General features: G+C 35.2%; 1 protein-coding gene across 2 annotated transcripts; it reads right to left on the reverse strand.

Annotated features, from left to right (window-relative positions):
* Positions 1-10,564: 10,564 nt before the first annotated feature.
* Positions 10,565-240,538, reverse strand: LOC150096071 (uncharacterized). Of its 2 annotated transcripts, XM_090409309.1 has the most exons (23): positions 240,304-240,538; positions 230,674-230,934; positions 221,487-221,572; positions 207,285-207,354; positions 207,102-207,184; positions 183,129-183,174; positions 173,043-173,130; positions 160,079-160,212; positions 148,301-148,420; positions 136,979-137,095; positions 127,414-127,471; positions 113,036-113,087; positions 108,134-108,170; positions 93,282-93,385; positions 85,452-85,585; positions 68,451-68,532; positions 60,635-60,696; positions 54,999-55,161; positions 44,703-44,835; positions 36,519-36,572; positions 25,597-25,676; positions 19,995-20,124; positions 10,565-10,895 (listed from the first exon to the last, which is right to left on the reverse strand). In XM_090409309.1, exons 2-23 carry the CDS (start codon positions 230,881-230,883, stop codon positions 10,848-10,850), a joined length of 2,091 nt encoding a protein of 696 aa, XP_090265435.1. In that variant the 5' UTR covers positions 230,884-230,934; positions 240,304-240,538; the 3' UTR covers positions 10,565-10,847. The 2 variants fall into 2 exon arrangements, with proteins under 2 accessions (XP_090265435.1, XP_090265436.1); XM_090409310.1 differs by lacking the exons at positions 93,282-93,385; positions 108,134-108,170.
* Positions 240,539-288,358: the final 47,820 nt, after the last annotated feature.

A 288,358-nucleotide genomic window follows, 5' to 3' on the forward strand; every position in this document is an offset into this window, starting at 1 on the left:
TTTAATTTATATTAATGGTATAGGAATGGATCCGAGAGGAACTATTCGGTTGTTTGCCGATGATGCAGAATTGGGTAGAGCAATAGTTAATACAGATAATGTTAATATTTTGCAGAATTATTTAGAAAGAATGGCAATTTGGGCAAAGGAGAATGAATGTCAATTTAATGTGGCAAAGGTTAAGATTTGCATTTTGGGTAGTAAGATTACCAGCTGTATGTCACATTGATGAAACTGTACTGCAGGAAGTTGAAGCAGCCAGACATTTCAGATTTAGGAGTATTAGTGGATAGAGACTTAAAGTTTAGAGAGCCCATAGCAAAAATGGGCAAAGCAACTCATCGGATTACTTGGTCACTGAAGATTACTTATATGTATATACATGCATTTATTTTTCATATGGCAGAATTATGAAAAAAATAAAATTAATAGAAAGAAACTAGATAGTGTTAGTTTATTACAGAACCCGTGTTCTCTCCCTGACTTCCATAAAACGAAACATTTCATCAGCTAATATCCTATAGCACAATTTCAAAGTTTATGGTCCTCTAACATATCACCCCCCCCCTCTCGTTTCTGTAGTCCATACTCTTAAACTGTCCTCATAAGCTATATTCCATAATCCCTATATAATCTTTATAACTCTTCATTGGTTGAAAGTTAATTTTACACTTGGTCAGACTATAATAAATTTAGTTTAATCCTTTATCCAAGTGTGTGCAAACAAAGTTTGCACCTGAAAGTATCTTCAGGACTGGGGTAAAGTGGTACAACACCGGGCGACTCCTTGCAAAGGTGGAGCAAGATACCAACACTCCTATCTCAGTATCTCCCATAATGCAAAACACATCTCCTTGCGGATATGTATAATGTTATGCATTAAGAGAAGGGCCACTATCCAGACTAGTTTCGAAGTCCTTTATTGAAGTCTCTTCAGTGGGAGCCAGGCCCATTATGGGAGATACTGAGTAGGAGTGTTGGTAGCTTGCTCCACCTTTGCAAGGAGTTGCCCGGTGTTGAACTACTTTACCCCAGTCCTGAAGATACTTTCAGGCACAAACTTTGTTTGCACACACTTGGATAAAGGATTAAACTAAATTTATTATAGTCTGACCAAGTGAAAATTAAACTTTCAACATCTTTCTCTAAATCCAGAGTAATTTAATAAAAAGGTGGCACACCGTTTGGCAGCTCCTATAGGAGGAGATGACATTGCTAATGCTTTTGTCTTGGTATCTCCACTTGGGCCTGGCTCCCACTGACGAGACCTCAATAAAGGTCGAAACTAGTCTGGGTAGTGGCCCTTCTCTTAATGCATAATAACATTATACATATCTGCAAGGAGATGTGTTTTGCATTATGGGAGATACTGAGATAGGAGTGTTGGTAGCTTGCTCCACCTTTGCAAGGAGTTGCCCAGTGTTGTACCACTTTACCCCAGTTCTGAAGATACTTTCAGGCGCAAACTTTGTTTGCACACACTTGGATAAAGGATTAAACTAAATTTATTATCTTCATTGGTTAGCTTACATCTTCTATATCCCATTCCAAGACTAGAAGAACAAATCTGCTCGCTAGTCCAGGTGAGGGGTGTATCAAGCCTCTGTAAAGAAGCAATACGATTTTATAATTTTTACATATCAATGTTCGTTTTCACACAATTATTCTCCGAGTTGTAATTCCAGTTTTTGCTATTTTATTATTATTATCTGAGATCTTCAGAGGAGCCTGTGTAGCTCAGTGGATGTGGTGTTTGCACACCACGGCGCTTGGCCGCACGAAGGAAGACTTGGTTTCGAGTCTACAGTCGGCGACTAGAGGAAATTTTTCTAAGCCTTTTTTCGACTGGTTCCCGAGATAGTCGATCTCTGGCACGGGCAAGCGGTTTTTCCTCCCGGAAACTCGGGTTTTTCGTCCCGTAAACTCAAGAAAATCGACCGTAGAACCCACATTATTTCAGACATTAAATATATTGTGTTAGGGACCACGAGATGGCGGCACATTTGAGCCGTCTCTCTTCACTGTGTACCGCTTAATTAGTGATAGCCTTGGGCCATCTATCTCTGATTGGTACCAGTGGAGATTGAACTGCCCACTCAGTCTCCAAAAGTTAGATAGGGCTAAATGGCCTCGCCTACTCCCGTATACGGGAATGAAAAGGCATTAGCTTATTTTTTTTTTTTTTAGCTGAGATCTTCAGAGTGAGTGACTCATGGAAAGAGGATATAAATCACCTATACCAGATGTCATACTGTCTCTCAAATTCATTCACACTTAGATGCATTCATCACATCAATAGGCAACTGTTCCACTCACTCACTGTTCTGTGTAACCTAGCTCTTACCCCTTTCTTGACATGCGAAAAACCTTTACTTACATGGATGACGCTGTGTTATTTCCCCACCTTCCATATATCATGAAATTTCATCAGGCGATAACTTATAACACCATTCAAAAGTTATAGACCTCTAAGATATCACACCTCTTTCTGCTGTTAACAGTCTGTAATCCACATGTAATCTGTCTTCATAATCCCACAAGATCCATAATTTCATGAATTTCTTGTATCATAATTCCTCCAATATTCACGGGCGTCCAAAACCTAAACACAAACACTATTTCTGCAGATGACAACAGCAAATTTAGACGAACTTGTTTGTGACAATTTGTATACCTGATGATTTTGAGTAGAAAGCAAGTACACATTCAAAATTTTGAATCGCATTGAAAAGGGTCAGGTGGTAGCACTTAGCAGGATGGAAGGCTGTTGTGTTTGAAGGATGCCCTTTTCGTGAAGGAATAATGATGCAAACTTGGATGCATCATTCTCAAATGATGTCTTTGAGACATTCATGTAATGTCTCAAAGACATCTAGATGATTTCGAGTAATTGGAAAGCTCGAAGAAGGCTGCAGAATTACTGATATTGCTAGAATGTTTGGAATGTCACATAGCATTGCATTCGGGTTCTGAGCAGCGTTTCAATCCAATGGAAGATGTTCCAGATGTTTGCCAAGAGGTCGCCCTTTCACGGAGCATGATTGCAGAATTTTGGTTATCAACCACACCACGGTAGGTTAGATTGCAAGTCAGCTCCATTTAGCAGTTACGTCTCGACAAACTGTGGCAAGACGTCTGTAACAAGGTGGCCTATACGCCCGAAGGCTTGTAGTCTGCATCTCTTTATCCGCAGCTCATCATGGAGCACATTTTCAGTGGTGTTGTAGCAATAAAAATTGAACAAGACACCAATGGGCTAATCTACTCATTACAAATGAGTATCGTTTCAGTATTTCCCCCGATTCTAGATAGCACTTGATCTGGCATGAAAGTGGCACTGCTTACCATCACAAGAATGTTCTTGAAAGGAATAGATATGGTGGTGCTTGGATCATGGTGTGGGGAGGCATTTTGCTTAATGGACGCACAGAGCTACAAGTGCTGGAAAAAGACTATAACTGGTGAACAGTATTGCAACGAAGTTCAACATCATGTTCGATTGTTCCGTGGTGCTGTATGCAAAGAAATCATTTTTTTGGATGACAATGCCATGCCATATCGCACATGAGCAGTGGAAATACTTCTGGAGATCAAGGGTATTAATCGTATGGAGACACTTCTGGAGATCAAGAATATTAATCTAATCTAGTGGCCAGCATGCTCCCCCGATCTCATACCCATAGAACACGTTTGGGATACTGTAGAGAGATGCATTGCTGTTCAAAATTCCCCTCCAGAAAATAAACAAGGCCTTATCATTGCTCAGAGGAGGAGGAGGAGGAGGGGGAAAAGCAGTTTGCTTCAAGAATTCTTTAATCACTTGGTGCTAAGCATGGTACGACATTGTGAGAGCTGTATCGCAGTTTGGGGTGGGCATATCCTATACTGAAGTGTGGAATATTAACTAAGTCCTTAGGAGATTTGTAACTTTTACCATAGATGCACTGCAATTTAATTTTTACGAACTTGATATTTTTGTGTAATATTATTATATTATATTATTATTATGCTAGCAAATAATTTATGTTCACATTTGGCTGTAGTCATGAAACGTTTTTCATACACAGGTGAAATGTAGTTCATCCTTAGCTTTTGGACATCAGTGTAGCATGTTGTTAGAAATCTCATTACATAAAGTGCCTAACTTTACACTTAATAACATTAAACTTATAGCCATTATCATTTGTCCACATATGCAGCATATTGAAATCATTCTGGTGATGCAAATGAGTATTTGCATCACCAGCAATCAATTAAACATCTCCTATCAGATCCTTCCCAATATCATCAATGTATAGATTTCAGAACAATAGCCCAAGGACAAATCTCTGGGATACATCACTCCTCTTAAATCAGGCATGTTCACACCCACCATATACCATTTACTGATACCTACCTATCACCCATTGAAGTCAAGAGATTATATCCCAATCCTATATTCTTCAGTTTATGCAAGTCGTTCATGATATTCTTCGAAACGCATTAATAAACTCATACAGTATCTGTTCCCTTGACCGAACTCATCTATGACATTGTTATAAAATATGAGCAAATTACTGAAAAATGATCTCTGCACTCACCATACCCTTAGACATCACCAACTACTATACATGCAAAAAAAAAAAAAAAACTTTGTCCTCAGCACCTTGCTAGCACCCTCCTTATATAGCTTCCAGGGATGATATTTTCTGTTCCCCTGTATTGTCACATTCTATTTAATGCTTCTATGTATAATCACAAAAAATATATTAATTTGAAGGAAACTACTTACAGAAAAATAAATTAAACTTTTTATCTGGTACTAGCATAAAATTCTATAAACATCTTAGGGCTGCATATCAGAAATTTTGTGATTTAGTGCATCCACATGATATCTAATGTCCCAGACATTAAATTCTTTTACTATCATACGATCTATCAATAAAATATGCGCTTCATTCTTTTATCATTTGTTTCTAGTATGCTGTTGAAAATGTTACAGCTCTTCACAGGCAATCTTTCTACAGCTAAAACAGCATGTTTATTATTCGTTTTATTTTGAGGCAGTTTTAAAATTTTACCCGCCTCCCATGAAATCTCCTTTGGTCACAATACTGAATTTAGTTGCTCTGTAGGTAGCAACAGCATAAAAGATATTACATGGACTGTTACTATAGGACAGGCATTGTTTAGATTAGCTTTATAAGTGAAAAAAGCAGGTGATTACTAAGGGTGATTTCAGATCTGTTAATAAATATTGGATAAAAAAGCATCATGTGGTAGAATAAAATTAACTGCTGGGTTTTTTGAGAAAATAATTCAGACATTTTATAATGAGGGACACACAGAATAAGAATTTGGAGTTTGATTATAGCATGAGAGAACATGACTGAATGAGGCATCATCGCTTTCCTCTTTGGTGAGGAATCATATAGGTAATCATAGCTTCAGAATTGCACGGGAAAGTTTCAAGGAAGAAAGAAGTTTATGTAGAATTACGAGAAAGGTAGTTCATCTTGAAACAATACAATGGGCAGAAGAATTCTGAGGTTTAGAGATCAGTAGTGTATTGAATTTAAGGAGTATTTGTTAACAACACTCTCAGCCATGTGCTAGAAATATAAAACCTAAAATAAAAATTGCGTAAAATAAAGTGAGAGGTGCGGAAACATTGCAGAAGGAATATATGTGTCAAGCTATGAAATTATTATTATTATTATGTGCAAAAATAATACAATTCTTGCGCTTTATTCTCCAAAGACAAGTCCGCTTAAATCTCATGTTAGAAGAGCAAGTACAACCAATTTCCACTCTTATTTATCCCAGTTGGCTGGCTGAAGGTTATTAATGATTTCATAGGCATTTAGGAAGGAGTGTATGGCAGACAACTGCTGCCATTACATGGTTCATTACCATAACACTGCATAAAAATTACACCAATACCTCGTCATCTATCAGCCAGCTCTTAGCTGTTGCTGAGAGCTGGCTAAGTTCTATCGCTGATACAATGGTATCCAAGAAATATAATATGGCAACGATCTACTGCCATCGCATAGTCACTAATGCTAATTCTGTTTTGTGATCTAAAATAGTGTGAATTCCGTGGGAGGATGTTCTTAAGTTTCAGGGTTAAAAACTTGAGTTTCCAGAGGGAACCCTATTTACTCATGCAAAAGCTTGACTAACTAGGGAACCGAATAGAAAAAAAAAAGCTTAAAAAAACTTCCTCTGTAGTCAACAACTGGAATTGAACTTATTCTCTTTCTTCAGCATATAGTTTACCTTATCGCACATTACTTGTGCGATAAGGGAAAGTGAGAAACAGGTTGAACACTACTATCAACAGGAATGCATGAAATTTTCTCTTTAATTTATAGCTCTTATGGCAACAAAACAGGTGTTCAACTTTGTTTTATGCAAATTTTAGGCTTTCTGGGTTACATTAGTGCCATATTCCTACCATCGGCAACTTTTCGAAGTAGTTTTTTTTTTTTTTTTTTTTTTCGTGGAATCCTTCTTTCCATGTCTTGATTAGTTTTACTGCCAAATTTATTGATGTTCCAGTTGTTAGATCAAGAGCTATGTAAGGCTCTGTATAATGGAAGTTTAATTATGGCCACTTTAATTTTGGGAAGAGTTATTTATGACAGTAGTCTTACCCAGAAATGTGATATCAACAACTCATCCTGGGAGAGCACTATATATATGGTGAATTCTTACAATTTATAACAAACTAATGATAAGTCTTAACCTAATTCCCCACAGGCATAGTGGTATTCTAAATGAAATTAACTAGAGCCAATTGTTCCTTTGGTCCTGTCAAATTTACAGTGATCTCTCAATCATCTTACAATTAACTGATCCTTGAAGGTAAGTGTGTCAGCTAACTTTATGTTCAGTACCATATAATGGTACCAACCGAGCCACTGGGGAGGGCAAATTAGTCTTCTCGGTGCCGGTCCCAAGCCCGGATAAATGGGGAGGGTTGGCGTCAGGAAGGGCATCCGGCCATAAAAAAAAACATGCCAAAACCAAGGATGAAATGTTGGATAACAGAGAAAGGACCACGGCTAGGGCATCCCCCGTAAGCGACACGCAGTTCTGTCGCCCGAGGACTGTGAGAAGTGGACTAGGGCTACTGAACCAAGGACGAGTTCGGCTAAAGAAGCGAGTCCAACAGAAAGAGAGTGTGTCTAAAGTAAGAATCGGGTCGCTGAATGTGGATAAGATGAATGAGAAGAGTAGGGAGATAGTGGACATGATGAGAAGAAGGAAGCTGAAGATCTTGTGCGTGCAGGAGAGAAGGTGGAAGGGCAATAAAGAAAAGGAGCTGGTGGAGGGATATAAACTGTTTTATAGTGGTGTGAATGAGAAGGGAAGAAACGGAGTTGGAATTATCATCGATAAGGAGCTGAAGGGTGGAGTCTGTGAGGTGTGCCAGAAGAATGATCGGATAATGAGCTTAAGCTTGAGATGGGAGGAAGTGTGGCTATGCCCCACAAGTAGGTTGTGATGAGGAAGAGAAAGACATTCTGGAGAGAACTTGACCAAGTAGTAATGGGAATCTCTGATGGTGAGAGAGTGATCGTCGGAGCAGATCTGAATGGGCATGTAGAAAGGAGACGAAGCTGTGAAGAAAGGGTACGTGGGGGTTGGAGCAGTGGTGAAAGAAATGAAGCAGGTAAAAGAATCATAGAATATGCTGTGGCTTTCGATCTGGCTATACCTAACACGTGGTTCAAGAAGAGAGTTGGGCATCTGATAACCTATAAGAGCGGGGATAGAATGAGTCAGATTGACTATATTATGTGTTGTAGGAAACATCTGAAAGAAGTGAAAAACTGTAAAGTGATTAATGGAGAAAGTGTAGCAGCACAGCACAGGTTGGTTGTGGTAGACTATGATATAAAAGGGGAAAAGAAGAATAGATGGAAGTGGCGGATACAGAGGAGAATAAAGTGGTGAAAATTGGAAGAGGAAGGCCCAAGGAATAAGTTTAAAGAAAAGCTATTGAAAGAAATGAAGTTACCAGAGGATGTGGAAGAATGGTGGGACATTAATAGTCAGAATATTAGAAAAATTGGAGAAGAGGTGCTTGGTATAACATCAGGAAAGGGACCGCCTGAGGATAAGGAGGCATGGTGGTGGAATGAGGAGGTGCAGTTGGAGATCAAGGAAAAGAAAGAGGCAAAGAAAAAATGGGACATGACTGGAACTAGAGCCGACAAGGAGGCATATAGATTAGCGAAGAAACATGCAAAGAGAGCTGTGACAAGGGCGAAAGCGAGGGCAGTTGATGAGGTTTATGAAGAACTGGAGAGAAACGGTGGTGAAGCTCAGTTGTTGAGAATAGCGAAAGCCAGAGATAAGGCCTCGAAAGACATAACATCAGTCAAGCAGATAAAGGATGTCTCAAGAATAGTATTACAAGAGGAGGACAAAATCAGAGGAAGATGGAAAGAATATTTCCGTAAACTACTAAATGAGGAGAATCCGAGGAGAGAGAGGTGTGAGGATGGAGAGGCAAACGAGAGACCGGTGCAAGACATAAGTAGAAAGGAAGTGAATTGGGTACTGAGAAAAATGAAGAATGGAAAGGCTGTGGAGGCAGACTGATACTTGGGGAAGTGTGGAAAAGTTTGGGCAGTGAGGGCGTGGATATGTTATGGGATCTGATGAGGAAAATAGCCCAACAGGAAAAGATACCAGAGGAATGGAGGAAAAGTATTCTCATCCCAATCTACAAAGGAAGAGGAGATGTTCAAGACTGTGGCAACTATAGAGGGATCAAGCTGATGTCACACACATTGAAAATATGGGAAAGAGTAATTGAAGGGATGATATGGCAGGAAACGAAAATTGGTGAGGAGCAGTTTGGATTTATGCCAGGAAGAGAGACAACGGATGCGATACTTGCACTAAGGCGATTGATGGAGAAATATAGAGAAATGCAAGTGGAGCTGCACATGGTGTTTATAGACCTGGAAAAGGTATATGACAAAGTGGCCAGGCAGTAGGTATGGAGGTATATGAGGAAGAAGGGGGGTGTCAGAGAAGTACGTGAGGTTGGTGAAGGAGATGTATGAGGGAACAGAAACTCAGGTCGGGTCTAGTGTCGGCATGACAGAAGGGTTTCCCCATTGTTGTAGGGCTACACCAAGGGTCAGTTCTGAGCCCCTACCTCTTTGACCTGGTCATGTACTAGTGGAGGATGTCAAGGAGGTACCATGGAGCATGCTGTTTGCCGACGACATTGCTCTTGAATCATTCCGAGAGAAGCTTGAAAATACCCTGGAATAGTGGAGAAAGGTATTGGAGGAGAGAGGCATGAGAATTAACCGGGAGAAGACCGAATATATGTCAACAGGGAGTGACGAAGATATGGTCATACGACTTCAGGGTGAAAGGATAATTTCAGGGAAGAAATTCAAGTACCTTGGGTCGGTTGTTGAGAGGAATGGTGACTTGGATGAGGAAATACAGCACCGAATAACATGCAGTTGGATGAATTGGAGGAAGATGAGTGGAGTCCTATGTGATAAGAGAGCGAGTTGTAAGAGGAAAGGGAAGCTGTATAAGATGGTGGTGAGGCCGGCGATGCTCCATGGTGCGGAGACATGGCCTATAACAAAGGCACAGGAGAGGAAGATGGAAGTAGCGGAGATGCAGATGTTGAGATGGATGAGTGGTGTGACAAAGAAGGACAGGATAAGGAATGACTACATCAGAGGAACGGTTAAGGTGGGACCAATTGGCAAGAAGATACAAGAAAGTAGGCTGAGGTGGTTTGGACGTAGAGAGGAAGGGTGAGGAGTATGTTGGTAAACGAGTGGAGTATATGGAGTTGGAGGGAAGGAGGAAAAGAGGCAGGCCCAAGCTCAGGTGGAGGGATAAGGTGACAGAGGATCTTAGGGAAAAAGGGTGGAGTCTGAAGGACGCCCTGGACCGGAGAATTTGGAAGAGGAAGGTTAAAGATCGGTGCGCCGACCTCGTTTAACATGGGAAAAGGCATAGTGAAAAAAGAAGACCATATAATGGTACCTTCGGTTATTGAATCCTTCAAATTATATGACTGGAAAACTGTTCTCCTGCTCTGTGTGAATTCACTCAAATACAAACATCAAGATTAAAAATTGTAACAAAAATGAATCTTTTTACTTATGCTACAAACGATTCACAGAGTAAAGAAGTGAGCAATATTATGCATTAACTGGTTATAAAATCCTGTAAATGCAGCTAACAGGAGTAAGTTATACACAGTTTTGTCCATTACAAAAAATATCACCCAAAGAACACTGACTATTAAGAAATATAACTAAGACTTAACTGAAGCAGATAATGTGTGATAGTATAGAAAAATGATAGAGAAATGAGTGAGAAAAACAACTTAAGTGAGACCAATATAACCCAGATTACCTTTGAATTAATTCATGTATTTATTTTTTTGATAAAAGTAATTTGTGATCTTAATTTTTAATCAATGGCACTGTTTAGTCTCTGAATATTTTTTTTTAACAATCCTGATTAACAACTTGATATTAAGGAAGAACAAGAAAATTTGAAAACAAATAATCTTTATTAATACTGTACATTTTGATCACACTATTCTTTCATAATAACAAGGGATAAAAAACTATAAAACACCTATATTACATAAAAAGCTTCAACTATTCTTTAATAAAAACTTTGATAAATTAAATATAGAGATTTCAGAGAAACTGAGATTTCATATTATGAAATTTTATTCACATTAAATAAAAAAAATAAAAAAAAAACACGGAAAGCTTTCTTTAATCAAAAAACGTTGTTTGTTCATAAATACATACGGTCTTTACCACCATTTCTAACATCTTGTATACTGATGACCATCATTTACTTAATCCATATGATGTGTTCTCTAAGGATTCAACAAGGCTCTAATTAAAAAGAAACAGAACAGTATCATTATTGCAATTTGCTGTGTATTCTTGTAGTTCATATTAAGGCTTAATGTAAGCATGAAGTCTAAATGATATGGTTTTCTAATATCTTCTGCATTTTTTTTTTTTTTTTTTTTGGTGTTATGTGCATTATTGCAATTCTTATTGTATCCCAGAAGATGGCTCTGTAACAAGAAAATACCAAATCCAGTAAATCTGTTTATTTCATTCAACTCTACTGTTTCCATTCCATTAAGCCTCAACATGAGTTTCAAGCAGCACCTAAGCCTAAATACACTATTCTTGTAGCACAAGTTAACAATTATTACTTAAATCTAATTTTCTATCTAATGAACAGATGCTATTAAATGTTCAATCAAGAATATTAATTAGGTGCACTTGTCACTGTCATGTGGGCTTCCATTACTTATAATTTCAAATTCATCTTAAATGAGATTTGCAAAATTCCATTAAACATCATCGTGTGTGATGTCTATGTAGGTTATTACATAACCACCTAACTGGCTATGGTGGAAGACATATCCATATTATATCCGAATGATATTTTAATTTGAATAGGACACTTTGAATCCATAGTTTAAATGACATCTAAGCATGTCATGGCAAGTAGGGTGATTCATTTTAGAAATTTAATTTTCATCAATTTACCAAGATATACACAGAAAATTAGCTCAGACAAGAAGCATATGTGTGATATGCAACATGCATTTTTACATATGCATAAGTAGTTTGTTTATAAATGGGTAATAATTTTACTAAAATAAGTTTTGGGTTAAGAAAATAACTATGAAAGCAATATAGCAAAAAGTGAAGGTTCCTATAGAGAGAGTACTGACAAAGAAAAAAAAAAACAGTGAAGTTGAATTTTAAAATTTCCACTAATAACTTTGGCGCTAATTTTAAGCTGTACTGGATAAAGAAAAATAACTTTAATCTTTGTTGAGATCTTTCAGCAAACTGCACATATCTTTAAATGGGCTCAATAACAGGTAGTATGTGCATGTCATCAAGAATGATTTGCACCATTTTAATTTACTTGATTAAAGTAATTCTCAGATTATTGCTGTTGAGAGTTGTAAAATTTTAAATATTTTATCAAAGGTCAAAAATATCAAAATCCTGAGACATAATTATACAAATTCATTAGCATAACAATATAGTTGACCCTTGAAACACGGGTTTGAACTGTGCAGATTCACTTATACACAATTTTATTTATTTTTTCAATAATATATCGGAAAATTTTTTGGAGATTTGCAACAATTTGAACAAACTCGCAGATGAACTGCATAGCCTAGAAATATAAACAAAATTGAGAAAAAGTTACATATTGCATGAATGCATAACATATACACAAATCTATTATAAAAAGTTAAAATTTATCAAAACTATGCATACAACAGACCATACATGGCACCATTCACAGTCTTCTTATTGTGCTATCTTCTATCGAAGGTCAGCGACCATCTTGGCGAACAAACTGCGCTCTTGTGCTAATCTGAGCAGTTGTGCACTGCTCTTTCCTGTCCACGTCTTGATGTTGTCAAACCATGATATACTTTTTCTTCCTCTAGTTCCTTTGCAATCAGTTCTTCCTACCAAAATAGTTTGTAGAAGTTGGTATTTGCTGTTTCTCATGATGTGGCCAAGATATGATGTTTTTCGTTTCTTGATTATTTGTACAAGATGTTTAGCTTTGCCAATGGATTTTAAGACATCTTCATTGGTAATTTTTTCTGTCCATGATATCTTTAGCATTCTTCTGTATAGCCACATCTCAAAGGCTTAGATTTTCTTGATGGTTGTCGCCTTCAATGTCCATGTTTCAACTCCATAGAGCAGAATAGACCACACGTAGCATTTCAGCATTCGGCATCTGACTTCCATGTTTAGGTCTTTATTGCAGAATAGTGTTTTCATTTTCATGAAGGACTGCCGTGCAACTTCAATCCTTGTCTTTATATCTATTTCTGGATCCCACCGTTCATTAAGCCAGCAACCAAGATATTTATATCTTGACACTTGATCAATATTTTTCCCATTGAGTGTCAGTTTCATTGATGAGGCTGGATGTTTGCTGATGATCATGTATTTTGTCTTGTTGATGTTTATATTTATTCCCATTCTTTGGCTTTCTATGTATACTCTGTCAATGAGTTTTTGGAGATCCATAATATTATCTGCAATTAGCACGGTGTCATCTGCATATCGTAGGTTGTTAACAATCTTTCCATTTATTGTGATTCCCTCTGGACATTCTTCCAATGCTTTTTTAAAGATTACCTCTGCATGTATGTTGAACAGGAGTGGTGAGAGCACACATCCTTGTCTCACTCCTCTTTTGATGTTAATATCACTGGTGGTAATGTTGTCTAATTGAACGGTAGCTGACTGATTCCAATACAGATTTGTTATTAGTCTTATGTCTTGTTCGTCTAGCCTTATTTGTTGAAGGACTTCTATTAAGTTAGTGTGTCTGACTTTGTCGAATGCTTTTTCAAAATCTATGAAACACATAAAGACAGATTTCTGTTTTTCTATGCATTTTTGTATCAATAATTGGGTACAGAAAAGGGCCTCTCTAGTACCAAAATCATTCCGAAAGCCGAATTGTGTTTCACTTTGAGTTTCTTCACTTTTTCTATAAATGCAATTCTGAATTACTTTCAAAAATATTTTTAATGTTTGGCTCATTAGACTAATAAGTCGGAAGTCACCATAGGAATTCGCTTTGGGTTTCTTTAGTACAGTGATAAATGTAGATTTGAGCCAATCTGATGGAAATTCATCACTTTCATATATTTTATTAAATAGTTTTTCAAGAAGTTTGATGTTATCTGGTTCTATTAATTTTAAAAATTCTGTTTGCACACCATCTGGTCCACTGGCTTTTCCTGTTTTACTTGTTCATATAGCATTCTCTATTTCGCATTTCATGATTGCTGGTCCTTGAATGTTATCTTTTATATTTATAGGCTTCTGTCTAGTATCATTAAAAAGTTCTGTTACATATTTTATCCAAATCTGTGCTTTATTCTCTTCTTCTAGAACTATTTTTCCATTTTCGTCTCTTAGAGACACTATTTGCTTTTTCCTCAGTTTTCTGGAAATTTCGTTGATTTTCTTATACAGATTGAAATTATCATGTTTCTTCTGAAGCAGTTCAATTTCAGTACATAAATTTTTCATCCAATTTTCCTTGGCTTCTTTTATTTTTTTCTTGATGATGTTAAGTGTTTCTGTATACCTGGCTAGGTCTTTGTTTTTCTACATTCTTCTTGTATCAATAAGAGAAAGAATCTCATCTGTCATCCATTCCTGTTGTTTTATATTATTCACATAACCTACTTCTTCAATACTTGTTATGATGGCATTCTTTAAGCTATTCCAAAGAGATTCCGCACTTTTATTTTCTTCTATGTTAATCTGTTGTAATCACAGGTTAAGCTGTGTCTTGGCACTTTTATTTATGTTCAGGTCTTTCAGTTTTTCTACATCAATTTTCTTTTTCTTCTTTTGTGATTTTTTAGCTGATTTTAATCTAAGACATGCTTCTGCAACTATGGGATTGTGGTCTGATGAGAAATCTGCTCCAGGATAAGTCTTTGCACTCTTTATACTACTGTGGAATCTTTTATTTATCAGTATATAATCAATTTGATTTCTGACAATGTTATGTTGATTATCTTGAGGCGATTTCCAAGTGTACAGTCTTCTGGGTGGAAGTTTAAACCAGGTATTTGCTATTGTTAGATCTTCTTCATGACAGAACTGGACTAGGTGATCTCCTCTGTCATTTCTGGTGCCTAAGCCATGTTCGCCAACAATTTCTCCATCACTATGTTTATATCATGTTTCTTTGTTAGGTTTTTAATCTCTTTTAGGTGTTCATAAAACTCAACATCTACTTCACTTTTGTCAGCTGTGGGTGCATAAGCTTGGATGATATTTATGTTAACAGGGTTTCCCTTAAGTTTTAACAGCATTATCCTTTCAGAAAATGGAATCCAATTTATTACTGATTTCTTCATCTATTACAGCTACACCATGTCGATGTTTGTTCTCATCATTCCCAAAGTAATACATTGTCATATTATCTTGTTGACACTTTCCAGATCCTGGCCATCTTGTCTCGCAAATTCCCAAAATCCGGATGCCCAGCCTCTTCATTTCTCTTGTGGCATTTCTTAATTTGCCAGCTTCATACAGAGTTCTGACATTCCAAGTTGCAATTTTAAAAGTGGACACCATTTTGAGTCCGGAGATTCTTCACACCCTGTCCCATTTAAGGGACGCCGGGAACTTGGGGAAATTGTAAGGGTTTGCTCGCCATGGTGGTTGTTCTAGAGATAAGGTAGAGCAGTAGTTTCTCCGTTTGCTTTCTGCTCCGCAGTATTAAAGACGTACACAATATAATCATATTGCCATCTGCAAATCTCTGATCACAAGCTTTTCCATCATCATTTGGCTTCAACCTTGTGTCAGTACTGACACTGCTGCTTCCCAATGTCAGTGGCAGTGACCCGCAGGTGCTTATTTAATGGCAGCACTACTCGGCATGTCACCGAGTTGTCGTTGGGCTTTGTGAGGTTTTAAGTGAAACATAGTTGATACTTCTGCTCCCCCACACCCTGATAGCTCAGTCGCTGTTGGTCCACGGCTGCTTATTTGCCAGATTGCTCTGCTTATATCGCAGCTAGCCTCCATATCTGAAGGCTGTTCCCCGATCCGCCATCTGGGGATGCACCCGGTAGTAGTCAGCTCTGCCCCGGGATTCACAGTCAAGAGAAAGTAAATAAATGTAAAGATGCATTTTTGAATCATAACTGCATAAAATTAACTGTTATTAATTGATTAGTATAAAAATTTTATAACAATTCATTCATTAGTGTATAGGTGTTAGTATACCATAAAGCACTCGTATTGCTGCTGCTTTATTATGTCTGTAAATAAATATGAATTTCTTTTTCACCTTATTTTTTCATTTTTGATATCTAGTTTTAGTAATACATATAACATGTACAGTATTTTGTATTGTATAAGACAATATTGATGTAGGTACCAACACACACACATGCACGATTCATCTTGTATACAGATGATGTGAGTGTACAGTATCAATAAATACAGTACTATAAATGTATTTTCTCTTCCTTCTGATTTTCTTTTTTCTAGCTTACTTTATTGTAAGAATACAGTATATAATACATATAACATACAGAATGCATTAATCGACTGTCTATGTTATTGGAAAGGCTTCCGGTCAACTGTAGGCTATATAGGTATTAGTAGTTAAGTTTTTCGGGAGTTAAAAGTTATACCCTGATTTTCGACTACATGTGTGTGTGTGTGTGTGTGTGTGGAGGGGGCTAACCCCGCATTGTTCAAGGGTCAACTGTAAATGTTCTTTAGTTATTTACACCGGGATCATTTTTTATCCACTCTTTTTTTTCATATCAATCCCATCCATGAAAGGTTGAAAACCTAGAGTATCATGTTAGTACCACAAGTGAATTAAGAATTACATAATCCAGAAAGCCTGCTCTCTAGACATCAAACAGCATTTTTCAAGTCAAGCTATACTCTGCATGGAGCAGCATGGGTTTACTAAAGGAAGGTCATGTTTCAGCAATTTGCTCATATTTTAAAACAACGTTACAGCTGAGATGGATAAAGGGAATGGATACATTATGATAATGTTGGATTTTTCTAAGGCATTCGATAGGATACTACATGAAAGACTGTTGCATGAAATGGAGAATACAGGATTGGAATATAAACTCTTGACTTGGATCAGGGGATGGTTGACAGACAAATATCAAAAAGTGGTATACAGCGGGTGTGAATCCAAGATTTAAGGTGATCAGTGGTGTACCTCAGGGTTCAGTCCTTGGGCCATTATTGTTCAATCTATACATTAATGACATCAGGCAGGGTCTAACATCAGATGTGCAACTGTTTGCTGATGATGTGAAGATAGGCACGGCAATCAGAGATGCTACTGGTATTCAGACCTTACAAAATGATTTGAATAGGCTGGAAATTTGGGCAAACAAAAATATCTATCAGTTTAATGTTAGTAAATGTAAATTTATGTACTTTGGAGTAGTGAGATTTTCAGCGGCATATTATATTAGCAGGGTTATGCTCTATGGATGTGAGGCCTGGGTACTCCTGAGAAAATCTGAAAGGAGGATATTGGCATTCGAGAGGAAGTGCTATAGAAAGATCTTAAGGGATAAGCTGGATCCAGAACGTGAACAATGAGGAAATCTATAGACGAATACAACCAAAAGAAAACCTGACACGAAAATAATCAAAAGGAAACTACGTCTATTTGGTCATGTGTGTAGAATGAACAATGAGAGAAAATTAAAAATGTTGCTGTTTGGAATGATTGAAGGAAAGGACAAAAGAGGAAGACCAAACAGAGAATGGGGGTGATGACATTGTCAAACGGTGTGGAAACTCCATACACAAACTGAGTCATCTTGCACAAAATAGAATGCAGTGGAAAAATCTTATGAAGATAGCATCAGACACTTACGGTTGTTGAACCCATGGTTGTTGTTGATTATGCTACAAGAACTGAGGGGGACAAATTGGTGGATATGAATTTGAAGTTCAAAGGTCACATAACAAAAGTTGCAAATACAACCTGGCAAATAATTGTGATGTTGAAGCAAACCTTGACATCTAAGGATAAGGAAGTCATTTTGCCTCTTTATAAGGCTTCGATTAGACAATACCTGGATTATTGTGCACAGATTTGGTCTCCCGGATTCCAAGAGGATAAAGAAGCTATGAGAGGGTGCAAAGAAGAGTAATATAGATTACATGTGTTGAGGCTTAAGTGCTGTGAAGAAAAAAAAAAGGACTATTCTTTGAATCTGCATCTGCACTCAGGAATCAACCTAATTTAAACAAATACAGTTGCATTCAACTTCCCAAATTTTGGGAAACTTTAATTATCAGAGATCCCTCTTTACATCCCAGGCCACCTGCAAATGCTCATAGAGGGCGCACCACCTACATAGGACTTTAGTTTCACTTTGTATTGTATTTGTGTGTGTTGTTACAAAACATTTTTGTAATCCCAGAAGATGTCTCTGTGATGGAGACAAAATATTGGAAGTATTAAAATTAGTTTTAATTCTTTCTCAGTGCTGTTAATATTCCATTAAACCTCTAACATGAGTTATATAGATTATATCTGGATTTATGGAATTTATATTATGAGGACAGATTGTATGTGGATTACTCACTGTGATTAAAAGGATTAAACTAAATTAAATTTAGTTTAATCCTTTATCCAAGTGTGGGAAAAAGTATCTTCAGGACTAGGGTAAGGTAGTACAACATCGGGCAACTTGTTGCAAAGGTGAAGCAAGCTAACATCACTCCTATCTCAGTATCTCCCATAATGCAAAACACATCTCCTTGCAGATATGTATAATGTTATGCATTAAGGGAAGGGCCACTACCCAGACTAGTTTTGACCTTTATTGAGGTCACTTTAGTGGGAACCAGGCCCAAGTGGAGATACCAGGCAGAAGCATTAGCAAGTTCATCTCTACCTATAGGAGTTGCCACACGGTGTGCCACCTTTTTTATTAAATTACTCCGGATTTAGAGAAAGATGTTGAAAGTTTATTTTTCACTTGGTTAGACTATAATAAATTTAGTTTAATCCTTTATCCGAGTGTGTGCAAACAAAGTTTGCATCTGAAAGTATCTTCAGGACTAGGGTAAGGTAGTACAACATCGGGCAACTTGTTGCAAAGGTGGAGCAAGCTAATATCACTCCTATCTCAGTATCTCCCATAATGCAAAACGCATCTCCTTGCAGATATGTACAATGTTATGCATCCTTCTCTAAATCCGGAGTAATTTAATAAAAAAAAAATGGTAGCACACCGTTTGGCAACTCCTATAGGTAGAGATGACCTTACTAATGCTTCTGCCTGGTATCTCCACTTGGGCCTGGCTCCCACTGAAGAGACCTCAATAAAGGTCGAAACTAGTCTGGGCAGTGGCCCTTCCCTTAATGAATAACATTATACATATCCGCAAGGAGATGTGTTTTGAATTATGGGAGATACTGAGATAGGAGTGATGTTAGCTTGCTCCACCTTTGCAACGAGTTGATGTACTACCTTACTCTAGTCCTGAAGATACTTTCAGACGCAAACTTTGTTTGCCCACACTTGGATAAAGGATTAAACTAAATTTATTATAGTCTAACCAAGTGAAAAATAAACTTTCAACATTTGTTGTTTTTAGTTATGAGTAATATGAAGAACCCCAAATTTTAAATTGATTTTCTCATCTTAACTTTACATGATGATTTACAAAATAAATGAATAAATAAAATAAAAGCATTTGAAACCCAGTTTACTTATAAAGAGAAAGGAAATGGAATTATGCAGCTACTAAAAACTAGTTACCTGGAATAGCAAGTGATAAGAGGAACAAGTGGCTTGAAAGTGTTGGATCTTGTGATAGCAGAGAATCTGTCCATAAACAAGGTACATATTCCTACTATGCTATTTAATTTAATATTTGAAGATATTAAAATATGAGTAGAAACAGAATGCTGCAGTATCTGCAGATCTGTGTGACAGAGAATCGAGTGAAAGAGAGCAAAGAAATCAATGATTTATATAAGCATTATTATTATCTGAGACCTCCAGGGAGTCAAGGCCTCATCGAGGGAGGCTGTAAATTACCCAACCCAGTTATCATACCTTTCCTTAAATTCATTTACGCTAGATGCACTCACTACCCTTAAGGGCAAATTATTCCACTCACACACTGCTCTCTGAGAGGAAAAACCTACCTCTTACCCCTTTCTTATAAATGATTAATTATTCAATGATACCAAAGGTTGCTTTAGGGAAACTACTGCATACTCACCATCTACTGGGATTAGCAGATGGTAAGAGTTTTGGAACTGATAAAGAAGTTTTTTTGGAAAAAAAAATACATGAGGTAAAGAGAAAGCTTTGTTTTCATATTAATACTTTTTTAATTATTTATTTTTTATTACCTTATGCTATATAATAAAATTAATACCTGAATAATGTTCATATCACATTTGGAGAATCCTTTTGCTGAAAACAATTCTGTAACTTGATTTTTTCCATGTGGAATTTGTGTCATTAGTTGCCAGAACTGTACATTCAATTCCACATCTGCCAAGGTACTAAAAGAAGAAAGCAAATAAGTTTTTAATATAATGATATATTTCAATTTATTTTGTGTTGGTAAAGCAGAAGTATAAGCATGAGCATAATCAGCTGACAGTAATTTAAAATACTTAATTCCCTACAGTTATTAATGGTATTAATGGTAATGTTTCTGGTCAGGATGGTTTAAAGATTGGGTATTTGTTTTCAGCTTATAGTGTGTACACCAAATTTGACATTTTTTATGTGAAATAGAAAAAATATCAAATTTGATGGACACACTATAAGCTTAAACTAAAAATAAATACCCAATCTTTAAACCATCCTGACCAGAAATATTACAATTAACAACTGAAACATTGTTTTAATGATTTATCTAAATTAAGAATGGTTCAGTACATCTATTTATCAAGACTGATAGTGCAATTATGATCAATTTTGTTTAGATATTAGTGTATAAAAAATTGTATCTACCAATATCTAAGCTAAACCATCATCATCAAATTTCTGCCATGTATCCTCAAGGGGTGTACAGGATATGAGAGTACTACATGAAAAAAATTACATCACTACTAACTTCCTATCTACAATTTTCCTCCAAATCAATCTGTTACTTGTCAAGGCTCCAACATTATCAGATCTTATATTTTCATCTAAGGCACTTTGAACCATATCAATCCACCTATATCTTGATCTTCCTCTGGGTCGTTTTGTTGCCAACCTGGCAGAGCACATTTGTTTTGCTAATCTTTCTTCGCCCATTCTGTTTAAGTGACCATGCCACCTGAGATTACATCTGAGATTAGATCTGCTAACGCATTCCTGGATGCTGACAATGTCAAATTCTTTCCTAATATCCTCGTTTTTAATATGATATTGCCATTGATGCCATCTGTTCACGCCTATAATCTTTCTCAGGACTCTCATATCTACAGTCTCTAGTCTTTGGTCAAGTGTTTTACTTCTGACCCAGCTCTCAGATCCATAAGTTAAAACTGGTTTGAACACTGTCTCATATAGGTAATTTAGTGTTCTGACTAATTTCTCTCTTATTCCATATGAATTTATTCAATTGACTTTCCACCATACCAGCTTTGCCGATTCTGTTGGCTATTTCTATATTTAATTTACCATCTTCACTAAAAATTGTGCCTAAGTAGCTGAAATGTTTTACTTGTTCCACAGGTTCTCCATTCACAACACAGTTGACATTTTTAATGATTCTGCCTATTTTCATTGTCTTTGTCTTTTTATTGCTGACCTTCATACCATATCTATTACAACAGTTATTCAATTTAGTCAGAGAATCTTGCAGACTTGTAGCGGATTTATTTAGAAGTATAACATCATCCACATAAAGCAAAGAGCTGACATTAATATCTCCAATTTTGGTATCATGTTTAACACATTCATTGCCAATCATGCGATATCGCATGATGCGAGTTCTCACCAAACGGCCGATCAAGCGTTATCGCGTGGACGTCGCTATCAAGTAAAAAAAAAATTGGCCACCATACGAAATTCCAATTTTCAGCTTGGTAATGAACGTGTTAATATCACTTTCCTTCATAATGTGATCCATATAGATAATGAATAAAAGAGGGTATAATGTACAATCATGTCTCACACCAGATTTAACATTAAACCATCTTCCTGTACTTCCTTCATTCTAACTGCTGACTTACAACTCAAATAAAGACTAAGTATTGCTTGATATAATTCCCCATTGACACCATATAACTGTAGCGTATTGAATAGCTTCTCTCTTGGCACCTTGTCATATGCCTTTTCCAAATCGACAAAACTTAAATACAGAGCTTTGTTATATTCCTATGCTTTCTCGACCATTTGTCATAAAGTGAAGATCTGATCGTGACAGCCTCTATTTGACCTGAAACCAGCTTTTCTTCCACGTTTCTCAAGTATACTTGCATAAATCTTGCCGGAACACTCAGTAGGGAAATACCTTTGAAATTCTGACATTCAGTTTATTTCCCTTTTTATATATGGGCACTATGAGAGGTCTACTCCAATCATTTGGAATTAGTCCCTCTGTCCAGGCTTCTGAACTATGCAGTGCAGCCACTGTAAGACTTTTATACCACCATACTTCAACATTTCTGGTCGAATATCATCTACCCCTGCTGCCTTTACACATTTCAAGCCTTTGATGGCTTTTTCTACTTCAAGTATGGATATGTATTCCTGACTGCATGCCTGGTCAGTGTTTTTTACCACTGTGCTATCACTGCTTGTTTCATTTAGCAATTTTTCGAAGTAATTACTCAATACTTCAAGGATATCTTTTTCTCCCGTTTTCATGTCACCTTTATCATCTCTAACTTCTTTTACAGCACTCTTTCCTCCATTCCTAAGCTTCTTCAACAACCTCCAGAATATTTTGCCACATTCTTGATATTTATTTTCTATGTTCTTGCCAAAGTCCACCCATGACTTTTGTTTAGCTAGTTTTACACACTGTTTAGCTTTCTTACATTTGTCTCTGTATTCTCCAAGAGCACAAGCTGACTTATCTGCCAGGAATTTTTGATATGCTGTCTTCTTTTCCTTTACTGCCTCTTTAACTTCCCGTGTCCACTATGGAGTTCTAATTTTTCTATCCTTGCAGACAACTTCACCAGATGCCTCTCTAGCTGAATCAATCAGGTTTTCTTCAAGGCTTGCCATTGAATCTCCAAAGTTTGGAGATTCAGTGGCAAGTACACTCTGGTTCCTGTTCTCAAACTCTTTCATTTTTTCTTCAATAATCTTTGTGTATTTTAGTCTACAGTTCACAACTGAGAGCTGCTCAACTTTTATTCGCTTTAAATCTTTCTTACATGTTATTCTTTTCAATATGAAATTTAATTTTACCCTGCTCAAGACTAAATAGTGATCACTTCCAATTTCAAATCCTCTGTACACTTTGGTGTCCTGCACCGGGGAGAAAACATCACAATCAACAATAACATAGTCAACGAGACTTTTCTTATTTCTTCAGATGAAAACCATGGTCATACAATCCTTTGGGATAGATCTAACATTTTCCGTTGCCATGATGAATTGGAGAGAAAAACTGAAGATTCTGGAGAAATCATCCTCAACCCTATACATTTAAATAATAATTTAAGCTATAATCTCCCAGCCTGTCATTCTGCTGTGATCAAATACTGGCGCTCCCAAGATGCCATAGGCACGCACTCACCCAACAACGTGACCAGTGAAGGAACTACTTTGAATACGTTAACTACAACGTTTTCATGTTAAATATATATATTGACTTTCCTGTGCTAATCACAGTTTTTTATCTTCAATATTTAAGGTTTTTTCTTTTATAAAAACACCTGAAGAAGGCTGTAAGAAGCCGAAACTAGTCATGTGATACTATTAAACGTTTTTCCTTTTTTCTTGGGTTTTGTCATTAAATTCTTAAAAAAAAAGTTTATATATATATATATATATATATATATATATATCTATCAGGAATTTGATGATAATGATGAATTTTTTTCTGTTTCCCCACTATTTCTTTTGCTTCGTGGTACTGGAGTGTGGGATGATTAGCATTTTTACCCTATATTGTATAGTGATCACCTGCTGACTATGTAAATAATTATGTAATAATTATTTACATAGTCAGCAGGCGAGTTATCTTGACAACTGAAATCTTACAAGCAGATACAAATGCCTTTACTATGTCATGAGGAAAACAAAGTCTCATAATACAAAATCTTAAAAAGCAAAATAAGGTAAGACACAATGGACATATTTATTGAACAGTAGTTATGTCTTAATATCAAGAGCATAGGTGAAAATAGTCAATAATATATTTTAAAAATGCCACATGAATCATATCATTTGTTTTATTGTCACACTCAAAAAGTGGTATATCTTATTCCAATTTTTTATTTCTTCTTGTAATTCATCATTGTATTTATAATGGTTTTGATACTAGGCAAAACATTTGAGTAACTATTCACATCAATGTCATAAACAAAGCAAAAAGACTACCTTAGGGAGTTCTTTCAAATATGTAGCCAGCTGAAGAAAGAATGATTATGGTTGGTGAAAATAGTAAAACAATAACCACCATGGAGGATGTAGTTGAGATATTAAACAAGTAGTTCATGAAAGTATTTCATCCTCGTGAATGTGGTATAATGCAAAGTTGTGGTTGAAGTGTTGGAGAAGTTCGTGAGGATCAAGATACAGAACTGGGTTGACAACAGTGGCATTCTCTCCGATTGATAGTGGGAATGCTAAAGGAAGACCAAGTTTTAGTAATCTGCTTACTTATTACAAGAAGGTGACAAGTGAACTGGACAACGGAAGATGCCCCATCTGTTCTAGTTTAACTATCAACTAATCATGTAGAAATCTATCAACAGCCTTTGCATGATTAGTTGATAGTTAAACTTGAACAGATGGGGTTAGTATTAGATTAGTGTATTAGATTGGAGACTGGCTATCTGATAGATATCAGGAAGTTGTGTATGGGAAGCAATGTCCTAGAAGAGGCAAGTGGTGTGCCTCAAGGGAATGTTTAGGACCACTACTGTTTAATTTGTATGTTAATAAAACTAGGGAAGATTTAAATGGGAACATTTAGTTGTTTGATGATGCACAGCTGATAAGAGCTATAGGGAGTAGAGCAGATGTGACTTAACGAGAGGACTTGAACTGACAGAGATCTTGGGTGATGGTAAATAGGAACCTAAAATTTAGAAGATATACTACTAAAAATTGTGAAAATAGCACAATGAATTCTGGCAATGATGCAGAGGACAATGGCTTGAAGACAGGATATTATGATCCCATTATATAAGTCCTTGATTAGGCATATATGGACTACTGTGCACAGATTTGGTCACCTGGTTTTCAAAAAGATGAGGAGATATTGGAAATGGTACAGTGGCAATTATTTAAGGTGGTTTCTCATCTCTGGAATGTTAAGAATGAAGGAAGGTTGAGAAAATGCAATCTGCAGAGTCTAGTGGATAGGAAGAGGGGGAGGGGCATGATAGAGGCATATAAGTTGGCCGTTTTATCAGATTAACAATGAAAAGGTTTTTCATAGAATGGTGAGAGATGGGAGGAGAACAAAAGGTAATTTCTGTTAGTTGTATAAGGAGGGTATAAACAAGTGAAAGCAAGTTTTCTGCATGGAGAGTGGTGAATGATTGGAATGCGCTGTCTGAAAGTGTGGCAACTGCAGAAAATGTGACCATATTTGAGGCATGTTATGATGAGCTGTGTGTGTGTGTGTCAGAGAGGGACATCCAATGATGAGTATGACTCCATGGTGGTCTGAAGATAATACTTATGATTTAATGATTATATTTATGACATTTCTCAGTCTACAAAACAAAAAAAAAATATTTAAAGCATTTTTTATACAGTGTATAAAATAGTAGTATTACTGTGTAATTTGTGCATGTTAAATGTATTTTGGTAGAAGAATATGAGAAAGTATTATATAAAATACTCACCTAACAATGACTGCAAAAAAGTGGCAATGAGTTTCATTCACTAGTTTCAATCTTTTATCAAGATCATGTAAAAGAATGCCCTAAAATAAAATAAATGATCATGATGTATATTTCAGGACAATGAATACTTCCAGATATTAAAAATCATACAATTTTATTTCGGCAAGGACATTAATAAATATGGAATTTGGAATCATTATCCAAATGAGCTTTAGAGATTAAAAGTATGAATGAATAATCCTAATGTTTATGAGAAATTATCGAAGTAAGTGATCACAGGTTATTATCTGTTTCTCTCTCTCTCAACAAAGAAAACTTGCACTTATGTGTACAATTGGAGAAATGACAATAGGCCTCCTGATGGTATTCAGGGTATATAAATAGCTACTAATGCAAAAGGCACTAGTAGCTATTTATATACCCTGATGATGGATGGGATCCAATCATCACAGATTATTCTGCATTGCAGAACCATAGACTTGAGACGAATAATCCAGCTTTGAACATACAAGCTCCCAATAAAGATGAAACAATGAAGATCAATCTGCAACCTATTCAATATAGGATAAAGTGCAAAGGAGATTCAATGCACTCTTGCACCTTTTCTCTAAGCTGATGAATATATGTGCAAGGAAAGATGAGTCCCAAGAACTTACATTTGTTATTCCAATAGCTTCTGTTGCTATTGGAATTATTGGAATTAATTCAGGTTCTGGGTGGAAAGTGCATTTTTGACAGTGTACACAGACTTTTTTCTGCTGAAAACCTGAACCCATTACTAAGAACCCATAGAGAAACACAACCAATTGCTTGGTGAAGTTGTCTTTCAATTATCCTCATGTTACGAGAGTGACAGTAAATTATGAAGTCATCAACATATACAGTATTGTCTACAGTAAGAGGAAGCTGTCAGTGATTGAGTTAACTTTGATAGCAAAATGTGTCAAACTTAAAACATAGCCTTGGGAATACTCTGTTCTTGATGATATGGCCGAGATAGCATACTTCTCACTTTGACCTGGAAAGCTTACCTGGACAGAGAGTTTTAATAATTCTCTTTTGAATTATTAAAAAGAAAACTGAAATCAGATGTTCTTGCTTCAGGAATGCATCTCTTATACAAGTTTCTAACAGACAAAATGGTCTAAAGTTGAACGATGTCTACAAAAGCCACGTTGTGTATTGAAGAGAAGATCGTTGCTTTCTAAATACCAGCAAAGTCTGGCATTAACCATTTTCTCTAATATCTTACAAAGACAGCTGGTCTGAGCAATTGTGCAATAATTATTTGCTTGTGTCTGGTTTTGGGATAGCAATGACAACTGACTTATGCCAAGAATCCAGAAACTCTTCCTCTGCAAGTATTCTGTTGTATATAAAAGAAGGGATCCACAGAAGATAATGGTAGATGTTTTATCATTTCATAATGGATGCCATCAGGTCCTACTGCACTAGGATGAGACAGCATAAGAGCTCATTTTAGTTCCTCCTTAACAAATGGCTGATTATAGCTCAAGCCCATTGGTAGAAAAATTTAGCTGCTCTTTCAATATAAAAAATCAGGATGGTATGAAGCTGTTTCTGAGATTCTGGCAAAATTTTTTCCCAAGTATCTGCAATAGCTCTGGAATCAGTAAAAACACATCAATTATAGTCTAAGATAGACAAACAGCATGTTCTGCAGGGTGATCATAAAGTTGTGCAACCAAAAGTTTGAATTTATACCAAATGTTTCCAAATCATTATAATCATTATCACCATCATATTATTACAAACTATCGGAGACACTGAGTTCACTGTGATGTATACAGGTTGTTCTCAGTGTAGATTTGTTCATTGTGGAAGTGAAATATATTTTTCTCAGCTGCAAGTTTTTATTTTGGAAAGTTATTTCACTAATTGTTCTTATGCATGTGTTGCCAAGGAATTTCATGAGAAATATTTGAGTATAGCAGTCCCTCAGAGAAGTCAGAGATAATGAGATTAGTGCAGCATTTTTGGGAAACTGGATCTGTTGTAGATAGGAATCTGCTCTTGAAGACCCTCCATTTTGACTGATGATAAAATGGATGAGGTAAAGCGAGTCCACAACAACAACAACAACAAAAAAAAAGCCCCATGAAACTTGCAATGCAAACATCAATGTAATATGGTAGTGCTCAGAAAGCTACAAGATTTGTTACACCTTCATATCATGCACACTCAAGTCCATGAACCGAAGGACCGAGATAAAGGCAAATGAATAATCTTCTGCAAATGGTTACACACATTCATTAAAGAAAGTGGTATAGAGATGCTTGATCGTTTTCTTCAATGACGAGGCATAGTTTCACCTCGGTGGTGTGTGAATAGTTAAAACAATAAGATTTGGTCATGTGAAAATTGACATACTTTTCATGAGAAAGTTTTGCATTCTCAAAAAAAAATTAGAGTTTGGTGTGCGATTTCACACTGTCGCATAGTAGGACCCATTTTCTTTGAACAACAGTGAATAGTTGCATCTACCAAGACATCATCACACAGTTTGTGGCACTCCTTAATGGAAGAGAACGTCATTGTTGGTTCCAGCAATACAGCACCACGTGCTATGTGCCGAATGGTACTGTGCATTTTTTTGCACAGTACTATTCGACAGCAGTGCAAGAATATTTCAGAGACTATCTCATCTCGAAAGAATTGTAGGCTCCAAATTCACAAGATTTTTTCCTTGGGGGATATCTCAAAGGTGCTGTTTATTGGAATAATCCTCACACACTGGACGAACTAAAAATGAACATTTCAACAGTGTGCAGGTGCTTCACAAGGTGGCATTAAACTTGGTAAAAATAGTGCGAGTTTGCATTCAAGAAGGAGGTGGGCACTTTCAACATATGTTACGAGATTCCTATTCTTCTTTTGTTATAAAGGTCTGATTATAACCTGTATTTATAGCTGTTTCATTTTTCATATACTTGTAATTAACCTCTAAACAGATGTGTGTTATTTCTGGGTGTTGTGTGACTTTACAATCATTCTGTATCTACCTTCCATTTTCCAGATTTTATCCCATGCACTTTTTGCACCAGTCATTTGATTAATTGATGAGGTAAATTAGATCCAAGATTATATTTGACTGACATCTCACATAACGTGCTTTGGCCCGAGCACACTTAAAAGCTATGAAGTGTGATGTGGTAGGGTATCTATGAAATATACCACATGCTCTGTATTGGTCTTTTTTTGGATGCCTGGACAATGCAATCTGTTACATATTTTGCTGACTTCATTGACACTTTACTGCTTCTGGGCATCTGTGTAGGAGAACATGGTTCCTGTGAAGACATTGTGTAAAGAACAGGAAAATGATCACTTCCACATATGTTCTCTTTGACATCACACGTGAGCAGTGGAAAGATGGAAGGAGAGCATTAGATTGATTGATTGATTGATTGCAGAATATGAGCAAGTAGAAAGTATTGAGCCCATTATTCAAAAGAGGTCATTATTGTCAAGGATTCGTTCAATGATACAACCTCATCTATTTGTGTTGGCACTACCCAACAGAGCAGGATAGCGCCAATACAACTTATGGCACTTCATGGTAAATAAAGTGAACATATTGTAATAAGAAATCCCACAGATGGGCGAATCGCTACTGCTTCCAGAGCAGTTGGTAGATGTAATGGAAAGGAATATGACTGTTCACTAGGATAGCTACTCCTCCATGAGCAAAACCACCTCCAGTTCTGTTCCTTGCATATAACAGTGAAATTGTTTAACCTAGTGCTGGTGAGGTGAAAAAATGTAACAGAAGTGGTAAGGTGGAGTCCCACAGACCCACCTAACTAATATAGTGTATTATAGAAATCCATATCTTTTTAATCAATATTAAATTACGTATTGTTTAAGTGTCCTGTAATTTTACAGAATAAAAACACAGATCCACAAAATTAAATTTTTATTACCCAAAAATACTTAACTAATAATTAAACATCTTTATTTTTCAACAAAAATATAGCTTATATAATGAACAAACTAAATAAATCAGTATTTTTTAGGCACTTTGGTATTGGTTTACAAAAAAGAACATATACATTATAAGAAGCTAATACAATAATAAACATTTAGCCTTGAGATTCCAATGATATGACTAACTAAAAATTTTCATTTTCTGTAATTGCACAGTCGGGGCACCTTGGAATTATGTGATCGACGACACCATAGACAACATGCAACAGCTTGTCATCTATGGCGTCGAGTAGCTGGTTACAGGAGGGGAAGCTATACCGAGGCATGACTCACAGCCGCGCGTTGTTAAAAAGTTATAGTCAATTTAAAATCTTTGGGGTCTGTGACACCCAACCTTACTAATGCTGGGTTAAGGTAGGGTCCCTCATTGGAGCTTAAAAATGTTTCCTGTAGTCAGAAATTGAAAGATTTGTGTTTCTACTGCAAAATCTTGATATCAATATTCTGGCAAAATCCCAACTTTGTCTGGTTTGAGGGCTTACCTTAGTCAGGTTAAGATTTATCAGTTATTTTTGAAAAACATGGATGACCAGAGTCCATCTCTTCCTCTGGTAAAACAATGAATACATCTGATGTGTCAGGGTCAGTTGACAAGTTTAATTTAAGTGATATCTTTGCCATAATTTTTTGACAAGTGGATTCTTATCGAATGGAACCAATTTTGGAGATGTCTTTGGAGTAAGACTACAAATCATGCAAATGATATGCTCAATAGAGAAGCATTCACAATCATAAAGTTCAGGTATGATGAAATTTTCAAATGGTGGAATAGACATACATGCTTGAGATGCTGTTGGCATTTTCTTTGTTGCCACTTTCTCAGCATAAGTGGATCTCAGAACAAGTGTTGTGGTGGTTAACTTCCTTTTTGAATCCTGATATATTTTGTTCTGTTTTAATTTTTTTGTATTTCTTTGTTCATCTTTCCACTTTTGATGCATAAAGAAAGCCGGATGATCTGCATGACAGTTGACACATTTAGCTTTTTTTTGCAGAGCAAGATCTGTTATCATGCTCTTTACTACCACATCAGGGCAGGTGGCATAGCCACAACAGGCAGTTTGTGCATGACCATATTTCTGACATTTAAAGCATCTCAGTGGATGCTTAGGTGTATCAAAAGTAAGGATGATGTTCCTGGTTGGAACCAGATGATCATCCCTTAATATATCAGGATGTGCCTCAACACCTGTCGCTCTGTGAACTTTAAGCTCTGAACATATTTTCTCATTAGGAAGATCAAGAAGATCCTATTCTGATATAGCTCCTCTATGAGGAGTTACTGTGATTTTGCTCTTCCACCCATTGATGTTGCTCTCGGTAGTTTGTCAAAATGTTGCTGTGTTTCCACAAGGATAACACCAGAATGATTTTTTTTTTTTTTTTTTTTTTTTTTTTTTTTTTTTTTTTTACAGTTTTGGGAGATCCTGCCAGTCCTAATCCTTTTTGGATAAAGAAGGGCGACATTTCTCTATTGGCTTTTCACTTGTGTGGATGATCAGAAATACTGGTACGTTTATACTAGTATCATATATCTTCTGATACCAAATTTGTATCTATGCCCCTGAAACATTTGAGGATGAAGAATTCATGCTCATGGTGTTTTTTTTTTTTTGTTTTTTTTGGTTCAGCACCAGAGCTCCCTACCCACCACTGAGTCACACATGGATACCCACTGACTGGCAAGCAATGACTGTGATTAGGAGTGGAATGCCAAGGCTGGATGCTATACCACACCATGGCAAGCCTTGGATTCCAACCCTGCACCATGGTATGAGAGACTTACTGCAACACCGCTGACCTTTGCTGGGCCATTTAGGACTGTCCATTTTGCCGAAGCAGAGGCCAAAGTGGTGCAAGACTACCAAGATTCCCTTTTGGCAAACAAGGTGGCAGGGCATTGGATCACAGTGATGGTGGTCTGGAAGAAAGGATAAGTAAAAAATACTCAGGAGAAGCAGAACAAAAAATATGGGAGGAAAAATCAAAGAAAGAGATAGCATGAAAAGGACTAGTACCATCACTGGGGGGGTCCCCTCCACCATGAACAGGTGTCCCACAGGGAGAGAGGTAAGGGTCAGATAATTCAGAAACTATTCCAGAGACCAAACAAAACTTTTTCAAGCCACTTCAGACCTATAGTAAGTAGGGGTAGTCTTACACTAGGTAATAAACTGTTTACCACTTAAAGATTTTCACAAACATACATAACTGACAGGCAATTCATACTCGCTCTTGTTGAATGCTGCTACCAGACTGGCAAGGCCATAATTTGATTTCATAGTATTTATTATTATTATTTTTAAATAATGCCATATGAAATAACTTGGTTCCATTACTAGTTTAAATGATATAGTGATGTTGGGTGGTAACTTTTGTTCTAATTGTGGAAATATTATAAACAGCAATGTGATGTCAAAGTCCTGAATTCTTAAATTGGACATTTAGAAAGGCTATTGTTTTCTGAGAAGGCACGAAGTCAAGAAGCTAATGTTGCAAATGATCAGAGTCTACCTGTGGAACAGGATAGCACAAATCAACAGATTGTACAGCAGGAGGAAGATGGATATGAGGTTGAAGAAGTGGTTGCAGTAGCACAAGGTGAGATGAGGCAGGTAAGAGTGGAAATCAGGATCAGGGAAACAGGAGTGGTCAAACCGAAGAGAGAGGTGTAGTATAGCAGCTAGAATAGAGAATGTTGGTGCTGGTAGGATGGCCTCCAACACACACACATAGCGACTGTTATGTTTATACACAAATGCAAGGAGTATTCGAAACAAGAGAGCCGAGGTTGTGGCAATGATTGAGACAGTATGCCCAAAAGTAATTGGAATAAGTGAAACTTGGTTGAAAGAGGAGGATGTGATGTCAGGAATAGCGTTAGAAGGATATAGAATTCTCTGGAAGGATAGAGATGTGAAAAGAGGTCGGGGAGTGCTGTTAATAATTGCAGAGGAACTGTGTCCACAAAGTGTGGAAGTTGATGGTGCATGCACAGATTTTGAATCTGTGTGGTGTGAAGTTTAAATAAACAGGTTAGTATATCTGATAGGATGCTGTTATAGGCCAGGGAATGCAGAGAATACTGATTGTGAAATGTTTAGGCAAATTAGTTGAGCATGTAAAAAGAAGATGATCCTGATGGGAGACTAATTACAGGAATAGAGACCGAAAGGAGGAGATAGTGTATGGGAACAGGGAGAGTGAGTTTGTGGAATTTCTGAGAGATAAGTATCTTAAGCAACAAGTGATTGAAACAACTACAGGCTTTAATGTTTTGGATTTGGTGATAACTTCACAAGATGTAGTTGTTAATTAGGCCAAAAATGGATACATGTGGAAGTATAAAGCAGGAGATTATAGGAAGCTCTGTAGTCAGCATCAAAATGTTGGGTAGATGAGCTGAGTGGAAAAGATGGTGAAAAATGCCTGGAAACTCATAAGGCAGTACTGACAAAAGCAAACTGCATACCAAGGGTTAAGTGAGTAAACAGAGTGGGAGTGAAATGGATGAACAGCGAAATCAAGCAAGTTGTGCTTGAAAATAAAATGTTATTTAGGAGGTACAAGACAGTTGGTGATCAGATCCATGAAGAGTATAAGGTGCAGGCTAGAAAGGTGACAAGCATGGTAAAGAAAGAAAAGGTACAGTGTGAGAGGAGACTGGCTGGTCAGGCCAAGGTGAACGAGGGAATTTTTCTGCTACATGGGAAGAATAATCATGGCAGACTAACATTGGTGGATATTCATGGCAGCAGACTAACAGCTGCAAAGGATATAGTGGAATTATTGAATGAGCACTTTATCAGCATATATCATACTGGTATAAATTATCCAGTATAATATACAGAAGAGAGACAAGTATTAGGAGAATTGGAAGCGAAAGAAACAGAGGTGTATCTTTCACTCAAGGATTCAGATGTTGGTTGGGTTAGATGTGAATAAGGCTGTGGGAATGGATGATATATCACCACATATGCTTAAGGAATGTGCACCACAGTTGGTTATGCCCTTGACCTGGTTATTTAATGAAAGTCTTGCAGTGGGTAGGGTTATCAAGGAATGGAAAGAAGGCAAAATAGCACCCTCCGCAAGCATGGTTCTAAGACAGAAGTCTCCAACTATAGGCTGCAGTTGTGGTCATGGTGTTGGAGAGAGAGAGAGAGAGAGAGTGGTAAGGAATAGAATAGAATATAGGATTGGGTTGATGGACATGCCATCCTTTATGAAGGTCAGCATGAATTTGTAAAGGGTAGGTCCTGTTTTTCAGTAATTTACTTGCATTTTATAATAAGGTGACGAGTGTGTTAGATAAGGGAGAATCATATGCAGTGATATTCTTAGACTTTGCAAAGCATTTGATAGATTACCACATGATAAGTTGGTGTACAACTGCAGAGGATGGGAATAGACAGTATATTGGTCAGATGGAGCAGAGATTGGCATTCCAAAAGAATGTGTAGGATATATTTTGCATGAAGAACTGCATATGAAAAAGCTTTACGCAAGATGGGCGCCACGCTTGCTCACAGCAGATAAAAAACTCACTCACATGAAACTCTCTGAACAGTGCTTGGAGCATTTTAACAAGAATAAAACTGATTCTGTGCATCGATTTATTACTATGGATGAGACTTGGATTCACCATTACACACCAGAATCCAAACAGCAGTCAAAACAGTTGACAGAAGCCAGTTGTTCAGTGCTAAAGAAGATAAAGTCGGTTCCATCAGTAGGAAAGGTCATTTTGTTTTGGGATACTAAAGGCATTTTTATTAATTATCTTGAAAAGGGTAAAACAATAACTGCGGAATATTATTCCGATCTTTTAACCAAACTAGATGAAAAAATTCGTGAGAAAAGACGGTTTGCAGAGGGAAAAATCATCTTTCATCGGGACAATGGCACCTGCCCACAAAAGTGTTTTGGCAATGGGAAAATTAAGGGGCTGCACTATGAATTGTTGGAACATCCACCCTATTCCCAAGATTTGGCTCCCTCTGATTTTGATCTCTTCCCCAAACAAACTCTTCCTCGCTGGTCAGTGTTTTTCTTCAAATCAAGAGGTGATTGCAGCTGCAGAGGAGTATTTTGCAGATCTTACTTAGAACCACTACAGGGAGGGGATAATGATGCTGGAATAAATGTATTAGTCTTAAGGGAGATTATGTTGAAAAATAAAAATAATTTTGAAATTATAAATTCGATTTTTTTCATTGTTAGGCCGAGAACTTTTCAGACCACCCTTGAATTTGCTGATGATGCAAAGTTGGGAAGAATTATAAGTAGCACTGCTGATGACGAATCTCTTCAAGAAGATTTAAATACTTTTTACTTGGACAAAAGAGTGGGATTGTAGTTTTAATATCAAAAAGTACAAGGTGTTGCATTTTGGAGTGCAGAAATATAACCCTATGTACTATATTAATGGTCCCGTACTGCAGGAAGTGGATGAGATTAGAGATTTGGGAGTGATGGTTGACAGTAGACTGAAGTTTAGAGGGCATATTGCTAGGGTTGCACATTGTAGTGCTGCTATGATAAGAAGTACTCTAACATGCAAGGATAAGGAAGTAGTTGTACCATTGTATAAGGCACTGGTCAAACTACACTTTGAATATTGTGCTTCGATCTGGCCACCTCGTTTTCAATGTGATGTGGAGACATTGGAGAGGGTCCAGAGACGAGTGGCTAAGACAATATCAGGAGTTTGGAATGTGGCTATGGAGAGAGAGATTGAAGAGATGTGGATTGCAGAGTTTGGTGGACAGGAGGAAGAGAAGTGATTTGATAGAAACGTTTAAGTCCATGAGAGGATTTTATCAGATTAATTCAGAGGGGATTATAAAAAGAGTAGAAGACGAGTGGGGAAGAAACAGAAGTCATTCCTGGAAGTTATGTAAAAGTATGGTGAAGAAGGGTGTGAGGAATAGATTTTTTACATGGAGAATGTCAGTGAATGGAATGCATTACCAGAAATGTGTTGTTAATGCAAGGAGTGTTAAGGACTTAAAGATTCTATATGATAAATATGTTGTCAGTTGAATGAACCTCCCACGATGAGTCTGTCGACTTCATGGAGGGCATAACAATAATAATCCTCTCTTAAATGTTATGATATAGATTTTATATTATGTGATGAGATGTCCTATGTGCTAAATACATACACACACACACACACACACCAGAAAGAAACTGATAGATTATTTTCCTTTTAGTTTCAACTTTGGTTTCAATGGAAAGTGCATGTCACAATTTGTAACATGCTTGCCAGTTAAGCAAACAGAGTTCAAGAGAATCATCTTGTATCCTTTCCAATATGATGATTCATTCCTGCCCAGTGTGAACATTTTAGTTTTTATTCATCTACTGTACACCCAACTTGATGTTTCATTACATTCTGAAATCTCAAAACATGAAATAATCCATTATAAATTTTGACTATAAGACATCTCATTAACAATAAACAATGATTCATGTCTAGTTTATAGACAAAGGAGAAAACGATTCAGAGTCTTGTTGAAGCCAACAGATAATTAAACCATTACAATTTACAATGTGAACCAATAGTTTGAAACAGCTGTCAGGCTGTTTCAAACTATTAAAAAACTCAAAAGGTAAATATATGAGCTCCAGAGCAGAGTTGGTCTTAAGTAGTATAAACCAAGGCAACTCCTATGCCAAAAAATTATATTCTCATAAAACTCTCTAATAAATTTTGAGATATTTAAGTTTCTATTTCATATCTGATATAAAAAAAGAATGTATATGTAATATCCTTCACAATGTTAAATCATTAGTTTTATTAATGAATCCTCCATATTCACAAAATTGGATTTGAAAAAACTAATTTTATAAATATTCTGTTAAGAACTATTTATTTTTAAATTAAGATAACTGGAAAAACTTCTTACCGTATAACACATTCCAGAGAATGAATTTTCTTTGAGATTTAATACTGTGATATCCTGCAAATTAGTACAATTACTGTTATCCTTTCATAAAAAATATAAAGGAGAAAATGATAGTTTTCATATGGTAGCAAAATTTAATGCTTGTAGTTTAATGAAAAAGGAGTAATCATATGTGCTTTCTCATTATTGAGCATATTTTACTTCTGATGGTCATTCCCTAATAAACACCAGGTTATTCAAGTTACTGCAGTGAAGTCAAAAACAAATGGTTGGTTAAATTTTCCTTCAGAATATCTACAGAACATTGGATGGGACTTTAGGTTTACTCATTATAATGAATAAACTCCCTATAATGCTATTACAGTGAGATGTGTCTGAAACTTGCAGCATGATTTTCAGAACAATCAGGTTTACTGATTATACATTACTGTATATAAAAATACTAATTAAAAAGTTGACTATATCCAAAATTAAAATAAAACGGGTCATTTCATTTAAAAAAAAAGATACATGTAATTTTTTTTTCAAAATGCAATGTAATATGTAATTTTAATAGAAATGGTGACAAACAACAGAATTTCTACATTCAACCTTGGGTAGATCAGTCAGTTTTGCTAATGCCCTTTGGTTGGAAACCACAAGTTCATTCAAATCTTGTCTGTGGGATGTAATGAATCATTATCCAGGCTTATCAACTGAAGGAGAGTTAGCAGTCTCATACAGAAGTGATAGGTTTTTTCATCCTGCAAAATAGGCAAATTGTCCAGAAGAGACAGCTGACAGCCATAATACGCTGTACAGACAGGATTAACTGTTCCATCACAGTACTAATTGGGTTTCCAAGTTACTTGGCCATGACAGCCATTAAACATAACATGCAAGGAAAAATGGGAATAGATTTTTTTTTTTTTTTTTTTTTAAGATATTTATCCCACAAACACAAGAGATACAAGAATCTATAGCACACCAACATTATGTGTGAGGTGCAGATAAGAATTTAGAAGGAAGAAATCTATTAATATGATTTTTAAAGAGCTGAGGAGAAGTTGTTGGGAAACATTATGAGGAAGTCCTCTGGAACTGACATTCCTCAATTCCTCATAATTTTTCCTAACAACTGAAGTGAGCCTATGAGAGAAGGATCTTCTATGAACCAAATTATTCTCCACTGGACAGCATCGAGAATTTTTAGGTGCACCACCTGACATGTGTGAACATGTATTCTAGGGGGGCAGATATGAGATTTATAGTGGGATAGTAGTTGGGTGGGTGTAATATAGCTTCTTGAGCAGAAAAGAATGTCCAGTTTTTTAGAGGCTGAGATAGCTACTGATATGAAGTGTTTATGTCAGGAAAAGCTGAAGGTAAATGTCAGTACGAGGAGAGAGAGATCTGATCCTGTCTGGTGATTGATTTGTGTATGTATTACTGAGTATAAAGGAAGACAGACTGAGATCCCCTTTTGTGAGAGAAATGGCAACTGCATTTTGGCAATTAGCTGATTTAATTATTAGAACATTTGCTTGATTCCCATGTTTTGCTCTCAAAATAAATTGAATTTTATTATCCCATTCCAATATAACCAAAACTGCCAAGGCATTAGAGTTGTCTTGAAATGAAACACTCAAGTGAGTGCCACAAGAAAGTACTGCTTGTACTGTCAGTTGTTTATACACTTCAGAGTACATAGCCTTATTTCTGAGAAGCCATTTTAAAAATGGATTAGCTTTGCAGAAGGGAAAGGCCCTACACTGTATAGATAATCATATATACTGCTTGGAAAGACGTCAACAGACACCACCATGGGCAAGGTGCATCGTGTCATGTAACAAGTAATGTGTTTGTAGCCTGTATAAACTGGAGGAATATGAAGTTCCCAAGTCAGTGCAACTGTGTTCAGGTGAAATGGCTGCAAAAAGGGAACTGATGGAATTTGAAAGAGGCACTGTGATAAGATGCTATATTGCAGGCCTATCTGTTCAGCAAATTGTTGACAAATTGGGCCATCCCAGGTCAACGATTAGTGATACCATACTTAGTGGAAGCGCAGAAGCCAACTGTCAAGTCTTGGCCTGGTTGGTTGAGTGGTTAGCGTATCTGCCCTCTCGGCAAGAGGCTGTGGGTTCGAATTCGACCAAGGGCATAGATGTTTGTGAATATCCTACTAACCGATTACCATATGTACTGCTGTGACCTATGTCCTGGTGCAGTATCACACTTTGACATCTTTGCACCATCAAAATCAAATATAAAAAAAATCAACTAAGTGCTACCTGAAGTGGATGACCCACCACACTCACCAAACACGACCATAAGGTGCTAAGAAGGATAATATGTGAAAACTGGCATTTGTTGTCTGGTACATTGAATGCAGAGTTCTGGGCATTGACTGGAACACAAATCTGCACAAAAACATTCAGAACCAAGGCTCACAGCATGTGTTTCCATGGTGACCACAATATACAAGTCCCACATTACCCGAATCAACATGCAATGTTGCGTTCAGTGATGCAAAGAGCCGGTACAATGGGACGTGGAAGCTTGGAAAGCCGTGTTATGGAGTTGAATCATGCTATATCCTCTACCAAGCAGATGGGCAGATAGGAGATTTAGAGTGGGTTCGTAGTTGGGTGTGTGGGTGTAAAATAGCTTCCTGAGCAGAAAAAAATGCCTAATTCATTAGCATCTTTTACCAGAGTGTAACACCAGGTATGAAATTTGGAGGTGGTAGTGTGATGGTAAGGTCCTGTTTTTCCTGATTTGGCCTTGGACCTTTGTGTTGCCACAAACATTGAACTCCAAGAGGTATCTGAATTCTGGACAATGCAATGCTTCCTGCTTTGTGGCATATTTATGGAACTGACCATTATCTCTTTCAGCAAGACTGTGTCATAAGGCAGCTGACTGTGTGGTTTGTGGACACGAACGTCACTACACTTAATGGCCTCCACAGAGCACTGATCTTAACCCTATTGAACACCTGTGGGATGAACTGGAAGTTCAAGTGAGGTCAAGGGATGTCCGATCCACAACAATCCAAATTTCATTACATGACCACAGGAAGAATGGTCCTAAATTCCCATCAATCGCTGCAGTTATTGCAGCAAAAGAGGGTCCTATTAAGGGGGTTGAACCCCTTAATCACCTTATTAAGGGGTTCAATGGCTGTTTGTTCCTCACACTATGATGTTGACTTCTTTTCAAGCAATGTATGTTTCTATTTTTATATATATATATATTTATGATGTTCAAAGGCAATCATGACAAAATAATTCATTAAATCCAGTTTAATATGTGCCAAATAATCTAAATCTGTATAGTATTAGTAATTAGTCAGCAATGTGAAAAAAAGGTTATTAGAGATTTTATTTTGAATGTGAGAAAGTTAATCACTTTTCCTTATGTTTGTGAAGGTGACAAAATAAGGCAGGGTTTTCAGCAACCAATATATACCAGCATATATCAAAGATATTAAATGGGAAACTATACACTTTCATAATACTCTCAATTTTCTCTGGATATTTATATTTAAAGATCTGGAGAAAATTGAGTGTTATGACAAGGCTAATATTATGAATTACTATATTAGCTTACACTCAGTCTTAAGAATCTAAGTCATTACTCCATTTTAAATGTGTAAGTTAAACTTCATATTACATACCCAATGCCTAATAGTAATACTATATATATAAGATGGCTGGTATACAAAATAAGCATATCTAAAGAAAAAGGGTATATAAAATAAGCTTATCTAAACTTAAGAAATATAGCCATATTTCATTTAGAGTTAGTGCACATTATGTAGAATGATTCACATGTATGGTCAACTCACTATCAACTGCACTGTTTTAACATAGCATTCTGACCTAACCACTATAACAAATTATTCCTGTGGTCCTCACAAGTTTGCTATAGAGTCAACTGTATGCATGCACGGTGGTCATAATTAAATTTCCCCTATTCAGAGCCTTATGTAGCTCAATCTAACAACTGGAACATCATGGAATTTTGAAACAAGACTAATCAAGACATGAGAAGGATTACGTGTTCAAAGGCAATTATGACAATTTTAGTTAGAAAAGTCACCAACATAAAGAATATGGCACTGTACAATGCAAAAAAAAAAGTGTTAAAATGGACAGAAAAATGAATAACAAAGATTAAACTGAAATGAAAGATCACCTTTACGTGTTGCACTTATAACACAGAATAAAACATTTAATTTCAATTTAAGTTAGTAGTAATTACAGTATTACAGTTACTGGAGCATAACTATTGTCTTAAACCAGTTGCACAACTCAAGCACATTGAGTTCACCCATGCAAAAGAGGACCTGGTTCCATGTGGCTGACATTCTCATGGACCAGAAATTGCATCCTGTACACAGCATTCTCAACAGCAGAACATAACATGTCTGAAGGAATGTTCATCACAGTCCATGATACATTGTCCTCCCAAGACTGCCAAGCTTGAGACACTGGCATGATAGATATGGGCCTTCAGGTAACCCATAACCAAAAATGGAATAATACCAGTGAAGTGAGGTGGTCATGCAACTGGAAAGAAGCAACTTATCATTCTGTGAAGTGATGCCTTAGAAGCTTTTGCTGTACTAGTCATGCCCAGACACTGTCATTGCTGAAGTTGCAGAATGATGAAACTATTCAGAATATCATGATATTTCTATGTGATAATGGAATAAGTTACTGGTCCTGTTGGAGTGATGTCCTCAAAAAAGAATGGTCGTATCATAAAATCTGCTGTAAAGCTACACCAAACGACAATTTTTGGTGAATGTAACAGGAGTTCCTGGAGTGCATGAGGTAATTCGTAAGCCCAAACTTGACAATCTAAGGTGTTTACAAGTTCAGATAAAAAAGGAGCCTCATCTCCCCCACAGAATTTTCCAAGGCCAAGCACTGTTGACTTCAAATCTGACCAATAATGTCAGTTGCTTATCATAATCACTGTATAGCAGCTGATCTTGTATGGATAAAATGTACACAAGACTTTCCTGAATAAGTAGGCTTACCATATGTCCCAGTTTGAAGGTATGGTCCCTCCAGTTTGTCATTTTGCACCGGTTATCTGGTAAAAATTTAAAAGTGCAGCCTCAGAAAATGGCGATTAGGCAACACGAATACCCCACTTTGACTCTGGCCTGTACACTGCGTCGCAAGTCATTGTTGAACATGCGCAATCTTAGATTGTGAGTCGGCGTTTCTTTTCGGCGTGTTGTTTGTGATATTTTTTACTTCATTAAATCAATTTAACCCCAAAATGCCAAAAAGAAACTGTGTATTTACGGATGAATTAAAAAAGGATTATCCGTTTTTGAAAAATGTTTGTGGTCATATTGACAAAGTGAAATGTGAACAGTGCTCTTCAGAATTTTCTGTGGCTCATGGCGGGCATTCAGACATAAAAATCACTTGACATGTGCAAACCATAAGGCTAGTCTAGCAGCGGCAGGAACTTCCTCAAAGATATTGTCATATTTTAAAGGTGCCGATCCAAGTGACAAAGAATTTTTAATAGCTGCTAAAGAAGCGACTTTTGCATTTCATGTTGCTATTCACAATCTCAGCTTTAAGTCTGCCGATTGTTCATCTAAATTGATATCAAAGCTTTTTGAAACAAAGTTTAGACTGGGTAGAACAAAATGTAAAGCTGTCATTGTTAAAGTGATTGAGCCACTGTTGTTTCATGTTTCAGCAACTTTGTGAAGATTTAAACAAAACAAATTTTGTGACGATATCAATTGATTCTTCCATTCTTCCAACAGGAAAGAAATTAAAACTGTGCCATGTGTTGTGAGGTATTTTGCACCAGATTGTGGAATAAAAGTTAAACTTTTAGACTTGCAATCAGTTCCCAGTGAAACTGCAGAAATACTGACAAACCATTTAATGTCAGTTATGAAAACTCATAATATAACAAAAAAAAATTATTGGATTTTGTGGAGATAACTGCAATACCAATTTTGTGGGTGTAAAACGGAGAGGAGAAAACAATATTTACAGTCGATTGAAGAACGAACTAGGAAGAAATATTGTGGGCATTGGTTGCGGTGCTCACATCGTTCACAACTGTCTTCAAACTGCAGTCGATGTTCCTATTGAAATAGAAGCTTTAGTAGTCAAAATTTATAAATATTTCCACATTTGTACAGTTTGAGTCACTCAACTAAAAGCGTTCTGTGAATTTGTAGATGTAGAGTATAAAAAGGTTCTTCAACATGGCAACACCTGTTTTCTTTTGCTACTTCCAACTATTGACAGAATACTTGAAATCTATGAGGGACTGAAATCATATTTTATTTCACGAGAACACTGTCCAGTGATGATAAAACAGTTCTTTGATAATGATTGTGGTGAAATGTATTTGTGGTTTGTGCACGGGCAACTCAAATTGTTTAACAAATCTATCTTGATTATGGAAATGTCAGTATCTGTTGCACTCGCAACAGATATTGACATTGAACTTAGAAAATTAAAAACAAATCTCGAGGAAAGGCGTGATAATAAAATTTATACCTCAAGAAGCAAAAAAGCTTTTTAGAATACTGGAAAATAATGGAAGTATTAATATTAATACAATACTACAAGAGTTTACAAAATTTTATGACCGATGTCTTTCTTACATTGAGCTTTGGGAAAACAGTTTTGGTGGAGCAGAATCTTTTACTTGGATAAACAACAACGAATTAACTTGGTCAGAAATTGAAGCTTCAGGTGAAAAAATTAATGAAACTTTTTTGCAAATAATGCAATAAACATGGTTGAACTGTTTGATGAAGTGGTGATCGCAAAAGCTTTTTGGTTGGCAAACTATGATATTTTGAAAAATACAAGTTGCGAAGAAAAATGGATACAACTATTCAGTCATTTCAAAGAAAAGAACATTTCATTGCCCAAACTTGTCCAAATTATAGAATACATTTTCAGCCTGCCAGGCACATACATCTTCACCTGTTGAAAGGATATTCTCAATAATGAATAACATATGGTCTAAAGAAAGATGTAAAATGGCTGAATGAACAGTAAAAGATGAATTGCGCTGCAAACTTAATAGTGAACTAAACTGTAGTGAATTTTTTGACGCGATTAAAAATAAAGAATTTTTAAAGAAAGTTCATGCTAGTGATAAATATTAATAACTTTTTAATAATAAGTTATGTTCAGTTAAGAGTAATTAAAAATTATTACTACGAAATGTTGTTTTTTGTTAACCACTCCATTATTTAGCCTTTTGAATCATAAGTACTTAGTAGAAGGCGTTACTTTCTGTTTTAAGCAAACTCTCAAAAATGTCCCGGTTTGATAAAAAATTTTATGGTAAGTCTAAGAATAAGGCATATCCAATTTGAGCTACTTCATAAGCACTGTTACTAACAGTAATGTTTTCATGTGATCTGTCCACAATTGCAGTAGCAACTTCTTCAATTATCTGTGGTGGCACTGGTTTCCATCCTCTGCCAGGTCAAATTTCCAAAGATCCCATTTTTTGGAAATTTCTGAATCATCAATCTAACTGCATTACCTGACAGAGGACCTTCAAGCAAATTCTGGTAAGTTCTAAACTTACAAAGAGAGGTTGATTCACTGCACTCATTAAGGTAAAATAACTTTACACATAATGTGCAATAAGGTAAAAGTGAGTCGCATGTTGAACATGACTATCAATGGGTATGAATTTGTCAACTTTTCCCGTTTATTTTATACTCTTATGACGCCAGTAAAACAGGTGTTCAACTTCCATTTTATGCAAATTTTTGGTTTCCTGGACTACAACATATTCCCCCTATCGGTGACTTTTTGAACTATTTATTTTATTTTATTTATTTATTTTTTTTTGTGGAATCCTTCCAGTGTCTTGATTAGTCTCTCTTCCAAATTTGATGACATTCCAGTTGTTAGATTGAGCTACATGAGGGTTTGAATAGGGAATGTTTAATATTATGGCCACCTGTATGTGTACACACACGCGCGCGAAGCATTATCACATAGATAAAGTTTCACACAATTTTCTTGGCAAATCAAGATTCAATTAGTAATAACTCTGTTTTGCAGATGCAAATGGTGAAACTTCACATTTTTATATCAAATTAAACAAAATATAGTACAAAATTTTTAGTTTCCAAATGAAACTGCTATGGCCTTATTTTTCCTATCAAATGCATACCATGGCTATCACATCAGGCAAGAGATTTTCCAAGGAAGTATTATTAGACAAGCAAAGTCCCACAACTGCTAAGGATTCTTGTTCTTTTTTATTTAGTGGTGACTGTCTCCATAATTCAATCCAGACAGATTTTCTATAAATGCAGAAGAATACAAAATCAAATAAAATGTTTACACAATATATTGGATAGCCATTCAATATACAATGTGGTGAAATAAGTAATGGGGATCTTAATTTTAGAATGACATGCTGATATGCATATTGATGCACATGTCCCCCTACTATTATACAAGAAATAACTTATCTAAAAACTGACTGCACCCATGTGTACTATCAATGGCAGAACTTATGGACTATGAAAGAGGTGTTAATCATAAGATGCCATGTTAATTATCTGTTTGAAATACTGGTAAAAGGCTGCATCACCCAAAATCAACTATGTGCAACATTATCAGACCACAGAAATATGAGGATGTGACCTCATCCAAGAAATGAATACAAATTCATGTGAAGCTAATGCCAAAGGATGCTCAGAAGGGTAGTCTCCAGTCTGATACGGAATCCACATTGAGCATGCGATAATCCGATATGATTGTCTAGAAGTTCAAAGTGTCTACATGAGTTCAAATTGGTGGTAGGATACTAAATAAATATTTTTGCAGTATTATTTTATATGGAAGACAGTTGCACATAAGCCAAATAGCAATCATGGCAATCTAAAGCACAGATTATTACACTGAGCATTTTGAGTGGTCCAGTGTTGAAGCTCATAACTAAGCAACAAATCACATTAAAGTTTCTGATCAGAAGGGTAAGTAGCTTAAAAATGCCTTAATGCACAATACCAGCTCTAGACGATTACATATACACCACCAAACTTCATTCATACTCCTAGGTGCTATCAACAAATGTGCACAGCTTCCTAACTGTGTGGCAGTTACATGATTGAACAAATATGTTCTTTCAACATGACAATGTACCATCTTGAAGCAAGTGCAACTGGAGAAATGCTTGAGGAAAATTGAAAAACTTAACTGTCTTGTGCAAATTCTCAATCCCAGAGTACATTTTAAAATGAACTGAGGTTTTTGGTGTATTGGGGATGGGGGGGGGGGGAGGTGAGAGACCTGTGCATCCAACAATGGTACACAAACTGGTCATGTTGATTGAAGAATAATCCACAAAGCTGGTGAAGAGAAGGACTTATGGGGAGTGGGGGGTATTGGGGTGCACGCAATTTAGGTTTGTCTGAAATACGTTGTCTTGATACTTATTTCAATACAGTGTAATTAAAGAGTTGTTGGCAAATGTGTTATATATATATATTTTTTTTTATTTTGAGGCCATTAATTACTTAAACAATAAGTTAAAAAGATAGGCAATATCAATATACATTTTTAAAAATATTGAATTATATTTAATAATAAAAATTAAATTTTAAGATTTATTAATGTAATTCAAAGAATTTTTTTATAGCGCATCATTATTTTTTTTATGTAAATAATTTTGAATTCCAAACTGAAATCACTGTTAATATGAAAAAAAAAAAAAAAAATTTAGAAATAAAGACTACCAACAGATTGTCATTGCATGTCTACATAATTAAAAAGGAATATTGCATTACTCTTCTCCATCAAGTTACTTGAAACAAATCTGCATACATTTTTTAAAAGATAATCTAGAACTAAATATACTAATCTACCATTTATCATTACATGGTGCTCTACTGGAAGTCAGGTGATGTGCAAGGGTCAGTTAATTGAAGGGTCATTATTTTGAAAGTCAGATATATGATAGATATATCTGATTATCATTACATGGTGCTCTATTGGAAGTCAGGTGATGTGCAAGGGTCAGTTAATTGAAGGGTCATTATTTTGAAAGTCAGATATATGATAGATAAGATACTTATGATTAATTAGATGAGATATGTGTATATATAGAGAAACCCATGAATAAAGTCATGACAAAACAATTACATGTAAAAGGATAGGAAAAAAGTAAACAGTTTAAAAAACAAACTTACTGTATTTTTTTTTAAGTTAATTCACCTGGATAGCTTCAATAATTTGTTTTTCAAGTTGGTTGGCATGTAAAGTCAGATGACTAAAAATTATTCAAAGAAAGCAGAGTTTGGATTTAAAGAAAACTTTATGGATTTTTTTTTGTTTATTCAACATCACGACTACCTGACATACATCTTCAAGGGGAGAACATACAGGATATTATGATGGCACGAGATGCACCCATAAGGTCCATTCAGAATTTACTGCCAAATAAGATATGTGAAAGGGGTCGCACATGCGTGGTAGCATAGAGTGACTCATTAGCTAGCTGTTGACCATTTTACTTCATCGCATTATTGTTCGTTGTCTTCTATAAATAATTTATAATGAGTGCTGTAATAAAAAATCCTGCAGTTGCGAGGTTTACTATGATATGGTTTTTGTTGGCAGAAAACAATAGCACTGCAGAAATTCACCAATGACTGCATAAGGTTTATGGGCCTAATTTGTTTAAAGAAGGGTGCAACAATGTTCACAATGAAAAGCACAGCAGCCAGCCAAGTGTGGCGACATGATTTGGTGGAAAGAGTGAACAAAAATTCATGAGAATTGTTTCATGCTCAGTCATTCATGAAATTGTGCCAGAAAAGCTGGGGTATAAGAAACTGTGTTCTAGATGGGTCTCAAAACTGCTGACAATGTGCAAAAATGGCAACAAGTGAAATCAGCTCAAAAATTTTTGGAGCATTACAAAAATAAAAGAGAACGTTTTTCTTATATTGCGATTGGGAATGAAACATGGATATTTCGTACACAAATGTCAAGTTAAAACAACAATCAATGCAGTAGGGCCATTCATCATCTCCAAAAGCAAAACAAAATTCAAACAGGCACCATCAGTCAAAAAAATGTTGGACACTGTTTCTGGGACCAAAAAGGGATCTTGCTTGTCAATTTCTTCAGCATGGAACCATTATTAATGCTGATGCATATTGTGAAACACTGAAGAAACTCAGACGAGCAATTCAGAATATAACACGAGGAATGCTCTCATCAGGGATCATGCTTTTGCATGACAATGCGTGAGTTTACACTGTAGCTTGAACTGTCCAGCAAATTCAGAAGTTTGGGTGGGAACTTTTTGATGACCTACTCTACAGCCCTGACCTAGTGCCTAGTGACTACCTCTTGTTTCTGCATATGAAGCAGTGGCTCCCATCTCAGCACCTGGAAGACGAGGAACTGGAGAACAGCATGACTCAGTGGTTGAACTCACTGGCAGCAGCCTTGTAAATTAAGTCTGCATTATTAGCTACCTAGCAACATTTTCTTCCCAAATAAATCTTTTATTTATCAGGTCTCTAATATTCTAAGATCTTATATTTTTGCCTTCTTAATGCACTACTAACAGCATCAAGTCCACCTCTATTTTTTTGTCATCCCCCAGATACTTTTCCCACTAGCCTGGTCAAACACCTGTTTTACTAACCTTTCCTTTTCCATTCCATTTAGGTAACCATGTCATCTTAGATTAGCTTTACTCACACTTTCTTGAAAACTAATATCTACTTCCTTTCTAATGTTTTTATTTATCACACATTGCTGATAACACTGATATCAGTTGTTTTACTTTCTTAATTTTCCTAACTGAATATCTGGTCTCTGGACTTCATTAATTTTTTGCGTTAAGTAACTTTTTTCCTAAACGCAATTTTCACAAGTTAAATTTGGTGTGAATTTGGCAAATTTCTCTTTTATTTGATAGTTCCCTACTAGACCATCTTTGCTTACTCTATTATCTATTTCCAAATTTAATTTGCTATTTTCACTCAAAATTATATCAACACAGCTTAAGTGTTGATATAATTTTACTTGTTTTATAGGTTAAACATTGAGAATGCAACTGATGTTCTCCAAATTCCTGCCTATTTTCATAGTTTTTGTCTTTGTATTATTGATTTTCATACTAAAACTTCTTATAGAAATTATTCAATTTAGTTAAATAGCCACGAAGAGCTAAGTTGAATATCTCAAATTTTGATATGTTCACTATCACTTTCTTTCATAATGTGATCTGCATGAATAACAGTAGAGATCAGTATAAAACACATAAGGTGACAATCCCTCCACCAAACTAGGCTGCAGGTGACCGGAGTACACAGCCCAGCTGAATTTATTTCTTACTTCAAAGTCTTGGGATAAAAGAAATTGAACTGTCACCATGAAAAATAATTTGGACAGGTTAATGGATATGAGCAGAGAAAAGAATGCAAATAAACAAGAATATCAAGGATGTTGCTACCCAGAATGATTAAAGTATTCATCACTATAACAAACTGTATTATAACAAATGGTTCCTGTAGCCTTTACAAGTTTACTATAGTGAAAGTTCACTCTAGTCAATTATTGTTATAGCTTAGGAGAGGTGAATAGGGAGATGCAATGATGTGCTTTGGCAAGTTAGCTCAAGGAGCATGGGACATGTAATCATTGTGGGGCTTTGAAGGAGAAAATGCAGAAAAAAGGAAATGGAATTTATGCAGATAACGAGAAACAACCATGTGAAACTGCATGCAACAAAGAGGACCTTGAGTTTGTTGGATCTGGGTAACACCATCAGAAAATTTATCCATAACTCAGGCAATCAAATTTTGCCTCAGATTTGCAAGGCTGCTTATGAAATCATGACCTAGAGATAGGTTAGCATGAAATTTTCAACTAAGAAAGAGTTTATGTAAAAGAGAAGGATCTGGATCCTAGTAGTGTATGGGAAATGACCAAGGGCGGTATGTGAGGAAAGCAGCATTAGACTGTATACCCAAAGTAAGAAGATAAATCAGGTAGGAGTTAAATGGATGAATAGCATCATCAAGCAGAAAAAAAAAGGGAGGGGAAAGAGAATCGCGAAGGGAATATAAAGAGAAATGCAATTAGAAAGCTCATGAGCAGTACATAAGCAGAGACAAGAAGGGTCACTAGCATGGTCACCCTTCATGCCTATGCACATGGTAAAGAAGACAAAATTCTTCCTTACCATGACAGAAAATGCAATGGCAGGTGAAAGAAAACCTTAAGTAGTCTTTCATATGCAGCAAACAAAAGGCAGAATGATTATGATGGGTACAAATGTTGGGGAGATGACAGAAGAAGAAAAAATAGGTAAATTACTGAGTATCATCCAGATGGATGATAAACACAGTGATTGCTGTAACAGAGACTAACAGTGGCCTGCTGCTAAGTGATGAAAATCATTTACTATCTAAAGACTTCTCAAACTACAGCTATGCTCCAAAGTGGATATTCCACGCACAGGACAACCTCGCTTAACACGATTAATTAATCCGTCAATTAATGCATGCTAAACGAAATCGCGTTAAGCGAATACAGTAAACAATAGGGATAATTCATCCATCCATTAGCGTAAATTTTGATAAAAAAATGATAGCATAAGCTATATTAGAGGATAAAATCATCAAATTTAATAAAAATCAATTGCTTAAATTTTTATTTAATGTCTAACCATTTGATTGAGCTACTTTTTTTTTACAAAAAAGTTAAGTAGAGATGTTTGAATTGTGTCATTTTTTCCATCTTGTCATGCAATTTGCGATAGCCGGCCATCGCTTTATCAAGATTTCAGAGGACTTTGAAGCTTCTTTCCATATAAGGATCAGCATCAAACAAAATTTCCTTAGCATTCTCAATGTGATTAAAAACCTGCTCAAATTCTTTTTGCAGTTAGCTTTTAAGTCATAACATTATCTTCTTGTTCGCACTCCTATCTTCTTCTTCACATGCACGTTGTTCTAGTTGAAGGAGATCATTCTCGCTTACCTGTTCTGAACGGGAATCGAGCAAGTTTCTCACATCTCCATTATCCAGCTCATTAAATCCAAGTTCTTTTCCAATTGTACTGATTATACTAGGTTGTCAGCCTGGTTGGCTGAGTGGTCAGTGTACCTACTCTACAACCAACAAGTCACTGGTTCGAACCCTGCTGTGGACATGGATGTTTGTGATTGTCTTTAGGTGGAAGATGAAATTCATCACCTGGTGTGAGACCACCTCCCCACTTATTGGAGGCCTGAAGTGGCTGGGTTCTGGACTATGTAAAAATAAATATTAAAAAAATAATAAATAAAAATTACAAATAAAATATATAAAATAGACAAAAATGGTGAGGAGGAGAATTCTTGCCCAGAACAAATGTACTATAGGTTTAGTAATAGGGGTGCTTAAGGGTCAAAGCTGTATAACTGAGAGAAGACCTCCACACAGCCTTTAAAGGAATGCGGAGAACCAACCAGGGCTTCTGCCCTAATGTCCAATCCTTGTGGTGCACCCTGTTGGGTATCTACCTGGATACTGAACGAACGAGGATGGGCTGGCAATTTGGGATTTAGCCAACCAAATTGTATTCTTATTGGCTTAAACCAATATACAAAATGATGGTACAACATAACAAAATTTCATGCCGACTGGGGCGTCGCCCGGTTAAACAAGGCCCCCGTTGTTTTCGCTAGGGAACCAGGGCGAACAGCGAAAAGTCAGCTACTGGAAAAAATCTCAAAGCACAACCCCAACTCAACATCACCAGAGTTAAAGATCGGTATTATCAACATGAGAAGCCTGAATGGCAAAGAAATGGAGCCAGCTGAGATAAGTACCAGATCTACATAACAGGGGTGACTGAAACAAAAAAGACAAAAACTGGTGAGATCTTTCTGAGCAATAAATACAAAATGTTACATTCAGGAAATGACAATCAAGGAAAAGAAGGAGTAGCTTTAGTATTCAACACAAAATACAAGGCTAATCTTCTTGAATGGCAGGCAGTTACAAGTAGAGTGATGTGGGCTAATATCAGAATGGGGAATTGGACAATGAGACTTATTTGTGCCTATGGTCCCACAGAAGGTTCTACTAAGGTAGAAGTGGAGGAATTTTTTGATGCTTTGGAAAAAGCAACTGACACAATGAAAAAGGAAAAGTTAGTCCTTGTTGGGGATCTAAATAGCAGAGTATAAAATGATTGTCAGACATACAAAAATATTTTGGGAAAATATGGAGAAAAGATCAAAGCTAATAATAATAATTATTATTTGTCATAATAATGGCAAATACCTGTTGGATTTCTGCTCAGGACATGGACTGGTTATTACTAACACCGTGTTCCAACATAAAAATGTGCACAAATTCACATGGAGAGAAGAAGCAAGGAATAAGAAAAGTCTCATCACTATCAACTATGTTATTGTTGATAGTGATGTTTTCTCCCTGGTGCAGGACACCAGAGTATACAGAGGATTTCAAATTGTAAGTGATCACTGTTTAGGCTTGAGCAGGGTAAAATTGAATTTCATATTGAAAAGAATAAGATGTAAGAAAGTTTTAAAGCGAATAAAAGTTGAGCAGCTCTCAGATGTGAACCATAGACTAAAATACACAAAGATTATTGAAGAAAAAATGAAAGAGTTTGAGAACAGGAACCAAACCTTGGAGATTCAGTGGCAAGCCTTGAAGAAAATCCTGATTGATTCAGCCAGAGAGGCATGTAGTGAGGTAGTCTGCAAGGATAGAAAAATCAGAACTCCATGGTGGAAGTTAAAGAGGTAGTGAAGGAAAAGAAGAAAGCATATCAAAAGTTCCTGGCAAATATGTCAGCGTTTGCTCTTAGAGAATACAGAAACAAATGTAAGCAAGTGAAACACTGTGTAAAACTAGCTAAACAAAAGTCATGGAAGGACTTTGGCAAGAACATAGAAAATAAATATCAAAAAGGTGGTAAGATATTTTGGAGGTTGTTGAAGAAGCTTAGAAATGGAGGAAAAAGTGCTGTAAAAGGAGTTAGAGATGATAAAGGTGATATGAAAACGGGAAAAAAAGATATCCTTAAAGTACGGAGTAATTACTTCGAAAAATTGCTAAATGAAACAAGCAGTGATAGCACAGTGGTAAAAAAACACTCAACAGGCATATAGTCAGGAATACATATCCATACTTGAAGTAGAAAAAGCCATCAAAGGCTTGAAACGTGGAAAGGCAGCAGGAATAGAATGATATTCGACCAGAGGCTGTCAGGATCAGATCTTCACTTTACGACAAATAGTTGAGAAAGCATGGGAATATAACAAAGATCTGTATTTAAGTTTTGTTGATCTGGAAAAGGCACATGGCAAGGTGCCAAGAGAGAAACTATTCAATACGCTACGGTTATATGGTGTCAATGGGTAATTATACCAAGCAATACTTTGTCTTTATTTGAGTTGTAAGTCAGCAGTTAGAATTGAAGGAAGTACAGGAAGATGGTTTAATGTTAAATCTGGTGTGAGACAACGATGTACATCATCCCCTCTGTTATTCATTATCTATATGGATCACATTATGAAGGAAAGTGGTATTAAACATGATATCAGAATTACATGTTGATGTCAGCTCTTTGCTTTATGCAGACGATGTTATACTTCTAAATAAATCTGCTACAAATTTGCAAGATTCCCTGATTAAATTGAATAACTGTTGTAATAGATATGGTATGAAGGTCAGCATTAAAAAGACAAAGACAATGAAAATAGGTAGAATTGTTGAAAATGTCAACTGTGTTGTGAACGGGAAACCTGTGGAACAAGTAAAACATTTCAGCTGCTCAGGCATGATTTTTAGTGAAGATGGTAAATTAAATATGGAAATAGACAACAATCAAGAAAGCTGGTATGGTAGGAAGTCAATTGAATAAATTCATATGGAATAAGAGAGAAATTAGTCAGAACACTAAATTAGCTATACAAGACAGTGTTCAAACCAGTTTTAACTTATGGATCTGAGAGCTGGGTCAGAAGTAAAACACTTGACCAAAGACTAGAGACAGCAGATATGAGAGACCTGAGAAAGATTAGAAGTGTGAACAGATGGCATCAATGGCAATATCATATTAAAAACGAGGATATTAGGAAAGAACTTGACATTGTCGGCTTCCAGGAATGCGTTAGCAGAGCTAATCTCAGGTGATATGGTCACTTAAACAGAATGGGCAAGGAAAGATTAGCAAAACAAGTGTTCTCTGCCAGGTTTTCAGGAATACGACCCAGAGGAAGACCAAGATATAGGTGGATTGATACAATACAAAGTGCCTTAGGCGATAGAAATATAAGATCTGATAATGTTGGAGTCTTGACAAGTAACAGACTGATTTGGAGGAAAATTGTAGATAGGAAGTTAGTAATGATGAAAATTTTTCATGTGGTACTATCATATCCTGTAAACCCCTTGAGGGTACATATCAGGAATTTGATGATGATGATGACTGATTTCTTCAACAATGTTAGATTTTGGCTTTTGCGCATGATAAGCTAACATATAACAGAAGCAGAAAAAAGTTTAAAGCCTATGCATTGCCGCCTAACAAAAGCATAAAAATAAAAAAATGACCTTTAGATGCTTTATGTCTCTTAGTAAGGGAATACCGTGAGTAGACATATAAATACAAAATTAATGACGGAAAATCTCACGTAAAAAGATTTTTATAATAGTATAATTTTCGCCTGTGTGTCACAGGTATCTTCAGTACATGTTAAGCTGAAATTAAACAATAACTGACAATTCCAAAAAAGTGCCACCTAAGTAGCTAGTGTAAGATAACTAAAAAGGTCAATAAAATTTCCTAACAAAAAAAAAAAAAATAAATAAATAAAAAATCATAATCACCCTCCTGAATTATGCTTTGCAATTCTTCAGGAATCTTGGCACAGAATCTTTATCAGCACTAGCAGATTCCCCAGTTATTCTTATGTTATGCAGTTCAGCTCGATTGTTCTCGCACAGTCATTGTATTATTAGCCACTTTCATGTCTCTTAATGACTTCTAGCTTTCCTGCATAATGTAAGAAAAATGTCACGATAATTGTGCATATCGGATTTGCATTAAGCGAGGTTTACCTGTGCTCAGTCACCTAGGTCTCCTAAATAACACTGAAGTATTCTAACCTACAGACTGTGTGAAATTTACTTGGGTTTGGAATTAAACGTACTTTCCTGTATCACTGTTTAAGCAAATGCATGTGTAAGGTATTCCAAATTTATGGTACTGTACTTATTTTTATTTAAATCTGGTTGAATAGCATGTAGATGTATTAGAATATTGCAGGTAGTTGTGCATTGAGTTTGTTACTTATATAATGACCCACATTTTTTTTTTTTTTTGACCAAGTTTTTTTTTATTTTATAGTCACATAATGTTAAGCCATTTGTGTACAGGGTGAAAATTCAGAATTTTTAAAATGCAAAGTCTCACCTACTTGTCCTAGGAACAAACAAGCCTAGTACACGAACAACAGCTTCGATACTTTCTTTCTGTTCTGGTTTCCCAATAACAACAATCAGCTGACCAGTTAAAAGAGAATAGAGAAGATTCTGGGTTTGATAAAAACTGTTTAAAACATCAGCAGCTAATTTTTCTGGAAAGACAATAAAATAATGACTGCGCAAAATTCTTTAAATGCTTCTGTTATTGTATACATCATGTACATGGTACATGATGTATACAATTAGCTTGTTAAGTAAACAATTTTTTGTTTTTAAGTGGATTCTAGAAAATTAAAACTTTTTAAAACTGTACATTCATAGTTAGTTTTGAAGATATTAAAAGTGAACTATCAATAAATGCAAAACTAATAAAAGCTGGGTAACCAGTCTTTATTCCACTCTTGTGCAATGGGATTACCATATATTCTTTCAACTCATGTGGAATCATCCCTGTTCTGAGACTCAACTCAGAACAAGGATGATTGTTGTATAACAGACTGTTATACTCTGCATTTCTTCATTTAGGGAAAAGGTAGCAGTGAGTACAAAATGTTGCATACACACCAGGTTGATAGCTTTTAGCAAAATGGCACTTGTTAGTTGAACAGTCTCTTCTGCATCTGTAACCCACATACCATCTGCATTCAATAGTTATTCTTTCACATTCATTCTTTCTTTTACTTGAGCCTAACAATAGAATTCTTTTGGGTTGTTATTCTCTTGAGAGCCAGTTTATTTTTATACTCAGACTTAACTTGCTGTACAATAGTTGCGACTCTTCTGGCCTGATCTTTATAATTTTAATAACTGACATTATTCTTATGCACATGGTATTCCTTCCACATAATCTTTTTCTTACAAATCTCTTGCTTAATAAGCAAGATCTTTAGCAGAGCAAGTCCTCTTGTTCTGATCTTTGCTATTCTTGTTAGCGTTCCATTTCTTGTGCATTTCTGGCACCATTTTACAGCTATGAAATTTCATCCTTTAGTAAAGCTTATGCAGCACAAGGATATTTATAGGCATCATGCTTTAAATAATCAGAGAATTGTAGCAACCATTTCAAACTATTTCCTAAATGCTATCTCTAAAACAGCTGCTTTAGCTATATACAAACAGTAAAAGAAGTTTCTATAAAACTGCTTTAACTGTTAAGTATCATTCACTCATGACTAAACAATCATCATGAAATTCCTGATATGTACCCTCAAGGGGTGTACAGGATATTATGATACTTGAAGATAAACTTATACAGTGGTTATGCACAGCTTTTAATTTTTCAGGAAATGATAATGTATACTAGAATATTAATTAAAAACTTTAATCAATACCTTCCTATATTTCAGTAATGTTACATTGCCATCTTCAATGGATCACAAAACAATGATATGTGCACACAGGCACTCACACTAAGCAAATGAGGTTGAAGAAAGGCAACTGAAGTCAGTCCTAAAGGCCAAGACAACCCAATTTAGCCCACCCTACTGGGCTAAATTGGGTTGTCTTGGCCGTTGGGCTGATGATCTTAGAATGCAAGCTTCCCAAATTTGTTGAGGTATGGGAAGTTTTTCAGAGCTGAGGCTGATTCAAGGAACCATCTTTTGTACTTGTATTTGCAGAAGTGCAATAAAATGGCCTTCTTCCAGTGCATTCTGCAGTAGGTGTCCAATGCATGGTCAGCAAGACCTGAGTGGCTGTATTGGTGGAACTGGATGTAGTCCTTGTGTGGATATCTTGATACTGTCTGTCCTGCCTGCCTGTCTGGCTGTATTAGGACAGTTTGCAACTGCAAGGGATCTGGAGTCTACCAGGTCCCTTGCAGTTACAAACCAGAGGGGGGGAGGAATATAAAGGTCAAAATCATGTGGTAGAGATCTCTTCCAATAATGCATAGCAACACATCCAAAGGTAGGTGTGCTGTGCATGATGGAGAAACTAGGGAAGTGGTTGGTCTGTGGTGGAGTGGATAAGATATGCCAATTTCTTAGGACTACATGAAAAATAATTATATTTTTTATATTTTCATTGATAAAATATACAATTAATACAATAAAACTGACAATTAATAGGTAATTGTGTAAATGTACACAATTACCTATTAATTGGTAATTGTTTACATTTTGCATACTCTTGCAAATTTATTTGTATTGTGCAACTGTAAATGTTTAAATAAATTTTATTTGAAATCCATAATATGGATAAGTGGATAATTCAAAAAGAAAGAATTCAGAAGATGGTGAAAACTGAAAAAGACAATTTAACTGATTCCGGCATTGCTGCTGAAAAGAGAATGGCACATGACTGGAAAAACATCAAACAAAAATTGAGCAAAAGTTGGGAGTTAAAATTTGCAGTGATGGAAGTAAATGATAAGCCAGTGTTATTGTTGTTGTCTTATCCTTTGTCCAGCATGTCCAGCAATTTCTTGCAAGGCTGCTGTAATTGCTGGACATGTAACGATGTGAGTGGGTGTCAGTTCAGTATTGGGGCAGTTGTTGCAGTTTCTATATGTTCTCTTATTATCTGTATTGATCTTCATTCCTCTATAATGTCCTATTCGTAGTCTTGCTATCGTGGTGGAGATTTTTCTCTGTCAGCATTGATTTTGAGAATTTGTTGTATCACTGATTTTAGTGGAATTAGTTTAACTTTTGCTAGTGCGTTAGCATCAGCAAGAGTTATCATGTGAGTTTCTTGGTTGAATTCTCTGGCCTCTTTTGCTAATTTATCAGCTACTTCATTGTAATCAATACCTACATGAGCAGGAATCCATTGTAAAATGCAATTTTTTCCTCAACACTTTAGTTGATTTAAGAGTTTATGGATGTCTTGTGTGAGCTCGGTATTGCATTTTTGATTGCCTCCATAGCTGATCTTGAGTCACTATAAATTGTAATTCCCTCAGATTGTTTAGATGATGATAATTTTAAGTAGGCTTCGAGTGCTTTATTTATTGTGTAAAGTTCCCTAGTAAAATTGGAAGCAGTTCGAATAGTTAGACACATCCAGTCTGCTACCGCCCTTATGTAATGGCACTATCTTACCTTCCTTCCATTCCTTGGGTACTGCCTTTTCTCATAGCCAGACTTTCATTGAAAAGTCAGGTCAACAGAGCTTTAGCACATTCTCTCAAAACTGTAGCGAAATACCATCCAGTCCCACAGCTTTACTGACATCCAGGGTACTCAATATTTGGAACACACTGTCCTCTTGCACCTCTTAACCCTGAACCTGCCCTATCCCTCTAGTATTAAAATTTACTTCTGCAGGATGAAATATCCCAATAAAGTGTTCATTGAACGATTCCACTATGTCCTCTGCATCAGTCACTCTATTCCCATTTTTATCCCACAATGTCATTCTTCCACAATCATTTCTCCTCCTACTGGCCACATAGCTAAAAAATTCCCTCGGATTTTCTTTGGATCTTAGTGCCAATCTCTTCTCATATTCCAGTTTTGCTTTCCTCACCATACTAGTCAATCTTCTGGCCTGTCTTATATTCTTCATGCATCTACTCTCTACCCCTCTTATATCTCTTCCATAACCTCTTTTTCACCTGCAGGTTGAAATTGTCTGTCATCCACTTTATACCAAATTGTGTCCTCTTCTTCACTAGTGGTCTACAGCTTACTATTGCTCCAACAAATATTCCTTCACAATTTCCCACACAGTAATGATATCCCGGCCTTCCCATTCTGCCCTCCATGGAACTGCCCTAAGTTGATATCTAAGACTATTATAATCACCTACCTTACAATTCTACGTTTCCTTTTCTTTGGATACTCTTGCATGTCTATTCATCTTCCAAGTCAAAACCACATGGTCACTCTCTCCAACATGGGCGGGGGGGGGGTGATGTCATCTCAGTTATTATCACTTCTTCTGATGTTATGACCAAATTACTTCATAAGGGATATGAAAACGAAGCCATGAGCTGAACTCAATGTTTCGAGTGGCATTCATGTTGTATGAAGGGAAGAACCACCTTGGAAGAAGATGAGAGAAGTCTGGATGACCATCCACCAGCACAACCTACAAAAATGTTGAAAATGTTCAACAGATCATCTGTGCAGATCAATGCATCACCATCTAGGAAGTTGCTGACAGAATTGAGATTTCATATGGAGCAGCTCAAATGATCATCACAAGAGATTTAAACATGCATCTGTCGCTGCCAAGTTTATTCCCTATCTCTTGACTTCTGACCAGGAGCACTGTATGAACATCTGCCAGTCAAAAGGCCATTGATAGCCCAACCTTCATCTCAAGGGTCATCACAGGGAATGAGACTTGGGTTTATAGCTACGACCCAGAGACAAAACAGCAACTGTTACAGTGGAAGAGTCCACATTCCCTCCAAGATTGAAGAAGGCAAAGCAAGTTAGGAGTGCAACAAAGAGCATGTTTATCATTTTTTTTTGACATTAAGGAGATTGTGCACTGAGAATTTGTCCCACCAATGGTCAATACAGAATTTTGCAGCAATGTTTTAAGGTGGTTGAGAGAAGACATTCGTTGCAAAAGACTGAAACTGTAGTGAAGCTACAACTGGCTCCTCCACCACAACACTCCATCCACAGCACCTTAAAAATGCAAGAGCTTTTAGCAGTTAACAGCATTGCGGTTGTCCCACATCCTCCTCACTCACCAGATTTAGTCTCTTGTAACTTCTTTTTGTTTCCAAAAATGAAATTGAAACTGAAGGGGCAGTGGTTCGACACTGTTAAGGGGATCCAAGATGAATTGCAAGCAGTGCTTAATGCGCTTCAACAAAAAGACTTTAATACCAGGAAGTATTTGGAACATGGCAAAAGCAGTGAGATCACTGCATGAACTTGGAAGGGGAATACTTTGAAAGGGGGGGGTCAAGTCCAAATTTAAATTGGGTAAGTTGTGAAGATTTTATTAGCCTAGTCCAGTTTCTTTTTGATTGCACCTCATAGCAATTTCAAAATTATTTTTCATGTTTGGATCTACATGGGCATGCAAATCAACTTATGTGCTAAATTTTCTCAAGTCTAGATACAAATCTCAGTTTACTGAGATAAGTTTAGAGGCAGTCATTAAGCATAGATACTAAGCCAAATTTCATGACACATACTGATGAAAAACAATATCAATTTTCACATTGAAGGCAAGTTGAAATGCAATTATTTTGATTATACTAACATGTTTCAATTATTATTTATTATTATTATTTTTATTTCTGCATAATGTGGTTGTCAGTGTCTCTGGAGACTATGCATAGGTTGGGAGTATATGCCTTTTCCCATCTGGCAGAGTGAAAGGTACCTGGTTGTTTGTCATTGAAGATGGTGAAGGTTGTGGATATCAATCCAATTGGTCGATCATTCTCTGTTAAGGTCCGCAGATTGGTAGCCCCACATGGAGTGGTGCGAGTTAATTTCCTGCATAGATAACTGAAAAATAAGTTGCTCACCCTTGTCATAAATATTACTTAAGTGTAAATAATTTATTTCAGTGTGTATACAATAATAATCACACAATAATATTCATAAGGAATAAATTTCAAATTTACCATAAACTTCATTAAAGAAATCAAAAGAAATAAATTTCTATTTTTTGGAACACACAAAAAAATATGTACTAATAAAAACATACCAGTTCCATCATACTGTAGATGTTCCAAAATAGTCCAAATATTACTTAGATTAACCCCATGACTGAAACAAGAAACTCAATAAACATATATCCACATATTAGACAGTAACTACTCTCCATTTTAAAATTAATAAAACCCAATTTTTATCCAATCATATAAAATATGTACATATTCAACAGAATTTCATGAGAATATTTACCAATTTCTTTTTTTTTTTTTTTGTTTCTTTTCAATAAGTAGACTGGAGAGGAAAATACAGTCTGCTGAAAGAGCTCACAACAGAATTACTGAAAGCAGATCAGTAATTCAAATTTTTAGTAGTAAGAAACATTTGTCACCACAAATTAACCTCTTGTTCCAATAAAAACTCAGCAGAAAATAAAAACATATGCCAAACATTACTGGTCTATGAAACACTAAATGATTGTAAAAAATAATCTAAAAGCATTACAGAACATTTTTAATAAAAGAATTTATTTTTTAATAGTGGGCTATTTCTCAATTATTTATGCTTAAAATCTCTCATTCAAATCATGAAGACAAATCATATGCAGTTCTAGAACACCAGAATAGAAAGAAATTCTAGCACAATTCCTCAGTTAATATGTAGTGCATGTATGTACAACACACACTTTTATGTTTGTATTTCAGCTGAAGGTAGTTTGTGCAAGAGACTTATTAATAGCATCAGGAAAAAATAAGCTTATTTTATTTAAAACATTGTGATGTTGACATCTTATTTTGATTAGTTTTCGTTTAGTACAATTTTAGAACTATAAAAACTGAAGTGTAATGTCAGCATTATTCACTGCAAGCCATAATCCTAGTCACTCTATAAAGGGTTTAAGTATTTAAAGCTTTTCTGAACAATTTTTAATTACTGAGTAATATTTTAATTTTAATATTTTAAATATACATATGAGTGTGCATATATATTATATATATATATAGTGTATACAAGGTACAACAATAAAGGTAGCAAGTCCTTTTATATGAAAAATCTTGTACGATATAATGTGTGTGGAAAGCAGGCATTTATGAATGTGAGCAGTTTATGGGATTTTTTTTTTTTTTTTTTGTTGTTGGGCACACACAAGATGCTGGTTGATGGTCAACCTATAGTACATTAGTAACATGTATGAGAAGATGATGGATATGTCAGAGATGTCTACTAATAATCCAGTCAGAAACAAAATGCTGAATATGAATTTAATCACAAATGAGAAAAAAACGAATAGCATGACAAGTAGTAATGAGTACATGGTGAAATGTCAAAATGGAAATGTTAAATTGCACGGTGACTGAAGTAAGAAAGATGTGTGAGAAAAGTGATATGAAGGAATTAAAATGAAGAGTGTGGAGTTTGATGAAGGCTTTACAATACCAGACAGGAATAGTACCAAAAGAAACAAAACACATGAAGCAGAAAGTCTTATGAAAGCAGAAATGTTTTAAAAAAAAAAAGGATACAATGATATACCATGAATCGGACTGACTAGATGAGTGAGCAATGAAAGTGTTTCCCAGGCATGATTTCTGATATGACTGAAACAATATGTATACAAGCAGAATGAGTGGATTATCTAATTGTACTGGTACTAGTCCAATTAGTACCAGTACAATAAGCTTTAAGATATGCAGTGTTGTTAAGTGAACCAAAAATGAAGAGCAGAAGACTAGGTCTCTTGTCACAGTATGATAGGAGTGAGATGAGGAAGAGAGCCACAACTGTAAGTCAGCAAGTAGATCATGTTGTAGGAGAAATGGTATACATTACCAATACAATATAGCAAGTTTGCCTATATTCTTAAGAGGCACCTCTGATATAGAAACACTGGTTATTGATGTATGGGCCATTTTGACTGGGAGTCACCATCAGAGTGAGGAAAATAATGAAAGGTGAAGCTGTGCTAAGTTTACATTTCTAGTTGCATCGAATTTTTTAGTCGTTCATTGGCAGAAATCTCTGATTCATTTGAATATGGTGGAGCTTCCAATTCACTGAGATCACTTAGGGGTGATGGACATTTATGGAATTGCTATCACATCTTATAGCTATGGTTTCTGAAATTCTTAACATGGTTTCATTATTTTGAAGATTTTAAGTATAGTAGCTTTTTCAATTTGAGGAATGTGGTCCTGTTTGAGCACATGAATTGCGAGTTCAGTTTTACCAGTATTTGATTTTTTTATTGTTTTGGTTTTTGTTCTTATTGCTTAGATATTCATGAATAGTTACTTTAGTCACGAAAATGTTCTTGTAGCTATGACCATAGCAATCTGATCATTAAACTTATGTAAGTGACTTTAAAATCATGTTGACAAGGAAATTTGTATACCACATTGTGGCATTCCAATATTTTCTTGTGTGAGTGAAATTTGGTGGGTTTTAAAAGGGTAGCCAGTTTGTTATTGGTAGTGAAAACTAATTTATAGTCTGTTGTGCTTAAAAATATACTTAAACACTTATAAAGTGTTTAAGTATATTTTTATATCTTTAAGTATATAAAAGAGGAATAAAGCTGAATGTGAAATTTATACAGGAATCTCTATACATACTTGAGTGGGAAAGTAAAATTGTGGAAGAGAAACTTAAAAGAACAAGCTGGATTCAGACCGAAAGAGAGGTCATCAAGATCAGATTATTACAAATAACTCAGAAATCATGGGAATATAACAAGACTCTGTACTTAAGTTTTGTAGATCTGGAAAATGCTTACAGAAAGGTGACCAGAGAAAAACTTACCAAAAAAACTTATCTCCGATCAGGGAAAGTGACTATGAAGTCTTGTCCTGGAGGTAGTCCAACATGGAAATTTCAGTCAAGAAAGGTTTATGTAGAACCACAAAGCTGCTGATTAAGATAAACTTAGGAGGCAACTTGGAGCAGTGCCATGGCATAAGAAACCACATGGATTGAATGTCATTAGTGCATGGGAAACGGTCAAGGATTGTTTGAGCGAGGCAGTATCAGAGTGAATACACACGGTCAGGAGGATACACCAAGTAGGGATTAAGTGGATGACTAGCAATATAAAGCAGGAGTTGCAAAAAAAGAAAGCACCATGGAAGGAATATAAACAATCAAATGATCAGCATGCCCATGAGCAGTATGGTAAGGAAGGCTAAATCAGAATTCGAAAGAAAATTAGCTAAGCAAACCAAAGTAAATCCAAAAGGCTTTTTTTCACTACATAACAAGTAAGAGAAAGAATTATTATGGAAAGATAACTTTACTCAGTGCTGATGGCAGGAGAAACTGACAGAAGCAGAAGAAATGTTCAATTACTAAATAATCGCTTTGAAAGGGCATATCATTGATGTTATATGAGCACTGAAGTAGATGAACTTGAGGTATTAAGTATACTGAAAAATATCAATGGGAATACAGCAGTGGGCTTGGACAGTATGTCTGCTCATGTGCTACGAGAATGTGCAAGTGAACTGGCACAGTTTCTAATGAAGTTGTTTAATCTAAGTCTCAGCTGTTTTGAGGTTCCAGAAAGTGGAAAGAGGGTAAAATAGTTCCATTACATAAAGGTGGCTCCAAGACAGAAGTAGCAAATCACAGATGAATTAGTATTTCTGGAGTGGTGGGTAAAGTACTAGAAAAGTTGGTTAAAAGTAAAATTCAGGAATGGGTGGATAGGAATACGATACTTTATAGGAAGCAGCATAGCTTTGTAAAAGGTAGGTCCTGCCTCAGTAATTTATTCACATTTCATAATAAAGTGACAGCAGAATTGGATAAAGGAAATGGTTACACCATAATACTGGTGGACTTTGGAAAAGCATTTGACAGAATACTGCATGGAAACTATCACATAAATTGGTGCAAATGGGAATGGATGAGAGGCTGGTGGCTGCCTCAGGGAATCTGCAGGGTTACTTGCTAAGGACTTTCAATATGCTTTCTCTTTTTAAGGAATGTCTCTCTAACTTCGTGAGTCTATCACAAAGTTAAGACTTCTATCCTTGCAAAGAACTTCACCATATACCTGTCTGGGTTGAATCAATGCATTCTCTAGAGTTTGCCACTGAGACTTCAAGGTTCAGTTCTTGTTTCAAACTTCTTTTTTTTATTGAGTAAAGGTGAGCCTGTAGTTCACCTTCAACAGCTACTCTACTTTAATTTTTTAAAGTAATCATACATGAAATATCATTAAAAATTAAATGCATAGATTAATGTTCTATTTTTATTAAAAACAAAATGGGATTTGCTTATTCTCTCACAGTATAGTACAGTGTGGTCCATAAGTCATGGAAAATGCTGTAGAAAGGGCCCATCTTTGCAAAACAATTGAATAAGTTTTTTAACATCAGATTTTTTTATTCATCATCATCACACGTATCAAGGATTTAGGCCTAGTATGGCCTGTTCCGGCCTTAGAAATCATCGTTGAATGGTTTAAGAGGATGTCCTGGTTTTCTTTTTCCTAATGGCTTGTACTTTAAGGCTTGTTTTGGTAATCTTTCTGTTTGCATTCTTTGAACATGTTCCATCCATTTATGTTTATATTTTTTTAATTTTTTCAATTACTGGTTCTTGGTTTAATTCTTTCATAATATCTTCGTTTCTTTTGTAATCAAATAGGGTATACTTTGCAGTTTTTCTCATAAACTTCATTTCTGCTGTTGTTAATTTTTGTTTGTCTTTTTGTTTTATTGTCCAGATTTCACTTCCATACATTAAGACCAGTAGGGCTAATGTATTGTATACTTTTAGCCTGGTTTGTTTTTGAACTAGGTTTGGTTTAAATATAGAGTTAATTACTCCTGTTATTTTTAAATATTTTGCAATTTTTATGTTTATATCTTTTTCATTTTCATAAGTGATCTTACATCCTAGGTAGTTAAATGAATTCACCTGTTCTAAGAACTTGTTATCTAATACTATTTTAGTTCTTGCTGGATCTTGTCCTTTAAAGGCCATAGTTTTTGATTTTTCCGTTGATATTATCATACCATAATCTTTGGATATCTCATTTAGATTTAAAATAGCTTTCTGTAAGTTATCTTCAGAATTTGTAATTATTATTTGGTTGTCTGCAAAGAGGAGAGTGTTTAAGTTAACTGTAGGTGAAAGTTTAATTCCTTGATGTACATTTTTACTCCATTTTATTATTATTTCATTTAAGTAGATATTAAAAAGAGTTGCTGAGAGGGGACATCCCTGTCGGACCCCTTGGTTTATCTCTCTTGTATATGATAGCTCGTGATTTAATCTTATTTGTATTTGATTATTTTCATATATACTTGTGACAGCTTTTAGGATATTATTTGGTATTTGTCTTTCTTTTAATATGTTAAATATTATGTTTCTTTTAACTTTGTCAAATGCTTTTTCAAAGTCAATAAATGCAATATGTGTTTCTAAATTATTCTCTTCTTTTCTCTATTATTAATTTTAGGCAGAAGGCTGGGTCTATACATGATCGTCCTTTTCTAAATCCATTTTATACCTCTAGAATAAAGTTTTTGGAATATTTCATTAGTTTGTTATTTAAGATTCTGCTATATATTTTGTAACATGAATTTAGTATACTGATACCTCTATAGTTTTTATGGTCATCATCTCTATTACCTTTCTTAAAGATAGGAATCACAATTGCTTTTTTCCATTCTATTGGGGAGATACCAGTTGAGTAAATTTTATTTAAAAATAATAGGAGTCTTCCTTTGAATTTTGTTCCTGCGTATTTATATAGTTCTGAACCTAGCTTATCTTCTCCAGGTGATTTTCCGTTTCTTGTTTCTTTCAAGCTGATTTCTAATTCTTCTTCAGTTATTTCCTTTTCATTTTCGTTAATTGTTTGCCAGTTGTCTTTTTTAAAATATTTGTCTGTCCACAGTTCTGTGTAGTAATTTAGAAATTCTTCTAATTTCAATTCAGTGTTTAATTTTATGTTTTCTTTGGTATCTGCATTTAGGTGTTTCAAAATCTTATATACATTGGGTCTTATTTTATATAAATCATGTTCTAAATTAGAAACAAATTTATTCCATCATTCTCTATGTCTTTTTCTGACTTCTCTTTTAGCTATGGCTCTTATTCTTTTATATTCTATTTCATCTTCTAATCTTTTACTGCTTAACCATTTGTGATAGGCTTCTTTTTTCTTTTTGATTATTTCTTTGATTGTATCATCCCAGATCTTCAGTTTTTTTCTTTTATTGAATTTTTTGGTCTTTCCTAAGCTTTCATTTGCTGCTGCATTTAGTATAATTTTTATATTAAGCCATTCTATTTCTATTTCTTCATTTTGTTTTATTTTATCTAGATACTGGTTAATTCTTTGTTTATATAGCCATTGTACATTTGTGTCATTCAATAGTCTAGTTTTATATACAAATGTTTCAATTTTTCTTTCTGTTCTTGTTACTTGTAGCCATTTAGGTGGTAATCTTAATTTTATTTTAACAAGGAAGTGGTCGCTGCTTATTTCATATCCTCTGTGAACTCTAACATCAAGTGAAAATTTTGATGTCTTTTCATTTAATATGAAGTAATCTAATATCGATTTCCATCCTCTTGCTGCCCAAGTATATTTATGTATGTCTTTATGTTTATAGAAGGAATGCATTATTTTTGGGTTATTATAAACTACAAAGTTAATCAATTTTTTACCATTTCTGTTTAGAGTGTGTTCTCCATGTATTCCTATATTATTATTAATTTTCGTGTTTCCAATTCGTTCATTTAAGTCTCCTGCTAAAATTATGTAATCATTTTTATTTATTTTATTATATATGTTTTGTAGCTGATTGTAAAAATCAATATTATCCTGTTCTTTTCCTTCTTCTGGGGCATATAAACCAATTATTGTTAAATAGCCTCTATCTATTTTTATTCTAGCTTCTATTATTCTTTCATTCCATAATTTATAATGTTTTAACTGTTTTGAAAGGGAGTTATGAATCCAAATCATGACTCCTGCTTGTGCTCTTTGGTCTCTGTCGACTCCACTGTATATCACATTAAAATTTTCAGTTCTCATAGTTCCTTTTAATTTCTTTTTTGTTTCAGTGATTACTGGTATTTTAAAATTTCTTTCATTTAATAACTGGTCTAATTCTATTTCTTTATATGTTATTCCTCTTACATTCCAGTTTGCTATGTGTATTATATTTTGTCGTTTCCATTTTCGTTTTCCCTTTTCCATTCCAGGGTCGTTTCCCATAGATTCAAACCGATTATCTTTTTCTGTCAGCTTACAAGTATGGTTATGTTCTCCACGTCAGGGGACTAGCCTGACGATGGAATAGTTCAGTGGTAGGGCTGCTACCTTAAGGCTTCTGAACTCGCCTTCTTCCGAATTTAAACCCATAGGAGGAATAGGGTATATTGAAGGGGAAAGGGTAGATTATAGAAGAAATATAGTAAGGTTTATAGAGAGGACATAGTTGTAAGGCCAGAAATGAAAAGACCCCATGGCCCTCGAGTACTCTAATAGCACAAGGGTCATAAAGTAAGAAGAGTTGGCTGATAAGGCCTTATAGGAAAGATTAAAGTAAGTGGGTCTTCCTCAAAGTAGAAGAAGGAGAGGATAGATCCAGCTAGGGGTCCATGGGAGTGCCACTTCCCTTACAATCAAGATGATTGCCCCTTATGGCCCTGTTGGTCCCCCAAAAGATTTTTTTTATTACTTATGAAAAATCACATTTAAATGCCTTCCATTTACAGCTTCACAAAGGTTAGCCCTTTCTACAGAATGTTCCATAATTTATGGGCTACCCTATATTTATGGAGAAAATATAAGAACTTTTACACACACACACACACACACACACACATATATATATATACACACATACCAGCAGCATGTCAAAAAAGTTCCTTCTTCTATCTGGGATACTTCATGTGCCGCCTGATTTAGCTTTTTAGTTTCTGATGGTCCTTCAAAATGAAAAATAGAATTTCACTGTGAAGTAGTTAATTAAAGATAAAGTCTACATGAATTACACCTGATTTTCATAGCATTTATATTTTTTAAAATTTTTTAAAGTAATTATACATGAAATATTAAAAATTAAATGCACAGATTAATGTTCTATTTTTATTAAAAACAAAATGGGATTTGCTTATTCTCTCACAGATTTAAAGAATTTAAGGAATTAAATTCGGTCAGTTGGTTAATTGAGTGGTGAAGACAGAGTTGTAGAGCAGGTGCCCTCCCTCGATGAGTCTTTGGACTCCCTGGAGGTGTCAAATAATAATAATAATAACTTTATAATTCACAACTATTTTAATCCTTCAGACAGTTCCAATGCAACATGCAAATTATAGTTACAAAAGACAAAAACTGTAACTATTATTATGTTGCATAAATTAATTATCTATAAATAATATATACTACAATTTATATTGAACTAGTTTTGTTAACTTGTACTGATTTATTTTTATGCCTTTCACACAACATAATTGATCCTCACTACAGTAAACTCACAAGAGTAGTTTATAGTTTTCTGAGTGAATTTTCCTTTAGAATAGCAGGTGTACTTTTTGGCACTTAGTGTGCAAGTTTATTATGTCATGCTACACTGAGAGTCGACTATAATATTTGGAACAGAAATTTATCTTATGTTATGATTATTACACTTTTGATTAGCTCACAATAAAAATTCAGGTACATTATTACCATATATTCACTATTTATTGTACTAATGCTTTTTTTTTAAATGTTAAAGAACATTTATAATTATTTGATATTATTTAATCACTGGAAGTTATGCTTCTTGAAAGTGAGCCTAACATTATTAAAAATTGTAATCTTTCCTCTCATCTCCACTTCGTATAATGCATCCTGACATAAGAACCAAGATATTATAATCATGTTTCACACAGAGTACATGTAAGTATTTACTCTGTATTAAATAGGAATTTTTACAGTTGAATTGTAACTTCATGAGAATACTATATCACCACAAAAGACTGTAAACCCCAAAAATATTTTTTTAAAATCTTGTGTCTTTTTATTCCTTGAAGAAAATAGGCAGATCTCTTTTAGCCATAACTTTTAGAAATCAGCAAGTAGCAAGTCCAAGCTTCAGGTGTCACAAATAGCTCAGCTCATGTCTATCAATGATTTTCAAGGCATTGGGAAAGAGTTCAGCAAGAACTACCTCCACTTCATGATCTTAAACCCTAACACTTGTATTGTCTGAAAGAGTGTAAGGTCTATGGTTGACTTTTTCCAGAGATGCTAGGTTAACAACTTGAGATTCTGAGAGGAAAAAACCTTACTTATCCTTGCAGGAGATAAACTCAGGAATCAGCTGAAAAAAAAGATATAGAAAAAAATCCTCCAGTCAGTGACTAGAATCACCCCTATAACAGTCTCTTTCTTTCTGTCTTCTGGTGGCCTGCCATTATTATCAGAAACATCAAACACAAATTACACAAGTACAAGGTTTTGAACATAGGTAAGTTAGTATTAGCATCATGGGTAGGCAAGAGTTATATAATCCAGAAACCCTGTCCTAAAGAGCAAACAAACCTCTCAATCAAGGAATGAAATTATCTAGCACTTAAAAACATGGTTTGAACCTATAACACATCAGAGGGAGAGCATTCACTCAGTCAATTAAATCACCAAATGGCTAACTATCATGAAATTAGGCAACAAAAGTAATGCTTTACTTTTTTGGTACTATATGTGTAATTTTTAATACTCATGTATTTTAATCATTAGATTAACAAGCTCTTCTTCAGAAATAGGGGCATGAGATATAATGCATATCACTCCCATATTCTTTTAAGTTCAAAATAGTGAATTCTGAAGACATTGATAATTTCTGGTCTGGTGGTCAGATGAGTACAGTTTAATTGGCGGAAAGAAGGTAAGCTTTGTGTGCTGCAACTGAAGTGCAAAGAGTTGTTTACTTTTTATTTTTTGTTTGTTTGTTTAATATACAAGATTATAGACCACGGGTAGCCAATTACGCGTCCTCTTGGAGCCAAAATAATTCCAGTGCGACTTAGAAGAGCCGCAACCTTTGACTAATTACACACCTAATCTTAAGGAGCTTATTAAGAAAATGGATACAAGGAAGGCCTCTACTAGTAAATAAGTAACTAAAATTATTGTGTTCCGACTTAAAAATTATTCTAATTGTTCAAAGTAAACTTCAGTTAATGTGTTTTGAATTAAATTCTTTTCATTACAGTAAATTTTAATTAACCCTGTTTCTCTCTCTCTATTTTGCTCCTTTTTTTTGTCTTCTCTTTACGTTTATTTTTTCCTGGTAGATCATAAAGAGCCACGTGATAGAGTTAAATACTTTGAAAATCGTAACCATACATGGAACGTTTTTTCAAGCTAAGCTGGGTAGTGTGATTTCACACTAGGCAATGAAATTCATCTCTCAACTAGATATTGACAAAACAATAGTGGGATTTGACTGAATGGAGAGGAAAGGCACTATGAACTTAGCCAAATAGACAATGAGCTAGATGGGAGAAAGAATTTATATTAAATTTTGTTACATTAATAACTATTCTGTAATAGCCCAAAGGTAAATATCCCTTTCACTTATGCTATACAAATTATTTTTCAAGTGTTGTTTTGTGTTCTTTATATTTGGTTACTGCCAGTCATTTGTATTGTATTCCTTCTATTTTTTTCCTGTTCTGATTTCAGTAATTTCCTATCGTCTGTCAATGAATGATTTTCTGCCATTTCCTTTGTCTACTGACTGTGACATTTGCGAGGAAATTAAGTTCACTATTGTGAAGATTTTAACTTGACGTTTGCAATAGTCACTAAAATAGTGACTATTACTTTTATAGGACTTAGGTTGAGATGTTTTAGCTCAAAACAAAGCATCATTTAATTATAGTAGTATTTGCTATAGTACATATGTACTGTATGATACTCTTCAGTCAAAGCTGCACATTACAATCCTACACAAAACAAAAAATGGCAAATCTAGTAAGAAACGTCTAATTCAATGAACCATACATATTATCCAATAAGGGGGTTAGTTAATCATTATCTACCACATGGGTTCCCAACCTGGGGTACCCATACCCCCAGGGGGTACAGGAAGCTTGTCTGGGGGGTACGGTGAATAGCAGGTAAATAAGTATATCATGCTATTCATATATTCCAAAAATAGTTATGTTATCAACATTTCCGGGTTATTCCATGTTGGTACTGTCTGTCAGCCACACCAGCAACATTTCAGGTCTCTTTTCCGACACGAACACAGTGAGGTTGCATAGACTTTTTTCCCCGCTGCAGGGTCCAATAACTCAAAATGCCTGATTAAGATTTAAGATAGTGAAATTGCCAGATCGGCGTTCCCTTGAGGCTCGCCTCTGCAGAATCTGCACCTCCTGCGGATGCGCGTGATGTACTATATGGTACACACTCAAACTGCTTCATTTCGACATGCTCACAGTACACACGTTTTAGTGATAAACATAAGTTAGCTAAATTACTTTTGCCGACTTCACTTTTGCTGACTAAATTTTAATCTAATTGTAAGTAGCGTATAGTTTATTTTTAGCCTATTCTAAAAATGAAAGGATAGATCAAGATTTAAATACATTAAAATATTATTTATTTTTTAGCTTATTTTTAAAATGAAAGGTTAGATCAGGATTTATGTACAAAAAAAATATTATTTTTTGCAGACCCAAGGCATGACCATGCCTTAGAAATGTTGTTACCAAGATTCATATGTGCAATATGGTTTTATTTTTGTGCTTGACAAAGAAGGTGCACAAAAGCCGCAGTGCTTCATTTGCTCCAAGATATTCAGCAATGGCAGTATGAAGCCATCAAAATTGAGAGAGCATATTCAGAATGTTCATCCCGAAAATTCTAACGAGTCAGAATCCTCATTTAGAATAAAACGAGCATGATTTAGTAAGAATATCACACTTTATGACCATGGATTTATTACCCCGAAGAAGCCAGCACCGGAAGCCAGTTATTGCGTATCATTGAGGGTCGCAAAAGAAAAGAAACTACATACAATTGCTGAGACATTAGTGAAGCCGTGTGCTATGGACATGGTTGAGTTGATGTGTGGTAAAGAAACAAAAAAGAAAATTGCACAAATACCATTATCAAATAATACAATTTGTGATCGGATTCGAGAAATGTCAGAAGACATACGTGTAGGTAGTGGAAGAAATCAAGAAAAGTCTGGCAAGAATTAGTTTACAGTTGGATGAATCAACTGATGTCTCTAACTATGCACAGCTTCTTGTTTTTATTAGATATATACATCAGAATGAAATAAAAGAGGAATTTCTTTTTTATAAACCCTTGAAAGAAACAACAAGGGCAGTGAACATTATGAATTTGGTGAATGATTTTTTTGATATTCAAATGGCCTTTCATGGGAATTAGTTCTGACAGTTCTCCCGCTATGTTGGGGAAAAAATCAGGTTTCACCGCTTTAGTTAAAGAAATCAACCCAAATATTTTTACAAGCCATTGCATCCTTCACCGGTATGCTTTAGCATCTAAAACACTTCCACATGATTTGAAAGCCGTTTTTGGATGTCATTGTTCAAGTTGTGAATTTTATCAAAGCAAAAGCATTGAATCACCGTGTGTTTAAATCTTTGTGTGAAGAGGATGGAGCAGATCATATCATATTGCTGCTTCACACAGAAGTACGATGGTTATCCAGAGGAAATGTTTTAGCAGATTCGAAAAAGAATCTGCTTTTGCTTAATATTTCAAAGATCCAAACTTTGAGATTTCTCTGGCTTATCTTTCTGATGTATTTGGAATTCTTAATTCTGTGAACACTTCACTGCAAGGTGCAGATGTCATTCTTGTGGAGGCTGAAGAAAAGATATAATCGTTTCAAGAAAAATTGAACTCTCCAGGGAAGAAGAGTGGAGTTAGGTAACTTTGCCAATTTCAAATCTCTTGATGAAATCACTTCAGATCCGGCATATGAACTAAAAACAGGAAGTTTGTGATAGCATTATATTGCATTTAAAAACTTTGAAAGAGGCACTTGCAAGAATAATTCCTCCTGACCAAATGAATGACGTCTGGATACGTAACTCTTTTCATATTGATTTAGAAAAAATCAGTGACAACGACCAGTGAAAGACGAGCTAATTGATCTCTGCAATAACAAGAAACTCCGAACTGAATTCCAATCAATGAAATTACAAAATTTTTTGGAGGACACTTGGAGAAGCATATCCCGTGTTCACCAAACGTACTTACATGACTATAATTCCATTCATAACAACTTATCTATGTGAATCAGGATTCTCAGTTCTGTTTTCAATCAAGTCCAAAACAAGAAATAAACTGGAGCCTGAACATGATATGCAGGTATCTATTTCAAAAACTGTACCAAGAATAAAACTGTTGGTGGATAAGAAACAGAAGCAAGGGTCTCACTAGTCGATTTTACTGCGGTTTAATACAGATTTTACAATTTTATGATAATGTAATTGATTCATTTACTAAATAAAGCTTTTACGAACACTTAATTAACTGTTTATTTCTTATATTCTTTGAATCTGTATGGTAAACTTAAGAATTTATTTCTTATTATAATGACTAGGGGGTACCAGATAATTTACTAAAAGTCAAGGGAGGTACAGGGACCAAAAAGGTTAGGAACCCCTGATCTACCATGTACATAAAAATCAAATATTGAAAACAAAGGTGTTGTTGTACACAAATGCAAATTTTTATACAACACTAAATATAAGGATAATCTTGAATGGCAGGCCAAGTAGAGTGATACGGGCAGAAATCAAGAATGGGGAACTGGACAGTGAGACTTATTTTTGCAATGATCCCACAGAAAGTTCTATTAAGGAAGAAACAGAGGAATTTTTTGAGGTATTTGACAAGGCAGCTGACACAATGAAAAAGGAAACATTGGTCCTTGTTGGAGATCTGAACAGCAGGTTAGGAAACGAATACCAGACATATAGAAATGTTTGGGGAAAATTTGGAGAAAACAGCAAAGCTAATAACAATGGCAATTACCTGCTAAATTTCCTTGGAGAGTGGTTGAACTGCCCTCCATGCAAAGAAACCACTTCTCACCCTCTTGCTCACAGCTTCCTTTTGCAACTTCCAGGGATGGCCACTTGTCATCTCTCCTTCCCACTGTTCAACCAAGCAAAGAACTCCCCAGTGTCAACCCTGTAACCACCTCTCAACAGTTTAAAAGTCTCAATCATATCACCTCTCCTTCTATTTACCAAACTCTGCAGTCCACATTCCCTTAACCAAACCTCGTAACTAACATTGTACAGTCCTGAAACCATCTTTTTTATCTACCTCTGTACACTTTCCACAGTTAATTTATCCCCTTCAAATCCTGGGGACCAAATTTGACAACAATAATCTAAGTGTGATCTGATCAGGGTCTTATACAACGGAATGATAACTCTTTTATCTTTGCAAGTCATCGTCCTTCTCAGTATTGTAGCAATTCTCTGAGTTATCTTCACCACCTTTGCAATATGTCCCCTGAATTTCAGGTTTCTATCAATCATCAACTCCAGATCTTGCCTCCCCTACTTCCTCCAGTACGACTTCTCCAATAGAGTATGAAGTGTCCCATCAATGTGTCCCGAACTTCAAGACATTACATTTTGCTGCATTAAACCGACACCCCCATTCATTTGCCCATCTATCTAGTTTATTCAAATCCTCTTGCAGGGCTACCACATCTGCACTATTACTAATAACCTTTCCCAGCTTCACATTATTTGCAAACAACTGACAATGTCATTTGATATAAAGGTTAAACAATATAGATCCCAGTACTTAGCCCTGTGGGACCCCCACTTGTAACTTTCTGCCTACTTGATACTACCCCACCATACACAACTCTCTGATACCCATTGGACAGCCAATCGTGAATCCAGTTGACCAACCTGACATCCAAACCCATTTTGCTGCAACTTAAATATCATCTTATCATGTGGCACCCTGTCAAATGCCTTCGCTAAATCCAAGAAAAGCAGTATATGCCTTTCCCTCATTAACTGCTCTTGTAACTTTATTATAAAAGGCAATCATATTACTAAAACAAGAGCACCCCTTAACAAATCCATGTTGATGCTCACAGATAACATTAGCATCATCTGGCCAATGCTGTATACGGTCGCTCACTAATTTTTCCAAGATCTTAACTACTGATGACACACAAACTGGCCTATAATTAGACACTTCCAGTCTGCTACTGCTGTTACGCAATGGCACTACCTCACCTTCCTTCCATTCCCTGGGCACCTTTCCCGTAGCCAGACTTTCATTGAAAAGCCAGGTCAAAAGAGCTGTCAGTTCTTTAGGACATTCTCTCAAAACTCATAGCAAAATACAATCCAGTCCCACAGCTTTACTGATATCCAGAGTATTCAGTAATTGGAACACACTCTCCTCCTGCACCTCTAAACCTGCCCTCTAGTATTAAAATTTACTACTCCAGGATAAAATACTCCGATAAAGTATTCATTGAACAATTCCACTATGTTCTCTGCATCAGTCACTCTATTCCCATTTTTATCCCAAAATATCTTCTACAATAATTTCTCCTCCTTCTGGCCACCTAGCTAAAAAATTCCCTAGGATTTTCTTTGGATCTTAGGGGCAATCTCTTCTCATATTCCAGTTTTGCCTTCCTTACCATACTAGTCGCTCTCCTGGCCTGTGTCTTATACTCTTCATGCATCTTCTCTTCACCTGTCTCCTTATATCTCTTCCATAGCCTCTTTTTCACATGCAGTTCCTGTTTAATATTGTTTGTCATCCACTTTACACCAAATTGTGTCCTCTTCTTCACTTGTGGAATACAGCTTACTATTGCTGCTAACAAATATTCCTTCACAATTTCCCAAGCATTAATGTAATCCCAGCCTTCCAATTCCTTCCTCCACGAAACTTCCTGACGTTGATATCTAAGACTATTATAATCACCTGCCTTATAATTCCACATACATTCTCATCTCTTTGATACTCCTGCATGTCCATTCATCTTCCAAGTCAAAATCACATGGTCATTCTCTCCAAGTGGTGGGAGAGATGTCATCTCAGTTATTATCAGCTCTTCTGATGCTATGACCAAATCCAAAACTCTTGAACCTCTTGTTCTCTCTATTACATGTTGCCTAAGACATTTGTCCCTCAAGAATTCTAGAAATTCCATTCCCTTATTGTTATATGCATTTTCCTCTCCCCAGTTTATACTGCTATAGTTAAAATCTCCCTTAACAATCATTCTTCTTGCACTTACGAAGCTCAACTGTCTAAACATCTCCGTTCCCCATCCTCTGTGCTCCTTGGTTTGTAGCAACAAACCCACTAAATATCCTGTCTCATTCTTATTCTCTGTTACATTTCTGCATTCATTGACAACATGCCAACGAACCTCAACAAAACTGTCAACCAGTATTTTCATAGGTGAACAGCAGTTCTAATGAAGTGATAGTTGTGCTTAATCACATCTTTGCAGGGTCATGAAAATTTTCTGTATTGACCACAGAATAAAGTAACACCAAGTCTATGATGTTCCTACAGTGGACAACAGAGCATGCAGGATGCCAAATTCCAGTTTTGAGTTCTTCCCTCATCTGCTGTCTAAAATATTAACAGTTCATGCTGTCCTCACTGCTGTGCCATTTGGATGATCTCTATTTGTAATTTTAACTGAACTGAACAAATTGTAACTGAATAAATTACTACCTGCAGTAATAATTTTATGTCTCACATCTTTACATGTACTGCTAAAATTTTTGCAGTACATGTAAAGTGAATAACAGGAATGCTAAAACAGAACTTTAAAAAAGTAATTATTAAATTAAAATATTTTATGAAAAAGGCACTTGGGTGCAAAAAAAAAAAAAAAAAAAAAAAAAAAAAACAATTTCCTGATACGTACTCTCAAGGGGTACTGTTTGTATTCCCTAAATTGAATGCATTGATCTGTTTATCAACACTATTACATTTGATGGGTTACATTACCACAAGAATATACTAGCAGAATATTTGCTAAAAATATTTCATAATGCACCCCACTCCTTTTTTTGGGCATGTAGAAAGCTATGTGTTATGATGGGTTACCATCCAAACCAATTTTGGTCATTTTTAATCGGTGAAAACTAGAACTGCAACTAGAGTGAATAGGATCTTTTTATGTTTATGACATATCTTTTTCGCATTGGTATTTTCATTTTCAGTTATTCATGTTTTTATTTGATATGTATCGCTACACTAGGGTGACCAGATTTTCAAAACAAAAAGGGGATATTTTGAATTTTTTAGCAATTAAAAAAAAGGAACAAAAATGAGACACTTCTGGTATATTCTAAATAAAAATGGAATACCATATAATTATAAGTACAGTACACAGGACTGAAGTGTCATTATAATTATGGAGTACCAGCATTATTATATTTATGTGAAGACATTATTTCTTCCAAAAGTGTTGGTTCTTTCAAGATGCACTGATAAAAGTCAATACACGAAATGACAAAGTGTGTCTTGATCACAATTACTGCTTTCAGTCTTAGTGTTGAAGCAGTTCTTTTCATCAGACCATAAAGAACTCATGAGAGAAAAAATTCTCTCTACAACTGTGTTTGTTCCTGGTATTGTATAACAAATGCAACAACTGGCAGTATGTTTTGTAGTGGATGATTTTTTTCTTTGAGCACCTTAAACACATCACACCACTTTTTGTCCACTTCAGTATTTGTGTACTTCCATTCTTCCACCTTGGAGTTCACAACATTATTTATATGACTGACTTCATCAAATAATTCATCTTCATCAACAAAATTGAATATTTTGCTATCAACATCACTGATTGCTTTTAGGCTGCTTGCAACTTCAGTCCAAGTTAGTGGAGTTTGCAACTTAATCCAGTGAAATGCTTTCAATGGCTGGAAATGATAAGTCCATTTGCTGAAATATTCAAGGAAATAATATTAATAAAAATAAATTTGTAGTGTCTAAATATTCGTTTTCATCAAAGATGCCCTCATCTTTGAACTCTGAAATAATTGATGACATTTTAAATGTTTGAAAGTTCTCAGCTTTCCTATTTGTAATTTTCTGTCTGAGCAATTCCAATTCTTCTACCACTTCAGTTGTCAAAATATTTTCCCTTTCTATTTGGCTTTGCATGATATGGAGCCAAAGTATTGATTGTTGGTTACTGAAACATGATTTCAACAATGTAGGGCATTTATCTTGTGATAAAAAGTAAGATCTGAGTCCATCATACATGTCAATAATCCTATTCACAGCTGGTAGTAATGATAATCATCTTGTTTTTTTGTACACTACCTAGAACAAGCTCATATTAAATTTCTGTAAATGTGCAAAAATTCTTCAATTCCTCCACTCTCATGGTGTAAATGATGAAATATTTTATTTACAATTGTTTCAATATCAGTAAGCAAAAAATCAGCACTTGTCTGTACACCATTATGAACAACATGAGCAGCACAGCCAATAGTATGAATGTTCATTTTTAATTCTTTGTTGAGTCTTGAGAATACATTATCGGAACCATCTCGTTCGTATCCACCGAAGTTGGTGTTGCAGTTATCTGCAGAAAATGCAAAAATTTTCTCAGTCAGTTGCTGTTTCTGCAAAATTTCCAATATATGATTTGCAAGCAGTTTTGCTGTGCCTGTTATGTTCTGAAAATCTATCACTTTAACCTGAATACCTTTATTCGGGATGAAGTACCTAACAAGAACAGGCACCAACTTCAAATCTCTGTGGTTTGATGTGTCTACCATAACTAACACATATTTGGCTTGTTTCAATTTAATTGCTATTTCTCGCATTGCATAAGATGCCAGGATATTCACTAAAAATTGATTGGCACTTTGTGCGCCTACATGTAAATTTCTTTTGAAATAAATTTCTCATTATTGCAGAGGTGCAGTCCAATGATCTCAAAAAAGGTTATGTTTTGCTGCATGAAATGCAAACAAACCTTGAGCTTCAAGACATTTACTTTCATCAGTTAATTTCCCTTTTGAATTTTTCGTGAAAAATGATGTAACATCTTGACTTGAACTGCAAGCAGCGGCTACCAATTTATGTTTTTGCTTTGTAAAATGCTGTTTTATTTCAGAACTGCATCCATGTTCAATTGAAAAAACCAAACGACACACAGTACATTGCAATTTGTTTGTTGTTTCATCGTCCTTCAAGAACAGATGTTCTTCTTTTAAATCCCGAGTGAAACTACACTAAACTAAACTACAATATAATTTTATCTCTTTAAGCTTAGCTGTTATTAACAAAGGGAAGTGCTCCATTGCCAAATACTTTGCTTTTTAATCTAGAACAGAACCACAAAGATATTTAGAGCTAACTCAATAGCAGAAATTGTATTTCCATATACACAAATCAAAATAGTATGTCACCATATTATTAGAGTACTTTGGAAGGAAAAAAGCAAGAATTTCTTGTCAAGTATAATTTCTTTTTCGTCTCAAGAAAAAAAAATTGCTGCAATAATATGGTAACAAACCATTTTGCTACTTAAATATAGAAATGATTTCTACCCCTACATTAGTTCTAGATATCTTCAAAGTTCTACCTTTCAATAATGAGAGCTCAATTACGGTCAAAACCAGTTAGACAGTGACTCTCACCATAATATATAACATTATACATGATGAAGAATGAAGTGCCTGTCCTTGTGAATTATGGAATACAAAGGCAACTTGATACGAAGTAAGTGCTTTATAAATGGTAGCCTAGAATGAAGATATGTCACACACAAACTTGTTTGCTTGAGTAAAATAAGGATGAAAACAAGAACACTATTTCCCTTTTATTATAAATAATGTTAGACTGCCTCCCATCACATGATCCTTATATATTCTATTATTTATATACTTAATTTCCATATTTCAATAGCCAAAATCTAAAATTATAGTAAACTTAATATTTAAGTAGCAAAATGGTTTGTTACCATATTATTGCAGCAATTTTTTTTTAAATATTAAATATTCACTTAAATATTAAGTGGAAACTAATAAAAATCTTGACATAGCTATTATCCTTAGAGATCATATATGCTTTAATGATGCACTTTTTTTTTTTTAATTCAAATGTTACAAATGACGAATTTTTTCACAACAGAAGCTTCACAAAAATATTTAAATAGAAAGACCAACTTAAGTACAACTACTAGCCCACTTTTGGAACAACACAAAAATAACAGCATAAGAGAAAGATCATTTAAAACAAAATTAATTCAACATAACATTATGTTGGAATGTCTAATTGCATAAAATTATTATTATTATTCAGGCCTCTATGGAGTCAAAAGACTCATCGAGGGGAGGCCCCCCCCCTAAAAAACACAAAGTCTATCATACCACTCCTTGAACTCATTGACCGTTCTTGCTCTCACCACTCCATCAGGCAATGCATTCCATGGTTCAACTACCCTCCATGCAAAGAAACCACTCCTCACCCTATTGCTCACAGTTTCCTCTCGTAACTTCCAGGGATGGCCTCTTGTCATCACTCCTTCCCGCTGTTCAACCAAGCAAAAGAATTCCCCAGTGTCAACCCTGTAACCACCTCTCAACAGTTTAAAAGTCTCAATCATATCACCTCTCCTTCTTCTATCAACCAAACTCTGCAGTCCACATTCCCTCAGCCGATCCTCATAACTATCATTGTACAGTCCTGAAGCCATCTTTGTTATCTGCCTTTGTACTCTTTCCACAGTTAATTTATCCCCTTCAAATCCTGGGGACCAAATCTGAGAACAATAGTCCAAGTGTGGTCTGATCAGGGTTTTATACAACAAAACGATAACTGTTTTATCTCTGCAGTCAGTGTCCTTCTCATTATTGCAGCAATCCTCTGTGTTACCTTCACCACATTTGCAATTTGTCCCCTAAATTTCAGGTTTCTATCAATCATCAACCCCAGGTCTTGAGGTTTGGGAATGTTTCCCAAAGCTCAAGACCTTACATTTTGCTGCATTAAACCGATACCCCCATTCATTTGCCCATCTATCTAGTTTATTCAAATCCTCTTGCAGTGCTGCCACATCTGCACTATTACAAATAATCCTTCCCAGCTTCGCATCATCAGCAAACAACTGAATATCCCCTTGCAATCCACTGACAATGTCATTGATATAAAGGTTAAACAATATAGGTCCCAGTACTGAGCCCTGTGGGACCGCACTTGTAACCCTCTGCTTCCTTGAAACTGACCCACCATGCACAACTCTCTGATACCTATTGGATAGCCAATCCTGAATCCAGTTGACCAATCTGACATCCAGACCCATATGCTGAAACTTAAATATCAGCTTATCATGTGGCACCCTGTCAAATGCCTTCGCTAAGCCTAAGAAAATGGCAGTATATGCCTTTCTCTCATCTAATGCTCTTGTAACTTTATCATAAAAGGCTAGCATATTGCTAAAACAAGAGCGCCCCTTCACAAATCCATGTTGACTCTCACAGATAACATTACCCTCATCTGCCCAATGCTGTATACGGTCCTTCACTACTTTCTCCAAGATCTTACTAACTACTGATGACACACAAACTGGTCTATAATTAGACACTTCCAGTCTGCTACCGCCCTTATGCCACAATTCTCTCAAAACTCGTGAAATACCATCCAGTCCCACAGCTTTACTCACATCCAGAGTACTCAGTATTTGAAACACACTCTCCTCCTGTAACTCTAAACCTCAAACCTGCCCTATCCCTCTACCATTAAAACTGACTCCTCCAGAATGAAATACTCCAATAAAGTGTTCATTGAACAATTCTACTGTCCTCTGCATCAGTCACTCTATTCCCATTTTTATCCCACAATATCATTCTTCCACAGTCATTTCTCCTCCTACTGGCCACATATCTAAAAAATTCCCTAGGATTTTCTTTGGATCTTAGGGCTAATCTCCTCTCATATTCCAGTTTCATCTTCCTTACCATACTAGTCACTCTTCTGGCCTGTGTCTTATACTCTTCATGCATCTTCTCTTCACCTGTCTCCTTACATCTCTTCCACAGCCTCTTTTTCGCATGCAATTCCTGTTTAATATTGTTTGTCATCCACTTTACTCCAAATTGTGTCCTCTTGTTCACTAGTGGTATACAACTTATCATTGCTGCTAACAAATATTCTTTCATAATTTCCCATGCGCTAATGATATCCCAGCCTTCTAATTCCTCCCTCCATGAAACTTCCCCAAGTTGACGTCTTAAACTATTAAAATTGCCTGCCTTATAATTTCACATACGTTCCCGTCTCTTTGATACGCCTGCATGTCTATTCATTTTCCAAGTCAAAACCATATGGTCACTCTCTCCAACTAGTGGGAGAGATGTCATCTCAGTTATTATCAACTCTTCTGATGCTATAACCAAATCCAAAACTCTTGAACCTCTTGTTCCCTCTATAAGAATGTTGTCTAAGACATTTGTCCCTCAAGAATTCTAGAAATTTCATTCCCTTATTGCTACATGTATCTTCCTTTCCCCAGTTTATACTACTGTAGTTAAAATCTCCCATAACAATCATTCTTCTTGCACTTGCTAAACTCAACTGTCTAAACATTTTCTGGTCCCCATCCTCTGTACTCCTGGGCCTATAGCAACACCCCACTAAATATCCTGTCTTTCCCACCTCTACCTCACACTATATGCTTTCAAAATCATTAGTGTCACTGCCTTCCAAAATCTCCACTCCTAGAGGACATAGGTCGTCACTTATCATAAGCAGTACTCCACCACTACGCTTTCCCTTCCTATCCTGCCGAAAAATGCTGTACCCAGCGACTTCTATTCCTGTTATTATATCTTCTTCTGTCAACCACGTCTCAGTGATCCCAATAATTTTTGGCCAGGCTGATGCTATCTGCGCCACCAATTCCTCTCCTTTATTCGGATACTCCTGGCATTAGGATATAGCATATAAATGCCGTTGTTTCTATAACCAGCATTATCCCCTCTAGACTCCACTGGGCTCAGTGTTACCTGATGTCGTCCCCCTTCTCCCAAGTACCCATTCCCACAAGAGGCCACCCCTGCTACCATCCTCCCATGACACACTGACTTTTTCAGAACAGCAATCTCTCAAGATGCCTACATCCTTCCTCATTCAAATGTAAGTGGTCTCTTGCATACAATTCCTCTCTGTCCTCAAACGCACTCCAAGCATCCACATATTCCAGTCCTCTCTTGTCACACATTCTAGCTATTATGTCATTCAATATTACCGCTCTTCTGCTCAGTTCGTCATTATCATACCTAGGCAACACACACACTATCTTTCCTCTCTGTGTCTTCTTTCGTACCACCTCAAGCAAGAATCTCATATCTCTCGCTGTCCTATTTACACCACCACTCAAGTCATTTGTTCCCACCATCACAATCATCTCATCCACTCTTTCACCTCTCTTAACTGCCAAAGCCACCTTTTCTATTGTTCCTCCTGGCAAACACTCCTCATGCATCCTATCTTGAACACCACAGATCATTGAGTCCCCATACATTATACCTCTTACCATTCTCCTATTGTTTCCATTTTCTCCTATTGTTTCCATTTTCTCCTCTTCTTTCATTCCCATACCTCTCTCTCTCATTCCCTCTCTCCTACTGTTTCCATTTTCTCCTCTTCTAGCACTTCCATACCGCTCTCTCATTCCATTCTCTCCTCTTCTAGCACTGCCATACCTCTCTCTCATTTCGTCTCTCCTACTGTTTCCATTCTCTCCTCCTCTAGCACTCCCCTGCCTCTCCAAAATTTTGCCAAGTATCAAAGGTATGAGTTCAAAAATTAAGACAAAAGTAATATAACTGATGAATCAACAATGAGAATGTATCAGTCAACATGAAAAACAAACAAAAAAAGCAAGCAGAGTAGCATCGCCAAAGTTGCTCTGAAGCCATAAAGATTTTATATATGTGAATAAAAAAATAGGATGAGCTGTATGAAGAACAATAATTTCCTATAATGAAGATAGCTTTAGGCCATCAGATCTATTCAGATTGGGAGGATAGCAAGGTTTTACAGCTTTTTTTTTTTTTTAAATACAATCACTCATAAAAAAACAGCTTCATGTAGGAAACTTTACTCTTTTCCCACAAAAATTCTATGGATGAAGGAGAGGACATGCTCTGCAAATCCATATTATTCAAACTTGGGGAATTTAATATAGTCCTAGATGTTACTCATGATGAACAGCTGCACATCTGTCCATATAGACAAAGTATAATGGACCACAAGCATGGGGGGGGGGGGAGCCTGTCCTTTGCAGAGCCTGGAAAGGAAGTCCCTAAGGATTAACCAATTTAGATTTTAGAGCAGTGTGTACCATGATGTTATACATATTTTCATATGTGACCAAGACCAATATGTTTTCATTGATGCACCCAGTTATGTTACTTGTGCCTTGTTTAATTTTTGAACTCATACCGAAAGATGTCCTTGATACTTCAGCAAAAATTGTATGCAATTAAACTTCTAAGTATTCCACTGTATTAATTTTTATCTGAAACAAAAGCAGGCTAATTAAGCAAAATTTATCCACACTGAAATAGCAGCAGAATAAAGAATGGACTTGTGTAGTTAATATTAGCCGAAGCCCATTAAGATTCTGGTTTCTCAATTTTTCCATAATATTTTAAATTAATTCAGGAGTATGTTTACACCTACATTTCTTACAAGGTCTCCCTTCCAAAGTTATACATAGCTAGAGATGAAAGAAAACTTATTCAAATAACATATACACTATAGTTGTGAAACAAATAATATTTTTTCATACTAATAAAAATAATATTTTATTTTATTTTTTTTAAACTACCTGTATTTTCCAGAAAAGGTTTTGCCTCAGGACTGGCTTTGAGAGACAGTTCATTCATATCATTTTGTACAAAATCCATTTTTGACATAGAAGAAGACAAATATTCTGATAAGATGGATGACTGTTCACTAGATCTATGAAAAGGTAGATAGAAAAGTAAGGAGATTTGTTGAATAATATCACTAATGTTCATAACAGACCTATATGACTATGATCTTCCATATATAGTAATAATTCTATTGCTTAAAAAAAAAACTGTACAGATTACAATACCTAACTTATTCTGAATCTGTTAAAGTAGTCTATTGATAAGAATAGACATTATAGGTGCTTCAAAACATTTTTGGAGCAACATAGTGCATGTGCACAACAGCAAACAGTAGCATAATGGAACAATGTATTACAATGAACTTTGGGAATGTCCTAGCCTAAGTCTTAATTCAGTATGAAGATTTTTGGCAAGTGAATAATTCATGCTAAAGTAACATTTTAAATTTAAATATTTATTCTGCATTTTTCCTTTTTTATAATTTCATACTCTGGTTCTTTCTTATATATTTTCCAGTATTGTTTGCATTTGTACTTTTCTTTATGTGGTTGTTTCGTGTTCTTTGTTTGGTTTCTGTTAAGCATAGTGTTGTCACTATACAATTTTCGGCCATTTTCTTTGTTTCATAGGAATGGGATGGATAAATATTTTTTTAATATGAGTCTTGCACTCGGTCAAGTTCCTAAAGAGGGGAAGGAGGGAAAGATTGTGCCACTTCATAAAGGAGGTGATAGAACTCAAGCATCAAACTATAGGCCTATCTGTGTGTCAGGTGTTGTAGTTAAGTTGTTGGAGAAACTTGTGAGAACTAGGATCCAGAATTGGGTTGACAACAATGGTATTATCTTTGATGGACAGCAAGGATTTGCTAAAGGGAGGTCATGTTTTAGTAATCTGCTTATTTATTACAATAAAGTGACTGCTTCCTTGGACAGAGGAGAAGGATATGTGGATTTTGCAAAGGCTTTTGATAGATTACCTCATGATAAGTTGACAGTCACAACTAGAGCAGATGGGGTTGGACATTAGATCAGTGCATTGGATTGGAGACTGGCTATCTGATAGGTATCAACAAGTTGTGTATGGGGGAACGATATCCAGGAAAAGGAAAGTCACTAGTGGAGTGCCTCAGGGGTCTGTTTTAGGGCCATTACTGTTTGACTTGTAAATTAATGATATTGGTGAAGATTTGGATGGAGATATTCAGTTGTTTGTGGATGATGCAAAGTTTGGACAAACCATGAAGAGAAGATGTTGTGGCCTTACAGGAAGACTTGAATAAATTGAGTGATTGGGCATGGAAATGGGGATAAGAGTTCAATGTTGCAAAATGTAAGGTTTTAAAATTTGGAAAACAAAGATGGGATGCAGAATTTATGCTTGGTGAGGATATATTGTTGGATGTGGAGGAAATAAGAGATTTGGGGATGATAGTGGATAAGGATCTGAAATTTAGGGGACACATAGCCAAAATTGTGAAGACAACACAAAGGCTTCTGGGAACGATGCAGAGGACACTGACTTGTAGAAGTAGGGAGATTCTTGTTCCATTGTATAAGGCTTTGATTAGGCCACACATGGAGTATTGTGCCCAGATTTGATCACCTGGTTTTCAGAAGGACGAAGAGATGTTGGAAAAGGTTCAAAGGTGACTGACTAACGTAGTTTCTAACCTCTGGAATGTCGAGCATGAGGAAAGATTGAGAAGATGTAATTTGCAGAGTCTGGTGGACAGGAGGAAGAGGGGGAAATATGATAGAGACCTACAAGTTAGTAAGGGGTTGTTATAGGATCAATGCTGGAGAAGTTCTACAGAAAATAGTGGGAGATCGGGGGAAGAACCAGAAAACTGTATAAAGAGGGTGTGAGTAGGGGAGTAAGAAGCAGGTTTTTTTTGTGCAGAGTCGTAAATGATTGGAATGCCTTGCCTGAGAGAGTGGTGTCTGCAAGGAGTTTGAGTGTGTTTAAGACATGGTATGATGAGCTGTATGTGTGATAAAAGGACCTCCCAGATGAGTCTTTGACTCTATGAAGTCTTGGGGTAATAATAAGTCCCATAGAACCAATGCCATTTTAAGCTCACTATTACAAACAGTACAAATTCAAACCTTGATGATAACTGCACATTGAATTTCCTAGGAAATGATGTCATCATCAGTAGATAAAAGAATTCGTACAGTGACAACAGCACAATGTTTATGTATGGCAAGAATCATATATATAAACAAAGGAAATGTACACTGATGACAGAACACAAAGATTGGCAGTAACCAAACATAATGAGAGGAAAAAAACAAACAAACATGAAAGGTATAAAATTATAAAAATGAAAATGCATACTTAATGTTTAAATTTTGGTATACCACATTAGCTTAAATAATGTCATTTATTCTGAAATTTCACATATTTAGTTTGAGTAATCTGTACCATTAAAATCAATAATAACCTAAAATCTTCAGCAATAAGTTAACTTTATAATTGGCCACCTCCAATTACAAAGAATGAGAGGACAAGTGATGAACATTAGTCTGCACTGGTTAGCTTACAGTGGGCAGAAACTTGATACTGTTCTCTTAGAACTATAAATTAAAGAAATATGGCACATCATATACTATTTTTATTTTATTTTTTTAAAATTTGAAGTTTAAAAGTTATGAAGTTTGTGTGGATAACTCAGTGTGTTTAAAAGAATTTTTATTCATAAGGTAAAAAAAAAATCAATTTTGATTTAGAATTGTTGACCTAAAATTTTGATTTTAATGATAGTCTGCCCATACTTAATTCAGTATGAAGATTTTTGGCAAGTGAATAATTCATGCTAAAGTAACATTTCAAATTTAAATATTTATTCTGCATTTTTCCTTTTTACAATTTCATACTCTGGTTCTTTCTTATATATTTTTCGGTATTGTTTGCATTTGTACTTTTCTTTATGTTGTTGTTTTGTGTTCTTAGTTTGGTTTCTGTCAAGCATTGTGTTGTCACTATACACATTTTCAGCCATTTTCTTTGTTTCATAGAAATGAGATGGATAAATCTTTTCTGCCCTAAATTAACTATAACAAAAATAGTTTCTGCTGCAGCATTTGCTTTAACAAACTATTTCTTTGGTCCCTAGGGGCTTGCTACAACGAGTGTCTACTGTAACTATTCTGCAATAAGCGGGACAAAGCAATCCTTGGATCAGTCACACCTTTAAAATATTGAAGAACTGAACAGAAAACCAACTATTATTATAAAGAAGTTATGAAATTAATTACTGTTTTATGAATAAAGTAACATTTATTTCACTAGTTCCCTTCTAATTCAAGGGAATATTTTGGGATAAGTTGCACTTGAATGCAAAATGCTGCTTATGGTGAAATATGCACACTGACTACTTTGGAATATAAGTAGAACCATATTAGAAATGTTATGTTACATGAGATATGTCACACCTCTTCATTAGTATAGATTTTGTGAAGCATTATATCATATCCTCTCAAATAAAACTATTATACTTTATTAAGGAAATAGCACAGTTCAGATTAAAAATGAATTAAAGTATGCATTCATTAGTATACAATATTTGCAGTTTTACTGCCTTTTTGTTAAAAACTGCTTCCCACTCTCAATATAGTCATCCATGTCCTAAATCCCTCCTACAATTTTGAAGGATGAATCCAAAGCTCTTTAACTGTTATTCCAAAAAAAAAGTCATATTGAAAATTATAAACAATTCAAATGGTTATTTTTTTAATATCGATGGATCATTATCTCACAATAAGATTGCTTCCAGCAGATTTGTAAGTGTTTTTTTTTTTTGGGGGGGGGGGAATTCGAATGCTAGAGCTTTTAATCCATGTAATCCTAGAGAGGTTTTATGCGATTCAAATCTGGGAAATGAACAGCTAGGTAGTGTTTTGACTAATTTCTTCTTATTCCATAAAAATCTATTCAGTTGACTACCCACCATACCAACTTTACTTACTCTGTTGCCATCTTTAATTTGTCACCTTCACTGTGTATAAGTAGTTGAAATGTTTTACTTGTTCTGTATGTTCTCTATTCAAGAAGCAGCTTACTGCAGTTACAGTTATTCAATTTAGTTAAGGAATCCCACAGACTTCTAGTGGATTTATTTAGGAGTATAACATCTGCCTAAAGTAAAGAGCTGAGATTAATATCTCAATTTCGATACCAGGTTAAGTGCCACTTTCCTTTGTAATGTAATCCATACAGATGAATAATAAAGTAGGGATAGTGTGCACCCTAGTCTTACACCTTGTTGTATATCAAACAATCTTTATTTTTCTCAATTCTAACTGCTAAAACTTAGATACAGATAGCACATTACTTGATATAACATCGTTTACATATAACTGTAATGTTTTGAACAGCTTTTCTTGTAAGGAGTGTGAGCACTTCATCTTTACCTTGCCTATATTAGTTCATTCTTAGATAGCATCCTACAGTCTGACAGTTAAATGCCTGTAGGGAGTGATACATCCAGAGCTACCGACAGCCCCATCAATATGAAGGTGCAGGCAGACGATTTGGTGGTTTGGTTGCTGTAGGTCAACCTGAAATTCAGTACAGTTTGGTGTGTTCTACTTTGTCATGGCAAGTAAATCAAGTCCTATCAGCTTTTCACATTATCAACTGACCTCCTCCATAGTTTCATGACTCCTGTAGCGGAGTCATGAAAAGCAGTAGTATGAAGTGACAATACTGCATATGCATTCATTTAATGGATGTGTTTTGATATGGAAGATGCTTAGAAAATGCTTTTTTACCAAGTGTCCTACTAATAAAGCATAGAGGCACCAAGGTAACGATATGGGTTTGTCTCATACTATGATTAAGTCCACTGGGTATAATGCATAGAATCATCATTGTAGGTCCTACACTAATGCTCTGGACATGTTTATGTCCTACATTGTGGGAATTTTGCAGTATCAGCTCTTATACCTTTCAGCATGATAATGCTCCATATCATGAAGCACAATATTACTAACTTTTACCAGAAATTATACAAAGTATTTTATAATGCAATGAAGCAAGACATGTTGCTTTGCTTATATCTGCATATGTCTTCTGTTTTGATAGGAATAGTATATAAATGGGATAAAAACTGGTTTTCATCATTTAAATTGTTCACTTTGATAAATTATGGAGACTACTAGCATTTTAAGAATAATTACTTTAATTTCCTGACATTTTGACCTTCATACTAAAGTCATATAGAGTATACATACATACACACACACACATACAGAGACAAACTACATTACATTTCAAACAATATGCCAAAGTGATAATGATTTGATCAACTTTTATTCTACTGGCCTGACCTCCAGTGAAAGAAAAAAAAAACTATCCTATTTATAGCATAGTCAGAGAACAAATTCATATTAATACTTTTAAAAATGACCTTACCTCGAAAAAAATGAATCAATTAGTCTCAGACAACAGTACCCATCAACCTGCAAAATATAACCCAACTAATGGGATTAAAAAGAAAACAGCAGAATTACTGAAATCAGTCACTTCTTGCTCACAGACAGTTAAAAAAAAAAACTACTTCTGTACCATGCTTGTTAAGATTTGCCTAAGATTCATAAGCAGAACATATTGTTTTGACCAATAGTTGAAGGTATCGACAGCCCCACCTATCTAGCATCAACACTCAAGGAGTTGGTAGATCATTTCCTCTCCTATATAAAAAAAAAAACACAACACTTGAGCAACATGCTCTGGATTCCTTTACTTTAAAACCCAAAGTCTGGCTTAGGTATGTTGACTGTTTTCATTATCTGGCCCCATGGCCACCAGACTTGACACCTTCCTCAGCCACCTAAACAAACAACACAAACACATACAATTCACCAGTGAAATGGAAAGATGGAATTCACTTCCATTTCTAGATACACTTGTCATATGTCTTCCTTCCAGCAGTCTTTCCTCCGCTATTTACCGTAAGTCTACACATACCCAATATTACACAAACTCTTATCACCATTCAATGAAAAAACTAGGCATCATTAATACATTAAAAAACAGGGCTTTAAAGATTTGCTCCAATGAGCAAGTGGTTAAACATGAATTAAAAATTATCAGCAATTATAACTAGTCATCATTGTAGTTTATTCACAATATAATACAATGTGAAAAGAGATTAACTTAATAATTGATTACAAATTATGGTCTTCCAAGTCTCTCTATTATTATTATTATTATGTAACACCTCCAGGGAGTCCAAAGACTCGTCAAGGAAGGGCACCTACTGTACAACTCTCCATCTTCACCAACTGCAAATACCTTCATCATATATACCAACGCCATCTATCGCCGACCACCACCACCACTAGTATTTTTACAGACGATCACAAACATCCATGCCCACAGTGGGATTCGAACCCGCAGCCCTTCGGCTGGAGAGCGGATACGCTAACCACTTGGCCAACCAGACTGGCAATGAAACAACTCTATCTTGGGATAACTAGTATATGTCGGATGGAGTTTTACAGTTCAGTCTATTGATGGTTTCTCCATAATTATAATTAGTACTCCTAAAAATGGCTAAGCAAGAATATCATTGACAAAAATTTTCACGAGTCTGCATCTAATAATAAAAATAACTAGATTACAATAAAACTAGCTATTCAATACATTAAAAGGATATCAGATAAAATAAACAATACCTTGGCTATACAAATACAACCTTAATGTCATCTTTACTGCATAATTCCTGTCTAAAAAAGGAACATAAATGGTACATTAAATTTAATAATTATGGTAAATTTGGCCTTTCTGATCATGCCCTGAATACTCTATATAGAACTGAGTGGAAAGGCACCTGTTCATTACATTCACATTAAATCTGCATTCATACCAAAATGTGGTATGAATGCAAATTTAAAGAGGTCTGTGAAATTCTAATCAATCACTCTAATCTTAACAATAATGATGGTCTAAAAATCCCAAGAATATGGACAACACATATAACCTTTTGTTCTAAGAGTTCATTCTAAATTAAAATTAGCACACCAGGATGTTAGCCTTAACATAACAAACACTTATGTTAAATTATTAATTAGGTCACACTATGGCTGATTACCTTAATATGAAGGTTGAAACACTAGGAAAGTAAGCATTCTTTAACACAGTAGTAGTCTCTGTAATTCATCAAAATGAATGCTGATCACCATGTAACAGTCAAGGGAAGGATTTTTGTTTGTAATGTTTTATGCAATTTTGATAAAACAGTACCAGGGATTAAAAAAAAATTCTTACTGGGATGGCAATCGGAGATCACTCGATGCTGGCAGTAAATGGAACCTTAACTACAGTATCATAAATGCTCCATTATGCTGCAACCCTTATATAACTTGCCACATAAAAACTGATGACCCCCCCCCCCCTCCCATCACTAAATTTTAATAAAGATTCCCAATCTCTAACTTTATCAAAATTTATCAAAATGACTAAGATGATGCAGAAAGACAAAATAAGTATGTTTAAAGTATTCTGTTTACAATCACTTCACTAGTTAAGAACACGTGATAATTAAATGACATTTATAAAAAAAAATAAAAATCCTCCAATGCCTTTTATTCCCCAAAGAGAATAAATGTGAAAGCATTTTAAGATTCATTGACAGCTTAGACTCACTCTCAATGGATAATGGATGACTTTAAACTACTTATTGTAACATTGCCCTGATTAGAAAGGATAATGTTTAAAAATAACAAAGCTGAACTTATTTCACCCTTTTTTTAATACATAATCACTTTTCTTACTTTTCTGTTAGCTGATATAACATGCTTATAAAATCAGGTCCAACATGAATAAATCCTTCAGAAGACGCTTCATAGGATTTTGGTATATCAGGCATTAGTAAACACTGAAAAAAAAAAAAAGCTTGAATTTTAGTTATCCAGTATATTATTTTAATTTTATTTTGATATTATTGTCATAATAATAACAGTGCCATCCTTTAATCTGATTTTTTTCCAAAAATTTTTCAATTACTGTTATCATTTTCAAACTGAATTTCATTAAAAATAAAAGTTCTTAGTTTTAACATATTAGAATGTAAAAGGAAAAAAACAGTACACATAATTAATAGGCACTGTAAGAGAACTTGGTCTCAAAGAGATTTAAAAAATAAATAAAATAAAATTCAGTTTTATAAGACAATGAGGAGCTCACTTTTTATCTCAGTCCTTTATTTCACACTCAACCCTTAACCACATGAGTGATGTGCCATTGCTTAAACAAATCATACACAACAAAAACAGTCAATTTCTTGTTTTATAGTCTCAAAGTTTTAAATGCTGCTTAGTAGTAAATAAAAGAAATGGGTGATTTAAAGACTTGTGAGTATATAGCGAGAACTTACAGACCGAATGATTTATGGCATTCCTTAATGGAGCCACTTATTTTTAAACTATTGATGAATTTCAACTATATTCATAATACAATTTTTGTATTATTAATGATCAGTTCACGATAAAATATTCTATAAACCAAAGAAAAACATATATTGATTTGGGGGGGGGGGGACAATGGAATTTGACTGCAAAACTTTGAAATATATAGTATAATTACTTACATTAAGTGGCACTAGGGTTGCTGAAGCACATGGCGGTGGATTTGAGCTGCGGTAAAAAATTGTTTTTTAAAACGGTGTATAGTGTGAATTCTTTTGTGAATTGTGTACATTTTTTTCCTCAGTAACACAACTATTTTAAAAAATCAGTGGTTCTGCTTTTGGAGTTTTGTTGTAATATATTGTGTTATTTTTGGGTTACCGAGAAGGCATGGTCACAGTCGGCAGCATTTGTGGTGGAAGAGAAGATAAGTTTTCGCTATTTAGTATAGTTGATTATAGCGTTTATATTTATAAATATATATAAAAAGCTATATAAACACTGTATTATATATACATGGTGTCCATAAAATAATTTTCCCTCTTTGGAGGCATCTGTAGCTAAAACTAATAAACGGCATGAGACCAAATTTTATATTGAGACTTTTGAAGGCATGGGGTGATGATTTCTGTGATCAAAAGATTTAGTATCAAAAGTCACCGATAGGGGAAATTTTGGTGCTGGCAAAGCCAAAAGCAGTCAAATATTTGCAGTAAATGCAGGTAAAAAGGATGCAAATTTTACTGTGCGTACGTTACAGCAGCGCCACCAATTCCACTTAAAAAGGGATTGGGAACGTTCAGGCAGTTATTCGAATGACTGACGAATTGTGCTCAATATGCATCCTGCCTTGCCTAATTCCATTTTATCTGCCTTTAATGTAATTATCTGCTTGTTTTCAGCTCTGCCAGCACTAAAATTTCCCCTATAAGCGACTTTTGGTATTAAATCTTTTTTTTTTTGTGGAAATCATCTCCCCATGCCTTCAAAAGTCTCAATATAAAATTTGGTCTCCTTCTGTTTATTGGTTTTGGCTACAGATGCTTACAAAGAGGGAAAGTTATTTTATGGCCACCCTGTGTATATATATATATAAAAAACAGCTAATGCCTTTTTGTTCCAGTATAGGGAGTAGGCGAGGTCGTTTTTTAGCCCTATCTAACTTTTGGAGACTGAGTGGACAGTTCAATCTCCACTGGTAGCGAATCAGAGATAGCTGGCCCAAGGCTATCACAAATTAATCGACACACAGAGAAGAAGGTGGCTAGTAAGTGCCACCATCTGATGGTTCCTAACCTTAACACGATATTTTTAATGTCTGAAAATAGTGTGGGTTCGACGGCTGATTTTCTTAAGTTTACGGGACGAAAAACCCGAATTTCCGGGAGAAAAAAGCTGCTAGCCCGTGCAAGAAATCGACTAACTCTGGAACCGGTCGAGGAAAGGCTTAGAAAAAGTTCCTCTAGTTGGCGACTAGATTCGAACGCCTTTCATCATGCGGTCAAGTGCAAAACGCCACTTCTACTGAGCTACACAGGTTCTGTGTGTGTGTGTACACACACACACACACACAATATATACAACGATCCCTCGATTAATGCATCCCCCGATTAGTGCGTCATTTTTTTATATCCAAATTCGATTAGTGCGCCTATATACATCTTAAAAATAAATGTTACAGATTTTAAAAATTTTTGATCTGTACATTTTTTATGGCTAACTATTTTAAAAAATCACTCACCAGGATGAAATAAATTAGTTACAGATTTGAAACATTTTACAGTTATTTTTTAATGGCATACTACACTATTTCCATATAAGCTATATTCCAAATTTAATGGCAAAATTTATGTCGTCTGCTTTATATAGCATTTTGCTGATCATATCTCGTGCAATTGTTTTTCTAACCTTTAATTATGAGTAAAAGAATTAGTCAGCAAAAAATAGAAGTGTGAAAATGATTCAAAAAGTAATCTGATTGGAATAAAAACTTGAAATAATAAAGAAAAATGAACAAGACGAGTACAGAGCAAAGATAGGACAAGAACACAAAAATAGGTGAATCAACTGCTGAATACAAAAAGAAAGGTAAGGCTGCTTCAAGTTCATCATGCATGCACTCAAAATCAAAGTATTATCATGATTGAATTAGAGAGACTTCTTTTTACATGGATCAAAGATTGTAACCAAAAATAGCTCTCACTAAACACTGGCCTTATTAAAAAGCATTAAACCTCTTTGTAACCTTGAAAGAAAGAGCTATCAATGATGGAAAAGAAAAAGAATTCCACGCTAGGCTAGTGTTGGGTGATTTGAGTGTTTCAAGAAGAGAAATAGCCTACATAATGTTCTAATCATAGGCAAAGCTGCAAATGCAGATAAGGAGATATCCAGAGATTTTGAAGAAAATTGTGTAAGAAGGGGACTATTGTGATCAACAAATATTTAATGTCGATGAAACCGGCCTTTTTTTTGGAAGCAAATGCCCTCCAAGACTTTTCTAGTCAAATCAGAGAAATCTCAGCCTGGTCAGTGTGATCTAAGTCGCAAAGTCGGATGAAATTACTGCTAGCAATATGCGAGCCATTCAGAAGCACATTCTTCCACATTGTGCAAATGATTTTAGAGGCTTTTCAAATGAATCTGAGTTAATTAAATCTCATTCTGAGAAGTTGAGTGATTCCAACCTGGGAAGATCCTGAAGAATATGAAGAAAATTTTACCACTGACAAGCCTAAAGAGGTTTCACAGAAAAAATTGAAAATAGTTTTTGTACAATCGAAGTTTTTAAGAAACAATGCTTAGAGACCGACCCTGGTGAAGAGAGAACCAGTAAAATTTGCAGAAGAGGCAATAGAGCCATACCGTCAGTTGTATGAAAAAAAAAAAAAAACAGAATGCCTGCCAAACTACGTTAGCTCAATTCTCTGTTAAGAAGTAGAATAATAAATTTATATTCTGAATATGTTTTATTGTCTTTATGGTTTTCCTTTAACTAGGCCCTGAGACATATCCTAATTCTTTTATAAAAAAACTTAAGAGTCAAAAAAGAAATCCGAGGAACGAATTATACATTTTCTCATAGGTTATTATATTCGATTAGTACCTTTTTGATTAATGCGTCTGTTTTAAAGAACACATTAGGCACATTAATTCAATTAATATAAAGTATTTATATAGCTTTTATATATATATATTTAGCATTTAGTTTAGTTGTTCCTCGGCAGTAAGGAATGATGCTTTCACAAATGGCGTGTCACCAAGTCCTCTGTCATTTAAGAACTATTATATGTAACATAATAAAGGACTTTGTGGCATACAGTGCTTGCAGTATGCATGCATCCCAGGAGTTGGATATGTGGCAGGTGAGAGAAAGGGGGGGGGGTATATGTGCAAAATGTAGGCAATGGGAGGAATTCAATGAGTAGTGTTATAGGAGAGAATGATGAGCAAAATATGAATGAGAAAATAAGAGTCGGGAGTGTGGAAGGCTTGAATGACTGAAGTTTTCGGAGATGGTCTTGACTGGGAGAATGAATGGCAAGTAAGAGTGACTAACTTGCAGAGAGGGATAGATGAGATGAAAGAGGAGGTGGAATGTCTTGTGAACGAGATGAGAAGTATGAAAGAGATGAATGCAAGGCAAATCAGAGTAGGAGTGAGAGAGAGTTTTGGGATTGATAGAAGAGGGAAGTATAGAAACAGTAGGAGAGAGGGGTATGGGAATGCTAGAAGAGGAGAGAATAGGAGCAGAAGAGAGGGAATGAGAGAGAGGTATGGGAATGATAGAAGAGGAGAGGATAGAAACAGTAGAAGAGAGAGAATTATGGGAATGATAGAGGAGGGAGAATGGAAACAGTCAGAGAGAGGAAATGAGAAGAATGCAAGAGAGTGTACGAACCAGGGATGGAGTGATGCCAGGACAGCAAGTAAGTAGCAAAACACAGAGAAAAAGGGTTAGAGGAGAGAGAGAGTGAGGGATGCAGGTGAGCAATCAAGAAACAGAGTGGCAAGGGATGTGATGTATGGAGACTCGATGATCTCTGGTGCGCAAGATAGGATGCCAGAGATGCGTTTGCCTGGAGGGACGATAGCAAATGTGGCTATGGCAATCAAGGGGGGTAAAAGATGGATGAAATGATTGTGATGGTGGGCATGAATTGACTTGATAGGCAATATAAATTGGGCGGTGAGAGATCTGAGATTCTTGCTTGAGATTGTGCAAAAGAAAACGCAGAGAGTAAAGATTGTGTGTGTTGTCCAGGTATGATAGTGATGAGCTGAGCAGAAGAACAGTAATACTGAATAGTATAATAGCCAGAATGTGTCAGAAGAGAGGATTGGAATATGTGGATGCTTGGAGGGCATTTAAGAACAGAAGGGAACTGCATGCAAGGGACTGCTTGCATTTGAATGAGGAAAGACTAAGGCATCTGAAGAGATTGCTGTTTTCTGAAAGAGAGTGTCAATGCAGGGAAACTAGAATTCCGAGGGTGGATGGTAGCAGGGGTGGCCTCTTGTGAGAATGGGTGCTTGGGGGAAGGGAGATGACATCAGGTTAGTTACACTGAGCCAGTGGAGTTTGGAGGGGATAATGATAGGTATAGAAGCAGTGACATTTTCATGCTTTTATACTAATGCCAGGAGTATACGAAATCAAGGAGATGAATTGGTGGTAATGATAGCATCAGCCTGACCAAAGATTATTGGGCTCTCTGAGACGTGGTTGATAGAAGAAGATATAATAACAGCAATAGAAGTAGCAGGGCACAGCATTTTTCGACACGATAGGAAGAGAAAATGCAGTGGTGGAGTAGTGCTTATGATAAGTGATGACATGTCCTCTATGAGTAAAGGTTTTGGAAGGCAGTGACACTAATGGTTTTGAAAGCATATGGTGAGAGGTAGAGGTGGGTAAGACAGGATATTTAGTGGGTGTTGCCACAAGCCAAGGAGCACAGAAGGTGGGAAGCAGGAGATGTTTAGGCAGCTGAGCTTGGCAAGTGCAAGAAGAATGATTGTTATGGGAGATTTTAACTATAGCAGTAAAAATTGGGGAGAGGAAGATGCATGTAGCAATAAGGGAATGGAATTTCTAGAATTCTTGAGGGATAAATGTCTTAGGCAACATGTAATAGAGGGAACAAGAGGTTCAAGAATTTTGGATTTGGTCATAGCATCAGAAGAGTTGATAATAAGTGAGATGACATCTCTCACACCAGTTGGAGAGAGTGACCATGTGTTTATAAGAGTCTTAGGTATCAACTAGGGGCAGTTCCATGGAGGGCAGAATTGGAAGGTCAGGATATCGTTAATGCTTGGGAAATTGTGGAGGAATATTTGTTAGCAACAATAGTAAGCTGTATTCCATGATATTATGGAAGAGATATAAGGAGAGAGATGGAGGGCAGATACATGAAGAATATAAGATGCAGGCCAGGAGAGTGACTAGTATGGTGATGAAGGCAAAACTGGAATATGAGAAGAGATTGGAACTAAGATCCAAAGAAAATCCTAGGGATTTTTTAGCTATGTGGCCAGTAAGAGGAGAAATGAGTGTGGAAGAATGACATTGGGGGATAAAAATGGGAATAGAGTGATTGATGCAGAGGACATAATGGAGTTGTTCAATGAGCACTTTATTGGAGTATTTCATCCTGGAGAAGAAGGTTTTAATACTAGAGGGATAGGAGAGTGTGTTCCAAATACTGAGTACTCTGGATACCAGTAAAGCTGTGCGACTGTATGGTATTTCACCATGGGTTTTGAGAGAATATGCTAAAGAACTGACAGCTCCGTTGACCTGGCTCTTCAATAAAAGTCTGGCTGAGGGAAAGGTATCCAAGGAATGGAAGAAAGGCATAATAAAGATGGTTTTCAGGACTGTACAATGTCAGTTACGAGGATCGACTGAGGGAATGTTGACTGCAGAGTTTGGTGGATAGAAGAAGGAGAGGTGATATGATTGAGACTTTTAAACTGTTGAGAGGCAGTTACTGCATATTGAGGAGATTTTTCACTTGGTGGAACGGCAGGAAAGAGCGATGACAAGGGGCCATCCCTGGAAGTTACGAAAGGAAGCTGTGAGCAAAAGGATGGGGAGTGGTTTCTTTGTGTGGAAGGTGATTGAAATGTGGAATGCAATGCCCGAGATATTGGTTAGAGCAAGGACTGTCAATGAGTTCAAGGAGTCGTACGATAAACTTTGTGTTTCCTAAAAACGACCTTCCATGATAAGTCTTTTGACTCCATGGAGGCCCTGGATAATAATAATAATTAATTTTTTATTGTGAAGGAAGACTTTACAAGCTAAACTTCATGATCGAATTGCCTTTCTCAAAAAATTTCACGATACGAAAGTTATTCCTACATTTGCAAGATTTAGAGAGACTATTCGTTGTCTAGAGCTCATGCAATTTATATTTGTGTTTATTGATACAGAACCAACTTCGAGTAGCTAAGAAAGATTTAGCATCTAATATTCAGTCTGTTTTAGATCTTGAAAGAAGGATTTCAACTACTCTAGATGAATTACTGGATATCGTCCCACATGTTTCTAAACAATCTTTAACTCACTCTTATGAAAGACATTCATATAGACTAATGCAAAAATATGAATCATTATATCGTAAGCAAAATTTTACTGCTGACAACACTCCTACCAATAAATGGAGTATTAACATTTCTGGATGACGTTGTCTGATGCTGAGACTAGTGTGTTAGCTTAAGGTCATGATTTTGCTGTGGTACCTAAATCTGAAGATGCTAATAAACTACGCTTTGAAGTTGCTGCTGATCTTTAAAAGTAAATTACCTCCAAGTAATTTATCTACTACTGAATTCTGTGCCCTGCTTTCATTAAGACAAAAGAATCATATATCTATTTCAAAAGTGGATCAAGGAAAAGCTATAGTGGTAATAGATAAGGCTAACTATGAAAGGAAGATAGACTGCCTTTTACAGGATACCTCCACCAATCAAGAAATTGGTTATAACCTTACATCTCAGATAATAATAATAATAATAAAACACAGATTAAACAATTAGATAACCTCCTTGATGAAGTTGTTAGCTGGGATCAAAATACTTTGAATAAGTTATGCACCCATTTTGGAAGGACTGCTTGTTTATGTGGTGTAAAATCTGGGAAAGAATAAAAATATAATTTTTTTTTTATGTCGATTTTACATAGGCAATTAAATTACATAATATACTTGTAAGTAAATTATGTAAGTAAAAGAATGTATAACTCACTGTACTGAGATAAATATTGTAACTAAATGTTAAAACATTTAGTTACAATTCTTTTGGTTCTTATTCAAATAAGAACCAAAAGAATTGTAACTAAAATTAAGCTCAGACAGGATTAGGCTAGGAGACCTAAGGCTACCAACAGTCGCAAAGATCACCGAATTATGAGTTTTCGCGCCAAAACCCAGTGATAGCATGGGTGATGGAGAAAACTCTCCAGTAAATCCGGGGGACTTTAGAGAAGAAGGGCCAAGGTCGGGAGAATGATATAAAAGACAGAGATTGAGTGGCTAGAGGCTCTCGTTTCGAACTCTGTTCCTGTGCCTAGCTTTTCCGAGGACAGGAGAGAGTTGCGTTCCTGCAAGCAGCAGTTCCGACGGAGATGGGAAGTTCGCTAGTAGCAGAGATGGCCTTTTCGAGATATCCCGTGAGATTCCCTGATCTACTTGTGTGCTGAATTGTCGCAGCCGTATCCTAGTGCCTGATCAAAATTTAGCTGGGAAGAAGCAGAATGTGCCTGTAAGTCTTGAGGATCTGACTGTGTAATGAACTAGAAAGTAGAATCTTTCATGTAATATCTAAGATTGTGAAGTCGAAACGACAAATGTTGGTTCTGTTATCTAGTGGCATAAAAGATGATAGAAAGAATCGGAAAGTTGTATTTCAGTTTGAGTGTGAATAGCAGAATACAGAGATCTAAAGATTTGCTTATGTCATGTATTGCTAAGAGTGAATGTGGTTTGAGTTTTGCCTTTTATTGTTTACAACATGAGACAAAGTTAAGTGTGTTAAGTATCATCCAAGTGTCTGAAAAGTTATGTGTAATTATGATTTCTTTGTCTTAAAGCTTAAGCTTTACGACAAAGATTTTGTGGAGAGTTAGACACGTGACAAGTATTGTCTCCAGTGTACTCTTGTTGTCTTAGTTAGAACCAGACATGTGATATGTTGTTGTTAGAATGTTGTATATAATTTGTCTTAGTAAGAATAAACATGTTGTTTTTGTTAATAGCTTGCCTGGTCTTGTTTAGCCAATGCACTTCTCATAAGAGTATCGAACCTGTGTGACCTAAGAGTAGTAATAGGTACGACTGACTGAATAGGAGTTGCTTGAGATAGAGTAAAATTAAGAGTTATTTTTGTGCTTAGCTGAATATTTCTCTTGTATGTAAGGGAAGAAACAATTCTTTTACATGATGCTTAATGGCGCAGTCGAAAAAAAAAATTTTGTTTTAAGGATCAATATAAGTGAAATACGGCAAAGTAAATTAAGGACTTGGCTCCAGCCAGAGGCTCTTCCTAGGTCTACAATTCAAGCACGGTGCAAGAGCATATTTATGACCTTGAGATGGGGGGGGGGGGGAGCGAGACTAAGTTAAGGACTAAAGGATTAAGATTAATTGCGAGTTTTTATGCGGGAATTAGAAATTGAAGTCTACAGAGAGTTTGAACTAGCTCAAGCAACTATGATATAAAAAAAATATTACAATGGCGCAGTAGACTCCATTCGTGAAATTCATACCATTTATTAAATCCTTAAATCAATTAATAAAAAGTAAATATAAAAAAATTTACAATGGTCTCCCAAAAATTCATAAAGAAGGTTGACCAGACCTACAATGAATTGCACTGACTCTTCTCCTCTCCCACCTATAGGACTACTAAATTTCTTTCATGTTTAGTAACTGCCCATATTGGACAATCCAGATCATTCATCAAGAATTCCAAGCAATTTCTTGGGAAAAAAAAAATCAAGAATATTCGAATTCTAGTGTGAGATATGTTAATCAGCTTTGACATACTGTATGTTAGCATAAATCTTGCCCGGAACACTCAGTAGGGAAATACCTCTGTAATTCTCACATTCAGTTTTATTTCCCTTTTTATATATGGGTACTATGAGACCTCTACTCCAATCATTGGGAATTAGCCCCTCTGTCCAGGCTTTCTGAACTATGCAGTGCAGTCACCGTAAGACTTTTATACCACCATACTTCAGCATTTCTGGTCGAATATCATCTACTCCTGCTGCCTTTTCACATTTCAAGCCTTTGATAGCTTTTTCTACTTCAAGTATGTATTCCTGACTGCATACCTGTTGGGAGTTTTTTTTTTTTTTTTTTTTTTTTTTTTTTTTTAACACTGTGCTATCACTGCTTGTTTCATTTAGCAATTTTTCAAATTACTCCATACTTCAAGGATATCTTTTTCTCCCATTTTCATGTCACCTTTATCATCTCTAACTCCTTTTACAGCAGTCTTTCCTCCATTTCTAAGCTTCTTCAACAACCACCAGAATATCTTACCACCTTCTTGATATTTATTTTCTATGTTCTTGCCAAAGTCCTCCCATGACTTTTGTTTAGCTAGTTTTACACAGTGTTTAGCTTTCTTACATTTGTCTCTGTATTCTCTAAGAGCACAAGCTGACTTATTTGACAGGAACTTTTGATATGCTTTCTTCTTTTCCTTCACTGCCTCTTTAACTTCCTATGTCCACCATGGAGTTCTGATTTTTCTATCCTTGCTGACAACCTCGCCACATGCCTCTCTGGCTGAATCAATCAGGGTTTTCTTCAAGATTTGGCACTGAATCTCCAAGGTTTGGTTCTTGTTCTCAAACTCTTTCATTTTTTCTTCAATAATCTTTGTGTACTTTAGTCCACAGTTCACATCTAAGTGCTGCTCAACTTTTATTCGCTTTAAAACTTTCTTACATGTTATTCTTTTCAATATGAAATTCAATTTTATCCTGTTCAAGACTAAATAGTGATCACTTCCAATTTCAAATCCTCTGTACACTCTGGTGTCCTGCCAGGGAGAAAATATCACTATCAACAATAACAAAGTGAATGAGACTTTTCTTATTCCTTACCTCTTCTCTCCATGTGAATTTGTGCACATTTTTATGTTTGAACATGGTGTTAGTAATAACCAGTCCATGTCCTGAGCAGAAATCCAAGAGGTATTTGCCATTGTTATTAGCTTTGCTCTTTTCTCTAAATTTTCCGAAAACAATTTTGTATGTCTGACAATCACTTCCTACTCTGTTATTTAGATCCCCAACAAGAACCAACTTTTCCTTTTTCACTGTGTCAGTAGCTTTCTCTAAAGCCTCAAAAAATTCCTCCACTTCTATTTTAGTAGAGCCTTCTGTGGGACCATAGGCACAAATAAGTCTCATTGTCCAGTTCCCCATTCTCATATTTGCTCACATTACTCTACTTGAGACTGACTGCCATTCAAGAAGATTAGCCTCATATTTTGTGTTGAATACTATGGCTACTCCTTCTTTTCCTTGATTGTCATTGCCTGAATATAACATTTTGTATTTATTGCTCAGAAAGATCTCACCAGTTTTGGTCTTTTTTTTTTGTTTCAGTCACCCCTATTATGTCGATCTGGTACTTATCTAATTCCTCAGCTAGCTCCATTTCTTTGCCATTCAGGATTCTTATGTTGATCTTTAACTCTGGTGATGTTGAGTTTGGGTATGCTTTCAGATTTGTTCCAGTAGCTGACTTTTTGCTGTTCGCCCTGGTTCCCTGGCGAAAACAACGGGGGCCTTGTTTAACCGGCGACGCCCCAGCTGGCAAGAAATTTTGTCATGTTGTACCATTATTTTATATATTGGTTTAAGCCAATAAGAATACAATTTGGTCGGCTAAATCCCAAATTGCCAGCCCACCTCGTTCGTTCAGAATCCAAGTAGATACCCAACAGGGTGCACCATGAGAAGGTGAGGATTGGACATTAGGTCAGAAGCCCTGGTCGGTTCTCTGCATTCCTTTAAAGGCTATGTGGAGGTCTCCTCTCAGTTATACAGCTTTGACCCTTAAGCACCCCTAGCAATTTACTAACTTTTTATAATGGAGTGACACAGCTGAGTTGAATAAGGGAAAAGGCTAAATGATGATTATGCTGGATTTTGCAAAGGCATTTGACTGAATGCTGTTATGCAAATTAGACAAATGGGAGATTGATATGACACTGGTTATGTGGATAAGAATGGCTTCTGGACAGATATCAAAAACTGGTAAACAGAGGAGCAGATTCCAGACAAAAGCTGGTGAATAGTGGCGTGCCACACAGTTCAGTGCTAGGACCACTGCTGTCTAATTTGTACATAAAGGATATAAGAAATAGCCTGAAAGGAAATATTTAGTTGTTTTCTGCTGATGCAAAATTAGATATACTAATAGTGGATCAAGGTGATGTGGAGAGCTTGCAGAATGATTTAAATAGGCTCAATATAGGTAAAGCATAATGGACGCCATTTTAATGTGAAGAAATGTAAAGTTACGCATTTTGGGATATATAGATTACAAGCTGTGTATACCATATTGATGGAACTGTCCAGGAAATACAAGGAGTTTCCGAAATCTAAGTAAACTATTTTTTTTCTCAAGGATGTTTAATAATAGGAAGTTGAAATTATACATCAAGAAATAAGTGAACATGCACTACTCCACAAAATCTATAAATCTATTGATGTGCTCGAACCAATGATAGATCAATATCTATCATTCATTCTGATGCCCACACCCAGCAATCCACAATCCACATTATACCAACAGATGAACTTCTTCATTTGTAATGAAATGCCTTCCAGAAAGGTATTTCTTGATTGAGTGGGCTGAACAAATGGAAGTCTGAAGGTGCTAAGTCTGAGCTATGGGGGGGGGGGGGGAACGTGGCAGAGTTTCCTGACGATTACAGTGCAACTACTCATGAGTGGTGTGCACAGTGTGTGGAGTAGTGTTATCATGCATGAAAATCACTCCACTTTTCAGGAGTCCTGGTCATTTGCATCAAATGCTGGCTTTCAGTTTTGTCCAAAGTTGCACAGTAAAGCTCTGCATTGATTGTTCTTCCCTTCAGCAAGAAGTCCACTAACAGAATGCCTTGGTATTTGAGATGTGGTGTTACAGAACGCTGTTGATCATATACTGAAAGGCAGACAAATGGATGGGTGCTAGAAAGGATCAGTAGAAACTTAAGGCTCCTTAAGGATATTGACAGAAGAAAGTTGAATTACTTTGGACACATTGAAAGGATGGAAGGAGGACTTCTCAGAACAGTAAAGAAGGTAAAGTTTCTGGAAAAAGAGGAAAGAGTAGACCATCAATGAGATGGATGGATGAATGGTGTGTGTGTGTGTGTGTGTGTGTGTGTGTGTGTGTGTGTGTGTGTGTGTGTGTGTGTGGAGCGACTGATCTTCAGAGAGTTGAAACCTCCAGAAAAGCATACAACAGGACCACGTGGCAAGGACTGGTGTGGCACATCACACCTGTTGATGTCAATGAAAACAGATGGATGGAGACATTCATAAATACTTCATTAGACAGAGAAACCAACTGATTTTGATGATCCATATTTTTTATAAAATGCTTTGTTATGATATAACATTACTTTTGCATATTTTCCATACCATTAAGACTATGAAATACTAGTTTTACAAGAAAATTCTACTGAAAAATGCTGAAAACAAGCATTCTGTTTTCAGTATTTTTACAATGTGACTGCATAATGGTCAAGCGAGTTTCCAATTAATGTGCAACATGTGTGCTGGCATGCCTTAAGACAATTACTGCAAACATTGCTATGAATGCCTTGTAGATGAGTACCAATTTTTGCTGCTTTACAGGTAGATGCTGATCACTATAATCATTTCTGGTAAACTGGCTGCACTATCACTCCAGTCTGAATGCTTTTCTGGTGATATAAAATATGCAATTATGTAATCAAAATAATGAATATGACTGATATGGATGTGCAGTCATAAGTGGCCAATCACTTTATACAGTTAATTTTCATTTTGGCAACTCATATGGACTACAGGAAGTGAATTTCTTTTAGCACAACATTGCACCTATGGGCAGGGGGACTTGGTCAGAACTTTTTAGTAGTTTGTTATAGTGAGTGAGATTGTTAGGAAAGTACACATACAGTTGACTCTCACTGTAGCAAACAGCAAGAGTCAGTTGTACTTGTATTTTGCAAAGACCATATCTTAATTTAAAACTAAGCTCTGCTCAGCATATACATTTAGAAGGCTGGAAATGAGATTATTGAATTCCATTAGGAGTTTTGCAACATAATAAACATATTACAAAAAAAAAAAAAAAAAAAAGCAATCGATATGCATTAGACTACACTAGAAAAATTTAGTTAATTTATTTATTTAGTGTACGAACTACAGAAAATGTAAGATCATACATTCAAAGTGATTAAAAGCATGCATTTAATGAGACAGACACGGATTAAAAGCATACATTAAGAGACAAAATATTACACAAAAACATAAAATGTCAAATTTCACTCATTCAGTGATTAATATACTTTAAAGCTGTTTCATTACACTGCACTAAATCTTCTCAGGTACATATATTATTAATGTCTATTAGGCAGCATTGCAGAAGATGATCCATGGTTTGTGTTTCACCATATGAGCAGCTGTTATTGTCTGTGTAGCCCCATCTGGCCATATTCTGCCCATTCAGGAATGAAGTCTATTCAATGTCTTCCATCTTTGTCAGTCTAGATGTAAGCCGGATGGAAGAGATTCGTTTAAGTTCAGAGCCTCTGGAGATTGTTCTTGCCACATTGTTGACCTTGTGGCTTTTATGGAATCAACCAATAGTTCCACTGAGTGAATAAAACTTTTCCCTAAGTTTAGCCTCCTATTTACTGCAACATGTCCAAACAAAGGATGCTGTTAATCATTTAGTTGTTGTTTCTGCTCATATCTACTCTGTGTTGTTGTTCTGATATGAGGAGGTGCAATACCAGGCAGGGAGTACAAATGGTGAATTTTTGCAGGCTTAAGGCAGCTGGTAATGTGCCGGCTGCCTTAAGAATTAATTTAATTTAAGAATTACAACTACTAAACAATAAATTTATACTATCCCACTTTTTGTAACTGATTAAATTCAAAAATTATATCATTTACATGCAATATTACTTACACATTGAACTTTTTGTGGAGTATTCTTTTTTTCCAATCTACAAACAAAAAAAATTTGAAATTTGAAATTTATTTAACAAATACCTAACTAGTTTTAAATTTTAATATGTGTTCTATATACTGATAATGGACAAGTGATACCAGTGATCTACTGTTGTTTTAGAAGAGGATATTTGAATAAATAAATGTAATAGTTAAAAAACCATACTTATTATGCAAACAGCATTTAGAGTTGAATGTAGACAAATATAAAAATAGTATTCAAGAAAAGTGAAAACAAGAGCCAAAGCTTAAGGACTCAATAGCATACCAAAGAAAAAAGTGACTAATTCAGCAAAAAAAAAAAAAAGTGAAACTGCAAGAATAGAAAACTCAGGACTCTGGCAGTTGGAGAGGCAGTTAGGGAAAATCAGCAAGTACATCAAAAATTCTAATGAGTAAGTCAGCATGTGCTCTGGCAGAATACAATTATAAATGTAAGAAAGAAAAGGCATTATGTAAAAGTAGCTATACAAACTCATAAGACTTTGGAAAGAATACAGATGATAAATATCAGGAAAGTGAAAAATGTTTGGGAGGCTATTGAAAAAGCTTAGAAAGGAATCATGGATGATAAAGGTACCATGAAAAAAAAAAAAAAAAAAACCGTGTGCTAAAGATTAAATGGAACAAGAAGCGACAGAACAGTGGTCGAAAATAGTCAAGAATGCAATCTGGAGTACATATCAATACTCTAGGTAGAAAAACTATCAAAAACTCGAAATGTAGAAAGGCAGCTGATACAGATGATATCAGACCATAAGTACTCAAATATAGACATATAAAAGTTATACAGCAGCAGTACTGCATAATTCACATGGTTAAAATATTGAATTCCAGATGATTGGAATAGAGCTCTCACAGTACTCATGTATAAAAAAAAGGGAAATAAAACTACTTGTATACTTGAGAATTAGAGAAATTTCTTACTGTGTGTCAGGAAAGATTAATTCAAATAAATTTGAGAAGCTAAAAAAAAAAAACTGTAGAAGAGGAACTTTGAAAAAAAAAAAAAAAAGCTGAATCAGAATTTTACCACTTTTGAGACAGATAGTGAAGAAATCATGAGAGTAAAACAATGATCTGCATTTAAGTTTTGAAGATATGGAAAAGGCATATTAAGGCGCAAATAGAAAAGCTGCTCAAATGCACCAATTATATGGTGTAAATGGGATGTTATATCGGGAAATACATAGTGTGCATCTGAGTTGCAGGTCAACTGTTAGAAGTGAAGAAGGTGGAGAAAGTTACATTGATCAGGTGTGAGACAAGAGTGCATACTATCTCTACTATTATTCATCATCTATATCAATAACATTATTAAAGTGGCATTAGGCTCCATATCAAAATTGGAGATCTTAATCTCAGCTTTTTACTTTAAGGAGATAGCACATCTTTACATAAATCCAATATAAGTCTGCAGAATTCCAAGCTAAACTGAATAACTGCTGACATCTAATTTGCCTATTAGATATCTAATAGGAAAATCAGAAATAAAACAAAATACTGTTTATGCACAATTTTTAGTGAAGATGGCAAATTAAATATCGAAATAGAATAACAACAGAATTAGTAAAGCTGGTATAGTATGGTAGGAAGTCAGCTGAATAAATTTATGTAGCATAAGAAAGAAATTAGTCAAAACACTAAATTAGCTGCATGCATGACTGGGTAGAAATAAAACACTCGATCAAAGACTGAAGACCACGGATATGAGTTCTGAGAAAGATTAGTGGAGCGAACAGATGGCATCAATGGCAGCATCATATTAAAAATGAGGATATTAGGAACGAACCTGACATTGTTAGCATTCGCGCATGCATTAGCAGAGCTAATCTCAGATGGTATGGTCACTTAAACAAAACGGGAGAGGAAAGATTAGCAAAACAAGTGTTTTTTGCCAGGTAATCAGGAAAAAGACCCAGAAGAGACAAAGATGTAGGATCAATACAGTAAAAAGTGTATTAGAAAACAGAAATATAAGATCTGATAAAGTTGGAGTATTGACAGATAACAGATCAGAGGAAAATTGTTGTTCAGAAGATAGTAATGGTATAACTTTTTTTGATATAGTAGCAGTAGTACTATCATAATATCCTATACAAGCCCTGGGATTAGATATCAGGAATTGATGATGAAAAATAGGTGAGAAATCACAGGAATATAATATTTTGTGCTAAGAAGAACACTATTCAAAATGCTACAGTTATATGGTGTAAATGGTACATACTTATCAATATGTAGTCTACATTTGAGGTGCAAGTCAGCAGTTAGAATTAAAAAAGATACAGGTTTGTTGTTAAATCAGGTGTGAGATAAGGATGGATATTATCTTCACCGATATTCATCATATATATGGATGATCACGTTCTGAAATAAATTGGTATTGAACCTGATATTAAAATTGGATATGTTAATCTCAGCTTTTTATTTTATGCAGGTGATGTTATATTCCTAAATACTCCTATTTCATCATTTATTACATTAATTCTGATAAATCTTGAACTCTAGGATATTATCTCATGATTTTACTGCCAAAAGAGAAATGGTAGGCAATGATTTACGATCACTTTCATTTAATGTTTTTTTTTTCTTTTAATACTTTAAAGAGAGTTGTAGCCAAAACACAATATGTAGGGAGAGAGCTCCACAGATTATAGCTTTGCTTTTTACTTTTATGCTAAGTCATGAAAAGGAGCTATATGGATTAAAACTGTTGATAGGAAGTTAGTACAAATTTAACTTTTCATGTAGTGCTACCATAATATCCTGTACACCCCTTGAGGGTACATATCAGAAATATGATAATGATGATTAAAGGCTTAAAAGACCACAGATAGGAGTTGTGAGAAAAATTAGAGGAACAAACAGATGGCATCAATGGCAGAATCATTAAAAATGAAGATATTAGGAAAGTACTTGACACTGTTTGAATTCAGGAGTGAGCAGAGCTAATATCAGGTGGTGTGGTTACTTAAACAAAATGAGAGAGAAAAAAAATTAGTAAAACAGGTGCTTAATGGTGCCAGGATGGAGGAAAGACATGAATTGATGCGATCAGAAGTGCCTTCATCATCATTTATTCACTTATGAATAGGAAAAAAATATACACAAAAATATTTGTGTATATTTTCAGTGCTATCATAGCATTTGTGCCACATTCCTTGAGGGTAACTGTTAGGAATTTGATAATGATGACAGCCATGTCAAATGTAATGGTCTCCCTCAGAGAGGCACACATTAATTTTCATATATGCATAAAATTTTTATTTTACATCTTTCAGATAATTTTTTTCTCCACTAATTCCATGTATAAAAGGTTGTGAAATCTGTAACACATAAGTACCATTGGTAGGCAAGAAGTTAATGAGAAATTAGATATCTGTTAATGTTTTTTTTGAACAACTAGAGGTTGTAGTCTTGAGAGAAAACCACACAAGGAAGATTGTTTAAAACAAAACAGCAGTGGATGGAATGAAAGAGGAAAAAAAAAGTTGTTCGGTAGGTTTGAAACTGAACAAGTAAATGAACATCTCATGTTCTTATTGAAAGTTTATTTTTCACTTGGTTAGAGTATAATAAAATTAGTTTAATCCTTTATCCAAGTGTGGGCAAACAAAGTTTGTGCCTGAAAGTATCTTCAGGACTGGGGTAAGGTGGATAGGAGTGTTGGTATCTTGCTCCACCTTTGCAACGAGTTGCCCTGATGTTGTACCACCTTACCCCAGTCCTGAAGATACTTTCAGGCGCAAACTTTGTTTGCCCACACTTGGATAAAGGATTAAACTAATTTTATTATATCTCATGTTCTTAGTTGTGAAAGTATGATAATGTCCAGCTTAGCTAAATGCTCTTTACAAAAATAATTACAGAGGAGGCATAAAGAAGAAAAGTACATTTGTGGTTGGAGCTGAAAGGAAAGGGGATCACCAATTAATCAGACTGCATCCTCTTCTTAACTGAGCAGTGTTAAGGTTTTTGGTGCAACCCCTCAAATATGTGCATAGCATTCCAAGGTTGGAAAAATTTCTGAATTATATAGCATTAGTAGTTGCATAGGTGAGAAGTAGTAACTTGAGTAAAAAAGAAAAATATTTGGTTTTTGTGCATGCATGTGTAAGGAAAACATTTTGGGGTAGCACAGCTGGTAGAGAAATGTGAGGAGAAGAATCTAACTTCTCTGTGATTCTGAAAGAACTGAAGTAAGAGCAATTGGTCATTGATGATCACTTTTCTTGAAATAGGTTGCATATAAGCTGGTTTCCATATAAGAAAGATATGAAAAACTATAGGTTGGGTGGCAAGTGATAATTAGTTTAACATTTCGACTCCTAATGCAAATAACTAAGATCTGTTTTATATATATATATATATATATATAAATAGATAATAGAAAAAAAAAGAAGAAATACTTATAATTCCCAACATAAAAAGATCTTTATGTGCTAAGTTTGCTTGTTTATGCTAGCATTTTTTTGCTACTGGGGGGTTTTGCTAATTTTTGCTATTATTACAACAAAATTCTCACAAAAAAGTGAGAATCTAAAGTATTATGAGTAAGTCAAGAAGCTACTCAGGAAGTGAATGTTCTAATAAGTCTTCATGCCATACTTCAAGCTTCCAATAAGCAGACCAACAACATTACACTAGGTGATGATAATCACCTGCAACTCAAAGCTTTTTAAGTCTGTTGATAATAGAGAACTTGCACAATCCATTCATCCAGGATGGTCAAGTGGACAGCCACCAAGATAGCTGCTTTACAAAATTAACTAGTTACCTAAAAGAAAATATCCTAAATGTATGAAACATACAGGAGTAATAAAAATGTACTCAAGTACTATAATAAAATAAGTAGACTTACATGCCTGAAAGTATAGGACATCTTATGCATACACCAAAATAAAGGCACTGACCTGTTAAAAAATAAATAAAATAAAATAAAATGTTTCTAAAAAAGAAATTTAGCTTCAGGATAAAAGAATATACAGAGATTTTGATATATAATGTGATTGCCATTAATTTAAAAAAGAATATAAATGAGTATTAGCAAAAATTTATATACATAAACAGAATGGGAGAGGGTACATACATATCAGGAAACTGATGATGATAATGATGAAATATACATCAAATAGAGCAGTTTTCAGTTAGAAATTAGAATTTCTAACTGAATTAGAAAGCCAAACAAATTCTAAAACAAAATTGATGATTCAGACATGGAGGCATGTGATGAAGTTAGAAGTTCTTCACTTGGTTATACTATAAATTAAAGATGCGAAGAAATTATATTCTTGGTTTAATCCTTTATTCAAGAGTAAGCAAGTATACAGCGGCTAGTGACTTCACATCACTTGCCTTAGTATCCCATAATGCAAAGCACATATCCTTTCAACCTTGGTATCACCTCTGGGTCTGGTTAGTGATCCTTTCCATAATACATGCCTGAAAGAATATGTGCTTTGCATTATGGGATACCAAGGCAAGTGATGTGAAGTCATTAGCCTCTATATACGAGTTGCCAATCCTGAAGATACTTCATGCACAAACTTTGTTTGCTTACACTTGGATAAAGGATTTAACCAAGAATATAATTTCTTGGCATCTTTAATTCAAGGTGAAGTTATCTGCAAGGTGGACTCAAGAAGTTAATTAGTTCCTGGAAAGGAAGAGATCATACTGAAAATTATGGGCAAGTAAGTCACAGCATGTGTCCTGAAATGATACTGAAAGAATGCAAGATATTCTAAACTGAAGTCATGGGAAGACATTGGAAGAATAAAAAAAACATAAGGTAACAGTTAAAACTGAAAATAAGATTATTCTTATTTTCAGTTTTATATCTGTGATAATCAGTTTTAGGATTCTTAAATTAAATAAACAGTGAAAGAATAGTGGTGGAAAAAACCTCCAGCTATGTTTCACATTTCAGATTTCTGAAATGTGAAATCTGAAAAGATAGCTGGGGTATAGTTGATACTTAACCACTGCATAATCTAGAAAGCCTGGTTAGAAAATCAGATAACTGTAGTAGTTCCTATCTATTAAAAAATAAAATAAAACAAACAATTTGATAATTAGAGAAACTTCTCTATTGAGGTTGCAGTTAAGATTTATGTAAATACACTTAAGAGATCAAGGTAAATATCGGAATTTGCCTTGAATTTGTATTTCAAGAAATCATAGAAATATAACAAGAATCTATAACAAGAAATATAACAAGTTCTAATGAAAAACAGAAAAGCTTCGAGAAAAAGCTATTCAAAATATTACACTTATATAGTGTAAACAGGACATTATGCAGAGAGCAATTATAAGTGCAAACAGGACATTATAAGAGCCTATGCTTAACTTGCAAGTCTAACAATTAGAACTAAAGGATGTACAATAAGACAGATTGATAAAACCAGGTGTAAGACAAAGGTGTATGCTAACTCCATTAAACCTGATATCAAAATCATAAATATTAAATTCCAGCTATTAATCCAGTAATAATCCTAAATAAAAACAGTACAATTTTTCAGCACTCTAAATAAACTGAATACTTGCATTAAAAATTGATATGAAAAATTGATAATAAAAATATAAAACTAAGAAAATAGCTAGAAACATAAACAGGATCAAGTTTTTTCCAGTAGTCTTCCCCATTCTTAATGGAGAAGACTACTGGAAATTAAATTTATATGTATGCAAAACAATGATCAAACCAATTTTAACTTATGGATCAGAGAGCTGGGATAACAATTTTTTTTAAGGCTGCAGAACCTATAGTATATTTGGCACATACCAGGTATGAACAAGAGTAAGAAGAAAGAATCTGCTGATATGTTTTTTGAACAGCTGAAGGTTGTCTTTGGGAAAGACAGCATGAGGAAAAGATATATATTAAAGGAGTGGATAGAATGAAAGAGGAAGAAAAGTTAGTTTGAAGCTAGATAGCACATGGATATTGACCAGCAGCTATTCTTATAATGGTGGAAGAAAGTGGAGGAATGATGATTTCAGCCAGTTTAGTAGAACCCAAAGAAATACCTAGAAAACAGAGATAAGACAGAATCAGACTGTGAGAGAGGTCATCGACTGGGTTGCTCTCTTTTGTATACTATCAAGCATTCTTAAGATGATTTTAGGTACACATCCTAAATGTGTAAGGAGTATTTCAAGATTAGGCAGATTTAAGATTTATATAGTGAAATTGTAGCAGTTGGACAGGTGAGAAGTAGAGTTTAGAGCAGAAAAGTACTAGTTTTTTGGAGGCTGAAGAATCTATGGCAGAGATGTACTGTGCCAGGAGAGGCTAGAGATATATTGATTTAGGGATACAAGCAGTGGTGAGCTATAAGGGGATCATGCGAGCCCTTTGTTAAATTCTTCTCAAATTTGTGAGCCCCTTGTTCTTCTTGTTTAATAATCTTGTAGAACTAGAAAATACCGCAGAATGTATACAATGCTACTATAATTGCTACTTTAAATTCATATGGATTTTCTGATAACTATATAAAAAATTCATTTCATTGCATTTTGTTCTGATGGAGCTAGTGTAATATTAGGAAACAAATCACGTGTTGCAATCAAACTTCTACAAAAATTTCCCAATGTTGTGATTTGGCATTGCGCTCATTGTTTACACTTAGCATTAGATGATTCAATAAAAAACATTAAAGAAATAAATCATTTTGAAATATTTATGGAGGAGTCCGCGCGGTTAGCCTAGTGGCTATGCGCTTCGCCTGGGGAAGGAGTGTCCTAGGTTTGATTCCCGTCGGTGACGTGAGGAGCTGAAGGATCTTCCTCAGCCATAGCCAAGTTAGCCAGTCTTGGGCGTGGACAGCAGGGTTTTTTCCCCAGTTTATTCTGGGGTTTTTCATCCCGCAAAGCAGGCAAACTGGCCTTGAGAACTCAACACTACAGGCCATAGGATACACCAGGTCATAAGGCTGACAACCTTATCCTGTAAACGGAGTGAGGTCCGATGATCAATGGACCCTCGACACCACAAGGTAAAAGAGGGTATAAGGAAGATGAGATGAGATATTTATGGATAAATTATATGCTTTTTATCATCAATCACAAAAAATCAATGAGAATTAAATACGATTGCAAAAGACCTTGGTATCGAAATTTTAAAGATCGGCCGTGTGTTTGGACCATGATTGGCAGCTTGCAGTTTACAAACGGCTCTTGCTTTGTGGAGAAATTACTCAACTTTATGCAAGCATTTTGGCATTTTGCATCGAACGATAAATATAAGGGCTTTTTAAACCGACTTCTCAATTTGGAATTTTTAAAAGATCTGGCATTAATGATTGATATCCTACAGGAATTATCATATCTGTCGGAAGCTCTTCAAGATCGCAATATAAGTATTACAAGGGCTAAGTTAGGCTTTTTTTTTTTTTTTTTTTTTTTTGCTCGACGATGCGAGCCCTTTGTTAAAATTTCCATAGCTCACCACTAGATACAAGTATCAAGTATAAGGGGATAGTGAAGTGAGATCTTTCTTGTGGGAGATAAATAGGACTATGTTATGACAGCATTAAAGTTCATAAGGTTATTCCAGTCCTACTGAAGGAAAACAAGGAGATCACAACTTAAGACATTGGTTACAGAAGATATTGAGGCATCTAATGATTACATTACAAGGTTTATCAAATAAAGATGAACAGAGTGCACTATTGTCAACATTACATCTGTCATCAAAGACCAGAGATGTGAGAGTTGAGAAAAATAAAAATTGTTGAGAGGAAGCTAGTAATAAACTTAATTATATAGAACTACCATAATATCCTGAACACCACTTGTGTGTACATGTTAGGAATTGATTATATAAATGGTCAATAATTATAGAAAACTTTAAAAAAACAAATATAGTTAGTTCATGTTTGAAGAAGAAAATCTCTCAGAATCACTGAATAGTGGATCTGCAACTCAGCTGTTTACTAAAGATAGTGTAATGATATAGTAATCCCTACTATAACAGTAATTGTATCTTTTAATGCCCAATAGTTTCAGATAAATCTAGTTACCTTTTAAGTTTATTTATTATCAATTTTACTATCTATCAGGTATCAAATATTAGCATTTCTTTTTTGAGCTGGTTTTAATATAAAATAGCACATATGGTAGCATGAAAAAAATTAAAATTTCAAGTGTCAAAGCTAAATATGGGAGGAGACTTCCACACAGTCTCTAATGAGGGTGAAGAACATAGGGACTATGATCCATTGCCTGAAAATCACTTTCCGCAATGCATTCCATGACCAGGTAGATGCTGAAAGAATGAATGGTAATGGATTAGCAGTTTCAGACTTAGCCAATCAAACTGAATTCATTCTATACTGGCTGAAATTACATATATAGGATGGTTAAACATGATCAGTTATGAAGGACCCAGTTATGCAAACTCATCCCCCAACTACCACAAAAAGTTTTAGAACCAGACAATCAGCTACTGTAATAATAATAACCTCAAGCAGAATTAGAGATAAACATGATTAGTGGAAAAGAAGGGAAGCTAGTAGAAGAATTAGAGAAGTGTCATGTTGGGATAACTGGTATTAACATGTGTATAGTCAAGTAATTATGAAGAAAGAAAGAATTTGTTAGCATGTTTCTTTTATGAGCTTTTATGGGAAAAACTGTATAGGGAAGACTGTTGGCAGATGGAACAAAAGAAGAGGATAACAGGAATGATGGTAGTTAGTTTAGTGAAGCAAATGTTAAATACACATAGGTGGTGCTTTAAGCTCATCTTAAGGTTTAATGAAATGAAATGGTACAAAGAAATAATTAAAGGTTTATTAGTTCCAACAATTCATTTATCACAGACATCTTGGATACAATACAAAAATGTAACAATACACACAATAAGAAGATGTTAGACTAGAGGCCTAAAGTCCTAAGAAGGAGGTCCCTGTGGATCTGGTAGCTAGCCTTGGCTGTCAGGCAGGCAGTCTAAGAATTACCGTTTTTGCCTAAATTTTGAGAAGTTGCACATAACCATATTTATTTAGATTTGGTTGTTTCTTTAAAATCTGCTGTTGATTTAAAAAAAAAAGTCTCAAGTTTGTATTTGCTACAGTGAAGCATAGCAGTTTTTTTTCTCCATTTGATTCTGTGCAAGGTGTCCAAGGTATATCTGTAAACCAGATTAGACTGACCACAGCCAGTCTAGTCTAGCTTACAGATATATTTCTTGTGTTCTTAAAGGCAGATGTTAGCAGTCTCCCTTGTCCACAATATGGCAAGTTTTATGAATAGAGGAATTTGTAAACACTTGGACCAGAGAAGGGAGGGAGGTGATCCTTAGCAGAGGAGCTAAGGACAACCAACTTCATATGGTGTTTGAAAGCAGTACAGAAATTTTCTCTTTAAAGTTCCCACTATCTTTTCTATGGTGTCCCAAATATAGAGAAAAGTAATAGCATTAATATAATCTATACACTGAGAAGGATGTGACATGAGGAACAATTAATTTGCTAATTTTTTTGGCAATGTAGCCATTGGAAAGGAAAGTGCAGCAGTGAGGGAAGCATGGTTGGAACAGATTTGGAGGCTCTGTCAAATAAGGGTTTTTATTAGAAATATGAAGAGCCAAAGGCTTCAATTCAGCGACATACGACTTGCTTAAGTTAAGGGATATTACATCCCATATAGTTTCATAGCCGAATAAGAAACTCAAAGAGTTTCATGCCGAATATAGTAGAAACTATATAAAGTTCGGCAATTCCAAGCGTAAGCAAATACCTGGATACTGCAGCAACTGACCCTTAAGGTAGTGCAAGCTGAGGTAACTCATGTCTAAGGTGGAGCAAGATCCGATCACTATTCTTGATATTTACCCATAATGTGAACTTAGCTCCTAGGAGCTGTATTACTGTTCAACATTATGAGAGAAGATCACTACCCAGACCGGTTTCAACCTTTATTGAGGTCTCATCAGTGAGTAGGTAGACCTAGTTAATATCAAGTTTGTAGCGAACAGAACTTATAACCCTTCTATGAGTATTGCCGAGAGGTGTCCTAATAAATTATTAGAAATATGAAGAGCCAAAGGCTTCAATTCGGCGACATAAGACTTGTTTAACTTAAGGGGATATGGGATGTAATATCCATTAACTTAAACAAGGGTTTTTATGATATCATCATGTTGTTTGGAGGGGGGGGAGGAGGGAAAGTTTGCATATGTATCTACCTATATAGGTAGGTTTTCTGTAAAGTGAGAAAGAAAGAAAACCTACCCCCCCCCCCTCCAAACAACATGATGATATCATAAAAACCCTTGTTTAAGTTAGGGATATATCTGGAATCATAACTCCATAAAATGAAGTTCCAACATTACACCCAGCTGCATACAGAATGCAGTCTGCAATCTGCCTACAAATATTGCTAACAAAGTTCACACTTATGCAAGCCTGAAATCGCTCCAACAGCCCACTCTTAAGTTCTCCATAAAATACACAAAGACAGGAATATAATAATTACTAGAGTTGATAAAGACAATGACACTATGGTCTTCAGTCTTCAAATACAATTGGAAAGTGAACATATTGCCTAGAGAATTCATCACTTACAAACCTCTAGATTATGAACCCACTAATTCCCAGAAGGAAACATTAGTCACATGCAAACATTTTAGTTCCCTCCCCCAGATGGTTTACCCAAAATTCATAATCTCAATACTTTATTGCCCATATTTCACCTTAACCCCCCCCCCCCTTCAAATCTTTAATTCGAAATTTAGTTTGGATTAATGATCTTATATTATCACTTCTTTATTCACCAATATTCCCCCTTTCTCACACCTTCACTTTACCAGTACTTCACTTGGAAGGATAACATATAATATATAAACAGAGCACATGAACTCTTATAATTTTTTCTTAACACCTGGTATGACCGCATTTGAACAATCTTTAAAATCTAAAATCAATTTTATATTATAAAACTATGAAATATAAAATGAATTATAATTTTTATAATGTAAAAATTACAGAGCTAAAAAAAAAAAAAACTTCCCAGGTGGAATCATTACGAAGTTCAACACCCAACTTTCCCTTGCTTCCAATCTTTTAAAAGAACTGCGCGTGTTATATAAATGCATTAAAGTACATACTTAACTCCGTGCAAATACATATAAGCAAAAGATACTTAACTGGCATAACAGTTTTGGCATATGGAAAAAAGATGGATTACATCTTATTGGTAACAAGAGGAATTTAATTACCAAAAAAAAAAAGGGCTAAATTAATTTTTACTGAGGAGAAAGCACCCTGGTTTTCGGACTCACAGAAGCAGGAAAACTAGTCTCTGAGAATATACATACACACATATACAAACACAATTGACAGGCACATAACAGAAGGCAAAAGGTAGAACCCTAGTATCCTGAGACAGCAACATCCCATACTTTCATGATATGTTAGATTCAGGCATGGAAAAAAAGAAACACCTAATTAGTTTTAATAGTAAAAGATTATTTACCTTTAATTATTGCCTCCGAGCTGCTTATTTAATACAAAAAAAAAAAAAAAGTGTTATGATTTGCACACAAACTCAAATAAAGTATCTGTTATATGGCAAGAAATAATAATCTAAGAGAAGGAATCTTAATTTATTCACATTCAAATTTTAAAAAAGTTCCCCTCAGAGGTAGGGAACAATTTATTACAAGTCAAATTTGGGAGAAAAAATACTAATGCTGTTACACAGAAACACAGAAAGAAAATTAATTAGTTCAAATTTGCAGTGAAAATAAATCAGTCAACAAGAAAAGTATCAAGAAAACAAAGGATTAGTGGAAAAATTAAAAGTGCTATATCCACATAATTGGTTTTATACAGATAAAGAAAACTAATAAGCTTTTGATCCATAATAATCTAAGATGCATTTGAGCAACAGTGATCAGGAAAAGGAATGAGTAGAAATAGTATTCAATACTGGAGGAATTTTTGCAAGTCATTAGAGAAGATGACTGACAAAGCAGCATGTTGGAAATCGAAATATCAGAGTACGAAATGAATGCCAGACATACGGAAATGTTTTAGAAAAAATCTGGAGAAAAGAGCAAAGCTAATAATAATGTAGTTCCATAAATACCCCTTGATAGAATATTCTTCATGTTTTACAATCTCCCAAGCAAAGACTGTGTGGTCACTTTCACCAATTGGAGGCAATGTTGTCACCTTGGTTATGAATAGCTCTTCTGATCCCATGACCAGGTCCAATACTCTCTCGCCCCTAGTCCCCTCCATCACATCTTGCCCTTAAGTAATTATCTCTCAGCAGGTGTATAAATTCTATTTCTTTCCTGCCATGTATCTTTCTTCCTTCCAGTCTATATCTCCATAGTTGAAATTGTTTTTAGAGGGACCTGTGGCATAGTATAATTATTAAAAACAACACGTAAGTCCACAGTAATTAATTAATAAATAAGGTAGATATTTCATACTAAAAATAATAGTACAACTTCAGTGTTACAAACACATAAGAATAGAATATGAGTAACGAATATTCGGTGGATCACCTATTAAAATACAATGTTGTCGTGAGCTAGGAAATGAAAGAAATTAATAAATAATTAATATTTAAGATAATTAGTTTTTTAATGATTACATAAAATAAAAGTCTCCCAGATCTTCAAGAGAGAGAGAGAGAGAGAGAGAGAGAGAGGCAATCATTTCAATTTAAATTCGGTCGGTGTAAAAAAGCTTCACAACTTTCTTTAAAGAGGCGTTCATATTTGAACCTGCATCTATGAAGTAGAATAGCTTTATCCCACTGGATATTATGGGTAGTGGTAATACTGTGTTGTGCTAAACCAGACTTCTGAGGTTTGTTGTAATCAATATAATACTAGGAAAACTATCAGCTTTACAAGGTAAACTTCGAGCACGGATTTCCTTCCTCAATAAATGTCGTGATATGCAAGTTATTCCTACATTTGCTAGGTTTAAAGAAACAATTTGGTCTCCTGGAGCCCACTCTATTTATATTTGTGCAAGTTTCTCCTTAATTCGTAACCAACTTTGTACTGCCAAACAAGAATTAGCTTCTAATATCAAGTCTATTTCGGATCTCGAAGAAGAAATTTCAACTGGTCTTAATGATGAATTACTAAATATTGTTCTTCGCTTATCAAAGCAATCTGTTACTCGTTCTTACGAAAGAAATTTTCACACTTATGCAAAAATATAATTCTTTATATCACAGACAAAAGAAAAACTTAATCTCTGACATCACTTCTAATAAAAAAATGGATTATTAATATTTCCGATCGCTCTTTATCCAATGCCGAGTCCAGTGCATTGGCAAAAAGGCCTTGATTTTGCAGTTATTCCTACATGCATTTCGTATCTTGACTTTTTACATAATATAGAATGCAATCTGTCTGGACTTTCTAGTGACGACGCTAATAAACTTCGTTTTGAAGTTGCGACTTCGTTATTTAAAAGCAAATTACCTCCACGCAATTTATCAAATGCTGAAATCAAAGGTCTAACTTCTTTAAGAAGAGATAATAATATATCTATTTCTAAGGCCGATAAAGGAAAACCTATTGTAATCATGAATAAGACTAACTATGAGACCAAAGTATCCAGTCTTTTAGAAGACACATCTACCTACAAAGAGATCATGCATAATCCTACAAATTCTCAGATTAAACAATTAAATGAATTACTTGATGAGATCATCAGTTGGGACCCAAATTATGTGGATAAATTACGCACCTACTTTGGAAGATCTCCTCGTCTATATGGTCTCCCAAAAATCCATAAAGAAGGCTATCCAGTATGACCAATCGTGAATTGCATCGATTCTCCTACTGACCGAATTGCAAAAGTCTTGTCTCGTTCTTTAAGTGCTCTCACTGGACATTCAAGATCCTACATAAAAAATTCAACAGATTTCCTGGAAAAAATCAAGGATTTAAAAATCAAAGAGTCTGAGTTGTTAGTCAGTTTTGACATTGTATCTCTGTTTACCAATATCCCATTAGCCGACACAGTCAATTTATTATATGAAGATTACCCTCCAGATATCACAAAAATTTTTGAATTTGTTATCCATTCAGGTTATTTTAGTTGGAAAAACAAGTTGAAGGTACTGCCATGGGTAGTCGTTTGTCTCCACCTTTGGCTAACTATTTTTTGAAACAATTCGAAGAGATTATGTTTTCATCCATTCACCCTCAACCATCTCTTTGGTATCGTTATGTCGATGATGTTTTTGCCATTTGGTCACATACTGAAGATGAGCTTTCCACCGTTCTACAACAGATAAATAGCCTTCATTCTTGTATCCAATTCACCATGGAAAAGGAAAATTCTGGTACTTTATCATTTTTGGACATCCTGCTTACTCGAACTTCTGGTACCTTATCTACAAGCATCTTTTGAAACCCCACATTTACTGGCAGATACATTCATAAAAAGTCTGCTCACCATACATCTCAAAAATTTGGCATTCTTAAATCTCTAATTAATAGGGCACATAAAGTTTGCTCTTCTCCAGAAATCTTACAACAAGAACTTTCCATCATTAAAAAGTTAATGGTATCTAATAATTACCACCTTAATCAAATCCAACAGATAATTTAATCTTATGTTCCAATACCTAAGGTTTCTTCAACAGTTTGCAGAGTTATAATCCCCTACATTCCAGGAATCTCAGAACCTATAGGTAGAATTTTAAAAAAAGTATCAATTGATTCCCACTTACATTCCTATCAACAAAATTTCTTCCTTATTGCCTTCTACAAAAGATAAACTGTCTTTGGCTGGCGTTTACAAAATTCCTTGTGAATGCGATGTTTCTTATTTTGGACAAACTGGCCGTTCTGTGGAAAAAAGAATTAAAGAACATCAATATTATATTGATTACAACAAACCTCAGAAGTCTGGTCTAGCACAACACAGTATTACCACTACCCATAATATCCAGTGGGATAAAGCTATTCTCCTCCATAGATGCTGGTTCAAATATGAACGCCTCTTTAAAGAAAGTTGTGAAGCTTTTTTTACACTGACCGAATTTAAATTGAAATGATTGTCTCTCTCTCTCTCTCTCTCTCTGTCTGTCTCTTGAAGATCTGGGAGACTTTTATTTTATGTAATCATTAAAAAACTAATTATCTTAAATATTAATTATTTATTAATTTCTTTCATTTCCTAACTCGCGACAACATTGTATTTTAATAGGTGATCCACCGAATACTCGTATTCTATTCTTATCTGTTTGTAACACTGAAGATATACTATTATTTTTAGTATGAAATATCTACCTTATTTATTAATTAAAGTTATTACTGTGGACTTACGTGTTGTTTTTAATAATAGTTGAAATTGCCTATAATAATCACTCAAACTTTACTCATTGTGCTAATTTGGGGGATGCATGTCTTTCAGATATCAATGAAACTCTCTCGCCTATAGCAATAACCAATTATATATTTTGTCTTACTGGCCTTAATCTCACACTAGATTGCTTTAAATGAACATCTACCCTCCACTTGTCTCCTATTCTTTTGGGTTGCAATCTATCTGCTATCATCAGCAGTACTCCTTCCTTCATCCCATCTTCTCTATCTTCCCTGAAAATACTAAACCCTTTCACATTCAATCCCTGTAACTACATCATCTGCTGTTAGCCAAGTCTGACTAATGCCTATAACTTTTGGAGAGGTTGCACTAACATCAATGCCAAAAACCCTTCTCTCTTGTTCCTGATACTTCTGGCATTAGTATATAGAAACTGCAGCATCCCTTTAGTTCCCCACCCACCTTTACTTTCTGAATTGACTACTCTATTCAATATTTTTGCTTGAGAGACTAGATTCCTCACTTGGTCATTTTCACACTCACTCGCTTCATAGGTGCCTTCACACAAACTCACTTGCTTCCACCCCAATTGCTTAAATTTCCCTGAATTTGCACTTCAGCATGCTCGGTGAACAAAGCTCTCTCCAGACACCTAACACCAAAATCATTTAGATCATTTAATTTGAGATCTGTGATCTCAAACAGAGATCACAGATCCACAAATTCTACATCATTCCTTTTGCAAAATCTATGTATAGACTTATTGGCTATCAATGTCCTCCTCCTTAGTTCGCCTCTATCATAACGTGGTAGAAGACTTACAATCTTTACCTTCTTGCTCTTCAGTTTTGCCTCTTCCAACAATTCCTTTACATCCTCCCTCATAGAATACTTCTCGCTTCTGAAATCATAATGGAGAGATAAGTTTTACACTGGCTAAACTGCATAATTTAGAAAGCCTGTCAGTAGTTCAAATTCTGTATGACTGGAGTAGAATTTTTATACTTAAAATAAAACTCAATGAGAGAGTTATAGAGTTATAGAGTTATAGAATTATATAGGAATTTCCTTACTGAGTGTTACAGAAATGGAAGAGAAATCTGGAAATCTGTTTGAGAAACAGAGATAGTGTCAGGATCAGATTTTCACTTTAAGACACAGCTGAAAAATCATGGGAATATAACAAGGATCTGTATTTAAATTTTGTAGATATGAAAAGGTCATAAGATACCAAAAGACAGGATGTTCAAACTATTACAATTATATAAGGCAGCAGTTAGAATTGAAGGAGTTAAAAAAAAGATGGTGGTGTGATGTAAAAATAATGTGTAAGACAAGATGTAAATGATAATTCTACTGCTATCATCTACATCAGGGCTGTCCAACCTTAGGTAATCCAAGGGCTGCATTAAAAAAGAACAAAACAGTGTAAGAACACTTCTTTGACACATCTAATGTTTGAAAAACACGTGGGTATATCAGTGATGTAAAAAACACCAAATAAAGTAACCAACATCGAGATTATCAATTAGTGATAGAATTAAAATATCTAATATGCATTCAGTTTGAATTATTTTATTTTTCGCTCGCAAAAATCAAAATCCACAGGTGAGCCACAAAATCACACTGCGAGTGGCATGCGGCTGTGTTTTGGACAGCCCTGATCTATGTGGATCACACTGAAAGAAAGTGACATTTGACTTGATATTAAAATCAGAAATATTTAACTTAATTCTTTACTTTCTACATATAATGTTTTGCTCCTAACGTATACAAAAAAGGAAATTGGCATCTCTTCTCATACAGTAATCTATGTCTTTGTGGTAAATGAAAGCTGAACAAGGAACTTCCAGATATCGAATTCTTTAATTGAATAACTGTCAAGAAAAATTTAGAATAATAATAATAAACTCTGACAATAAAATCATGGAAACCATTAAGTACATTCACGATGAATAACCTATAGAACACAAAAAAATTTTTCCAGCTATTTAGGCATAAAGTTCATTGGTTATAAAATAAATATGGAAATAAAACAGAATAAGCCACATTGGTCTAGGAGAGCCAATTCAATACATTTAAATGGAATAACAGAGAAATTAGAAAAAGCCGTGTTCCAATTTTAACTTGTGGATTAGGTTAGAAAAAAAATAGTTGATTAAAAACTAGACAGATGTTCTGAGAAAAATTAGAAGAGTAATTAGATGAAATCAGAAGCAGAATCATACAAATGTCAGCAGAACTAATCTAAGGTAGTAAGGTCACTTCAACAGAATGAGAAAGTGAAAGTTAGAAAAACAGCTGTTCGAGGAAGATTAACATATGTGAACTGGTGCAGTTAGAAGCGCATTAGAAGATCAAAATATAAGATCTGACAATACTGGAGTTCCAACGAAAAAGAACAGACTACAGGAAAACTGCTGATAGGAAATTAGTAAGAAACTTAATCTTGCAGTATGATAATAGTATACTGTACACCACTTGTGAGTGCATATCTGGAATTTTATTAAATTCCAGATATGTTTATTCATCTATTCAGACACTCAAAGGAATTTGGTGTTGTTTGCTTAATGCAGCCAATTAGTACGATCTTTAGGCAATTGGTAAAATAATAGCCTTAAAATAGTATTCATGTGTGTGTGTGTGCGCAATAACTGCCATTAGGTTCAATTATTAATCAAATGGGAAAGCAGGGATGGAATAATGAAAAATATGCGTTCCCAATACAATTAAATTGTACAGCACAGCTACAAGAAGAGAACAAAAAAAATATCATTAGCTATCAAATTATAAATTCTATTCAATACACTAGTGAGACAGTATTACCAAAAAAAAAAAAAAAAGTATAAATGGGCACATATTTTTTTTAAATTGTAAAAATGAAAATTTAATACAAAATAATCCAGAATAGTTCCAAACTTACCACTATACTGTTTATCTTTAAGATTCAGAATGATGTCTTCATGTTTCCGTCTAAAGTACTAAAAATTAAGAAATATTTAAATTGAACAATTTCCAAACATTTTTTTCCATCTATAATAAAAATGTATAATGCCAACTATTTTGTAGTAGTTCATAAGCAACTTATAACCCCACCCTCCTTTCTTGGAACTAATTATGCCATTTATATGTTATGTATAATCCACAATTCAATACATTAAATAGACTAAAAATTTTCTAAAATTCTAATAACTTTGTTCTAAATATAATTCTAATATAATAATAATGATAGGGATCACTTAAGGATCAAAGCTAGATAAGTGGAGTCCTCCACATAGCCTTTTAAGGAATGTAGAAAAATGAACAGGGCAACTGGTATAATATCCAATCCTCACCTTCTCGTGATGTATTCCATTAGTAGATATCTACCTAGAAAATGAATGAGCAGGGATAGGCTGGCAACAAACTGTATTCTGTATTGGCTCAGACCAAAAGATAATGATGGCAGCAACAAGATATAATTTCATATTAGCAGGGTTGTCACCAGTTAAACAAGCGGTAAGAAGTTAATAATAATGTAAACTTTTCATATAGTACTATCACAGTATTAGCATATCCCTTGATGGCACAAATCAGGAATTTGAAAATAATGGTTCCACAGAAAATTCCAAAGTTTACTTAGAAGTCTGAGAAAGCCTGTGAGATCTTATAATTCAGGCTTCTAAGGCACTTCTTATTGTATCAATCCACCTAGATCTTCCTTTGGGCTTTTTCTTGCCATTATAAAGCAAAAATTTTTCTTTTGCTGACTCTTCCTTTCCCATTCTATTCAAGTGATCATATTTAGCTTTGCTCACACATTCCTGAATGCTAAAAATATCAAGTTCCTTCATAATATTCTCATTTTTAATATGATTTAGCCATTCTTTCTCAGAACTCTTATACCTGTGGTCCACAGTTTTTTGATCAAGTTTTATTTCTAACCCAGTTCTCAGTCAGATTCACAAGTTAAAATTGATTTCAACACTCTTTTATACAGCAGTTTAGTGTTTTGACTTATTTTTCTCTGTTGTCTATTTCCACGTTTAATTTGCAAACTTCACTAATAGCTGAAATGTTTTACTTTTTTTCTGTCATTCAACATAATGTTTTTAGTATTCTTATCTATTCTCAGTGTCTTTTTATTGCTGATTTTCATATCAAATTTATTACAGCAGTTATTCAATTTAGTTAGGGAATCCGCAGGATTCCCTAACTAAATGGAATGGAATTTAGGAATATATCATTTGCATCAAGTCAAGAGATGAGATTAAAATATTCAATTTTGATATCGGGGTTAATGTCACTTTCTTTCATGTGATTCATACAGATAATAGTGGAGAGATGATGGCCACCCTCATCTTCCATCTGATTTAACATCAAACCAACTTTCTGAACCTCTAATAGCTGACTTCCAACACAAATATGTATTGCTCGACATAATGTAGCATTTACCTGATATAACTATAGTGTTTTGAACAGCTTTTCTCTTGGTACTTTGTTATATGCTTTTCCAGATCTACAATACACATCCCTATTATATTCCCATGATTTCTCAACTATATATCTTAAAGTTAAAATCTGATCCTGACAACCTCTATTTGACTTGAACCCAGATTGCTTTTCTCCAAGTTTCCCTTCCACTCAAGGATGCTTGCAGAAATCTTACCATGCCCAAAACACTCAATATGAAGATTCCTCTAATTCTCACATTGCTTTATTTTCCTTTTTATAGTTGGGTGTTATGACAGTTCTATTCCAATCATCTGGAATTCAACTCTATGACCAGGCCTTCTGCAACACTTTTATATCTCCATGTTTGAGCATTTCTGGTAGAATATCATCTATACCAGCTGCCTTTCAGGCTTTTGATGGCTTTTCTACCTCAAGTAGTGACAGATACTCCTGGTTGCATTCCTCTTAAATGTTTTCTACTATCATGCTGTTACTGCTTGTTTCATTTAGCAATCTTTGAAAGTAATTACTTCAGACATCTAGAATTTGTTACCTTTATCGTCTTTGACTTCTTTAACGCTATCCTTTCCTCCATTTTTAAGCTTTTTCAATAGTGTCGAGAATATTATGTAACCTTCCTGATATTTACTTTCTATGTTCTCATAATTTGTATTTAGTTAGTTTTATGCATTGCTTCTTACATTTTCTCTATTCTCAGAAACATGCTGACTTACTTACTAGGAATTCTTAATACACTTCCTTCTTTTCTTGATAGTCTCTAACTTCCTGAGTCCACTATGGAGTTCTGATTTTTCTACCCTTGCAGATAATTTCACATGCCTCTGGCTAAATTCTTCATGAGTTTGTCGAAGAGAGGTCATGTTTTACTAATTTACTTATGTACAATAAACAAGGTGATAAATGCATTGGACAAGGGAGATGAATATATAGTGGTATACTTAGATTTTGCAAAGGCTTTTGATAGACTGCCACATGAAAAGTTGGTAACTAAACTGGAATGGATTTGCTAGATTAGTGAGTTGGATAGGTCAGATTGTGCATCTAATGGGCAAGTAATGTGCAATATATAGCCTCTCCCTGTCAAATCAATAGCACCTTTCAGCAACATGGCCTTCCACAAAAAAAGGGTAAAGAAAGGGTGCTTGAGGTGGCATATGCCATATTTTGTCTCTAGAGAAGGGATTCTGGTTTCTGTCCCCGCCCCCTTCTCTGTGCAGTGCAAGTAATACCTTTCAAGGTCAAGCCAAACATATTTAGAGACCCATAACTACTTTTTGAGGGTACATCATTAAAACAGTGGTGCTGTAGGCCAGCCACCAGTTAGTGCACAGGCTTGAACCTGTCAGTAATGAGTCAGGAAGCTTCCCGATCAGGTACATTATTCCAATGCCACATGCTTTGCCGCATTGTGTCTGAGTGGGAATCCGAGTAGTGGTACGTGGGAAGCACTATCAAGGCCATATTATGGCAACGAGACTGGTCACTCTCTACTTGAATGTCCAAGAGGCTATCTCTTCTCACTACATGTCCCTACTCTATCCTTCCATATAACCACAAATACACTAATGATGAATCGTACAGTGATATCTCCCTCATAAATTAATTCCAACCAAAAGACAACACAATCAATCAAAACATACAAACCATGCCAGGATTTCCTCAATAAAAACTCACTTTCATGACTACTTTAATATCTGTGGCATTAGCACTAACATTAATAACATACACCACTTAGAGCACACCGTTACTCTTGAAAGAGACCCAGTTAGTATTTGCATCCACTACTGTCCCCTTCCAATGTCTAAATTACCACACATGCAATATCTGATCTCACAACGTCTTTTGTGAGATCAGACACTGCATGCCAGAGAGCGACTAATTTAGAATCCTTCTGCTTTCAACCTCCTCTGGCTCAAAGTTTCCTTGCCTCTAGTAATTTTCAGTAAAATTCCTTTTTATGAAGCTTGATCATCTGCATTCCAGTTATCTTAATAATGAGGTCATCTTCCTAGGAAAACTCAATGTCCACAATTCTAACTGGCACTTCTTTTCCAACACCACTGACCAAGAAATGAAAATCTTTGTCACAAGCAATGGCCTTATGTAAATTGTACACCTATCTACACAAATTTCTGATAACCCTCTTCACTCTCCCAACACACTGGATCTCTTTTTAACCGGTTGTTCTAGACACATGTAAAAATCACCTCTCCTTTCAATAACTCAGACTACAATCTAGCACAAGTCTCCTCTGTCACAAAACACCCTTCCCTCAAACCACACCCAGACTCACATTTGCTGGCACTACAAAGCTGTCAATTGGGATGACCTCTGAAATTTCTACTCCTCCTTTCTGTGGTCCAACTATTGCTTCTACTCATTCAACCATAACAACTGCTCTGAATGAGTTACAGAAATTATCCTCACTGGCATGAAGGCCTTCATCATCCACTCTACCCAAAATCCTCGTTCGCTTTCCAAGCCCTGGTTCAATAGCATGTGTATGAAAGCAGTTAAAGAAAAAATTAAGCTTACCACAGGTGGCTTGCATCAAGTTCTCTAGCTTCATACTCTGCCTATATCAAATCATGCAAAAATTGCAACAGTCATCAGCAGAAAACCTGCCTCCTATCCAAATGGATGCTGTATCTCCTGCTCACCTGCACTTTCATCCTGATGACACCACTGTTACCTTACCTAAAGATAAGGCTGCCCTCCTAGCATCACTCTTTTCCTCAAATTCCTGAACAGATAACAAAGGAAAATTGCCTCCTACCAGAATCTGAGCACTGTGCCTCCTGTAGTTTTTCAACAAAAGGATAACAGAAAATTACTAAATAACTTGGACACTAAAAAATCTTCTGGTCCTGACAACAGCTCTCAGATTGTTCTCAAACATTGTGCTCCAGGGCTAATATCAATCTTGTATTGTCTCTACAATCTATTATACATAGCTGGCACAAAAAAAGGGAGATAGAAGTCCACCATCAACTACTGACCAATCACCATCACCATCAATTCTCACCAAAATAATGGAAAGTCATCAATAGTCAACTACTCCACTATCTAGAGGCCCACTGATTAATCAACAATTACTAGTATGGATTCCACCATTCAAGATCCACACCTGACCTCCTAGCTTATAAAGATCCACTGCTTGGCATGTGCTATGGAAAGGTTCAGAGAAACTTGTGCAGTTGCTCTCAACATTTCCACAGCTTTTGACTGTGTCTAGCATTGAGGCCTGCAAAATAAATTGCAGTCCTTTGGTTAATCTGCAAGCCTCTGTAATTAGGTTGCCAGCCTCCTCTCTGGTCATTCACAATGTGTTATGGTGGATGGCACCCTCTCTTCTGGCTGCACCATCAATGCAGGAGTACCTCAGGGCTCTGTCTTATCACCTACTCTCTTTCTCCCATACATATAATTCACTTGTTGACTCCTTGGCGATCTAATAATAATAATAAATGACCTACTTTCAATCACCACTAATTCTATTCATAGCTTTGCAGTGCACAGACATCCTAGACATAAAGATCATCTACAACCAGTGCCTTAAACATTGATTTATGTACTATCCTTCAATCAGGGAAAGAGGGGGAGGAGGGTGGACCTGGTCACCTTTAATGCCACAAAAACATAGTCATGTCTCTTTTCTCACAACAGAGATCTCAGCTAACACACCCATACCTTCAGTAATACACAAATCACTAGACATGATCAGATCTCTCTGCTTGGACTTACAGTCCAAGCAGAGACAGAGAGATCTAATTATCTCCAGTCTCTCCTGGCATACACACATCACATCAATAGCTTCCTCAACATCCAAAAAACAAGGCACCAATTTCATTCAAGATGCTATTTTACACCCAAACAGCTCTTAACTTTATATAAATCCAAAATCTGCCCATCCTTAGAATACTGCTTTAAAAATTCTTGATGCTGTCTATAGACACAAAAAAATCGCCCAGCCCTGATGGCATTCCTCCAATTGTCCTGAAGGTTTGTGCACCAGAACTGTCTTCTGTCCTATGTCACTTATATGTATATATACACTGTCTTACTCCACTGGTATCTATCCCACAGCCTGGAATTTGGCCTACATTCAACCCATTCCCAAGAAGGGCAGTGTCACTGCTGTCCAACTACCGCCTCATCTCGCTCACCTCAGTTCTGTCTAAAGTAATGGAAAAATCATCAATTCCCAACTGTCTAATAAACGACCGCCAGTATGGATTCCATCACTACCAATCAACAGGAAATCTGCTCATATGTCACCCATCTATGGACAAATGCCATGGAGAAGTTTGGAGAATCTCAAGAGGTTGGACTTGACATCGCCAAGGCATTTGACCGGATCTGGCACAAGGGCTTACTAAGCAAGCTGCCATCGTTTGGTCTATCTCAAGCGATCTGTAGTTGGATTGCCAGCTTTCTGTCTGGATACACACAATGTGTGGCAGTGGATGGCTCCTTATCCCCTCACCATTCGACTAATGCTGAGGTTCTTCAAGGTTCTGTCCTCTCACCAACTCTCTTCCTACTATATATCAATGACCTATTTCAGCTTACCTCCAACCCAATACACAGTTTTGCAGACAATAGCGCATTATACTCCTCCCTTTCTTTTGATAAACCTCACTCTACACAACTCACCTCAACCTACAGAACCACCACTGCCTTCAATTCAGACCTCCAAGCCATCCTCCAATGGGTGCAGATAACCTAGTCAATTTCAATGCAAATAAAACCCAGTACTGTCTCATTTCTCACAAAAAAAGAACCATTTTCTCCCAGTATTGTTTTTGACAACATCCAAATTTCCAAACAATCTGAGATTTCTCTTCTTGGAATTACCCCGACATCAAGCCTCTCCTGGCATAAACACATAACAACCATTGCATCCTCAGCTTCTAAAAAACTAGGATTTCTCTTTAGCTTAAGACATTACTTCACCCCTGAACAGCTGTTAACCTTATACAAATCACAAATCTGTCCAACCATCGAATACTGCTCCCACATATGGGGGTGGAGCCCCCAAAAGCTCCCTCAAAATGCTCGACTCAATACTGAGGAGAGCAATCAGACTTATTTGACTCATCTCTTACCAACTCACTTTCTCCACTTTTGCACAGACGATTGGTCTCTGCACTATGTGTTATCTATAAATATTTCCATGGAAAATGTTCATCCGAAATAGCATCAATAATCCCCCACTTAGTACTAAGCTCATTGGAACACGTGCAGCTGCTGCTCAACATCCCTACACAGTGCACCTTGCCCACAGAACAAGTTTCTCCTCCTCCATCCCTGCAACTACTATACTATGGAACAGTCTTTCCCTTGATGTGTTCATTAAGGAATACAATATACAGTCATTCAAATCCAATGTGAACAAGTACCTTCTCTTCCAACCCATGGTACTAATGCACTATAGGTTGATCTACCAACTTCTCATGTATGGGCTCAACATACATGAGAGGCTGGTAGATCAAAAAAAAAAAAAAAAAAAAAAAAAGGAGAGCAATTTGGCTCATAGACAATCCCTCTCTTATAGATTCACTTCGACCTCCATCTTCACAGATACAGTATTTCAGCACTGTATCTATTCTACATGTACTTCAGTGGTCATTGCTTCACTGAATTGGCAACCACAATTCCTCTACTTTCTGTTGCACCTATTAATACAACAGCAGCAGTTGCCCAGCACCTTCACTGCACAACCGCAAACACATCGAACTTGCTTCTTTCCCTCCTCTTTTATTCCATTTATCTGTCCTCTGGGGCAGCCTTCTGCAAGAATTATTCTCAAACAACTATCTCAGTCCTCATCTGTACTCCAGATACAGTATTGATGTGCTTACAGGTCCTTTGACCTTTTGTGTATGGGATCAATATAAAAAGATATCAGCAAGCCATTTATAGGCACTACAAAGCTGTCAATTGGGATGAAATGACACTGTAGCACACTACTAGTGATAACTCTCCAAAGAGAAGAGTCACTAGTAGAGTGCTACAAGGGTCTGTTTTGGACAGTTGTTTTACTTGTATATTAATTATAGGTATAGGTTTAAATGGAGATATGCAATTGTTTGCAGATGATGCAGAATTAGGGAGAATGATGAAATAAAGCAGATACAGTTTAACAAGAGGACTTCAAATGATTGAGTGGGCTAGTGAGTGGAACTATCAGTTCAATGTTGTAAAGTGTAATGTTCTAAAAATTGGTAGGCAATGATGGGATGCAAAGTATACACCTGGTGGGGAAATTTTGAAGAAGGTTAAGGAGACAAGAAATCTGGGAGCAGTGTTGGAGAAGGATCTGAAGTTCCTTCTCAGGGGGGAGTCACACTGCATAAGTTGTGAAGTCAGCACATCAGATTACAGAAATGATGTAGGGGACCTTAAGTGCAGAAATAAAAAAAAAAAGGGTATAGTTCCTTTGTATAAAAGTCTCATATGCATTACTGTGCACAAATTTCGTTGCCTGGCTTTCATAGTGATGAAGATAAATTAGAGTTCAGAGAAGAATGACTAAGGTGATAACCGGTCTTTGGAATGTGAAGTCTGAAGACAAATTGAGGGAATGAAATTTGCAAAGCCTCATGAATTGTAGGAGGAGAAGAGGAGGATACATCAGATGTGTGTAAGGGATTGTTACTAGATTAATATGAAAGAAATCTTTCACAGAATGAGATAGAGTAAAACAGGGGAGAGGGGAAGCTTTCCTGGAAATTGAACAAAGAAGATGTGAGCAAGAAAGTTGTTAGAGTGCAATGCACTGTGACTGTGTAGTGAATGCAGACATGTTAAATGAGTCAAGAGCACAGTCTGATCAGCTTTCTGAGTAATGGCGTGTACCTCTTTTGACTCCATGGGGGGGGGGTCAGGTATTAATAATATTATATTCAATTTTAATCTGCTCAGAACTAAATGGTGATCACTTCCTATTTCAAATCCTCTATATACTTTTATTCTTGGATCAGCAAAAAGATATTAATCAACAATAACATAATCAAACAAGACTACTTATTTTTTGTGCCATCTCTCCATGTGAATTTGTGCACATCTTTATGTCAGAACATGGTGGTGGTAATGATTAGTCCATGTCCTGAATAGAAATCTAGCAAGTACATCCCATTATTATTATTAGCTTTTGTTTTAGAAACAAAAGCTTTTAATAATAATGTTTTTAGAAATGTTTTGGAGAAAACAGCTTTGCTGTTTTCTCCAAAACATTTCTATATGTTTGGTAATCATTTCCTTCTCTACCATTTAGATAAAAAAAAAGGACCAACTTTTCCTTTTTCTTTGTATAAGCTCCCTTCTCTAATGCCTAATATATTCCTCCATTTCTTCCTTAGAACTTTCCATAGACACAAACAAATCTCACTGTCCAATTCTTCACTCTCATATTTGCCCACAAGATACTGCCTGCTACTCAAGAAGAAGTGTTGCATACTATAGCAACCAATCATTATTGCCTAATCATTGTTCTAATTCATGCTTTATTTATTATCTTAAACTTCAAATAAATATTACAGAATGCTCAATTTATAATTCATAAGATGTAAATTGATAAAAATGATGGGTTAGATGAAAGATAATCTCTTTCCATTTAAAGAAAGAAATTAATCATTTTTCATGAAATCATTTAAATTTAATTCTCTGTTATCAGCTAAACAAAGGATCATAATCTAATGATTATATTTGTTTACACAAAGTATATGCATCAACATACCCCCCCCCTCTCTCTCTATATATATATATTATATTTTATTATATATTATATTATATTGTGCCTAAGGAAGGTAAAGAATTAACTGTTTATATATGTAGTAATTTGGAGAAACATTATTTCTCATAATGTTTGTTACTTTTAAACTTACTTTAATAGTAATTTGGGTATACAACAATACCCAAAATTTTAGAATTGTTTGTCATAAATGGGCTTTGAAATACAAATAAATTTTTTAAAATTAAATAATATTAAAGGGAATGTAAGTAATATTGTAATCTACATAAAGGCTTACCTTATAAGCAACATGTAAATGATAAAGTCCTAACAGCAGACCACCAGGACTAATTGAAGCTAAGTTTTTTGAATGCTTATCAAAATTTTTTTGTAAAGGTATTTTCACCAGATGAGGCTGAAAAAAAGATATATATATATATATTAATGATTTCAAATTATTTGAAACAGTTTAAACACTCATAAATTATAATGAGTGTTTATTATTTATATTATTATAAACTATAATAGATCAGCTAAAGTCATATGAAGCAAAAATATAAATGCTCCTTGCAAGATATAACAAAGAGACAACCATTCAGAACAGTCTCACTAACAAAGCAATTTTTATAACTAATCACCTTCAGTTTTTAACATCTGTTATTATGGACTGATGCCTCTAGCATAGCAGTACTGTTATTAATTATTACATAGTTCAAAAAATGAAGTTCAAGTCCATCTGCACTAAGAGGAATTTTCTATGTATGATTTTCCTTCTTGATACTTTACAGCACAGAACTTTCCAAGAAGTCATAATAAAAACTCTTGCAATAAATAATACTGTGAACTAAGATGAAAAGCCAAACAGCTATTTTTTTCTGGCGAGGTAGATAAGTTAAGGGGATAAAAATCCCTTATTGTTTATCAGCCAGTAAGTGAAACTAAGATCGAAAACTACGATCTGTAACGTTTCATGCCGACGAACTGTCAGCGTATCCAAGCGTAAGTGACCACTTGGTAGTGCCACACCACGGCAACTCGTTGCAAAGGTGGAGTAAGTTCCCTCACTGTTCTTGATATTTTCTCATAATGTAAAAACACACAGCTCTTAGGAGATGTAGTACTGCTTTTACATTATGAGGAGAGGTCACTACCCAGACCGGTTTCAACCTTTTTTGAGGTCTCATCAGTGAGTAGTTAGACCTAGAATATCCGAGTTTAAGTGAAAAGAACTTACATACTTTTGCCAGAAAGGTGCGTCACTATATTATATTATAACATAGTATAACTAAGATGAAAAGCCAAACGGCTATTTTTTTCTTTGCAACGAGTTGCCGTGGTGTGGCACTACCAAGTGGTCACTTACGCTTGGATACGCTGACAGTTCATTGGCATGAAACGTTACAGATCGTAGTTTTCGATCTTAGTTTCGCTTACTGGCTGATAAACAATAAGGGATTTTTATCCCCTTAACTAATACTGTGAACTGTTTAGAATTTAATAAATGTGAAATACGAGGATGTTACAAAAACTAAGATAACCAGCATGTTAGTTGCAAATGGCAGAAAGAAGGACTTAGTTCTGCCAGTTACTGTATGAAACATGAATCAACTATGGTTCCATCACTTTCCACAGTTGTCAAAAATGTTACCATTGCACAAAAGCATCAAATCAGTGTAAAAGAAATGTATCAAGTATTTTTAACCAGTAAATAGTGTGCTGCACATTTCAGTCATTTACAAATCACTTGCCAGGCAGATATTCATATGGCAGCCCAAAAAGATTTTATATTTTTATATATATATATATATAAATATATTTTATATATATTTATATATTGACTGGAAAAAGTAAAAATCTTTGGTGTTTTAAAGGTGTCAAAAGTTTGCCTGTTGACTACTGTTCTAGTGCAAATGCTTTGGTGGCTAATGCCATTTTCAACAATTGGTTAGTTAAGTGGGATCTTAAATTAAAACGAAAAATTGTCTTGTTAGTAGACAACTGCACTGCACACACAAACAATTTATCATTAAAGAACATCAAGGTAATCTTCTTGCCTTTGAATACTACATCATTATTTCAACCATGTGACCAAGGCATCATATGAGCTTTTAAAGCTTACTATCACAGGAAAGTTGTGCAAGAATTATAACTGAACTTGATTATATAAAAGACCAATCTGATGCAAGTGCAATTACAAAAAAAAAAAGATTTCCCATTATTGATGCATTGCATTGAGTAGATTTCTGTAACATTGCAATGTCACAGATGCAAGTCTCAGAGAAGACTATTGAAAACTGCTTCCAAAAAAAAAAAAAAAAAAAAAGGTGGATTTTTAAGATAAACTCTGAAACTCACATTCTGAAGAATTTGAATATCTTACAAATGAAATTTTTGATAAAACCCCAGACAGTGTATCAAAAGAAGAATTTGAAAATTGGTTTGATATTGATAACGTTGAAGTGGTGGCCACATTAACAGTGTCAGAAATATGTCAAGCTACTTCCGATGAGAACTTGAAACTAATAGATGAAAGTGAACCTAATATAAGTATAGAAGAACAAATTTTAGAAGCTCCTCCAACCAATGCCCAGATGCAAGAAGCTCTACGAATACTTTCGTGGTGTGCAACATAGAGCGACAAACTTCGAAAGGCATTATGAGTAATATTATTATGTGACATCTCCAGGGAGTCCAAACACTCATCAAGGGAAAGTGTGCCAATAGCATCGAATGACTGAAATCCTTCCAACTACTAACCATGCTCAAATTTGCTTAACTTTTGCGTTAAGCAAAAAGAAATTGGTGGGTAGTAGCAGAGGCTCTACCAATCAACCAACCTTTGCTGGCTGAACTACTATATTCAAAGACACGACAGACAACACTAGATCAGTTTTTAAAACAAATTTTATGTTTTGCTTATTAAAAATTGTTTATAACAATAAATTAAATTAAATAATGTTCATAACAATAAATTGAAATAAATGATGCAATTTTTTATATCCTTTGCTTAATGTTATCCTGCCAGCCTGGTTGGACAAGTGGTTAGCATATCCACTCTCCAGCCAAAAGGTTGCGGGTTCGAATCCAAGCGTGGGCATGGATGTCTGCGATTGTCTGTGAAAATACTAGTGGTGGTTGTCAGCAGTAGATGGTGTTGGTGTAGATGATGAACGCAGTTGCAGTTGGTGGATTGAGTGGTGGAGACGGAGAGGTGTGGAGTAGGTGCCCTCCCTCGACGAGTCTTTGGACTCCCTGGAGGTGCTATGTAACAATAATAATAAGTATTATCAGCCAGTTATTGTTATCAAAAAACGACTGTCCTAAAGTGATCACAATAAGTGGTGTCTAGTGTGTGTGTGTGTGTGTGTGTGTGTGTGTGTGTGTGTGTGTGTGTATATATATATATATATATAAATTGACCCCCCCCCACCCATACACACGAGGAAGCAAAACCTATAACACAACAGTGCTATGTATATGTTAAGGAGAAAGAATAAATCTATTAACAAGTTTCTTGAAGGGGGTGTAGGTACTGTATTCACTGGGAGAAAAGTATCAGGAAGGCTGTTCCAAAGAACAGAAATAGACAAAAGGAAGATGAGAAGTTGGTCTTCAATAAAAATCATATGATATAAGAAAAGTGTGATGCAAGAAATCATTAACTCTCAGATGCAAAGTTATAACCATTTGTGTGTGTGTGTGTGTGTGTAGATGTGGCATGGCATTATGTACCATGTCAAGCCATCACACAGCAATACATGGTGCTTGCAACCAACAGCCAGCAATAACTTATATAGCGTACTTCAGTATATTCAGCATTACATTGTCACCACAATAAATGTCACGAGAAAGAACATTTTGTGTAATAAATAGTTTTCCTTATGAAAAGGAAAGATCAGAATGAAAGAAAAGTTAACTAGTCCCAACAGTAATTACATATGCAAACCAATATTATTATTATTTATATGGGCACTCCATGGAATCAAAAGACTTATCATGGGAGATCCACTCAATCCATTAAAACAATATCTATCATGCATCTCCTTAAACATATGCACTGTTGGGATGCTCACAACCACCTCTGGCAATTCATTCCACACACTCACCAAAGAAAGCACCTAGTCTGCACATCCTTACTAACCACACTCAGACAGCATCCAGGTCCAACCCTTATTTTCCCCCTACTCCCCATGTATTAAAAAATTTCTTCTGTGTCAATCTTATAGTATCCCTTTAGTAACTTAAGTTTCTATCATATTCCCTCTCCTCTGCCTATCAGCTAAACTCTGCAAATCCCCCACCACCACCACCCTCAATATCCTCATAGGAAACATTCCACAGATCTGTCACCAGCTTGGTCACTCGTCTCTCAATAGCCTTATAAAGAGGGATAATAACCTCCCTATCTTTACTTATCAATGTTTTCTTCAACATCCAAGTAATCCTCTGAGTTAACTCTTGCAATATGTCGGGGGGGGGGGGGGCTGAAAGGTTCTCCCCATGTTTCATCAAATTGTAATAATTCTTTCTCTTTCTTTTAGATTATACAAAAAAGACATGTCAGAGGTTTTGAAGGTGTGGGCCTTCAAGTTTTTCGGGCTGCAAGAAAAGTTTGCAACTGAGATTCACCAAGCATTGTGTGAGACTTTAGGGAACTGTGCCCCAATATCTCCAACAGTTGTCAGATGGTGGGCAAGTTTAAAACTGGCATCCTGAGACAACATATACCCCCAGGTCAGGAAGATCTACCACAGCAATCACACCTGAAAGCATCAATGCAGTGCATGCCATGATGTTAAATAATGTTGAATCCTTGATATGATAGATGAATACTAGCCAAAAACATTGCAAAGACTCTGGGGATATCCGTGGAACAAGTTAAGGTTATTATCCGCCAACATCTGGATATGCAGAAGCTCTCAGCAAAGTGGGTCCCCAAATGTTTGAATGCTGACCAAAAGAGAGAACACGTGCTGTCATCTCAAGGGATTTTGGGTCATTTTGAGAAATCAGGTGTAAATTTTTTGGCTCATATTGTCACTGATGAAACAAGGCATCATCACTATGACCCAGACACCAAACAACAATCAAATCAATGGAGTGGAGACAAAGATTTTGGGATATAGATAGCGTAATCCTTACCAAGTACCTCAAAAAAGGTGAAACTGTTACAGCAGCAGTTCATTCAACAGCTCCGAAGGAGATACTAAAGGAAAAACACCGTGGGATACTGAGCAGAGGAGTGTTGCTTTTGCAGGACAATGCACCTGCTCACACTGCTCATGAAACCCAACAGATAGTACACAACTTGTCTTTAAATGTCTGCCTCATCCACTCTATTTGCCAGACCTAGTGCTATCTATTTCCTATTCCCAAATATAAAGAAACACTTGAAAAGAACAAAATTTACCACAGATTAAGTCATTTCTGCAGCTGTGGACTGGTTTGTGCAACAATGGAAAGACTTTTTTCTCAGAGGATTCAAATGATGCAGCAGAGTTGTCACAATTGTAACAAGTATATCACTTTGTGCAGAATATGTAGAATAATGTGTAAGTTACATGGTTCTACCTCAATTCCTTCATGGTTATTATCACAACTTTTCGTGATATGACATGTGTAATCATTTCATCATGAAGTGCATTACTTAACATTTTACAACAGTGAATTGACAAATATTGTCCTTTACCCTCACTGCCAATTTATTTAAATCATTTTGTAAGATAAACTCTACATCACCTTTATCCAATATTGTCCCCCATAGTTTTGCATCATGGGCAAACAACTGAATATCCCCCTTCAAATCTTCAGCTATATCATTAATGTACAAATTAAAGAGTAGTGGTCCTGGTACAGAGCCCTAGGACACTCCATTAGTTGCCCTCATTCACCTTGATTCCACTCCATCATATACCACCCACTGATGTCTGTCTATCAGCCATTCCCCTTATCCATACCACCAGTCTCATGTCCATTCCATTTGCACCAACTTATGTAATAGTTTTCCATGCGATATTCTGTCAAATGCCTTTACAAAGGTGTAGCCATTTCCTTTATCCAATTCTACTGTCATCTTATTATAAAAGTGAATAAATTACTGATGCAGGACCTACCTTTTACAAAGCCATGCTGTCCCCTATAAAGTAACATATTCCTACCTACCCATTCCTGAATTTTACTTTTAATCAACTTTTCCAATAATACTTTAACCACTACTCCAGAGATACTAATTGGTCTGTAATTTGCTACTTCTGTCTTGGAGCTACCTTTATGTAATAAAACTATCTTTTCCTCTTTCCACTTCTTTCGGTTTAATCAGAGGCAGTGCCTCTGATTAAACAACTTCATCAGAGGCACTGCCAGTTCACTTGCACATTATCACAGCACACGAGAAGACATACTGTCCAGGCCCACTGCAGTATTCACATTGATATTTTTCTATTTACCGAGTATCTCCAATTCATCTACCTCAATGCTCACATAAGTTTCTGTCACCTCAGTAATTGCAAAGTCACCACCTAGATAATATATACCCTTGGCAAAGTGATCACTTAATAACTGAACTATTTCTTCTGCTCCTGTGACTTTCCTATCATCACTACTGAATAAAGTTATTTTTCCATAACTTTCTCTTACTTGCTACGTAGGAAAAAAACTTTTTTGGATTTACTTTGACCTGCTCAGCTAATTTTCTTTAGAAATCTGATTTAGCCTTCCTTACCATACCACTTACCCTTTTTGCTTGTGCTTTATACTACTCACGGGCATGCTGATCACGTAATTGTTTATATTCATTCCACAATTCTTTTTTTTTGTAACTCTTGCTTTATATTGCTGGTCATCCTCTTAATTCCTACTCTGTTTATCTTTCCAACCCTGGGTATGCAACTCTGATACTGCCTCGCTCAAACAATCCTTGACCACTTCCCATGCATTAATGACATTCATTTCATTCTTATGCCACGGCACTGCCCCAAGTTGCCTCCTAAGTTTGTCGTAACTCCCAGCTTTGTAGTTCCGCATAAACTTTTTCTTGACTGAAATTTCCATATGTTGAGCAACCTCCAAGGATAAGACTGTTATAACCTTTTTATTCTTTTTTTCAAACTTTACTTTTATTTTGTCTCACTCACCCTCATTCACACCCATTAATTAAATTATTTATTTATTGACTGCAGCATTTAGTTAATGAGTGCAAGTTCGTGAGATTTAAACTGAAACAAAATAAACCTTATATCCCCTTTCACCTAACCAATATTCTTGTGTCAGTTGTGGCTTAATCTTATAAATTAACATTAATTTAAATCTTTACCTTTTGTTGGTTAGATGCTTTTAAGTTCGTGAAAATTTTTGGGATTAGTGCATTGACGTTCAGCATTACTGTGCTGTTATACAAATTAATGAAGCTCATTAAATTTTCGCATTTAGTTAAACTATAAACTTATGTACAAGGAATGACTACTCAGAGAATTCTATGTAATCAATCAATCATGAGCTTAGTTTAAAAGATCCTAACAATTCTTTCTTATATCCTATTCATAGTCTAGGATAATTTACAAATTATTCCTACTAGTAAACACTTTGATGTAACATATGTGAGCTCATTTAACATTATTGTAGCTTCACTTTAACATAACAATCCTTCGACTTTAATATTAGGCACTTATTTTAAGGTATTATCACAAGCAACATGAAATAAATACTACTAAACAAAAAACAAGAACATATTACTTGAAATGTCCAGCTGCAACTTTACATTCTTCTAGGTATTTATGATGAACCATTGATCATAGAATGCACTTTTGCTACAGTCCCTTTTTCTATCCGAGTCATAACGTTCTTCAACTTCTGGACAGTTTTCTGTTTTGTCCTTCCTGCTGATTTCTTTCTCTTGATCTTCAATTTTCTCTCTCTTTGGAATTCTCTTCTCTGCCAACGAGAACGACCTTAGCCGATGCCTTTTCAACCAATGAGTATCTCACTTGCTGGCAAACACTTCTCTTAGTCATCTTTCCTCCTCATCAACTTCTATGTGAGACACTCCAGTGACCTGCAGTAAAACCTTGGTAGATCCTTTGCATCTTGTGTGCATGCTCATCTTGTGAGATTCACAGCACGGAATCACATTACACATGTGATCTGCTGACATCACAGCTCATACGTCACCAATTTGAATAACACATAGTTTGCAACATAATTACAACATACATATAGAAAGATGTATTTTAACAAACAATGATAATTCCTTTTCTTCAAAAAAAACAAGCATGATACAAAAACATTCATGTGAGATTTTACAACTGCATGGTCACTTTCCCCAATCCAACATACTCAAACCTGAAACATCACATGCTGTTTCAGGTAATTATCCTTAATAACTGTATAAATTCCATTTCCATTTTGCCATGTGCTCTCTCTTCCTTCCAATCTATATCACCCTTTTTTTTTTTAAACCCTTTCTTAACTAAAAATTCTACATGCTGAGCCACCTTCCAGGACAAGATTGCATGGTCACTTTCCTCGATTGGAGATAGAGTTCCTAGATTTTCTGATGCTAGATTACCAGATCTAACACTCTCAAACTGTTTCTCCTCATCATGTGCTGTTTCAGGTAATTTCTTCTTCTTTTCAGCCATTTTCTGTCCACTGCTGGGCAAAGGCCTCCTCCAGTTCCTTCCACCTTTCTCTGTTCTTGGCAATGGTTGACCAATTTTTCTCAACAAAATTTGACAATTCATCACTCCACCATCATTAAGGACGTCCTCTGCCTCGTTTCCTTTCTCTTGGAATCCAGTTTGTTAGTATGGTGGTCCATCGCTCATCTTCTCTTCTGGATAGATGGCTGGCCCATTTCCATTTTTGTTGCTTGTGGTGAAGAACGATGTCAGTGATATGAGTCTTGCTTCTTATCCAGGTGTTTCACTTCTTATCTTTTAATGTGATGCCTAGAAATTTTTCATTTTTCTTTGAGTTGTTGCTAGTTTATCTGCCAGTGATTTTGTTAGAGACCAAGTCTCACAACCATATGTAATGACTGGAAATATATACTGGTTAAATATCTTCCTCTTCAAACAGAGTGGAACACCATTGTTTTGAAAAATGCTTTTCAATTTTCTGAATGCACTCCAGGAAAGTTGAACTCTTCTATTTATTTCCTTTTGGAGTCCAGAATTTAGATCAATGAGCTGACCTAAGTATGTACATGAAGAGACTCTTTCCAAGAAATTGTTTTCTATTATTATGTTTTTTGGTGTTACAAAATTATTAAACATGATTTTAGTTTTTTTCTCTGTTTATTTTTAGACCGACTTTTCTGCTTCTTTCATGATATAGGTCTTCTGGAGTGTTTGCAAAAATTATGATATTCAGGTAATTATCCCTTAGTAACTATAAATTCCATTTCCATTTTGCCATATACCTCTTCCTCCTTTCAATCTATATCCCCATAGTTGAAGTCTCCCACAATAATTGCTTTGGCCTGCACTCATTGTGCTAATCTGTTGATGTATCCCTGCCCACCAGGTCTACAGCAGCAACCAACAATATATATATTTTGTCCTATTGGCCTCTATCTCACACCAGACAGCCTCAAATGAACCATTTCCATAAGATCTACAATCTTCTTTAACTTCTATTTTTGTTGGTTGCAGTTCTTCAGCTATCATTAATAACCTCTCCTTCTGCCCTATTTCTTTTATCTTCTCTGAAAATAAAAAATCCATTACATTCTAACTACATCATTCTCTGACAACCAGATTTTGCTGATGCCAATTTTGGCCAAGTTCGGCTGATCAATGCTAAAAACTCCTCTCCTTTATTTCTGAAACTTGGACCATTCGTGTACATGCATTTCATCATCATCTTGGGCCTACAGTTACCCTTACATGATGTCATTACTTGCCCATTCGGATTCGAAAACTGCACCCAGCTCTTCATAATCATTCCTGCACTCATACTTATGTATCCCAAGGATTGCTAGACAGTGCTTGATTGTCTCCCCCCCAATATCTCTAGTCTCCCTAGTTTTGAACTTCCAAACTCTCACTGAACAATGCTTTCTCCAAGCACCTAACTCCTAAACCATTTAAGTGTAGTCTGTCAGGCATATACAGCTCCTTATGTCTATCAAATTCAATCCACACATCTATAATCTGCACAATCTTCTCATTGACAATCATGGCCCTTCTCAATTCTATCTTGTCATACCAAGGCAGCAGACTCACAATCGTTACTTTCTTACTCTTCATTCTTGCTTCTTCTAGCAACTCTTTCATATCTTCTCTCCTTTCAAATCATTTGTGCCTGCCAAAACAAACACACGTAACCACAGTAATTAAATTATTTTTAATAATAAATATTTCATCCTAAGTATCTTAGGACATCATCAGTACAGTTATTTTAAATGATACTAGGAATAACTGTACTGATGATGTCCTAAGATACTTAGGACAAAATATGTACTTATTAAAAGTAATTTAATTACTGTGGTTACATGTGTATGTTTAGTTATGAATACTCCACAGGTTTCACTATATAATAAAACAATTAATTCGTTAACTTCTTCCTTCTGCAAACTTAAGGCTTCACTAATATACTTTATCTTCAACCTCTAAAACATGCTTTCTTCACTTTCTCATTAAGTATATCTCTTATCAAATCCCCATACAACTATCTCTTTCCTCTCAGTTCCTCACACTTTTCCCATTTACTCTTCTATCATTTTCCATCCTTCTGTACCACACACCAATTTAAGTGCAGTCTATCAGGCATATACAGCTCCTTATGTCTATCAAATTCAATCCAAACATCTATAATCTGCACACCATTTCTCCTGCACAATCTTGGCCCTTCTCAATTCTATCTTGAGAAGGGCCATGATTATCCTGTGGAGGAGTCTGCTAAACATGCAATTTCCTTCCTATAATGTATAATTTATATTATTATACATTCTTCAACTTCAGTAATCTGTCACACGATCTTTTTTTTTTTTTTTTTTTTTTAAATAACAGTTCTCAAACTTCTTGGGAAGGCAAAAGGTTGAACAACTAAGAAACCACTACTGTTGAGAATTATCTTTCAAGATTTTGCAAACATTTATAGAGTACGGGAACATTATGGAAACTTATTTTACATTTGATATCTTTTGAGGCTTATGAAAATAGATTTTCTGAGAACTTTTTTTGATAAGTCATTGCAGAGTAACAGACAAAAGTACATAAGATGATAGCTTTGGAAATTTATTCAAGTTGCTCTAAAAATAAAGAAGAAAGGATACCTTTTAATTACTGGGAAAGGTGCATAAAAATAATACATAGGCCTGCAGTTACAAGATGAGTGGTGTAAATATCCTCTCATGATAAGTTTCTTATAGCAGACAATTAAATTGATCAGGCACCGTTGGGAAAAAGGTAGTAATTTTTTTTTTTTTTTTTTAAAGAAAAAAGGATTGGGAAAGATACTCTTGCTAATGTATGCATCAGCACTTGAAAGCTGAGTCATCCAAATGATAGTCATTCTTAGGTCAATGAAAGTTACTCTAGGGAAGGTGGAAAGAAACTAACATAGTATGCTATTTATACAAGATATGTTACTATTTATCTTTATTTTAAATCATTCTTACCTGATGATGATGCAAATATGAACAATTATTTCTGACTAATTTTTGAATATCTATGAATTGTTGGCTTTCTAAATGGAAAAGAAACTCTTCTATTCTTCTTTCTGAGGTTTCATCTGTGACCTACAATGAATGTTATTAAAACAATTAGGAAACTTACATTTTTTTTCTAAAAATAATTTATTATTATTATATGACACCTCCAGGGAGTCCAAAGACTAATCGAGGGAGGGCACCTACTCTACAACTCCGTCTACTTTACAGCTCATTCTTACTACAACTACACCAATGCCATCTACGGCCCGGCACCACTAGTAATTAAACACATAATTTATTATGTTACTAAAAGCCAAAGCAATACTTTGTATATTTAGAAAATTAGACACAGATGAGGAAAGGTGATTACAATTTTTTTAACCCCCATTAAACTGATGGCCAATATATGTCCTATGATCCATAAATGATAGATAGGTTGGCCTATTAGTTATCAATCTTACTTGTTTACTGCTAGGAAAATTTTTGTGTTCAGTCCTAATAATTTCCTTGAAAGGATTGTTAGTAAGAGGAAAAAACTATTTTGCATAGATTCACTAAAACTCATATATACCAGATTATATGCAGATGATTCTTGAGTTTTGTCTTCAGCTATGTTATCATCTTGAATTTCTGTAAACAAGGCAAATCTTATTTATGTGAAAGTGTGATTTCAAGCATGATATTTTTTTAATCCCATCAAATAACTAACTTGAAACTTTTTGAAGTCAAAATAAGCAGCCATCCAATAAGAAGGATCAAATTGAGTAACATTCATCCTACTAATATGAAAATAAATTAAAAATTAAAAATTAATTTCTATACTTTATCTGAAGATAAAGTGCAGATGTAACTGTGTTTACTGAAATAGGCACTCAATTTCATTTTCTCTTTGATTAAAGAAAATTAATGAATTTTTGGTAATTCAAGAACCAAAGTCAATAATAATTAAAACTCCTTGCAAACCAGATAAAATTACTGTGGACTGAATATGGAGTGCAGGCCAGATGGTTTTTATATACACCAATTCCACACATGAAAGGCACAAAGCCTACATCACAACAATGCTGTGTGAGCAAAAGGTTAAAGGAAAGAAGGAGCCTGTTCAAATGTTTTGTGAACAGCTGAAGGTTGTAGTCATTGGAGAAAAAAAATGAAGGAGGCTATTTTGAAAAACAGATGTAAATAGAAGAGAAGAGGAGGAGAAGTTGGTAAGTCTAAAGCTAGAACATTAAACATATGTTGACTAGAAGCTGGTTATGTTCTTTGTCTTGGGAAAAAAAGAGTGGAAATATGATGGAAAATTTGGCAGAACACTGAAAATACTGCAGAAGAGGTATAAGTCAGACTAACATCTATGGGAAAGTGACTGGAGTTAATAAGAAAGACAGAGGTCTCACTTAATAAGAATGTCCTCATCTGGATAACATCAAGCATTCTTAGAGAAGTTTTAGGAGCACCATCCCAAATATGTGACATTCTTAGTTTGGCATATTTGTGATTTATACAGTGGTCATCTCATCTCATCTTCCTCTTTTACCTTGAGATGTCGAGGGTTAGTTAATCATCAGACCTCAAACTGTTCACAGGATAAGGTCGTCAAGCCCTACGCATCTTATACAGTGGTATAGGTGAAAAAATAGTGTCTTGAAGAGAAAGGTACATCTAGTTATTTGCAGGCAGAAGAAAATATTGCTGAGTTGTGCTTGTTAAGAAAGGATGGAGATAAATCATGAAAATAGAAATCTGGGTATTGTCAAGAATAAGGGGGACGTCAGGTCTTTCTTGTGAAAAGTAAGACAGGACTATGTTTTGACAGCAGTGAGGTTCACAAAGTTATCCTTGTCCCACTGAAGAGATTAGAAATCAGCAAAGGGATCAGAGTTTAAGATATTGGTCATGGATGATCCCGAAGTTCACCCATTACATATTTACCCTCCATTTATTAAAATGTATATGCAATGATAACCATTTCTTCAGTAATGTGGTAGATATCAACTTCCTTTCGGGTAAGAATTAAGAAAAGACCTCTATCTTTCAACATAATCAACTTAATAAAATATGCTGAACTAGGTAAGTGGTTATTTTTTTGTTGTTAATTTACATCATACTGTTATTATCAGCATTCAGCCATTAATGAAGACCCTAACTGTTCACAACTGAACTTCAGGATCATCACATGAGCAACATTGAAAAAATGTTTATGTATCAAAACAACCTGCAATGAATGCTGTTGGTAACATAACATAGTCTTCATCAAATTTCTGATATGTATCATCAAGGTGTATGCAAAATACTATGATAGTATACTACACAAAAAGTTTAAATTATTACTAACTTCCTATCAACAATCTTCCTCCAAATTATCTTCTTACCCGATGCAACTCCAATAATATCAAGATCTTATATTAATATAAATCCTAGATCTTGGTCTTTCTCTATTTCTGCTATCCTGGAATCAAACATCTGTTTGCTAACTTTTCCATGCTCATTCTGTTAACGTGACTATGCTATCTGAGAAAAGCTCAACACACATTCCTGAGTGCTAACAGTATCAAGTTACTTCATAATATCTTCACTTTTAATATGATTCTACCACTCATGGCATCTGTTCACCCTCGATTTTTCTCCCAATTTTCACATCTGTGCTCTTGTCTTTCATCAACTTTTTATTTCTAACCAAGCTCTCAGATCTAAAAGTTAAAATTAATTTAAACACAGTCTTGTATACAATTACTTTAGGGGTTTGACTAATTTCTCTCTTATTCCACTGTCATCAGCAATTTCCTGATCTCTACTCTCAAGGAGTATTCAGGGTACTATGACAGCATTACATGATTAAGTTTATATTATAATTATTAATCTCCTATCAACAATTTTCCTCCAAATTACTTATTACTTATCAGCATTCCAATACTGTTGTATCTAACATTTTGTTCTTCTAAGACACTTCTGACAATCCACCCAGACCTTGGTCTTTTTCATTCAATTTCATTCCATCTTGGCATCAAATATATGTTTTGCTCACCTTTCTTCTTTCATTCTATTTAAATGACCATACCATCTCAGACTAGCCCTGATTACACATTCTTGAATGAATGTAATCCTTTTTTAATATGATTCTGCCACTGATTCCATTTGTTCATTGATGCCTGCACCCCCTCCCCACCACCACCAATCTTTTGCAGAACTCTCATATCTATGGTGTTGAATGTTTAATTAAATGTTTTATTTCAGTGTTGAAATGAATTTATTTCAAAATTGGTTTCAACATTGTCTTGTATACTGTTAGTGTATGACTAATTTCTCTTATTCCATATAAGTTTATTTAACTGGATCACTACCTTACCAACGTTGTTGATTCTACTGTTTATTATTCATATTTTATTTGCCATCTTCACCAAAAATTGTGCCCAAATAACTGAAATGTTTTAGTTGTGTTCCAATGGTTCTTTATTTGAGATGCCACTGATGTTTTCAGGGCTCTTGCCTATTTCCATACCCATCTTTTCATTGATGGTTTTCATGTAAAATTTGTTAAAGTAGATATTCAATTTAAGGAATCCTGAAAACTTGCACCGGATATATTTAAAAGTATAACATCATTGGCACAAAAGTAAAGATCTGAGATTAAAATATCAGACATGATGCTATGTTCTTTCATAATATGATCCACAATGATGAATACGAGTGGAGATAGTGTGCACATTTGTCTTAAACATGATTTTACCAAACCATTTTGTTTAATATACTTCCTTCAATTCTAACTGCTAACTTACCACTTTAAATATAGACTATATATTGATCTGCATAATGTCCTGTTATAACTGTAGCATTTTGAAGAGTTTTTCTGTTTGTCATGTGCCCTTTCAAGACCTACAAAATTTAAATACAGATCCTTGTTATATTCTTACTATTTCTGAACTATTTGTTCTCAAGTAAAAATGGTCCTGACCATCACTATCTGGATATTCTTTCAGTGACTAAAAAGTTCAAATAGGAGGAAGGGAGCACATAAATATGCACGGTATAGTTTTGTAGACAGCTTTGGGTATTGAGACCAAATGTTTTAAGATAAATAATAATGACTTTAATAAAATATAACTCGACAAGAAACAATTAATTACACATATTAGATGTTATTAGAACTTCACAATTTATACATATAAATAAATAACCAGAATAAAAATGTTAAATTAATTATTGTATATGTGTTGGAAGAATGCTAGTTGCTGCTGTCATGTTCTGTAGCACTGCACATAATTCATCCATCCAAGGTAATTAGATTTAATAAAAGTTAATAATAGTTAGAGTTAATAAAAGTTCACCAACTTGGTGTAAGATTAAGCCTTGATTTTTGTTACACTGTGTGGGGATCCACAGTATTTCAGAGGCTTCCTTTAACTTTCTTGTAAAACAATTGTGATCAATATAAGGAATTTTTGTTTGTTCCAACATGTATACAGTAATCAATTTAACCTTTTTATTCTGGTTATTTATTTATATATGTGAATTGTGAAGTTCTGATAGTATCTAATATGTATAATTAATTGTTTATAGTCTCTTTTCTGTACAACTTTTGCTAATACTACTGACAATGTAAGTCTGATGACTTATAAAATATAACCCTACAAATTTCATTAAATTCATTATGTATCTTAAAATATGTGGTCTCAATACAAAAACTTACACATTCATAGTATATATATATATATAGCAAGCAAACTCCCATGCCACTTATTATCAAATACTAAAACTTCAGCTCATAAAAATAATATTTTGGTTGCTTTAGCTTAACAATAAATATGAATCTTGTATTCTGTTGCTTTTTAAATTTATAAAGCAATCATCATCTTGAGAAAAGTCTTCACAGGCTAAAATATTTCTCACATACATTCATAATTAACAAAAAAAAAATAATAATTTTTTTTTTTGGGGGGGGGGGGATGATATTTCTTAGCATTAGTGCAAATGTAAAATATAATGGCCAATTAGAAATAAAAACAAGTGGTAAATATTAAGCTTCTTTTAAAGCATCATGTGCTTTTTTTTCTTTTTTTTTTTGGACTCCCACTTTTAGATAGGAGATGAATTTCATTGCTCAGTGTAAGACCAACACCCCCTTTATTGAAGGTCTGAAATGGCTTGAAAAGTTCCATGTTTGGTCTCTTGAGCAGGGTTTCTGGACTGTATAAGAAAATGAATAAAAAAATCTCAAAAAAATATAAAATTGATAAAAATTATTAAAAAAATCCTTAGCCCACCCACAGCACAAAACGTAATATAGTGTTAAGATACTTAAATATCTTAACATGATTTTGTTTACAGAAAATATTGTTAGCTTAGGAAATTAAAAATGAAATAAGATGTATAAAAATATTGTTATGTTGATAAAATTATGTTCAAATGATATTTTACTGTAAAAAAAAAAAATAGCAGCCGTGCTTGTATTTTCGTTAATAAGTGCTGTTAGGCTTAATGGCCAGCAAGGCTAATTAAGCCTAACTGCGCTTTATGGTTTAAGTCATCAGTGGAAACAGCCTATCATTTAGCAGCAAGATATATATCTAGTTTAGTCATAAATACCATTATAATTTGAACAGTGCATAAACCTCTAATCTATCTGTAAATCATTTACAGCATACAAACCACATGTATAACATGTACACACCAGCAATCAATGTTTGAAATGTCCCCTTTTGCCCTCACCCGCACCTGAAGTCTGTGAGGCTACATAGCGATGGTGATATGCACAACATCCAACAAACGCTGCCGCTGCTCACTCCAAATACACCTTCAGGATGGCAATGCTGGGGTGTTTGTTTCTTGCAGGCTACTCTCAAGCTCTGACTACAATTTGAAGTCCAACAGATTCAGATCAGGACTTCCAATCAGATGGTGATATGTTGTCAGGCACATTTGCCTCCAACCATTATTGTGTGGTCCTAGCTATGTGTGCAGAGCCTGAGTCCTGTTGGAAGGTCCACTGCCTACCTTGAAACAAGGTGTTGTTCAGGGGACATACCACAGGCTCTAGCACAGTGTCTTCAGACACTATGGTGGAGGTTTTGACCCCTTTCTAGAAGAAATGCAACTTGGATACCAATGATACATCACCCCATCATTGATGTGGGATAATGACCTTTGAATCTTAGGTAATATGGCACGTGCTGTGTACCATCCAGGATACATACCCAATTGTTTTGGCAGTTAAACGACTCTTCAATAATGAAAATCTTCTCATCTGTGAAGAGGATATCTCTGTGTCTGTTGTTTGCATACCACTGGAGAAGTGCCTTTGATTTTATAACCCTCTGCTGCATAAGTTGTGGTGTTAAGAAGTGTCTGGTAGAATGGCGATAGGCTTCAACACCAAGGTCATCAGTTAGTACACATGCCATCATTCTCTGTAAACCATTAATCGCTTGTAACATCACTTTCTAGGTTCTCACAGGATTACAGTGGAGGCATGCCTTCAAAGCTCTCATGAGCTGTTGACAGAAGACATATCTGACTGCCAATCTGTTCTTTGACAGTCAGATATGTCTTCTGTATTATTCTAATGGCTAATAGTCCAATACACAAACATCCTACTAATCCCAAGTTTCTTTTAGTATGCTGAAAATAAAAGGTGACTGCATTCCAACCTTGTGAAGTGCTATTTACAACTACATGTTCTCATAATCTCTCTGCTGCATGTTAATCTGTACATGCTAGACCTCTCTCTCTCTACTGATAAACCTGAAAATGTTGGCTGTGCACAGTGCCAATAACTGGGCTCACACAATTCTGTGTGCAGAAGTTGTAACAGTATTTATGAAAAGACCGTTTGAATACCTTTCAATGCCTTTGGATTTAAAATACCTGTAGACATTTTTGATACTGCTTGAAATGAAATAATCATCAAGTGGAAAAGAAACTTTCATCGCACTGTCAACAAATGTTATCCAGTCTGCCATCATGGAAATTTTCGCTTTGCTTTCTGTGATAGATGGCTGTCATGACATGATTCACGCAGTCGCAAGTGAGAAAATACAATGTATGATTGACTGTGATGAAAAACAAATAGCTGATGCATATGAGAGAGAGAGAGAGAAGAGAAATTTTTATATAGATAAAGAGAGAAGATGCATTAAAAAAAATGGGAACAGATAGCAAAATATAAGGGAGAGTTGGAAATAATTTCTTTTAAGAAATAAGGAACGAATGGCTGTCTTTTGTGATTTCCTTATTTGTTTAAGTTCCTATTGAAAAGTTTATATATCTTCAGTATTGTGATTTTTGGTTCTTTGAGTGAAGATTCAATAAAATGCTATTCTTGTTTCTGTGGAACTGACAGTTATAAAGGAAAAACGTGGAACATTCCATATAAGTTTTCTATTTCTGTACTGGATAGTTGAGTTTTATAGAGAACCTTTGATATTTTTGATACTTGGTTTAAGTAGTAACTGAATATACAAGAGAAGTAAGGCACATGTTGGATACACAGGTATCAGTTGTCATTTTTCCTGTGTGACCATGTGGAAAAAAAAACGTATGCTGCTGTTTGTCTTAATGAACTTAAGATTGATCTGAAACTTGTGTACTGATTTTTCAGACCAAGATCTGCCAAGCTTTAGTTTGTTAGTGTACAAGTTTTTGACTAAGGGATGTCGATTTCTGCCTGTGGAGATTTGTTGCATTTAATGTCAGAAGGCCCAATATTTTAAGGTTATGAATGTGTAGAAGGGTTATATAACTTGATAATTTTATTTGTTTAAGTTAAGGGATATTACGAACCATATCGTTTCTTAGCTGAATAAGAAACTGAAAGTTTCATGCTGAATATAGTAGAAACTATATAAAGTTCGGCAATTCCAAGCGTAAGCAAATACCTGGATACTGCAGCAACTGACCCTTAAGGTAGTGCAAGCTGAGGCAACTCATGTCAAAGGTGGAGCAAGCTCCGATCACTATTCTTGATATTTACCCATAATGTGAACTTAGCTCCTAGGAGCTGTATTACTGTTCTACATTATGAGAGAAGGTCACTACCCAGACCAGTTTCAACCTTTATTGAGGTCTCATCAGTGAGTAGGTAGACCTAGTTAATACCAAGTTTGTAGCGAACAGAACTTACAACCCTTCTATGAGTATTGCCAAGAGGTTTGAAGCCTTTGGCTCTTCATATATCTAATAATTGATAATTTTATTTTATATTGTGTTTATATATATATATATATATATATATATATATATATATACTTCGTTGATAAAATATATAAAAAGAAAGCAGTTTTTATGTATGTGGTACAGTGAAACACCAAATATATATAGGCCTGAGAAAAGAGTCTATAAAAAATTTAAGGGAAATTTATGTAAAACTCTAGGATGAAAATATATATGTAAAAATATAAATCTCTCTCTCTCTCTCTCTCCCTTCCCATACATACATACACAAACCTAGAGAAAATTAACAAAGGCACAGTCAGCAGGATTCCTAGTAAACTAACAATAGGTTTATAATAACCTTTTGTGGGTGGGAACCACATAAAAAGCATGATGGGTAAGCTAAGAATTTCTTTTTTTTATTATTACATATCTAGAAAGTCTAAGCCTACACATGGTACCTTTTCAAGTCACTTCGGGCCTCTAATACAGATAGTAGTCTCAACACCAGGTGATGAAATTTATCTTCCATCCAAAGACAAACATCCATCCACACCCATAGTGAGATTCAAATCCACAGCCTGCAGATTAAAGAGAAACTACATTAACCACTGAGCCAAATGCGATCTACTCTGGCTCAAGATTTCCTTACCTCATTTATTTATCTTTACTACCTTTACTAACTCTGACAATCATGCTGCCCTTTTTGACTATCACTAAAAATTGATTTCTTACAAAACTGATTACCCAAATTGTGAGACTGTCCTACTTGGGGACTTTAAAATGTCCATAACACAAACTGGCTCCCCTACTCCAACTTCATTGATCAAGCTAGAAGGGAAGCTCAATCTTTGGTCATGAACTAACTCAAATAGTCAACCAACCTGAATACCAGACAATCCTCATCATTCTATCAACATTCTTCACCTTTTCTTAACTAGCTCTCCCTCCAAATATACTGTAGATATCTGCTCTTCGCTTGGCAATTCTGACCACAAACTTATTCAAGTCTCCTTCTCTACAGTTCATTGTCCTCCCAGCCATCTTAGCCTCGTACCTTATGGTACTAGAATTGTGCCAACTAGGATGACCTCCAGAATTTTTATGCTGCTTTTCCATGGTTAGGTTACTGATTTCATTCTCCCAATCTAAAAACCTGCACTGAAGTAATCACTGAAATAGTTCTCAATGCAATGAGAACTTTCATTCCCCACTCCACTGCAAATCCCCAACAACCTGTAGCCAAAGCCACCCTGGTTCTCAAAAAATGTGCTTTTGCAGTCCATGATAAAAATGCACTTTATGTTCAAGGGCTTAAATTAAAAACTAGCTTCTCATTCAGCTTGCATGACAGCCCCCAAAATATGCATAAAAAGTTATTGATGATTCCAAAGCAGACTTTATAAGAATGAATTGCAATAAATTTACCTCCTGCTCAACTGACAGTCAAGCCTTCTGGTCCCTGCTAAAGCTGTAACTTCTGCCCTTCCTCGTTGCCACCTCATACATCCTGATGGCACCATGGTAACCTCATCCAAGGTTAAACTCCTGCCTGGACAACCAAAGCAAATCACTTCCTGTACTACCACAAACTGTCCACTGCATGCCTCCTCTGAACTTTCACTGAAAGGACATCAGAAAATCCTTCATTAACCCTGATACTAATAAATCTCCTGATGGTATTCCTCCAATTGTGCTCCAGCATTGATGCCCATCCATAAACTATCATATTCTATTGGTATCCATCCAACAGCATGGAAGAAGTCTACATCCAGCCAGTACTCAAAAAGGAAGACAAAAGTCAGCCATCTAACTATTGATCCATTGCTCTTACCTCAGTACTTTCAAAAGTGATGGAGTAGGTTATCAACAACCAGCTTCTTAATTATCTGGAGACTCAAAAGTTAATTAGTGATCACCAATATGGATTCTGCCATTCTTGTTCTACAGTCGACCACCTAGCTAATCTCACTCACCTTTGGAGACAGGCAATGGAAAGATTTGGATAAACTCATTATTGTGAACAAGCTGTCATCTTATGGCCTTCCTCCTGTGCTCTGTGACTGGACTGCCAACTTCATCACTGGTTGTTCATTGTTGGTCATGGTGGATGGCTTCCTTGCATCAGATTTCCCCATCAATGCTGAAGTGGCCCAGGGTTCTGTGCTCCCACCCAAATTTACATCAATGACCCCTTTCTCTGACTTCAAATCCTATCACAGCTTTGCTGACAACAGTTTGATAAACTCTATAGTATTTTAATGTTAGATACCTCAAGATCTTACATAACCAGTGACTTAATCCTCAGTTCTTAATGCCATAAAAACTGAAGCCTCCCTTATTACCAAGAAAAATCTTACCTCATCTCCTCTAACTTTTGATAATGTTCTAGTTTTCTTTCAAGATCAGCTTTCTCCACCTGGATTGACTGTCACATCCAGTTTATCCTGACACAAACATTACTTACATAGATTCCTTAGCCTCTATAAAGTTTTTTTTTTTTTTTCATTCTAAACATTACTTCTCTTCCTCTCAACTCCTAACAATTTATAAGTCTCAGATCCAACCAACCTTGGAGTACTGTTCCCACATTCGCAGTGGAACACCCAAGACCTCCCTAAGAATTCTTGATGATATTCAGAAGACAGCAATCCACTTAATATATGAACCTTTCCTCACAGACTCCCTTCAGTTATTTTATCATAGGTACTCTGCTTCAGTACTGTCCTTTTTCTATAGGTACTTTCATGGGCATTGCTCCTCTGAATTGGCTGATACCATTCTTCTACTTTCTTCTAACCTGAAAGAACTAGAGCAGCCACTGGCCAACACTCATATGCAATCCAGCTCTGAACATACGAACTAACTTCTCATCAGCTTCCTTCATTCATCCACCTCTATTCTTTGGAACAATCATCCTCGTACTGTTTTTCCTGCTAAGTACAACCTCCCACTCTTTACATATCAACAGGCTACATATTTCCACTTAATGAGAATAATTTCTCATTTTTCTTCACTTTCCCACACACGGCACTGTAGTGTTATACGTCTTGTAAGTTCTCATGTGTGTGGGCATCATACAAAAACAGGCAGGAAATGTACAATTTAATTCACTGTTTAGGATTTAGATTCTAACCCCCCCCCCCCTTTTTTTTTTTTTAAATCCTAGTGTAAATGTGGAAGTAACAGAATGGCATACTAGGAATATCAGTTAATCTAATGAAGTAAAAAATAGTTTATGTAAGCCTGAATCCTTTTATTAAATTAATTATGCACCTAAACACTAAGTAGAAAACACCAATCTCTCTCTCTCTCTTTATAAAGCTTCAAGTGATTCAATGCAGATAAGTTGAAAACCAAACTAAAATAACTTACTGTAAGGAATAAGTTTTCAAATTTTCTGCAATCCACCATTGTTATGAATTTATAGATCTTAATGCTCTTGCCAAGTATTTATGATAAATTTCATTAGTAGTAAAAAAAATACATTAAAATAATAATAAAACCGTGGTTGCGACATTACCTTACATTAAAGTTACCTAGCATTTTCAACAAAAAATTTCACTGTATGAAAGATTAACTATGAAAGATAAACTATACCTTTCTGGAATCAAAATTTTTTAACATGATTTCAGTATCTCTAATGGTAACCTCCAATAATTCACATTTTGAATTATCTGGACCTGTGGGACCTTCATGCTTGGAATTTTGTGTTTCTATCTGGCCAACCAATACTAAAAAAAGCATAAAATTATATATGAAATTAAAAGGAAATTTACACATGTACAACTGTAAATTATGGAATTTGTGTTTTTTCTCTTTTTTTTTATTAATATTTTGTGTTTCTAAAAGTTTATTTTTTTTAAAAATCAATTAGTGGCAACTGTTTGGAATAATTAGATATGGATAGGAGGATTCAATTAAACAATCAATAAAACTGCAAACTAATGATTGACTTTCAGACTTTTCTGCAAGTAGAGATTCAGTGTTAAGAATGATGTAACTCATTGCAATTATATATTATTAATAAATGTACAAAAGTTTACTCATATTAAAAATAAGTCTTAAAACAGTTCTATTACATATACCACTTATAGTTATATTTGGTATAACCAGTTCCTAATACAAATCAGAAATTCATATTTGCATTTTAGCATTTTCATATATGTGTGTGCACGTACAAATCCTGCACAAGAAAGATTGTAAACCTATAGTACATTTAATACTACTTCCAGATTAAAGATTAAATAAAAGATCTTGCCTTCAAGTTCAAATGTCATACATTTTCAAGCCACTTCAAGCAGAGTGGTGATTTTACTAGACAATGAAAATCATCTACCATGTGATTAACTCTCAGACCAACCTTCAGTGGACACTGGGAAATTAATTTACAAAAGTTGTGTGCATACACACAAATGAGACAATAACATAAAATTCATTACGACATTTAGGAATATTTAACCACCAGCATGGGTATGGCTTAATACATTCTAGGAAGAACTACAGAGATGTCCCTCAGAAACTTCACTGATGGCAGGTATTAAAATCATAAGAAATATTTCATTTGTTATTTTTTAAAGTGAATCTGCCCTCTACAGACTGTAAACCTACAATACATTAGTAGAGCGAGTGGGCTAAGGGTAGAAAATATGCCAATACTTATTAGCAAACTAAGCTATGTACTTTAGACAAAATGCCAATCTAAAAAAAATTCAACTTTAGCATGTATTTGGGAACCCAATAGAAATAAAATAGCTGATTAAAGACTGATAACTACTATATGAAAGATTTAAACAAAGAGTTTTACACAGAGCATCAAGTGCATTATCATATTAAAAATTAAGGTGCTACAAAGAAAACTTGGTATAATTTATATTCAAGAATCTCTAAAGAGATAATATTTTACATAAGTCATTTGCCCTAGAAAAAAATTTAGAAACCTGAAATGCAAAAATGGAGGAATTATTATAAATGGAATAGAGTTCAGTTACAATTTGATATTGTTCTTTTAGGAAACTCAATGGAAGCACTATAAGAAATGATGAATAAATTTAATGCAGAAAGCAAAAAGTAAGAATTAAATACATAAAAATAATGTATAATAAAAAGAATCAGTATAGACTGAAAATCAGGACATCAATATACACTGATTCCATAAATTAAGGTACAAAGAGCAAAATCACAATAATTCAAAGCTGCATGATAAGAGATATGAAAGAAATGACAACAAAAAAAAAAAAAATGTAAATAAATAGTTTAATTCAGTAAAAAATGGGTACATGAAGACCATCAAAAACAAGAGGTCAAAATGATATTGTCAAAGTGTTCAATAAGGAGTGTGGTCACCTGTGTGGTCACCTGTTCAGCAATGCAGCACTCACACAATATTTCTTGTTTATAATGGTGTCCAGAAGTTCAGTTGGTAATAACCATTACTCCAGCAAAGCTCTCCCGAGTCCCTCAAGGTTTCAGAGAAGGAGGTTGAGTGCAGTACATTTACCTAGAGGATGCCAGACATACTCAATAGGATTAAGGTCATGAGAACCAGCTGCCCAGTCTATATGTACAATAGTCTCTTCTTGAAGTATTGGTCAATGAGGTCTGCTCAGGGGTCCAGGATCCCATCTCTATAATTTGCTAGGATTATAGAGATGGGATTCTGCTAGGAAGCAGATGGGTGGGCGTGTTCACCCAATGAGATGCCTCGCCAAACCATCACACCACCTCCACCAGAAGTGTCGCTTTCACAGATATTAGAGGGATGGATAACATGAAAAAATGAGAGGCAGTAAGGAAAAAATTAAAGAATTCAAGTTGGTTGGATAGCTTCTGGAAAACACCATGAAACATTCAACAGAGGCATCCCAATTTGCCTTAAAAGAAAAATATCCAATAGTTGCTTACTTCCAATCATGACAAGTAGTGGAAAGGAAATAGACTGACCAAAAAATTAATCAACAAGTTTCATCAAACAATCTTTTAATGGCTGTTAGTGTCTCTTGTCTTGGTCTGAGCTCTAAAAAAATGGAGAGATCATTGCTCCAAGATAGAAAACATAATATTTTAGTTAGAGTTCAGACCAAGGCACAAGACACTAACAGCCACTAAAAGATCCAAGTGGCAGTGTGCAGGTCATAATGCAACAAGCAACACTTGAAAATGGATAAAGGTATCTGAATGGTACAGAGATGGAAAGAGCCACAGGTACACCAAAGAGATGGCTGGAACTCAGTGCACAAAAGCATTAAAGATAAGGTAGAGTGGAGGAATCTGAGGGAGGCTTTCATGAAGCAGTAGACAGAAAATGGATATGGAAGAACATATAACAGATCAAACTTCTGAAGAAAACTGACAAAAAATGAAAGAGTGTGCTAATCTACTTTAGTAGATTGGCCCATTCCTCTGAGGGTATACTTGGGAAGTCAAAATGTTGTCAAAAAGTTGGGAATCAAAAAGTCAATGAATTCAGCTTATGTATAACATATACACCAGCCTGTAGATGTTTTTTTTCCCCACTTGGTTATGAAGTAAGGCATCTTCACGACTGGGATACTTGTATACAGAGGCTATTGACTTCACATCAGTGGGTCTGGAAGCTTCCCATAAGACATAGCAAATACACATCTAAAAGGAAGTGTTTTGCATTATGGAATACTAAGGTAATTAATATGAGGTCAACAGTTTCTATATACAAGTAGCCTAGTCACAAAGGAAGGTAAGTGTCAATAGGAAGTTAGTGATAATGTAAACATTATGTTGTACTATCATAGTATTCTGTACACCCCATGAGAGTCCATAGTAGGAATTTGATGTTAATATAACCTCATATCTATTGTACTTTACCACTTTAGAACATGGCTCTTATTTATTTGAAATCCATTGTTTTTATTCTACTTTGCTGAATTGTGTTCACTGAGGATCTACAAGTTACACATTGAAATATTTGCTATGGAGTTGCTTAAAAGTCAAAGCTAGAGATCTCATATAGCCTTTTAAGGAACTGAGGAACCAACCAGGGATTCTGACCTAATGTCCAATCCTCATATTTTGATGATGTACATTGTTAGTTGGTATCTGGATACTGGACAAATGAGGATGGATTGACAATTGGAATTTAGCCAAACAAAATGAATTTGTACTGGCTTAAACCAAAACAAAATAACAGTACAAATTCAAATAGACAGAAGACAAAAGAAATAAGAAAATATCTATGACTATGTTATTGTTGATAACTAATCTTCACACTGGTTTAGAACAAGAATATAACAATGAATTCAAAACAGGAAGTGATCATTTAGTTTTGAGTAGAATTAAACTGAGTATCATATTAAAAAGCATGCAGATGAAATTTCATGTCCACTGAAGCATTACCTGGTTAGACAATACCCCTGTTGGTGTTATTATTTTTTTTTTTTTTTGTTAGGAAACCAAAGTGGAAAGTCTGCTACTGAAACAAAGTCCACAAATTCCAAGTCACCACTGGTAGAATTCAAGACAAGCACCATCAATAGACACCAATGTAAAAGAATTGGAGAAGTACCAGATTGACATATTTGGTATTAGAGAAACAAAGAAATCAAAAACAGGTGAGATTCTTCTAAATAATAAATACAAGATGTTATATTCAAGTGATAATGATCAAGGAAAGGGAATAACTTCAGCATTTCACACTAAACTGGAAGGTAATCTTGAACAGCAGACAATTATAAAGTAATGATGTGGGCAAACAAAAATGGTCCCAGATGAGGTTCTACTAAGGAAGAAGTGAGAGGAAATTTTCAAGTAATTAGAGAAGATAACTTACACAAAGAAAAAGATGGTGCTTGGAGATTATAACAATGTTGTAGGAAATGAATACAAGATCAAATAGAAATATTTTGGGAAGTGGAAAAATTTGAAGAAGATAGCAAGGCTAATAATCATGGTAAGTACCTGCTGGATTTCAGTTTAGGTCATGGACTATTCATTACTTATACTATGTTCCAACAAAGATATGCACATATTCAAACTGAGACATACATACATTATATATATATATATATATATATATATATATTTATTTTTTTTTTACTGGCACTTATAAAATAGTAACAATTATTAGAAACACATAGGCACAAAAATTAATAATTTTATTACTGCAAATATTTCAGCCTGTAACTAACAGATCATCATCAGTTCACAAAGTGAAATGCAAACAATGGAATGTTATTCCCTTTTACAGGTATAAGACATGCTAGAATGCCACCATACAAATCCATTCACTGAAAAGGTTTTGGAGAATTGCTATCCTGATAAATGGCAAGCAGCAACCCCCCACCCCCCTTTTTGTCATTTGAATTTAATTATTTTATTAATTTTAATTTTTTTTTTTTTTTTGTAACCATTCATTGTAGGCAGCCTTCTAACATGTGCCTCATACATGTAAAAATGAATAACATTCCATTGATTATGCTCCATCCTGTGCTTGTGCACTGATGATGGCCTGTTAATTTCGGGCTGAAATATTTGAAATAATATAATTATTAACTCTTGTGCTTACTTCTTTCTAATAATCAAATTGAGAAAAGACAAAAGAAATAAGAAAAATCTCAATGACTATGTTATTGTTGATAGTGATATCATCATGCTGGTTTAGGACACAAGAGTATATAAGGAATTTTAAATATGAAGTGATCACCATTTAGTTTTGAGCAGAATAAAACTAAGTATCATAATGAAAAGAAAAGGATGTAGGAAAGCTGAGATAAAATATACAAATAGTATTCAAGAAAATGAGTTTCAAGGCAAGAATCAAATATTACATGAGACTAAGTGCCAAATTCTAAAGAAAACAATCATTCAGCCAGGAAAGCATGTGGTGAAGGATACAAAAATCAGATCTCTATGGTGAACTTAGGAAGATAAAGAGGAAGAAAAATTAAAGTATATTACAAGTAAATCAGCATGTGCTCTGGGAGAATTGAGAAAAAATAAAAAAAATAAAGCAATGTGTGAAAGAAACTAAACAAGTTCTGGGAAGACTTTAGTTTGAACATCAAAAATAAATATCACAAAAGTGGGAAAATGTTCTCAAAGTAATTGGAGACAGCTTAGAATTGGAGGAAAGTGTACTGTAAATTGAATCAGATGCTAGAGGTGACATGAAAACTGAAGATATTCAAAATGTCTGGAGTGATTACTTTAAAAGACTACCGAATGTTTTGTCAATAAAACAGTTGAATAATTTTCTTGACAAAACAGTGATAGAAGATAGTCATGAGAATTGCAATCAGGAGTACATATCAATACTTGAAGTAAAAAAAGCTACCAAAAACCTGAACTGTGGAAAGGTACCTGGAATAGATGCTATTCGATCAGAAATGTTCAAATAGTATTTCTCATCCATAAAAAGGGAAATAAAAATAAATGTGAAAATTATCTAGGAATTTTCTTAGTGAGAGTTCTAATTAAGATCTCTATGCAAGTAGGCTTGAGAAAAGATTAAGAAAAATTGTAGAAGGGGAAACTTGAAAAGCTGAGTTCATGCCCAAAATAGAGGTTGTCATGATCAGATTTTCTCTTTAAGACAAATAGTTCAGAAATCATGGGAATTTTAACAAGAATATCTGTATTTATGTTTTGTAGATCTGAAAAAGGCATATGATAAGATGTCAAGAGAAAAGCTATTCAAAATTACTACTATTATATGGTGTAAATGGAGCATTACATCAAGCAATACATAATTGATATTTGAGTTGTAGGTCAAATATCAATTTAAGATGGTTTGATGTTAAATCAGGTAAGAGAAGGGTACACGTTATCTCCACTGTTATTCAGCATTCCATTACAAAGAAAAGGTAGTATTAGGCTGATATCAAAACTAGAGATATTCTTTACTTTATACAGATCATCTTATAAATAAATCTGGTACAAGTCTGATTCTTTAAGTAAATTGAATCACGGTTGTAATAAACCTGGTATGAAAATGGTAAACTAAATATGGAAAGAGAGACAACAGAAGTAGTAAAGCTAGAATGATGATAAGTCAAGTGAATAAATTAATGAATAAGAAAAATTAACTGTCTGTATACAAGACAGTGTTCAAACCTTAACAGATCAGAGAGCAAGGTTAGAAATAAAACCCTTGATTGAGGACTGGAGGCCACAGATATGAGAATTCTGAGAAAAATTAAGGGAGTGAACAGATGACATTGATCACATCATAAATCCATATCATAAATGCAAATAGGAAAGAACCTGACATTGTAGATATCCAGGAGTGAGTAGTGCTAATCTCAGGTGGTGTGGTCACCTAACACATTCGGTGTTAGGTGACCACACACTGGTGCTTTAAAGTGTCAAACCAGTATTTGTGTACATGCTGTTGTTGCTTCTAAGTGTTGTAAAGCTTATGTTTCTATGCTACATAACTCAGTCTGGCCTGGGCAGTTGAATCATGTGATTGTGTAGGCACTGCAGCAAGGTCATTCTGAATGGCCTGGAGGCATTGTCATAAATGAGTAGCAGTGAGCATGTTAAACAGAATGAGAGGGAAAGGTTATCAAAAAAAAAAGCGTTTTAGACAGAATGGCAGGAAAAACATCCAAAGACCAAGAACTGGGTGAAATGAGAGGTGCATTAGAAGACAAACATGTGACAATGTTGGAGTCCTGATAGATAACAGATTAATTTGGAGGAAAATTGTCAACAGGAAGGTGGTGGTAATGTAAATTTTTCATATAGTACTATCATAATATCCTCTATCATCCCTTCAGAATATTTGATGATGATATTTGGCTAAATACTTTAATAAATGTTTGTGATGTCTATGTGTTCATATATTATTCTTTTCTATGTCATAAGTGCCTCTTAAAATATTCATATCTGCCTGCTCTTGTTCTGTATGGTAGTGCATCAAGGCATATGAGACAAATTGTTTCACCAGAGAGTGAAATGTCACATGATGTGATGATATCATCCAGAGCTGAATTGTGCCTAACAAAACATGTTTTTTTAAGCAAAGTGAATTGAAAGTGATGGAAATTGATACCAGTTTTGGATTCACCACACATATACCATTACATTAACATCACACTTTTGCCTTAAGACAAATTGCAGTATTATACAAGAATGGCTCAGAAACTCTGCAGTCCAAAAACATACTTTAGACTGCACTCCAATAACATTCACATAATTTTAGACAAATTATGGAGACTACAACTGTGTTAGAAATAATTATTTTAATTTCCCGATGTTTCAAATCTTCATATTATGGTCATCATCATCATCATCATGAGCACACACACACATATATATATACAGGGCTATATTGCATTTCACGCAGTATGCTAAAGAGACAATGATTTTTCTATATAGTTATTCAATGTTTATTCTACTGGCCTGACCTCTAGTGAAAAATTAAAATAAAATATATTAGATTTAACATCACCTATAGTCCCATTAATAATTAATTCTTAGGCAGAAAGGTTAATATGGATAGAATATATGTGCCTTCCATATTCTAGGGATTTTTATAGCATCATTATTGTTAATGTTAGGGAAGTTGATAAGAATTTCACAGATCTCCTTAAATTTACATTCATACCATGTTTTGGTGTAAATAACAGGTGCTTTTCCATTCAGTTCTATGTAAAGTATTTAGGGCATGATCAGAAAGGCCAGCTTCACCATAGTTATTAAATTTAATGTGCCATTTATGTTCTTTTGTCTAACAGGAATTGTGCATCCTGTTTCCCCTATTTAGGACATACTTTGTCTAAAATGAATTCACAAACCACAGTGGTGCCTAATGTTACAAAGGCATGGTCTTTCTTCTGCAAGATTTCATGAATACCATAATTTGACATGTCCTTGTGTTTTTGTTTAGCCTCCTTTAGCATAACAGCTTAATGGTTGAGAGCCTGACCAATCTGCAGGAATAATTACTCTGCCTATACCAATATGAAGGTATAGGCAGAGTAATTATTCCTGCATACTAGCTAAGTTTCACTGAAGTTTGTTATGCAACAAGTATTCTATTCTCCCTGGCTATCACATGAAAAATATCTTCCTTCTTCAGGTGCAAAACAATATCACACCATGTTTCAAGATCACAGACTTCATTACTTGCATATGGAAACTTATAAATAAAACATATACACTGCATGGAAAGAAGCCACTTCAAAAGGACCTCCTTTTGCTTGACTGCAGCAATCCAGTGGAGTATACTTTCCACAAGCATACAAATACAAGTAATGGGAATTTTGGACCATTCTTCCTGTAGGCATGTAATGAAGTCCTGGACTGTTGTGGGGCAGACATCCCTTGACCTCACCAAATGCTCCAATTCATCCCACAGATGTTCAATAGGGTTGAGATCAGGGCTCTTTGGTGGCCAGCCAAGTGACATCATGTCCAGAAACCACACAGTTACAGCAGCAGCCTTATGATACAGCACAGTGTCTTGCTGAAAGAGATAATGATCAGTTCCATAGAAAAAGCAGAAAGCATTGCATTGTCCAGAGTGTTTAGATACCTCTTGGAGTTCAATGTTCATGGCACCACAAAGAACCAGGAAAAACAGGACTATACCATCACACTGTCACCTAAGAATTCCATAGTTAGAGTTATGCACTCTGGTAAGAGACGTTCATTGCACAATCACCACACCTGTTCAGTAGAGGGTGTAACATCATTCATCACTCTATAACACGGTTTTCCAAGATTCCATGTCCCACTGTATCGGCTCTTTGCACTACTGAAGACAATGCTGTACGTTAGTTTGGGTAATAATGTGGGGCTTGCATATTGCAGTCCTACGATGGAAATCCATGTTGTGAGCCTCAGTTACAAATGATTTTGTGCAGATTCATGTTCCAGTCGATGTCTGGAAGTCCACATTCAATGTGTCAGCCAACGTATGGCAGTTTTAACATATTATCCTTTGTAGCACCCTACGGTCATATTCTGTAATTGTGGTAGGTCATACACTGAGGTAACACTTGCAGTTGACTCCATGTGCTTCTGTCTCGGTATGCTATCACTGATTGTTGACCTGGGATGGCCCAAACAGATAGGACTGCAACATGGCATACTATCATAATGTCTCTTTCAAACTCCACCAGTTCCCTTCTCACAGCCATTTCACCCAGACACAGTTTGCATTGACTTGGGAGCACCATATTCCTCCAATTTATACTGGCTACAAACATGTGACTTATTGCATGGCACAATGCACCTTGCCAATGGGAAGTGTCTGTTGACTATTTCCAAGCAGTGCATGGAGGTACAATGAACCATTTCAGATCACCTACATTAGGAGTCTTTGTCAATTTCAGCAAATAATCAACACTGTAGACAACAGACAATTCATCCTCACTTGTGCTCTCAGGTGGTCTTGACAAATAAATTCAAGGAAATCAGAACTGGTTGGTTATAACAATTTGCGAACTATTATTAATCAAATGTGTTCTTCCCATTTGCTGTAGACACACATAAAGAAATCATACTGTTAATGTATAGAGTCCGTCAAAAAAATTTATACACACTTCAGCAAAACAGAGACCTGTATAAAAATTGTAATATAGTACTAAATTTATACAGACATCAAGGGATGAATACAAGTTACCTTTGACTTCTACAATTACATGAGATGCTCAAAGTGGTTAACATTAGAGTCTGGACACTTATTATTACGGTGAATTACTGCTTGGGCAATGTTGGCCAAAGTTTCCAGTGGGATTGCTATGCATGCCGTTTCATTGAAACGACATGTGCAGCAATCCTTTCCTGACTACACCTTTAGAGTCCCCCATAGAAGTCCATTGGTGTTAAATCAGAACAACATGGGGGAACTCAACTGAATCTCTTCATCCTATCCATCGTCCCTGCAAACTCTCATCGAGGTAAGCTCTCACATCTCAGTGTAGTGTGGTGGTGCACCAGCTTCTTGGAAGAGAAATTGATCATTCCCGTAAAGTGCATAAATGGCAGGTAAAATGGATGTGCGTAGCATATCTAGGTATACTTGACCAGTACCTTCAAAGAAGAATGGTCCTATTAAACCCCTAGATGACAATCCACAGCAGACATTGAGCCCCGGTAAATTGACTGATTTGTCCACATGAACGCCCAGATTTTCTGGAGCCCAGTAAACACAATTATGCTGATTCACTGTTCCATTAAGCTTAAATTGTGCTCCTGTAAAATTCGATGTAGCTTAGAATTTTACAAAGGCTTTACATAGATTTTTACAGAGGTCTCATCTCAAACGTTTGTGTTGTAAAAATAAACTTTGTATAAAAAAATGCATATATTCTGATAGGAAATTAACCTGCACAAATGTAGTAAACAAAGAATGTTTAAAATTAGTAACAAGAGAAAATGCTGCTGTGTTACTGAAAACTGTATGTTGTTGTTTTAACTAAGTGCTTTGGAAACCTTTGTTCACAAGCTCTGCGTATGCTAACCATCAAGGTCATTGTTAAAAAGGTTGGCATGGATCAGACAAGGTCCCGCTGTCCGACAAATCGGATTTTAGAAGTGCACTAGGAGAAGAAAGAAATGGTTGGCTTTAATAACAGATCAAGGAGTCGTGCCAAATTCTTTGGGGGTCTCAACCCTTCATGAAAGGTCCCGGAGACGGAGAAATAAAAGGGCATCGAGGAGAACATGGGATATTCGGCAGTAGGAGTTAGAGGACACGACTATACCACGTGGTCACGTCAGAGATCAGAGGGAATGAAATGAGGATCGCCGATAGATATATATACCAGAAGCAGTCTAGATCGGATGACAATGCAGCAGGAGGTCAACTGAAGCCAGTAACTGCAGAGCGAACTTCAGCGCTGGAAAACTTCCAGCATACCTGGATGAGATCGCATGTACTCCTTTCATTGAAACCTCATGCCAGAGCTATCGAGTACTAAAGATTTGCATCTCAAACCCCACCACCATCCCGATGAGACACTGTGGAAGAAATCCAGGGCCTGGAAGGAAGAAAAGTTTAGGAACTCTAGTGTAGAACCTCGAATGAGTGCTCGACACAGATGACAGAGCATATGTGAGTTTGTTCCAGTTTTATGCTATATATTTCTTTTACGAATCTAGGAGAAATAATTTAGATGGGCTGATAAGATATAAGGTACTAGAAATAAGCACTGTCTATGAAAAAGTTTTGGCTTGTTAGTAAGTGGAATACTCTTGTGTAATAGCTTGATATAGCATGTTATTTTTATTTTTTTGTTTATTATTAGTCAATAGAGTGCCGCCTGATCTTTTGCTTACAATGCACTGTTCCTAAATAAACTCGGACCTGAGAGTGGGAAACAAATAAGGCATTAGAAGAATAATTTAAGTGAAGGAATTTATGCTAGAGAGAGGGAGAGAGATCTCTCCCTCTCTCAAGCACATAATTTAAGTGCTTGTAGACCATGACTGTTTATGCTATTTTACCCGAAGGAATTTATGCTAGAGAGAGAGAGAGATTTACCAGCCGTAGTACCATAAGACTCGGTACTAGTATGCCAAGAAAGGAATACTGGTAGTGCAGTCAAAACAAATAAATTTTCCAGTATTCTTAGGTATATGACAAGTAGTACAAAGTGATTTACTCTTTCGTACAAATTAACTTTGTACGAAAGAGTAAATCACTAAAAGGGGATATAAGACAGATTAAGAAACTAGCAAAGATAGAGATAAAAATAATATATCACAAAGGCGAACCAGATTAAAGATAAAAGTGTACATCATACATTACAAATAAAAATAAGCCTAGGACCCCCCCCCCATTTACACTTCATCAGACCAAACCATCTTCCTCATAAACTCCTCATCTACCATGTGTTGAAACCACTCACAATACTGCTGCATTCTTCTATCAGGATCATCTTCATTCATTGCATGTAATAATCTTGGAAACTTTCCATTAGCTGCTTTAAGAATGCACTGCTAACCTGTCTCACGTGCACATTGTGTGGAAGATTTCTGTGGCGAGCGTGTAAACTGTTTGAACACCATAGCCGAGGAAGCAGGACTTGTTGCTGTAGAAGGCTTCCCGGATCTTCCCTTGTGCGCATAGGTCTCAAACTTAGTATGAATACGTGCAATTGTCAGGCATGTTGGAGGTTGTGTTACAAACTCACATCTCCACTGTCACTGAACTTCATCAACATTCTCAAATTTGAAATACCACTTTAAAATGTGGTCTTGCATTCCTCAAATGACAATCGTGCCTTGGCCATTTTGTTTGACTGTCCTACTGGTCACTTGTTGATGCTAGTATTCATGTGAGTAACAACATTTTTTGAGAGAACATCATACTACACATTGCTACCGTAATTCGATCCAACTTCGAAAAAAGTCCATAGATGATATCTATTAAAGTATGTATACATTTTTTTGACGGACTCCATATATGCTTATAATAAAAACATGCAATACCAATAATAATCAAGTTTTAACTGTCTTTTAATAATTAAGTTTTAACTCGGATAACTTTGAATTTTGTAGGTGTGTAACATCTACAAAATTCAAAGTTATCCAAGAATCGCAACAGTAATTACCAGAAGAGCTACAAAAACTTTACCATTTTTAGTATATATCAAATCAGACAGAAGATTCTTCAGTTCTTGTTGAAATAATTTTTGATTACTATACTTGATATAGAAAGAAGCCTGCAAGCAAACATAAATGTAGAACAATATTAAATAATACCTCAAATTTCACAAGTAATCCATTAATTTCTATAACTACACCACAAGTCATTTATAAAAAATTAAAAAAATTTATTCTTACGAAATTGATAGTGAAATAGAATATTAGGAAGACTGAATGACAAGTATATTTCAAATAAATAAAGGCCTTTAACCACCCAACTGAACACATCACAGAAGAAATATAGAAACCATCTTACATATCCATATTTTGGATGACAGATTAGACACAAGATGGCTCTATCATCAGAACTGGTGGGAAGGTTTAAAACCTAAAAACGTAAAAAAAAAAATAGCTATAGCAGAAAACATTCATTCAGAAATGTTTAAATGTGGAGGTATACAATTTTTATGGATTCAAATCCAATGAATTAAATTTTTATTAAGTCAAGTTAATTGACTGTGAAAAAAAAACTACTGAACCAGTTTTATGTTGGCTGCACACATGAAAGATCATAAGACCTATAACACTACAGTGCCATGTGTGGGCAAGTGATTAAGAAAAATATGTAGCCTGCTGATATGTTTCTTAAAGGATGGGAGGTTGTACTCAGTGGGGTAAAACATTATGGGGAAGATTATTCCATAGAACAGAGGTGAACTGAATGAGGGAAGCTGATTAGTTCGGTGTGTTTGGAGCTAGACAGTGTATGGGTGTTGGCCAGTGGCTGCTCTAGTTCCTCCATGGTTAGACGAAAGTGGAAAAATGGTAGCAGCCAATTGACCATGAAAGTACCTTTAGAAAAGGCACAGTGATGAAATGAGAAGCAAAAAATTTTATAAATACACTATATAATAAGGTGGCATATTAGAATAATGAAATACTATCTAACAGTATCCCTTGCATGTATGCAACCAGTTTGTGTGTTTTATGTATTGAAAACTAGTCTCTGGAAGAAAAAAATCCTGCTACTTCTGTATGGGAGACTGACTATTTCATCTTTACTTGAAAAAGCAAATATAATTGTTCATGTTGTAACAAGAACATTTATTAAGGAAGATACATGGACCAATAAAAGAAGAAAATGGAATATGGAGAATTAGAACAAATAATGAACTTGAACAACTAACTAATGGTGAAAATATATAAAGACACAAAGAATAGCATAGTTGGGGAATATAGAAAAAGAATAGAGGTAAAAATGTTTTTTGAATGGAAACCTTTAGGATAAAGGAGGAAAGGTAGACCAAGAAAAAAATGAATTGATGTACAAAAAGATCTTACAACTTTGAATTGGAAGAATATGGCACAGAAAAGAAAAGAATGGCTAAAAATTGTTTTGCAAGCTAAAACTCACAAAGAGTTGTAAAGTTAGAAGTTGTAACAAGATTCAAATTCAAGTCTTTTCTAAACAAAGAACAGATGTTGTATTTGTTCTTCCAACTGCATTATACAGGTGGAATTCAATTCCACACTCTTTGCAGATGACAATTCTGTGAAATAAATCTTTCCACAAATTCTGTGAAATAAATCTTCCACAAATGTCTTCATTTGTAGAAGACATTATGACTCATTAACTAAATAAGGCATTATGAAAGAATATATAGTAATAAATAGCAAGTATAAAAATAAATAAGCAGTAGAAAAAAAAAAAACTTATAATCTGAGTAGTGAAACGAACAAATAATGCCGTTTAGTATTTGCAAACTTTTTAGTGAGTGTGAATACATAGAAAGATACGACTTAGGCCGCGTCTTACAAAGCCAGTTACTGATATTTACATAAAATAGAAATTAGAATTTACAGGCTTCTGTGATTGCTAACCATAATGAATACATTATATCAGGCTATAAATAAAACTTCATGTGATGTTTCAGTAATGCCAGATTTAGGAGTTTAAAATTCCTTTTTCAAACGAATCCAATGAATATTCTGTTTTTTTATATCTCTATCATATCTCTTTTGCCGTGTTGCTGAACATATTCAAAAAAACTCTCGATTTTGCTTATATAATATACTGTGATATTTATTTGTTAAGAGAAAAAAGGTCATGCTTAACTAACAGTAATAATACAGTATTCAATTACTAATTAATATGTGGATTTGGGTTGAAATAAATTTTCAAAAATTAACAAAATATCCACCATGCACATGATAAGATTCAAACTCACAGCCTGTTGATTGGAGAGTAGATACACTAGCCACTTTGCCATCTAGGCCAGCTAAAAATAACCATAAGAGATTGTCTGTGCATAACTGGATTCCAACTTTCTTTTGTAATCTCTTCATTTGGGAAATTAAAATCTGAATATGGGTTTTCAGAAACAGATTAGAGAAGTTAATTAGTGAGATTTTAATTTCCCAAATGAAGTGTATCTACTCTGCAATCAACAGGCTGAAAGTTTGAATCCCACCACGTGCATGGTGGATGTTTTGTAAAGGCTTTTACATGGGAGATGAATTTTATCACACAGTGTGAGACCCTCCCCTGCTTACTGGAGGCCTGAGTTCAATGTTTGATCTTCTAGAGCAGTGTTTCCCAAACTTTCAGTACCCACGTGTCCTTTTTAAAATTTTAGTAACACAGGCATACCCCATCAGGTAAAAGGCAATTTGGAAGAAGTTATATTTTAAGTTTGATTGTCTCCGTAATGCAACTGGAAGAACGATGGTACATTGTTCCCTTTGACTAGAAAATTGGAGATTGATTCTCGTTGTGATGAAAGGAATTTTTATATGTTTTTTTCTACCCCCCCCCCCCCAGTTGGCCGAGTGGTTAGCATATCTGCTCTCCAGCCAAAAGGCTGTGGGTTCGAATCCCATCTAGGTATAGATGTTTGTGATTGTGAAAATAACAGTGGTGGTTTTGGGCAGTAGATGGCATTGGTGTAGATGATGATGGTAGCTGCGGTTCGTTGCAGTTGGTGGATTGAGTGGTGGAGGCAGAGTTGTAGAGTAGGTGCCCTCCCTCGATGAGTCCCTTGGACTCCCTAGAGGTGTCATGTAATAATAATAATATTTCAAACTTGACTAATTACATTATAAAGGTATTAATTTTTTAATATTTGCATTATAAAAATTAAACAAGTGAAACAATTTTTTAATTATTAAATATATTTTTAGTTATACAAATCCAATATACATATAGATAAAACAAGAATTATGAAATTTAAATTTTCAATAATAAAAAAAAAGCTTAATGAGATGAGAGAAATTTAGTTGAAGTTCAAACTATTTGAATTTAAACTTTTAATACAAACAGTTCAAACCACACAGCTGGAAAGGGATACTCTTAATGAAGGTCAGTCAAAACATACCAAAAGACAGATTGTTTAAAACTTCCTTCAGATTTTTCAGTTTTTGAAACGTTATTTATTCCCCATTCATGTGCCATCTCCTACCTAGGAGGTTGACTACCATGATGTGACTCAATCCTCAGCTCATCCACAGTACTACTACTAATGTATGATATGCAAATAACTTCTGAGGGAAGGATTCATCAACTTTGTCATATGTACCCCGAACCCTCAAAGAGGTGAATAAAGATATGACCATACTGAATGAGTTGGAATGTTATTACTAATCTCCTATCAATGTTTTTCCTATAAATTAGTGGATTGATGTGGTCAAAATCAACCCAGGTTGATCTTGGCCCTCCTGTAGATCTTTTTCCTACCATCTTGATGTGAAACACTTGTTTTTTATTATTATTATTATTGTTCCGGGAAACTCCAAGGAGTCGACAGACTCATCGAGGGAGGGCCCTAACATCATGTCTGGAACAACTATTCAACATTTACACAGTATCTATCATATCTTGCCTTGAACTCATTCACGGTCGTAGCACCCACAACAGACTCTGGAAGCTTATTCCACTCGTTCACCACTCTCCAAGTAAAAAACCTAGCTCTAACACCCTTGTCAACCACGCTCTTGCCCAGCTTCCATGCATGGCCCCTAGTCCTCCCACCACCAGTCATATTTTCAAAAATATCTTCTGGATCCATCTTATAAAAACCCTTCAGTAATTTGAATGTCTCAATCATATCACCCCTCCTTCGTCTATCATCCAATTTCTGCAACCCACAAATCCTCAACCTATTCTCATAAGGTTCATTCCACAGACCTGCTATCATCTTGGTCACTCGTCTCTGGACCCTCTCCACTTCCTCCCCATCATGAAGAAACCCTGGTGCCCATAACTGGGCACAGAAGTCCAGTGGGGTCTTATCAAGGCTCGATACAGAGGAACAACAACTTGCTTCTCTCTGCATGTTAAAGTATTTTTCATAAGCCAAGTGATTTGGTGAGCTGTTTTAGTTACTTTTGCAATGTGCCCCCTAAACTTCAACTCCCTATCCACCAGTACTCCCAAATCCCTGGCCTCATCAATCTCCTGGAGTACAGTTCCACCTATGCGATATACTGCTGCTATTCTTTTCACCCCAAAGTGCATAACCTTACACTTTGCCACATTAAACTGACATCCATTTTTCCTACCCCAGTCCTCCAAACTATCCAAATCATCCTGTAAAATTTTGACATCCTGTGCACTCACAATTGCTCTACCCAACTTTGCATCATCAGCAAACAAGTGAACACTTCCTCTCAAATCCTTTCCAATATCATTGATGAACAAATTGAAAAGCAGTGGTCCAAGAACAGAGCCCTGCAGCACTCCACTAGTCACAAGACGTCTTTTTGACTCCACTCCTGAATAAACCACTCTCTGGTATCTCTCCTTCAACCACCCTCCTATCCATCTTACCAACCCTATATCTATCCCCATCTGCTTCAGTTTACTGATTAGGGTTCCATGTGGTATCCTGTCAAAGGCCTTGGCAAGGTCCAGTAGTATCACTGTAAACCCATTACCCCTATCCAGTTCAGCCGTCACTGTGTTATAAAACGTGAGCAAGTTACTGAGGCATGATCTACCCTTCACAAAACCATGTTGTCCCCCATACAATATCCCATTTTCATCTATCCAATCCTGTATTCTTTTCTTGACTAATTTCTCTAAGACCTTGACAATGATTCCTGATATGCTAATCGGTCGGTAATTTACAACAGCAGTCTTGGAACCACCTTTATGCAGTGGAACTATTTTCCCTTCCTTCCACCCGCTCGGGACTAACCCAGACCTGAGACCCAAATTAAACAAAATGGTCAAGGGTACTGACAATTCTTTAGCTGCTTCTCGTACTACACGAGCTGGTATACCATCCAATCCCACAGATGTATTGACATTGAGGTTATGCAATAGACTACTCACCTCCACTTCATTCACCACAATTCCCGTATAATCTACTGATTTATTCGTTTCTGCAATGTCACCACCTGGATGATATATTCTTGCAAAGTGCTCACTCAGTAACTCAACTATCTCAACTGATTCCGTTACTTCCCTACCATCGGCATTCTTTAAAATCATTCTGCTATGTACATTTTTCCTTTTACTTGCTACATATCTAAAAAACTGTTTAGGATTCTCTTTAGCCTGCATGGCCAATGTTCTTTCGTAATCCTTTTTTGCTTTTCTTACCACACTCGTCACCCTTCTGGCCTGCGCTTTATACCGTTCATGTGCCTGCCGGTCACCTTTCTCCTTAAATTCCCTCCATAGTTGTTTATTTTTTTGCAGCTCAAGCTTAATGGTGTTATTCATCCATTTAACCCCTACTTGATTTATTATTCAGACTCTAGGTATACAGTCAGCCATTGCTTCATGCAAGCACTTCTTAACTACCTCCCATGCACTATCAACTTCTAGTCCTTGCAGTTGTACATGCCATGGCACTGAGCCAATCAATCTCCTAAGCTTGTCATACTTTCCAGCCCGATAATTCCACATGTACCCTGTCTTAATTGAAAATTCTACACCTTTAGCCACCTCCCAAGTCAAGACCCTATGATCACTCTCATCGATTGGTGAGAATGTGGTCATATTTGTTACAGCCAAATCCTCAGATGTAATTACTAGGTCAAGCACTCTCTGACCCCTAGTATTTTCCATTATATACTGTCGCAGATAGTTATCCCTTAATAACCGCATAAAATCCAATTCCTTCCTCCCGTGTGTTCTCTCCTCACTCCAATCAATGCGACCATAGTTGAAATCTCCCATAATAATCACCCTCCTTCCACTCATTTCTTCTATTTGCTTGTGCATATTGTCACCACCATCTTTTCCATCACCTGGTCTATAGCAGCACCCACTTGTATATTTAGTTCTGCTAGCCACAATCTCGCACCAAATGGCCTCAAATGTGCTCTTTTCTCTATCCTGCAATTCAACTTCTATTCTCCTTGGCTGTAGCTCATCAGCTATCATCAACAATACTCCTCTCCCCATTTTATTCTCTCTGTCATTCCTGAACACACTATACCCATCACATTCAATCCCACTAGCTATATCATCTACACTCAGCCATGTTTCACTAATACCAATAACCTGTGGTCTGGAAGTGCCAACCATGGCCAAAAACTCTTCCTTCTTGTTCCTAATACTCCTAGTATTAGTGTACATGAATTTAAAACCCCCATTAGCCCCAACCCTACCTTGATGCCTTATATTAACTATCCCACTCTGGTTTGTTGTCCTTATTTGCTCTAGCATATTATATTCATTCTTACATTCAACTGCCTCCCTAAGGACTGTATATCTACTCCCCCCCCTTAACGAATCTAGTTTCCCTGAATTTGCACATCCACTACATTCAGCAACATTTTCTCAAGTCTTCTTACACCATAACCATTCAAATGCAAGCCATCCATCTTATATAGATCCTTTCGCCCATCGAACTCACTCCACACGTCCACAAATTCCACACCACTCGTCATACATAACCCATGCATAAAGTCATTCGCAATTATGGCCCTCCTTTTAAACATTTCACTGTCATACCGTGGCAAAAGACTAATCATTCTAACTTTCTCACTCTTTTCTTTTGCTACCTCAAACAATTCATTCAGGTCTTCTATCATTTCCATTTTATCTCCTTTCAAATCATTCGTACCTGCCACAACAATCATTTCTTTCACCCTTTCCTTTTGCTCTCTAATAGACTCAGTTACATCCTTTATGGTCGCACCAGGTTGGTACGATTTTGTCAAATCCTCTACTAACACACCTCGTACTAACGAGTCTCCATACAGCACTCTATCCTTCATTTTGTTCATGTTCACATTCATACGCCTATTTTTCCTGTCATACCTTTTATTATTGGTTGGTTCATTCAGTCGACTTTTGTTCATCACTAGTTGCTGTTTTGCCCTTTCAATCGCACCATTCAACAACGCGATCTCATTCAATGCATCTATCTCATCTTTTTTATTCTCTGAGAAACCATTTATACTATCATTCACACTCTCATAATTCTCATGTACAACCTTGCCGTTTCTTGTCATATCGGTATTTTGTCAAAATACCGATATATCAAAATTTTGTCAAACTTCAGAATGAAGTTTGACAAAAATATCACACTCACGACCCGAAATACACTTCAATTCCTCATTCTCCCTACATTTTCTACACACATTCAATCCTTTATTATCATCTATCCACACTCCGACCGCGCTCCGTAAAGCGTACATTTCACAGCTAGTACACTGACTCATTTCTTTTATACTGTTGTTCTTTGATAACGATGGCGAACCATCATTACTGGCTGCCATTTTCCTTCGTACAGGTGCCATAATTATTGCAACGTGTTTTATCAAATAATAAGTTATACACACCAAAAACACACAAACAGACGCACTAAAATACGCAAAACAAACAAAACTACGCAATATTAATTAATTTTATCAACGATAACTGAAAATAATACTTATCTTATCAGGAGCTTGCACGAACACTACACACTACGATATAACCTCGAACTCAACCAAAAGTATGACATAGAGCTTTCTTTAACAATCAGAAAAAAACAAATACACAACAAAGCTCGCCAAAGATCTTTCAACGAGTACTACTACTAATGCTAACTACTAATTTTGCTAACTTTTCCTCTCCCATTTTGTTTAAGTGAAAATATGACCTTAGATTACCTCTGATTACATATTCTTGAATGCTAAGTGTCATATTCCTTTATCATATCTTCATTTTTAATATGATTTTGCAACTGATGCCACCTGTTCCCCTCCCCCTTAAGTTGTCTCAGCATTTTCATACCTGTGGTCTCAAGTCTTTGATTAACGCCTTCATTTGTAATCCAGCTCAGAGATCCATAAGTGAACACTAGTTTGGGCTAGTTTCTCTTATTCCATATATATTTATTCAACTGGCTCCCCACCATCCCAGCTTTGCTGATTCTATTGCTATTTCCATATTTAATTTACTATCTTAACTACAAAGCACGTCTAATTAGCGGAAATATTTTACTTGTTCTGTAGGTTCATTCTCCATTGAGAATGCAGATGAAGTTTTCTTGCCTATTTTTATTGTTTTCGTTCTTTTTATTTCTGATTTTCATGTCAAATTTGTTACAGCTCTTATTCGGTTTAGTTAAAGAATCCTGGACACCTGGATTGGATTTGTTTAGGAGTACAATATCATCTGCATTAAGCAAAGAGCTAAATTTGATATCAGGTTTGTTTCATGAATATGAGTGGAAAGAGAGTGCAACCTTGTTTTGCATCTAATTTTATCAAACCATCTTACTGTACTTCCATCAATCCTAACTGCTGATTTACAACTTAAATACAGTTTATACATAAGGTTCCATATACTTCATATAACTGGAGAATTTTGAAAAACTTTACTCTTGGCACTTTGTATGCATTTTCCACATCTATATAATTTAAGTATACCTGTTATATTTATATTCCCAGGATTTCTCAACTATTTCTCATCGTCTTCAATTTCCTGACATGTACTACAGTGTTCTTTCATTTCAAAGATTCAATAGCCTCCAGAACATTTTGCCATCTTCATGATATTTATCTTTCACATTCTTACTAAAGTATTCCCGTGACTTCTGTTTAGCTACTTTTATACAATACTTAGTTCACTTAAATTTTTCTCTATATTCTCTCAGGACTTATGCTGATGCTAGAAGCTTTTGATATGCTTTCTTTTTCAGGGGACTGCCTCTAACTTATGTTCACTATGGAGTTCTGATTTTTCCATCCTTACAAACAACTTCACCACATGCTTTCCTGAAAGCAGCTCTTAGAAGTAAGCTGTAGACTCAACTATACAAATATTATTCAAGAAAAAATTAGCTTGAAAACACCAAACCTTGGAGTCTTAAGTGGCAAATTCTAAAGAAAACATTCAATTCTTTTTTAAAACTTTCTTACATGTTTTCTTTTAAAGATAAAAATAAGTATCATATTGAAAACTAAGTAATGATTACTGCTAATTTCAAATCTGAAAAGTCCCAGTCAGTTTTTCTTTCTCTGCATTCCTTAAAGGCTATATGAAGTCTCTTCCCAGTTATCTGGCTTTGACTCTTCAATGACTGCAGCTGGATTCAAGTATGGGATTCACATAAAAACATTTGAACAGAATGAGATATAAAGGATTAACAGATGTATGTGAAGCAAATAGCAGGCAAAAATGTCCAGAGAAAATTTCTTATGATGTACAGTTTAGAACACAAAAGTATAAAGCATGAAATCTGGTTAGAATCCTGCCATGGGCTTGGATGTTTGTGATTGTCTGTGAAAATACTAGTGGTAGTGGTTCATTGTAGATTGTGGGTGGTGGAGATAGAGAATGACAGAGTAGATGCCCTCCCTCTATGAGTCTTTGGACTCTCTGGAGGTGTCAAGTAATAATAATAATCAGAAACTTACACATAAAATACTCTAGAAGAAAATTGCTAAGAGAGGACTAGCAAGGAATTATTAAATAATCTTTAGTTATCGGAGCATTCCACACCAGTCCTTAAGTGTACACTGCAAGAAATGTATATATCTTTGTTTTGAGCTTGACAAGAAAAATAACTTCTGGAATGAATTTTTACAATGCTATGATTATAAGCCTTCCAGGAACATAAAAATACCTTACCTGAGTAACAGCTCTTCTTAAGTGTCGGATATTTTTGATAACCTTGCTAAAGAAGTAGAGTATACAAATAAGTAATTTTATACTACAAAATTAAATATGATTTATTAATCTGTCTGGGAATGTGCATGCATTTTTGGTATAACAATTTAATCAACAAAGGCATGCCAAATACACAAAATGTGACATGAGAAGTCAGATATAAACTATTTTTGGTAGTATATGCATATTCCCCCAAAAAAGAAATTCAGTACATCAGTATCACATCCATCAATCAACAGTTTGACATGAATCTATCAAAAAATTCTATAAATCCTCAGCTAGGTCAAATGAACTGATTTCACTTCATATAAACTAGCTAGAGATTTATCCAACTTTTTGACAGATTCATATCAAAGCATTGATTGATGTAATACTGATATAATGAATTTTTATTTTATAATATTGATATACTGAAGGAAATGTTTCCTTTGTCAGAGGAAAACGCTGAAAATATAAGATATTCACAATTCAGTCATATCAGTTGGTTAGATAAAGGAAACATTTTCTGGTCAAATAGGTAAAATTGTTGCAATTATTCTGCTGTTTGCAATGAAGATATTTGTATGTTTTTTTCTGAAACTATCTTATCATAATCTGGAACAATGTTTACTCAGCAATATATCCTCAATGAAATTACTTCTGAAAGATCTGAGTGCAGTATCAACTTTTTAATATATCACTCCTACAAATAAGTTATGGAACCTATAGCAAGTTGATGTTCTGTGTAAGCAGGGGCTTCTTTTCAAAGAGCTGGAAGTTGTAGTCTTACCAGAATACTTAATGGGGAAAGCTGTTCCTGAAAAGAGGTAAGCACAAGAAAGGATGATTAGGAGTAGCAGGTTTGGTGGATTAGCAGCTGAATTATAAATGGATGATAGACAGCTGCAGCTCATGTTATTGTAGGTGCAACGAAGGAATGATAGATGCCAGTTCCATCAAATAGTACAGTCATACCCCGAAATTACGCGGTAGGTGGGACCAACAAAAAGCGCATAAGTCGAATTCGCGTAACTCGGGAATAATTTTGCATACAAGCATACAAAATATTAGTTAATTGGGACCAAAGGTTTACAAAAACACCTATATGTTTTAAGAAATATAATCATAATTGTAGTTTTTCATACATAAACAAAAAAGAAAGTTATTTCGATGTCAATGGCTTCATAAAATCTAATACATTCGTCTGACGACATAATGTCTTTTTCTTGTCACGCAAAATTTCTTCATAGCAAGCTGATGATTTTTTTATTCCTTACCTTGTGGCTACAATTCGTTCCTCATTAGAATCAATGTCCTCCAAAATCTGTAATCCTTTCTTTTATGATTGTTCTTACTATGGATTCCTCTAGATCGAACTTCTTTGCTAGTTCACAAATTTTCATTCCGCCTTCAAAATCCTTAATAATGTTGAGTTTTGTTTCCAAAGTCAATGTTTTTCTTTTCTTGCTAGCTGTAGAAGAATCGGACTTGCTTCCTTTGGACAACATTATTATTTTTTATGTGATAAAATTTTTATCAAGAACATAATATTAAACAATCGCACAAAACCCGTCAGTGCTTGTTCACAGCATGTGCGACACTGGCGAATGCAGCTGGCACCGGAAAGACACGACTAGTGGTGAGATGTGAAGTGGGATGGGAATATGTACATATATGAAACTGCGTAACTCCGGATTCACGTAAGTCGGGGTATGACTGTACTCATGTAAGAAGATGTACAGAAAAGTTCATCTATGAGAGAGAGCAGTTAAAGAGTTTATGAGAGGGGGTTGTCCATTAGCTGAACTGCCTTCTTTTGGGTAGCAACAAGAATTTTTAAAGCAGTTTATGATGTGACAGCTCAAATGTGAAAGCAGTGTTCTAAGGTTGGGCACATTTGTAGAGAGCTGGTAGCAGGAAAGGTGAAGAGTAACCTTGAGTGAAAAAAGAATGCCAAGTTTTTTTGAGGCTGGAGATGCCAGAGAAGTGACATGTTTTTTTAGGAATGACTGAAGGTAAGTTCAAGATAATCACAACGTTTTCATTTTTTTATGGTACATCAACAACAAATAGCTATAATGTGCGAAGTCAATACTTAAAAGAATAAAGATCAATCAGAGTATTATTAAAGTATATTAAAGCATGTAAAAAAAAACATGTCATCCATTAAAATAATTGATGCCACTTATGTGAAGAAAAATTACTTATTATTTAAAAAAAAAATTTGATAGGTTTCATAGCCATTATCAATATACAATACACGGAAATAAATAAATATATAATATTTATAAATATATAATAAATAAATACAAAGAAATAAATTTAAATAATTACAGCTTTATGAAGCATATAAATGAGTGTTATTTAGGATGGCTTCCCAAACCCGAGAAAGTTTAAGGCAATTGTTTATCTTGAGGTTAGGACTGTGAATATGTGTTTCACAACTTTATGTAATCTTTCCAGAAGACAACTTTTGTGTAGGACTTAAGCTTTATTCCAATGAATTCTATGTCTAGTTGACAAGGCAAGGCTAGCTGAACCAGACTTATCAGATTAAGCAAAATATATTCTTGATATTCCTCCAGATGAATCTGAGCAGAAGGACTTACCTGTCCGTAACAACAAACACTGCAAGAACAAGGGATCCCATAACTCCAGGATAACGAAGGAGGATATTTGTTTTTTTCAGACACAAGGAAGGAATTCAGTTTACAAACTGGATGAAAAGACACTTGTAGGTCAATCTAGCAAAGAAATCTTGCAATGTTTTTCAGACACAAGGAAAGAATTCAGTTTACAAACTGGATGAAAAGACCAGTAGGTCAATCTGGCAAAGAAATCTTGCAATTTTCTCTGATGGTGCTTTAACATGTGGATCTGAAATTCTAGAACTTTTATTCAAGAAGCATTAGGATGAAGCTATAATTATTATTTTATTGATTAGTTTTGCATTATAATCGTTAGAGATGAAAGTAGTTCTGATAAATGACAATTCAAATACAAATTTAATTCTTGGGTTTACTGAATTAATTTTCAAGACATTCATGGAGATCAAACAAGCTTCATATAGCAAAAACATGATCTGCACATCTGTACCAAATGTATGGCTTAGGTGAAAAAATGTTGAGAATAGGCTGTTCAACTTGTTCCATAAAATAATTTGCTAGAGTAGGAAAAACAGGAGATACCATAGCCATTTCTTCCATCTGCTTGTACAATTTGTTTTGACAACTGAAGCATTTTGAATTAATGACAAAAATCGAATAATTTTACAATATCAGGAGGAAAATCATCACATAGCAATTTAATTGTATCAGCCAGAGAGATGTTTGTGAAGAGAATAACCACATCAAAGGTGATTAAAAGATCTGTGGGTTGTAAAGATAATCCTACAAGTACTATGTAATGATTCAAGAATATGTGATCAGAGGTATTCTAAGGTCATATTTTCACAAACAGAATGAGAGAGGAAAGGTGAGAAAAACAGGTGTTTCACGTCAAGTTGGCTACTTAGTAATTTGGCAATAAGCAATACAATAGCATGGCTACTCAAGTAAATCATTATTAACATGACTGATGTGTTAAAGACAATGGAACATTCTTCTAATTTACATATTACTTGTTTAAGATTTAGGTGACATCAGAGAACAAATACTAGCATCAATGAAGAACTCTCATTCTCACACCTTTCATACTTTATAAGCATCTCCTTAGCTGCACTGGAAGAACATGCCATTGTGCCCTTTCATTGGAAAAGGTCTGAGTTTGATTCTTGTAGTGATGAAAGGAAGCTTTAATATGGACTTTTTAAACTGAAGGCGAGTCAGCTGATCTCATGGAGGTAGCAGGGTTGTCATTACGCCAATGAAGGATGATTATAGAAGATCCTGGAGTTTGGTATTTTTGAGCACTGTAAAGTTAGTCATATGAGCAGGAGGAATGAAAAGTGCTACCATCAGCAAAACATGGATAGGGTTTGATGTCAGTGAGAGACAGTCATGAGGAAGATAGCAGGTGATATAACAAAGCCTTGAGAAACGTGCATTAGTAGAGAAATCTGAAGTGAGAAAATACCAGTCTTCCCTATGATCACACAAAAGGCATTGGAAGATTTTGGTAAGAATATAGAAGATGAAGGTATAAAAATGTTCTTGAAGCCATTGAAAACGAAATAGAGGAAAGAGCTATAAAAGGAACTGTACATGATAGAGGTGATATCAAACCTGAAGATATTCTAAATTCATGAAGTAAATGCTCTGAAAGAGAGCCAAATGAAAATAAAGTAACGGAATAGTAGTATAAAATATATACAAGAAGAAAAAAGCAGGAATGTACTCAATACTGATCTATCTCAATACTTGAGATAGAAACAGATATCAAGACCTGAAATGCAGAAAGATAGTTGGAGTAGATATCTGACTAGAAATGCTCAAATACAGAGATATAAAAGTTTTATTGCAGCTGTACTGCATAATTCAGAAGGCTGATCAGAAGGTCAAATTCTGAATGATCATAGTTCTCATTTATAAAACAGGAAATAAAACGGAGAATTACTGAGAAATTTCCCTACTAATTGATTAATATAAAATTTATACAAGTTTATTTGAGAACAGGGTTAAGAAAAATTGTGGAAGAGAAACTTGGTGAAAAACAAGCAAGGAGTTCAGGCCAAACAGAGGTTGTCATGATCAGATTTTCAGCTGACGACAAATAGTTGAGAAATCATGGGAATATAACAAGGATATGTACATAGGTTTTGTAGAGCTGGAAAAATCACAGAAGATGCCAAGAGAAAAACCTCGAAATGCTACAAGTATACACGTAAATGGAACAGTAAACAGAACAACACAGTCTATATTTAAACTGCAAGTCAGTAGTTAGAATTAAAGAACACACAGGAAAATAGTTTGGTGTAAACTGCAGTTGCACCACCTCCACTTATTCATCATCTGTAGGGATCCCATTATGAAACAAGGTGCATAAAACCTGATATCAGAATTGGACATATCAAATTTAGCTTTATTTTTATGCAGATAATATACTCCTAAATTCAAGAAACCTAATTGTCCTCCAAGATTCTTGAACTAAATTGAATAACAGCTGTAACAAATCTGGCATGAAAATTAACAATAAAAGGACCACAACTATGAAAATGGGCAGGAACATGAAAAACTTCAACTGCATTCTCAATGGAGAATGAACCAACAGAACAAATTCCATATAAATTTATTCAACTGGTAGTTGGCCAGTCGAATAAATTTATATGGAATAAGAAATAGAAATTAACCAAAACATTAAACTAGCAGTATAATTTAGAAATAAGATATAATTAGAAATTTATAATAATCAATAATTTCTATTTATATATATATATATATATATATATATATATATATATATTTTTTTTTTTTTTTTTTTTTTTTTTTTTTTTTTTACACATTTATGTAATATTAGTAATTTAATGAAATTTGCATTTTTCACTACATCTATTGTTAAGATATTTGCTATATAAAACTTTATACAGGAGTGGAGATTGGCTGTCCTCCAGTGTTCAAAAGTTAGGGCTAAATGGCATCATGTACTCCCTTTCAGGAATAAAGGGCATTTGTGGATGTTTTTTTTTTTTTTTTTTTTATAACTCTAACAATTTTTAGAATTGTAAATTATTTTCACATTTATATATTAATATGTTCATATTAGACTGAATCGTGTGAGATGGACATTAGGTGGGAACTCCTTTGACCATTATGTCCCTTTTGCATTGGGGAGGCACATTTTGTACAAATGATTAAATAAATGGACAGTGTACCGGACAGATCATGTGATCGTGAGCTCACAGACATTGTTTTAATATTGATTTAATGATATTTTGATAATTATGAATATAATATCATTGCGTATGACTGTGTGGTGAACGTGTTTATTTTTTTTATATATTTATATTGCGTATGAAAAACTGTTTTATTTATGGCGCTGATGCAAATGAGAACAATGACAGCCAAGACATCGTTGTTCAAGGAGTTTGACATCGGAGATTTTGTGAAATGTAGTGTGTATGCTATATATTCATTACCAAGAGAAAAGATTGTGGTATGATAGTGGCAGGGAGAGAGTGTGTCTTAGATGTTTCACAAGCAAGAAATCAGAGACGTGTCAGAAACAAGAGAATTAAGTAGTGGAAGTTAGTACTGAAAGCAATGAAAGTGAAATTATTGGAGTGAATGGAGTTCTGGATTTAAATGAAAGTGAAAAAAATGGGAATGAGATTATAAATGAGGTGAGTGAAAGTAACAGTAAGATAGCATATGTGAAAGTTGCACTGGAAAGTTCAAGGAGAACATAGAAGTCCTGAATAAAGAAATAGCTCACTTGCATATAGTCCTTCATAGGACAAAGCACAAGATTGAAAGGCTGTAGAAACAGAAAGAAATTAGTCAAACTGAGGAAAAAAAAAAAATCCTAAGATAATTTTTTATGGGCTTCCATGATAAGGGGAGGGGGGGGGGGGGTACTTCATGAAAGTGCTATCTTGTTTTCATGGTGCAAAAATCAATAATTTTAGTAATGCTGTCAGAATGCTGAAAGAAATTGACTGTTTTGGCTGGAACCATTAACCTGAGAGGTGAGAAGTACTGCATGAGGAAAGATGCGAAATAGTGGAAAAAGCAAAAAAGAAGAGTGAGAGAGTGAAGTTTGTAGGTCTGCTGCCATGCTATGACAGAAGTAAACTGAGGAGGAGGGTGATGATAGCTAACAAATCAATACAAGGTTGTGCAGAAGGAATGATGCAGAGTTTGAGGACCTATGGCTTGAGTTTGATGGATGTCAAGATTTGTACAATGCTGATGGATGCGCTTAAATGGATTTGGAGTTAGGTGTCTAACGAGCTTTTTTTCACTGAGAGTGTGAAAGTGTAAAGTCAGGAAAACTAAAGAAATTAGGGTGGATGCAAACAAGTGTGTACACCTATCAAACAAATGAGTGTGAGAATGACCAAGTGTAAAATCTAGTCTCTCAAGCAAAAATATTGAATAAGGTACTAAATTAAAGAAGAAAAGGTGGTTGGAGGTCTAAAGGGATGCTCAGGAACAAGAGGGAGGAATTTATAGCATTGGTTAGCACACCTTGCCAAATGTTATAGGTATTAGCAAAATTTGGCAAACAGCAGACGATGTAGTTAGAGGGATAGAATAGACAGGAAAGGAAGTAGGGTATTGCTGATAATAGTTGATGAACTGCAATCAACAAGCGTAGGAGTCAGTCAGGTAGATGGCAGTTCTTTTGAGTCAATCTGGTGTGAGATTGAGGCCAATAGGACAAAATATGAAACTGGTTGCTGCTATAGGCCAGGGATGATGTGGAAGATGAGGATAACATGCATCACAAGGCTAGTGGAATGAATATAAATCGAGTAATTATTATGGGAGACTTACTTCAGAGAGACTGGAAGAAGGAAAGATCACATGGCAGGAAGGAAAAAATAGAATTTATACATTTACTGAGAGATAATTACTTGAAGTAGAATGTGATGGAGGGATCTCAAGGTACACAATAAGACCTGTCCATGACTAAGGTGGCCGCAATGCCTATGATTGGGGAAAGTGATCATGTGGTCTTGACTTGGGAGGTAGCAAAATGTGGAAATTCCAGTTAAGAAGGGGTATATGTGAAACTACAAAGCAGGTGATTATGATATACTTAGCATGGCACATATTTGTTTACTGTGCTTGGAAATAGTCAAGGGATATCTGGAGGAAGCAATATCACGCTGTATACCCAAGGTCGGGAGGATAAATTGAGTAGGAGTTAGATGGATGAGTGGTATCATTAAGCATGAGCTGCAAACAAAGAAAATGTTGTGGAGGGTATATATAAGGACAAAGGTGGCCAAGCATGGTAAGGAAGACAAAATTAGATTATGAGGAGAGATAGCCAAACAGGCAAAAGGAAATCCCAAAGAGTTTTTTTTCGTTATGTAGTAAGAATGGAAGGAAGAATGACTTTAATGAGTGCATATGGTTGAGAGGTAATGGAGGGAGACAAAACTGAGTGGTCCTTTTGCAAGGATATATCATCCAAGTGAAGATATTGTTACGACAGAGGTGATAGGGACTAATAGTTTCCCTATTATAAAATGTGTGCTACACAATGATATTGCTGGATTTTGCAAAGACATGTGACAGGATAATGCATGGAACTATATTGGTGATATGGATAAAATGGTAGCTGATGGACAGATACCAAAAAGTAGTATATGGAGGAGCAGAATCCAGATAGCACAGCACAGTGGTCCAAGCACAGAGTCCTATGGCACACTGCTTTAAATTGTACATAAATGACAGGAAATAATTTGAAGGGAGATATTCAGCTGTTTGCTGAATGATGCAAAGTTAGGTAGGGTAATAGTTAATCAAGGTGATGTAGAGAGCTTGCAGGATGACTTAAATAAGCTGACAGTATGGGCAAAGCATAATGGATATCAATTTAATGTGGAAAAGTGTAAAGTTATGCATTTTGGAATATAAAGATTACAAATTGTGTATCACATTGAGGGAACCATACTCCAGGAAATTGATGAAGCCAGGGAAGGAGTGGTAGGAGTAGATAGAGAGCTGAAGTTTAGATGGCATATTGTTAAAGTAGCCAGGCTAGCACAGAATTACTTGGTGTTATTGAAGAACATACTAACAAGCAGAGATAAGGGAGTTATCATTCCTCTTTATAAAGCCTTGATACAACTACATCTGGATTATTGTGCTCAGGTCTGGTTACCTGCATTTCCTGGGGAATGTGGTGGTAAAGAGGATCCAGAGGCAAATGACCAAGATGGTGAGTAGTCTGTGGAATGCTCCCTATGAGGATAGACTGTGGGTTTGTGGATTGTAAAAGTTGGTTAATAGGCAAAAAAAAAAAGGGGAGGGGAGATGATAGAAACGTTTAAATTACTTAAGGGCTTTTATAGGACTGATGTTTCAGCACTTGGCTAGAGGGGGGGGGGGGAAACAAGAGGTGATCCCTGGAAGTTGGGTAAGTGTGGCAAGGATGCAAGGACTAGTTTTTCACTTGGAGAGTGGTGTGAATGAATGGAATGGGTTGCCTGAGTCAGTTGTAAGTGCTTTGTCTGTTAATGGTTTCAAGTATAGGTAAGATAGATATTGTGTTGATAGTTTGGGTCTTCCACAATGAGCCTTAGGACTCCATGGAGGTGTCAGTGTAATAATAATAACATACTTGTTTCATTTTTTTTGAAGACTTTATTTGAAAAATACAAATTTTAAAATTTGCATTTTTCAGACAGTTTATATGACAGGTTGTAAAAGTAGGGTTACCAAACTAACGAAAAAAAAATTCCCTCCATAAAAAAATATTTGCTTTTGACAATTTAATCTGATTAGTTTCTGCAACTCATGAAATACACATGAAAAGAATACATTTTATTCATTATATTATTTTGAAGTAATGATTGCCTGTGCACTGCATTTCTTGCCAGAATAAAACTATACTTCCTTTTGGTTGTATCTCTGCAATATGGTGTTTGTAGGGAGATGTTTCTCACTACACAAGATCATTTTTATTTGTCTCCAGCCCATTGTGAACATGCTAAATAAATCATTTATTTTATTAAGTTTTATTCGACTGTTGCAGATGTTCTGTTCATCTAAGTAAAAAATACACTATCTTGAAATGAAAAGAATTATTAATTTCTTTTCACCTTCCACAGTTAAAAAATTAAAAAGAAGTCAGAATATGAGTGATGAGTTAACTAGAGAGACTATGTTAAAGACCTCTGTTCCTGATGATATCAACAACCAACAGCAAGGAATGACTGGCCAAGTTGATCATAAAATTACTTCTGTGCAAAGTAAACTGGCTAAATTATTCAAATAAAAGACTTGGCAAAAAAGATGTAAATTACATAAGCAAATTGGAACTTGGTTTGGAAAAGGAGATGGATATGAAGATTTTTAAGGAACATGCATAAAATGAAGTTGCCTATTTGGATAAAAATAGTCAGCAACAGCTACTATCTTTAAGAAAGAAAAAAAATTCAATCATAAAGAAACAGTGAGGGCAAAGCTGATTGCAGAAGCTGAGAATGAGTCTCTTGAAAATCTGTGTTTAATAAGTTTGTTTGTGAAAAATTAATAACAGCAAAAACTTTTTGCACTGCATATAAAGCCAAAGAATACCAGTCTTTTCTTTATTTTTAATCAGAGACTAACCTAAGAATTAAATAAAACTGACATGGGTTATATTCCTCATTCAACTAACATTGTATCTTGAACCATATCAGATGTAAAAAAAAAATTTTTTTTTAAAATTGACTAATAAAATCATTATGTCAAACAGTAAATTTTCTGAAGACATGAAGTGACATATTGGATAACAAAATCCACTTTAATTTGGAAGATTCAAATTTATGTATTGAGCAGTAGAATGAGCTCAGCCATGAATTTCTTTTTGGACTTGATTGAACTCAAATATGTTATTGCAAAATGGATATCTGATACTCTACTTGATTATGTTCAGTCATATGGTATGACAGAAAACTATTTAAAATCTTAGTCTGTGTCAAAATGTGATTGTGTAGCTGTTATATGATGGGTTGTAAAAGTAGGGTTACCAAACTAATGAGAGAAAAATTCCCTCCATTAATTGTGTGGCAGTACACTAATGATCAGAACTATTAGTTGGCGATACTCTGAAATCTATTGCAAGTATAAATAGATTTAAAGCAGTTAATAACAAATATCATGTCATGTATGGCATATTGTCAAAAAATGAAAGAGAATTGAATGTGTATGCAAATCCACTTGATACTGAATTATTAAAAATTGGCAGATTTTAAATACACAATGGATAACATTATTTTATGAAATAACTGTACAATTATATCACGAAAGACAAAGTTCTGGGCCAAAATTACAAAGATGTTGCCAAAGTTGCAGAAAAACTATGATTTCAAGGAGTTTCACCTCACGGGACAGATCATGGAAATTACCGTATTTGGCGGCATATAAGACGCACTTTTTTTCTTTGAAAATAGGTCTGAAAAACAGGGTACGTCTTATACGCCGACACTCAGTTTTTTATTACTTTCATTTCTGGAAATTTTCTCTGTTCTGAGATTTCTTTCTTGCTTACTTGCAGTGTGTGAGAGCATTCCAGTTACGTAGAGTTCAGTGGATGCGCATGCGCTGTCATCGACGATTACAGCTATGTTCCTGTTCGTTTAAATTTTCCAATTGTTGTTTCTCGGTTGTTCTGCATGGTGATAAATTTCTGCCGTTAAATTTTCTCTAAATTTCTTGATAAATTATGTCTGAAAAACGTCAGCATTGCTACAATATTGCATACAAGCTACGTGTGATTGCGTATACTAAAGAACATGGAAACAGGGCGCAGAGAGGCATTTCGGGCCACCCCCAACTGAGAAAATGATAAGAACTTGGCGGAATCAGGAAGAGGATCTAATAAAAGCAACTCACAGTAAACATAACCTACAAAGTGGAATGCAAAATGGCAGAACTGAATGCTTGGATTTTAGACCACAGAAAAGCAGGACTTTCAGTGTCTACAGAAATGATTAATCATCAAGTGAAAGCAATAGCCACTAACAGAGGGATCACCAACTTTACTGGATCAACATCTTGGTGTTCACGATTCATGAAGAGAAGCCAGTTATGTATGCAGACTAAAACAAAAAAAGATTATTGAATTTCATCGATTCATCATTAACACAAGGAAACGAGAAAATTTTGAACTTGCACAAATAGGAAACATGGATGAGGTTCTGCTGACTTTTGATGTGCCTCAAACAAAACTGTAGATTCCAAGGGTACAAAAAGTGTTACTGTTAAAAAATTTCTTCCTAAAAAATGTGTACAAAAAAAAAAAAAAGGAGGTGCGTCTTATAAGCTGGCAAATACGGTATTTTCTAATCCAAAAGCTTTCTCTAGAACTTTGAAACAATCAACAGAAAGCAGGCTACTTGATAGGAAACATTGACCTGGAGCTATTAACCTCTAGTGACATTTGGTAAGAGTGAAATTAGGAAATTGTCAATTAAGCTTCAGTTAAATAATTCACAAATGAATCTGATTGTAAGCCCAACCAGAGCCTTGGTGATGACAAAAAATAATTTCTTTGCTACTATTTGTTAAAACAGTAGGTCCAACACTGTCATGCTTCAATCCAGCAAAATATCAATTTGTGAATGCATAGGAAACACCATTTATTTATATATATATATATATGATAAAGGTGAAATGAAAACAGGAGAAAAAGATATCCTTGAAGTATGGAGTAATTACTTTGAAAAACTGCTAAATGAAACAAGCAGTGATGACAGCACAGTGATAAAAAACACTGACCAGGCATGCAGTCAGGAATACATATCCATACTTGAAGTAGAAAAAGCCATCAAAGGCTTGAAATGTGGAAAGGCAGCAGGAGTAGATGATATTCGACCAGAAATGCTGAAGTATGGTGGTATAAGAGTCTTACAGTGGCTGCACTGCATAGTTCAGAAAGCCTGGACAGAAGGACGAATTCCCGATGATTGGAGTAGAGCTCTCATAGTACCCATATACAAAAAGGGAAATAAAACTGAATGTGAGAATTACAGAGGTATTTCCCTACTGAGTGTTCCTGGCAAGATCTATGCAAGTATACTTGAGAAACGGTTGAGAAGAATTGTGGAAGAAAAGCTTGGTGAAGAACAAGCTGGATTCAGGCCAAATAGAGGCTGTCAGGATCAGATCTTCACTTTACGACAAATAGTCGAGAAAGCATGGGAATATAACAAAGATCTGTATTTAAGTTTTGTCGATTTGGAAAAGGCATATGACAAGGTGCCAAGAGAGAAGCTATTCAATACGCTGCAGTTATATGGTGTCAATGGGGCATTATATCAAGCAATACTTAGTCTTTATTTGAGTTGTGAGTCAGCAGTTAGAATTGAAGGAAGTACAGGAAGATGGTTTAATGTTAAATCTGGTGTGAGACAAGGATGTACATTATCCCCTCTGTTATTCATTATCTATATGGATCACATTATGAAGGAATGTGGTATTAAACCTGATATCAAAATTGGAGATGTTAATGTCAGCTCTTTGCTTTATGTGGATGATGTTATACTTCTAAATAAATCCGCTACAAGTCTGCAAGATTCTCTGACTAAATTGAATAGCTGTTGTAATAGATATGGTATGAAGGTCAGCAATAAAAAGACAAAGACAATGAAAATAGGCAGAATCATTGAAAATGTCAACTGTGTTGTGAATGGAGAACCTGTGGAACAAGTAAAACATTTCAGCTACTTAGGCACAATTTTTACTGAAGATGGTAAACTAAATATAGAAATAGACAACAGAATCAGCAAAGCTGGTATCGTGGGAAGTCAACTGAATAAATTCATATGGAATAAGAAAGAAATTAGTTGGAACACTAAATTAGCTGTATACAAGACTGTGTTCAAACCAATTTTAACTTATGGATCTGAGAGTGACCAAAGACTAGAGACCGCAGATATGAGAGTCCTGAGAAAGATTAGAGGCGTGAACAGATGGCATCAATGGCAATATCATATTAAAAATGAGGATATTAGGAAAGAACTTGACATTGTCAGCATCCAGGAATGCGTTAGCAGAGCTAATCTCAGATGGTATGGTCACTTAAATAGAATGGGAGAGGAAAGATTAGCAAAACAAGTGTTCACTGCCAGGTTGGCAGGAAAACGACCCAGAGGAAGACCAAGATATAGGTGGATTGATACGGTACAAAGTGCCTTAGACGATAGAAATATAAGATCTGATAATGTTGGAGTCTTGACAAGTAACAGACTGATTTGGAGGAAAATTGTAGATAGGAAGTTAGTAATGATGTAATTTTTTCATGTAGTACTGTCATATCCTGTACACCCCTTGAGGGTACATGGCAGGAATTTGATGATGATGATGATGAATATATTTTAAAAACGTTATAGTATGTCTTCTGTCGCGAATTGTGCTACATTTTTTTTTTATTAACACAAGTGTTTTTAGGGGTGCTGCTTTTGGAATTTAGTTGTTTATATTGTGCTATTTTTGGGTTACCGAGAAGGCAAGGTCAGAGTTGGACACGTCTGCGGCGGAAGAGGAGATAAGGTTTCATTATTCAGTATAGTTAAATATAGTTTATACTTATAGTATCACATAAGTAAATTAGCTTACAGTAGAATGTATAACATAGTATTCAGCATTTAGTTGTAGTAATTCCTCAGCACAATTTGAATGAAGGCAGCTGCCACAGCTCCAATTGCAAATGGCGTGTCACTAAGTCAACTATTTTACATAATATAAAGGATTTTGTGGCATGCGGAACTTGTGGTATGTATGCATCCCAGCAGTTGGATATGTGGTGGGTGAGAGAAGGAGTGAGCGCACATATGCGCAAAATATAGGCAATTTGAGGAATTTAGTAACTTAGATATTTTCGATAACCAACCTCGTTGCATCAGGTGTGGGAGAATTTCGAGAGATGAGTAGTGTGATAGAAGGTGAGAATAAAGAGAGAAATAAGAATGAAAAAATAAGAGTGGGGAGTGTAGAAGGCTTGAATGATTGTGAAGTTTTTGGAGATGATCTTGAGTAGAATGATGAATGGTGAATAAGAGTGGCTAACTTGCAGAGAGATAGACGAGCTGAAACAGGAGGTGGAATGTCTCGGGAATGAGATGAGAAGTATGAAAGATGAGATTAGGCAAATGGAAGAGATGAATGCAAGGCGAATCAGAGTAGGAGTGAGAGGGAGTTAGGGGAATGATAGAAGAGAATAGAAACAGTAGGTGGGAATGATAGAAAAATGGAGAATAGGAGCAGTAGAAGAGAGGGAATGAGAGAGGTATGGGAATGATAGAAGAGGAGAGATTAGGAGCAGTAGAAGAAAGGGAATGAGGGAGAGAGAGAGAAGGGTATGGGAATGATAGAGGAGGAGAGAATAGAAACAGTAGAAGAGAGAGAATGAGAGTGCTATGGGAATGATAGAAGAGGAGAGGATAGAAACAGTCAGAGAGAGGGAATGAGAACAATGCAAGGGAGTGCTGGAACCAGGGACAGTGATGCCAGGACAGAAGGTGAGTAGGGGAACACAGAGCAAAAGGGTTAGAGGAGAGAGAGTGAGGGATGCAGGTGAGCAATCAAGGAACAGAGTGGTGAGAGGTGTGATGTATGGAGACTCAATGATCTCTGGTGTGCAAGATAGGATGCCAGAGGTGTGTTTGCCTGAATGGAGGGACGATAGAAAATGTGGCTATGGCAATCAAGAGGGGTGAAAGATGAATGAAATGATTGTGATGGTGGGCACGAATGACTTTAGAGGCAATGTAAATCGGTTCGCAATAGATCTGAGATTCTTGTTTGAGGTTGTACAAAAGAAAACGCAGAGAGGAAAGATTGTGTGTGTGTGTTGCCCAGGTATGATAGTGATGAGCTGAGCAGAAGAGCAGTAATAATGAATAGCATAATAACCAGAATGTGTCAGAAGAGAGGATTGGAATATGTGGATGCTTGGAGAGCATTTGAGGACAGAAAGGAACTGTATGTGAGACACCACTTGCATCTGAATGAGGAAGGACAAAGGCATCTGGAGAGATTGCTGTTTTCTGAATGAGTCGGTGTGTCAATGCAGGGAAACTAGAATTCCCAGGGTGGATGGTAGAGCAGGGGTTGGCATCTTGTGGAAATGGGTGCTTGGCTGAAGTGGGACGACATCAGGTTACACTGAGTCCAATGAGGTCTGGAGGAGATAATGATAGGTATAGAAGCAGTGACATTTTTATGCTTTATACTAATGCCAGGAGTATCTGGAATAAAGGAGATGAATTGGTGTTGCTGATAGCATCAGCCGGGCCAAAGATTACTGGGATCTCTGAGATGTGGTTGATGGAAGATAATATAATAACAGATATAGAAGTACAGCATTTTTCGGTAGGATAGGAAGGGAAAACGCAGTGGTGAAGTACTGCTTTTGATAAGTGATGACTTATGTCCCCTAAGAGTAGAGGCTTTGGAAGGCAGTGACACTAATGGTTTTGAAAGCATATGGTGTGAGGTAGAGGTGGGCAAGACAGGATATTTAGTAGGTGTTGCTACAAGCCAAGGAGCACAGGGGGTGGGAAGCAGGAGACGTTTAGGCAGTTGAGCTTGGCAAGTGCAAGAAGAATGATTGTTATTGGAGATTTTAACTACAGTAGTATAAGCTGGGAAGAGGAAAATGCAAGTAGTAAGAAGGGGATAGAATTTCTGGAATTCTTGAGGGACAAATGTCTTTGGCAGCATGTAATAGAGGGAACAAGAGGTTCAAGAGTTTTGGATTTGGTCATAGCATCAGAAGAGCTGATAATAACTGAGATGACATCTCTCCCTCCATTTGGAGAGTGTGACCATGTGGTTCTGACTTGGAAGATGAAAAAACATGCAGGAGTATCAAAGAAAGGGAAATTATAAGGCAGGTGATTATAATAGTCTTAGATATCAACGTCAGGAAGTTTCATGGAGGAAGGAATTGGAAGGCCGGGATTACATTGGTGCTTGGGAAATTGTGAAGGAATATTTGTTAGCAGCAATAGTAAGCTGTATTCCACGAGTGAAGAAGAGGACACAATTTGGTGTAAAGTGGATGACAAACAATATCAAACAGGAACTGCAGGTGAAAGAGATTATGGAAGAGATATAAGAGGGATGAAGAAAAGAGCATGAAGAATATAAGACTCAGGCTATGAGAATGACTAGTATGGTGAGGAATGCAAAATTGGAATATGAGACTAGGAAATTTTTTAGCTATGTGACCAGTAGGAAGAGAAATGATTGTAGAAGAATGACATTGTGGGATAAAAATGGGAATGGCGTGACTGATGCAGAGGACAGTGCAGTTGTTCAATGAAAGCTTTATTGGAGTATTTCATCCAGGAGAAGTAGGTTTTAATACTAGAGAGATAGGGGTTTGAGGTTTAGAGATGCAAGAAGAGAGTATGTTTCAAATACCAAGTATTCTGGATGTCAGTAAAGCTGTGGGACTCAGTATTTCGCCATGGGTTTTGAGAGAATGTGCTAAAGAACTGACAGCTCCTATCTTTTCATATGAAAGTCTGGGAGAAAGGTACCCAAGGAAGGGAAGGAAGGTAAGATAAGATAATGTCATCGCATAAGGGCGGTAGCAGACTGGAAGTGTCTAATTATAGGCCAGTTTGTGTGTCATCAATAGTTGTTAAGGCCTTGGAGAAATTAGTGAGGGACCATATACAGTGTTGGGCAGATGAGGGTAATGTTATCTGTGAGAATCAACATGGATTTGTTAAGGGGCTTTCTTACTTTAGTAATATGATTGTCTTTTACAAGAGCAGTTGATGAGGGAAAGGCATAGTCTGCCATTTTTTTTGATTATGCAAAGGCATTTGACAGGGTGCCACATAAGCTAATACTTAAGTTGCAGCACATGAGTTTAGATGTCGGGTTAGTCAACTGGATTCAGGATTGGCTGTCTGATAGGCATCAGAGAGTTGTGTATGATGGGACAATATCAAGGAGGCAGAGAGTTACAAGAGGGATTCCACAGGGCTTAGTACTGGGACCTGTATTGTTTAACCTTTATATCAATGACATTGTCAATGGATTGCAAGGAGATATTCAGTTGTTTGCAGATGATGTGAAGCTGGGAAGGGTTATTAGTAATAGTGCGGATGTGGCAGCCCTGCAAGAAGATTTTTGAATAAACTAGGAAGATGGGCAAATGAATGGGGGTATTGGTTTAATGCAGTCAAATGTAAAGTCTTAAAGTCTGGGATACATCGATGGGAGACTGCATACTCGAATGGAGGAGCTGTACTGGAGGAAGCAGGGGAGGCAAGATCTGAAGTTGATAATTGATAGAAACCTGAAATTCAGGGTACATATTGCAAAGGTGGTGAAGATAACTCAGAGGATTGCTACAATACTGAGAAGGATGCTGACTTGCAGGGATAAAAGAGTTATCATTCAGTTGTATAAGACCCTGATTAGATCACACTTAGACTATTGTTTTCAAATTTGGTCCCCAGGATTTGAAGGGGATAAATTAAGTGTGGAAAGGGTACAGAGGCAGATAACAAAGATGGTTTCAGGATTGTACAATGTCAGTTATGAGGGAATGGACTGAGGGAATGTGCACTGCAGAGTTTGGTGGATAAGAAGTAGAGGTGATATGATCAAGATTTTTAAACTGTTGAGAGGTAGTTACAAGGTTTGACACTGGGGAGTTCTTCGCTTGGCAAACAGTGGGAAGGAGCAATGACAAGGGTCATCCCTGGAAGTTGCAAAAGGAAGCTGTGAGCAAGCGGATGAAGGGTGGTTTCTTTGATAGAGGGTGGCTGAACCATGGAATGCATTGCCTGATAGAGTGATGAGAGCAAGAACGGTTAATGAGTTCAAGAAGTGGTATGATAGACTTTGTTTCCTAGGAAGGACCTCCCACGATGAGTCTCTTGACTCCATGGAGGCCTGAAATTATAATAATAATATATATATTTTTTTATGGATCCAAGAGCAATGTTAGAAATAACAGCTGATCAAAGACTCTGATATGAGAACGCTGAGAAAAATGAGGAGTGTGTGAACAGAATCATATCAAAAATTAAGATATTAGGAAGGAATTTCATGATAACTATGAATGGAATTTCTAAATTCCTGACATTTTTTAATCTTCAGGAATCAAAAATGGAAAATGACAGTTCCTGAGGATTCTCAAGAATTGCCAAAAATTTCATTTTATTGATTTAATATTTGCAGTTTCTCTTAAGTAAGAATTTTTTCTATTCCTAGTGATGAAATGCTATAATAATGTACTGTGCATTTAAATGCAAATTAGGAAAAAAATTAAAAATTTAATTAGTATTATATATTAAAAAGTAAGATTCAAAGGAGATTAACATTAATGCACTAATGCTTAAGAAAAAAATTAATACCAACATTTACATTTATTGTTAACACAAAATTTTAAAACGTACAAAGCATTAATTGCCCGGTCAGAAAATCCCAGGTCTAGTTAGTTACAAACATCTGAAGTAGAAATTTTCTTTCATTTTTGGTTGACATAAGTCTAATTGTTAGTAGTGTATCTAACAGAATATTTGTTTTTGATGCCAGTGTGCATGTCACATCATAGAAATTGTTTTATTCTTTTCACTTTTTAATGATGAAAATACTTTATTTCATTGAATTGGCTTTGACTTTGCTATCAAAACAAACAATCTCTTTTTAAATCCACTTCTAATTCTCCAAGATAATAATTTCCCATATCTTTGTTCACATTAATTTCTGTTTCAAACTTCTACTGAAGTTTAATGCAATAATGCAATGAATTTTCTTTGAAAATTCATTGCATTATTGGTTTCACAGATCATATAATTTAATTTTTATTTGCCATAACACAAACATTATTAACTTCATATAAACAATAAGTGAAACTAAGATGCTATGTTTAAAAAAAGTTACTGTTTAATTTCTTTCAAAAGCTGCTTGCTCAAAAACATTTTTTCCAATTTACAAAACAGGAATCTAAAATTTCCTTCCCTTGTTAGTAGATTTGCATCATGATAGCTTAGAGTCAAGTGCATGTCATAGGCTTTAAACAACTTAATACATTTTCAGCTATGTTTGAATACTTGTCCTTCCAAAAATAAAGCTTCCCATAAAAATCTGATAACATTGACAGTGATAATATGTTATGCTACACAGAATTAATTACCCTGTCTGAGCATTATGTTTCAAATGGGCTATGTTACTTGGCTGGTAGAAGACTTTAAGTTAACATGAAAAGGAAAAATGGGTATTTCAATATCATTGTTATCATCAACAGTTCCATAGGAGGAAAACAACTCTTCCTCAATAACCAGAAAAATTACTGCAGCCCAATTTTCTGCTATTTTCCTATAGCATGATATAATCAGATTTCAAGATGAACATAACAGACTTCTCTAAAAAAAGTAATAAAATTGACTAATATGCATATTTAAACTTATCTAAAGCTCTAAGTCACAAAATCCATAAACAATTTTTCCACTTCCCCAAAATGAAAAATAGACTGATACACATAATGTAATTATATGTTATGTGACCATATCACAATCATTTAATATCAATGAAACACACAGCACAATTACTGTAACTAAAAAAGAGCTAATTCCTATCCAGGTGCATTCTAGGATAAAAAGAGGTTTATTCAGAGAAGTCAAGCTAAAAATGTCTTAGGATGACCGTCTTCCATATCTTAGGCTAGTGTTTTATAGCTGATGTTGATTCTAAAAACAGCTTTTTAGTCCTGAAATGTTTAAAAAATGGAGAGAATTGCGTGTTATGACAAAAACTTCAGCTTAATATAAACCTTGGTATGAAAGTTGAAATGTCAGATAATTATTTTGATTTATACTAAACTGCAGTTTTTACTACAACATGGGTGACTGTGTAGTTTTGTAAAAAATGAACAGAATATAGTTTGTTTTTTCAGGTGGATGTTAACAAATCTACCAGTATGGACAAAATATGCTAAGTTGCAAGCACAAGGAACCTTAAACACACCAGTATATGAAAGAGGATGAGGCAAGCCCTTCAGAGAATGGATGAAGGTAGGTAGTGTAAAATCTCACATGATAAATAATTTATCATGTTTATTTTTACAAGTTTTTTTTCTTTAGGAAATTACACATAAAGAAATGTCATTGTTGTTTCCATTATCACTATAAATAACTTAATCACAAAACTTTGTTAATAATATGATAAACTAATATGATGCATGAAATATGCAGTCACTATGTAATGATGTAAATGCATGTCCATACATGGCAATTTCAAAAGATGCACGAAGTGTGACATGTCCAGATGTCAGTCCATGCCCATATATGGAAGTATCGAGAGACACGTGCATGTGTGTAACATGAAATTCGGGCCTTTATAAGCTCTAGCGTTAAGAGGAATTTCGTCTTAGGGTTTTCAACTTCTCTTATCTAAGTCCACCACCATGTGAAGTCCACTGTTGGTCATTGAAAGAGAAGCATCGTTCGTGTTAGGTTTCTCAGCCTTCTCTTACCTAGGTCCGCCACCATGTGAGGTCCACTGTCAGTCTTCGAAAGAGGAACGTCTTACATCTTGAGGTTCTTCGAGTCCAGTTCATTCAATGAGTCCATCACCATGAGAAGTTTGCTGTCTATTGTCTGAATGCCTCATTAGAAGAGAGCTGCCCATTGCTGCCATGGAAAAGGAATCTTCGCCAGTATAGGAACCACTTATCGTGTGGTCGTTGCCTCCACATAGTTGAATTAAGGATTCAAGAGGGTATAGAATTATCAATGACTCAGACAAAGAAGTTCAAGAGTGAGCCAGCAGATAAAAGGGAGCACTTTCATGAGGACTAAAGATTCGTGTAATGGACAGTGATGAATGAGAATATTGTAAGGATTGCAACTCATTGTAAGTACTTAGATATGTGATAATTCTGAGAGATACACTTGAGGTGATAGTTCACCTCAAGCGTATCTCTCTTTGTAGTCTAGTGTGACAACATAAATAATTTCAATAAGATTGTATAAGTTGATAACAAAAGAGAGTAAGAAAAGTACTGTTATGGGATAGTGTAAATTAATATTGAGTTAAGCTCACTCAAGGTGTGCTTTACATTCAAATTGTATAAGTTTGATCAGTAGGATGTACTAAATTGTATTTAGACTTTAAGAGTAGAAGTGTAGGAGAACTAAAACTAATTTAGAGACATTTGTATATGTAACTATGAAATGTAACTCAACTGTATAAATATGCTAATGTGGATCGAACTGTGTATTAAGAATTCTTGTTTTTAATTAAATAGTCAGTGTACAACCTGTTGTACTGATTTTGTCAATTCACTATCCCTAAAATATTTGAACCTCCTCATCATCATCATACGTATCAAGGATTTAGGCCTAGTATGGCCTGTTCCGGCCTTAGAAGTCATCGTTGAATCGTTTAAGAGGACGTCCTGGTTTTTTTTTTCCTAATGGCTTGTACTTTAAGGCTTGTTTTGGTAGTCTTTCTGTTTTCATTCTTTGAACGCGTTCCATCCATTTATGTTTATATTTTTTAATTTTTTCAATTACTGGTTCTTGGTTTAATTCTTTCATAATATCTTCGTTTCTTTTGTGATCAAATAGGGTATACTTTGCAGTTTTTCTCATAAACTTCATTTCTGCTGTTGTTAATCTTTGTTTGTCTTTTTGTTTTATTGTCTTGTTTTATTTTATTGTAATATTTGAACCTGCATAAGATTAAGTAATGAAAAGTTGAGTATCAAATTTAGATTAAATGATTAAGATCCAGCCAGGATTGAATTAAAGCAAAGATTAACTTTAGTGGGGAATAATATCAATATCGGCTTTGTCTTCAGTTTAGAATTTTATAGGCTCACACTCAATACACAGTCTAACTGGCACAGTCAAAAAACGAATTTGTTAGACTATAGAGTGTGAGTAAGAAAAAAAGATATAGTAGAATATAGCAAAATGGAGGCCGACAATTAAGGCAGTTGACATATTACAACACTCAAAGAAATAATTGAAGACGAAGCAAGATTATTACAGTAGGTAGGTGTGTGGTTTCAAAGTAGCATGGAAATTATATTTGTGAAGAACTTCAGTTAACTTTTCATATGTATCCTAAATAAAGGGAAGAAGAATAGTTTTGTTGTTGTTGCTCTTTTGTTAGATGTGGGAGAGATGGGGAGGAATGCAGTATTTTGTCTATTTCTATTACTACATTATGTGATAAGGGCTATATCGAATGTATCATAAGATGTACTCCTATATTCGAGATACACCTGTTTTTTTTTTTTTAACATAACTATAATCTCCATGCTACTTTCAAACCACATATCCAGTAGCACCCTTCATTTGTTCTCTGAAGGATCAATCTCATTCTCTTGCACATCAGAAAGTGTATTAACTCTTACTATAGAAAACACCATTATAATAAACTTGAAACTTTGGACATGGCCTTTATCACATAAGTTAATTTTACAACACTCATTTTTCAGTCAATGGCTACAATCCTTATGAAATTGACTAAATACTGCACTCCCTCCCTAAAAAAAGTTCTCGCTCAAGTTCCATAGACAAGCGCTATTATAAAGAAAATCACTACAGTACTCTATTCATGTGGGCCCTGTGACTTTTCCATATTGAGGGTTGACTGTATAAGATTCCTTGTGCCTGCAACTTAGTCTGCTTTGGACAGATGACCATTAGATCTACCTTGAATGTAAAAACTACATTCACAATCATTTGTACAGCAAGTCAGGACTGGCAGATTAAGCTCTGAATAATCCTTCACACAGGATTCAATGGAAGAAGACAACTGTGCTGTGCAGAAGTTGCTATACATGTGAGAGTTATTTTTAGAAGCAGCATAGCTGATTCTAAAAATTCTAAAGCACTCCTAACCTTAATATGGCTGCATTAATTTGTCTAAGATCTGGGAGATAGTCATAGACTACATTTAGCCTGACTTCTCTGAATTAACTTTGTTTTTCATCCAAGAGCACACAGTGATAGGACATCAGTTTCTTTCAGTTATAGTTGGAATTGTTTTCTACAACAATCTAAGTGCTATGTGTTTTTTCATAGTTGTAATTTCCTCTGAAGATACTGATTATGAATGCAGTGAAATATCAGTAACTCAATAACTGATATTATTTATGTACTGAATTTGCTATTAATTGATAGCAAGTACTAAGACAATCAAATAAAAAGATAAATTCATCTACTACTTTTTAATTAGTCTCCATCTTATATATAGTTCCATTTTGTTTGAATACTGTATTTATCCAACTACTTTAATTGAATAAGGTTTCTTGTGCCTGCAAGATTCTCTCTAATAATTGTAAAAAGAAAATTTGGTATTTATCATTGCAACTTACTATTTATCTGAAGAAACATAAGCTATGCAGAAAGGTCGTGAGAAGCCACGTGCTTGAATATCAAACATAGTAAAGTAGTTAGCCTAAAAAGAGAAAAAAAAAGATTAAAAAATTTATTTTATAGTGATAGTGAATTTTGGCATCTAATGAATACAGAAAAAATACATAAGAATTTTAACTTACCAAGATGTGCACATTGGGCATTGCATCACATAAAAGCAACTGTGTATCTTCTTTGGGCATATTTTGACCACTGAATGTGAATTGAAAGGATCATAAATATTCAGTTATTCTCACAAATAAAGTATATCATATATATCAATAACACACAATCTCTCCAACTTCAAATAATAATTCAACCAGATGTGATTTAATAATTATTTGGCATTATCATAAAAATATTAAATATATTTTATTTTATCTTAGAACAAGGTTACTTCCTGCACTAAATCTTTTCTTACTTCTCATGTTAATAAGCACAATCCTCAAACTTTGGTCATGCACTACAGTGATGACCATGGTAAACTACACATGATCCTAAGATATCTTTGGATTATTAATGACTTTTAGAACTTATAACTTACTGATGATCTGAAAATACCCATTTATCATCTACCTTTAAGTGGTAGATGATTTTAACTGCCCAGTAAAATCACCATAATCTTACTCACAGAAAGTTTGAAGTGGCCTGAAAAATGTATCTCATCTCCAGTGTAGGATCTCTGAATTAACCATTAGTCCATCCACTGTGCTAATGCACTAAATAAAATGTTTTGTGGGTGGAATTAGCAAGAAATAAGAGTGGAATGTCATCTTATAATTTCAGTACTAACAGTGATATCAGAAACACATAACATTTCATAAACATAATCAAAGATATTACATTAGAAAAAGATGATTTATTAGTCAGTTTTGACGTCAATGACACAATTCTTCTTTTACAGGACAAATTCCCTCCAGATAGCACATGTATTATGTTCTGGTTATTTTGTATGGCAAAACGCTTTCTACCTACAAAAAAGAAGGCACAGCCATGGGCTTGTCATTATCATCCCCCTCCCCCCATTGCTAACTTTTATATGGAACATTTGAGCAACATGCTCTACATTTCTCCCCTTTAAAACCCAAAGTCTGGCTTAGGTACGTTGACGATGTTTTCACGATCTGACCCTATGGCTGCCAGACACTAGATTTGTTTGTTTGTTCCCTAAACAAACAACACAAACAGTTCACAATTGAGATTGAAAAGCAGAACATACTTCCGTTTTTAAACACGCTTGTCACACGTCTTCCTTCTGGCAGTCTTTCCTTCATGTTTACCGGAAACCTACACATACTGGCCGAGATATATACACAAACTCTTACCACCACCCAACACAAAAACTAGGTTTCATTATTACTCTAAAAAACAGGACTTTGAAGATTTGCTCCAACAAACTAGAGCTTAAAGATGAATTTAAAGTTATCAGCAATACTTTCCTAAAAAATGGTTACAGCCAAAACACTATTAACAAAATTCTCTACAAGACCTCAATAAAAATGGTTAGGCTAAAAAGGTAACAAAAGCTCAGGCCATAAAGGTAACAAGGGTGGTAAGAAGAGCAAAAGCAGATTATGAAAGAACATTGGCTATGCAGGCTAAAGAGAATCCCAAACAGTTTTTTCAATATGTTGCAAGTAAAAGAAAAAATGTTCATGGCAGAATGATTTTCAAAAATGCTGAGGGTAGGGAAGTAACTGAATCAGTCGATATAGTGGAATTACTGAGCAAGCACTTTGCAAGAGTATATCATCCAGGTGGTGACATTACAGGAATGGAAGAACCAACAGCTTATACTGGAATTGTAGTGAATGAAGTGGGGGTAAATAGTCTATTACAGAACCTCAATGTCAATGCATCTGTGGGATTGGATGGTATACCAGCTCGTCTTGTAAGAGAAGCAGCTAAAGAATTGTCAGTGCCCTTGACCATTTTGTTTAATTTGAGCCTCGGGTTTGGGTCAGTCCCAAAGGGGTGGAAAGAGGGGAAAATAGTTCCGCTGCATAAAGGTGGTTCCAAGGCTGCTGTTGAAAATTACCGGCCAGTCAGCATAACAGGAATCATTATCAAGGTCTTGGAGAAAATAGTCAAGAGGAAAATACAAGATTGGATAGAAGAAAATGGATACTGTATCGGGGACAGCATGGTTTTGTGAAGGGTAGGTCATGCCTCAGTAATTTGCTCATGTATTATAACACAGTGAGATATCAGAGAGTGGTTTATTCAGGAGTAGAGTCCAAAAGACGGCCTGTGACTAGTGGTGTGCCACAAGGATCTGTTCTTGGACCACTGCTATTTAATTTGTTCATTAACGATATAGGAAAGGATCTGAGAAGAACAGTTCATTTGTTCGTGGATGATGCAAAGTTGGGTAGTGCAATAGTGAATGCAGATGATGTCAAAATTTTGCAGGATGATTTGGATAGATCGGAGGTCTGGGCTAAGGAGAATGGATGTCAATTTAATGTGGCAAAATGTAAGGTTATACATTTTGGGGTGAAAAGATTAGCAGCAGTTTACTACATTGGTGGAACTGTACACCAGGAAATTGATGAGGCCAGAGATTTGGGAGTGTTGGTGGATAAGGAGTTGAAGTTTAGGGGGCACATTGCAAAAGTGGCCGAATCAGCTCATCAAATCACTTGGTTGCTGAAGAATACTTTGACGAGCAGAAACAAGCATGTTATTGTTCCTCTGTATCGAGCCTTGATAAGACCCCATCTCGACTACTGTGCCCAGATTTGGTCACCTCAGTTTCTCCTTGATGGGGAGGAGGTTGAGAGGATCTAGAGGCGAGTGACCAAGATGATAGCAGGTCTGTGGAATGAACTCTATGAGAACAGGTTGAGGATTTGTGGGTTGCAGAAATTGGTTGATAGGCAGAGGAGGGGAGATATGATTGAGACATTCAAATTACTGAAGGGTTTCTATAGAATTAATTCAGAGGATATTTTTGAGAACAGGGCTGGTGGTGGGAGGATGAGGGGACATCCATGGAAGCTGGGCAAGAGTGTGGTTAGTAAGGGTGTTAGAAATGGGTTCTTTACTTTTAGAGTGGTGAATGAGTGGAATAAGCTGTCAGAGTCTGTGGTAGGTGCTGTGACAGTGAATGAGTTTAAGGCCAGGTATGATAGATATTGTGTGAATGTCGAATAGCTGTGATGGACATGATTGGGGCCTCCCTCGATGAGTCTATGGACTCCCTGGAGTTGCCCGTAATAACAATAATAAAAAACAAAGAATAACCAGACTACAATAAAACTATAACACTTACATTAAAGGGACATCAGATAAAATAAACAGAATACTATAGAAATACAACCTCAAAGCCACCTTTAAACCTCCTGCGAAATTAAAAAGCTTACTCAACTCTCCAAAGACCCACTCTCTATGTTGCCCCACCCTGGAGAATGCAGCATTTATTGCACCTGTAATCTACCATATATTGGGGAAACAGGACGCATAATTCCTATCAGACAAAAGGAATATAAGCAACACATTAAATATAATAATTATGGTGAAGCTGGCCTTTCTGATCATGCCCTGGACACTTTACATAGAATTGACTAGAAAAGCATCAGTTGTTTACATCACACCAAAACATGGTATAGTTCTCCCACCGATTAGAGGTCCCTCAACACTTCTGCACATGTCAGAAACAGGAGAATCCATTCCGATAATAGGGTAATCAATCTGTCTTCTGGGATGTGTTTGTTTATTATTACAGGTTGGAAAATTTAGCTTTTCTTTTACGAACATTGTAGTTTTTAAAGTGTAACTATTTTGCTTGTATAACAGTTGGAAAAATGTACGTAGAGTATTAACAAAATTAAAAAAGGATAGCATAAAACAAAAATTTAACTAGGTTTATTTTTAAGAAAGTTTTCTATAAAATAAAAATAATTATAATGAAAAACAGAAATTTTTTCAAATGAACTTAGATATTCTAAACTTACAGTTGAGAGAACTGAGACACTTTAATATCCTAAACCGATTAATTATTTATGACTTTTTGTGACTCTTTTAACAAACCCATGCAAAAAAAGGTTGGAAAAAAATACCATTATCAAATCCTTTTAATCTTCATAGTCATCTGAATCGGTGTCCAAATCGCCATCACATTCACTTAAACTGATCACCAAAGGTTCGCGTAATTCTTCGATATTTCGTCTCTGTCCCAATACATATTTTCCAATGAGGTGACATGAAAGATATTTTCCCCAGTTTTGAACTGCAATACTTTCAGTCGCCTGTTCTGAAAGCTTAAAAAGTTTCGACATGTCAATATCTCCAGTTACGTTGCAATGGCGAATGAAAACTTTTCACTTCTGCCCAAACATACTCAATAGCATTAATATCGCAATGATATGGTGATAGCCTCAAAGCTAGAAATCCTTGCATTTTGAGCATTGTGTCGAATTTAACTAGTTTAGTTGTGGGCAAGTTTCTTTTGACCAAATTAAGTAAATCAATTTTTCGAATATCTGGGGAATGAGAAATGTTATTTGCAGAGAGCCAATCCATAAGAACTTACTTCTTATTAGACCCATTTAGAACTTTGTTTAATCGAATAGAGTGATATGAAGCATTATCAATTATAACAACAGCATTTTTAGGAGGGTTTGGAAATCAGTTTTTCTTCTGCCCACTTTTCGAAGATCGTAGAATTCATTTGCCTATGGTAATTGGCTTTGTACAGTAAGTATGAATTCGGTAAAAAAAATCCATTTCTCCACCTGCACACAAAATTATGTGCCGTGAGGCATTTCCGGTTTGTAGCACTCCACATTCTTCTTTAGACTGCCAACATTTTCCATAAGTTAAATTACTATCAATTCAAGTTTCATCTAGATACACAATCGGTCTTTTCTCCTCCCTGAAATATCTTATTGCTCTCAAATACTGCGTTCTAGATAAAACAATGTCACTTCGCTCCATGATAAGTTTCCTTTTATTTTGGGACTTTTTAAAACAAAATCCAATTTCATGAAGTATTTTCCTTAAAGTTTCTCTTTTCCAAGGAAAATTAAGTTTTTCTTTAAGCACAGGAATCAATTTCGGAACAGTTGGCACTCTTTTCTTGACCACATAAAATTCATGAATAGTTCTTCTTATAACGTCTACATCAAAATCATTCAAGGCTACGGTTTCGATGGTTTTCTTTACTCTGGCATTTTTTTTTATTTAGGAGATTTAAATTTTGGCTTACCTTCACCTTTTGATTCCCTATGAATTCATTTAACAGTCAACCCCGATATGCCCGCAATTGCACTTGCACGTTTTATGACTTGAGAAAGGGAAACAAGGAGATGATTCTTTTTCGCAGAATGTCAGCACGTTATTCAATATTCTTTTGCAAGAGCTAGTGAAACTACAGTCAACAAGTTCTGTTGTTAAACAACAACAGAACTTGTTGACTGTACTGGATCCATCATACAAATTAATAATAAAAAAAAATGCAAAAAAGCAACAACAAAAATCAAGCTAGTACTAGTACAGCGACAGAAAAGAAAGCACGTGATTTCACATGTTGGCGACCAATTCGTACATCATTTCTTTCTCCCCTTTAGCATGAATCAACTATTCTTGGCAAAATGACAAGGAGAGATCTACAAACAGGGTGAACTATATGAAAGTAAATTTAAGGAAGCCTGTGAGATTCTTATCAACCACCCTAATCTGAACAATAATGATGGTCTAAAAATCCCAAGCATATGGAAGGCACATATTCTACCAAAAAACCTTTCTCACTAAGAGTTAACTATACACAGGACTGTAGATGATCCAGAATCTTAAATCTAATAAAACAATTGCCATGTTAAATTAGGACATTGTTGTTACTGTAAGCTTTTTAATTTTGCAAGAAGTTTAAAGATGGCTTTGAGGAAAACTACTGTAAGAAAACTATGTACATGAAAGAATGTTTCTCTTATGTTATCTTAAACAGAATTTAGCTTTGATGTGGTTTCTAAATAATTAATTTTTTTTATATTATATTTTCACTAGAGGCCATGCCAGTAGAATAACCGTTGATCAAATCACTGTCTCTTTAGTATACTGTGTGAAATGAAACTCAGCTTGTCCTTGTATATACTACAGATGATGACCTTAATATGAAGATCGAAATGTCGGGAAATTAAAATAGTTATTTATAACATGGTTGTAAAGTCCATGATTTCTAAAATGAATCAGTACTAACAGTACTTCCAGCTGGAGGGTGAAAAATATTTTTGTTCATTTATTAGTGCAAAAAAAAAAAAAAAAAAATAGAATTAACGTATCTGTACTTTGAGGGATATAAAGAAAGCAGATCGTACTATCTCAAGTAGATATCATGCAACCTTATAAAAAGCTTAGAGTCAATAGATCTCTTAAACTACACTTCATCCTCCATATTTGTAATTCACAGTGAACTCAGTAATAATGATCCAATCCTTTCATTGGCTTGGATCTAAATTCCATCTAGGAGGAATTCAGGTGTTTTCCTGTATTCCTGCCTCCTTTTATGAAGGTTTAGGGGGTCCACTGTTCATAACGTGAATCGTCCATAAATTTTGGTTAAATAAGATTGGTTCCTCCAGTATGAATGGCTTCCACAAATAACACTTTTCCACTTCATTTATTTCATTAAACAAGGAGTGTGCCTTGTTTAACGAATGACACTCACCTGATTTGATGTGTCAAATCACTTTCCATATTTTTTTCTCAATAGCAAGCGATTTTCTGTTTTTTTTTTTTTTTTTAATAGTTAAGGAAGATGTTTTTTTGTTTTAAATATTTTTTAAGTGTTGATTTTGAAATATTCATTAATTTGAATCTCCATAAATAAAGGAAACATAAAATGAAACCTTCCTGTACTTATAAGGACTTTTTCAATTGAAAATGAGTTGGTTTTAGTTCAGCCTCTTGTGGAAATAGTTCCACCCCCCCCCACTCCAGCAAAACAGGTAAGCTAGCAAGAGAACACAGGCTTCTTCTGTTATATGTGTGTCAAATGCAGCTTAACAATTTCAAGCAAATGTAAAATAAATGAGGCATATCTAGAAAGTAAGGTCCCTTCAGAATTTACCACCAAAAAATCCAGCTAGATGCGAGATTCAGTAGTTTGATACTACTTGGTGCTGCAGAAATTCACTGACAACTATGTAAGATTTCTGAGCCTAATGCAATGAGTGACAGTAAGGTTAGGCAATGGTGTCATTTTTTTAAAGAAGGGCACAAAAATGTTAATGATGAAGAGCACAGTGGTTGGCCAAGAATGGTGACAGACGATTTGACGGAAAGGGTGAACACAAAAATTTGTGAGGACCGATCATTTCATAAGTATGGAACTTTCTTTTGAATTCTTGGAATTTCATGTTCAGCCATTCATGACATTGTGACAGAGAAGCTGGTCGACAGATTGACAGAGTCGACAATGCTAGTCGCTGGAAAATTCTGTGGGGAGATGAGCCGCATTTTTATCTGAATGGGACTGCAACCTAAAAAAACTGTCAAAAATTTGGACTTTTCCGAATCATCCCATGTGCTCCAGGAACTCCTATTACATCAACCAAAAATTACTGTTTGGTGTGACTTTACAGCAGATTTTATAATAGGGCCATTCTTTTTTGCAGACATTACTTAAACAGGACCAATAACCTGTTTCACACAGAAATATTGCAATATGCTGAACAGTTTTGTTATTCTGCAACTTAAGCAACAACGAAGTCTGGATGCGACCTTTTTTTTATGCAAGATGGAGAACCTCCCCACCAGTACAGCATCTTCTATAACATCACTTCACAGAAGAAAGAGTGATTAGTTGCTTCGTTCTAGTTGCATGGCCATCTCGCTCCCCTGATATTACTCCATTTTTTGTTGTGGGGGTTACCTGAAGGCCAACATCTATCATAGCAGTGTCTCGAGCTTAGCAGTCCTAAAGGCCAACATATCATAGAATGTGATAAACGTTCCTTCAGACATGTTGCCTTCTGCTGTGTACAGGATGCAATTTCTGGTCCATGAGAATGGTTCCCACATTGAACCAGGTCCTTTTTTTCACATGGGTGAACTCAATGCACTCAAAAGTTGTGCAACAGGTTTGTAACAACACTTATGCTCTAGTAACCATAATGCCATAATTACTGTGCTAATTAAATTAATATTGAACATTAATATTTTACTGCTATGTCATCAGAAGTGCAACACATAAAGGTAATCTTTCATTTCATTTCAGTTTAGTTTTTGTTATTCATTTGTCTGTCCATTTTAAGGTTTTTTTTTATTTATTTATTTTATTTTTTGTTTTGTTTTTTAACATTGTACAGCCCCATATTTCTCCTATCAACAACTTTTTGAACTAAAATTTTTTTCCCTGGAATCCTTCCCATGTCTTCATTAGTCTCCCTAGTAAATTTAGCGACATTGTGTGAGTGAGTGAGTGAGCCACATACTGTATGCCCACAGATGCAAGACCCTTCAACACATGTCAGAAGGAGGAGAATCCATTCCGATAATAGGGTAAGCAATCGGTCTTGTGGGATGAGTTGTTTATTATTTCACGTTGGAAAATTAACTTTTCTTTTATGAACATTATAGTTTTTAAAGTGGTAACTATTTTGCTTGTATAACAGTTGGAAAATTTTACGTATGAACCATGTGATTTCTCATGTTGGTGACCAATTTGTATATTCATCATTTCTTTCTCCTTCAGCATGAATTGACTATTCTTGGCAATCTGCCAGACTGGGTTCTATGTGGGCATACAATAAGGCTGTGAATATAAGTTTAATTATGATCATCCTGTACATATATATATTTATGATGCATAATATCAAATGTAGCCCATTCCAAAACCATATGCCATGAAAAGAACCTGAATCTCACATACTTCCTAACCCTACCCCAACTCAGTATCTGAAAATGAGCCTGAATTCTTTTCCCACCTACTGTAAGTTGCAAAATAATTTTATTTCTATTATAAGATTTCTTTATCAATTTGTTTATGTCTATCATATCTCCTATCATGTATCTATTTCTCAAACTCTGAAGAGCATATTTCTTTAATCTGTCTTCTCAAGTACAATTCCACAGGGTGGATATCGTTTTGGATACCCTCCAATGAATCATTGACTGTCTCTCCATCGTATCCAGGTAACTATCACCAAGTACAATCCAGATGTAGCTTAACAAAGACATGAGAATAATTTCCTTATTCCTACAAGTTGACATTCTTTTTAACACGGAATTCATCCAACATGATGCAAGCACTTAGAAATATGGTCCATAAACTTCAACTCTCTCCCTATTCCCCCCCATTTTTGGCTTTCAATGCCAACCTGTATTATTAATTATCCAGGCACTCCACAGAGTCAAAAGCAATTCATCACAGGAGACCCACACTATCCATTAACACAATACCTACCATACATCTCCTTTCACTGTAGAGGCACTGATAACCATCTGGCAATCAATTACACTCATTCACCACTCTCCAAGTAAAGAACCTAGTCTGCACACCCTTACTAGCTACACTCTTAGACAACTTCCATATGTGAAGTTATCTAAGAGTGTGATCCATTGTTTTTCCCCCTGCTCGTCATGTATTGAAAAATTTCTGTGTCAATCTTATAGAATTCCTTCAGTAACTTAAGTTTTTATCATATCCCCTCTTCTCTGCCTGAACTCTACAACCCACACACCTTCCTATCCTCATAGGGAACATTCCACAGACCTGTCATGAGCTTAGTCACTCATTTCTGAATCCTCTCCACCACCTCTCAGTCTCCTAGAAATGTAGGTGGCCAAATCTGTACATAAAAGTCAACATCTGGCAGAATTATAGCCTTATAAACAGGCATAATAACCTCTCTATCTTTACTTGTCAATGTGTTCTTCAACATCCAAGTAATCCTCTGAGCTATTTTGTCAACTGCTGCAATATGTGCTCTGAATTTCAAATTTCTTATCCACCATTACCACCAGATCCCTAGCCTCATCAATCACTTGTAATGCAGTATCATTAATATGATACAAAGCATGTAACCGTTTCACCCCGAAGTACATTATCTTACATTTTAAAACATTAAATTGACAACCATTGTTCTTTGCCCACACTGTCAATTTGTTTACGTCATCATGCAAGATATCTATATCACCTTTATCAACTATTGCACACCAAAGTTTTTCATCATTGGCAAACAACTGAATATCTCTCTCAAAACTTCTGCTATAACATTAATGTATAAATTAAAGAGTAATAGTCCTAGAGTACAGAGCCATATGCCATCCTCTGATGTCTATCAGTCACCCCCTACCCATGCCACCAATCTCACATCCAATCCCATTTGCTTCACCTTATGTAATAATTTTCTATGTAGTATTCTGTCAGATCTGCCAAATTCATTTGCAAAGTTCAGCAGTATCATAGTGTTAGTCATTTCCTTTATCCAATTCCCTGTCACCTTATTATAAAATGTGAATAAATTATTGAGGCAGGACCTACCTTTTACAAAGTCATGCTGCCCCCGATAGAAAATCACATTCCTATCCACCCATTCCCGAATTTCACTTTTAACCAATTTTTCCAATACTTTTACCACTACCCCAGGGATACTAAATGGTCTGTAATTTATTTCTGTCTTGAAGCTATCTTTATGTAATGGCACTATCTTACTCTCTTTTCACTCCCTTGGAACCTTGCCAGAGCTGAGACTTAGATTAAACAACTTCATCAGATGTACTGCCAGTACACTTGTGCATTCTCGTTGCTCATGAGCTGACACACCATCTAGGCCCACTGCAAAATTCACACTGTTGATATTTTTCAACACATCAAGTATCTCCAGTTCATCTGCTTCAATCCTCACATCAGTCTGCAATGTCAGTAACTTTTTGGATTTACCAAAGTAAATCCAAAAAAGTCTTTTGGATTTACTTTGGTTTGCTTAGCTAAATCTGATTTAGCCTTACTTACCATACTTCTTGCTTGTGCTTTATATTGCTCATGACCATGCTGATCACTTGTTTGTTTATATTCATTCCACAATGTTTTTTTTTTTTTTCAAATCTTGCTTTATATTGCTAATCATTCACTTAATCCCTACTAGGTTTAACCTCCTGACGATCTGTATGCACTCTGATACTGCCTCAATCAAACAATTCTTGCCCATTCCTCATAGACTAATAACATTCATTCCGTGTAGCTTCATGGCACTGCTCCAAATTGCTCCTAAGCCTGTCATAATCGCCAGCTTTGTAGTTCCACATAAACTCTTTCTTGACCGAAAATTCTACATGTTGAGCAACCTTCCAGGACAAGATTGCATGGTCACTTGCCTTGATTGGAGGAAGAGTTCCTAGATTTTCTGGTAGTTATAGATTTGGTTATTTCCTGCCAGTCACTCTTATTTGTCCCAATGAATTTCTACACACACACACACACACACACACACACACACACACACACTTGATTGCTTTCATCCTTAACTTCTCTAGTTTCCCTGGTTTTGCACTTCTAAACTCTCACTGAACAACACTATCTCCATGCATCTAAAAACCATTCAAATGCAGGCCATCAGGCATATACAGGTCCTTTTGTCCACCAAATTCACTCCACACATCTATGAACTGAACACAATTATTTACACACAATATCTTCTCAACGACAATCACCCTTCTTGGCAATTCTGTCCCATCATAGTAAGGTAGTAGGCTCAATCTTTACTTTCTTACTCTTTATTTTTGCTTCTTCCAATAACTCTCTCATATCCTCACTCATTGTGTATTTTTGCCTTTCAAATCATTTGTGCTTGCCAAAACTCAACAATTTCTTTCTTCTGCAAACTTACAGCTTCACCAACATCCTTTATGTTTTGCACATGGGAAACATGCTTTTGTCACTTTCTAATTACGTAGACCTCTTATCGAATCCCCATACAATACTTTCTCTTTTCACCTAGTTTCCTGCACTTTTATGCTTTCCCATTCATTTTTTTAAAATTCTTTCTCCCTCCTGCTTTAACCACATGCCAATCATTTCTCCAGCTCACATTTTATCCTATGAAGGAGTCTGCATAAGTGTGCAATTTCTTTCTGCACTGGCATCTCATTCCAATTATTACTTTCAAACTCTCATTCGTATTTTATGCGCTATCATTCACTACTTCCTCCACATTCTCCATAACATTTCACAATCTTGCCTTTTATCCTTAATATCAGTAACTTCATTCTTCCACTCCCAACATGACTTGCATTTATTGCCTTCGTTCATCAAACATTTCTGACAATCATTCTTTCCATTCTTGTTCTCATACCACAAACCATTCATTTTTGGCAATGCATACATTAAATACATGCTATATCACACTAAATTCCACACATTAATATCATTCAACATAAATGTCTTAGCCACAATTAATGGTACAATCCGTCATCATTAGCAATACTCCACCACTCTTGCTATCCTGTCTGCCCTCCAAGAATACACGGTTACATTTTATTTCTGCTAGGATATCATGTTCTGTCAACCAGGTCTCACTAATGTCAATGAATTTTGCATTTACGAATACTAAGAATTCATCACCTTTATTCCTGATGCTGCAAGGATTACTGAACATGCATATCAGCCATCCACCATGTTGATGGGTATCAAAGTAAATCTTAAAACTTGTTTATGGATCGGTTCAGTGGCGTAGCTAGAGCTTTTGCTGCCCCTCTCAATACACACCAAAAATATTACAAAAAGTCAAAACGACATAGGGAAAAGAAATTAAAACACTACATTTATGTTTATTTTAGTTGTAAGCATAGTTGTTGAAAACTAATTATTAAGTAATAAAATTACTAAATTAACATAAATAGAAGAATCGTCGAAAAATAAAACTGTCTCACGTGAAAAGTGCTGCCTAGGGAAAAGCCCCTCTGCACCCCCCCCAGCCAGCTATGCCACTGGATCTGTTACATATACAGACAGACAGAGAGAGACAATGCGTTTTCAGATCTTAGTTCATATGCTTTGTACAACTCTGGACATAGTACTACCAAATGAACAGGCAGGCTTTCAAAGTGGCTTTAGTACAATGAATCATATTCAAGTTATGTAACAGATTATTGAATGGTGTAATGAATATCAGTTACCATTGTGTCTGTTTTATTGATTATGAGAAAGCCTTTGATTCAGTGAAAACTTGTGCAATACTTAAAGCATTATGAAACCAACAAGTGGAGGAGCCATACATCAAGACCATCAAATCAGCATACACCAATGCCACAACAGCAAGTCATTTCATTGGAAACATCTCTACTGTGGAAATACAGAGAGGTATAAGACAGGGAAATACAATATCTCCGAAATTATTCACAGCATGCCTAGAAGAAATATTCAAACTTCTTGATTGGGAAAGGAAAGATCTGTCTGAAGATAAATTGAAGATATTTAAGCCATTTATGCTTTGCAGATGACATAGTTATCTTTACTTTAACTGCACATGAATTACAGACTTGTATCCAAGAACTCCAAATTGCTAGCAAAACAGCTGGACTAAAGATAAACCTAAAGAACACCCAAGTTACGTTCAATAGCTATGTCCAACCAGAAATAATAAAAATCAATAATGATGAAATTAAACAAGTAGATTATTACATATACTTATGACAACAGATATCAATGGAACAAAATATCATGGACGAAATGAAAAGACGCACGATGCTTGGGTGAAAAGCATTTGGAAAATTACATTCAATATTCAAAAGCCAACTACCATTATGCCTGAAAAGAAAAGTTTTTAACCAACGTATTCTTCCTATATTGGCATATGGCTGTGAAACATGGACACTAAATGCAAAGAAAATTCAAAAATTAAGAACAACATAATTTAGTATGGAAAGAAGCATGCTTGCTATTGTAAGACTGGATAATAAAAGGAACATGTGGATAAGAAATCAAACCAAAGTCTCTGACATCATAGAAAGAGTGAAACATCTGATGTGGCAATGGGCTGGACACATTGCTCAAAGTCAAGATCAACGATGGACAAAAGAAGTACTGGATTGGATTCCATGAGAGGAAAAACGACCCCGACGGCAACCTAAATCATGGTGGATTGATAATATCATCAGATCTGTAGGAATGACATAGGGAAGGAGTGAGCAAGCCATGGAAATGCTTATGCCGAAGGGTTATTCTCAAACTCTAGTAAAATTCAAAATGTATGGTTCATTCGTTTGGTTTTAAAATTATGGATATTTAATATCTTTATTATATATTAGTAATAATGCCAAATTGAAGCCTTTTAGGCTTTTATATCTTGGTATTATACTAGATCCAAAATTTTTATTGCAAAATAAATTATTTCAAAACTTACCCTGTTGCCTGATAATCTGCAGAAAGAATACGGACAGCTAAATTATTCAGATCAACTTCGCCATTTCCATCCTTTGGAAGAGTAAGCTATAATTTCCAAAATATTATTTCATTTCAATCAGAACGATATTTTAATATTATATATTTAATATATAAATATAATATGCCTGACATAGATGTAATATTTATTTTAAACATTCAGATACCATTTGTACACAACTTAAAACAGGCAAAGTCACCTTTGCCTGTTTTAACAGCTATATTCTTCTTTGCAAATGTTAAAAATATAGGCAGGGTCAGCCCAGTGTGTGCTAATAACTTTAAAATTGTGTATAAAAGGTACCGTCATATTTTAAATAAATATGCTTTTAAGCATAATATTAAAATAATATAACATCTCTAAGCACTTCTGAAGTGTGTAAAATTGTAACTGCTGTGTAAGACAGATTTTTTTTTATACTAATACAAGAAACACCTATAATATACTACCACTAGAGATAAGAAATAAAAAAAAAATACAGTTAACTCTCATTAAATAAAACTTGTAGGGTTGTATACACAAAACTTGTATACAAAGAATAGTTTATTACAGGGGTGTGATAAGTGAATCTAATTTAGCATAGCACTAATGGGATTTGGACCAGGACTTTCTGGTAGTTTGTTATTCACTATAGCAGTATTTTCTATAGAGTCAACTATATATTAATTAAAGATAATTTTACTGATAAGAATTCTAGAAACTTGCTGAACCAATTTTATTAAGAGTAATTTAATATGCCTATTTTCCAAAAATTGTCGAAAGCTTTATAAACAGCTTTGTAATCATATTGTATTTGTGTCCATCTTGTGATTAGGATCACACACACTGGTTACTACTCCTTAGTATTTTTGGAAAGGAGCAGTAACCAGCGTGTATAATCTTAATCACAAGATGGACACAACAAATGATATAAAATAGTTATATTTCAGTTATCACTATATTTTAACAATTATATATTGAAAGTTTTTTTCACTTTGGTATAAATTTAATTAAAAATACCAAGAAATTATATTCTTGTTTAATCCTTTAGTCCCTATACACAAACAAGAAGCCCAGTTGTGAAGAAACTTCAAGTGCAAACTTTGTTTGCTTATACTGGGATAAAGGAGTAAACAAGAATAAAGTTTCTTGGCATTTTTAATTTATACTTTTGCCAATTATATTTTATTAAATTGGCACCTTCTAGGATAAATATACAAGTAAAGATAAGTACATGTAAGAACTACGTGAATGAGTGAAACTGAAGTGAGGAAACGAAGCAAAGTCTGAAGTGCTAAAATAAGCCATACATCCAGTGAGCATAATTGGCTATATTTACTCTGTTGAAGTAAGGTACCTTTTTTAAAAATTTCTTAAAGATTCTGTGACAGGTATCCAAAGCATGATCTGCAAGATCTAAGTGGTCAATAGTTGTAGGAGCAAATGTAGTCCTTATATTCAGAAATTTACATGTTGGCTGCTCTGGCAATATGGCCATAATAAGCAAGATTACACTTGCAGGGCACTTGATAAAAATACCAAGAAAATATGATTATTATTTAGGATTTTGGCTAGAGCAACCAAGGCTAAGCCAGTGCATTATATCTTAATTTGTGTTCTGTGAAATGAAAACTTACCTGAGTTTGAGCGGAAACACCGTGTCCCCCATCATATGATCCATATAAGACTGGCTGACTGAGCTTTAGATGAAACATCATTATAAAGATTCTTCATACCCTAGATGAGATTTAGCAGATAATGGATACTAATTTTTACAAGGTCTAAAGGGAGTCACCGGATTATATTTTTTTAAAGATTTTTACCACCTTTTCAGAATCTAACAGATAAGCTTAGGTGTTGATGGTTATTCATGACTTATTTTTCACAGTATTAACAACACCACAAATACTTTTATCAAGAAAGATGTTTTATTAACGCTTATATTTCACTGATTTTCAACTCGGCATCATCAGAGCACAACACACATGTAAACGTGACAGTGAGTGAGTGAAACAATATAATTGCAAAAGACAAAAGAGCTAAAGTCTTATTTTTGGCACCCTCTAATGGAAGAAAAAAAAAACAGCAGTTATCCAGGAGTTTTTCTTAGGATAACCGTCTCCCAAATTTTTGGCAAATTAATGCAACCATATTTGTTAAGGTTGGGAGAATTCTTCAAAGCCATTGCTGACTCAAAAAATAATCTTTCAGATCTATAATGACTCCTAAATAGCACATTCGTTTTCCTCCATCTAATCCTGTATGAAGGAGGGTCCAAAGCATGGTCTGCCAGTCCCGACTTGCCATAGTAATAGTAGCAAATATATCTTTCATGTTCTTCCAGGCGGATGTTCACTGATTTTTTGGGAGAAATTTGGGAGACAGTTATCCTAAGAAAAACTCCTGGATAACTGCTGTTTTTTTTTTTCTCTCTCTTTAGAGGGTGCCAAAAATAGGACTTTAGATCTTTTGTCTTTTGCAATTATATTGTTTCACTCACTCACTGTCGCGTTTACATGTGTGTTGTGCTCTGATGATGCCGAGTTGAAAATCAGCGAAATATAAGCGTTAATAAAACATCTTTGTTGATAAAAGTGTTTGTGGTGTTGTTAACACCTTTTCAGAAGTTCACAAACAGAGGAATTGTGAACATAGGGTATTAATATTTTTTGTTCTGGTAAGGAATAAAAGCTATAACGGCAAGATACCTGAAGCAAAAACGAACCATTTAGTGGGGAAGAACTACTTTGAAAAATCTTTGAATAATTCATCAGTAAATTTCACTACAGATGCTTTGCAGAAAATTATGTGTAATGAGTTTACAGTGCAAAAATATCAAATTGCACTAAAAAAAAACACACATGAATTGGATGGTATAATATCATAGGCTATTAAATATGGAGGAAAAGAGCTTTGAAACAACAGTTAAATATTGTAATATATTCTAACTACATCCAACATTCCATCACAGTGGAGAGAAGGCTTCATATCAATATAAAAAAAAAGGTAATCTAAACAACTCAGAAATTTACATAAGAATTCACTACTTCTTATCATACTGAAAATCTGTAACAGGATGCTTCCAAATCTGAACCATATGCAACACCTCTGCTTAAAAATCAAGTAGGCTTTTTAAACACAGAAGCAATGTGTTTCAGCACACCAATGCCTTAGAAGAAGCAGGAAATAAAACCTTCTTTTAATCTTAAACTTCATAGATTTTTCAAAAACCTTTGATTCAATCAACAGACAGAGCTTTACTATTTCCAGTGGAGTCTTCAAGGAGATTCTTTAGCACCACCACATCCTTTATTATTACCCTTGATTATGTATTCAAACACATAGGAAATGGGTACAAAATAACTCTCAAAGATTCTGCAGGACAAATCCACATGTGGTCTCTGCTTTGCAGATTTATTATTATTCCTGATACCTCCAAGGAGTCTGAAGACTCATCGCGGGAGGACACCTACAACTGTCTCAACCACTACACCAAACCTCTACTACGAATCATCTCCATCAATGCCATCTACCGCTCACCTCCACCACAACTAGTATTTTTTTTGTCTGTAAATTGCGTGTGTTCTGAAGAGCCGATTTGTCTGCATGTGGGAGAAAAAACCCTGCTATTTATGGTGGATAAACATTCAGATCCCAAACCATATAGATAATTTATGCAAAAATGTGGCACCAAAGGGATGGCAGTCAATAGCAGTAAAACTAAAGTTTTAAAGAACAGAATAGAAGGAAATATTAGACTAAATGAGCTCTTATAATAAATAATTTTCAGTACTTTGGTTCCTACTCTGACTAAAAAAAAGCCCTCTTCAATTCCATAAAAGCCTAACTAATATTAGGAGATCCAATCTCATCACAGGTTAGCCTAGTGGCTATGCGCTTCGCAACCATATGCCTGGGGAAGGAGTGTCCTAGGTTCGATACCCGTCGGAGACGTGAGGAGCTGAAGGATCTTCCTCAGCCATAGTCAAGTTAGCCAGTCTTGGGCGTGGACAGCAGGGTTTTCCCCAGTTTATTCTGGGTTTTTCATCCCGCAAAGCAGGCAAACTGGCCTTGAGAACTCAACACTACAGGCCATAGGATACACCGGGGCATAAGGCTGACCACCTTATCCTGTAAACGGAGTAAGGTCCGATGATCAATGGACCCTCGACACCGCAAGGTAAAAGAGGGTATAAGGAAGATGATGATGATGAATCTCATCACCACAAATACCAAAATTCATCTCTACAAACCACAAGTCAAGTGATATTTATATATAGTTCAAATACGTGGAAACATACATCACAGCTCAATGAGCAGTTAATATCATCAATAGCTTTAGGACACCATACATGATCATTAATAGGATACACATAGCAAGATCACATTCCTAATATTGTCATTCCTGATGAATGACCCCTAATGTAGATGTAAGTAGGTAAAGGTAGATGTCAGTGCTCTTGCTCTTTACAAGCCAACTAATGGACACAAGAAGAGGAAAAAAAAGACAACAGTTTTGACAATAGATAAGCAAACTTCTTTTAAGATGAGACTCAGGAACCATCAGACGTTTATCATTTGGCACAAAATAGAGCAACTTGGCTCACTTTCATTTAATAGTTTATCTCCATGAGTTGTTGTTACATGAATATTTCTGTATATATTTCCCTATTCATACATGAATAAACGATGGAGTGGTCAAGAAAGTTATGTGATTAAGCTCAGAATGAGACCAATATTAAGAGTAAATCAATTCTATCCTATTAACTTTAATCAAGTTTTTGTAATGCTATACTGTTAGAAGAAGCAGTAATAAATACTGGTAAATGCATCTACCCATGCATGGATTTCCTGCAGACAAAACAGTCGTACTCCTGCAGTGATCATGTGTGTGTATTTACATATATATACTGTTCCCTGAAGATAGTAATTTGACTTTTGTAAAATATAGGAAACAGCACTCATAATTAAACCAGTGATAATATAATTTTTGTTATCTTTCCAAAAATACTGATATGCATTTATGTGTATAAAATCATTATGTATGATGGTACTCTGGTCCATTATGTACATAAGCCATGCTCCTGCTAGCCATAAAAAAAGAAGCTGTAACAAGCGGGATAAAGTTCCGATATCATTACATACTAAATGTGTGTGTGACCAGGGGCGTGCCAGTAGTGTCCGGCGCATGTGTGCAAAACTTTAGTTGGCGCCCCTATACCCAATAGTGTCCGGCAAATGTGTGCAAAACTTTAGTTGGCATCCCTATCCCCTCCCTCCAATAAAAAAAAATCACTTTAAAAAAAAAAAAGGGTTTTTTTAAAGTATTTCCTCCTCTTTGGTGCCTTTACTATCCTGGTGATGGCCGGCACACCCCTGTGTGTGACTAATATGAATAATAAAATTCCTACTGAATTTTTTTAGTGAACACTTGTGGCAGATAAGAACTGTAACACCTCAAGTTCCCATAATTCAGAATTGGAAAATGTATAAAGCATTTATAAATTAAAGAAGCCAAGAAATTGCATTCTTAGTTTAATCCTTTATCCGAGTCAAGCAAACAAAGTTTGCACATGAATATCTTCGTGATTGGGCTACTTGTATATAGAGCTAATGACTTCACATCATTTGCCTTACTATCGGATAATGCAAAGCACATATCTTGGGTGTGTATAATACTATGCATTATGGGAAGGGCCACTATCCAGACCAGTTTTGACCTTAAATGAGGTCTCATCAGTGGGAGCCAGACCCAGAAGGGATAAGGTTGAAGTAATACAGAAGTCATATATTTTTCATATACAAGTAGTGAAAAGGGGTATCACCTTATAAAGCATTTATCTTGCATATTTATCTCTTTGGTCTCTAATTACAGTTTGAAAACTCAAGGAATTTATATAAATGCAAAAGAGTTCTATGATCTCTTCCTTTCTATGGAAAACAGACCAGCTATCTATATACTTGATATGCTATGAAGCATATACCTGAATTGTAACTAGTGATTTTATTAACTTCTAAATTGGTTCATATTAGCTCCAAGAAATTAACATTATTATTGAACTGGCAATGTACATACAATGAATCTGCTAATATTATAAGTGAAGCAAAAATTTATTTAAGGAGTTTCCACCCATGGAAATCATTAATTTATTATACTGCACAAGAACAGAAAGAGAAAGAGAGAGAGAGAGAGAGAGAGAGAAATGAAAACTTAATAAAACTTACTATATCTCATATGCATTATATGATATACAAAAGAAGCTGATACTGATAATGTGTAAGCACAATGATAACTGTCACAGTTATCATTGTGCTTACAACAAAAATTGCATCTGAGCATAATATATACAGGGATAAACAAAATGCAGAATTACTCCTAGTACCAAAAAGAGCAAACAAACAGTAGAAGAAAAATATATACCCTTGAAGGACATTATGCATAAGCAGCAAAAGAAACATTAGAAGAAAAAACAATTAGCACAAAAATTAATAAATAATGGATGCCACAAAAAAGTGAAAAGTTTAGCAAAGAAAACCATATTTCATCGATATCTATAAGACCAATCAAATACCTCATTGAGTGAAGAATATAAAACTATATGTTATAAAGTTAACATATGAAATAAAGTTAACAAGATAAAGAAAATTAAACAGGAATACTGAAATAACTATGCCAACAAACAAATAGAAAAAATTAGGATAAGATTTTTTATGGTACTCAAAGAAGAGCCTAGAAAATAATACAAACTTGAAAGTATAAAATTAACAAATATTGGATTGGATAAATGAAAATATTTTCAAAATCTATATGCAGAAAAGAATAAAGATAATATTTTTTAAAAGATGTTCATGAAGAAGATAACTTTCGAAATAACGAAGATATTGAACAAACCCTTTAAAGAACTAAAAAGAAAATCAGCTAAAATAAAATGAAGTATGGAGAGGAAACAATTAGCAAAAGTATTATGATATTCTAAATACAGTATTTAAGGGGAAAAAAAAACCCAAATGACTGGCAAATGAGCCTAAAAATACCAATCTTCAAAGAAAGGAGACAGAACAAATCCAGAGAACTACAGAGGAAGAAATTTTAATATGCTTTACAGATCATTAAAATTATGCAGAAAAATAATTGGAAATATACAATTTGATTGAATTATCAGATCTATCATCAGATAACTCAATCAAATGATAAAATTTGATCAAGTAACAAATTAATATGAATATAGCATCTAATATTGAAGTAAATATAGAAATCAGAATACAATAAGTCTTTATGTGTTTTATTGATTTAATGAAATCATTTGATAGAATAGTTAAAATACATAACTATATTAAAAATAAGAAAAAAATACAAATTTAGAATAATTAACTAAGAATATATATAACACAGATAACAGTTCTATAATAAATACAGAATATGAACAGACTGAAGAAATTAAAATAAGCAAAGGAATTAGAAGGTGATTAATTAAGTCTCACATTATTTAATTTAGTGAATAGATGAAATAATAAAATAAACAAAACAGAAAAGTGTGGAATAAAAATATAAAATTAAAAATAACTGGATATGCTGGTGGTGATGATATCTATGAAGATCACTAAGTGCACTCAATAATGCTGCAGAAAAGAAAAATACAAAAATAACAAAGTAAAAAGTAAACCATAGCATTATGTTAGAGAACCCATAAGGTGTAAATTAAAAATCAAAAAATATCAGAGAACAAGTTAGCAAGATAACATTTAAGAAGAGAACTAAATAACTATAACATCGCATAAAATGAAGTACAAAAAATGGAATTAAGGCTAGTAGATTATCTATAAATTAAAGATGCCAAGAAATTATATTCTTGGTTTAATCCTTTATCCAAGTGTAAGCAAACAAAGTTTGCACCTGAAGTATTTTCAGGACTGGCTCAATTCATATATAGAGGCTAATGACCTCATCACTTGCCTTAGCATCTCATAATGCAAAGCACATATCCTTACAGACATGTATAATGTCTATGCATTATACACGTCTGTAAGGAAGGGTCACTACCTAGATTGGTTCCAACTTTTTTTGAGGTCTCATCATTGAGAATGAGTTGGAGCCAGACCAATAAGTGATACCAAAGTTGAAGTAATGCAGAAGCCATATTTTCATATATGAGTATCCAAAAGGTATCACACCATCACACCTTATTATTAAAATACTCTGGAATAGAGATAGCTGTTCGAAGTTTTTCTACTTGGTTATACTATAAATTAAAGATGCCAAAAAATTATATTCTTCACATCATTGTGAAGTCATTAGCTTCTATATATGAGTTGCCAGGTCCTGAAAATACTTCAGGTGCAAACTTGTTTGCTTACACTTGGATAAAGGATTAAACCAATAATATAATTTCTTTAATTTATAGTATAACCAAGTGGAAAAACTTCCTAGTAGATTATCTGGATGTCTCAACAGCCTCATCTGGAAGAATATAAGTAAAGAAATTGTCAGACCAGTGCTTACATATGCAACAACTACAAAAATCACACATATTAATGAAACCATCAAGGTGAAAGCATTAGGAAAAATGGAAGGTGTAACAATATTAAACAGGATCAGGAACTCTCATAATCAGAGAAAATTATAAAATACAGCCAATAAATGATAAAATAAAATAAAAGAATGGAAAAATCATATGGAAAGAATACACAGAGCATTGGGCAAAGAAAGTAAACTGGATACCAAAAGAAAAGAGAAGTAGAAGAAGACTGGCAAGAGGATGACAGGATAATCTCAAAACCAGCAGCTAGGCTTAAAGCAAAAGAAGAAGAACCTTGACAGTTTGTCTGATTTGCTTTGAATAGCAACAATTAACCTCTATACAATGGATTACATATGGATGTGAAAATAGTTCAAAGTCATTTCTTCTACTCTGGAGATTTTATAACCCTCTTTCAAGCAGTGTAGATCAGAATTAATTATATTCAATCAAGTGGACAAAGATGCATTTTATCAAATAATAGACACCAACAAATTTTCACACTTACTAATTTACAGATCTCAAATATCATAAAGATCAAATATCACAGTTTCTTCTTTGTACCAAGAGTTATCCATGTTATAGACATTCACGTTAACCTTTCTTTTTAGTTTCACATAAATATTTTAGTCTAGAAGAATGTAAGCACTTACTAAAGTTACAGGACCATATATTTCTGAGCATTCTGCTATAACAATAAAATCTTTGTTTGCTAGTCTGCTTGTAAATCCCCCAAATGGATACAAACTGGAACTAGATGCTGTATTTTTACAAACTCTATGTTTAAGCCTGTTAGCTTCTTCACAATCATTATCACTATCCTCTTGTCCATATGCAACCATTTCAGGATATCCTCCAAACATTGCTGCAATGTCATTAGGTTGCTATGGCAAAATGCACATTTTGTGCATAATCTAAAAAAAAAAAAAAAAAAAAAATTACTGTGAGATGCAAATTAAACTAATTTTTTAATCACATGAATTCAACTAAAAAGAAAAAGCATGTGAATATATACGCAAAACATAAAATCTGACAATATTGGAAACTTGACAAATAACATTCATTTGGAAGACAAGTGTTGATAATAAGCATTAAAAATGTAAACAATGTAATACAGTACTACCAGTATTATCTATGATCCTTAAGGATACATATCAGGAATTGGTCATGCCATTTGTATTTTTAAAAATTTAAATTCATGCAAATGTTACTTTACCTACTTAATGAGTAGGCCTACTGTATTTATCACTAGTTTAACTAGTGATAAATACAGTATTGAGAGAGGATAGGAAAAGATTGCTGAAAGAAGCAAGAGTGAGGAGTGAAAAAGTATAAATAGTATATTACCAAGATATGGTAGCAATGAATTTAGAAGTAGGCTATGACGGCAAGGAATTTGATATGTGGGCAGTGTAGAAGGAAGAATGGAGTTATACAAGATGGATGGCCTGCACTCGAACATGTTTGGTATTAAGGTTTGAAGAATTTATTTATTTATATGAGATCTGATGCAGAGATCGGAAACTAGATCATGATGGGAGGAATGGCAAAATCTATGTGTAAAAGCAACTAAGTTATGCAACTAGTTTTTCTCATGATGAATGATGGCAAGCAGAACAGTTTGCTAAAGGCAGTAGTGAGTGCAATATCATTAAATGAATTCAAAACAAGGCAAACCCAATGAGTTCTTAAATTATCTAGATACTCAAATAAATATAGTAATACTCCATCTAAAACTAATGAAAAAAAAATCAAAAAAACTTCTACTAGAACTGTTTGTATAACACTACTTATAAAATAACAATTACTTTAACAACACAATTAAAAAAAAAAAAAGTATCAATTCAAAATACCAGCAAACATTATGGCAGATAAGACCATAAACTCATCTTTAGGAAAATCAATAAAAGAGAAGCCAGGAAATGACTAGATCTTGGAAAGCAGCAGCTGACACAATATACAACACACATAGAAAGAACTAACAGAAAAATCTCAGAAAACACAGAGCAATATTGGAAAAGCAATGCAATTATTCTCACACAGGTGAAATCTTACCTATGCAATGAAGATCAAACAATGATGGTATAAGGGCTCTGACCCTTAAGCAGCCCTGACCAAAGAGCTGCTTAAGGGTCAGAGCTAAATAACTGGGAGACTTCTACACAGTGTTTTTAAAGGAATGCAGAGAACTGACCAGCACTTCAGATGTATCTAATCTCACCTTATTATGGTGAATTCCATTAGTTGGTATATATATCTGGATATTGAATGAATGAGAATGGATTAGCAATTGGAATTCAGCTGACCAAATTGTATTCTACAGGCTTGTTTAGCTGGGTGATGCCTCTGTACCATGATGGTATAACAAGTAGAAATATAATTCTGCATAGGCATCACCCATCTAAACAAGGGTATCCTTATTTTCATCACAGAGAAACCAGGGGAAACAGTGAGAAGTCAGCTGATGGAACAAACTGAACCTTGACATCAGCAGAATTTAAGATTGTCAGAATAATCGACTGAGTAGCTTGAGTGAATGGGCATGAGAGTGGGGATGCCAGTTCAATGTTGTGAAATGCAAGGTTTTAAAATCTGGGTAACAGAGATGGGATATAGAATTTACACTTGGTGGGGATGTATTGTTGGAGATGGGCGAAATAAGAGATCTTGAGGTGATGGTGAATAAGACAAAGCATCCTCTAAAAATCTGAGGATGCCTTGCCAAAATTGTGAGGACAAACACAATGAATTCTGGGAATGATTCAGAGAACACTTACTTTGTAGAAGTAAGGAGATTCTTGTTCCATTGTATAGAGTCTTGATTAGGCCACATAAGGACTATTATGCATAGATTTGGTCACCTGGTTTTCAAAAGGACAAAGAGATGTTGGAAAGGGTCCAGAGGAGATTGATTAAGGTAATTTCTGATCTCTGGAATGTTGAATATGAAGAAAAGTTGAGAAGATGCAATTTACATAGTCTAGTGGATAGCAGGAAGAGGGATGATATGATAGAGATGTACAAGTTGTTAAGGGGTTGTTATAAGGCCAGCGTTGAAGAGGTTTTTCATAAAATAGTGGGAGATTGAGGGGGGAGGAGAGACAAGAGGTCATCCCTGGAAGCTGTATGAGGAGGGTGTGAGCAAGGTAGTGAGAGAAGGTATTTTGCATAGAGTTGTGAATGTTGAAAGTTTATTTTCCACTTGGTTAGAGTATAATAAATTTAGTTTAATCCTTTATCCAAGTGTGAGCAAACAAAGTTTGCGCCTGAAAGTATCTTCAGGACTGGGTTAAGGTGGTACACACCAGGGCAACTCGTTGCAAAGGTGGAGCAAGCTACCAACACTCCTATCCTAGTATCTCCTATAATGCAAAACACATCTCCTTGCGGATATGTCTATTGTTATGCATTAAGGGAAGGGCCACTACCCAGACCGGTTTCGACCTTTATTGAGGTCTCTTCAGTGGGAGCCAGGCCCAAGTCGAGATATCAGGCAGAAGCATTAGCAGGTCATCTCCACCTATAAGAATTGCCAATTGGTGTGCCACCCTTTTTTAATAAATTACTCTGGATTTAGAGAAAGATGTTGAAAGTTTATTTTCCACTTGGTTAGAGTATAATAAATTTAGTTTAATCCTTTATCCAAGTGTGAGCAAACAAAGTTTGCGCCTGAAAGTATCTTCAGGACTGGGTTAAGGTGGTACACACCAGGGCAACTCGTTGCAAAGGTGGAGCAAGCTACCAACACTCCTATCCTAGTATCTCCTATAATGCAAAACACATCTCCTTGCGGATATGTCTATTGTTATGCATTAAGGGAAGGGCCACTACCCAGACCGGTTTCGACCTTTATTGAGGTCTCTTCAGTGGGAGCCAGGCCCAAGTCGAGATATCAGGCAGAAGCATTAGCAGGTCATCTCCACCTATAAGAATTGCCAATTGGTGTGCCACCCTTTTTTAATAAATTACTCTGGATTTAGAGAAAGATGTTGAAAGTTTATTTTCCACTTGGTTAGAGTATAATAAATTTAGTTTAATCCTTTATCCAAGTGTGAGCAAACAAAGTTTGCGCCTGAAAGTATCTTCAGGACTGGGTTAAGGTGGTACACACCAGGGCAACTCGTTGCAAAGGTGGAGCAAGCTCACACTTGGATAAAGGATTAAACTAAATTTATTATACTCTAACCAAGTGGAAAATAAACTTTCAACATCTTTCTCTAAATCCAGAGTAATTTATTAAAAAAGGGTGGCACACCAATTGGCAATTCTTATAGGTGGAGATGACCTGCTAATGCTTCTGCCTGATATCTCGACTTGGGCCTGGCTCCCACTGAAGAGACCTCAATAAAGGTCGAAACCGGTCTGGGTAGTGGCCCTTCCCTTAATGCATAACAATAGACATATCCGCAAGGAGATGTGTTTTGCATTATAGGAGATACTAGGATAGGAGTGTTGGTAGCTTGCTCCACCTTTGCAACGAGTTGCCCTGGTGTGTACCACCTTAACCCAGTCCTGAAGATACTTTCAGGCGCAAACTTTGTTTGCTCACACTTGGATAAAGGATTAAACTAAATTTATTATACTCTAACCAAGTGGAAAATAAACTTTCAACATCTTTCTCTAAATCCAGAGTAATTTATTAAAAAAGGGTGGCACACCAATTGGCAATTCTTATAGGTGGAGATGACCTGCTAATGCTTCTGCCTGATATCTCGACTTGGGCCTGGCTCCCACTGAAGAGACCTCAATAAAGGTCGAAACCGGTCTGGGTAGTGGCCCTTCCCTTAATGCATAACAATAGACATATCCGCAAGGAGATGTGTTTTGCATTATAGGAGATACTAGGATAGGAGTGTTGGTAGCTTGCTCCACCTTTGCAACGAGTTGCCCTGGTGTGTACCACCTTAACCCAGTCCTGAAGATACTTTCAGGCGCAAACTTTGTTTGCTCACACTTGGATAAAGGATTAAACTAAATTTATTATAGAGTTGTGAATGATTAGAATGCCTTGCCTGAATATGGTGTCTGCAGAGAATTTGAATGTATTTAAGGCAAGGTATGATGAGCTGTGTATATGACAAAGGGACCTCCTAGATGACTCTTTGACTCTATGGGACCTTAGAATAATAATAAGTATCAATAGAAAAGAAGTAGAACTAGCAGAAGAATCAGAAAAAGACATATCAACATAATTGGTGTTATTGAAACGAAGAAGATAAACCTAGATCAGATTCTTCTAGATCAGGGATCGGCAACCTTTTCAGACTCACAGGCCACATTCAACTTTTATTTTTAATAATCGGGGCCGCAAGCATTTACAAGATAATAGCGAGTGAAAAAATACTTAAGTTATCAATTTTTATTATATCAATCTAAAAAAAAAAAACATAAATATTTAAAGTACCAGATATGAAACAAGCATGAAAATGAAACTCAATGAAAAATTATTATCACATAAAAAAAAAAGTAATATAGTTTATGCATCACAATATGTGTGTCTCCCTGCTTAATGTGACTTTTGCAATTGTTTTCCCTTAGCCAAATTATCTATATTCACTTTACAACCTGAGGTGCAAATGTGAATTGAAGCATGCAAAGTTCATCAGTCAGGTCGACAAGAAAATTTATTTTTTCTAAAACTCATGGCAGAAAATGCTTATTCACAAATGTATGTGCTTCCAAATGCAACTATCATCTACTTTGTGAAACTGATTAATACATCAAATTTTTTTGGTAAGCATTGATAAAATTTTTGGATATTTTCTAACGAAAATACGTTCTTTAATGTTTCATTGTGCTGTAATTCCAAAATCTATAGTTGGTTTGTTATGTCACCAATGTCGACATTAAAAGTGTTCAAAATTTGTGAGTGCACGGGATGTCAAAATTTTACAGGATGATTTGGATAGTTTGGAGGACTGGGCTAGGAAAAATGGATGTCAATTTAATGTGGAAAAGTGTAAGGTTATGCACTTTGGGGTGAAAAGAATAGCAGCAGTATATCACATTGGTGGAACCGTACTCCAGGAGATTGATGAAGCCAGGGATTTGGGAGTGTTGGTGGATAGGGAATTGAAGTTTAGGGGGCACATTGCAAAAGTGGCTAAATCAGCTCATCAAATCACTTGGCTTCTGAAAAATACTTTAACATGCAGAGACAAACAAGTTGTTGTTCCACTGTATCGAGCCTTGATAAGACCTCATCTGGATTACTGTGCCCAGTTATGGGCACCAGGGTTTCTTCGTGATGAGGAGAAAGTGGATCCAGAGACGAGTGACCAAGATGATAGCAGGTCTGCGGAATGAACCTTATGAGAATAGGTTGAGGATTTGTGGGTTACAGAAACTGGTCAATAGGCGGACGAGGGGTGATATGATTGAGACATTCAAATTACTGAAGGGTTTCTATAAGATTAATCCAGAAGATATTTTTGAAAATAGGACTGGTGGTGGGAGGACTAGGGACCATGCATGGAAGCTGGACAAGAATGTGGTTGACAAGGGTGTTAGAGCTAGGTTTTTTAGTTGGAGAGTGGTGAATGAGTGGAATAAGCTGCCAGAGTCTGTTGTGGGTGCTACGACCGTGAATGAGTTCAAGGCAAGGCAAGGTATGATAGATACTGTGTGAAGGTCGAATAGTTGTTCTTGACATGATGTTAGGGCCTCCCTCGATGAGTCTGTCGACTCCTTGGAGTTGCCCGGAATAATAATAATAATAATAATAAAAATAATTGCATTTTGATGCTATTTTTATGAAAATCAACAAATCTTGGTGAAATTTCCGTTTGTAAATCTTCGATAATACCAACAAAAGTTTCCTTTTGTGTATTTCCAAGTAGCACAGGTGATATCAAGAATTATAGGTATAAAATTATTTTAAATTTATTATTCATATTATAAAATATATTATTTAAATAATTCAACATGTGGGCCACATGGCATGTAAGTATGGTCAACCTTTTATTGGCTGTCAAAAATGCACATTTGGGCTGCATGCACCCACAGGCCGCCGGTTGCCGACCCCTGTTCTAGATAACTACAAAATATTGTAACATGCAACAATGATTAGGGAAAGGAAGGAGGAATTGCTGTATTCACCACCACTAAATATAAGTTGTAGAAAGTTTTTCTGCTTGGTTATGAAGTAAATTATAACTGACCAGAAACAATGTTCTTTTAATCCTATACTTCAGTGGAAGAAAACTAGGTTGTTTACATATGAAGTACCTTCAGAACTAGGCTACTTGTATATAGGAGCTGTTGACTTCACAATTGCCTTAGTATCCCATAATGCACAGGGCACACTTCCTTTCAGATGTGTATATTGTTATGCATTATGGGAATGGTCATCACTCAAACTGGTTATGACCATCAGTGGAAGCTGAGTTCTTCCCTTACTTTTGATAATGCTCAATTTAACAGTCAAGACCAGATCTCTCTCTCCCTGACCAACTTACTCCTGGCATAATCACATCGTTTCTATAGAATTCTCAGTTTCCAAAAAAATTGGCACCCTTTTTCTTGCTCAAGACATCATTTTCCATCTGTTGAGCTACTTTGAAATACTATTCTCTCATATTTAGGTTGGTGCACCTAAAACCTCTAAAAATTCTTCACACTGTAAAGAGAAGGTTTGGTTGATTGTGTATGCATGTGTGTGTGAGAGAGAGATAAAGGGGGGGGGGATGCCACTCTCCTCTCAGCTGCCATCTCAGACAGTTTCTACATTACGTCTTTTCTACAAATATATCCATGGGTACTGTTCAGGATGACTGGCATTCATCATGCCTCATTTCTGATAAACCTACAATAACATGCAACAGCTGCAGAATATCCTTTTACAGTTGAAGTGTTTACTTACTATACATACTACTCCCATTCATCTTTCATTCCATCTACACCAGTTCTCTGGAAGAGCCTTTACCATGAAGAATACTGACAGATTATTTTGTTGTTGATTTCAGCCCACACATGGCATTTATATTCTATAAGCCTTGCAACTTCTCGTTTGTGGGAGTGATTAAAAAAAAATCACCTAAATATCTAGACCAGCTGCTGACACTTTTCCTGCACTTCCAACTAGCTACAGTGACTACTCTTTGGCCTTTATGCAGCTAAAGGAGTCTATCATTACTCAGATGTATGCTATTGTATTGAAACCACTTCTTAATAAATTAATCTCATAAGGTAGACTAAAAATAAATGTTTGATATTTGCTAACACCTCTTGAAGTCAAGACTCATTGAGTAAGGCAACAAGAGGTGATCCTAACAGGGATAACATCTGCCATACCTCACTTTAAACTGATTCAATGTCTAACTACCTTTTCCAGCAATACATTCCACTCACCAATTCTCCATGCAAAAAAAAAAAAAAAAATCATGCCTCGTTCTTATGCATCACACTTTTTATACAATATCCAAGAATGGCCTCACCACTATTCCTTGTTTAAACTCCCTTTGAAAAATATCCCAAGTATCCATCTGATAAGCTCCTCTTAACAATTCATGTCTCAATCATATCACCTCCCCACCCCCTCTGCCTATTTACCAAATTCGGCAATTTACATTCCCTCAGCAAATAATAATTTACAATAAACTTGTTTTTACTATTATATAAAAAAGAGTTAAGAATTATAAAAGTTATTAACAAAAATGAAATGGACATTATTGAAATTTCTATACAAATAAATTTAAGATTTTAAATTGAATCATGACCAGGAAGGAGTAAGCAATATGTTTAAGTAAGTACAGGATATTTTTCTACAGTGTAAAGAAATTATCGAAACTAATCACTAATTTATTACAATTACTATTAAATATGGGCACCTCTATGAAGTATGTAGACTTATCGTGAAAGGTTCATTACATAAATATTAACCATCAATACCTGCTATATTTTGCCTTGAAATCATTCACCAACAAAGCATACACAAATGACTATCAACCACTCATTCAGTGCTCTCCAAGCAAAAACTTAAACTCAATTGCTAACCACACTCTTACTAAATTCCCATGGATGACCTCTTGTTTCCCTCACATTATTCATGTACTGAAATATTTCCTGCACATCAATCATATAAACCCTCCCCTAAGCAACTTTATTATTATTATTATTATTTGACTCCTTCTATTATCTGACTAGGGAGTCAAAGGACTCATCGAGGGAGGTCACCTGCTCTAAAACTCCGTCTCTACGATTCAATCGCCAACTGACCGCAACTACACCAATACCATCTACCACTGACCACCACTGGTATTTCCACAGACAATCACAAAATCCATGCCCACAGTGGGATTTGAACCTGCAGCCTTTTGGCTGGAGAGTGGATATGCTATCCACTCGGCCAACCAAGCTGGCATTGTGTCTTCATCATATCTCTCTCTTATCTGCTGATCAACCAGCCACTGTAATCCACAAATCTTAATCTCTCCTCATATGGGACATCACACAGACCTGTCACCATCTTGGTCACTTGGTTCGGAATCTGCTCCACCCCATCCACATCTCCAAGAATCCTGGGCAATCAGATCTGTGGGCAGATGAATCCTTATCTCTGCATGTCAGGATGCTCTTCAATAACTGAACAATCATATATGCAGTTTAAGACATTTTTGCATTATGCCTTCTGAATTTCAAAACTATCTACCAACACACTTAAATCCCTGGTTTCATCCATTTCCTGAAGCACAGTTCCATCAATATGGTACTCAACTGGTAATTCTTTTCATGCAAAAATGTATAACCTTTGCCACATTAAATTGGCATCCATTTTCCTTTGCCCACATACTGCCAGTCTATTTAAATCATCCTGTAAAATATCAGCATCTTTGACTATTGCTCTACCTAATTTTGCCTCATATGCAAACACTGAATATTTCCCTCAGATCATTTCTTATATCATTAATGTACAAATTAAATAGCAGTGGCCCTGCTAAAATACGTGGTAGGGTTGTAGATTCCCTTTCCACAGAAAGTTTGTAGGACAATCACACACATCCATACCCATGGCGGGATTCGAAAACGCAGCCTCTTGGATGGAGAGCGAACACGCTAACTACTCGACCAACCAGGCCGGCAAGGTTACTCCGGACATGCTATAAACATATAAACAAGCTTTGGTAAAATTAACAAGTAAAACTTTCTAACATAAGTACGTCCGATTTTAAAATATGCTGTAGCAATAATGCAAGATATTGAAACTATAAAAAAAGTTTGAAAATATTAAACAGTGGAAATACCACTAAAGCTCACAAAAGATTTAAAATAACAACGTAACCTACCTGTATGACATTAAGTGGAGACAAAGATAACTCTGGTGACATTTAACCATGGATTTCGTTACACTGTCATTTCAACAGCCTCCTAATAAGACTAATCCTACGATTTCGTTTATAAAATACAAAAAGTTGCAAATTAGTGCATAAATTTTATTTTAACATGAAAACAGAAAAACAACAAGATTTTATAGTCAACTACAAAACAACATGCATTTTGCTTAAAAATCACAGTTTCAAATTTAACATCCTTCTAGCCGCCTATGGTCACAGTTGTGAACAAGTTACGTCACGTCCGGTACGCCCCACAGACATATCCTGAATTAATTACATGAAATTACACAATCCAAACAGGCAAAATCGCAAACGTAAACTCCGTATGTTTAGTTTCATTGCAGTGAAAATAAATAAATGGAATATGGTTCTTGCAATTCTGTTGAAAAATTATATTATCTCACAAGTATCGATTAAAGTTTAGAATAAATAGTTTAATTTGCTTTTGAATTTTTATAACGTTATTAACTATAGTGGAAGAATTCGGTTTTTAATTCTCAAATAAAAGTGCCTACTTAACTTACTCCCAGGGCCGACGGAAGCGGGCATGCAGAGCATGCGATGCATGCGGGCGCCGCTACGATGGGGGCGTCGCCACCAGGGAGCGGTTCATAAGTTAATTTTTAAGAAAAAATTTTTATCATAAAAACAAAAAATTCTTAGAATGATCAATATTAAAATAAATAAGGCCAGATACACCGAATAAAATTTTAAAAAAATGTATATTGCCGCCTCTATGATCAGCCGGCTGTTTACAATTTGCAGTTAGAGCAGGCTAAATGCTTGCCTGCAGAATGCCATGTCTACTGCAATCTATCTAAAGGGAAACGATGAACGGTTTTTATGCGCAGAAACAAATTTTCGTACAAAACATTTGTTGCTAGTTAACCAATCATATGGTATGCATCTCAGTAGGCTACTGACAGTAGTGCAGTGCCGACTATTATTTCGTCTCTGTGTCGTGTTTTGTAATAATTTTTTGTGAGTATAAAATGGAAATGGAATCAAAAATTAAAAAAAAAAGTTATTCGGTGCACAAAATCGTAAGTGTCATGCTGCGAAAGAAGCAGATATTAAGAAACAAACTGGGGCTCTTAAATTTGTAAAAATATTCTGATGCAGATTGTAACCAACTCGATACATCAGAAATCAGAGTTGAAGAACGGTGCACATCATCCAGTTTTCATGAAAGTACTATTGCAACTATTGAACAAGATAATTGAACATGATTTAAGTGAAAAATAGTTAGGATTTAGTCAACTACAACAAGATTTAGTTGTAGTTGACCACGAAACTAACACATTGTTAGTCTCTGTAAATTTAGAAGATCCAGGTGAATCGGGAAATATTGATGAAAAATTACGAGCTGTTTTAATTGAAATGGGGCCTGTTCCAAAGAAAATATATCCCAGAGATACATATGGTCGTAAATTTGGCGACATGTATTATAATAGAAAAATGGAAAACGGGAGCTCGTGCCAAGAACATGGCTCATTTATTCCGAAACTTTAAATTCTGTTGTTTGCTTTTGTTGCAAACTTGTCGCACCTACTAAATCAACTGAATCACCTACTGAGTCTTGTAGAAGGTTATAACGATTGGAGAAATGTAAATACAACTTTGCATAGACATGAGACTAGTTTAACTCACATGAAAAATTTCTTAAAATGGAAGGAACTTGATAAAAATTTAAAAAACAAAACTACTATTGATTTCCAGACTCAAAGCATGTATGAAATGGAAAAGAAACATTGGACGAGTGTTTTCGAACGCTTGGTTGAAATTATAAAATTCCTTGGTAGTCGAAATTTAGCTTTTCGCGGATCATCTGATAAATTATACGAAAGGAGTAACGGCAATTTTTAAAAATTAGTCGAACTGTTTGCTATGTTTGATCCCGTTATGGAAACTCATGTTGAAAGGGCCCTACAAAGAATATAATAGAGTACACTATTTGAGTAAAGACAGTCAAAATGAAATATTGGAAACTTTAAGTAACGCAATCAGGGATTTTATTATAAATTCGAAAATCTAAATATTATTTCATAATTTTAGACTGCACACCTGATGCAAGTAAAACAGAACACATGACCATTATTATTCGCTTTGTTTCCTGTGACAATGGAATTGTCAAGATCAGGGAAACATTTTAGGTTTTGCAGATATATCAGATTCGAACGGATGTGGTTTATATGCAACAATAATGGAACAACTGGAAAAATGGAACATTCCCATTGAAGACATGCGAGGTCAAGGGTACGAAAATGGGGCAAATATGAAAGGGGAAAAAATATGAGCTCCAAAATTTGATTTTGAACAAAAATCCTCGAGCGTTTTACGTACCAGTGCAGCCAAAGTGAATGCAGATACAATTAGTTTCTTTGCAATTATTCAAGAAATATAAAATTTCTTTTCATTCTCTTACAAATGTTGGGCAATCCTTTTAAAGTTCGTAAAAAAAAAAAAAAAAACTAACATTGAAATAGTCATCAGAAACGCGATGGTAAAGTAAAATTAATACAATCCGCCCTATACGATATCATTTAGGAGAAATTTATGATGCACATTTTGAAATTTTAAATAATGAAAATTTTAATAAAGAAACTCAGCATGAAGCACAAACATTATGTGCTAAAATAAAGGACTACAAATTTATTTGCTCTCTTATAACTTGGCATGATTTACTTAACAGAATAAACTCTGTGAGTAAAATGCTTCAAGACAAAAATCTGAACATTACGCTTGCTTTAGAATCTATCGAAAACTTAAAAATATTCTTACAAGAGTATTGATCAGATACAAATTTTAAAGAGGTTCTAAAAACGGCAAAAGAACTGAGTGAAGTGGTGGTTAAAGAACAAGAATTTAAAACTAGTACGGAAGTTCGACGACGAAAGAAGACACGACAATTTGACTACGAGTCTCATGAAGAAACGCCACAATCGCCAGAAGATAAATTTAGAGTGAATGTATTTTATACACTTCTAGACGTTACAATGTGTTCGTTAATAGAACGTTTTGAATAACTAAAAACATATTATGATAATTTCAATGTCTTGTATAGATTACTGCAAATTAATAACGAAGATTTACGAAAAATTGTGATGATTTAGAGGTTCTCTTGAAGGACTGTGACAATAAAGACGTAAATGCAATAGAACTATATGACGAGTTATGTGCTTTCCGGGATATTTTTCGGAGGGATAATTTAAATATTCAAAAGCCCTTTCGATATTCTTAATTTTATTGTGTCCAACAATTTATCTTTTCCTAACTTGAAATTTTAATTTAAAAAATGTCAAGTATATTTATGTAATTTAATTTATTTTCTGTTATTCTGTAGAGATGTCATTTTTTGAATACTTATATTAAATGTTCTAATTATTTCTGAATTTTTTTCTTATTTTCTCACCTATTTTGAGTTTCTTTTATTTTTCTAAAAGATAGTGCCACTTATAAAAATTATTAAAAATTTTTTACAAGTTACTAAGAATTTAGTAACTTGTAAAATGCAAGAATTTTTTAAACTTTAGTTCAAATAAATTTTAACTTTAATTAAAATTCATTTTAATTTTGTTAGCTATTCGGGTCGGTGAGAAGGCCATAATCCCTGTATCATTATATTCAACGAATAAAGTGAAGTGGCTTTATCAAAATTTGCTTTAACTTTTGAGAATTTTTTGAATATTCGGGTTTTTAACGATTATCCTGCTTAGTCAATACCCTCGGTTCGTTACATTTAGCGAACCAACGTGTGGCTGTTCCGTCAAAATTTATTTAAGAAATTTCAAAAAATTAAAATTTTTTATTATCGTAAAAGAACCACACTCTACCGGATCGTTACAGGGGCACTTAGATAGAAATTGCATGCGGGAGCCAAAGACCCTAGCGCCGGCTCTGCTTACTCCATTAATACGAGATGATGCATGATAGCAGATAAACTATTCTTGCAGAAAGAAAACTTAAGAAGATTATACTAAAATAAAACAACCACTTAGGAGGTTCATAAGAATATTGCATACAACAAACTTCTTTATCCACTCTTAAATCTACCATAAAGTAACACCATTAAACCCTTTGAATACCACAGCTGGATCATCCTCAGCCAGAAATTGCACGTTTGTAAATTGCAAAGATATTAACTCCTGTAAACTGAATAAGCTACTGTATTTAGTTTGCAGGAAGTTCGAATTTTGTCATTGAAGTGATTGTAATTCAGATCCAGAAAACTCCTGGATTTGAATCCCATCTCCCACCTGATGAGCGTTGTCGACAGTTTTTGAAGTTAAGCCAAGCTACCAGTCTCATATGGAGATTGTAGTGTTTTTCCACCTGAGTCAAAACAGAAAAAAACTGCTTAAAAATGCATTCGATTAAAAAGCATAATATACCGTCTCAGGAAATTTGCTGCTTTGTTCATAATTCAAACTAACTGCAATTTTGAAATAAAGGGATCACATAAAACTAAAGGCAACCCTCTTTTGCAATTAATATAGGGGCATCAGTTTTCAAGTCTTGGTAGAGATTAATATTCGCGTGGATAGAAAGATGCATAACAAACAACGAAACGATTAGTTTTTAATTTCAAAGATTATTTGCTTAAGAGTAAACACATGTGTATAAGAATGCTCAGTAATCATTAATCTGTAAACAACCATCCAGATACTTTTATTGGGTTGTTCGCCATTCTGATGTCATTTGGATATTAACAGTGACCATCAAATTTGTTTATATGTGCTTATGACATGAAGCCTAGAAAAAAAACCATTTCGAAAGTTGTCCATCTGTCGAAGGAGACTTTCAATTAAGTTCTTTTTTATTTGGGATAAAATTTGGGGTAATGAATTAACAGAAGGCAGGATTCAGCATTCTGTTAATTTGCGCGATGAAAAGTCCTGCTACTTCACTATGAGCGAAAAAAGAGCGAAAGACGCGTTTGTGAAAGTTTGTTGCGCTGGTGTTTATGATAAACCATCAAATCTCATGAACAACTGCACTGGTTTCTTCAATCTTATCCATCTATTACTGTTGGTCGTTGATTAAGTGGTACACATTCAGATGAAGAAGTAGATGACTAATGACCTTATCGGGGATTGTTCAGAGAGGACAGAGACGAGGCAATTCCATATAATGTATAAAAAAGCGATAACTTTTTTACCTACATCTACTTTCGTGAATAAGACCACGAAAGTTGGAATGGTCAAAGCAATGGTATTTCCAGTAGTGATGCATGGATGTGAAAGTTAGACTATTAAGAAGAAAGACAGAAAGCGAACTGATTCATTTGAATTATGGGCGTGAGGAGACTATTAAGAATCCCACTGATGCAAGAATGACTAATAAGAAAGTTTTAGAGTATAAAGACAGAATACTCCTTGGAGGGGATGATCTCTAAACAGAAGTTGATGTACTTCGGATATATTATGCGAGCAGGTAAATCATTGAAAAAGGCAGCTATATTGGGGGAATGAGGAGAAGAAGAAGAGGAAGACTGCGATAGAGTTGGATGGACAACATAAAAGAACTTACCAACTTGAATACAATTGCTGAAAGAAAGGACAAGAGGCCAAGTGGGATGGAGAGCCTTTGTTCACAAGATCACCAAGAGTAGAAAACGACTGGATGACACAAAACAACATATACTTTCTGTTCTCTTCTAGGTCTGGCTCCCCCTGATGAGACTTCAAAACATTCGAAATTGGTCTGGGTTGTGAGCCTTCTCATAATGCCTAGCATTATACATGTTTGGAAAATGTAATGTGCATCATGTGTACTGTATCTAAGCTGTTCATACTAAGACAATTAATGCAATATCATTAGCTTCTATATATACTAGCAGCCTAGTTGTGAAGACACTTCGCTTACAAACCAGGTTTGCACACATATAAAGGATTAAATTATAAAGGATTACAGGAATATAATTTCTTGGAAGATTAATTTAAAAAAATACATTTTTTTGAAATAAGTTCGCAAACTTTAAATAAAGAAAAATGTATATAGCAATTCCTGTTCGTGTTTAAAACTCACTGTGAAAAAAAAAGTTTAATTTCTTTAAAATATTTGTGTTGAGCCTAAAAATACAACATACTTAACAGAACCTTCTACTATTTAACTCATCCTGTTATTTTTTATATGAACATATTGGCTAATCCTTTGATGCGTTAAATATGTTATTATTTGTTATGTTATTTGTTTTTTAATTCAAAAGAACAAATAGGAATAAGCTACAAAAATTGATTAAAATTCATAGCGAATCATCCAAGCAAGATTTTATAACAGATCATTCTAAATATAATCGAGACCAAAGTTGAGGAACAACAGGCTTTAAGAAAGGAAATGATACCAGAAATCAGATCCTTTGCCTTAGACAGATCATTGAAAAATATAAAGAAATTAGATTCCCTAGAGGAATGCGTTTCATAGAATATCCAAAACTTTTGACTGTTCTCAGAAATTGTAGGATGTAATAATGAAATTAATGGATTTTCCTGAACACATTATCGGGTTGATAGCTAACTTGTACAGTGAGCAAGGAGCCAGAATAAGAAGAGGTGTTGGTTTTATTAATTGGCTTCAGGTCTGCAAGGGAATTAGTCAAGGATGCCTACTCTCTCTCTCCTCACGTATTAAGAATCTACGCTGAGGATATCATGCGTGAAGTATTGAATGAGCTTAACACAGGAATTAGGATACGTGGCAGATCTGAGCTATGGTAATGCTCCACCTGGGCTCCATTATTAATGTGAAGAATTGCTGTTCAAAAGACATGAAGAACATTGGAAATGGCCAAAACAACAATCAGAGGCGTGTCTAAATTCTGGATGGATAGATCTATCTCTACAAAAACAAAGTGTTGAGAATTCTGGATGCAGCTGTTTCTCCAACAGCGACTTATGGATGTGAGAGTTGGAACATAAAGAGGTGTGATAGGAAAAGGATAGTTGCTTTTGAGATTGGTGTTAAGGATATATACTAAAAGGCGGTCAAATGGATGGGTGCTAGAAACGTTTGGCAGAAGTTTAAGGCTCCTGAAAGATATTGACAGAAGAAGGCTGAAATATTTTGGATACATTGAAAGGATGAAAGGAACACTTCTCTAAACAGTAATAGAAGGTAAAGTTCCTGGAAAAAAAGAGAAAGGGTTTCACCTTCAATGAGATGGATGGATGGATGGATGGATGGATGGATGGATGGATGGTGTATCTGGAGTGACTGATCTTCAGAGTGTTGAAGCCTCCAGGAAAGCAAGGGAATTAGTCAAGGATGCCTACTCTCTCTCCTCACGTATTAAAAATCTATGCTGAGGATATCATGCGTGAAGTATTGAATGAGCTTAACACAGGAATTAGGATATGTGGCAGATATGAGCTATGGTAATACTCCACCTGGGCTCCAGGAAGGAGTGAGCATACAGCATCTGATGATATCCAATGAGTAGATGGATGGGTGGGAACAGCGAATGTTAAGCAACTGCTAGAATGTAAGCCGATTATTGCCCAGTAGCAGAACCTGCTGTTATCATGGAAATATTATATAATAAGTGTTATCATAGCTGAAACGGTTATTATTATTTAAAGATATATAAACGCATCATATATAGGTATCTGTTTCTCTCACTTTCACGGCAACACTGATAGAAAACAAAAGAAATGTGAACAATATGGCATAAGTTAGCGCAATAGGTTGAACAGCCAAAGGGAAAATACACAGAAATTTAACAAATTGGAACAATGATCTTAATAAACCAATTACCCGTTTAAGTCGCCATCTCTCGAGTATCAGACGAACTTTTCTATTACAATAATAGCCTCGAGAATAGAGTTAACATTTATGTAAACGGAAGTTATCCCATCGGCCAACTGTCAGCATTTTTGATTGGTTTTTTCTTCTTACACAAACGGGAGGCTAGAGGTGTACACAGTAGCTTGTGTAAATGATTGCTCCCCAGTCGTACTGATTAAGGTGGGATGTACTGCATGCAGGACCGTACTTATGCTTTTCCCGAAAGCTCTGGGTCCCCCACCCTTCTTATAAAATGAATAAAGACGAATAAAAACAATCAATATATACAAAAAACATTCATTACATTTATTAAAAACTTATAGACAATGCATATCAAACGAATGTTAAACCAGCGCTAAGTAAAGATAAGTACAAATGTTTTTTCCCTAGACTTCTCTTTCGCAAATGTATCAATATCATCATCATAATTCACATTATTCGCATCATTTTCAATAAATAATAGCGATAAATTTGACATTTTATCATGATGCAAAGAGTTAATAATTTACGTAAATAATTTTTCACCCTTTTAAGAACAGAATGGATGGATCAACTTCTTCAAGTAACACAATCAAAGAAATAGACAAAAAATAATCAATCAGCTAACGCCTACGTTGTTCCCGTATAGGGAGTAGACAGGGCATAGACACTTAAAAATTGCATTAACAGTACTAGTACAAAAGACAGTAGTACATTTTGAAAACAGTAAAGCGAGCTTGAGTTCCAAATAAAAGTTGACTACGTGCTGTCATGAGTGCGCCGGTATTGAACAGAGGCAATGTGTGCGTCAGAAAGATTGAAACTTAGGCTGTTATTGATATGGGAAGAATCTAATGTAATTTCTCTAGATTCGACAATCTTTCTTTCACGTTCATCATAGCAAACACGGATATTAGAAGTTCGTGTCTAGTCCACAATGTGTTGGCGGCCTTCATCTGAGTTAACAGAAAAAAGAACGTGGCTAGAGAGAGCGTTGGTTCCAGTCCTGTTGTAGGAAATATCTCTACGGTGTTCTTCCAGACGAAGAAGGATGGATTTGGCAGTTTGGCTTTCCACAATCACAAAATCTTGTCGACTCCTGAAAATTAAGTGGGAAGATGTTTCTCTTTAGGTTTACTAAGTATGGAGCGAAGTTTTGGAAGCGTAGAGAAGCAAGTCCTGAAGTTAAATTTCTTGAGAATTTTAGCTAGCTTTGGTGAAAGAGAGAGATGATGTAGGGCAAAGAAATAAAGGCTCTGGGGGAAGAGGGATCTTCAGAAGCAGTTTAGTGACAGAGAGAAAGAAATTTATCAATCTTATTAAGCTTCAGATCTAGAAAGGGAAGGCAGTCATTGGATTCCAGTTCGAAGGTAAAAGAGATTTTTTCATAAAACTTGTTTAGGTGTCCAAAAATAAATTGAGGTTGTTGACACCGTCTTCCCAGATGAGGAATATATCGTCTATATAACGATACCAAAATTTTGGTTTAAGGGAGAAAGGAGTTAATAGTTTTTTTTTCAAAATCGTTAAGAAATATATCTGCGAGAATCGGAGAGAGTGGGCTTCCCATGGCCAGACCTGAGTTTTATAAGTAGATCTTATTATCATATTTGAAGTATCCTGCCTTTATGCAGTGGGAGAGTAAAGCAAGGAGTTTTTTTGATACTTTTATGTGATTGTGGAAAGCCATACTACAGCCAAACTGCTAAATCCACCCTTTTACGTATGGAAGAACACCACACGTAATATATAGAACACCATATATATATATATATATATACGTTGGCTGTTCAATAAGTTATAAGACTATATTTATACAGAAAACAGATTACCTTTAATCGTCATCATTTACATGGTCTTTTTGGAAGTAACTACCGTGAGACGTGATGCATTTGTCCCAACATTGCGTCCACTTCTTAAACATATATGAAAGTCCGTTTTTTGAGGGTTCTTTCAAAACCGCCTCCGCAGCTTTTACACATGCTTTGTTGCTTTCGAAATGGCAGCCTCTTAGTGGTTTCTTGAGCTGAGAAAACAGCCAGAAATCACACGGTGCGAGATCAGGACTGTATGGAGGGTGTGGTAGGATATCTATGTTGTTCTTCTGCAAAACGTCCACTACCCCACCAGCAATATGTGGCCTTGCATTATCGTGGTGCAATAAGAAGCCATTCTTCAGCAATGGACGATTCCTTTTGACGTGCTGTACCATTGTCCATAAAACATCCGCATAGTATGAGCCGTTTACAGTATTCCCGGGTTCTACAGCGTGTTGGTAAACAATGTCTTCGTAGTCAAAAAACATTATGGTCATAACTTTACCAGCCGATTTTACAGTTTTTGCTTTCTTGGGGGTAGGCAAAGACGGATGCTTCCATTCACTGCTTTGTTGTTTCATTGTAGGGTCATCGTGATACCACCAAGCTTCATCTGCTGTAACGATGCGTTTTAAGAAGTGTCGCCGTCTTGTTTCAGTCTTTCTTTCCATTCTGTGCACACATCCACTCGATGCTGCATTTGCTCCGGTGTCAAGAGTTTGGGAATCTATCGGGTGCAAACACGTTTCAGTCCCAAATGTTCAGCCATGATTGAGTGAACACTTCCCACAGAAATATTCAGGACATGCAGCTGGCATACTGTAATTCTGCGATCCTCCTTGATGATAATCACTGCTGTGTTGATCATTATCTCTGTGATGGACGTTAAAGGTCTTCCCTCACGTTCAAGATCTTCCACATTTTGCCTTCCTTCCTTAAAAATTTTATGCCAGCAAAAAACACTTGCCCTCGACATTGCTTCATCGTGGAAAGCTTCGCGTATCATGTTAAAAGTGTCCGATGCCGATTTTTGCAAACGCACACAAAACTTAATCGCATAACGCTGTTCAAAGGACGCTTCCATTTCGACGACTGGTTGTGGTTCGTAGGCGCGCCGAAACAAGCTTGCGTCTAGTCACGTGACACTCTGGCACATCAGTCCGTAAACGCCATCTATCAACCTCTTTTGTTAATACAGACAGCAACATTACTTTATTCCACAGAAATTAATATTGTGATGAGTGGTTTCGCGACAGTTAAATTAGTCTTATTACTTATTGAACAGCCCTCGTATATATATATATATATATATATATACGAAAATGAATTTTTAACTTGGGGATATTGTATATTAGGATATTGTGTGTGTGTGTGTGTGTGTGTGTGTGTGTGTGTGTGTGTGTGTGTGTGTGTGTGTGTGTGTGTGTGTGTGTGTGTGTGTGTGTGTGTGTGTGTGTGTATTCCTGAGCTTCTATTCGGTTGTAATGATGCATTTAAAAGAATACATTTTAAATTACTTTAATATTTTATCTCGGTTTAAAGTAATTTAAAATGTATTCTTTTAAATGCATCATTACAACCGAATAGAAGCTCAGGAATACACACACATTTAATGATAATGATACAACTAGTTTCAGCCTTTTACAGTCTTCTTCAGGTATCCACTAAAGGTAGAACACAGTAATAAAAATTGAAGATAAAAAAAACTGAGAATTACAGGCAAAAAATGCAATACATAATTGACACTCTTATAAGCCATCCGAAACTATTCATCATAACCTGAAATATCCAGGTGTTTACAAGTTATGGTGCGATTGTAATATTCCCTATTTTGGACAGACTAACAAATCGATTGAACTGCGTATTGAGGAGCATAAGAGAGAAATCTCTTATATTCCTCAATACAAAAGATCACATGCATCTGCGCTATCCAGCCATGTCCTTTGTCTCTAACAATCCTCATGATAATCTACAGAGTCACTCAGTGTGCTGGAATAAATCCGAAAACATTTTTCGCTGTAGTGATGAGTTCGAAAGGAAAATCGTGGAGTCCAGGGACATCCTCCTTAATCCTGAACATTTGAACAGCAATTTGTGTTACAACATCCGTGATAGCCATGCTGCAGTTGTTCAATACTGGCGTTCACGAGAACTTGCAAGCACGCATGCAACAAACAATAGCGCGTTAACTAGAACGACTTGAAAAGTACAACGTCTTTGTGTCAATTATGTATTGCATTTTTTGCCTGTAATTCTCAGTTTTTTGTATCTTCAATTTTTATTACTGTGTTCTACCTTTAGTGGATACCTGAAGAAGGCTGTAAAAGGCTGAAACTAGTTGTATCATTATCATTAACTTAATATTTTAACTCGGTTTAAAGTCATTTAAAATTTATTCTTAAAAAAACAAATATATATATACTTCCAGGTGAGCAATTGGGGCTTCCTCATTCAAGCTTTCGATGTCGTACGAAGAACATGCGTCGTTTTACGAACGCTGAGATGGCAGACATGCACCTCGTTTACCATATTATGTATCTAACTACTATTGAAAGTGTTCAGTTACCCCTAATAAAGTTTTTTACACTACTTACTGCCTTGTGTTGTTTCTGTATCTTTGTGTTCCTGTTAGTACCTTCCGGTGGCGTTTCCGGTCACGCTTTCCTATGTGAATATGATTGATTTTGATATTCTCTACCTCCCCCTCAAAGTTTTGTATGTGGAATTTTGAACCACCCTGTATATATATATATATATATATATATATATATATATATATATATATATATATATATATATATATATATATATATATATATATATATATATATATATATATATATATATATATATATATATATATATATATATATATATATATATACGATCATAATTTTTTATGTTCAATTTTAATTATTTACACTTTTAATTTTTTAATTTTAAATCTCATGGATGGGGCCTTACATTGGCCATAAATTTTTCGAGTCTCCAGCTAGAGCTTCATGCATCTGTGCATAAGTACGACCCTCGTGTCACATCACATTAGCGGTCTTTCTTTCTGTGACATTACTATCCGTCTCAGTATACCAAATCCACCATTGTTTATGTCATTCGTAGATAGAAAGTTGATGGTGCTACCATAGCAGGAAAACATCCTGGGAGACCACCGACACACACACTGACCGAGATCGACGAGCTCATTCTCGGAATGTTCGAGCATCTCACACGTCATCAGCGGTGGATCTCGCACTCAACCTGGAAAATGTTGCAGGGACATCTGTCAGCAGTAAAACTATCCGCAGAGAGTTACTACGACAGAGCTGCTGCAAGCAAGCCACACATCATCCCATCTCAATAGCAAACGACATTTGGACTGGTGTCTTTCACAGCATTCCTGAACCGTAGAGGACTGGAAAAGGGTTCTGTGGAGTGACGAATCACGCTTACAACTGTTTTACTCTGATAGTCGTGTTTGGATCAGGAGATTACCCGGAGAACAGTTCCGGCAGGACTGCATCATTCCAACTGTCAAGTTCCATGGAGACTTGGTAATAGTAGGGTGGGGCTTGGTCCATTGGCAGAGTTGCCCAAAATCATGACGCCTGGTGGCTATCTAGACAACTTCATGCTTCTGACTCTGTGGAGATATTTCGGCAGTAACCCTTGCATGTTTCAGCACGACAGTGCTCCATGCCATACTGCACTGCGTGTTCGAGACTGGTTTTCACAAAACAATGTTCAAATGTTGGATCGACCGACTCACAGTCCAGATCTCAACCCGTCTGGGAGCGCATTCGGCGTTCTAATTCATCTCAGGGATGAATTAGAACGCTGAATTCGCTCCAGACCACAGCAACCGTCATCAGCATCATCAATGGGAGTAGCTTTGAGTTAGAAATGGAAGAATATTCCTGTTGCGACATATCAGAAATTGGTTGAGAGCGTGTCCCGAAGGGTGGTTGCTGTGATTAAGGCCAAATGTGGTCCCACTGAGTATTAAAAATGTAATTAAAATGCTTTTTTTTTTAAACCACAACTAGGTATCCAAATACGTTTGTCAACATAGCGTGTATGTGTGTGTGTATGTGTGTATATTTTACTAGAACCTTCATATAATCAGATCATGGCGCTCTACAACATATACATGCAGCTCGAATGTAACTGCTCAATATACCGGTTTCCGTTCTTGTTTAATTTGAAATTCATACTGAAGATGACCTTGATAGTAGGGAGAAAATTGTATGCTGTACTGATAAAAATGTATACGTAAGTTAAATCCGTTTTATGTTATTTGTCAACTGCCACGTCTTGCGTTATTATGAGTCAGGTTATATATAAAACTTAAAAACACTAAAACAATACATTAAGCCGATATCTTTATTAATGCCAAGAAATAATTATATAACTGAGCAACGAAGACAAAATTCTCATCATAATATTAGCATAATGGACAAGCACTCACAAAAAATCAGGATTTTTTTTTTTTTTTTTTCAATATGATCGGTTTAACGTAAGCAATTTTGCTAGTTCTTACTGCTTCACCTTTCTTCTCAAGACTACTTATAATAAACTTCCATAAATTCTGAAACAAACAAACAAACACGAAACATGTATCCATAATAACTTCATAGAAAATCACAGCTCATTTATTTAGTTATGTACGTTTAAAGAATGGGACAGGGATCCGGGAATATAAAGGGGTTAAATCACAAATGACAAATTAAATTAAATAAATTAAAACAATTTCTTCAATTCGAGAAAAATGAACTATAAATCAACAAAAAACTTTTAAAAAAAGAAGAAAGAACAGCTTAATCGCTTCTAGTTGGCCTTATCACACTTGAAATTTTAAAATTCTGTTTTGCTAGCGCGAGCGCGCGCACACACACACACACACACACACAAACACACTCACAATCTTTACTGATAGCTTACCTTCGGTTCCAAAGAGGTAGTTATAGCACGGAATAGGACAATAGGGTTTTCCTTTATACTGCAAAGTAAAAAAAAATATATATATATATATAAAAGTGAAATAAAATAAATAGATAATAATAACAAAAAAGCATCTTATTTAATAATGATACAATATGTGTGTGTTATCCATTCAGTGTTGAGATATTCCTATTACGAAATAGATTAACATAAAAATATACTAATTCACTTCCCACTTTGCTTTTGCTTAATATTCTTCCATTAGTGTACCAATAAAAGGAACAGATGCAAGTCTGCATCAGTCTACCGCTAAAATCCTTAATGTGTTTTTATTCTTTTCTCTTAAAATAGGGGGGTGTATTTCAAAAACGTATCCTTACCCCACAAGCCTTGCACGGATTCAAGACTTTGTTGCACTTGACACAACGCAGACAACCGCGATGCCATTCCTTGCCACTAAACAAGACTTTCTCAGCTGTGAAGGAAATAAAACTGAATTTCAATATACAAGCATTACCTTAAAGTCATAATTGCTTAATGCATGTCATTAACATTTCAATTTGAACAGGAATTTTAATTTTAAGTAGTTATCTGAAGGAACAAAGCATTAATAGCTAGGATTCCTTTGTGAGGTGTAAAAATTGTTTTCTTATTATTAGTTCAATTTCGAGTTTTTCCTTTCTCGCACACAAAAAAAATACAAGCAACTTTAATAATCATAATATTACCACTCCTTCCAATATTTGCTACCAGGTAGCGCTTCGAAATAAAAACAATATCCACTTTACTTAATGGATGCTGACTAATTAAAATTCGCAATCAAATTAAAAAATAGAGTTCAAATTCTTCATTAAAATATAAAATTATTAAAATAGGACAAAACTAATGATGATATTTTACAAAATATATAATAGAGAAATCATCCTAAGAAATTTACATGAAATATCTGTTGGCAGAAGTAAACTAATCAATAATTCTGATTAAATGAACTTACCAAAATAGACTACCTTTTCGCAACCTGGGCAGATAGACATTTTCACTGTTTTTATTATTTGGTTCTTTTTCAGGGGAAGAGAAGTAGTAATTCCTCTGTTCAACAACTTTTCAAGGATACCTCTTGTGTTGGAATGAATGTGTTTGCTATTGTTATGCAGAACAATTCATAGCAACAATATACGCTGCAATAATTATCACAAATGTATTCACTTTAGGGAAAATAAACACGGTAGTATTCGAAATGACGTATAAATATATTATCTCGTATTTAGCCATGCAACTTCTTTTACACTTGAATTGTTGAGGGGGGAAATACATCGTAATGCCTTAAAAATTCCAATATTTTACATACGAAAATGCAACCATGGGTCCCATGAAAAAGACATTCTTAACAAAACATCGTGCACACTTTTATACTTTATATATGCTAATAAAACCGGTGGGAAAGATGAGAAAACACAATTGTGCAAGTATCAAGGATATTTATGAGAAAAATATGTTTCCTCTTATGTTTCCAAATCTCTCTTATCCTGATGGTACAATGGTAACATCTCCCAAAGATTAGGGAGACTTCTTAGTTAATTCTTATTAACTATATTTATTAACTATACTTATTAATTCTATTCTGCTGTTATCATGATCTCTCTCTCTCTCTCTCTTTCTCTCTCTTCTTTATATCGTGTCTATTTCAGTTTTTATTTCGTGAGTAATTTCCCCTTGCATTATTATTATTATTTATTTATTGTCATCCAGTCTGCAAATTGTATCATTTTAATATAACCACGGTTAATGTCAACTTGCGATGTACTCCGAATAAAACTGATGTTTAGTTTTTCGTTCAACACATTGCAGGTTGTATAAACATCTCATCTTAATTTACTAATAATGCGTCACTTGATTGATCATCAACAGTCTTTTTTATGCTATTTATTTTTTATTTGTTTATTGTTATTTATCTCAGGATTATACCTAGCTGGATCGATGTTAATACTTGACTTGAGTGTCAAAAACCTAGTTACGTTTCATAATTTTCATAGTTCGAGACTTTTGTAGAGTACCGAAATTATTATTATTATTATTTTTTTTTAAATCTGCGTTCCAACAAAAAAATTGAATTGAGATATTGAGATATGTTGGGAGGGACACTCCACAGTTTCATTTCAGGACCATTGTTACTTTATATAAAGTAAATATTCATGTGCATATACATAATTCTTATCATTCATAATTGATTCACAATTACATTCATAATTGATAAGCCATTATTATATTTTTTCCTTCGACAATGGAATTGTAAAAGAAGTTGCTTGGCTAAATAGATAATGTATTTGTAGGTCATTGTTCGAATATCACGATGTTTATTTTCCCTAAAGTGAGTGAATACATTTGTGAAAACATTTTGCGTATGTTAATCTGTTTCGTAATAGGAATATCTCAACGCTGAATGGATAACACACACATTGTATCATTATTAAATAAGATGTCTGTTTTTTCGTTATTATTATTTATTTATTTTATTTTATTTTTATATTTCTTTTTCTTGCTTTGCAGTATAAAGGAAAACCTTATTGTCCTATTCCATGCTATAACTCTCTTTGGAATCGAAGGTAAATTATCAGTAAATATTGTATGCGTGCGTTCGTGTGTGTGTGTTTGCCTAAACAGAAGAATCTTAAATTTTCTAGTGTAATTAGCGCAACTGGAAGCTCTTAAGTGTAGATGATGCTGATTTTTTATTTTATTTATTTTTTTAAATTATAATTTTAAGTTATATGTAGGTTAATTTATATTTTTTTGTGTAAATAATAATGCAAAAGGGAAGAAATTGTTTTTATTTATCATATCACTTTCTGATTTAACCCCTTGTAAGTATATTCCCGGATCCCTGTCCCATTCTTTAAATGTACATAACTAAATAAATGAGCTGTGATTTTCTATGAAGTTATTAGGGATACATGTTTCATGTTTGTTTGTTTCAGAATTCATCGAAGTTTATTAGAAGTAGTCTTGAGAAGAAAGGTGAAGCAGCAAGAACTAATAAAATTGCTTACTTTAAACCGATCATATTGGGGAGAAAAAAAAAATCCTGATTTTGTGTGAGTGATTGCCCGTCATGCTAATATTATGATGCTAATTTGTGCTCATTGCTCAGTTATATAATTATTTCTTGGCATTAATAAAGATATCGGCTTAATGCATTGTTTCAGTGTTTTTTTAGTTATATATATAGCTTGACGTATAGAAACACAAGACATGATAATTGACAATACCACAAAAGATATTTAACTGATGCATATATTTTATTCTGAAATAAAGTCAACGGAACAAGAGTTAAAGAATTCATTGTTAGTTAAACACAAAATAATGCCATCAACTATTATATCCATTGAATGTATCGCATGCTAGTCGCCAGACGATACTCATAGATAATTTAGACACATGCGCACTTTCACTTTGAAAATACTACCCACAGAACATAAAACAGTACTCTTAGTTTATTAACAGTGGAAGTTTCTTCTGTGCTGTGTGTACGACGGACTACTGTCCCTCGTACAGTCTAAATCTGCGCTTCACAAACTGTGGGCCGCGGCCCACAGTTTGTGTCACGGCCCCCCTCAACAAAACCTACGGTCCCCTTGGGGGCCGTAGGTTTTGTTGAGGGGGGCCGTGAAATAATGAAAACAAATTTAAAATGTTTTAAGACTAAGTAGATTTTTTTTATTTTAAAAGAAACGTATTCAACTTTTATTATTTATTATTATTTTTTTGTTTTTTTTTATATTTTAATGGAAAAATTCACACATTGGTGTTGGTTCACAAACTTTGCTTCCTGCGTATTTCGGCGCTTAATGAATATTAGTAAATATTGCTTATTCATATGTTTCATCTCAAAGCAATGGTTAATTGTATTTACTTCGAATGCTCTCCAGGGAAGCTCCAAATCTTCCTGTCCCTTTCATCACGCGTTCGTAATCAGGGACTGTTGATATTGTACTTTATATACATATCAAAACTCGTTTTATATAAGTTTTGATATGTATATAAAGTCAATCCGAGCTAGTTTTCTGTTACCAATAAAAGTTTCGCATATACTTCACACATGAAAAAAAGCTTAAACAAGTTATGTGGAGAGATAGTAACCCGCTTGCAGTGGTAAACAACACTCCCTCGCTAATAGCCACTATACTGCAGAAGCAATAAAAATAAGTACTTTTATTATGCCAGTGAATAAGGGTATGAGTAGTCTGTGTAATATATTTCTCAACAAATAGTGCAATTAGAGACAACTGGGATAAAAACACACTAATTAATGAATCACATGTCCCCTCATACAGGAACTATACTGTATAGACTGAAACAAAACCATATGTTGCATGGGCAAACACAGTATCTAACTAAAAACTATCGTTATTAATTAGATGTGTGTGAGTTGGATTTCCCAAGGCAGCAATAAAATTCAACCGAACGTGTTAAAATTCATAAAAGCGTTAAAACTAAGTAATATATATATATATATATACAGTATATGTTAAAGATACCAAGTTATTTTAAATATAAACCTGGTTTTTTACTCCATTTCCCAAGTAAGCAAACAGACAAGTCAGTCAAGTTTCCGCCTGCAAGTGTTGCAAGTCTAGCGGATCCTGTACGTAGTGCAAGACCAAGGCAACTCGTAGTAAAGGTGGTATAAGCTCTGATCACTATTCTTAATATTTACCCTTAATGCAAAGCACATCTCCTGAAGGAGATGTATGATGCTATGTATTAAAGGTAAGGGGCCACTACCCAGACCGGTTTCGACCTTTATTGAGGTCTCATCAGTGGAAGCCAGGGGCTAATAAATATTAAGTTTTAAGTAATACAGAGCTTATAAATATTTTACCAACACAAGTTACCAACATTTTAAAATAACTTGGTATCTTTAACATATATTATACCCAAGGTAAAAAACTTTCTACATCTATCTCTCATCCTGAGATTTTTATTTAATAAGGTCAAAGCACCTTTTGGTAACTTGTGTTGGTAAAATATTTATAAGCTCTGTATTACTTAAAACTTAGTATTTATTAGCCCGAAACCGGTCTGGGTAGTGGCCCCTTGCCTTTAATACATAGCATCATACATCTCCTCCAAGAGATGTGCTTTGCATTAAGGGTAAATATTAAGAATAGTGATCAGAGCTTATACCACCTTTACCACGAGTTGCCTTGGTCTTGCACTACATACAGGATCAGCTAGACTTGCAACACTTGCAGGAGCAAACTTGACTGACTTGTCTGTTTGCTTACGGGAAATGGAGTAAAAAACCAGGTTTATATTTAAAATAATTTGGTATCTTTAACATATATTATACCCAAGGTAAAAAACTTTCTACACACACACACACACACACACACACACACATATATATATATATATATATATATATATATATATATATATATATATATATATATATATATATATATATATATATATATATATATATATATATATATATATATATATATATATATATATATAAATAATGAATGTTATGGCAGTTTCACATATGGAATTCTGTTGAAGAGAGTCAGCATTTCAACTCAATTGTCAGCTATGCTTTTATCTTTTGGTTGCGCGATCTTTTGTTAATACCGCCCCAATCATATGCACGTTTCAATGACCTGTCTTTGCTGTCTGTTTCGCGTTAGGCTTAATTATCGTAAAGGGAAAACAGTCACAAAAGAGAAAAATGTTCCTAGTCCGGGGATTCCCTTATTCAGGTAATATTCACTAATTTCATGTTATCAATCTGTGGTGTGCCAGTATCGGTAAGTGGTGAAATTATTTGATTTATTCCACGTTAAAAAATTTAACCCTGAGATGGATAAGTGGCTGATAAAAAATAAAAAAAATTCCCGCGAACAATCAGAAGAAGCAGAAACAGACTCAAAAAAAAAAAAAAGGACAGTATTTCATATTTTACCAGAACAGCCCGCATCGTCTTTAGAACCAAACGGTAAGAGGCAAAAAAATGTAATATATGCATTTGATTTTTGCAATATTCGCTGTGTATGTTTTGTATTGAATATAAATACAATAAATATTATAATAATATATCTCTCTATTACGGTTTTTTTTTCGAGGGGGGCCGTGAAATATTTTAATTTTAATTCCTGATCCCATCGTCCTGATCGTATGTTACGCTTTCGCGCAGGCCTACACATTTTACCGCGTAAGCTTCCGTAACCGATAATCCCGCGGAATATGTTGGTTGCTCCTTTCCCGGTAGTATTCCATGTCTGTCGAAGCGTGTGTTCACGGGGCTGGTTTGCCTGCTTTGCGGGAGGAAAAACCCCAGGATAAACTGCGGAAAAACCCTGTTGTCCATGCATGCCCAAGACCAGCTAACTTGGCTATGGCTGAGGAAAACCCTTAAACTCCTCACGTCGCTGACGGGAATCGAACCTAGGACACTCCTTCCCCAGGCTGCAAAGCGCACAGCTACTAGGCTAAACGCGCGGACATTCCTGATCTACTGGATTAAAAGAAAGGTAATTGTATTCAGAATGTACGAAATTGGAATATATTTTAATCAAAAAATATAAATTAAAGTAAACGTAAAAATCAAAAAAATTAAAATGATTTTCATTTAAATATATGTTGTGTGTTTGTAATAAGATTAGGTGAATTCGAGTACACCTAAAATGCAATGTCTGACGTACACTCTCACGAATGTGATAAAACAACAGAGGCAGCCATTGAGGATACTCCACCATACTTCTGGGGAAAAAAGAGCGAACATGAACATTGAAAAACTACATGCCACTAGGGATGTCATTTTGATTTATCTTTAAGTGTAGTTATTGTGGCTTCAAATTGTTAGCTGTTCTGCTAGCAATTTGAAGTTCACAGATGCATCTGTAGCTTATATGGATTTGAAGTATATCTCATTTAAGTGCATTTTCTTCCCAATCGACAAGTTTGAATATTTCTTCTAAATATGTTGTGACACAATTTAATACAGAGAGACATAATACAAAGTATTATGTCTCTCTGTATTACCACCCTGGAAATTCTTCCATTAAAATGAATTGTTGCTGTTGCATTAGTATATGCGGATTTAATGGCCCTCGTATATGCTCCTCCGCTTTTTTGTTTATGATGGAAGTTTACTTAATACATCCATCATTCGGATAATGGATAGCTCCTCATCTTTTACCTATACTATTAATGCTGGGATCATCCCACAAGGCTCTTTTCTTTTGCCCACCCTCCTCCTCCTATATATAAACGATCTACTCTAGCTAACTTCCAGTCCAGTACACAGAGTTGCTGATCACAGAACATTGCATTCCTCCTTTTCATTTGACAAACCCTGCAATGGACAAATTACCCCACAACCTGCAGAACATTAATCTCTGTTATCTTAAATTCATCTTCAAAACATTCATCAATGGGCTTTTGGATAACATTGTTCGCTTCAGTGCTAACAAAACAACTCTGCCTTATTCCTCGACTGGTGAGTCGATAGAACTATCGACTCACCAGTCGAGGAATCTGGAAAATCAGAAACAAGCCGTTATTATAAGTGAGATCAAAAAGAACCACGAATATATTATATAAATGTATTCTAAGTGGTGATGCATCTGTATTATAATATTTATATTGTGATTAAATTAATAACATTTATAATAATTATAATTTATAATATTTATCTTATTTATATATTATAAATTAATATAATGTATAAAATATCCATTGCATACTTTCAAATCGAAATAATAGAATAATTATTATAAAGCTATTATAGTGATTATTATAAATGCATGCATTTAAAATGCTTATTGTTGAGATGCTAATTATAGATGTCACACTCATTTTATATTTAGGAAGCAAGCAGAAATTCTCGTGTATTGGTGAAACAGCCACATTTTAACAATAAGATAAGCATTAAACTGTCTACACACACAAAGAAATACGGCACTTCAAAACTTGAACGCTTTCAAGAAAAATATTCCCTGAGGCTAGACAAGTACAGCATGCATCGGTTAACACGCACGGAATTGCTTTTTTCTTTTTCTTGAAAAGAGAAAAAAAAGCTGAGAGTGTTATATAATATATATAAACACAGGACATGGCGTCAGTAGTGCAGGTTGCATTTTTATTAGCTAACCGATCAATGTGCCATGCACTACATATGTACGGGTGATTCGAAGATATATTTTTGTTCACGCAAAAATAAACAAAACCATTTATAGCATGAAGTGATAGCACGAAATAAAAAAAAAAAAAAAGAGTATATGTGTCCTAGTACCAGTGTAACAGAATTTAATTAATAAAATACATTCATGAGAATATAATGTAACTTTTTCTACATTGACTAGTAATTCAAGAAATTAAAATACAAAATATGGATACATAAACCACTGCAAAACTGACTACTTTTAATTATCCCTTTAAAATATAAAAATATGCTTTTAAATGCATTAAAACGTATTAAAAGAATAAAACTATGGTAAGGAAATTAACGTATTTATTCTTTTATTATATTCTTCGATCATTTTTTAAAGTGAAAACAGAAATATGTTCTTAAAGTTTTAGCAAAAGATCCCAAGTCCTAACAACCATAAATATCTTTTTTACAAAAGCAGCTGTTTCAGAGATTGAGAGACTTTTTTTACGAACTCATCTTCGAAAGAATATCAGCCTGTAGCAGTGTGGAGTAGATAACCCAGGAACTCCATTCCAGAAACCAAACCTGAAACGTTTTTCAGGCCACTTGAAAATCTTCAATAAGCAAAGTGCTAAGTTGCACTTCGGCGACTAAAATCATTCGCTGCATAAAGACTTTCACAAACATCATGCCGCAGTGGTATTTAAACCAACAGTGTCTGCGTTGGAGAGCGTATCCAACTTCTCCAATCAGGCTGGAAATACGGATTTTTTTTATTTTATTTTATTTTATTTCAGTTTTCATCCTGAAGTTCAATTATTCCGTATGACAGTGAATGGATACTAGATGGATTATTAGGAAATTCTTCCAAATTATTGTCAAAAGTTCAATATTTCTATACATATGCATATATAGAATAAATATCTCATTTAACTTTTTTAAAAAATAATGTTGATTATCTCCTCCTGTACGCGCGGTTAATCTTGTGGCTATGAGCTTCGCAACATATGCCTCGGAAAGGAGTGGGTTCGATTCCCGTCGCAGACGTGAAGAGCTTAAGGATCTTTCTCAGCAGGGTTGCTGGCATGGACAGTAGGGTTTTTTTCCCCAGTTTATTTACTTATTTTTCCCGCAAGCAGGCAAACCGGTCCCGTGAACACACGCAGCTACAGTCATAAGAAATACCGGGAGGCGTAGTGCTAGTCGCCTTAACCTCGGGACGGGGCTTAAGGCGACTAGCACTACGACCAACACTTAAAAGGGCTTAAGATAGCTCTGTAACAGGCAAGTAGGCCTAACACGTAGAAGGGAGAAGAAGATTATCTCCTACTATTTGTGAACTTTTTTTTGTGAACGCGTGAACTTTAGGGTAAAAAAGTATCGCGAGAAAATCGACTGAGCCATGTGAAAGGCGAGAAAATATGACGTCGGAAAGTGTTGTTTCTATTACAAATGTCTGTTCTGGTAATTGTATAAAAATTGTATAAATGTTTATTCGCATATAACGTTTTTAACATACCAAAGTGCGACTTGAATTTAACATTTTCTAACACATTTTGTAACGGTTAATTAAATAGATTCTAAATTATTTAAATATTCCAGGAGTGTCCTATTGCTCCAGATGCATGTGTTCATGGGGCCGGTTTACCTGTTCTGGGGGACGCAAAAACCGGAGTTTCGGGGAGGAAAAAAACCCTACACCGTATAAGACCGACTAACTCACCTTTAGTCGAAAGAGACCAGGTAAAGATTCCTCTGTTGTTGACGGGAATCGAACCCAGATCTTTCCGGCCAAAGGAGTTACGTCTCTCTCTCTCTCTATTTTTTTTATTTTATTTAATTTTGTAACGCAATTTATGCTGGTGTGATGTTTTCAAAAGGGTTTAACTGCAGAAAAACGTAAAACTACTAAGCAAACATTTTATTTTATTTATTTTTTTTTTATGGTACATAAAGCGACCATCAGCTACTTTCTTTACTAAGAATGTTTTGATATTAGTAAAATTTGCGTTTGTTCCTGTGAAATTATAGTGGAAATAAATTTATTTGCTTAATTATTATTATTATTATTATTATTATTATTATTATTATTATTATTATTACAATCCAATAATCGCATAAAACTGATAACTGCACATTTTACTTGAAAAAAATCGATAGACAAGTAACCTTTACGATGTATTATTATGGCAATGTGGCCACAGAAATCATAGAGGGAGTATGAAGAAATTTGAATTGTTAAAAGGGACTATATTATATAAGAGGTGTAGTAAAAGATCTAATTTTTCTTGGTCATTATAGAAAAGCCCAGTGTAAATTATTTCTCGAATGAGTGTTCAGCATTTTCAATATATTTCCTTTTTTTTTTTTTTTGACCGCCCATAAGTCGTCCGTATTATTGAATAATGCTCATAAAACCACGCCATTGTAAGCGATGTTTGCAGCACACGGCTTGTATATAGGAGATGAGATCATTACTGGTGAATAACAGAGTTGACGCAGACGAAATTCGATTTAAATGCTTAAAAAATTGTCTTAGAAAATAAGGTTTTTAACTGAGAGTATTCTTCAGTAACATTCTGAAGATACGTGACAGGTGCTCCATAATTATTTGCATTAGCCTAACTAATTCTCGCATGGAAAGGCAGAGACACAAATACATTATATAGAGTTGCCTAGGTAACAGTAGAAAGCTGGTAGAAGTAACCGTAGGCATATTCATGGTCAGTGTGAGATCGAAAGGTACGAAAAGTTGACGCTTAATAAACGGAAGATATATCCATAATGGAGATGGGTAAGTTGACTTTTTTTTTTCCTTTTAATTCCTTACATTTAAATATTATAATTCATGAAGTATAAAAAATTGTCATAGTTAATAATAAGAAGAATGAGAAGCCTTTGTTGTTTATCAAAACTTCCTTGTGTTATATGTGAATCTTAATATAAAACGTCGACAATGACAACTATCTTATTAGATTTTTTGCTGAATAATTTTAATATGTCTGATATGAACCTTTTTTAAAAGTATACTTCGCATATGTGAATATTAATTTTTTTCTAATGTGAATGTTCCAAGAACTAGGAAGTTGATTGCATTTTATAATCGTCTGCTTTTCCATAAATAAAACAAAATGACTCCGTGCAAAATCTTCTGCTGTTTGTTTTTTAAACGCATTAATAAGTGCTGTCGAAATAAAAATAAAACGGTATGTATTATGAAAAAATGAAACTATTGCATTATTAAGAGTATCCAGGATCTCTCTCTCTCTCTCTCTCTTCCCCCTCTCCCCCCCCTTCTTTTTTTTAAGGACTATATAAGGACTATATATTATATTGTATTGTCAAAATACATTTGGGATTCATAAAATCAATAAATAAAATCATAATCTACTATGGGGATCTTAGGTAGCACGATTTCTTCATTCATCGACCATATAAATTTCCCAGTTGATGAAATGATCGAGTAATTTTGTCAGTTTAAGCTTCCATCTGGTCAATATTTTGCGGTCAATATTTTAATCATTCAAATATGTTCGTCCATGGCCATGAGATAATCCGTCCTGGTTTAGCCAAATGGCATCACTTGCCTCGGACCTTCGGCCATAAAAAAAAGAAAAGGAAAATGTAAAGTGTTTATTATTTATAAATTATTTATAAATCAGCTTATTATTATTTTTAGATAATGAAAACAGTTCTACCTAGAATTTACCCAACTTAGCTGCGTTATTATTGTATCGCATGGTACCGTGCTTTTTAGTTATATCAACATGTATGCTGTTTCATGACTGTTGATGAACTTGTCTTGAAATGTTTCGTGCAAAATAACAATAAAAAAAAGCAAAATATTATTAATTTTCATTTCATTTATAAGTGGCACCAGTCGCGAATTGACAACTGATTATTTATTTATTTTTATTTTTATTTATTATTATTATTTTATTTTATTTTTTTATAATTTTTTATAATTTTTTTTTGTAGTCGTCAATTGTTAGATGAATTTAATATCCCGGCATGAAACCGCCTTTCTAGAGGTCTGAGTTGCTCAAAAAAGTTTCTTTGATTTTTATAGGCGGATTTCCGGGATTACCTACGTCTTAACTTAGCCAGTCAACCAGGCTATAAGTCATCCTGTCGTACATTAGCACGACAGGTTGACTTATAGCCTATCGTGGGTTGGATTGACATAACAATACTTCCTCCTTCATGTATTTTGACTGCATTAATTTGGTCGTATACTTATTACTGCGTATATTGAGGCAGGTGGCTTCTTTTTATCCTCACAATATTTCGAAGCACTGTCTTAGGTGGTTGATCCCTAATCCGTACGAAGTCAACGCAGAAACAAAACTTCGATCAACTTGAATTTAACGGCTAAGTGATAGGATTCTTATAATGTCTAACTGATAATTCTACATCATTGGCTATCCGAACCCTCATGCTTTTATGCATGACCGCAGCACATAGACCTGGCGCTGCTAGTTAATGCCATTTACGAAATTACATCTTGACCTAAGGGTACATTGCCCTCAACTTGGCTCATGACTGCAGTGGTCTATCAAACTAATTTATAAACATTTAATAAGCTAACATGGAAGTATGGTACCAAATCCATCTTCATGTTATTATCAAATCCATATTATAATATTATTTCATCCATCATTCCTTGATATTGTTCAGAAAAGAGGATTTTGTTCCAATAATGGAATACCGTGAGTTGGCATAATCAAAAGAAATATTTTAAAAAATAGAAGTAAATAACTAATTAGTCTTTTTAGATCTTTTAATTCTTCGTCAACCAGATGTTGGCCTACAGTTTTTCAGAAGAAGACTCATGCAGGCCGTTATATCCACGCTGAATCTCATCGCCATCCCAGTCAAAAGGTTGTAATTATTAAAACATTCTTTCTGTGACAGTTCTTCATGCGAACTGAAGAATATGTATCTATGAATATGAATATGAAGAATATATATTTTTAAATGTATCACAACAACCGAGTAAAAGCCGATTATCACACACACACACACACACACACACACACACACACACACACACACACACACACACACACACACACACACACATATATATATATATATATATATTTCCGGCATAACAATGAAAAAACGAATTTATAATTTCGAAATCATTTTTATTTTTCAATATAATCTCCCTTCAGACTAATACATCGCTGCCCACAGGCGCATTGTGGGCAACGATGCTCCAGCGCCATTCTCCAGTCCTTGTAGTGGTTCTCAGTAAGATCTGCAAAATGCTCGTCTACAGCTGCAATCACCTCTTAATTCGAAGAAAAACGCTGACCAGCGAGGAAGAATTTTAGTTTTGGGAAGAGACAGAAGTCACAGGGAGCCAAATCTGGGGAATAGGGGTGGATGTTCCAACAATTCATAGTGCAGATCCCTTAATTTTTCCATTGCCAAAGCACCTTTGTGGGCAGGTGCATTATCCTGATGAAAGATGATTTTTTTCTTCTGCAAACCGGGTCTTTTCTCACGAATTTTTTTGTCTAGTCTGGTTAGAAGATCGGAATAATATTCACCAGTTATTGTTTTACCCTTTTCATTCTTTACATTTCATTCTATACAACATTAATATATTGAATGATAATGATAACTTGGTTAATCCCACAACTTTGTTGTGGGATTAACCAAGTTATCAACCAAATTTCCAACATGAGATAATTTAATGGTCCACAAAAAGATCATTATTTAAAAAAAAAAAAAACAGAGAGAGAATAAAAAATTACTCCCTAGGTTTTTAACAATAATTGTGATATCCATGTACATACAAGTTAATTCGGTATATCAACTATTTTGTTATAATTCTTGTTTAAAATGTTTAATATGTGATTAAAATATACACTTCGATGCTCAACCTTAGCAACGTGATTCGTACTGTTTTAGAAAAGTTATTTTCATTAATAAATTATGCATAAAAGACAATTTACATTCACTTTTATTTTACATTATAATAATTTATAAAATGGAAAACATTTAATCATTATTTATAAAATGAAGGCAAAATGTTTATATTTTAATTCTGCATTATTTTAGTTATATATTAATTTTAATTCATATTAATAAAATGAATACTTGCATGTTTACTGTTAATTAAAATAAGCACTTTGACACCTCAACAATTTTACCATAAAGCGCTGGAGCACAATTTTTAAACTAAGTTTGAATATTTCATAAGTTTTGTACATCTTGGTATGAAATTAAAATGATATAAACGAACAAGCTTATATTTAATTAGTTGGATTAATAAAAATTGCAATCAGATTAAATATAATTATTTAGTTTAAATTAAAGATAAATATTTAGAAATATAAAAATAATCTTACCTAATTTTCTTCTATTATTATTAGTTTCATGTAGATATTGCAAAACACCATTCCATTAAATCAATATTTTAATTATAAATAAATGCAACGCACAATCGCATAACATAGTTTTATGTTCTACCGTCCTGTGGTAGATGTCGCAACTAGTTCACATATATCCACTTTTCGTCACATGTTAAGTGTAGCTTGTTTATCTGAACAAATTCCACAGGTCGTTCCTTCTTTCACCAAAAATATTCTTCTGTTCGTGACTTAAGATATTTAAACTTCTGATTACAATGTTTATTGGGTATACACAAAAGATCTCTGACGATATATCCGTTTCATTAATTGTTTATTTCTAATATGATTATATGACACCTCCTTCGAGTCTCAGGAATCATCGCTGGAAGTATTTACCTACATTTTATGCTGTTTTAATTTTCTATTTGAAAATGCTTTTGAAACTAAATAAAAAATCGAAAATACTTAAATTTTATGAAAACAATTTCAAAGGTGAAATGTATTCCTATCAACATTATGTATTGTCAGAAACCTTTTCGGATCACTCTTGGCGAGTTCTGCTACTTTCCTCTCACACTTCGATTTTGCCTTCCTTACCATACCAGGTACTCTTCTGGCCTGTGCTTTATACTGGCTTGCTGGTCACCTCTATCTATCAATCTCTTCCACATGCTTCTCTTTCTTTTTAACTCTTGCTTAATGTTATAACTCATCCATTTAATTCCTAGTTTATCAACTGCCATAATTCTTGGTATACAGTTAGCTATTTGTTCCTTCAAACATCCCTTTACCTCTTCCCACCAACTAATATCTTTTCCCTGAGGTATATCCTCCCATGGTACCACTCCAAGCAATTTTCTAAGATTTCGTAGTTCCCAACTTTCTATCCACATCAAACCCTTCTCAATTGAAAATTTCCATATGCTTAGCCACCTCCGGGTCAAAAATTAATGATCGCTGTCGCTGATTGAAGGCAATATATCCATCTTAGTTATACATAAATCCTCAGATGTAATCACAAGGTCCAGAAGTCTCATTCTGGTCTGTACCTTCCATTACAAGCTGCCTTAGGTAATTATTGCTAAGAAGCTGCATACATTCCATTTCCTTCGCCCATATGACCTTCCCTCCTTCCAATCTGTATCTCAATAATTAAAGTCATGGTAATTATTTTCACTGAAGTCGCTATAACACACACTCGCACAATTGGAAAGTATGGTATAGTTCTCTACTTTTCCAACAGATAGCGCTTCGATGGGGAACGTCCTATTTCACTTATCTATTTAAAATTCTGTATTCACATGCTAAAGTTCTGGTTGATCAGTAGATGGCGCTTGGGTTTTATTGTCACATTGCCTTTTTGGTTCTGTTTCACTTATCTGTTTTTTTTTTTTTTTAATTTCCATATTGCAGTTCTATGTGACCAACAGGTGGTGCTGGGGAATATTGTTTATCATGTTTTTATATAATAGGTGGAATGATTATAGGCGTTAATACTTTTAATTGCAGAAAAGAGATATAATTCTTAAGTTTATTCTTATTTCAAAGTATTAGAATTTTAAAGTTCTGATCAGAGAGAGAGAGAGGTATCGTAATCATCTTCAAATTTATTTTGAATTTCAGTAAAGAACTTTTTTTTTCTTTAATGAACTGTACTAACAATATGATAAAATTTTCTACTTTTAATGATTTACTATCCTCATGAAGTTTGCAAACTAACTGAATTATTATTACTAAAAACGTGTTGAAAACTTCCCATCGTCCTTAATACAAATGAAACTTCGTTCTCTAGGCCCGCCTCGTCCGATGCTTGTAGTGCAGCAGCCTGTTTTTGGAGATGTTCCGATGAGAACCACTTGTCCAAATTGTGGCAGTGTTGTGTTATCTTCAGTTACTAGTGTGAATGGAAGTTGTACTTGGATTGCAGTGATCATTCTTTGCTTCTTTTGGTACGTATGTCTTTATGCTAAATTATTTACATGACAAATGAAATTGTTCAAAAAAATAATTTAGACTTTCTAACATTTTTTTTTTTATCAGTTTATTGTCTATCTTCTTTAACAGTTACGTACTCCTTTTGGTTTACGTGAAAGTAAATATGAAACAAAATCGGTGTTTACATTCGACCTGTCCTTTCGCTATGACTGCTACCGTTACATGATATCTCATATTTAACCCGCATGCGTGATTTTTCTTAAGTTGATAAATATTCAAAGGGATAGATGAACAATCGAACTTCATTTCAGTGAGACAATCTTGGATTTAGGAAAACATAAACAATTGCTGTTAAAAAAGCTTTCCTAAATTAGGGTGGACAAACAACAGGTCTAGTGATTTGGCACCTGGCTTAACAATAGATCCAAACGGGCCATCAACGTTCTGTTTAACCTTATCTTGAAAAATTACCGTGGGTGTGCTAACGTTTAGTATATGCACATGGGCGGGATTCACCTTGAATAAATCATAGATGTCACGTACTTTTACTCTGCTGTCAGATTATTTGTTAAAATAACAGAATAGCACATGAAGATGGATTTCCAAGATTTAATGTCTTCATTTCCGTTATATCCTATGCTACAAAATTATTGTAATATTTCTCAATCTTTTCATTATCTTTGATTGAATAAATGATTTTCATAACAACAGATATTATCAATTTTTAGCCATGGGTTTAGAAAAAAGCGATATTATCTTATTTAACGTAATCGCTTTTGCTTTTTACATGGTCATCCAACAGCCTCTTACGGGTTCTTCGGTAAAAGCAATTTCTATTAACTGATAATTTTTTTTAGAATTTTGAAATGTGCTTTCCTTCCTATAGAATGATTTCCTATTTACAATTATGTGTTTAAGGGCTGTCTAACTCCCCTTGCCCTCAATTCTATAAAAATGAACTGTTGGACATATCTAAACAATTTGGATACTAAAAAGTCTTCACAGGTCCTGATGGAATTTCTTCAACATTCACTGTACTTCAGAACGAACACCTGTTCTGTATTGTCTTTGCAGTCTTTATTTATTTAGCTGTCCAACTCGTGGAAGAAAGCATATATCCAGTCTATATATCTCATCTCAATCCTCTCCAAAATAAAGGAGCAAGTCATCAACCACCAACTTCTCCACTACCCAGAGGTCCACCAGTTATGGATTCTGCCATTCAAAATCCACGGCTGACCTCTTAGTTTCCATCACTCACCACTGGGCACATGCCATAAAAAGATTCAGAGAAACATATATTGTGTGCTGCTCTTGATATTTCCAGAGCTTTTTGGTCAATCTAGCATCGAGACTTGCTAACAAATCCTTTGGTACTGCTACCCTCTGTAATTGGGTAGCTAGCATTCTCTTCGGTCATTTACTGGGTATGAACGTAGATGGTCCCCTCTCTCTTCGAGCTTCATCACCAATGCAGGGAGTATCTCAAGGATCGCCTACCCTCTTTCTCCTACACATAAATGACATACTTTCAATCACCACGAATCCTATTCACATCTTACTTTTTCGACATGTCATGTTGTGCTCAGACATAAGTATGATGCGCAGCTATCTTACTGCGAGACCAATACAGTATGTAGAGCTTAAAAAGGCTCTGTCGAGAGTGGTAATGGATAAACATTAAATTTTAGTAATCTCCATTCCCCACTGAATGATGATTGTGGCACTAGGCCAGTATTTCCTAGAAATACATTCGATTTTTTAGAGCCATTTTTTTTAAATGTATTTTGATTTTTATGCAATACGAACTGGAATAAGTCGAAAATCTTCAATCAAAACGAAATTATTACTATCATAAAACTGCGTCACAAAATTGCCGAAATGCAGAATTTTTTATCCAGTGAAAACCGTCATTTATTACCTATATTCAGGAGCGGCTCGTGAATAGGCACTGCGGAACTGCAGCAACCCCAATTTTTCTCGCTATATAAATATATTTATTAATTTATTTATATTTGCTTGTAATATTTAATTTTATCATCAACAATCCTATACAATCCTCTTATTTTGTATAAAAAAATAATAAAAATCCATCTTGTAGCACTTAGGAAGGCGAAGGACGCTAGCAGCACTGTGTTTGCCACAGTGTCATATTGCTACGCGCGCAAGCATATGCACGTCATAGTGAGATGCGAGCTATTAGCGTAATGCGGCACTGTCCGTCGTGTAGTTCCACTATTGTTTATATACAGTTTGCACCAGTGGTAGTGCATATCGTGTTCACTCCGTCTCTTTAAATATTTAGACATTACAATTAAAGGATTTAATTGTAATGTCCAAAAATTGCAAATTCATTCCTTTAATTAAAATTAAAGGAATGGATTTTATTTTAAAGTAATTTTGAATTATACCAATTCAAATATTTCATGTTTAATTTTTTTTTAAATTTTTACCATAATTTTGATATTTTATCCAAACACGTATACACTGTACTTACAGTGTGTATGTATATTTCGAAAGTTGCAGCACCCTTACGATTTCAAGCCACGAGCCGCCACTGCCTATATTTATTCCATGTTGCATGACAAATCTCAATGGCCGTACGACTAGAATTTCACGTTTTTTTTATAGATATTATATTATTAATAAAAATAAAGTTTACAACGAATATAATTCTTTGTAAAGTATAATGTATTATCTAATACAATAAAAAAAATTCCCGTGTCCTTTAATTTTTAAGTTAAAAGTTGTAAAAATATAGCCACCTTGTAAGATAAATTGTAACTTAATATGAATAAAAAACATTTCAAGTCCCGCAGTGGGTTGTTTCTCCTGCCTATATGATGGACCTTCTATTCTATCTATTCTATTTAGGATTGTGATTAGTTACGTGGTAATGGTATTGCGTTCTGAAATACTCGCTTTCAGAAGTAACTTCTATGTGAAGTTATTTAAGTTCCCACAAATAAAATCTTCTTTAAGCCGAAAAACGTTTGGTTCATCTTCGAAATACCCAAACGCAGATAATTTCGGTCAATTTCGGACCGTCAACTTCGATCGGCGAACTTGAGTGGTACAAGGATATATAGTACAGCCTATAATAAACAAATAAATAAACAAACCGAAAGGTTTGTTTATTTATTTATTTAAGAAAGTTATTAATTGCTATGCGTTTTATAAGATATTTCATTCTATTCATATAATGAACTGAGTGCATATGCATACTTGGGCAAGATCTACAAGTTTCGATTAAATAAACAATCGTTCGATGATTGAATATATACAGTTTAAAAGATAGTTCGAGCCTCCGTAGCTCAGTCAGTATAGATGACCCCCTTTGGTCGGAAAGCCCTGGGTTCGATTCCCGTCAGTGACATGAAGAACCTTTATCTGGTCTCTTTCGACTAAAAGTGAGTCAGTCAATCTCATACAGAGGTAGGGCGTTTTTTTCACTTGGGTTTCCCCCCCCCCCCCCCAGAACAGGCGAACCGGCCTGTGAACACACGCATAGGACACATTGGGAGGCATAGGACTGACCACCTTATCCTCGGTACGGTAGCGGTTAAATGTAGAAAAATCCTCGACACCGCAAAGAGGGGGAGGAATAAGAAGATAGAAAAGATTAGTTCGTTTCATTTCTTGGCCTCCCTACTAGCATTCAGAAAATTTACCTGATCATCATCATCAGGCTCCTTAAGGATGTTACGATAACAGTACGTGATAAGTTTATATTATTACTAACTTTCTATTGACAATTTTCTTCCAAATTCCCTATTGTCTGCCAAGACTTAAATACTATTAGTTTTTATGTAGCCTGATTTGCTAACGATGTTTAATATGATTCTACAATTGATACCATTTGTTAACTCCTGTACTTTTTGTAGGAACTCTCATATCTGTGGTTTCTAGTCTTTGAGCAACTGTTTGATTTCTAACCCAACTCACAATTCTATAAATTAATTTACATGTTAAAACAACAAAAACAACTAATATTTGAATGAAATTTGGTAATTTCTTTTTTAGTAACTGCACCTTTTGAATTGTTTCAAATTTTCTTTATTTTATTACATAAGCAAAGTGGATATTAGATCCAACATTATTTCAAAGCCGAATGTTTGTAGAAACTATGAAAGTTTCGTAAAATTCACCCGAGAGCTTACGAGAATACGATCCTCGGCATCGGAGTTGCCTTAGCTTGCGCTACTTAAAAGACACGAGAGCTGCCCAAGCGTCCATATATTTTAAAATAAAAGGAGAATATACGACACTTGGGCAGCGTTTATGTCTTTTAAGTAGTGTAAGCTAAGACAATTCCGATGCCGAGGATCGTATTCTCGTAAGCTCTCAGGTCAATTTTACGAAACTCTCATAGTTTCTACAAACATTCAGATTTGAAATAATGTTGTATCTAATATCCACTTTCCCGATGTAATTTTACATCGCCGAAATGAAGCCGTATAACTCTTTCTTTAGTAATTACTGTATTTCTTTATTATTATTATTTTATTATTATTTTATTTATTTTTTAGCTGCCCATGTGCTTGGATTCCTTTGGTAGTAGACTCGTGCAAAGATACTATTCATACTTGTCCAAGTTGCCAATCTCAGTTGGGTTACCATAAGCAGTTATAATCTGCACAGACGCCCTCTGTGTCGTAGGAAGTAACTACGCAGATGTAAATTTTTTGTTATGCCGTGTAGCACAGCACTGCTAACGTTTATAGCCGTTAAAATGCTAGTTTCGTATTTATATAAAACGAAATATACTTTGATACATCGAAATGTTTGTTTCTCATGTTTTGCTCTAACTTGTGAATTAGACAGGTGCTTATCGCAGTTTTCAGTATGTTTTCTAAAACGCACAAGATAATTTAATATATATTGAAAGAGTTCAACAGCTGCTGCTTTCAAAGCAAGCAAATAATTTATTATCGCCACGTCTAGGTTATTGAAAATTGTGATAAACTAGATCAAATTTATCGAAAAATATATGCAATTGACTGTACGGTATGCCAGAATACAACGGTTCGTATTCTTACATCTGCCTTATAAATAACTTTACAAATTAAGGTTAAACATAAAAATATAATCGACGAACAAATTTATGAAAATTTTTAAGTGCCAATAACTACTACAGTCAACTTTATATTGAATAATCTTTTGTTAAAAAAAAAAGAGTCCATAACTGCCAGGTATATGTTACTGCAGTTTTTAACCAATAGATGACAGTAATATCTTATTTTCTGTAAATAAACGCTGTTGCTGGATATCTTATTTTTCATTACAATTGTTATACATTACGACAAAAACTTGTTAATCGTCATGCTTGTATAATAATACAAAAGAAATAAAGTGTTGAATTTGATGAGTGAATATTATTTGCGAACTTCTTTTTACAAAACATTACAGCTTTATTTTTGTTACACGTTTTGCCATAATTTAATTATAAATAGAAATGCAGAGAAACTAATCTAAATCGAACATGTGCCAATGAGTTTTCTGAAATGTTATTAACCTTTTCTGAGAAACCTCAATGCTAGACCCTGTCAAGTGCAACAGCACAAGTTTCCCCAAATGTTTCCATGGCGTGTATCCAGAGGTGGATGATATGGGCGAGGAAATCTTCTGTGAATCTTGAATGGCGAAATCCATATTGTTCGTCAGTGATTAGTTAACAGGTATTGAAGCAATCAACTGTGATGATCTTCTACATTAATTTAAATAGCTCCAAGGAGGAAGCAACAGTTTGATGACAGATACTTTTCTTCTATTATTTTAAATTTTATTTAGTTTAATTTTTTGCATCGCTAAATATGGCCATTGCTTCAATGCTGTACAGTGGATGCCAGCTCAGTATAATGCAGTGTAGCGATGATAAAGGACAGGTGTTAAATCGGAAAGTATATCTCATAAGCAAAATTAGCGAGATGGCATCTAGATCAGAAGTCTTTTTGGTAGTTGCTTAAGATTCTTCAGATATCTTTCTTGCGGAAGGTCATGGGAGGATAGATTACAGTGTTTCTGGTATTATAACTGGATGTGATTTACTTTAGTCATTCATGCAAGAGTTAGACTAGAAAAATGATGATGTCAACTTTGTCTTTAGGTGATGTTCCAGTACCATATTGCCGTGCGCGTACGTGCGTCTGTGTGTGTGTGTTGCGTGTGTGTGTGTGTGTGTGAGAGAGAGAGAGAGAGAGAGAAACCAGAGCACAAATGGAGAGAAATTGCAGCAGAAACACTTTTTTGAAAAATCAATGACTTATATAGCCATGGATTTCCAAGGAAAACAGTACCGTTTGGAAACAGTAGTTGGGCAATGGAATGAGGTAATATAGTTCTCAGAGAACTTCCCACGCGGCGTAGTTTTAGTGCCAAAGAATACAAGGGTGGTGGATAATTTCTGTTACATAGTTGCAACTAGTATCAGATCTGGAAAAGAGGAAATGGTCCGATTATGGAACGAGTGTCAAAGGATAAGAAGTTGTGGAGATCTGAGAGGAGGACGTTCCACTAGAAATAAATCTTGTATGAGATTATGATTTGAATTACCAAAATAAGAAGTTACCTTGACAGTATATCTGGAAGGAGAACTGGTTAAGAAAAATGCAGAGTACTGGGTATCCTAGTTAGTAGACGAACTATTTATCTTAGCTTACAATAAACACTTAAGATTCCCTTCTAGTCTGAAGCAACAGAAATCAGAGGCAATTTTTGTTGCTTATGCTATGTGGGTTAGCATTTTAACATGCTTCCTTTTTATTTAATTTCCTCAAGAGTGTTTATATACCATATGTATATCAGTAAGTTATGTATATGTACATGTACATATATATCTTGTTCATCAGACAATGGTGTTCTTATATCAATTCTTATACTTATCGACAACATTTTAAGCGTTTTCGTTTCTTATTTAATTGCTATTTGTCATTTTAAGTAAGATATTACAAAAACCAACTTCACCTTGAAGTCTCTCAAAGAGATATGAGATACACCTACCTAAGTCTAGAGATCCAAACTCTGTTGATTATCAACTCTATAATAATCGTTTCCTTCTAAAAAGTACATATATTAATTAGTTATGAAAAAAGACGTACATTAACTTACATATTTAACACGCATCTTACATCTTAGTCCAGAATTCGAACTTCTATTGGCATTGAAACATACCTTACTAAAAGGTATAGATCTGAACATACACACTTGACTATTCCATAGAAAGCACAAGAACTATTTCACTTCCAACATTTGTTAAGTTTCAGTTTCAGATAATTGTTGTTGAATATGCCATGAAGACCTTTCTGTTGATAGTCATAATAACCATGATTTATTTGACCTAAGGATGCTTCCACTTTCCCTGCACATTCTGATCACATAAAAGCAGTATTGAAAATGACTCTCTTGTTTATTTATGCCACGTACCTTACAGATTATCGTTATTGAAAAGAGCACCTAAATGTTTCATTGGTAATTCTGTTTCCTAGTTCTTCACGTTCCCATTAGCCAAAATGTTGGATTATTATTTTATTTGCATCTATGCCTAAGAGCCTAACGATTGTGAAAAAAAAATCATGTATGAGGCGCTGCTCATCGAATATTTCTATATGGTAAGTTCAATGACGTTATTTACATACTGCAGATAATTGATAGAAAATAAGAGGGCCTAGTATTGTCACTCCTTTAGAATAATTTCCATAATTATTCTGATCATTCAAGCAATGGTATCAATATAGATAATATTAAAACATCTGGGGGGGGGATGGTTCATTCTTATCCAGTCAGTTTCTTTAAAATTATGGAAAAATTAGATGTCCATTAATATAGAAATTACTCGTACTTCCTAATAAGAGGTAATCATCATATCCATTAAGGTGTAGAATGACAAATTCATAATGGATTCTTCTTCTTCGGTACTACAGCCCCATGTAGGGCTTTGGGCTCCCATTTCTGGGTTTCATAATTCATTACGAGGTGGGGTCGTTACCCCCCCCCCCCACACACACACACGTTCAACCATGTGCAATTGTCTGTGAAGCGTTATGTTCTTAAGACCGGTTTGCCTGCTTTGCGGGAGGAAAACCCCCAGATAAACTGGGGAGAAAAAACCCTGCAGTCCACGGACGGCTAACTTGGCTAGGTCTGAGAAAGATCATTAAGCTCCTCACGTCAGCGACGAGAATCGAACGCAGGACACTCCTTTCCCAGGCATATGGTTACGGAGCGCGTAACCACTTGGCTAACCGCGCGGACAATGGATTATTCAGTCGAAAACTTTTAAAAAAAACAAAAAAAAAAACCAGCTAACGCCTGTGTTGTTCCCGTATAGGGAAACTTTAATGTAAACGTAAATCTTAAATCAGAAATTGTCTAGTTCAAATGTAAACGAGATCGTTCATCATTGTTGTAATATTATTATGGTCACAGTGCGTACCATTACATGCTTGATTTAGATGTGTTATGGGGGAGTGTGACTGTTCATCTATCTAGTGACTAAATGTATACTAAGTATACATTTAGTCACTAGATAGATGAACGTGAAGTTGAAAGTGATGGTCATTATGAAAAGCTGCCGAATAATCTAATACGCTAAAGAATCTAAGAAAAAGCAAATTTTTCAGAAATGTAACAGTACTGCTAGCTGTTTAGATTTATTCATTAAACGTTGTTTAGTTAATCATTAAAATAAAAAACAACAACAACAACATTCGAATAGCGAATGAATGAGGTATGTCATCCATTCTTTTGCTGCCAAGGTACTCCGCTAGCCAAATGGCTCGAAGAAAGATTTCATTCATTCAGGTATCAGAATTAGCTGTCCTAGTCATTATCTAACTATGATAATCAGAACTGAAATCACTGATAGAGGTGACTGATATCTCTAAATCCGAATTCATCTGGGTCACCTAACTCGCTATTTCAATATATATTTTAAATTTTATAAAACCATAAATATAGATTTTATTCCAGTAATACAAATTATACAACATGTACTTTTACGATACATATGTCTTAAAAGTGACAAATGATATGGTCTTCTTTTAAGATGCCTTAATTAGTTAATTAATGACAGAAATTTGATATTCTCCATGTCATTAACACTCGACTGACATGTAAAATAATTAAAACAGTTCAATAATAGCAACATTTTATTGGACCGTTCATTTTCCTCTATTTCTTAACACCACAACGAAGTCAAATACCCTCACCTCAAATCCACATACTCACACACACACACACACTGAACATACAAAAACAATGTTTGTGAGTTTCAAAGAAACCACATTATTCTAATCTTAAGAAATTATTTCCATGGTTCTTTTCTTTTCACTTCTTGTTTATTCGCTCCGGGTAGTTTATGTGTGGTGAATGGTGACCATCCTCCTTTAGCAGGTAGAAGAAAGGAATTCATGTTTGGATTTTGTGAATGAATTATCTGGTTGCGATATTTAGTTTCCGGAATAGAGGTTGTCATTCTATATATACCACGCAAAATCCCAATTTTTCATGGCAGCAGTTAGATGCAGATGTTTTTCGAGCAGAGTGTTGGCCACTCACTCTTCTTGTTTGTATCTGAAGTAGGAGAAATCTCCTGAACAAGAGAAGACCGCGTTGACTCCAAGGTGCGATAAATGGTCTAGGCTCTCCCTTTTGGCAAATCTTTGGTGTCACCTGTTTATGGTAGGTCGGAATGTCACCAGATGACAGTCGGGAATTTTGTTTTCAAAATTTAATTTGAATTTGCATTATTTGATGCGCCTCCTGTGAGGACTTAAGAAATCTCAGAAGTGGTACAGGAGTGCGACATAAATCGGATATTATTTTGATAATCCAATGGACAAAACGGTTAGAAGGTGAATGCCCTTATATTGGGCAATACTCCTTCCTTTTCAGAGTTTGTTGTGCATAGGCTGTGACTTTGATATACCTGCTGGTTGGAAGAACATCTAATTTCAGGATGTCTGAAAACGAAGTAAGGATGGTTACAAATGGATGCCTTTGTCTGGCTAGTAGTTCTGCTGGTGTTCTGTGAAAAGACTTCTCCAGACATCGCAGAAATCTGAAATCAGCAAACTTAAATCTATTCGAACTGCAGAACTGAAAAACAAATTTAGTCATTCCAGATCCAATGGAATTTGGGCATTGTAGAGGAGAGCACCTCTTGAAGTCCATATAATCTTACATGCAGATTTTAACAAACTATCCAGGTAGAAAATAACAAAGACTTCCATTTTCTCACTCTTCATTCTCAGATAATCTGGTAGTAGAGTTAAGTTTGCTTGTCTTCATCATTCTTGTGAGAAAGCGGACTTGAAGAATGATGAGGAATACCTGAAATTTCTGCAGCAAAAAAAAAAAAAAAAAAAATACTGTTTGAAGACGTTTGCATTCATCTTCCAAAATCGTGAGTCCTTTGATTAACATTGTGTAGAGAAAGTTTGATTTTTTTTTTCTTTCAGGTTTTGTCAGTATCAAAGAAATGTTTTTTTTTCTCTTCTTCTTTTTTAATATAGTTCTCGTTTTATTTATTTATTTTGGTGTTTCGGTTTTGTTATTTTCAGATAAATTTGTATTTTTTTTTTTTAAATTTGTACTGTGAATCTCCATTTGGCTTCGTATACCTGTGATCAGTCTAAGTGACATTGCGATATGTCCGAAAACGAGTCTCCTTTGGATTCCAGTAAGGTAACTTTAGGCGTTCATTGCACTATGCTGTCTGGTCGGTGTATTGTTCTCGTGGCTTATCTTATGTGATGCTGCTTCAAAAGGGAACATCAGCGTCTTTTCTTCATGAAAGTCTGAATTCCTCTAGCCAATACTTTATTAATCTTTTATGTCTTTTCCTGTCTCTATTTCGGTTTCGTCTGAGTTTTCTTTATATGTTTTGGATTTTTATGGTTACATAGTTCGGGTTGATTTGAATCGGACATCCAGTCAGACGACACAGGTGAAATTATTTCAGTTTGGTAATACAATTCACAAGAAGAATGACATGCATTATCCTTATTGCTTCTTCACTGCGATCACATAATTAAAACCCTTTATTAAATCATTAAGGTTAAACAAAGGGTTTTAAATATATAACAAATTACGTTTACTATTGCAAAGGCGAACTTGGATGAACATATCAATTTGTTATGAAAATGTCACTTTTAATCTTTTGGAAGAGTTTCTGTGCTAAAAAAATAATGCATTCCACAAAGTATTCTAATTTTATTAAATTACCCATTTTTAGATTCGTAGATTTAATAATATTACAAATTCATAAATGCCTTGTACGTGCATCTCTAAAGTTATCAAGATATACTTGTGTGAACTTGACACATTCCTAACGATTATCATCCATTTCGACAACCCAAGATGACTCCAAATATCGCAAATTACTATGGTAACAGTAAAGGAATTATACATAAACTTCGTTTAATTTTATTTTAATATTTAAAGCATGGATTAACTAACTACTAACTAACTAACTAAAAAGTAATTAACTCTAACAGTTAACATTAGTTAATTCTAGTTCAAATATAGGTAGAATAGAAATTGTAGTGTATCTTAGACATGATCTTGTGGAGTCAGTGATGCAGCGCAGAACATTACTGGTTTGATGGGTGAAGCACATATCCTTTTCATATTTCCATTTGTCTGCAAGGGAAGTTCTTTGAGTGGAGTGTTATTGAGCTCTAAGCTCGCCCTGTGAGGGCAGCGAGATTAGCTGTGTTCAGATGAGCATAAGATTGATTTGGGTCTTTTGTACTTGTAGTATTCCGCTTCATTATAGTCCGAAGCTTGTTTGATCAACGGGTTTGGATGATTATTTGCCTTGATGAAAAATTTTTTTACTAGATCTTGGAGAAGGGAAGAGATATAAGGAATGTTGGATTCTCTATGGATCTGTGAGTTTCTGATAAACCATGGGGCATTCAGAATCATTCTCAGGCATTTGTTCTGTATCCTCTGCAGTTTTTCAATGCTTATATATATATAAGTAGTTTGTTATGTATATCCAGTTTGCTTCTGCTGTGAGTTCAAGAAATCTTCATCATCGGCCTGTAGAGTAAGATAGGCTGAGTCAGCAGATAGTAGGAGAGGAAATAAAGATAGAGTGCATAGTGGTAGATCATATATATCCAGTTTGTTTCTGCTGTTGATCATATTATATAGATCATATGTATATATATGTGTGTGTGTATATATATATATATATATATATATATATATATATATATATATATATATATATATATATATATATATATATATATATATATATATATATATATATATATATATATATATATATATAGATCATATATATATATATGTGTGTGTATATCTATATCCAGTTTGCTTCTGCCTGTTGATCATAAGTTGACTGATTGCTTTGAATATCTTCGAGTCTGTGTTTAGTGATGCAGTCCTTATAAGGACTGGCTTAAAGGGGCGAAGCAAGAATGCTTTTCATCTTCCCCGTTATCTGTAGAGGACAGTGTAGGGATAAGGTGTATTGAGCAATTAAAGCTCTGATCATGGCAGGAGGGTAACAGCAATAGCCGAGCCTCAGTTAGAACTTCATTAGCTACAGCATTACCATCCATTACCCTCCAAGGGTATTGGATTGAATGAATCCAATAATTAGTGATGCAGTCCCAAGACGCAAGACGTTGCTGACTATAAGGGTGAAGCAAAATGCTTTTATAATCCCTGCTGTCTGATAAGGATTGCTGTGTGAGGAAAAATTTATGAGCTAAGTGCTCTGCCTGAGTGGGTGCGATTTAAAGATCTTCATTTGGAAGTAGGATGGCCTTGGGTCTCCTGAATTTTGAGAAGTCAGTTTCATCATAATTTGCTGCTTGTTGCACTAATTCATTTGGATGTGAAGAGGATGCTGAGAAGAACTTTACTGCTGAAGACTGCAGGAAAGAGTAGATGTAGGGGATATTTGTGTCCCGGTGGAGTTGGACATTTCTGACATACCATGGTGCGTTTAAGATCATGCGGAGACATTTGTTTTGCACTCTCTGTAGTTTGAGGATATTTGTACTTGAGGTATGGCTCCAGGCTTGGGTTACATAAGTAATAATGGGTCGAATCATCAACTGATAAAGGAGCAGTTTTATTTTGGTATCCAGCTTGCTATTTCTATTGATAAGAGGGTAAAGCTGTGCAATGACTCTTGATGCTTTTATACATGAGGCTTTTATATGTGGAGTGAAAGTTAGTTTTCTGTCCAGCAGTACACCCAGATATTTGGCTTCTGCTTTCCAGGGAATCTTGGTATTAAATAGGAAGATGTCATCTTTGGGAGATATGGAGTTTTTAGTGAAGAGCATGGCGATACTCTTCTGGGGGTTTACTTGCAATCTCCATTCCGAGAACCAGTGCTCTAATATCTGCAGGTTTTCTTGCAGTTTCTTGGTGACAAGGTACGGTTTAATAGATATGGCTAGTATAGCTGTGTCGTCTGCGTATAGGGCAATGATATATGACATTGGATTGTGCGGAATGTCCGCCATGTAAATCGTGAAAAGTATCGGTGCCAGAAGGGACCCTTGAGGCACTCCTGCCAAGATGCGTCGCTGGGCTGATAATATATCATTTAGTTTGACTTGCATTCGTCTGTCACTAAGAAATGACTTTATAATTTGGACTAGATCTAATGGAATGTCAGCTAAAATCAACTTGTATAGTAGTCCAAAGTGCCATAATTTGTCGAACGCCTTTTCTAAGTCAAGAAAAACTGCTCCGGTGTATTGGTGCCAATTGTAACTTGTGATAATGAATTCGATTAGTCTATGAATTTGTTGGGTGGTACTGTGAAATTGGCGAAAACCAAACTGTTCTGAAGGAAGGATGTTTAATTTTTTTATTGAAAGTTGAATTCTGGAAAGGATAGCTTTTTCTGCTATTTTGCCCAAATTAGAAATCAGACTTATGGGACGATAACTTTGAGGCAGCTGAGGATCCTTTCCAGGCTTATATATAGGAACTACGTCTGCCAACTTCCATGCAGAGGGGAAGTACTTAAACCTGAACATAGCATTTATCATTGTTGTAAGATATACGATAGCCTTTCGGGGTAGCAGTTTAATAACTTTGTTGGATATGCCGTCAGGCCCTGGAGCTTTTTTATTCTTTAAATTCTTTATAATGTCATAAATTTCAGCTGGCGAAGTAGGTGTGAGTTGGCTGGTACAGGTATCAGGCCGTTTTAACACGTGTCTGATGTGGCGGTGGACTTTGTAAATATGATTGAAATTTAGATTATTGTATGAAGGGCTACACTGTTTTTCTAAATTTTTAGCTATAGTTTTGGCTTTTTCTACATCTGTGTAAACAATGTTCAGGTCAGATTTGAGAGGAGGAAGAGATTTGTTTTTGTTTTTGATGTTTCTCAGGAACTTCCAAACGGATTGATCACCAGGTGATGTGGAGGCTAATTTGTCTTCCCATAGTTTGTTTCTATGGACTTTAAGTGCATCTCTCACTGCACTGTTCATTTTGTTGAGATATTTTTTTGTCTTGAGGTGCTCTGGTGTTGTGGTATCTTTTTCTTGCTTTATTTTTTTTCCCTGATTAAGTTCATTATGTCATCTAGTAGTCGTTTAGGCTTGAAAGCAATTGAATTTGAGGGATAGATGCTATGGCTGTGTTGATTTGATCAGTAAGTTTCTTGACTGCAGAATCAATTTCTTCCTTGGAATTAATATGAGGGATGGGAAGACAATGTAGTTTGGAAGAATTTTGGATAGTTTTTCCCAGGGAATGAAGGTGTGAGGCGAAGGGGAAAGTCCCCTCTGATAACCTAGTTGGAGCAGAATAGGATTGTGGTCTGATGATAATTCATTCAATGATTCCAGGGTGTACTGTAGATTGACATTCTGAAGGACAGCTATATCCAAGACGTCGGATGAGCCAGTAGGACTGTGGTGAGTTGGCTTTTCCCTAAGAATGACTGGAGGCACCTTTTCATTGGTGGAGGCAGAGGAATCTGTGTTGGGGGCATCTTCATCATCCCATTTTCAATTGCTGACTCCGAGGCAAGAGTTTTGCGTTTTTTACGCGCGTGCCTCTCTCCTTGATCTGAATGAGTAGAGTCAGAGATTACTAAGTTTAATTTTTCCTCCATTTGAGGAGCGTCTTCATTTTGATCTTCATGAGTCTCTGGTAAAGAGTAAAGATTTAGGAAGCCGGGCCATGGGCCATTCAAGCTCGAACTTCTTAAGGAGTTTCTTTATGAAGCTGAAAGCCAGTCCTTTATCTAGAGAGAGAGAGAGAGAAACTATAATGATATTAGGATCTATCATGTTTGATGGCCATTTGAGCTTAAATTTCCTTTGGAGTTTATTTACAAGTATAAGCGCTGGCTCTTCATCCAGCGAATCTGTGAGGGCGTCCAGATCTAACACATTCATCATTGACGATTTGCGTATAAACGCAAGTAAATGGATCTGAAATAGATATGCTAACAATGGCGATTCTAACGCTGTTAGGCCTACCGAATCGCCCTCGTTGCAATTACAGTCCACTTACCTTTGCTGATGTTCTTAAATACAGTATAATCGGCAATTTAATGACTTTAAAAAACACGTCTCTGCTAGTTAATCTAGCTGCTACACTACAAAACCAAAGTTTCTCATCATAACAACTATTAAAATCACTGATCATATAATTATAAATAAACACTTGGCAACCGCCATCACGCACCAGCACCACCACCTTATATCCAGTGATGCAGTGAAATAATAATGTGACTTAAGTCTTTATATATAGAGGATACAAAAAGGTGGGTGTAGTGGAAGTGAATAAATGTATATGATTAAAAGAATTCTAGTGTTTTATGTCTTTTTTATGTAGAACTTTGCATGCACATGCAACGTTGTATATCATTTATGTATTTCATTTATGTTACTCCTTCGTGTAAGTAATTTATTTTAATTTAAATTTAAATTAAACATACTACATGTTTTAAACAAGAAAGCTTGATGATTTTATTTTGTGTTCCTACAATAACTCATGAAAAATGTCAAAGCATAAGCAATATTTCATTTGTAATGATTGTGACTGATAAAGTACAATATCAGAGTATACTGTATAGTTACTTTATTACGAGTATATACAGTGCTTATTCAAAACAAGACAATTGCTTAAAAGAATTAAACGGAAGCATTTTATACATTAAGAACAGGATAATTTGTGGTTGCATTGAACTGTAATATTATATGTAAAACATATAAAGGTGCGAAATAAATTGTTATAACTTTTAAAATAATTTAAATATTGAAAATATTTTAATATATTTTTAGAAGAGTAAATTATTATTTATAAGATAAAAATAAATATATGTGGGTGGTCTGAAAAGTTCTCGGTCTCAACCACTAATGGCAACACAATCGACAAGATTTTTTTTTATCTAAGTTGGTACATCTGTCATAAGCATCCATGTGAAATTGCAAGTCATTCTATCAAGTAGTTTGTTTTATACAGCTGTCGTAAGCCAAAGTGTTGTCTGTATCCCTTGAAATGGATAAAATTGAATATCGTGCTGTTATAAAATTCTCTGTAAAAGAAGGTTTAACGCCAAAAGAAATTCATTCGAAGTTCATAAAAGTTTATGGGCAATCTTCTCCTTCGTTTTCGACAATTAAGAAATGGGCTGCCAAGTTTAAACGTGACCAGCCTTGAAGATGATCCACGTGAAGGACGTCCAAAAAAGTGTAACAACACCAGAAATCATTGATCAAGCGCACGATATGGTATTGCATGATCGGCGAGTAGTGCGAAATTGCTGAGACTATAGGCATTTCAAAAGAAGGTGTAGGCTATATTTTGCATGAAGAATTGCAAAAGAAATGAAAACGCTTTGCGCAAGATGGGAGCGGCGCTTGCTCACAGGAGATCAAAAACGCACTCGCATGAAAATCTCTGAACAGTGCTTGGAGCATTTTAACAAGAATAAAACTGATTTTGTGCGTCGATTTATTACTATGGATGAGACTTGGATTCACCATCACACACCAGAATCCAAACAGCAGTCAAAACAG

This window comes from Typopeltis vanoorti, chromosome 19 (assembly GCF_054136105.1).
Source record: "Typopeltis vanoorti isolate ZY-2024b chromosome 19, IOZ_Tvanoo_1.0, whole genome shotgun sequence".
In the NCBI taxonomy this organism is placed as follows: Eukaryota; Metazoa; Arthropoda; class Arachnida; order Uropygi; family Thelyphonidae; genus Typopeltis; species Typopeltis vanoorti.

Bases quoted from the DNA above. Each gene is read 5' to 3' on its own strand.
- LOC150096071 (XM_090409309.1), bottom strand. From the start codon at position 230,883: ATGTTTGGAGGATATCCTGAAATGGTTGCATATGGACAAGAGGATAGT. The intron at 93,386-108,133 runs GTAAGTAATATT...TTTTTTTTTCAG, and splicing joins CTCCACAAAAAGTTCAATGT to TGTTTACTAATGCCTGATAT. The intron at 25,677-36,518 runs GTAAGAAGTTTT...ATTTTATTTTAG, and splicing joins TCTCTGGAATGTGTTATACG to GGCATTCTTTTACATGATCT.